Source organism: Microplitis mediator, chromosome 5, assembly GCF_029852145.1.
Source record: "Microplitis mediator isolate UGA2020A chromosome 5, iyMicMedi2.1, whole genome shotgun sequence".
Lineage (NCBI taxonomy): Eukaryota > Metazoa > Arthropoda > Insecta > Hymenoptera > Braconidae > Microplitis > Microplitis mediator.
The window spans coordinates 4,012,684-4,219,531 of NC_079973.1; the positions used below are offsets into that span (position 1 = coordinate 4,012,684).

A 206,848-nucleotide genomic window follows, 5' to 3' on the forward strand; every position below is an offset into this window, starting at 1 on the left:
CTGATCCCATCTACATTCGGGGGAAAATGATGAAGGTTTTAAAGATGATGATAAGGAAAGTTATGAAAATCTTTATGAAATTGATGGATCAGAAGATCAATTGTCAGTTTGACCAGTTGTCAGTTAAATCTAGTCTGGGATCACTTGTCGGGGATCAATGGTGTGGAATCAGTTGTCATGGAACGGTAATTTTTTACTTTTGTCAAAAGTAAAAGCTATCAAATTCCATTGGTGATTTCGGGTAACTTTCTATATAGTAATTTTCGCTTACTTTTTTTCGTGTAAGTATATAAGCGTGATAAAAATTATTATCATTTAAAAAGACGGATATTTGTTATCTTCACTTGCGCACACGTTACTAATGATGTACCTTTCGGCTTGGTTTAATCTTTACGGATAAACTGCACTGCAGATAAAGTTAACTCTCTTTTTTTTTCTTTTATTCTCATCCTTTTTTTATTTTTCATCTCATATATATATATAGATATATATATTACTCATTTCATCACGTTTGTTCACTCATGCGTGATTCCTTTTTGCCAAGCTGACGCTGAAAATCACACGAAAATTTTCTACTCTTCCGGTAAAATATTTTTTTTTTCTTTTTATTATTATAATAGTTAGAAAAAAAAATTTAATTTATGGACTATTAAATATCATTCATATTTAATTATTTCCGCAGCTTTTTATTATAAATTTTTGTTACAGTATATTTATAATCAGAATGCAAAACGATTTTTTTTAAATTAAAAACTGGAAAATCCAGAATTTGTTTTTAACTTACACTGAAATTAGGGGAATTTTAATATCTTATATATTCTATACATTTATATATATACTTTTGTACTATCGGTATTTCCGCAATTTACGCGATTAATTAAGAGATTTAATAGAAAAATTTTATTAAATTTACGGCAATAGAACAAACACATAATTAGATTTCTATCAAATTTACTAATGAAATAAATCCGCCATCGCATATTTACTCAAAAAAAAAACTACTGCTCAATTTAAATAAATTTCTAAACTATAAATTTACATTAAAAAAAAAAAAATTGTGATAAATTCGTCAGCAATTAGGGTAGAAGTACCACTTGTGGCCACTGCTCCATTTTTGGACAATTAATACTTTATTTTAAATAATGAAATCGTATTTAAAAAAATTTCATTGCAATAGTGTGATAAAAATATCTGGAAAAACATTTTAAAAAATTAATTATGTTGTTGCGTATTTTACAAATTATTTTATTCAAAATTTCTAAGTGGCCAAAAACGATACTTCTACCCTATAATTAAATATTTTAATTGTTTTTTAAATCCATACATTAAACCATTAGTTGCGTAACAACATATCCGCGGACAAAATATCCGATGAATAAAATATCTACGGACAGAATATCCTGAAAATGAACATACCAAAGATATGAATTCATCAGATCAAAATTTTTATAGTTAAAATAAAAGTAGAAGAAAGTTATTGAAATCATATTTTTTAAACATTTATCATTTAATTCATTAAATACTTCATGCAAAAATACATATGATTGATACATACATAAATAGGTGTGAAACATAGCGCTCTTTTTTCACGAATTCTGTGTGTTTGCAATTACAAAAATATACCCACACATAAAATGGTGTGAAAGATAGCGCCCTTTTTTCACGAATTTTCCCCGACAAATATTTAATCAATTGAATTTTTTTACGGATATTTTGTCGCGGATATCTAAGCGTGTCGCCAAACCATTGAACTACAAATGAATTAAAAAAAAAACTATCAAGTCAAGTCGGGTCGGTAAAATGTCACAAAATAATCAATAATCAATTCCATCTTTTTATTTAAATTTCAATTATTAAATTACCGCGATTTTTTTTTTAAACTCAATTAAAATTCAAAAATTAAAAAAAAAATGATTAATCAATAGATGAAAATTTATTGAATTCTACTCAATTAAATTGTAGAAAATGGAAGATAAAAAAAATCATACGCGCGGAACAATTGTTTAAAAATTCATTGATAGATTTCTAACCGTACGTTCGTTAACGTGACGTCGATGAATAATTTAATCGTTAGGATTTTATTTCAGTTTCCTTTTCTTCTCACTCGCAAAATATGAATAACAAAAAAGGGTGTGAAAAAATAATAAAAATTCAAATTTATGACGTCTGTCGTTTGACAAAAGAAATTAAAAGGAAAAAAAATTTAGCCATTAATTCTTATGCATAAAAACAAAGAGCAATTGATGTGTAAATTACATTAGTGGAGCTTTGAGTTTAATTTTATGAGCCGGATTCATCTTATGATTTATTGATGGTAGATTAAAAATTTACATCTAAACACAAACACACAATTTATTTATCACCATTGTCTGAATATTCATTACTATATTCTGTTATTTATTTTATTATCCTTTGTCTTTATTTTTGTTTTTATTTTTTTTTCAACATCATTTCATATATATATATAAACTACAATACAATACAGTATTTATAAATATATATTTATTATTACAATAATAGTATACGTTATCAATTAATTAAAGATCCATTAAAAATACTAATTAATGATATCTCAGGCTTTTAATTAACGCAGATCATTTAAATATTTATCATTATCGCTTAATTTATTTCAAAAGTGTGCGAATAATTTTCTGATCGAATTTAATCGAGTATTAATATGCGATTCAAATTTCTATTCGTCGAATAATTTAAAAATTTTTGTTTATTTTCCAGTTTTTAAATTATTTTATTCAAATTCAAATTTTCAGTTCGAACTAGTATCAGAAGCTCGAACTTTATTTTACTACTAAATTTAAAACTCATGTGATAAATTATAAGTAATTTTTTACAATAATTTAGTAATAATTCGGAGGCTTACGAATAATTTGAATAATTTGAAAATTTTAATTTTTAATCGACAGTTAATATTCGATCCAAGACGAATTATTTGTAAGTACGAATTATTCTCACACTCTTAAAATATAAATCTATATATATATATACAGAAAAAAGGGATTTTTTTTGGTACAAAAAATTTTTACTCACTTTAAGAAAATTTTTTCATTATAAATTGAAAAGAAAATTTTCTTGGGGCGAGAAAAAATTTTTTTGTGCCAAGAAAAATTTTTTGCGTCAAGAAATCATTTTTTTCTGTGTGTATATAAATATATTTGTATTCAAACAGTAGTAAAAAAAAAAGATCAGATATAAATATACATGATCATATAAATATAATATAAATTAATATATGACATAAATTTTTTAAAAAGCTGTAAATGCAATTTTATGTATATATATATTATAAATAAATTTATAATATCATTTATAGTCATACATATTTATTAATATATATTAATATGATCATTTGTTTCTTAATTACAGTGGGACTTATATATATATATTAATATCTGATATATCTCGAGCGACGCCGATGGGAAAAATAAAAATTTTCCAATAAGAAAATTGAACTGCGTTAATTGCTTAGTTGATAATTAAGTTGAAAAGTTTGGTATGTAAATTAAAAATAATAATGATAATTTAAATTAAATTTCTTAACAATAATTATGATAGTTTGTAAATTAATTAATTAATAAAATATAAAATGAAAAATTACTTAATTATCATCTGCGTCGTCATCATCATCAGAAATATATTTTTTCGTTATTCTTTTACGTCTACTACCCGTTCTACTCTCACTTTTACGTCCTTTTAATTTAATCTTCATCCTTACACTCGAGTCGCCGTCCGATCCGTCATCACGATCGTCTGGAGATGAATTATTTCCTGCGTTATTATTGAAACATCATATAAATTTATGTTGTCATTATAATCGTAAATTATTTCATTATTTTATCATAACAAAATATAGTGTAGTAAATTTTTAAATACTAACCGTCATCAGACATCGAACCTTCGGCTTCGAGTCTTTGTCGTGCGTTTGTAAATACCGACTCCAACACAATCGAATCCTCGTGAATTGGTGAGGCTTCTTCGTTATAAATTTGGGCATTTTTACACAACTGCATGAAATCTTTTTCCAGTTCATCTACACTCGAATACTGAAAATTATATAATTATAAATATATAGATATTTTCTTTTAAAATTTAAATATCAGGGCATTCTCAGACAATACCTCCCATTTTTTATGGGTATTCTCTGACAGTACCTCCTATTTTTTAAGGGCATTCTTGGACAGTGCCCTACTAGGGACAAAATTTTTGCGTTAATTTCGAATGAATGGTTAGAATGTTTAGTATTACGGCGAAAATATTGGTCTTATAAAAAAAGTTTTAAAACAAAAGTTGTAGGAAATTTAATTTTCGAAAAAAATGTCTCTTATGATTTTTTTATACGACCAATATTTTCACCGTAATTCCAAAATTAAGATTCATAATGGATGATTCAAGTTTTTGATAATTATGAAAATCGTAATTTTGAAATTACGGCTTTCTTATCAGTCCTATGAAAAAATTATAAGAGATATTTTTTTTGGAAAATTAAATTTTGAACAACTTTTATTTGAAAATTTTGTTTATACGACCAATATTTTCACCGTAATTCCAAAATCAAGATTCATCATGAACGGTTCAAATTTTTGATAATTATGAGAATTTTAATTTTTAAATTACGGTGAAAATATTGGTCCTATAAAAAAATTATAAGAGACATTTTTTTTATAAAATTAAATTTCCTATAACTTTTGTTTAAAAAATTTTTTTATACGATCAATATTTCCGCCGTAATATCAAAAATTTGACATCAATTATCAATTGTTATTTTGAAATCAAAGTAAAAATCCCGACTCCAGTCATTACAATTGAAAGTCACTGAATATTTTTAAAAAGTGTAGGGAGGAGACACTGTCTACGAATCCCCTTAAGACCGCTAACTTATAATCTATTAATTTACTCGACCCAGCACGCAGAATAAAATTAAATAAAACGTTAATTATAAAATATGGCGAATATCCAATAACATTAAAAACAGTAAATAAAATGGCGCCAAATATTGACCCAATAAAAATTCATTAAAAAAATGAACAACTTGTTACTTTAATTTGCAAACTTTTTTAAAGAAATAATTTATAGCGAAAATTAAAGTTTGTATCTATGGCAATGTCACGACTTGAGACACTCTCTAGTTAACTTTAATTTACGAGGAAAGTTTACCGAAGCTAAGAAGCGCAGCCATCGAGTCAAGTCAATTAATTTGAATACTAATCTTTAAATTGCCATACAATCTAAATAAATTATCGAACAATAAACTTCCAAGCCACAGGAATCAGTAATTTCTCAACATTTACTACTAATTAAAATTAGTCTTCATCTTTTTACTTCAAAGTTAGCGGTCTCATTAATAAATAAATAAATAAATAAATAAATACTTACTTTGCCTTCATCAACTTTCTTCAACAATTTATTAATAGTCAGAGGTTTTTTTATAACGTCATAATAATCAGGTAATTCTCGTCTCGACGGCAGTCTCATGAATGGTTCACTCAGTAACCTGCCGTCAGTACTGTCCGTATAATTAACAACAACCATAAGTAATTTTTTCATGGACTTGCGTAGTTTTATATCAACAGACGGTCCAGCACCGCCGCTGCTGCTCCCCGCGCCGCGACGTTTCTTCGGTATCGGCTCTTCATCTTCCTCCCCCTTCTTGCGTCGCTTTCGCGGTTTCTTTTTCTTCTTATCGTCTTCCTCCTCGTCGTCAAACTCGACCCCGTCATCGTCGATAGCTTTGAGCCACTCCTTTTCCGTCAAACTATCAGTGTAATCAACTTCCTTCCGCTGCCGAGATCCGCGGCCCAGATATCGTTCCTCGTCTTCTTCGTACGTCCACCGCTCAACTTCTTCGTCATCCTTAACCAGCCAGTCGGGCAATTCATTCTCCTCCAGCAAACGCGACTTACGATTGGGACCCAGCTTCGCCTCTTCACGCCGTCGCTCGAGATCCAATTTCTGGAAAGTTTCAAACTCACCCTCCGACCTAGCAATCATCTGATTGACTGTTTCATCATCTGGTACTTCGTTTTCTTCCTCATCATCCGCGTCGTCTTGATGTAAAATACTCTGCAAAAATTGCTGTCTCTCACTTCCTGTTGACTTCTGATCAAACATTCCAGCCTGGATGACTTTCTCATCCATATTCAACTTATAGCGCGCAGCAGCCAGTATTCTTTCTTCAACAGAATTGACGGTCATCAGACGCAGCACTCGCACTTCATTCTTCTGCCCAATACGATGGGCACGATCCTGTGCCTGCAAGTCTTGATGCGGATTCCAGTCGGAGTCAAAAATAACGACAGTATCAGCGGCTTGTAAATTGAGACCCAGACCACCGGCACGAGTTGACAGTAAGAATAAGAAATACTGAGACCCGGGGTCATTGAACTTCTTCAGTAAATCACCACGATCTTCAGCTTTGGTTGTACCGTCCAACCGCAAATACTTGAAGCCGCGCCAGCTCAAGTAATCCTCCATTATCGTCATCAGCTGCGTCATCTGACAGAACAGTAACACGCGATGGTTGGTCGCCTTCAGCTTAGGCAGTATGCGATCCAACAGCTCAAATTTACCCGACGCACGATACAAGTCCGGTCCTGAGACTGTGTGCGAACCCTGGACCCCGATGTGCTCACAATATTTTTCTTCAATCGCTTGGAACATAAACGGATGGTTACACAATTTACGGAGCTGGACAATTGTATTCATCAGCGCTTTCGCGCCACCTTTCCCTTGCTTTCCTTTCTCAGAGCCGTCAGTCAGCAGCACACCCTTGCTCTGCATGTGTTTGTACAAAACTTTCTGTAACCCAGACATATCGCACTTGATAATATACTCAACTTTGTCAGGCAATTGAGACTCAACTTCTTTCTTCAGACGTCGCAGCAAAAACGGTCTCAGTACTTTGTGCAGACGTCGGATAATAAGAATCGTTTCTTCCTCATTCAGCTCGACCTTTTCTCCGGTGGTGGCAAAAGGCGCATTGAACCACTGCTCGAATGTACTGCAGGATTTAAAGATCGAGGGTAACAAGAAATTCAACAGCGCCCACAACTCGGGCAATTTATTTTGCAGCGGAGTACCGGTTAAAAGTAAACGATGCGGCGCTAAGTAGTGAGTGTTCAACACCTGAGTTAACTTGCAGTGATGATTCTTCATCCTGTGACCCTCATCGATGATCATGTACTTCCATGGTAATTTAGCCAAGACACTTTTGTCTTTGATGACATACTCGTAGGTGGTCAGCAGCACATTAAATTTGGTAGCACGCATCTGCGATTGTATCGCGCGTCGCCCGGCGGGTGAACCCTTGTAGGATACGACAATGACACTCGGCGCCCACTTTTCAAACTCCAGTACCCAATTAGACAGAGTTGACAATGGAACGATGATTAAGAATGGCCCATTGACCTTCTTTTTCTCCATAAGATGAGTAACGAGCGCGATAGTTTGAATTGTCTTACCGAGACCCATTTCGTCAGCTAAAATACCATTGAGGTTGTTGTTAAACAATGACACCAACCACTCGAGACCCTTTATCTGATACTCCTTGAGTATACCATTAACCATAATTGAGGCTTGTTCAGTAACACACTCGTGCACTGTGTGCGCGATGCTGTAATAAGTCTGCTCTTCAGTTTTGTACTCGTCGTCCTCAACTTTGGCTTTATTTAATTTCTTTTTAGTCTCACTGATGGACTCACTGTTGCTCTCAGCAGAAACAGCTGAATCTCCAGCCTTAGCTTTTTGTCCCGACACATTTTCTTCTTCATCGTCGTCGTCGTCCTCGTCGCTGTCAGACTCGACGACTTCCCACCCGGGATGCGACTCCATGAAAGAATTCAATTGACTCATCAGCGGGGCATCCTCGCCGGTCAATGTCCGGCCAGTGCTCACTTCATAAACATGAACCCGCGCATCCTCAACCGGAGTTCCGTCTTCATTGACGGGCATGCCGTCTTGCAGTTTCTTCTTCTTCTTCTTACGCTTCTGCTCCTCGACTTGTTTGCGTTTCTGTTCCATCTTGTGCTGCTTGACCATCTCAGTAAGATTGCAGATGTACTCGTCGGTTTGTGACAACAAAAATGCCAGACGTTTGTCTTTCTTCTGATCAATGAGTTTACGGTAACCTTCCTCGTCTTCAGCCATCAGACGACGCATTCGTTCCTTTTCAATCCGCTCTTGTTCCTTCTTCTGCTCGCGCTCAGCATTTGCGTGGTAGTTCAGCACGGCTTTGTTGAGACGTGACAACTTAGCGACGTTGTTACGATGGAATTCTTTCCAATCTTTGCCATGTTGAAGAACGGAAGTCAAAAATTCTTGGTGTTTCTGACGACGTTTCCGTTCCGCTTCAAGTTTCTGTTGTTTTTCCAGTTTTTCAGTAGCACGGGCTTCACGTAATCCTTGACGTTTTGTACGTTTGTAGGCTTTGACGTTGACCGCAGTCTCTAGCGTTGTGTCTTTACGTGTACAGGCGATTATCTCAGAACGTAATTGACGTTGGAAATTAAGTACACGGAGCATACGTAACTCTATTTGGGCTTGAATGCGAAGATCCTCGGGCATATTTGTGGGTAAGTTGCTTAATTGCTCCATGCGAAGAGCGATACGCGTGGCTACGCGATTTTCTCGCTCTTGGAGAATGACTAGAGGATCTAAACCTGTGGGTTTAACGACGCTTGTAACGCGGTTTGTTTTGTTAGCAGCTTGTTGTTGCTGCTGCTGAAGCTGTTGGGATGATTGAGAGCCAGGTCGTAGAGCTCCAACGGAACTCGGGACAACGGCGCCTGTGGTCGCGGAGAGAAGAGAGCCTGCTGGTGTACTTGGAGTCTGTGATGGGTCGACTGGTCGCTGAGGCATACCTGGGGCTGGTACACTGCCTTGAACAGCTAGAGCTAATTGCTGAGAAAGTGGTTGGTTCCGTGCTAGCAGACGGTAGGCCATTATTTGGACACGAAGTTGTTGGAGTTGTTGGGAGCTGAAGTTCTGTTTGTCTCCCATTCCGGCATTTTGACTGCGAGCGCGAAGAGCGAGTAATTGGGAGTAACGAGGATCTTCTTGAAGACCTTTTTCTTCCATGGAGTCAATGGCTTTCTGGAGAGCGTTGAGATTTTCTTGTCCAGGTCCGGGAGGACCTGGTGGACCACTGGGAATTGGAGTCAATTGACCAGCGGGTCCTCCGGGCCCTATTGGTCCCATCGGTTGATTTGCTCCTGGTGGCATCGGCCCTATACCTGGAGGTCCTGATGGACCACCAGGACCTACTGGACTTCCGGAATTGTTGACGACTATTGCTGAAGGTCCTCCAGGTCCCATTTGACTTGCAGGTCCAACTGGAGGCAGCTGATTAGGTCCTGATACGGGCATCATCGGTCCACCAGGTCCCATTTGATTCCCTGGACCGGTGTTAGGACCAATGGGAGCAGCAGGAACTGGTCCCGGAGCATTAGGCCCACCCATAATAATAGGAACACCCGGACCACCGGGCCCTATGTTCATTTGATTTCCTGGGCCACTCACAATCATCTGAGGATGTCCATTGGCACCATGTCCGTGACTAGGCATTTGTCCACCTGGGCCTATTGGTGCTCCGGACATCGGAACCGGTGGACCAGCCATCGATGGATTCATGTGTCCTGGACCTGGCATCGGTCCAGGTCCCGGTCCTATGTGACCTGGTCCTGCATTCATAAGTCCCGATGGTGGAGGCCCTTGCATATGTCCTGGTCCACTTGGCATTTGGTTTCCCGGGCCGCCTTGCATATGTGGTGGTGCTGGAGGTCCACCTGGTCCCATATGACCCGGACCCATTTGTCCCCCAGGTCCCATTTGATTCGGGCCTAAAAAATATTTACAATTAAATAACTGCATTACTAATCACATCATTAACTAAACACCAGCATTTACCTCCAGGGCCCATCTGATTGGGTCCACTAGGTCCCATATTCGGTGGACCACCAGGAAACATTTGACCAGGTCCCATAGGTGGTCCTCCAGGCCCACTGATCTGATTTGGTCCCATATGCCCAGCAGTCGGTGGTCCACTCATCTGTCCCGGTATCATCGGGCCTCCAGGTCCTTGTGGCCCAGTCGGACCTCCCGCCGGACCCTTGAAAATTAGAATTTTACGTTACAACTTTCTTCTAACAATTTAATTTTACATTTACACTTTTCCCTACAATTATCTCCATAAATTTAATATCCATTTGACGTTTCACAACAGATTCGTCATTATCATTATGGACATTTGGAAAATTTAATCAGTATTTAATTAAATGTAAATATACACAAATTTATTAATAATAATAATGAGCACGTGTAAATTGAATGAAATGAAAATAATACTTTCCGCTGGATTATGGTATACCACAATCTAGTTCTACTCGGCAATAATATTTACTGCAATTTTGATGATATCAAACAAAACGTGATATTTCCATCATCACTGTCTGCATGATGATTTACGGTATCTATTTGACATTGAAACTAAGAACTGTTTACTGATATGTTATTATTATTATTATATTACCAGTCGTACTATCTGGAGACTTTGTTTTCATAAATTTAATATATATTATATCAATCTATCCATCTATATATTTATTATGTCTAATACAATAATCATTAGTATACATAAGAGATAAGAACTGAATGCAAATTTTTAAAAGTTTTAATTTCCACGATTACGTCAAAATAAAACGAAATTTTCCACTATTTCAAACGACTGTTATGTCATTTATATTTTATTTAAACTTGAACTTAAACTTTAAATTAAACATATGATAAAATTACCATTCTAATGTGACATAATTTATGCATTCATTAATGAACATTGCGAATTAGACAAAGACTTTAAACAAAAAGACTTGCGGTAATTAAGTTGATTAATTAGTTTTTATTATGCGTTTTCTGCTTAATTATTTTTCTAACGAAACAAATAAGGAAATAAATCATAGGAAGTTGATGATAGAAACTAGCTTAAAACAAAGATTAGAGGCATGCTATTGGAACGTGATTACGGGTCGCTGGGAGCGTGAACGACGCATGAGTATGGAAAAATAAAGAGCGAGAGAGAGATAGATTAAAAAACACCAGACGTAAAAAAGGAGTTTAGCCAACTATACTACGCTTTAATATGTGACACATTGTTAACACGTGCTTGACTACACCTGTAACTTAAATTACATTCAATTTGCTGACTTGTATTGCTGACTTATCTGATACAGCCATAGGTGATTTTATGATCACTATAAAAAAATTTTTTTTTGTTTTACGTTTAGAAATTTTGAAATACAAATCAATGGAAATTTTTTTTTAAACAGGGACTAAAAATATTTTATTATTTTTGATGATTAGAAAATTTTGATTTCATTTTATAATTTTTTTTAAACGAATTCGAGACTTATTAGTTTATCATTTTTTTTTTTTAATTATTTGCTGTGAAGAAATTGAAATTGGAAGCAATTAAACATTTTTTTTCAAATTTAATGACAGAATTTTTTATTTTTTTTATTTTACTAGAAATTTGGAAATACAAATTCATGAAAAATTTTTATATCTTCTAAATGATGATTAAAAAATTTTGATTTCATTTTATAATTTAAAAAAATAAATTCTTGACTTATTAGTTCATCATTTTTTAAAAAATTATTTACTGTGAAGAAATTGAAATTGAAAATCAATTAAAAATTTTTTCCAAATTTAATGACATTGAATTTTTTATTTTGTTTATTTTACTAGAAATTTTGAAATACAAATCAATGAAAAATTTATATTTCTTCTAATTGATGACTAAAAAATTAAAAAATGACTAGAAAATTTCAATTTATAATTAAAAAAAAAAAAAAAAAACTATTAAATTTTTAGTTTATCATTTTTTAAAAATTATTTACCGTGAAGAAATTTAAATTGCAAATCAATTAAAAATTTGTTCCAGATTTAATGCCATTGAATTTTTTTTTCTTATTTTACGTTAAAAAATTTGTAAATACAAATCATTACAAAATTTGTATTTTTTTAAATTGATGACTAAAAAATTCTATTTCATTTTACTAGTTTTTCAATTTTTATAAATATTTACCTCGAAAAAATTCTAATTGCGAATCAATTAAAAAATATTTTTTACAAATTTAATGACTTAATTGTGTATGTCTTTTTTATATTCAAAGTTATACTTATATATTTTAGTAAAATAGTTGGCTAGAAGAGTGAAGAAAAAATATATAAATATAAACATTAAAATAAATAATTGTATATATGTTGCAACGTAATATTAGAACGAATATTATCAATGCATGCATCGGAAAAATAACGTAGTGGGGTTGCGAGCTTTTGCATAAATACTGCGCTTCCGCAAATTTAACGTCACTTTAAAGTTAGAGCTAGTGGTTAACATTTTAATAATATAAATAATAATCAAATTTATTTAAATTTTTTATTTAATTAATTTAAATTTTAACAATAGTAATTTAATTTTTTTAAATTATCACAATGGCCACACAAAAAGAATTGGAACATTGTTACGACTTTGTTATGAAACTAACGATCGAGTCAGCGAAGGTATTTTTTTTTTATTAATTATTGAATTCAATTAAGAAAAAAAAAAAAAGAGTGTGGATGCAGCAGACATCAGAGAAATTTTAAATTATAAATAAATAGAGTAAATAATTTTTAAAAAATTCACTTATTAATTTAAAAATTCTTGAAACGCGGATTTTTTTTAATTTTATTTTATTAATTATTTACTCTATTTATTTATAATTTTAAATTTGACGTCTGCTACATTTACATTCAATCAAAAATTAGGTTTTTATAAAAATCAAATGAAATTTAAAAAATATTTGATTGGTAGATAAATGAGGCGTTGATTTGAATAGAAATTTAAATATTTAAATAAACGCGCTGCGTTTATAAGTATATCAGAATAATTTGATACTTGATATGGTAATGATAGAGCAATTTATTGGGGGGTACAACAGGGAATGAGAGGGAAAGAAAGAGTGAGATCGTCAAGTGGTGAATTAAATATATTTATATTAAAGAATCTTTATTAATGTGACATTACAGATAATCAGAGATACGACACAAGGTGGAAAAAATATCGAAACGAAAGCTGGTGACTGGGATTTAGTTACTCAGTATGATAAAAAAATTGAACAAATTTTAATTGATGGACTTGCTAAAGAATTTCCTACTCACAAGTATGTAAAAATTGTTTTTTTATTTTTATTATTGTAATTTATTATAAATTTCTATTTTTCATGTGAAAGAAAAAAAATTAAAGTCAAATTTAAAAAGGCGGTTTTATAATTTTGGCTTATGCACTAAAAAAAAAATCTCCTTCCATTAAAAAATTTTACTTGAATAATTCTGACGACATATTTTTTGTTAATTGCAATAAAAATCGCCTATAGAAATTTACGATTAGATTAAAGCGAATGTTATTGAAAGGATATACATTATACTTAAATTTATGAACATGTTTGTGTAGAAAAATTTTCTTGAATTTAATTTATCTTTTTCTGACAAATGGAAATTTTTAGTTTAAAATAAATATAAGAGATATTTAAAACAGGTTTTCGCGTAATTTATAAAAATAGATTTTTGTTATTGCGGAAGTAATGAAAATTTTTACTAGATATTATGATGAAATTGAATAATGTAAATATATATATTTAAATTTATTAGAAAGACATTAAATTTAAATAATGCATTTTATAATTTGGCTGTTGAGAACTAGTGTTTCGAAAATAGTTATAAATAGATTTCAAATGCCACACGGAAAAAAAAGCATTCGAAAAATTACAGTTTCTCTTATTTATTCATAACATAAAAATTACACTGAGTTATCAATTGTCGAGAATAATGAATGATCTGAGAAAAATCACAGCTCACACTGTAATTTTTAAATTCTATATCTTAAGAAGAACAGAATAGTAATATTAACGATCGAAAATGTAATTTTAACTAATTTTATAATAAAATTTAAAATTATAAAATCTGTTTACTATAGAGAGCTGGACAATATCGAGTTTGAAACTCTAATATTTGTTATCCCTAGGATAAGAATGTAATCTTTACAGTTTCAGAGTCGCACCGTACTACTACACGAAACTGTAATAAATACAGATATGTTCAATTTCTAAACTGCTCTTTTTTCGAGCATTAGCGTGAATTTTAAATATTTCGTATTGTTGATTTTTAAATTAATCGGTTACGGGTTGGATGACTGGGTAATGAACTTGAACGATAACCGATTAATTATTTTTTATCTGAATTCGTTTTGTCAATAATTGGGGTTTATTTTAATTTTATTTTTTCATTACAAAATTTAAGTAGTTTGTTATTTTTTTTTAATCTCCAAATATAATTATGAAGATTAAGACTAAAAATCGAGGGCAAATTCTATTTAATTTTTATAACAACAGAAAAATATTTTGAACGAAAAATTCTATAATAAAAAATGAAGAAATTAATTTTTGTAGTAAATAATAAAAATAATTTTAAATTTAGATTTATAGGAGAAGAAACAGTTTCAAAAACCAACGTCCTTCCAAAATTTACCGACGCGCCAACATGGATAATTGACCCAATTGACGGTACGACAAATTTCGTTCACTCATTTCCCCACTCGTGCATATCAATAGCACTTGCAGTTAATCGTGAGCTAGAAATTGGTATCGTTTACAACCCAGTTCTCGAGCAATTGTTTACAGCGCGTCGAGGACGAGGCGCTTATCTAAACGGGAAACCGATCAAAACTTCTGACGTCAGTGGTAATAAAATTATTTTATCTTAATAAAGGATCAATAGTTTATCTAAATAATAAATAATAAATAATTTTATTTATCTATTGCAGAATTGCGACATTCTTTGGTCTGTCTTGAAGCGTCATACGCAACCATAGAAGATACCAGGGACATAATCCTTGGAAGATTAGAAGCATTTGTAACATTAGCGCATGGGATAAGAACACTTGGCTCAGCAGCTTTGACACTTTGTTATGTCGCAATGGGTGCCGCAGATGTTTATCATACCGACAATTTATATCCTTGGGACGTTGCTGCGGGTGTCTTATTAATTCGCGAAGCCGGCGGGCATGTTGTCGATACTTCCGGTGACGATTTTGATTTAATGAAACCCAGAGTTCTGGCAATGGGTAACAGGAAAATGACACCCGAACTTGTGAAACTCATTAAATTAGCAGACATCAAAACACACCGTAAACGCGGCAGTGATAAGAATATTTTTAATAACTACAACGGAAGCACGTAGAAATAATTACTTGGCATAGTTGTGATATATTTGTACGCAAATTTAAATATATCAGATTTATGCATCGTAATGAGTTAAACGTGCGGATTTTTTTAGTTTCTTAGTTTGTTTTTATAGAACTGTCATATCAATATTGTTTGCTATCAATTTTTTTTAAGTCTAATTTGTTATTTGGTGGGATTTTGTACACAAAAAAATTTTGTTTAATTATTAGTTATTTTTGAAATGAAATATTGTTACAGTGATGTAATTTTACATATCAAAGTGATGTGCAGTTTGTTAATTGCATGTTACATAACTATATATACGAAATTATTTTCTAAGATATTTTTAATGTTATAAAACAATGTTGTATAAATTATAATAAACTGTTGATTTATTTTTAAATTCACTGTTGCTTAATTTTATTAATTTGTTTACTTATGGAATATTGATTATTTTGAAAAGTTTTTCATGTTTTGTTTCTAAAAAACAAAAATTTTTTTAAAATGCCCGTGTAAAAAAAAGGTTAAAAAAGTGTTGACTATTCTAAACGTCAAAATTTTTATTAAACTTTTGAAAATTGAAGGGAAAAATTAATTAATGTCCTAATACTATTAAGACATGATAAAACGAAAAATGGTCAGAAATAGTTCGAAATCCGTTTTTTCTGAACGTATTTTGCACTGAAAAATGTTCATTTGTAGTGTGAAGTTAATTGTTTTTTTCTGTGCATTTTTAGAAGTTTGAAAATCTGTAAAAAAAGTTCGTCATTGTGTCAAGTTTTGAAGTTTAAAATAGTCAACACTTTTTTAACCTTTTTTCAACAATTTTTTTTTACGCGGGTGCTGATTCTGGTAATTTTTTTTATGGATTGTGGATTTTAATCTGGGAAAAAATAATCAAGATCTGATTAGATCAATGGAAAATTACTTTTGTTTTTTTAAATCGAGTGATTCATGTAGATCTCAGATGTAATTTTTATTTTTTTAACAAGATCACGAACTCGCGAAATCGAAATTTTTTTTTTATTATTTGCCTATTTTTTGACTGACCAATGAAAATCTTTACGAGTTTCCGAGAATCTAAATAGTGATAAAATTAAATTTAAATAGAATACAGATTTAAAATCACTGTACATCTAAACTTTAAAAAATGATTTAAAAAATGTGGATCAAAGTCGTCTTACTCTTTTTTTGGATAAAATTTATTTGAATACCAAAAACCCGCTAAGAAATTGAAAACTTTTGACACGATTAAGTATACAAAAAAAAAAATGATTTCTTGGCGTAAGAAATTTTTAGTCACCAAGAAAATTTTCACTTGTCCCGATAAATTTATCGCATTACAAAATGAAAATAAAAATTTTCTTGGGGCAAAAAAAAAATTTCTAGTTCTAAAAAAATTTCTGACTTCAATCCGTAGTGCAAAATGTTTCTTGCACCAAGAAATCCTTCAATTTTTTATGTAAAAAACTTGAATTAAAATAAAAGACCTAGTACCCAATCAGAGAACTAGTACACTGAGAGTAAAAAGTGTATATTTCCAAGTAAAACTTCTTAATTTAAGTATTAGTTTACTTAAATAGTACCAAGAAAAGTGTTTTAATTTTAGTAAAAATGCATTGCCTGTAGAAATTTATGAGTAGATTGCAACGATTTTTATAAAGATAAGAAATATTATACTTCGATGTAGTAAATTTTTTCTTGTTTTTAGTATTATGAGTCAAGTAAACATGTTTACTTGAATTCAATTTTTTTTTCTCTCAGTGTACCCGATCACTCCATGTATTTGTATGTATTTACATTTAGTAGAATTTAGTAAATATAGATATACAAATACATGAGTGATCGGGTACTAGTTCCCTGATCGGATACTGGATCTACCTTACAATTAACAGTTCAAAAAAACACTAAAAAAATTTTTTTTTTTCATATGAAAATTTAATTATATATTAGAAAAAATTTAATTTTGAAAATTAGCCCGATTTATGTTATTTTTATCAATTTTGTACACTTTGATTGCAAGGTCCGGATAGATATCTAGTGTTAAAGACAAAAACACATACAGAAAATTTAATCCGCCGTGTGGCTGAACACGTGGAAAAAGTTTAATAATAGATCTTTAAGCTATAAACACTTGGAACTTTGAAAAATATGTGGAGCCCCACTACTAGACCATTACTAAAAATTTATCATTTTTTATAATTAAGAGAAATATTTAATACAATTTCTATTTACCCAGAAAAAATGATTACTATTATAAAGATAAATTTAAATAAGAGAAATGACGGACTTTGTTGTAGATAAAAAAATGACAAAAAAAAAAGTTATCAAGCCTGAAATTTTAAATGTAATGTTTACCTTCATAAATTTAAATGCCATGTGACATAAGAGTGAAAAGATTGGCGTGAACAGAAGTAAAATTAGAATTACATAAGACAGAAAACAAACAATTAAAGAAAAAAAAAAAAGATAAATTTAAACTTAATAAGATTTCATATCAGTGACACTCAAGTGAAGACAAGAGATTATTATCTTGAAATAGTGATAAACGTCAAGGTAATAATATTTATTTAGAATAAAATCTGACAGAAACTGCATTAATGTAAAACCAGTCAACGGCGGCACACATCGTTGAGTATATTAAAGTATACATATATATATTTGTATTAATTAAAATGGGAACGAATCAAGATATTGAAGAATACTTTGAGTTTGCTAAACAACTTGCACTGCAAGCAGGCGAGGTATGATACTAGTCTTACATTCAATTAAATAAATTTATCTTTTATATATTTTGTATAAATATGAAACACTAATAAATATATTTCTATTTTAATTAAATATTTGAAAATAAATATAATCAATTTTTTTTTTTAGATTTTGAAAAATTCTCTCGATCGTGAAAAAGTTGTTCACATCAAAGGAAATTATCGAGACCTGGTTACCGAACAAGACAAAGCTATTGAAAATATATTGATATCAAACTTATCGAAAAAATATCCAGATCACAAGTAAGAAATTTTTTATTCTCCATATAAAATATCAATATTTTTATCGCGGCGCCCAAGTACTTATGTAGTCAGCGTAAACTTTAAATACGAATTTCTAAAAGTACTTTTATTTCGAATTTATTATTTTTTTTCAATTGAAAAAAAAAAATTTTTTTAAATATGTATTCAACGAATTCGGAGTGATTACAATTTTTTATTCATTCTGATACTTGGAGTTCCGGAGTTAAAAAAAAATTTTCTCTGCATACGGAGTAAATGAGGAGTTTTTTTTTCAGCGGAGTAATTTCGGAGTGATCTGGATTTTATTTAAATTCACATTCACTCCGATTCGGAGCTTTAATATAACAATGAACTCCCCTTCGGAGTAAATTATGCACCTGAAAATCTAAACGTTTTTCGTGCAGCGAAAATGAAAAAATTTATGTAATTTGACTACTTAAGGGGCAGTTGGAGGTGGTCTGCAATTTTTAGTTGACATACTAACACCTATGCGAAACATTTCAAAAATGTAAATCCCATAGATTTTCTATTTTTCATTTTATGCTTTTATTTTTGTTCCGCGAAAAACGTTCGGATCTTCAGATACATAGTAAATTTTACTGTATCTTTTAAATAAAGTTTGTAATTTTGGTTTTAAAGATTCATAGCTGAAGAATCCCACAACAAAAATGAGCCATTAGAATTAACAGACGCACCTACATGGATTATTGATCCAATTGATGGTACAGTGAATTTTGTCCACGGATTTTCACAATGTTGTATATCAATTGGTCTGGCCATAAACAAAGAAATACAACTTGGAATAATTAACAACCCACACCATAACGAACTATTCACAGCTAAAAAAGGTCAAGGCGCATTTTTGAATGACAAAAAAATCAGTGCATCGAATATTAAAAAATTAGAACTGGCTTTAATAAATCTTGAACCCAGTCTACTCAAGTGGGGGCCTAAGCGTGACATAACACTAGGTCGAATTGAAGCGCTGTCACAAGTCGCCGATGGGTACGTAAATAATTTCTTTAATTGTTACATTTATAATTTTGATTGAGTCATTAACTAATTACTTATGTAATTAAAAATTTTATTTTCAATAAAGAGTTAGAAATGTTGGGTCAGCAGTAATGGGATTATCATATGTTGCAAGAGGTATTATTGATGCATTTCACATGGATCATTTACATCCATGGGATGTTGCAGCTGGATGTCTATTAGTTAGAGAAGCTGGTGGTACTGTGATCGATAGTAAAGGTAACAAATTATTAATTATAATGATAAATTCATAGGGAGGTGGACAGTAAATTAAAATTTACAATTTAATTTTGATCATATAATCAAGTTGCTGAAGAAGTCCCAATAAAGGGACGAAACGTCCAATTTATGGTCTACATTAAATTCTAAATTTCAATTTACTGTCCACCTCCCTATGAATTTATCATATTATTGAGTTGATGGACACGATTTTAAATTAAATGTAATTATTAATTAATAAAAATATTTATGATCCTGAAGTTAACAGACATCTCATAATTTTTGAAATTTTTTTCCAAACGATAAATTATAAAAAAAAGAAAACTAGAAATATGCACATACAGAAAATTTAAAAAACTATAAGTGCAATTTTTTAAAATATTTTTTTTTTATAATTTATCATTTAAAAAAAAATCAAAAAATTATTAAACGTCGGCTAACTTCAGTATCGTAATTATTTAGTGGTTTAATAAATAATTATTTATATTTAATAGGAGGAAATTTTAATATTATGAAGCCAATGACGTTAGCAACTGGAACGGAAGCACTTGCAACAGAAATATCGAAACTGATAAATGAAACTGATCTTCAAACACAACGTCGACGACTCAAGAGAACATGAATTTATTTTAAGTAATTAATTAGTTATGTAGAAAATAATTTTAGTTTTAGAAAATAAAATATAAAATTTCTGACTGATAAAAAAAAAAGTGTCAGAAGAAAAAGATTTAAATTTAAAAAAAATTGTACATAATTAAAAATTTAATTTTTTATTTTAATTGAGTTTTTGTGGTAATTTGGAATAAATAAATTGACAGTGAAGTTAAATAATAATTAGAATTGACATTACTTTCATATTCCCTACTACAATTGATTCTCTCACGGTCGACGATGATGACAAGATCTTAAAGTAAATTATTAAATCTTAGTCAGCTACTACGAGTTGTTGGATAAACATCAATTCTAATAATAGTTACTAGTGTTTTTAATAAAATAGATAAAAGGGAAAAAGTAATTGCAGTAACAAGTAGTTATTTAAAATGGCTAAACACGATGAAGATTTTTACTACGACATTGCTATGAAATTGACTCTTGAAGCTGGACACGTAACTTTTTTTTTTACTCTATTTTATGTTAATATAAATATCATTTACTTGTTTATTAATTAAGAATATATTCAAGTATTTAATGAGATACTTTAGCAATAATTTATTGATAAATTAATATTATTATTATTTAAATTTAATGCATAAGATTATTAAACTGTTAAAAATTTGCGGAGTGAATGCGAATTAAAACTGAAGTGATTGCACTGTAAAAAGTCGGGAGCGAATTTGGAGTGATTACGGATTTTATTCAAATCCAAATTCACTCGGAGTCTCGGAGTTTTTAAAAGAAATCACTCCGCATACGGAGTAAATTTTACTTGGAGAGGATTAAAAAAACAGTCATCCGCTCCAGATTTAATCTGCGTTCACTCCGCAAATTTTTTAGAGTATGCGAAGCAGATGACTGTTTATTTATTCAATGACCTCGGAGTGAAATCCACTTCAAATGGGAGTTTATTTTAAAATTCCGAATCAGAGTGAATGTGAATTTAAATAAAATCCAGATCCTTCCAAAATCACTCCGCTGGAAAGATAAATTTCCTATTTACTCCTTATGCAGAGTGATTTTTTTTTAAAACTCCGGCTCTCCGAGTGAATTCAGATTAAAATAAATGAATTAATTAAGTACTCAATTACGTACTGATTTTTTTCTTGTATAAATAAAAGAATATAAAAATTGTTACGTGCATAATTAATGATAACTTGAGAATTTAAGTGAATGTAAATATATAATAATTATTTTCAAGGTACTGAAAGGCGTGACATTTGCTAGAAAAACAGTGACAGAAAAACTTGGTGACTGGGATCTTGTAACTGAATATGATCGTAAAATCGAAGATATTATTGTAGGAAAACTGAAGCAACAATTTCCTAATCATAAGTAATTTATTAATCTTATTAGTTTAAGATTTAAATATTTTCAACAGCTGGATGAACTATCGTCTACTTTTTTTTTTTTTTAAAGATTTATTGGCGAAGAATCGACGGGTAAAAATTTACCAGAGTTAACGGACGATCCTACATGGATAATTGATCCGATAGACGGTACAATGAATTTTATTCATAATTTCCCACAAATTTGTGTCGTCATTGGGCTGTCGATTAATAAAGAAATGAGAATTGGTATAGTCTATAACCCGATTCTTGATCAATTATTTACTGCGAGAAAAGGAAGAGGTTCCTTTCTCAATGGACGTCCACTAAAAACGTCGACTGTTGATGGTGTGTATAAATTTTTATACTTTAACCAGTGGCAATAATTACAATAATATTTTAGACATTTCAAAATCACTTATTGCTATCGAACCAGCATTTATAAAAGTTGATGACTTAAGAGAGAAAATGATCGAGAGGATAAAATTACTTGGTAGTAAAACTCACGGGTAATAAAATAATGAAATGAATTTTTTTTTATGAACAAGGGTCAAATAAATAGACAATTATATTTTAGAATAAGAACAATTGGTAGCGCAGCAATAACTTTATGTCATATAGCACTTGGAGCTATCGAGGGTTATCAGATAGAAGGACCAGGAATTTCGACTTGGGATATTGCAGCAGCTTCTTTAATCATCACCGAAGCTGGGGGTGTTGTTATTGATCGCGTGACCGGTAATTGATTTTATATCACTCAATAAAATTATTATTTAGTTAAGATGAAAGACCTAGTACCCGATCACTCCATGTATTTGTATATATATTAGTTACCGGTGATTTCGGTGATACCGGTGATAGGGAATCACCGGGTGCTTAAAAAAAAAAATTTAATTTAGTCATAATTATCATAATTAAAACGCCAATTGAAGCTATCTGAATAGTATCGATTTTGTATTTCAAAATGAAATTGTTAATTTTTTTTTTTTTTGCTAGCTTCAATTGGCGGTAATTTTGACTCGTCATAGGGTTTTGGAAAGCTTGAGGAATCAGCTTTGAAGATCTTAGTATAAATTTGAAAAATATTGAGCAGCTTACGAGTAATTGCACTTCTAGTGAAAAAGTAAATTTTTACATGTTAATTAGATGGGAAATTAAAATTAAAATAGCGACCTCTTAGAGTTGAGCTAGAGAGCCCATCTTTTGGGAGGATTTTTTTCTCGGCAACCACTAACGTTTCAGGGGGTGAGAGCGAAAAAAAAATTAAATTTTTTTTTTGAAGCACCCTAATATCTATATTTAGTAAAATATATTAGATATAGATACACAAATATATGAGTGATCGGGTACTAGTTCCCTGATCGGGTACTAAGTCTTATTTTGTGAAAACAAATAAAGTATTAATTAAAAAAGAAGAGAAAAAATAATCAATTGCGTAATGACAAAGTCATCAACCCATCGGACATTGACATCAATTTATTTTTTTGTTTGATGTTTTGTTTTTTTTTTAGGAAATGATGTCAATATAATGAACCCACGTGCTATTGGCGCTTGTAATGTCAAAATAGCTAAGGATCTTAAAAAAATGATCAACGATGCTGACCGTAAAGTTGAACAACAAAATTAGTTGTACTTGTAAATGATACTCCGATTAAAAAATAAAAGCACTGTTTTAAATTACTGGACTATTAATTATTTAGTAAAATTTTATTGGAAATTATTAGAAATTAAATTTTGTTACTAATTCCAAAAGGACGAATATTTTTTTTACCGCCAATCATTTTGTAGACTTATTTTGTAGCTAAAAATTGAAAAAAAAAATTTCAGCTTTAGAATAAGTCTACAATTTGACTAAAAATTAAAAAAAAATTTTACGCTCTTTTGGATTTAAATTTAATGACTGAAATCAACAGGACGTAGAAAAATTCAAGTCTTTTTGGAATTAGTAACGTGAATTATTAAGAAATTATTTGAGGGCCTAAATTAGGTGGCACTTTTTGTGAGAATTTCGTTGAATTCCAACCAAATTAATTATTTTTATAATTAATACCCCAATTAGAAAATAAAAATACTGTTTTAATTATAAGAATGAATGTAGCAGACATCAGACAAATTTAAAATTATAAATAAATAGAGTAAATAATTAAAAAAATGCATTTATTAATTTAAAAATTTTTTGAATGCGCATTTTTAAAATTATTTACTCTATTTATTAGTAATTTTAAATTTGTCTCATGTCTGGTGCATTCACACTCTTTTTTAAATAACTAGATTATTAATTATTTAGTAAAACTTATAATTGGAAATTAAATTTATGGAGTCTGAAATAATGCAGGAGTTTTTTTTAAATTTTAATTAATAAATTACCTGAGGGCCTAAATTAGGTGGCATTTGTTGTGGATGCGGTGGATAATTTTGTTGCTGAGGTGGCGGTTGTTGCGGTGGTTGTGCCATCGGAGGTCCTCCAGGTCCCGGACCTGGGCCAGGTAGTGGATGGCCACCAGGATACGCCTGGGTCGGACTGTGTGGATGATGCTGAGGTGGACCCATTGGACTTCCTTGGGGATTCGAGGGCGACGATGATTGTTGTGGTGGACCCATTGGACTCGGGGCTTGTGGTGGTGGCATTGGTGACGACTGAGGCGACGGACTCGCCATATTATTACGATCAGGCTCCAGTTTATGCAGCAGTCAACTCCTATTATTAATCATCTGCTATTAATTTATCATCAGAACAATATTTACTTTATGTAAATATATATTTATAATTTATATTTCGTACTGGATTTTTTTTACGAAATGAATTTTCAATATGATGACGACATGATTGCGATATTTATAAGTTAGTTTATTTGATAACAATATAAGTGTACTTACTGGTTCAATTGTTACGCTAGTGTCGAAAATTATAAATATAATTTTATTTTATCCATACGATTATCAAGTTTCACTCTTTTATTTTTGGTTGATAAATTAAATAACACTTTTCACATACTACATCACTTACAACAAGCCATCGGCCATTTTGATTTCGGCTTCAGAACTTTCGGTTTCTCTCCTTGAGGGCGTTACCTACTGGGCCATCAATTAAAGCGGGAAATTTGAAAATCTAATATTTTAAAGTTAATGATGAGTGTAAATGTAACTGATAAATGGGAATTTTTAAAACTTTTGAATAAATGAATAAATTATTAAATAATTTGGTGGTAACGCAAACTTGGCGCGAAATTTAAAAATTGAAATTTAATAATTTTATTAAAATTCATTTGTGTCAATAGTTATATTAACTTGACTAAAAACAATGCCCTAAATTTTTTATTTTTCATTAATAATTTCTTAATTATTCTTATTACTCGCGCGGTAAATTTAAATATTTGAAAAATAAATTATTAGAAATTGGAGAAAAATTAAAAATTGAAGTCAAAATAAAATGGTGGCAGAATATGTTAGAAAAAATTTTAAATGTTAAAAAAAAAACACGCAAGTGCTTGAACAAACCTTGGCGGGGAAATAATATGCAGAAGGGTGTCCTAATACACTTGGAGATTTGAATTAAATTGCTCCAAGTGTATTTCAGCTAAAAAAACTTCACTTAACTGCTATTTCTCCACCAGACGATGCCAGATGAGTTTGCTCAGGAACCTGGAAGAAATCAGCATCAGCCATCAGCAACACTTTGCACTAGCACTGAACACTTAACGACACCACAGACACTTTGCACAATTTAAATTTTACAAACACTGTACAATTTAATTAAACAATAACTATAAGCAAAAAATTTTATGGATAATTACACGACGCCACTGCAATACTGTTTCAATTCAAACATACAAAAGGATCTGGACTACAACTGAAGTTGTCGATGATACTGACTGTCGCTATCGAACCGTCAGTTGATTACAAAGCAATCGATTTTGCGATTTATTCGATCGCCTCTCCCCCACTTCAGCAAAAATTTGAACGTCGAAGACAGCGACGCGCAGTAACGTTAACTTGGCGCGGAATTTCAAAATTGAAATTTAATAATTTTATTAAAATTTGTTTGTGGGCGCATTCTCATGAATTTATTTTGTGATAATTTTTTTTTGCTCGGAATTGGGTTAAAATTATCTAAAATTACTTTTGTTTATTTAAATAATTAATTAATTACTTATTTTATCCGGATCAGTATAAAAAACTAAAATGTGCAAAATAATATATTTAAATTTACCGCCGTATTTATTCAAACCAGCTGATTTCTCCTTCCAACCTACACCACGTGCGTACATTCCTCCATCATCATGAGCTCCTGATATATTTTCTTGTGTTTCATCAAATGTTTTGTGAATAATTATATTTTAAAAAACAGCAACATTAACTAAACAAATAAAAAGTTACAGAAATAAAATAAAACTTGCAATAAAAACAGTAAAAAAAAAAAAATGAATTTGCCAAGCGACGATGTTTTTGGCTTTACTCAGCAAACGGCGATGATACTTGAGGGTTTTAATGCCGGTGACTTGATACCAGAATTCAAAAAACGTAATATATCAACATCCGTATTATCTGAATTAACAAAAGATGATTTTATTACTCTGGGAGCTAGTGAAGAACTTGCTGATAATATTGTTAAAGAAATAGGTCCTAAATTACGTAAATCTAAGGCTCCACTTGCTGATTTATTTGACAATCCATCAAACCAGTAAGTAAATTAATTAACACCAACAGTAAATTTTAATAATAATTTATTTAAATTCAAATAATTTACAGATCAGAAAAAATAATTGAAATAATTAAAAATTCCCACCTACAACTAGGATTTTTACAAGCATTCATGAATTACAACCGCGTTAAATTGTCTAAAGAATCTTGTGATTTTATTATTGACCTGAACAAAAATACACGAGCTAGCCAGGCACTTTGTTTGGTAACTAAATGTGCTATTGAACAAATTAATAATCTTCAATTAGATCTACATCAATTATTAACGTCAATGAAAGGAGTAATTATTTTTAATTTATTTATTTAATGCCAATATAAATTATGATACTGAAGTCAGCCGACGTCTAATAATTTTTGGATTTTTTTTAAAATGATAAATTATAAAAAAAAAATATTTCGAAAAATTGCACCTGCAGTTTTTAAAATTTTCTATTAGTGCATATTATTATTTTTTATTTTTCTTTGTAATTAATTTGTTGAAACAAAAATCCAAAAAATGTTAATTGTCTGCTAACTTCAAGGTCATAAATAACTTTTATGTTCATAGTAATAATTAATCAATGTATTAATTATTAATTAATTTTGTTCTTAGGCCGATACAACTAAAAACCAATCACATAAATACAAATTTATTGGTGGCATTGGTTTATCCATTTGTTTGATTGGGTCTTCAATATTTGTGATTAATATTCTTAAGAAATCTACGTAAATATTTAATAATCTCTTATTTAACTTATATATATATTTATATTCATAGATAAAAATCTTATTATTCAAATATTTTCCAAAGTTTGTATTTTTATAAAGATACTTAAATTAAAAAATAAAATAGTTTATTTACGAGTCAATTGTTTTATATTTTTATAATAATTTCCTGTTTATACTTTTACTATTAATTAATATAATTAATTATTTATTCCAAAATCAACGTTTCAGTTCCATCTTTACGCAGGACAATGCCGTCACGTCGTTTATTTTCAGCATAATTTTCAATTTTAGATTTGAAAATTCTAAAAAAAAATTTGTTATTTTAAAATTTTAAAAAATCATTCATAAAAAAAAAATTACTTACGTAATAAGATTTGTCCATTGATGAGTTTGACTTACGCTCTGCTTAACTAATTCTTTTAAAGTATTTTCTTTATCTTTCAACAATTTATATTTTTTTTCTTCAGCAATTATCGACTCGCTCAGTTTCTCTTGAAGTGATTTTTCACTGCTAGGGTTTGAATAAAACTGCAATACAAATACTAAAATATAATCAGGTCTAAAATATTCGTAATTTTTTTATCATCTAATTAATAACTAAAACTTACTCGAACTTCATTTTGAATATTTTTCTGTATTTTTTTCATTTTCAATATTTTTCCTTCCAGCTCCTTAATTTCTTGAGTATTCTACAAAATAAATGACAATTACAAATAAATGTTTAAATGAATAACAGCAAAATATTTTTTATTTCACAGAATACAGCAGCATACGCACATTTTCAATAAGTTTCCTTGTAATTTCAACGTCGTTCATCAAATTAGATATCGCATTCTGCGTACTCGATGCAATTGAATCATAGCTGCGTTTCGCGCGTTCATATTTATCCTCAACGTCATAATTTTTTTGTCGCACTGGTTTTAAATCTTCAAACAAAATTGTTAACGTCAATTTATTATAATTTTTTTCATACACTAATTATGTAATTGAATTTATTTCCGATCACGTTACAATAAAATGGTTAATGTGCGCTGTTGCAAATTTTGCTTGAAATTAAAAAAAATTACTTGAAGTTATTGACAAGTTCGTCAGTAAAAGAAAAAAGAAAATTTTTGCATTCCCGAATGCCCCCTAATCAATATAATTATTAATACAAATAATTTTGAAGAAAATGATTAAATTTCAATTTTGAAATTCCGCGCCAAGTTAGCGTGACTGCGCGTCGCTGTGTTCGACGTTCAAATTTTTGCTAAAGTGGGGGAGGGGCAGTCGAATAAATCGCAAAATCGATTGCTTTGTAATCAACTGACGGTTCGATAGCGGCAGTCAGTATCATCGACAACTTCAGTTGTAGTCCAGATCCTTTTGTATGTTTGAATTGAAACAGTATTGCAGTGGCGTCGTGTAATTATCCATAAAATTTTTTGCTTATAGTTATTGTTTAATTAAATTGTACAGTGTTTGTAAAATTTAAATTGTGCAAAGTGTCTGTGGTGTCGTTAAGTGTTCAGTGCTAGTGCAAAGTGTTGCTGATGGCTGATGCTGATTTCTTCCAGGTTCCTGAGCAAACTCATCTGGCATCGTCTGGTGGAGAAATAGCAGTTAAGTGAAGTTTTTTTAGCTGAAATACACTTGGAGCAATTTAATTCAAATCTCCAAGTGTATTAGGACACCCTTCTGCATATTATTTCCCCACCAAGGTTTGTTCAAACACTTGCGTGTTTCTTTTTTAATATTTAAAATTTTTTCTAACATATTCTGCCACCATCTTATTTTGACTTCGATTTTTAATTTTTCTCCAATTTCTAATAATATATTTCTCGAATATTTAAATTTACCGCGCGAGTAATAAGAATAATTAACAAATTATTAATGAAAAATAAAAAATTGAGGGCATAGTTTTTAGTCAAATTAATATGATTATTGACACAAATGAATTTTAATAACATTATTAAATTTCAATTTTGAAATTTCGCGCCAAGTTGGCGCTACTGCGCGTCGCTGTACTTAATGTTCAAATTTTCGCTGAAGTGGGGGTGGTTGAATAAATCGCAAAATCGATTGCTTTGTAATCAACTGACGGTTCGATAGTGGCAGTCAGTATCATTGACATTGGCAGTAGTAGTCCAGATTCTTCTTTGTTCTTTACGTTTGAATTGAGACACAGTATTGCAGTAGCGTCGTGTAAAATAGTGCAGTGATTGTAAAATTTATCTTTTATTAATTTAAATTGTGCAAAGTATCTGTGGTGTATTTAAGTGTTCAGTGCAAGTGTAAAGTGTTAAGTGTCCAGTTTGAGTGTCAAGTGATGTAAGTTGCTGATGCTGATAACTTCCAAGTTCCTGAGCCCAATCATCTGGCATCGTCTGGTGGGGAAATAGCAGTTAAGTGACGTTTTTTAGCTGAAATACACTTGGAGCAATTTAATTCAAATCTCCAAGTGTATTAGGACACCCTTCTGCATATTATTTCTCCACCAAGGTTTGTTCAAACACTCAAGTGTTTTTTTTTAATATTTAAAATTTTTTCTAACATATCCTGCCACCATTTTATTTTGACCTACGATTTTTAATTATTCTCCAGTTTCTAATAACTTATTCTTTTAATATTCAAATTATTAATAAAAATAAAAATTTCGAGTATATTTTTTAGTCTGGCTGCATTCAGAAATGTTGTAGCCAAGCGTTGGCATATAGCGAGAGCTAGATCCAGAGCATACCGAATGCAGCCTAAGCAAACTTTGTAAAGGCCATTTAAAGTATTCAAAATTTGAAATCCAATTAATTGAGTTCCTCGAAAATTTAACTTGAGTCATTACATAAAAAAATACTCACCATTTAATAAAGATGACAATTTAGATTTTAATGTCAACAAATTTCGAGTCAATTGTAAATTAATATCTTTAGCATTACTTTCATTAAAATTATCTGGTATATTGTACTCATAGTTCATCATATTAATTGTGTCAATCGTTTTACTGTCAGTTAATTTCGCTTCTAAGATAATATTTGTCCGGCTCAAAATACCACCTTCGGCTCTTAATTCAGCCAATTCAGCTCTACACCGTTTATAAATTCCACTTTTAGTTTTCAAACGTGCGACATAACGTTTCAGATCTTCACCTTTTGGTATTGAATCTTCAGTTAAATGTTTTGTCTTGGCGCGTTTATTTTCTAATTTGATACTTAATTCCGCTAAAACGTTTTCATTTTTTTCCAATTTATCAAGAGTACTTCGTTTAATACCAGCAATTGCGGCTGCTTGTTGTCTGAACGGAGTTATTTTGTCACTTCCGTTTTCAGTTACTTTATTTTCCGCAAGTGTTTTGATTTCACGTATCAATACATCGAGCTGTTGACGTAATTTTATTATGTCATCCGGTCCAATGTATGGTGTCTTTGTAACATTATTTAATGCATTGACACGCAACTTCAATGCTGACAATTCCTTAGCCATTTTCTCATTATAAATCGCCGTTAGTATCATGACTTCTTCTTGCAATCTCTGTTGTAGTGATTGTGGAGTCAACTCCACATCTGTTTTTTTTAACGTTTCTAGTTTTTGTTCAGCTTTTTGTAATGATAACTAAAGATAATGATAATTAATAATCAATAAATGATTTTATAAAATAGCGGGTTTATATTTCATTTGAATAGTAAAATCAAAGAAAGATTCATGCAAAGCAAGCAAGCAAACAGAACGAGCAAGAGAGAGAATGAAGTTGGAACTACCCGTGTAAAAAAAAATTGTTAAAAAAAGGTTAAAAAAGTGTTGACTATTCTAAACATCAAAACGTGACACAACGACGAACTTTTTTTGACCGCTTTTTAAACTTTTGAAAATTCAAGAGAAAAATTAATTAGTATCCTTGTATTATTAAGATATGCTAATACGAAAAACGTTTATAAATACTTCAAAATTAGTTTTTTCTGAACATATTTTGCACTGAAAAATGTTAATTTGAGGTATTAAGTCAATTATTTTTTTTGTGTATTTTCAGAAGTTTAAAAAACGTTCAAAAAAAGTTCGTCGTTGTGTCACGTTTTGATGTTTAGAATAGTCAACACTTTTTTAACTTTTTTTCGACAACTTTTTTTATACGGGTAGGGATAGGAGAGCCAAGCAGAGGTAATAGAGTACACAAGAAAATTTGAAAGCCTAGCCAGGAAAAAGACAAACGAAGCAAAAGAAGAGTAAATAGATAAAAAGTGACAAAAAAGAATAAATCTAGTCAGTAATAAGTCAAAACTAGAGTAATTTCAAGTATAGTACTATACACCCGCGAAAATTAGGGAACAAATTACACTAATAAAGTATGAATGATTGTAAGAGTGATAAATTAGGTATGAATGACAACAATCAATGTAAATAAGTAAATAAACTAAGAATAAGCAAAAAAACTGTAAAAAACGGAAGTTGCACAGTATAAATGCAAATAAAGATTACATGCTATTTAATTTGAATACCTGCAGTGATTCGATAGCTTTATTTTCTTGCATTCGTTGCAGGATTAATTCATGATCTCTATCTTTTTCAATACGTAATTCCTGAGCGATTTTGAGTAAATGAGCTTGTGAAGTTGTTTTAGATTTTATTTTTTCAATTCTATCGACAAGTACTTGACGTTCTTTTTCCATGGCTCGTAAATCTGATTTAAGTTCAGCTGCAGCTTCATTGCCCTTTTTATTGTAATTTGTTTTTTTGAAAATAATAATTTTAGTAAAAGAATTATGATACTGAAGTTAGCCGACGTCCAATAATTTTTTGATTTTTTTTTTAGACAATAAATTATTAAAAAAAAAACATTTGAAAAAATCGCACCTGTAGTTTATTAAATTTTCTACATGTGCATATTTTTATATTTTTTTTTTTTTAAATTGAGTCGTTGGAACAAAAATTCGAAAATTTTTAATTGTTTGCTAACTTCAGGATCATGAAGAATTTACTACATGATTTAAGAAAGACAAATAATAATATAATGCGTTAATGAAATTTATAATAAACTATTTTAAAATAACAACCTTTATTCCCGCTTCGCGTTCTTTATGTACTATTTTAAATTCTTCAACAAGTTCTAAATATCTTTCATATAACGCAGAAGTTTCGGATTCTTGTAAATATTCTGCTGGTACTTCAATCTATTAATTAAAAAATAAATAAACAAATAAATTTATTTGTTAATTACTGTGCTGCAAATAATAATAATTAATTTTACTTTTATCAAAAATCGTGATAAATATGCGCGTTTACACGCGATATCAATATTGGTAATGAGCCATTGCAAAATAGAGTAAATCGTATCTTGATCTCCTTTCATTAATCTTTGTCTAAATAAATCATTCAGATGATTAATAAATTCATTTTTCTTTAATTTAAAGTGTATACCTAAATAATGAAAAGTCTTTATTCGTTTGATACTTGAGTATTTTAAGTATCGACAGAATACGGATCGTTGATTGCTCGACATTTTCTTCGATTATATTTATTTTCGGTGTCTCTGTTATTTTTGACAACAAATCACTCAATAACTGCAACCGTAAAATCAATTAATCAATTAATCGAACATAAGAAGTTGTAGTAAAAATAAAAACTATCATTTACCTGCAGTAAATCTACAGAACTAAGCGCCTTGAAAGATATCAAGGAGAAGTTTTTATTCAATAATTTATTTAATTCAGTGATGATTTGTTTTAAATCTTCCCCCATTTTTACGATTTAATTCAAATTTAACTTAAAATTTTTTTAAATTATATTTAATATCTATATATATTTTTTGAGTAGTAATTATTAGTAATTATAAAACAATGTGACTATAAAAATTAACTGTTACTTGTTATACAAATGTTGATACAAACGTTTCCATGGCAACTCACTACACATAAATGAAGTATACAAACGTACATATATTTTATGTATGTATAAAATTGATTTGAATTTAAATGAATACTGAATGCACTAAAAAAAAAAATTTTAATTATAAAAGTCATAAATAAGTAAAATTTTATACTGAATTTCATTTTTTTAATTTCATTTCTCAACATACAATTATAAATATGATATAATTTCCCTAGAGTATTAAAATATATCTACTATATATTATTTGAAAATATATGTAATTAATTTTTCATAATTAAATTTATATGATTTACTAAAAAATATTTTCTACACATCTAAAAAAAAAATGAAATTTTATTCATCAATAAAATCATTATATATATATTTTTTTATATATTTTTATTAATATTAAATTTTCATACATTAAAAGTTAGAAGACAAGTTTAATTTATAGTGTAAATTAATTTAAAAAATTTGTATAAATTTTATTTTTGAATATCAACATCAATACATAGACAAGTTTTTAGTTTTTGATATTATGTCGGAAGAATTGGAAATACAATATGATAAAAAGATGATAAAGTTTTCAAACTTACAATTAGAAAGATTGATACAAATTATATATGTATATATATTTTTTTTTGGTTTTGTTTTTTAGTGAAAAAATTACTAATTAGTATTTAGTTAATTATTTAATTAGTTAAATAAAATCAGACTTATCGTCAGTCTGTTCGTATCACCGGTCTTATTGGTGGCTTATTTCTGTAGATGTATACTTGTGAAAGTATTCCTAGATCAACTATTACTTGAAGAGCTCCGCATATACTAAATTGTACTGGAGCTTCGCGATGAAGGAAGTAACATGTTTTGAATGTGTCACCCACAGTCCACATGGTCACCATTACTATGCTGCAATTTAAATTAAAACTCAGTTAATAAAAATTGAACAATTATTTTTTATAATTGTAATTTTAATAAATTAAAAAATTTCTTGGGGCACGTAAAAATTTTTTGCGGAAAGGTAATCATTTTTTTCTGTGTAGTTAAATTAGTAAAGTTGGTAAATTAAAAGATAGTACCATAAAAGGAGATTATTAAATGTAAAGAATAATGAGTGTGAATGCAGCAGACATCAGACAAATTTAAAATTGATAATAAATAGAGTAAATAATTAATAAAATAAAATTTTTAAAAAATGCGTATTTAAAAAATTTTAAAATTAATAAGTGCATTTTTTATAAATATTATTTTTTAAATTATTTACTCTAAATTAGGGTGCTTCAAAAAAAAAAACTTTAATTTTTAACTTCCCGCTAAGAAAATTGTAAATTTTCAAAAATTCGGGAAGTTATTGGTTTCGGTCCGATTTACGAAAATCGAATTTCCATCAGATGTCGACGTTTCGAGGTCCTAGGAAGCTATCCTGACTAATTTCACGATGATGTCCGAGTGTATGTATGTGTGTACGTACGTACGTACGTACGTACGTACGTATGTATGTATGTAAATATTCATAACTCTTGAACGGATGAACCGATTTTGATCGTTGAGGTGTCATTCGACGCGGCTTGTTAATGTCTTGAGGCCGTAGAAATTTGAACTTAATCGGTAGGGTGCGTTCAGAGATATTTCAAAAATAAAATTTTTTCAAAAATGTTTTATTTGGATAACTTCCAATTTGCTCGATGGATTGATTCCAAAATCTAATCAGCTCTAAAACTCTATAAGCCGCGTCGAATGCCACCTCAACCATCAAAATCGGTTCATTCGTTCAAGAGAAACCGTTGACGAAAGAATTCAAAAAAAATTTTTTCCTTGGTTTTTTTGAAATTTCTCAAAAACGGCTGAGTAGATCAATTTCAAAATTCGACCAGCTTTAGAACTTGATAAAACGCGTCGATTGCCACCTCAACCATCAAAATCGGTTGATTCGTTCGCGAGATATCGTGGAAGAAAGAAATGCTAAAAAATGGTTTTTTACAAAACAATGGCATACAAAAGTATTTGCGAGCTCGAAGAGCTCGAAAATATATTCACAATAATGTTTTCGAGCCCAGCGAGCTCGAAAACAGCGGGAAGTTTTGGGGCTGGCCCGCAGGGTCAACTGACAGACCGATTTTTTTTTTCGCTCTAACCCCTAAAACGTTAGTGGTTGCCAAGAAAAAAATCCTCCCAAAAGATGGGCTCTCTAGCTCAACTCTAAGAGGTCGCTATTTTAATTTTAATTTTCCATCTGATTAACATGTAAAAATTTATTTTTTCATTCAAAGTGTAATTACTCGTACGCTGCTCAATATTTTTCAAATTTATACATAGACCTTTAAAGCTGAGTCCTCAAGCTTTCCAAAACCCTATGACAAGTCATAATTATCCCCAATTGAAGCTAGCAAAAAAAAAATCGAAAATTAACAATTTCATTTTGAAATACAAAATCGATACTTTTCAGATAGCTTCAATTGACATTTGAATAATGGTAATTATGACTCATCATAGGGTTTTGGAAAGCTTGAGGACTCAGCTTTAAAGGTCTATGTATAAATTTGAAAAATATTGAGCAGCGTACGAGTAATTACACTTTGAATGAAAAAATAAATTTTTACATGTTAATCAGATGGGAAATTAAAATTAAAATAGCGACCTCTTAGAGTTGAGCTAGAGAGCCCATCTTTTGGGAGGATTTTTTTCTCGGCAACCACTAACGTTTCAGGGGGTAAGAGCGAAAAAAAAAAAAATAAAGTTTTTTTTTGAAGCACCCTACTCTACATATTTATAATTTTAAATTTGTCTAATGTCTGCTACATTCACACTCGTAAAGAATAAATAAATTAATTGAAGAAAGATTTTACCTCATTCCCTCGGTTGATTTGTTATCAAGATTACGTAAAAACTGCGGCACCCCAAGCATTGCTTCAGTTAAAACTGCTAATAGGCCAACTGTCTCAACGAATATCGGGTAATCGACAAATATATACATTATAATTCCTCCGACAACGGCGAATAGCAATACAAAGTCCAAATAAGACTGGAAGTCTGTCCATTTCCAAAAGTATTTAATGTCCAAATCTATTTGAATTAGTTTTAAATGGAAACTACATGAATACAAACAAGGATGTTATAGCAATACACAATGCAACTAAAAGGTATAGTTAAATAATACATAATAGAGTGAGAGAGTTTCTAATGTAATGATTATGCAGAAATGTTAGTAACAAATTTTTTTTATTTATTCATTGAGATCCAAGATTTTTTTAACTTTACAAGTACCACTTTGATGGTAAATTTATTTATTGTTGAGGGTGGCTAGTCTCTGATTAAAAACTCCGATTGAAAACTTTTCAATCGGATCCGATTAATAGCAAAAAAATTTCCAATTGCTTCGATAGAAAGTTTTAGATTTAATTCTATTAATTATTCTATACAATTTTAGGATTTTATTTTGAACAATTAAATTTGAAGAAAAAAAGAAACTGAAAAAATGTACATGTAGCAAATTTAAAAGACTATAAGTGCAATTTTTTTAAATATTTTTATTTTTTATAATTTATCGTCTTTTAAAAAATTCAAAAATTATTAGACGTCGGCTAACTTCAGTATCATCTATTTTCCAGTAGAATCCGATATAAATATTTCTACGACCGATGTTTTTTCCGATTGAAATCCTATCGGTTTATAAGAGAGCTCCCTTGAGCTCCAATAAACCCATTAATAATTTAAATTTAAATCAAGTGGACAGTAAATTTGAATTATATATAATTTAATTGAAAAATTTTTTATATCAGAAAAATTATATGTGGTACTTTTGCGTTTAAAAAATGTCAGACCTCAATTACTAAATTTTTATTTTACATACCTGTGAACCCTCGATCTTTTAATTTTATTATTTGATTTTTGGTATTAATGCTGACGCATAATTTTATCATAAATAACATTGTTATATTCATTAGAATACTTTGAAACAAAAGAGGTAACTCAAAGTGTTTTCCAAACCTTGAAAAAAAAATATATACATATATGATATGACATACTTTTACTAATTACTTACTTAATGTTTGATAATTATTAAAAATTAAACGTAGCCTTGTATCATAATTATCTATTACTTTTTTTTTAATTATTATTTAAAAATATTCAATTTTTTTTTTATACGTCATCAATTTTGAAAATTTTTATAAGTATAAAAAAAATGTTTTTCAAATATATATATATATATACATATAAATTTTATCACAATATCGATGTACAAATACTTTAAAAAACTGAATATTTATCAAAATATTCAAATATTTTTTTTTTTTATGCAAACAATAAAAGATAAAAAATTTAATTTTTTAAAATAAATTATCATTTTTCATTCCCAGAATTTGAAAAATTTTTTTCATGATCTTGAAGTTAACAGAGAATTAGCAATTTTCGGATTTCTTTCTCAACAAATCAAAAAAAAACAAAAGCTAAAAATATGCACATGTGGGAAATTTAAAAAACTATTGGTGCAAATTTTTTAAATATTTTTTTTACTATAATTTGAACTTTTTAAAAAAATCTAAAAATTATTAGATGTCGAATAACTTCAGTATTATTTTTGTTCATTTCGAAATTTCAAATTCTTAATTAAATTTTGTCTACGTAATGTTGTAAATAAATGTTAAAAAATAATAAAATAAATTTACCAAAATAATATCCTCAATGTATTAGCAATTAAAAGAGCTAAACAAACGTACAATGAAAATCCTTCGGCATCTTCATTTTTTTTAATTTCCCTGTATTGTGGAATGTACGGAATTATTCCGCCAAATATTATGGCACCAGATGCAATCCAACTCGCAACGTCACTCATTCCAATATCTACTGGATCTGACATATTTACAATATTATTTAAATATAAATAAATTAATCAGTCAATAAAATAATATATTTTTTTATTTTTATTTATAAATATAAATATATATTTAGATTAATTGTAAAATCATTTTTTATCACTGCAATTAGCCTCTTTTTTTTGACATTACTAATTACTGACTAGTTGACAATTGACACTAATTTTTTTGGTTATGTTTACATTTACACAACTATATGTTTATATATTCAAAATATATATAAATGAATTATTCTTTTTAAATTATTTAAAATAATGATTTGAACTTTATAATTATTTAAATACAATAAAATTATATTTTTTACGAGTAATTAGAGTAGTAATTTTTTTATTTTTAATCATTAATTTAAATACGATATTTTAGGAATTTGAATTTTCGCGCGGTTTTTAAAAGTGAATGGCAGCAACCACGTGACTGACATTTATCGGTCGGTATTCGTTATTGAAAAGGTGATTAATTAATTATTTAAACAGGGGTTCGTACTTCTCTCTCTACTACACTTAAGTCCACGAACGGTACTATCTTTGTTGCACTTGTGCAGTAAATTGAAACTTTGGCTGAGTTTTTCTCTTAAACAAACGAATATTGTCAAACAATTAAAGCGCACTTGTAGATCAGACAGTAGTGCATCAATGTGCGGTCTGTATTTTGTATTTAGAGACTTTGTTTCCGAAAAAAACTCAGCCGAAAATATCTGATAACCCCTTGTTAAATAAATAAATTATATAAGTAGAGATAATTATTGATAATAAGTGGACTTTATTTAAAAAATTGTTTTTCATTTATACTCTGGTCATACCGTATTTGTATGACGATCATACTCCATATATGGGTCAAAATCGCGATTCTGGTCACTAATTTGCTTATGAAATGTTCAATTATTGATCTCTTGAACTAAAAATTGGTTTGCGATCAGCAATCGATCTCCAATTCGAAAGGAAAAACCGCGGGGAATTTAAATTCACAAGACAGCTATCGTATGGCCCTTCAAGTGCTGAAAATGGGTCAAAATCGCGAAGTGAGGTCACTTGTTTCCTCATGAAATGTTCAAATATTGATCTCTTGAGCTAAAAATTGGTTTGCCATCAGCAATCGATCCCCCAAGTCGAAAAAAAAAACCGTAGAGGATTCAATAAAATATGCGTATGATACCGAAAAAAATAAAGTGCTGATTTTATTTGACACAGTCTTATATATAGGGGCGGGAGGGGCAAAACGGGGTACTTAAGGAAATAGTAAATTTTCGGGAACTCAAATATATCATGTGATATTGATGAACTATGTTTTTTTTTTTCTTCTGTCTTAATAAAGTACAAATGTCTTAAAAATTTCAATAGCATTAATCATTAATTAACTTTTATTACTTTATTTTAAAAATGTAATGAGATATTTACTAAACTTGTAGGTTTTTATAATTTTTATTTTCACATTTACTTTGATAATCACGAAATTTAAGTTACTATTAAATTTTTTTATGATGAATGTACTTCTATACAGTAGGAAAATTGAATCGTTTTGAATTGTTTTGAATCGTTTCTAATCGTATTGACTCGTTTCTTTCAATCACGGATCGAATGTATTTTTTCGATTATCAATTAAATTAATAAAAAATCAATTTTGGATTAAATTGCTGGTTATTAGACCAATTGTTGGAAGAATTTTTAATGACAGCAAATCACGTGCTAGTGATTTGATGTCATTAGTAGCGTCAGTAATTATCGAAGCTATCAAGTATTTCATTGATAATAGTCTGCCTGAGTAAGTCTTTATACAAAATGGCTTCGTTTGTGTTTTTAAATTTTGAGTATGTATACATTTTAATTTATATATAAAAAGTTTAACGGCGTCGTTTTCTTGCCCACGTCTTTATTATTAGTTCATATGAATTCTTCATTCATAAATTGCTATAATAGTGAAAGCAGGTAAAAAATATTCCATTCTATAATTCAACATGTTCATATTACCCCTGATTGCGTACTCTAAAACTAAGTGTATTACAAATGTATCATTTTAGCACACATTTAATGTGTTCCATGTTTGGAACACACGTTTGGAAAACACGTTTTACAGTGTGTTAAATATATATGAACTGTTTATGGGATTTCAATGTTATTTAACACGTGTGTTGATTTTCCCTTATCCAAAAGTTCCCATAGAATCCAGTAATATGGGTCAAAAACCGCATAGAAACTAATATTGTATTGGTTTCTATGCAGTTTTTTACTCCATTGGGTAGATTTTATAGAAACTTTTGGATAGGGAAGACTACATATTTGGATTTAGGATGTGATAGATTATGTTGGAATACTCTCGGAACATGAATTAGTAAAATAAGTGAATATTCACTAATTCAAAGTGCCAATCGTAAAACTTTTGGAATTAGTGGTACGATTTGCACTCTGAATTAGTGATGAATATTCACTCATTTCACTAATTCATGTTTAGAGTAGACAATAATTCAAAATTCGAACTTGTATTGATTGCCTGTGAAAATGCAGCCCACTTTTCATCCCTGAACCTGTATCTAAAAATCCATATGTACAGCAGATGAGTATAATTTTAAAAAATAAAATTTAATTGACATATGACCAAAAGTTGTGGCTGGAGATCAAAACTTTTTTTTTCTTCCAAAGTGTGATCTAGTCTGAGGTTCTTATGATGGAATTTTATTTACGTTTGAAAGTTTTATTTTTCTATTATATTTTTAAATTTCCTAAAAAATGACACATACATAAATTTATGATACGGAAAGTAGAAAATGTTAAAAAAATTTGATTCTTCTAAATAAACAAATAAAATATTTATAGAAAAAACTTTTAAAAATTCTGTCAACAGTTGTACAAATTTTTTTTGGGTATGTTCTAAAAATTTAATTTTACTTTCAAGTAATTTGTTTATAAAAATTAGAAAATTGTCTGACGTCTGCTAATTTCAGTATCATTATAAATTTTCTTATTTCGAAAAACTAAAAGTTTTTGATGGTCAAAAATAAAATAGGGGAGAGTGGGGCAAAATGGGCTGAAATTTATATTACATATAAGCCCTCATTTCTTAAGGGGCCCATTTTGCCCCACTAGTTTTATTAAAACGTTTACATAATATTCAATGTTCCACATTTTTTTGTTCCTGAACAATAAGTAAGACCTCAATTGCCCAATTCTTGTTTTAAAAAATATAAAATTACCAACACGAAATAATTTTCGGTCAGATATTAAAGTAGCGGGAAATATTTTCAAAAGTTATTTTAAAAAAAAATATAATGATAATAATTACAAGTACTACCAATCATATTATATTAAGAAAGTAATTACTGTTACAGTAAATAATTATTGATTTTTAAATTTCTATCGACAAAACAATAAACATATTGGCGGTAGTTTTCAATTAACGTCCATTGTTAATTCTGCCGGTATAACCTAACAGCTGATTCGAAACTCGGAAATTTTATTCCCGAACGTGTCAAAACATCAGTGATTTTATAATTTTTGTCAATTATTGTTTCGGTTATTTTATCCGTAAAATTTTGTTTCAAATAAAATTTGAATTTCGCGCAGGTAAGCAAAATTTTCATACCAATTTCAAAATCTAATATTTTTTAAAAAACATCCAATTGCAATTAAATTATAATTGCGTCTTATTTTAATCTCAGTGTAAATATTAATGAACATATTTATATATATATCGGTATTTGATAAGTATGAAAAACAAAATATTCTACTTATGATCAATAAAAAAACGTTTTACGTTATTACTTTTTGAATTTTATTGGAAATTGAATATTAATTTTGCTAAATATTATTATTTTATATTACAGATTGCAGCGTACTACAGTATTATTATTCAAACAAGATAGAAAATATCTTAAAATGAAACAGTATCGATTTGTTACGATAACGGGTGTAGTCGATCAAAATAGCTGTTCTGTCAAAGGATTAACTGATGAAGAACGTTACCAAGAGCTATCGCATTTGGAATTTTCTTCCTTCGACGATCATTACCATCGTAATTATCAAATTTTTATGATTTTTATATTTTTCATTTGAATATTTTGATAATAAGATTTAATTGGTAACAAAGTTTTGGAGGATTTATTTTGATTTTGATTTTCTAGACAATATGATCGAGGTTATGAACCATCTAGGAAGCCTCGGGTATAAACTAGTTTCCCAAAATTCAAATAAAGATTATACACAAACTATTTGGTTGCAAAAAGAATTATAAAGTTCCAATAGACCTGAAGACTTGAACACTAAATGACAAAAATTATTTTATAAGATAATATTTATATCTTTTTTAAAATGACGGAAAGTATTTTTTTAAATTTTAAATTAATTTTTATAAAACGGGTGTATATAATGTTTCAAATAATTTTTTATATTATTTTTCATGATACCAGCATCGAAACTTGAAGTTTCAGTGTCTAGAGCCAGTCGAAAAAAGCGAATTTCAGTCTAATGGAGGAGAATATTAGCAGACACGTAAATTGTGAATGCCGGTCAGCGGGCAGAAACAAACGTTTCGACCCTTGGGAAAAAACAAATAATGTTTCTGCCCGCTGACTGAAGGCTTTCGCAATTTAAACTCTGATACTTGTCATTGTTTAATAGACAGAAAAAAAGGATTTGGCGTAAGAAATATTTTGCATTCTAAATTGAAGACTAGAATTTTCTTAGGACTAGAAAAAATTTATTGGCGCAAGAATTTTTTTATCGCCTTAAAAAAATTTTTTCTTGCTCCAAGAAAATTTTTGTTGTCAATTTATAATGCAAAAAATTTATTGAGACGAGTAAAAATTTTATTGGGACGAGTAAAAATTTTTTGCGCCAAGATAGTATTTATAGTTTCTGCTTAATTATAAATTGCAAATGACAATTTACACTTACGCTAACAGTCGGTCTTACCCTGATTAAAAAAAAATGATTTGAAATGATTTAAAATAATTTGAATCGACTAATATATAGATATACACTTAGCATGGATTAAATCATTTTTCTTAATAAGGGTAAATAACTTGTTTCTAATTGGCTGCTGACACTGAAACTTTAATGTCCAATGCAGGTAATCATGAAAAATCTAATGTGTAACTCAGAATGAAACACGATTTCAAACTGTGGGTGATGCCAGTCAACTTCACCCCGGTATGAAATCGTTTTGTTTCATCTCTTGTCACACAATATACCATTACATAAAAAATCGTATCTATGATTATACGAATTACAGAAAACTATTCTAATATATTTTGGCTATCCAAATATTATAAAAAATATTTATTTTTTTATAAAAAGAAAGGTTGGGTAATTTGGAAGTTCACTATAAAAAACGTTTTTGGGATATTGTTTTTTTTTCTATACAAAGTAGAAAAATGTCTATACATATAAAAAAATAATGCCGATTGAAGTTTACTTTTACAAAATTTTGAAATTGAGCAATCTACCAATCAAAATCATGGTTTATTTTAATTTTTGTGACAATAATTTATATAAATATTTAGTGAGATGAATCATGTAATAAATAAGCAATAGTAATAATACATCTGCAAGTATTTTAATTTAATAAAAAAATATAACTATTGTTTTTTAATATGTTATAAATAATTTGTTGTGTTATGTAGATTTACTTAAATACATAATAAATGTAGATTAAATATTAATTATAAACAATTTATTCAAATTATAAGTTGTATATTTATTTTATTTTTCCCTAATCAAAATCTTGAATTAAAGAACTGGCCTTTAAATTCCATTTTCTAATCAGCAGATTTTTTTAATTTTTCTGTAACAAGGCAAGTATACAAGATGCGCGTTTTTTATAAATAGACGTTACATTGAAAACGTCTAAAGTCCTTCAAAAAATACTATAGGCATACTAGTATTCGTTACTATTTAATATTTTAACTTTTATTGCGCCCATCGATTTATTGTTATGATTCATCCCATGGCTATACTCAGGTCGAACTTTCTGTTTACAAAAAGTTTTGTAGTCATCGGGCGTTGACGTTCTTCAGCCGCTGAAACGCAATAGTTCATATACGTTCAAATATTTTATAGAATTTATTGACGAAAATTTGGTTTTTAAAACTGACAGTAAAAAAAAAATAAATAAATTTTAAACTACGATGCCTATTAGATATCTTATTCTCCATGGGAGCCGTAGTCAAGATGAGTGCTCTGTCTATGGACATGATGATCATCTCGGTTCGCTTTTAAAAAATAAATTCGGAAGTTCTGTAGCATTCTTTGGTCAAAACGACCATCGTTTACGTCTGAAAGGTATAGTGTCACTATTATTATTTAAATTTTTATAAGTAAGTAAGTAAGTAAATTTTATTTATAAATTAATTATTTATTATACTTCAGCGCATGCATCAGTAGTTTTGAATTTTTTGGGCAATCTCAACTATAACGTTTTAAGCCAGTCTGGCTACTTAAAGGCGGACACCACCGAATACATAACTTGGACTCTAGCAAAAACTAATTAGTATAATTATTGTAATACAAATTACTCAATTAACTCATGTGTGGACCACAGTTTACAATAGTACAAAAAATGATTAATATACGTTACAGAAAAAGAATTTAATATATAATCCAATTTATGTCGATGTAAAGACAATTGAAGTACAAAAATAAAGTTATTAATTTTGAAAAAAAAATGTATCTTTTTTAAAATTCGAGCTGTAACTCTTATAGTTTTAAAATTAAATAGATTATTGAAATACACGAAAAAATTTCTAATCAGTATATTTTAAATTTTATCTATGACAAGGTAAGTATACAATATGCGTCCTACATAGGCAGGCGTCACATTGAAACATTTTGAATTCCCAAAAAAATAATCTACACCATTAATCTACACTAAATACTATACTATAGCGTTAGACTTTTTACTATTGTCAAAAAAATATTCTAGTTGTCGTCAGGCGTTGATGTTCTTCAGACGCTAGAAAAGTAATTGTAATATATACTGCGTTACTAATTCCAAAAGGTCTTATACTTTTATACGCCCTTTTGGCTTTAGAGAGTTTCTTAAAGCCAATAAGGCATATAGTGTTTTTTTTATTGCCAATAATCGTTTTGTAGACTTATTTTATAGCTAAAAATTGAAAAAAAATTTTTAACAGCCACAAGCCTTCAGCAATCCCGTTTTTTTTAGTGTCTCACTTGCACTACAGCGACATTCTATAATTTGAATAGTGTCGTGTAAGCTAAATGAAACTATACGCCTTTATGGGTTTTAAAAAATTTTTTCCAATTTTCAGCTTTAGAATAAGTCTACAATATGATTAGCAATGAAAAATAACTATACACCCTTTTGTTTTTAAATTTAGTGACTAAATCCAAAAGGGTGTATAAAAATTTAAGTCCTTTTGGAATTTCGACTGCCCAATTTCAAAACACAGTAAGTGAAAAATTTTTCAAAATCGATTTTTTAGTATTTTTAATTCCAGTGAAGTCTTGTGAACATGATTCGATGCATATTTCAAAAATTTTATTTTTGTCAGTTACTGTGTTTTGAAATTCGGAAGCCGATTAGTGACGCGATATATTTTTCAAAACCTATTCAATGGTTTTATGATGTTGTTTATTAAGTAAAATTTTAATTTCAAAAGTTTTAAACTACCAGTAAAAAAAAGCAACTCTTTAACCACGATGTCTGATAAAAATCAATATATTGTTCTCCATGGGGACCTTGGCATTGAGCAGAGCTATTTATATGGATATGATGAAAATCTCAGTGCGATTTTGCAGCAAAATTATACAAAAATTCCATTACCTTTTCCATACAAACATCGTTTAGTTCTCAAAGGTAATTTCTCTATTATTATTAAAATTTACACACGTAAATAAATAAATTATTTAAATTATTTTTAATTCAGAGAATCCAGAATTGGTTCTAAATTTTCTGGCCAGTCTCAATTATAGAATTGTAAGCCAGTCTAGCGCGGGAAATCCCGATCATGTAATGTGGACACTATCAAAAAACTAATTAGCGCAATTATTGTGAAAAAAAAAATTGATCGTTTCACTCGTGTGTGGACTATCAGAAATTACGCCCAAAAAATGATTTCTATAATTTACAAAAAAAAAAATTTAATATAAAATTCAATTTGTGTGTCGATGTAATAACAATCAAAGTACAAAAATAAAGTTTTTATTTTGTAAAACAAAAATGTCTTTTTTAATTTTCTAAATACTTGACAATAATTTTTAATCGCTAAAGTAAAATTTTCTGATTGTTGGAAGACGGGACGATTTGAAAATATAAAATTTTTTGAAATATTTTTAAATACTTTTCAATCACTTAATAATTATTTAATTTAATTTTGTATGGATATTCAAAACAATTATAAAATATTACCATTTTTAAAAATACTCAATTTTTTTAATTACTTTCAAATAGTTTTAAATCACTAAGAAATTTTTGAAGCGATTTGAAAAATTGTAATTTTTATTGAGAATTCAGAAAGATTACAAAACATTCCAATTTTTTCTAATCACTTTTCTTAATCAGAGATAGGGTAGAGGTACCATTTGTGGCCACTGCTCCATTTTTGGACATTTGATACGTTATTTTAATTAATGAAAAAGTATAAAATAGAATTTCCAGTTTAATAGCGGGTTAAAGTATCTTTGAATACATTTTAAAAATTAATTTTGTCATTGCGTTTTTTACAAATTATTTTATTTCAATTTTTCAAGTGTCCAAAATTGGCCCTAAAGTGGCCAAAAACGGTACCTCTACCCAATACGAAAAGAATTTTCTAATCAGCACATTTTTAATTTTATCTATGACAAGGCAAGTATACAACATGCGTCCTACATACGTAGACGTCACATTGAAAACATCTAAAGTCCAATGAAAAATAGTCTATACTCGCGTTAACAATTATTTCATATTTTCATTATTACTTAATCGATTTACTCTAGAATTCACTTCCATGGAAATGTTAGTGCTAAACTTTTTTACTATTGTCAAAACAATACTATAGTTATCGTCAGGTGCTGATGTTATTCAGTCGCTAAAACGTAATTATAAAATATATATTTTTCAAAAGCTATTCAATGGTTTTATGATTTTATTTTTGAACTAAAATTTTAATTTCAGAAGTTTCAGAAAAAATTTTTAACTACGATGTCTGCTAAAAGTCATTATATTGTTCTCCATGGGGGCCTTAGCTTTAATGACAGCTATTTATATGGATATGATGACAATCTCAGTGCGATTTTACAGCAAAATTATCGAAAAACATCATCAATTTTTCAAAACAAACATTGTTTGGGTCTAAAGGGTGATTTCTCTATTGCTATTAAAATTTTCACAAGTAAATAAATAAAATATTTAAATTATTTTTATTAATTTAGAGCATCCGGCATTGGTGTTAAATTTTCTGGCCTCTCTCAATTATAAAATTGTAAGCCAGTCTAGCCCGGGAGAACGAGCCGATCAAGTAATTTGGACACTAGCAAGAAACTAATTAACACTATTGTTGTAGAAAATAATTACTTTACTCACTGACGTATGATGGCTTTACAATTTACGCACACAAAAGAATTTGATAACTTACGATACTGAAGTTGGCTGACGTCTAATAATTTTTGAATTTTTTAAAAATGATAAATTGTAAAAAAAAAAATTGTGAAAAATTCAACCTATAGCTTTTTCAATTTTCTACATGTGCATTTTTTTAGTTTTTATTTTTTTTTTTTTTCAATTGATGTTAAAAAAAAATCAAAAAATTTTTAATTGTCTACTAACTTTAGGATCGTGATAATTTATGATCTTGAAGTTTAGACAATTAAAAATTTTCGGATTAAAAAAAAAAAAAATATGCACATGTAGAAAAATAAAAAAACTACTGGTGCAATTTTTTAAAATATTTTTTTTTTTATAATTTATCTTTTTAAAAAAAGTTAAAAAATTATTAGGCGTCAGCTAGCTTCAGTAACATGATAATTTGTGAAAAAAAAATTATCATATATATTTTTATACTTATGTTAACATAAAAATAATTTATGTAAAAGATAAAGTTTATATTTCATAAAAAAATAATTATTTACATTACTACGATTGTGAACAAATAAATAAAATAATAAAATTTAAAAAAATGCGCGTACTGAATTCTCATTTATTTAAATACGTATTTTCAAATTTTTGTTCTATTCACATTTTATATATTTATTTTAAAATAAAAAAACTTCCAATTGTCATTTACATTGACACTCAGGGCGTGTTCAAAAATACACTCTGCAGATGAAAAATTACCTACTCAGGTGTGATTAGTACCTTTGTAATGTTAAATCGCACCTCTGGTTCGACTAGAGTGTGTTTCTGAACACCCCCTCAATTATTCAGAAGTTAACAGGCAATCGAAATTTTAAATTACAAACAAACGAATTAAGCAATTAAAAATATAAAAATAAAAAAATGCACATACTGACTTTCAAAATCTATAAATGCGTGTTTTTTAAATTTTATTCGATTCACATTTAATTCACTTATTTCAAAATTTTTTAAATTGACAATCGTCAGCTGCATTCACTCATGAAAATTTTCTTTTTCTTACCAAATGAATTAAAAAAAAAAAAAAAAACTTAAAAAATGCACATGTAGAAAATTTAAAAATCTATAATTGCAATTATTTAACATATTTTTTTTTTATAATTTATAATTTTAAAAAAATCCAAAAACTGTCAGACCCCGACTAACTTCAATATCACCAATGATACTGAAATTAGCAGACAATTACCAATTTTTGACTTTTTTTTTTTTTACAATTTGATTGAAAAAAAAATAAATAAAAACATGCACATGTAGAAAATTTAAAAAACTATAGGTACAATTTTTCAAATACTTTTTTTTATGATAATAAAGTTAGCAGACATTTAAAAATTTTTTTATTTTTTTTGACAAAAAAAAATATTTTGAAAAATTGCACTTATAGTTTATGAAATTTCCGACATGTGGATTTTTTTAAAAATGTTTTTTTTTTTTATTATTTATCTGTTAAAAAAAAATTTTTTTAATTTCAAATGTCTGCTAACTTTACTGTCATATTTAAAAAAATTCAAAAATTATCAGACGGCGGCGAACTTCAGTGTCATGTATCATAAGCCATTAAATTATTTGAATTACCCGGTCATGCCTCATACAATACCACAAATCTTTATTAAAAAATATCGTCAATAACCGTCTGATTTCGTTGAAATTCGACGTTAGTCGTTAATATTCGTCGAGTTACGTAAAATCTCGACAGTAATCGGTTTTATCCTAAAAGGATACAGCGGCGAGTTCGTAAATCGGAAGAGCTCTCATCCATCTCTGTTTTGTGTCCATGATAAACCATTTGCGCCACCTTTCGGGTTATTACATTTACCGTACACGTAATGGTTAAACCCTCGCGGACTCGCGGTTGGTTGCGTTAGTCAGTTTGTTTCGTGTATGCTCACGAGAGTTGTTGGCACTTGTTTAATGTCGCCGGGCCTATCGCCACTACAAAGTTCATCATAATTGTCCATTATCCCCACCGTAAATATCCTAAACAATTTATTTATTACTAAATAATATTAAAATAAAGTGGTTTTAATAATAATACTTTACAACAGCATTATTTAAATAATAAAACCAATCGTTATTCCATGGCCATCTCTTCCACATACAAGTGACAATCGCAAGAAATGTAACCGTGTCGTGACGTCACACAGCTAATCAAGTGCACACACGTACACTAATACATTTTAAATCCAGTGAGAGACAGTGTGCGCGCGCGCGCATACGCATGTATATTTTATGTACATATATGTATATATATATTTCATTTTTAAAATACTAAATAATTTATAAAATAATAAATTGGCTGTGAAATAGGCTGTTGTACACGTGTAATTATTAAAGTACTGTTTTATTTCACGGACATTCAAACGATATTGACGTTTTTTTTTTTTTTTTCATTTTTTTTTTTTTTTTTACTTATTACTCTTTTTTTATTTTACGTCTTAAATATATCGGAGTAATAATAAAAGTAAACAATAGAATGTTTATTATTGCTGACGTTTAAATAATAAATTTAAAAAGAAAAATAAATAAATTTGTTTTTTTTACTGATGCAAAAAAAAATTGAATTAAATTCATGGTCGTAATGAGTTATTTTTTTTTTTTAGCGGACATATTGTGTAAACGAAAAAATAATAAGTGTTAACTTGATACTTGTGTTAAGGGTAACTACTCTTACTACGTCTTTTATTGCTACCGTTTCTGTTGCTGGTTGCTGCTGCTGATGCTGATATTAAAGAGTGAGTGAACATCTCGTGGCGCCCCGCGGTGTTTTTCGACGAGAAACTGTCCATAACCTACGCGAACCGGCAAAAAGGAGAGACTTCTGTTTCGTTGATCGCGAAATGCCATTGCAATTTTTAATCATACAGTGACTAATTGTTTATCTGATGACAATAACTACACTCACTTTATGCGCTTTCCTCTACAAATAACAGAGGTATAATAACATGTGTTTGTTATATTACTATTTTTTTAAATGTATTTACTTTATTTGCGCGTACATTTGTTTGTTTTCTCGGGGTATATATAAATGAAGGATTAATGGAGATGTAAATGGGCGCAGTGAAATTATTTTTTCTTTTGTGCGATCGGTTTTACTTCGGTCGATGGGACAATTGATTTTTAATTTTAAATAACGTCAGTTTAAATTTTTGTATTTTCCCGCTACAAAAATTTATCCGAAAGTTAACAAACGATTTTGATTTTTTTTACGGCAGATCTGTTATGAATAAAAAAAAAATGCACGTGTAGAAAATTTAAAGAACTGTAGGTGCAATTTTTTCAAATATTTTTGTTTCTATAATTTATCGCGTAAAAAAAAATTCGAAAATTAGGCGGCTAATAAAATTTTATGAGTGTAGCAATCAGACAAATTTAAAATTATTAATAAATGGAGTAAAAAATTAACAAAATAAAATTTTGAAAAAATGCGCATTTAAAAAATTTTGAAATTAATAAGTGCATTTTTTTGATTATTTACTCCGTTTATTTGGAATTTTAAATTTTTTGATGTCTGCTGCATTCACACAAAATTTTATTCTAAAATAGAAAAAAATTTTTGTCTGCATGAGTAAAAGTCTGAGGCTAATTACTCAACTAATGACAAAATTAAAAAAAAAATATCATTAGTCTAGATAAATTGATAAAAAATCAAATTTTAGTTTCAGTCATTGAAACTATTGACGTATAAGTGATAAAATCTATTGTATATATGTATGCATGTGAATATATACAAAGTGAAGTGTATAAGCTTAAACTGTAGTATTATATATTATACATATTGATTATTTAATTGTAAATATTTAATGCGGTCATTAAAAGTTGCATGGCCATGTAAATTATCGTATAGTTTGATATCAATAAAAAAAAAAATTAAGTAAATTAGAGGACAGGGGACATTTATTATTTGATAACCGACACTTATATTTCTGCTGGTAAAATAAATTTTTTTTTGTATCAGTGAAATTAAAAATTTAGTTATTTCATTTTTGCACAATTGGATTATCAGAGATTAGATAAAATTACGTATATATTTATTTCATTAATTTAATCATAACTTTGATTAGATATTAAATGATATTTAATTAAATCTTTTATTTTTGCATAATTTTTTTTTCTTCATTATTAATATTTATAAAAAAATTTATTTCAGATAATCCTGGGAGACGGATTACTTATGAAGAATTAAAGTTAATAAATAATTTATTGAAAGTGTAAAAAAAAAGTAAATAAAATAATTCAAGATATTTTATACAAATGGATCAACGAGATACAATTCCAAACGGATGGAAATATAAACCAAGTTGTCATTGGCACCCTGACGTTGGTCTTAATAAATAAATCACAATTAATATATTTGTGAATAAATAATAATTGTAGTAAACAAATTTAAAAAGAGAAAGGACATTAATTTAAAAAGATAAAGATAAGAGACAGAGAGAGAATACGGATTTCTGTGGTTGCTAGTCGTTGAAAGTGACAGGTCTTTTTAATAATTTGTACCTGTCCATCGACGTCAATGCCACCGCCACTGCTGTCTTTGTTCCCGCATATTTGAAGATTTATAGATTTACTTTGCGAATTTAGTCAATAAAGTAGTAAATTTTTATTATTTTTTTTTTTTACTCACTGGTAATCAGTACTACCAGATATTTTTTAGTTTTAAACTTGAAGAGGCAGCAGTGCTGGTTTACTTTGATGTAAAATCCACACGCAGTCTTCATATTTTTTTTTTTTTTATTTTTGTAAACAAAGTAGTCTTCCGCTGTGTGGACTAACTTCCAGTGAATTAAAGTGATTGTTAATGATCTCTTACTTCCTCCGTACTTGTGATAGTGGTAATAATTTATATGGATTATTACAGTAAAGACATTTATTGGATAACTGTGAAAATTCGTGCTAGTGTTTAAACAAAGTGACTCGTGAGTGTTTAAAAATTTTATCGGAGTTTAAAAAAAAATTGAGTGAAATTTAAATTTTAAAAAAGTATAATTGTCAAAGTTGTTGAATTATTGAACGATAATTGTTTTTAAAACTTCTTCAAAACGGAGGGAAATTCAAGAAAAGGATCTCATGTAGCGCTCGTTCCTACTCATGAAAGGAAGAGACATACATCTGTTTTTACTACTGAAAATGCGGGGTAAATATTATTTATTTTTTTATTACTAATTATTGTTACTTAATTCTTACTTATGGTAATGTACGAAATTTAAAAACTTGCGGAAGTGGGTTCGGAATAATTTAGACCCTCAATAATTTTTAAATATTAAGGCTTCAGTAGCAGGCGGAGTGATACCCGGGTAAAAAAAATTACGATTTTGTTGTAATTCAAAATTGAAAATAAAGAAAGTCAAGTTTAAGTTCTTTTCTTAATAAATGAAAATATTTTAAGATATGAAAACACATTTGGTTGACTTACTTTTGACTAAGTTGTCTTACTTAGAAACGATTTATGCCAATTAAGTCAAATTAAAGCCACGTTGTCTTGAAGTTTACTTAGTTGACTTAAATTTAAGTCGAATGGAAGTCAACGTGACTTTAATTTGACTTAAATTTTTAAGTCGAATTCAAGTCGATCTGACGTGAAGTTGAATAAAATTTTAAGTCACGTGGCTTGAAGTTGACTTGACTTTTTAAGTCAACGTGACTTGAACCCGTCAGCAATCCCGTTATGAGCATTTTGCTCAGAACACTGTTCAATTTATAGGATGTCGCTGTCGTGCGAGCGAGACACTAAAAATCACGGGAGTGCTGACGGGTTAATTTGACTTAAATTTTTTAGCCAAATCCAAGTCAAACTTGACTTGGTTGACTTAAAATTTAAAGTCAATATGACTTTAATTTAATTTAATTGACTCAAATTTTTGAGTCAAATCCAAGTCGATTTGACTTGAACTTTAAAAAAATTTTTAAGTCACTTGACTTGAATTTTTAAGTCAACGTGAATTTAATTCGACTTAGTAGACTTAAATTTTTAATTCGAATCTAAGTTAAACTTGACTTGAAGTTGACTTAAATTTTTAAGTCAACGTGACTTTAATTTGAATTAAAAAGTCATATTGAAGTTGAAAAAAGTAAGTGTAGCGAAAATCAAGTTAAGTAAGGGAGTAAAAAAATTATGTCAGTCACAATAATGTTACTTAAGTCAAAAGCGAGCCAATCAAGTTATTTTTTTGACCCGAGTAGTAACTGTCTACGGTGTTCCCTCTATAAAATTAAAAACTCGGGGCTAAAATTCTTAGAAGTATATTTTGTAGAGAGAGAAACTCAGTCATCTAAAAACCGGCTGATTTTCTTATTCCTAAACCATTATGATTACACCATCGCCAGGTAAATGCGGTACGGGGTGTAGTAAATTGGTCTCAGCTGCAAGGTCTAGGTGGCAAAGGTAGGACCGGAATAACAGGAATGAGTTTGATAAAATACTGATGGCTATACCTGGGGGAAACAGTTTTATAATAAGCAATTTAACTATTAAAATAAAATATTTATCAGTATGATTATCGGAATTTTTTTTATTGATTTTTATATCGAAATATCATAATTATGTTTATGGACAATTATAATTAATTTTAGATTAAAAAAAACCATAAAAATTTTTTATTAGCATTATTAGTTAATATACAATCGTGATATCACATTAAAATTGTCGCACATTAATGATTCAGTTTAATTAGTAATTAAAATCAATAAGCAATTAATAAGATAAGTATATAGTGAATAAAATTTTTCATTGTTTAAGGAAGTAAAAAAATTTAATTGCTATAATATTCAAGTTTCCTAATTAAGTAAAATTATATTTTTTATGTTACCTAATTATAATTATATTGAGTTAATTAAATTAAATTACGGAATCCATTATTTAATAATTTAGTGAATTTACAATATCGCTATTATGTAAATTTTTATTAAATTTAAAAAGTTTGTTCAATAATATTTTTATTAATAAAACTTTATTTTTAAAAATTATCACAACCCGATGAAAATAAAAATTACATGAATTTATATATAGAGCGCAAGTTATCTTTATCATTTAATTTTAAATTCAACAAGAAAAAAAGAAAATGTAAATATTATCATCATTAGATTAGTTTATTTTCTGACAATCTTATTTATTTTAAATTACGCGAATTAACAATAACGAGCTTTAGGTAAAGAACATAATAATTATAAAACAAAAAAAAAAAAAAAAAAAAATTTTACCAGCTGATTTCTACCCATGTAAATCTCAATGCCCTAGAGATCACAAGGTGTGCTGGAGGTAAAGAGAACCTTGGCCTGGATCTGGATTTTTCAATTTATACGTTACAGTGTCATTGCTAATCACTAGTTTATTTTATAAAATATTTTCTACACAGGAAAAAAAGGATTTCTTGGTGCAAGAAAATTTTTTCTCGCCCCAAGGAAATTTTTGTTTTCAATTCATAATGAAAAAAATATGAACTAGAAGTTAACAGACAATTGAAAATTTTTGGATTTTTTTTTCACCAAATGAATTACAAAAATAAAAATATGCACATGTAGAAAATTTTAAAAACCGTAGGTGCAATTTTTTCAAATATTTTTTTTTTATGATTTACTATTTAAAAAAAAATTCAAAAATTATTAGACGTCGGCTAACTTCAGGATCATAAGAAAATTATGGTACTGGAGTTAGCTGACGTCTAGATTTTTTGGATTGTTTTCAAAACGATAAATTATAAAAAAACATATTTGAAAAAATTGCACCTATGACTTTTTAAATTTTCTACATGTGCATATTTTTAGTTTATTTTTTTGTCATTGATTTGTTGAAAAAAAAATCCGAAAATTGTCAATTGTCTGTTAATTTCGATACTGAAATTAGCTGACATCTAATAATTTTTTGATTTTTTTCAAAACGCCAAATTATAAAAAAAAAATATTTGAAAAAATTGCACCTATGGTTTTTTAAATTTTCTACACGTGCATTTTTTTTTTTTTTTAATTTATTTCTCGAAAAAGAAATCCGAAAATTTTTAGTTGTCTTCTACTTCCACGATCACAAAAAATTTTTTTGTGTACAAATTGTTATCCTCAAGAAATCTTTTTTTTTCTGAAAATTGTTTTACAAAATATGAAATTTGTATTAAAAAGGTACAAATAATATTTACATACTTATTAAAAATATTAAACTGCATCCAATAACATTTGCCAGAAAAATATTTTTGAACAATGACAAGTTAAACTTGTTGCGAAAAAAAAATATATATATACATATATAAAAATTTTGATAGTCGTCATTTTTCGTTTAAGCTCATTATGTATATTCCTGGCTGATGATTTGTTTGTTTTCATCTTTATGAATCTGCATATATGTTTTTTCCTTTATTTTTGAGTTTTGTTTTGCTCAAAAAGTGCATACACAAATATACTAAAGCAGTAATAAAATAAAATACAGATATGACGATAAACATATAGTGAAAGAAAGTTGAATAAGTAATGGCCAATGACTGACGGATGACCGACCGACCAACAATCAAATCGGTAAAGATATGTGTACGTATATTTTTGTGCCTGCATGCATATATCTATATAGATATATACATAAATATATAGATGTACACATAATACTCGAGATATTCGTCAGTAAAAGGCGACGTTGCCGTTTTATGCATTTGGTATCCTCGTAGTTTGCGAATGATGTGTAGTATAACGTAGCATGGGCAGAGTGATGTGACGACGAGTTGAGTTGTTGCGATCGAACGAGTTGCGAGTTGTGAGTTAAGTGTGAAAGAGAGAATCCACAAGAACAAACTCTTAACTTCCATTCGTCGATCTCTGCCGGCGGAAAAATAGCATAGCCATAGTATATATTATACATATATATGTATATATATAGCATATAGTAACTCACTCTTTGCCTTGGCTTTCTTTCCATTCGGTTCTGTTCGCTTTACCGCGAGTGTTTGACCGCGTTCCATCCCCAATACATCTACACATTTACACAGACACATTCTTTCAATGAAAAACTCAATGTTCACGGAGGAAAAATTTTATTGTCAATTTTATTTATTGTAAGAAAATTTTTTTTACTCCAAAAAACGTTTATTTTTTTAATTATTTACTAGAGGTGCAAAAAGTGATAGAGTCGAATCCAATCTAATATTACTATTCAAATTTAAAAATTTGAATTTTCGAATTGTGGCAAATTCAAATTTAGATTTACTCCTATTTTTTATAAACAGAAAAAAAAAATTTTCTTGTCTATAGATACAGGCAGAGAATTTTTGAGTTAAAATTACCCATAAAATTTGGTACTGTAGACATCTCGGCTGCCCAATGTCAAAACACAGTAAGAGACAAATTTTTCAAAATTAAGCTTTTAGTATTTTTAGTTCCAGTCTAAGGAAAATGATTCAATTCCTATTTCAAAAATTTTATTTTTGTCCGTTACTGTGTTTTGAAATCAGTATATTTTACAATGTGCATGGAAAAAATTTATATATTTACATGTCCTCAGTATCAAACTTTTTGGGTAATTTTTACTAAAAATTTCCCTGCATATAATTTTTTTTTCGCTCCAACACAGTAAAAAACGAATCGTCAAAGTGTAAAATAAAGCGTATGTTAAAATTCTGTGTATTGAATTTTTAACACTTTTGTGTGTCAATTTAACACACAGTATTTATCTTGTTTGAACTGTCGCAATCAATTGATTTTTTAACACGCAAAAATGTTATTTTATTCGAAAGTAACACTTTTTATATGTGACTGTCAAATCAACACACAAAATATGTTAAAAATAATCTCGACCATCACAAAAGAATTCTTGGAAAATTTTTACTTTTAACATATGCGTAAGTAACTTTTTTTAACACTCACAACATGTTAAAATAACATATAAATAAGTGTAAAACGTTCGTTTTACACACGATATGTGGTGATTTTGACGGATCTTTTTTACTGTGAATAAAATTTCTGTGTTCAATTCAAAATTCAAAAATTTTCTTGGCGCGAGTAAAAATTTCTTGACTCAAATCTTTTATTTTCTGAATATTTTTTGTCATTGAAAAATTTGTTCCAAAAATTGAACTATTTGTAAAAAAAATGTTACTGCAACAAGTAAATATTTTTATTGTAATCCTAATAAATATATATATATTTATAAATAATTCCAAGTTAGTCAACTGAGTAAATAGTTTCAAAGTAATGCGATAAACTGTAACTATAAGAAACTATCGAAAGCTCTTCGAAGTTTATATATATATAAAAATATATAAAGAAAAGTTAGTAAGGTTACAAAGTTAGAATTTTTTTTAAAATTAATTTATATCAATAGTTAAAATCATCAAGTACATTATAGCATTAATTGTAAAAATTATATACAAGTATAGTAATGTAATAACTTGCTACGTAACCTTATTACACATGCTCATTATTATACGCACCTGTATCTCAATGGTAAAAGACGTAACTATGATAACATTACATCGGTTTATAGACAACCTGTTACATACAATTTGTTACTTCCATATTGAATAGATTTTTTTTTTCTTTTTCCTGTGATGAAAATTTTACTTGATAAATAATTTCGTTATTTAAAAAATTAAAAACTCGGTTTAATATTTCTATTAAATGCGCAGTTGAAAAATATTTGTGCTGTGGATTTAGAATAAAAATAATAAATAATATAAATATATGTTGGTTGATAATTTTAATGAATTAGTAAATATGTTAAAGAATTTAAAATTAAAATGTTAATAATGAAAAAAATTCGTCGGTATGTGAAAGAAAATATTCATACTGACGTTATATTATGAAATAATTGTTGATTTATCATTTTATATATTAAAGAATAAGTAAATAAGAAAAACTGGGTTAAATAAAAATAATTATAATATTTTTTTAAATTTTATCTTTTTTATTATCGCTTATCAATTTTGATTTTAATTATTTTACGTTTATTTTAATTTATTCGTACTTTTGATTATTTTAAATTTATAAACAAAAAAATATTTTATTTTTTAAATTGACCTGATCGTAAATAAAAATTGTTTGCCTTCACAATTATTTTTGAAAATAAGGTAAAAGCCCCTATTCCCGCTCAGTACCATTAGTCGCTCACTTTAACTGTTTCAGGCGTTTTTTTATAATTTTTATAAAAAAAAATTACAACTAAAAATATTATTATTGATAAATAATTATTTGTGAATCTAAATATATTAAAATATGATGTATCAAATTATTTTATAAAAGATTATAAATTTAAATTAAATGACTGTTTTCAAAATCGCGCAGAGCCGGGCATTTTTTACTTTAACGTTCATTCGTTAGATTAAATTTAGGTAACGTCAAACTTTTTAAGAATTGTTATAACTATATCTTATTAAATACATTTTTTAAATTCATGAAATTTTATATTATGAAAGAATAAAGTAGTATAATTTATAAATTATTTGTCCAAATCAATAAACTTATCATAGTTTAATTGATATTGTCTTTGAGCGACTATAGGGCCATGTGTTGATCGAGTAATGGTACATCACAACTTTTAGTGAGCGACTATGGGTACACTCAAGGATCTTATTTAAAAAATTAATAATAATTAATTATCAAAATTATTCTTCAAACTTAAATTTTATTCTAATACTCGAAACTTCAAAAAATAACTATAAAAAAAAAAATGGTTTTTCATTTTATTTATTAATTTATATTGAGTGATTTAATCCCACTCCAATTAAAAGTGAGCGGGTATAGGGGCTTTTACCTTACTTTCACATTTTCAAAACAATTCAAAAAATATCAAACCAATTTTTGTAAATATAATTTTTTAAATAATTTATCTACAAAAAATAAATTTCTTCATTTCAAATTTAAATTATGAAATAAAATATTAAAAAACTCGTTATTAAATTAATAATTTGTTAACTTCTATTGGAAAACAGACGACGAAATCTTAAAAAAAAATCTTGAATGTTGCGTTAGAAAAAAAAATGAAAATGATTACAAAATAAAATTTGTCTTTAAACCGCCGTATCAGTTACCAATATCTCAGTCCATTTGAAATATGCTAAGACAGTAACCTCGTTATGACGCAATTGGTAATCACGTATATTGGAATTAAAAAAAAATAAGGTAACTACCGCATACTCATTAAAGAGTAAAAAAAAAAATGAAATAAAAACGTCAATTGCTATACACGTCCAAAAAAAGTGTTCAAGTAAGAGTTCCAGTAGCAGATGTTCCGCTTGGTCAATTGTGAATCATGATTGTGGTATACAGATGACTGAAGGACCACAACGTCAACTATTGTATTCTGTTATATTATATGGAAGTTTTTAAAAAAAGTAATGGGGAAAAAAACAATAAATGAATAAATAAAAAGAGTGAAAGAGAAGGAGAGACTGATGGAGTGTCAGATGAAAAGTAAAGGCTGAGCATAAGCAGGCGTGGTACCTTTGTCGACCTTGACCTCCGTCCTCGGCTGACGCTTGTTCTTCGCAGACTGGTCGATAATGTGCTGCTTTACTCTCTTCATGCCTTGCACCCCTGATAAGCCACCCCCGATCCAACCCCCGTTGATCAGTGCGCCGCCGTCGCGACCCCCTTACCCTTTCCCTAAAATCCGCTGGCTGACGCGTGTGTTGTATCGATTTCGCAGCGAGTTACTCTCGTCATCCATCTAGCATCCAATCTCTTGCCTACCGCACCACCACCAGCCAACCTCACCTTTGCTCGTATCAGCTACTACTCTTTCATTTTTTTAATTTGCGTTTTAAATAAAAATATATTTTTTTACCTTATCACTGAGTAAACAAAAATTTTTAAAATTATACGCATTTGGGAAAATTGAATTGACTTTTTATAAATTTTTTTTTTACTGGGATGTAATTCACTACAGCTGACAGTCAATTAGTATCACTTGATTAAATATATATAATATCAATTGGTATTAATTAATATTGGTATACTGTTGGTATATTATTGGATAATAAAGTAAACACGAAAAATATATAATATACATATGATAAAAACGGGAAACGTAATTGTAATAAAATCGATATCTTATTTAATGACGTTAGTTTGTACTAGTATTTGATACTTAAATTACATTTTATTGTTTAAGCTATCTGAATTAAGTGTTATGAGATATTGTAACAGGTGAATTTCATTTTTACCATACCCAACATTATTCTATATGTCTATTATTTAGTTTTTTAAATAATAATGTTATCATAACAGTAGTTACCGTGTTTATTTTTTTATTATTTAATGATAGGAATTATGGGTTTCTAAGTCCGTATTGTCTTGTGTATAATTTTCTTATCAAATAATACCAAAACACATTTTTTTTTCTCTAAAAATAAATGCCAGGTACATATATGTACATATTTGTATTTATAAAATATTCATTTTCATTTTTTTATTTTTTAACACAAAAGTTTACGGTAAATTAAGTTTATTTTTTTTTTAAACTAAATATGTTATCGATTATTTTAAAATTGGAGCAGAAATACGAGAAGTTTTTCCAAACTCAGCGGGAATCCCAACTTATAGAGGAAAATTTTTATTTTTATTTTTTACTAAAATTAGATATGGAAGTTTGTATTCAATAGATTCTTAAAATATATTTTTAATTACAAGTTTTAAAACTTTTTTAAAATTCATGATTTTTTTATATTTTTAGCGAAAATTTTTTAATCCATTTTAGTTTTTTTTTAAATAATTAATTTGTCGACTAGATACAGAATTTGAACATTAAAATTTTTTATTGTTTTTGGATTTCTTTTAAAAACAATAAATTTAAAAAAAATAAAATTTGAAAAAATTGCACCTGTAGTTTTTTTAATTTTCAACATGTGCATATTTTTACTTTTTTTTTTTTTTTTAAATTAAATGGTAGAAAAAAAAATCCGAAAATTGTTAATTGTCTGCTTTCAGAATTATAATTAGCCGACGTCTAATAATCTTTTAATAACAGATCAATTATAAAAAAAATAATATTTTAAAAATTGCACCTATAGTTTTTTTACTTCCTTACATGTGCATGTTTTTACTTTTTTTTTTTTTTAATTAAACGATAGAAAAAAATCCGAAAATTGTAAATGTCTGCTCACTTCATTATCACAAATTTTTTTAATTTTTAATTGAAAAAAAAAAAAAAATTTCATGACAATTATTAACGATTAACTCAACTTAATAACTAATACAGGCACATTCGAATCATTACTTTTTTTTAATACACTTAATTATAAAATAAAAAAAAAATTCTCCCAAATTTCGGAAAGTACCGAAAAAAAATTTTGATAATTAAGTTCAATATGTGGATAAAATTTAAATTTACCGTAGCCGTTGTTATACAAGCGATAAATAAAATAAATAACAGTATAAAAAAAAAAAAAAAAAAAAAAAAAAACAAGTGTAACTAAAAAAGGACCAACAGCCGCGATATTTATCCCGGCTGAGAAAATATACCGACGACCATACCCACGTAACTTCATTTTTTCCACGTCGATACTTTGGTTGTTCCTAATGGTTTGTTAGGGCAATGGAGGGTCAGAGGGTGTGGAGTCTGGGGGCATAAAAAAACGTCTTATGTATAACTAAGCAGCATAGTCATATTTTCACATCTATCGTCTTCCATATACTTTAATTTTCGGTATAACAATATAAATATATACAAGTGTTGGCGATGGGTTGGTAAAGTTTTCGTTTGCTCTACCATATACTCAACCAACAGCCCAAGTTCCGAACAAATTTGTTGGCATGGGCGGTGGTGGATCGTTGCTACGTTGCTGCGTCACGAACGCGATTCACGCGACGGATGCCCGGCGAAGCGGGAACACAAAACTACACTTTGGTGGGGAGAATTGGAAGGACGCGTCGTGTTCGACGTATATACTTTATTCGTTCTCATGGTTTTTTTCGTTTTATTTAAAAACCGAACTTGAATTTCGTATTTCTCTCCACAATTTCGTTCTCTCCTCATCTAATGTTACATCCCGCGGCCCTACTTTTTAAGTTTTACTCAAATTGTTAAATTCGCGTGTGTGCTCTAGTCGACTAGTTTTGCGCACATACAGATGCGCGGATTTATATATATATCTATATATATGTATGTTACATATGACTGTACATGCATCAGTCAGTTCCCGTTCTATTTTTTTATCCACAACTCTCTCGACTTTGCCCTTTCAAAAGTTATTTCATGGCATGCGAGCACACTAGCCGATATGGAGATACGTATACACGATTTTAGGGCAGGTCGGCTCTACTTTGAGTCTCTCCTCGTATCTTTGGGTCAACCATTGCCTGCATTAAATTCCAACCATTTTTTTTATTCTATTCCTTAATTTATGTTACGTAATAAAACGTTTATGTAAACATATATATACACATACATTTTTTTTTTTTAATTAAAGTAAATTTTTAGGTGACTACATTTGGGTCGTATCATATTTCATATTTTGTCCTTGAAAATAAGACGATTTTTTATTTAAAATTACTTGTTTTTTATTTTTTTTATCTATATGGACTAATGTGAATTTTATCTGATTGAATTTATCTTCTTTTATATTTTTTTTGTGGTGATAATTAATGGAAAGAGTTGCACACAAGTGTGTGTAATAAAAAAATAGAATTACCGAATAAACTAATCCCCGTAGAAAACTCTCGTTTTAGTTAATCGATAGTCTCTTCTCTTCGCGGCACATTGCAGCTATTCGAAAGCAACGTCGGGCTAAACATCTGTTCGAACACATCCGGTGCGCATGGGTACGCATGCGGCTCGTCTTTTTGGACGACTTGTGTAACCCATACATTGTTATGTGTGTTGTGTGGTACAGGTGCGCGCAGGAGCTAGCACAGGACCTTGAAATATATATTTTACAGTGAAGATAAGATAAACTCAAATTTAATAGCCAATGAAATTAAAAAAATTTTTTAGTTACAAAAATACTGTTCAGGTATATAAATAAAAATGTCTATTATATAATTAACTATTAATATTTTTATGATACTGAAGTGAGTCGATGTCTAATAATTTTTGAACTTTTTTAAAAATGATAAATTGTAAAAATAAAAATATTTGAAATAATTACACCTGTAGTTTTTAGAATTTTCTACATGTGCATATTTTTATTTTATTTTTTTTTTGCAGTTCAGTCGTTGGAAAAAAAATCCGAAAATTGTTAATTGTCTGCTAACTTCAGGATCACAAGTTAGCCGGCGTCTAATAATTTTTGAATTTTTTTAAAAACGATTAATTGTAAAAATAAAAATATTTGAAAAAATTGCACCTGCAGTTTTTAGAATTTTCTACATGTGCATATTTTTATTTTTTGTTTTTGCACTTCAGTTGAAATAAAAATCCGAAAATTGTTAATTGTCTGCTAACTTTAGGATCGCAAGTTTACTGACGTCTAATAATTTTTGAATTTTTTTAAAAACGATAAATTATAAAAATAAAAAATATTAAAAAAATTGCACCTACAGCTTTTTTAATTTTCTACATATGTATATTTTTAGTTTATTTTTTTTTTGCAATTGATTCGTTGAAAAAAATTGTCAATTGTCTGCTGACTTCAGGATCATATATTTTAAAAAATATAAATTGATAAAATTTTCATTGCGCTTTTGTTGAATAGTATGCAAATTATTCTGATGTTAACACTTGGCTGCAGAGGTAATAACTTTGCATATATTGATACAACTGGAGTAAAACAGTTGCACGAATGGTTACTTAGTACCACATATAAATGTATTGTATATATTTACGTATGATGTTCAATTACACTCCAAACTTTCCTTAACTTGTTTTTCGTTATCTTGATTGAATTATGTCGATAAAATTCCCGTCAAATAATTCTTTATATTCATTTCGCCATTAATATATTACAATAATGTACATTATATAGATACATATCCTTTCAAATATATCATCAATCTAGACAAGGTGTTTTCTTGTATAAAAATAATTTTTTAACTTTATTTAAATTCCCTTGACGTTTTCATTACGAAATTTTTAAAACAAAATTTTATTTTATTATATTTTTAAAACAATAGATATAAGAATAGAGAAACGGCGATACGATTAGATGAGAACCGTTTGCGTGCCTAGATTTTCAAGGTCATTACTGTCCCTTTTACCTCTTACTACACTCGATGAGCAAAGAAATGGAGGCAATCACTAAGGCCTCTCTCTTTCGTAAATTATTATGTCTTCAGAAATATAGGAAACATTAAATAAAACCCAGAAATCACACTTTCAAATTTAAATTTTAAATTTCCCGCTCTTTTTATTTAAAATTTTTTTTCCATTTCATCCTGTAATTTTCATCAAAAAAATTATCTATATACATTCTTACACACATATACTTTTTTTTTTTACTATTATTATTACAAATAATACCTGGATTTGAAATGTTACAAAAGGTATTGCAGTAACAGCCATTAAAATACGTCGTAATTATAAATTATTTTAAATTAGTCATTGTCATAAAGTACAAAGGGTAAATAATCCCTTTTAATTCGATCTGTCTCGCGCATGTGACATAGCTATTGGCTCAGTGGCACGTTGTCACACTTGTGCTGACGCAAAGAGACGTGTGTTACGTCACCATGCAGCCGTACAGAGAGAACGTGTTATGCGTTAGACATAACATACACTCTAGTTTTATTAAATAATTATTTAATAAATGCAGATAAATAAATAAATATATAAATAATAATAATAATTATTATTATTATTATTATGTGAAAAAAATTTATTTTACTTAAATAAAATGAGTAACAATCGTCACTGCGGTTATATTGTTTGATTGTAATACGAGCTTTATTTTATATTACGTAAAAAAAAAAAAAAAAAAAAAAACCACCAGGTATATAATGAAGAGGTAAAACGGAGGTATACAGAAGAGATTGAGAGTCGACATGGCAACGTTGGTTGGTTTATTCCCACTTATTCTTCTCTCATTTTTTTTTTTATTCCACTCTACTCTCGCGTTCGACGCGTATTACGTCTGGCCCTTGTTTGCCGTCATCGTTCCGCGTTGTAGTTGGCATCCTCCTCATCTCATTCGTCGTCTTCTGTACACGTTTGTGTTACTTCACTTGTCATTCAAATTGATGCAATACAACGATATTATTTTTAATGTAAATAATTACTATTGTAGTGGAGTAATAGTAATAAAATAATGGAAAAAATCTATTTATCTGTGTATATATGTAGACGTATATAGATTTATATATATAAAATGAAAGTAAAACAAGCATCGACAATCGTGAGACACCTTCCGGTCAGCTGTCGAACATCAGTCTCTCATAATAGTAGACATACAATCTTGCTTGACAACGAAAAATTACTACGGCTGTTTTAAAAGTTCAAAATATACACCAGAGGGCCCAGTACCTAGACAATGTCATAAATATACTGTAAAAAATTTTTGGAGTGAACGCGGAGTAAATCTAGAGTGCATGACTGTTTATTTAATCTCTTCGGAGTGAAATTTACCCCGAAGAGGAGTTCATTTTAATATTAAAACTCTGAATCGGAGTAAATGCGGATGAAAATCAAATCCTGACCACTCCCAAATCAATCCGTGAAAAAAAAACTCCTTATTTACTCCGTATGTAGAGTGACTTTTTTTAAAACTCCAAAACTCCAAGTGCGCTGTAAAAAATTTGAAGTGAATTCGAAGTGTTCACGGATTTTATTTAAATCCGAGTTCACTCCGTCACTCGGAGTTCCGGATTTTCAAAAAAATTCTCCGCATATGGAGTAAATGGGAAGTTTTTACAGCGAAGTGATTTCGGAGTGACCTGGAGTAGATATACAATCTTGCTTGACGACGAAAAATTACTACGGCTGTTGTAAAAGTTCAAAATACACACCAGAGAGCCCAGTACCTCGACAACATCATAAATATACTGTCAAAAATTTTTGGAGTGAACGCGGAGTAAATCTAGAGGGGATGACTGTTTATTTCATTTCCTCGGAGTGATATTTACTCCGAAGTGGAGTTTATTTTAATATTAAAACTCTGAATCGGAGTAAATGCGGATGGAAATTAAATCCTGATCACTCCAAAATCAATTCGTTAAAAAAAAACTCCCAGTTTACTCCGTATGTAAAGTGACTTTTTTTAAAACTCCAAAATTTCAAGTGCACTGTAAAAAAATTGAAGTGAATTCGATTTTATTTAAATCCGAATTCACTTGGAGTTCCGGATTTTCAAAAAAATTCTCTGCATATGAAGTAAATGGGAAGTTTTTGCAGCGGAGAGATTCGGAGTGATCTGGACTTGATTCTAATCCGTATCCACTCCAATTCGTAGTTTTAATATCAAAATTAATTCCCCTTCGGAGTAAATTTCACTCCAAGGGGAGTAAATAAATAAACAGTCATCCACTCGGAATTTAATCCACGTTCACTCCAAATTTTTACAGTGTGACGGTGAATAAAAATCCGTAATCACTTCGAATTAACTTCAAATTTTTGACAGTAATTGCTTACATTCAAACACCTCACAAAAAGCTGGTCTATAATAAATTTATTTATTATTTTTAATGACTTTCCACTTGACCACAAAATTATGTTACAAGAAAAAGGATTATTTCGTAATTTACGTTAATTGGCTGGAAGATACGTGCGGTTAATTTGCAAGTATACAACAAACGGGGGTGACTCCCTCAAACGCTCGTATATCTTTGCATAATAATAGATCCCGCATCGATCGACCTATTACGCCAGATAGTCTATAAAAAAAAATCTCATCCTGTATTTTTTAACCATTTTCTCTTCACTAATTACACACATAAAATATCTACATACATACATACATACATTTTTAAAAACTATCTATCAATTTATTTTTCAAAACTAACGCACGTGTTATTTACTGCTAAAATGTTTGGATAGTAACGAGCACGAGATCACTCTGATTGAGGTCTAGGTTAAGCGAGACATCGCGTATGATTACAGCAGCACTAAATAATTGTTTGATACAAAGTAACAATGCAACAACTCGTTGCTAGAGAATTTTAAAAAAATCACAAGAAAAGATAAAAAAATAATAAATAAATAACAACGATTAAATTCAAATGATTATATTACATGTATGTTGTAACAAGTATCACATATGTACATATATATACATACATACATATATATATAAATATATGTAGTTAGAGATTTAGAGATTGAAATCGCCATAATCGGTTTTTTTTAAAAGTGAGAATAAAACGATTGATGATTTTTATATTTATATATATATAATATGAAGAGAACGCGGGCGTTGGACGTCGTTGGCTCGCGCGCAAGTCCGCGTTGCCACGATCGCCCTGGCCCACTGACCTATATTGCAACGGCGGGTACAGGTCCCGCATACGAGTCGTTCTGCTGCTCGACCAATACTCGCGGGTAACATAAGCGAGTTAAGTCATATTATCAAAGCTACTTTACTATACATTGATAAACTAGTGTGTGTGTGTGTGTGTGTGAGTGAGTAAGTGAATGTACGAGTGTATTATAGACTTGCAGCCATGCTTAACAGATATATGTCTACATACACTGTATATATTATGCACATCTATACTTATATATTTGTATATATGTTGTTATTACGCGCGAAGACATCTAATCACATTATGTTTCCAAGTTCCTCGTTTACTACACTACTGTAGTATTATAGTGCGCTATGTGTACTGTTTAAATTTATTCAGTCTGCGTATTTTTTTAAAGTTTTACTACGGTTCAATTATGCGGGAAAAATAAAATTTTGTGCGGAAAATCAGTGTGATAAAATAATATGATGTACTGACGTAGAGCATGAGATATTTAGAATAATTAAAAGACATCGAAGATGTTTCAATGGATGTTGAATTATTTTTACTACTGGCAGTGGTGTAAAATAAAAATAAAAAATATATGATACTTATATTTTTTGTGCGGGTGGTAGCAAAATAAAATGGTATTATTGAAGAACCATCATATGACTAACGACATATATGTACTTATTACGCTGCGCGGAAAAAAATGAACGATATAAATTGAGAATTGACGAGTAATATAATGATAAAGTGATCAGTAATTACTGTAATTAAAACGTAAATAATTGTAAGATAAATACTAAAATTTATTGTCTGCAGGAAAAATTACACGGAGATATTATTGTTTGAAGTGCTATGGTGTCATTTTTTTTTTAAGGTGTATACATAAATATTATTAGGCCTCGGGTAATTCCATATTCAGCCGAGTCGAATTCAAATTCAAATTCACAGGTCGGTGACGAGACGAATCAGGGTCGACTATGGTGTCATAGTAAAGTCGGACCATGGTGGCCATTTGACAGAAATTTAAATAAACACGAAAAAATTACTACGGCCATAGTAAAGTTATGATCCTGAAGTCAGTAGACAATTATTAATTTTTGGATTTTTTTTCACCAAATCAATTACAAAAAAAAAAAAAAAAAAAATATGCACATGTAGAAAATTTAAAAAACTACAGGTGCATTTTTTTCAAATATTTCTTTTTTATAGTTTATCGTCAAAAAAAAGAAAATCCAAAAATTATTAGACGTCTGCTGACTTCAGTATCATATAAAGTTTGCAATGATTACAGTAATTTTTCCATATGTTTATTTCAATTTCCGTAAGATGGTCAAGGTCCAGCTTTACTATGACACCATAGGAATTCAAACGATAATAATTTCGTGTAATATTTGAACTTAAAAATTAGCGACACGTATTATAAAATTGATTATTTGAAATTAAAAAATTTCCTGTATTGACACCCAGGTTCCGGGTTACAATTTCAAACCCTAATTTTAGTTTATTTTTTTCTGTGTACTTTTTGTCGTTGCTCGCATCTACATACGTCAAGATGCAGGTGCTTTATTTCTTTAAAAAATCACAAGTAGGCGGTGAAAAAAAAAATTATTAAAAATAGCTCATTTCAAAAGTGAGCTACAGTATTTGTGGTTTTTTTATTGTCATTATTATTATTATTTTAAAGCAGATCGACTTTCTTGCTTATAGTTTCTAATGCTGTTGCAACTCGGGTGTTGATATTCAAAAAAATATTTTAGTCAGTCGAAAAGAAAGTGTTTAATGTTTATTTAAAAGAAATGACGAGGAAAAAATTTTTTAAGTTGAATAATGCAATGGATAATCAGAATTAGTGAATGTATTCAGTCGTGAAGAAAGGAATGAATAAAAAAAAATATATTATAAAAAGAAATAGAAGAAGAAAGTCGAGAAAGCACCAGTAAAAGTGATGAAGCGTAGGGAATGCGTGCTTGCTTGCCTGCTTACTTTACTTGATCCAAATGACGTATGACGTATAATCTCATTGCGTCGAGTTGAGCTGGTCCCAGTGTTTCTCATCCATTTATTATCATATTGGTTGCTATATACTACTAGTAGTATTGGCTTTACTTCTATTTCATCTATCCCCTTCCTCTTCCTCTTTATTTCTTAACTCCCTTCACTTCTTCACTCTTCTTTACTCCACACCGCTTTTATTCTACTCTGGTCTACTGTATTTCATAACGCTTCTTTAAACCATACCATACCATACCATACCATAAAGCAAAGTACTAACTCTTCCTCTTGATTTAACTTCCATTATCTTCACTTTATACTCAACTTTGCTTGTTGTCTCTTTAATTCTCTTTTACACTGTACTATATAACGAGTAGTTTTCACTAACAAGCACAAGGCGGGCTTCGGCATCGATTAAAGTTCCTTGAAACGTCATAAGTTACATTACACGTTGTACTTAAAAAAAAGTATGTTTTAAAACTCAATACTTTAAATTTTCACGCGGAAAAATTTTAAATGACATATTTGTAACAGTAAAAATTTATGATCCTGAAGTTAGCCGACAATTCAAAATTTTCGGATTTTTTTTGCAACAAATAAATTACAAAAAAAAAATCTAAAAATATGTACATGTAGAAAATTAAAAAAACCATAAGTGGAATTTTTTCAAATATTTTTTTTTTTTAATATTTATCGTTTCAAATAAATTTCAAAAATTATTGGACGTCGGCTAACTTCAGTATCACAAAAATTTTGATAGCAATTTACAGATTTTTTTATTTTTCAACGAATAATTGCAAGAAAAAAAAAAAATTAAAAAAATGCACATGTAGAAAATTCAAAAATCTATAGGTGCAATTTTTTAAAATATTTTTTTTTTATAATTTATCGTTTTAAAAAAAGATCCAAAAAATTAGTTCCTTGAAACGTCAAAAATTTTTCGATTGTTTTTTTTCAATTAACGATTAAAAAAAAAAAAAGAAAAATTGCACATGTAGAAAATTAAAAAAACTATAGATGCAATTTTTAAATATATTTTATTTTTTATAATTTATTGTTTTGAAAAGAATCCAAAAATTATGAGACGTCGGTATCATAAAAATTCTGACAATTTTAAAACGAATATTTTTATGATCCTGAAGTTAGCAGACATTTGAAAATTTTTGGATTTTCGTATTCCAACAAATCAATTGTAAAAAAATAAAATAAAAATATGCACATGTAGAAAATTTAAAAAACTACAGGTGCAATTTTTTCAAATATTTTTTTTTTATCTTCTATCGTCTAAAAAAAAATCCAAAAATTATTGAACGTCTGCTAACTTCAGTATCATATATTTTTTTTGTGAGTATGCATAAAAATTTTTATTTATGGTCATGATTAAAATACATTTTTTTTGACGGTCGATTTTATTTTTATCCATTTATTTATTTGCAATAGATAATAATAAATATTATACATGAAAGAAGTATTTTCTTTTTTTTTTGAATGTGTAATAATGTATGGAAGTAAACGCGTGACAAGTCAGTATACATCAGTTCGTTAGGTCTGAATTATCTAGGACAATTTGGTTTTCGTTGCTAAGTGGTGAAGGATATGTGTGTAAGATTACACTCGAGCTGGTGTGCGATAGTGTGTGAGATAAATAAATCAATAGTCCCTTTAATTTTGGTTCATTTTAATATTTATAAATATTCATAGTTGCAAAATATATATTCATAGAAATGAAGGTTTTAAAATTCTAAAAGTTCACACTTCAAACACACGTCAAACAAACATAATAAATTCAAATTTATTAACTACCAAATTGAGAATTTTCATTTATAACTTTCATATTTTTTTATTTAAATGACACCTGACATTTAGACAATGACTTATTAGGAGTTCTTACTTTATGAATAGAAAAATTTATCTTCAAATAATATTTTGAAGTCTTACTTAATGAGAAAGTTTTTTAACATTTAATTCTCATAGATTTATAAAATTGATTACTGATTGACTTAAATCTTAAATTTTACCAAGAAAATTTTAGTTTCCAGTTCATAATTTAAAATTTTTTTCGCGCCAAAAAATTATTTTTTTCTGCGTATTAAAAATGATACTGAAGTTAGCAGACGTCTGACAGTTTTTGAATTTTTTTAAAAACGATTAACTACAAAAAAAAAAATATTTTGAAAAATTGCACCTATAGTTTATTAAATTTTCTACATAAAAAAATCCGAAAATTTGTAACTGTCTGCTAACTTCAGGATCGCGTATTGAAATGATCTTGCAGTTAGCAGACAATCAACAATTTTCGGAATTATTTTCTACACATCAATTACAAAAAGAGAAAAAAACTAAAAAACTGCAGGTGCCATTTTTTGAATATTTTTTTTTTATGATTTATCATTTTTAAAAAAATTCAAAAGTTATTAGACGTCGGCTAACTTCAGGATCATCTATTAAATTGTTTTAAATCAACTGCCTTTTTGTATGAAGTCGCCATTTTTAATTTTACCGCCACCTCAATGTTCTCGCAGAAGAAAAAATATTTTCATTTGAATTTTAATAAAACTTCTCGGTTTTGAATTAAATATGAATTCCATTAAATGAAAAGAAGTACAGTAGTGTAAAAAAAATCTGATCAATTCATTGAGTCTTTTAGAAGACATCGTGTCTAGTCACACGAACCGACTATTCGAAATTCATAAAAATAAACATTGAATTCGACTTTTTATTACGAAGATTTAAAAAAATCGACTTGAAATTATCTCAGGCTTGTTCATTACAACGCTTTTTCTGAAAAAGTGCCTTTGTTATGTTCTACTAGTGCAGTACATAAATCGTAAATGAGATTTACTGTGAGTGAATCAGAGAAAAATTTTAAAATGACAGTAAAACACAACTCAAATCGCGTTTTTTTTAAATACATTTTCCGTTAATTTTAAAGAGTAAGGGGAAATTTTTAAAAATAAATATAATTTGTTAATGTTTTTTTTTTTTAAATTTAATGGATGAATTTGTTAGATAAATTTATGAATAATGTATTTGTGTTTAGACCGAATATTGGAGAATTACAAAACCCATTGGGGTTTAAAATGAATGCAACTACTGGCGGCATCACGAAAAAAAGAAAGAAATCAGATGCCAAGCCTCAGTCACAAATGTAAGTTTAAGTAAACTTTTATTTATGATTATATTATCAATATATATTTTATTTATTCAAATTACCGCTCTTACTTCTTCTCTACTTTAGTAATAAGTGCCTTAATGAAAAGCGACGACGCTTTCAAGAGAACGAGTTCATCGAGGAGCTTGCCGTACTGATTTCCTCTACGGACATGAGCTCTGGCAAGACGGATAAGTGTCAAATTCTTCAAAGAACAGTTGATCAGGTATATGAATATTTTATATTAATTTAAATAAATTATTTATGCAATAAATGGTCAATATGTCGGATAAGTTTAAGTCTAGGGAAAAAAAAAATTTGTCTTTAATATTTAAATAGAGAATTTAATTAAGTGAGGATGTATATTTGTGTGCTTGTAAATCTACAATTGTGTACTTGATTTAATTTAATAACTTGAATTTAAAGTGTTTGGATGATACGGGCGAGTGAAGGTTGTCCGTAAATTCTTATTAAACTGTTTAGAGCAGGAAGAAAAAATATTTATGAATTAATCATCATATTATTTTTTTTTCGTGTCCATTATAGAACACTTACCAGATCACTTCGGTATCCGTTTTTTTTTCTACGGAAGTTTAATATTTTTTGAAAAATTAGACTTATTGTCATTAAATGCATTTAGGTAAGAGTACCAGTACCCAGCCGGTCATATACTTTGACATTGGCTCAAAATATATATAGAAATAATTTAACATGAGGTGGCTGGCTATTAGTTTGGGGCTGGGTACTGGTGCTCTTATCCTATATTTCCTAAGAATCTAATTAAGGATTCTGAAGACATATTCCCGCTCATTTTTGAATTTGAAATTCAAAAAATTTAACATACCGCGTTATCGCCTATATTTTTTTATAGAAAATTATTTTTTATAACTGGAATTTGACTTTTTTGAGAAGTTTAAGTCAACTAAACTAAAACGAAGTAAAATTTGACTTTTTTAACTAAAATGGATGCTAACTTGACATACTCAGTATCCATTCAAGTGAAAAAAGTAAAATTTTTCTTTTTCAATTTAACTGACTTAAATTTCACTCAAAAAAATCAAATTTAAGATATTTTTAGACCCGGAATACATTTTTTATTTTCTTTGAAAAATTATTAATGACATCCCTGGTGGAAATTTTTCGGACTTTTCTCTGAAAAAGTCTTTAGAACTTTAGAAGTGAGTTTTTCAGAGAAAATTCCGAAAAATTTCCACCGGGGATAACTTAACTATTAATTGCCATAGAGTTCAGACTTAACTTGACTATTAAAAAAAAAATTATTAATAAAATATATTATTAAATGTTCAATAAAAAATAAACTTATATATAACGAGAATAATAAATTTTATTGATTGCAATAAATTTTTATATTTGATAGTGATGTTAAAATTTAAGCTCGGATTCACCAGATTGATCTACTGAATACTTTAACCGTAAGCTGTTCACTTTTACGACTTTTTCATTAAATTAATTTATTTTCAACTAAAGTTCAATTCATATCAAGTAATAAAATTAAATATATAAATACTTTATTATTAATTTTTAAAAACTTTTCTAAAATAGAATTTTATTGCCGCCGACACTTGATTATAAAAATACTACTTATGATAAAGTAGTTTTTTTGATTTATATTAAAGGGCATTACATTAAAAACTTAATTGATTTTATAACTCATAATTACCTATAGTTGTATTCTACTAAAAACATTTTTAAATTATTACTCGGATTGAGAGATTAGTCATACTTATATTTCGTTTTAATTTGTCTTGTTTTTTGTTGCTATGATAGAATTTATAAAAATATATATATTGTTATCAGCTCGGCCATTTTGTTTTAAGTTATAGCCAATAATATATTGACAAGTTAAATTTTTTATTTTTCATGGAATTTGGAATTTACTTAATGACTTTTATTCGTTTGTCTCATAGTAACAGCAATTTTTTAAATTAATAGAATTACTTGTTTTCTACTAATTAATTTTTAAAAATCAAAACTATTGGCCTCCCCCTTTTATAAGAACTCTAAAATATTTTTATCTATGAAACTAAAAAGATAAACGTGTGATTGGTAATCAAAGGTAACAATTAAGATAATAACTGTTTAATTAATGGCCATTTATTTTATTCGCTCATATAATTGGACGATTTATGAAATTTCAAAATAAAAGTGTACCAATAAGAAGTCATAGATATAAAGTATAAAGAAATAAAAAAGTCATTCAATTGAAATTTTTTCAAATTTTTTATGTACCTGAAGATCGGATCGTTTTTTACTTTCAAATTTTTTTTTTTGTTGCGCAAAAAACGCTCCGATCTTCAGGTACATATTTGTTATACATTTCGGAGTTTATATTATACTCTAATTATGAAATTAGTCATTCAAAATTTTTTTAAAAATAAAACCGAAGTAATTTTGAAATTTGAAATGAACGAGCGGCTGACAAGTTTTTAAAACTCAAAGGTATTTTTTTTTTTTGCATACAATTTTTTTTTTCTTATCTTTAGAACAAATATTTTATAAAAAAAAATTTGTGTAAAAAAACGATAACGGACTTTGTTAAGAATTCTCTGAAGTTTACGAAATTGTAAATAATTTTTTACAAAACTGTAATTTTGTTTTGATATTCGATAGCGCAAAAAAATCATAGCAAAAAACTTGTAAACAAATCAAATCGTAGATGAATATTGAACTCATCTGACACGAAAATTTATCAAAACAGAATTTACTGCGTATACTTTTTTTTAAATTTATGTTAATTATGAAAATTGATTTTTTGTGGTTTTTTTTATCATCTCTAGGCAACAGTTAGGAAACAAAAAACTTCGATTCAAAAATAGACACTAGACTTCAAACTTTTTTTATTAATTTTTATACACAAATTTAGAATTCGATATTCAGTCAATCAGTAACGAAATTTAGATTTCTTATATCAAAGCTAATTATACTTTTTAATTAAGTAACAGAATTATATTGTTTTGAATAAATTTATAATGTGAATAAAATACGAATCCCTAATAAGGAATTATGTCAGAGTTGTCATGTATTAACTAAATGAATAAAAAAAATAGAGATAAAAAAAAGTAAATAAATAAAAATTCTCATTATGATAATTTGTGAATTTCAATTTTAATTGTTTGTTTTTATTACACGAGCGTTTGAGATGTGAACTTTTAGATTTTTGAATTAGTTCGTTCGAATTTTTGAATTACCCGCGTAATTTTAAAATAGAGAAAAAAAGGAATTCTAGTTTTTGAACGGATTGGACTGTCGAGTGTTTAAAAATTAATTTCAATTGGTGACAGTTCGAGCAAATCATTGATAAAAAATAAAAATTTTTATAAATTCCTCAAATAATTCGCGATATATCTGAAGGTCCATAAAGTCAACCATTTTTTCAATTTAATTATAAGATCTATTGATTTTGACTTTTCCGAATGTCTGACTTTTGCCCTACACTACAAATTAAGACATTAATTTAAATTTGATGAATATCTGCAAAAATTAACGAGTATTAGTAATAAAATGTAAGGCCGTTATAGAGAGAGTTGAGAGGCCAAACAAAATACGCCCGTAATTTGGTCGATGATGTCGGAAGGTATTCAACTACAAAAACATTAAGAGTTCAAGAGAAATGATTAAGCACTTTTCAAAGTCCATTTGTACCATTTTTTTCATCTTTCTCACATTTACTTTCAATTTACGATCCTTGTTGTCATAACGTAAAATACATAACATTCGCAATGTATGTAAGCAAAATTGAGTATGATGTAAGTAAAATTGGACATGATAAATTATTAGTCATCAAGTTAGATACTGAATTGATCATAAAATTAGGATATGAATTTGCGGTAAATTAAATGTTGTGACCATCAGGTAATTCATGATTAAGTTGATGCAGAGTTTCAGTTTGTAAATTTATATTTTGTGTGCTAGTGTGTTATGCGTGTTATGTGTGCCTGTGTGCATTGCTCTGCACTATGTTTTAAAAGCGGCAACGTCGCCAGGCCCGTTTGTCGGACTCTGTGGGAGTCACCGACTTCTCGAGGCCACGCGTTAATTCACATTGAGATTACGACGCGATCTATCGGCGCCGGGAAATATAAACTCAAGGACGTTTTTCTCAGCGACCGTGAACTCAGCCGATAATAGAAAACTTTCATTTTAATATATATCATACTCATTTTATTTCATGTACACTTTACTCAGTACTTACTCACTGCATTACGCTATTTTTCGTCTCATTCTATTCAATAATTAACGATACTTCAATTAACTGACGTCTATTAACTTTTGAATTTTTCTAAAAACGGCAATTGAGAAAAAAAAAATATTTCAAAAAATTGCACTTGTAGTTTTTTTAATTTTCTACATGTGCAATTTTTTTTTTTTTTTTTTTTATAAATTTAATTGCTGAAAATAAAATTCAAAAATTCTTAATTGTCTGCTAACTTCAGAATCATATTTTGCCGGCATCTAATAATTTTGGGAGGTTTTTCAAAGCGATAAATTTAAAAAAAATTTATTTTGAAAAATTGCATCTATAGATTTTTTAATTTCCTACATGTGAATATTTTAAAATTTTTTTTTGGATAATTGATTTGATGACAGAAAAATCTAAAAATAGTTAATTGTCTATTAACTTCAGGATCATAATAATAATTTTTTTTTTATTTCATTGAACACGAAAAGTTATTTGGGGACATTTTTTATTGGCCAATGATTAAAATTAATTAGGACTCAATAAATGTGTAATCTAAAGCGAAATCTTGATGAAGTTGCTGAGAGGCTTGTCCTGTTTACCCACTGAAAATATTTATTTATGGTTTGACAGCAGGTTTCTGAAGAAAAAAAAGGAACGAAATCTTAATTTTTGAATCTCAGGGATTTCAAAATTGAAAAACGATAGGGTCCGTGTGCTAAGCCGACAGTTACTTTCGGTGGGACTGCGGCTAATTTTTTTTTCAATTTTTTTTCTTTGCAAACCCTAATAACTTTGTCGAAAATTTAGGTTTGGCTATAAATATATATTTTTTTTCACTAACCCGTCGTCAAATCTATAAATAAGTAAAAAAAAGTCAACCCTCTAAAGCCAGGAAAAAAAATTCCCTAAAAAAAGGGTAAATCTCATTGATACCAATATTGGAATTTATTTCGTACAACTTCTAATTATTTAACTCTAAAATTTATTTATATAAATATATATTTATTACACTATGAAAATTAGAAGTTAATTCGTAGTAATTAAGGATTTTATTTAAATATAACAACTTTTTTTCCCGGGACTGTCAAAATTATTTAAATTTCTCTCCTCGTACTTCCATTGAAAAATAAAAAATAATTTTCTAATACTTTCCTAAATTTCAATAAGATTTTTATAAAAAAACTGCAACGTATATTTTATTAGCAATATAACTTTGCTCTTATACTCGCGAATTTTTATTCCAACCAAAAATTCCGAATCTACTTCGAATTTAGAGTTCCGGAGTTTAAAAAAAAATTACTCAGGATACGGAGTAAATAAGGAGTTTGTTTTTTCAGCAGAGTAATTTCGGATTTAATCCGCATTCACTCCGAAAATGTTTTACACTGCACGTAATATTAAATCATGATCCTGAAGTTAACAGACGATTATCAATTTCCTGATTTTTTTCAACAAATCAATTACAAGAAAGAAAAAAAAAAAAAACTACGCATGTAGAAAATTGGAAGAACTACAGGTGCAATTTTTTCAAATATTTTTTTTTTATGGTTTATCGTCTATACAAAATTCAAAAATTATTAGACGTCTGCTAACTTCAGTATCATAAAAATTTACGATCCTGAAGTCAGCAGACAATTAAAAATTTTTTGATTTTTTTTGAACAATTAAATTTGAAAAAAAAAAAAAAACTAAAAATATGCACATGTAGAAAATTAAAAATACTATAAGTGCAATTTTTTGAAATATTTTTTTTTTCATAGTTTCTCGCTCAAAAAAACTCCCAAAATTATTAGACGTCGGCTAACTTCAGTATCATAAAAATTTACATAAATTTTTTTTTACTACTTGTTATTAAATTTTTTTTTAAATAAATTTTTGACACTTCAACAATGACCCTATTGATATTTAAAAATAAATTATTACAATAAATCATTTATAGTACAAAGTAAAAAAAAAAATGTATGTTATAAATCCGACTGATTACAGTCTTTATCAGATACTCTTTATATTTGTCATTAATTATATATAATTTAGGTGAAAAGAAAACAAAAAAAAAAGAAAGATCAGCTGAATAATTAATGAAATATTTATTACAAACTAATATGATAAAAATCTTAAACAAGTTGAACTTTGTGTTTAAACTGTTTTAAATAACCAACGAACAAAGATATATAGATAATAAATGCAAGTATTGAGTACATTGTCATCAAAAGCTATCCCGATAACTCACTGCTCACATTATACACTTTTATCACAAGTATATTGTTGAATAGATAACTAAAACGATGTCGTCATTAATTAGTTGTATTGTATGAGTAAATAAATTAATAAGTAAATACAAAAAAATGACTTTCTCAGAAAAATAAAAAATTTGTTAAAACTTTTACTTAATTTCTTTTTATCTATTACTCACTACCATTAAATCTGATAATTATTTTTTTTTAGATTCAGCATTTACAGAGACAAGAAGGCAATAATAGTCATGCAGTTCAACAGGGCGAAGTCTCCTCCTCGAATCCTAATATATTATCTAATGATCAAGTTGGACCCATTTTACTCGAGGTAAGTTTGCTAACAAACGCATCCAGGTAATAAATAAATGATCCTGTAGTTAATAGACAATTTAAAATTTTCGGATTTCTTTTTCAACGAATCAATAAAAAAAAAAAAAAAAAACTAAAAAAATGCACATGTAGGAAATTAAAAAAACTATAGGTGCAATTTTTTAAAATTTTTTTTTTTTTACAATTCATGGTTTTGAAAAAATCCAAAAATTATTAGACGTCGGCTGACTCCAGTATCATCAATAAAAATTTATTTTTTTTAAATCCTACTGATAGTCGACATGGGACAAAAATTAAGACAGTTTAAGAGTTAAGTTATTTTTAAATAATTAATTAATTTGAAAATAAATAAATAAACAGACCCAGTTTTTATTTTTTACGTCAATTTGGTTTCAAAATCTATTAACTTATCATATCACGATTTCTATTAGCCCCCATTAGTGACACTAATGATGAAACGATATCTCATAGCCAAAGTATTTAATGTGACGTTACATACTTATGTTATTATTATAATAATATCTTAAAAAATATTTTTTTTTGGATATTGTTATAATTACTTTAGATAAACAGAAAAAAAAAATACGTGGAACGACTTAGTAGACATTTAGTATACTTTCGTTCGTTGCAGCCAATGCAACATATTTTAATGTTTCACAGGCTTTGGACGGTTTTCTATTCGTCGTGAACACGGAGGGTCGCGTGGAATTTGTAACAGACAATATACAACAGTATATAAATTACACCAAGGAAGATGTGCTCGGGAAGGATATTTATAATATTATTCATCACGGTGATCATCAAGCCTTTATGCCCAGCTTAATGCCCATGTCAATAGGTCAGAACTATTTCTTACTTCTTACTTTCTTTAATTACTCTTACGCAGTAACAAAATTTCTGGTAAAATCAATGTAATCTGTGTTAGAAAACGTCCATGCAATTTTTGTGTTATTTTTTAACACAGACTAGTTGTGAAGTTAAACAAAATTTTTGTTCAAATTTAAACAAAAGTCGGGTAAGACAGGAAGTAAATTCAAAATTTTGTAAATGTCAGTGGCGACACAAAAAAAAATTGTTAACTTTTACAATTTATTTTTTGTACCATAAGAAAATTTTTCATGTTGGAATGAAGATAAAAATTTTATTATCACTAGAAAAAATTTCTTGGCTACAGGAAATTTTTATTTTTAATTCATAATGCGAAAATTTCTTGGGACGAGTAAAAATTTTTTGCGTCAAAATTTTGATAGTAAATAAAAGTGAAATTTGTTAATTTAACACAGACCGTTTTTAACACATATACAAAATATTTTTTACTGTGTACATATTTTCTATTTTTTTTCTCTCGAAGTTATAAATAAATTATTGTATCGGGTAGAGGTACCATTTGTGGCCAGTGCTCCATTTTTGAACATTTAATACTTTATTTTAATTAATGAAAAAGTGTAAAATAAAATTACCATTTGAATAGTGGGATAAAAAGTATCTTTGAAAACATCTTAGTAATTGATTATGTCATTGCGTCTTTTACCGGCATTTTATTTAAATTTTTCAAAGTTTAAAACTGGCCAAAAATGGTACTGCTACCCCAGGTCTTATATTTTTTATTAATGAATTTATTTTGTTAATTATAGGATGGACGAGCGAGCCTCAAGTACAGTCAAGAAACCGAACATTTAACTGTCGTTTTTTAGTTAAGCCACCAGATGATCAAGAAGAATCTATTGAAGAAAAACAGCAACGTATATCTAAATATGAATCGATGCAAATATGCTCTGCTATACTTCCAAATACAAATGATCATTTAGATAATAATGATGTTACATCAGAATCATCTGATATCGGTCCATGCGTAATGTGCGTTGCACGTAGAATTTCATACGTCGAAAAACCCTCAAACGCTGCTTCAATACAGCAGTTTACACTTAAATTGGATACTACTGGACGTATTATTAATGTTGATACCAGTTGGCTTTCATCCTCTTATACTCAGTACATAAAAAAGGTATTTTTATTTTAATTACTATTTTTAAAATACATATTCTACCTTTAGAGTAGTTCGTAGGTCATGATTTTAATGTCGCGAAAATATCTTATGACATTTAAAAATTACTGACAGTAAAGACTATTGATGTTATTACTTTATATATTTTTTACCTCAATCTGAACATTACGTTCAGTGTAAGCACTTCTATTACGGTGGTAATTTAATACAACGTTTGACAGTAAATATTTTTACTTTGTGATTACGTGATAAATTTTTACTTAAGTTGTTTACGTCCATAGTATAACTCTAATTAATTAACAGGAAATAAGGACACTTATATATGTGCAATTATTTTTTTATTTTTGCCAACGTTTTTAAAAAAAATTATCACTAAAAATACACAATTTGTTGACAAGTCTGTAAATTTTAATATTTGGTAACTACAAGTTTTATAAATTTTTATGACGTTTAAAATAATTTTTTAAAACAATTGTAGAGCAGGAAGTCACAAAGTGACGAAACAGCAAAAAATACAAATAGTATATTACACGCCTAGGGTGGAAAGTAAGGCATTACAAGCCGCGTGTAAAATTTTTCGAGTCAGCAACAATTTTTAGTTCCACCATGATATCTCCCCACGACAAAATCTCTCCAAGACAAAATCTGTTGAACACGATCTCTATAATCGAGATCTTATGATAATCTATGTAATTATAATGATTTCTACACTTACGACTGGAATCGTATTCAAGTTTTTTTCACATTTTATGTGTATATCATAAATAAATATAATGTGTTACACATACATGTATGAAATCATGGGAAATCCCCAGCCCAAATTTGACATCATCGTCAATTGCAAGAACTGGACATAAAATCACTGAACGTCAAATTTTTGAAGTGATAGTATGGCCATCAGAGATTGGACTGATGAAAATAATTTTAGAAATTTTATCCTGGAGAGATTTAGCCAAGGAGATTTTGTCGGGGAGATAAAGTCGTGTTACCCAATTTTTCACCAGATCTGTACCTGAAAGTTTAAATTTTTGCCTCTGTTGTAGGAAGAATTTCTCATAAAAAAAAAAATCGACTTTCTTCCCTTTAAACAGGATAAGAATTTAAACTTTCAGTGCAGGTATGGAAAAATAATTGCACATATAAGTGTCCTTATTTCCGTTAATTATTTCATTGACCTCCGTAAAAATTTATTTGAAAAATTATTGTTGTCATTTGAATAATTAAATTGCAGGAGGAGCTCATTGGAACTAACGTACAAGATTTGTGTCACCCGAACGATCTTAGCAAATTTACTGTACATTTAAAGGACACACTTCAACGTGGTGAAGGTGAAACTTCTATGTACCAGCTGCGTGTCGGCCCGGAAACGTTCGTAAACGTTCAAACAAAATCGAAAATATTTGGAGCAAACCCTTCGAATATAAACGAAACTGATTTCATTATGTCTACTTATTCTATTATTGGGTAAGTGACAAAATACTTATTTTTATAATCTCAACTCTTTCCCCATAATCCTGAGCCTGTTTTTCAAAAACCATCCAATCATTTTATTATTTTAATTAACATAAAAACTAACCATTACCCTAATACTCAAGAAATGGGACAAAAATTACATACGTTATTAATACTGCTTACATTCATTTAAAATCGTACGCATTTCCTCATTTTGAATCCCCGTAGCAATTATATGCACTGTCTTGTTTATTTATTTTTTTTTCGGTGTTGGAGATCTGGCCACTCTTAAGTATAATTAAATAATAAACAATTTCACTCAGGGATTATTTATTTATTTGTTATTTTTTTTTTAATTATACATATAAACAATAACACATTCACGTTTTTAAAAATTAAATTAATCATTAATCGTTCCTATGTTTAATTAATCCCATTCATATCATGCTTAAACTTTGAGTTTTATCGGCAATCACAAATAATAATGAGATCCTCACAATTAACCCAGATTTAATAAATTAATTTAAGTCACTATTAAGTTGTGAATATTTAAAAAAAATAGAATTTTAAACTTTGAGATTTTACCGTAGCAATAGTTAGTGTTGTTTTATTTTAAAAAGTTAAATCTCATATTTATATATTTTATGTTGTCCACGATAGAGACAATGACTTAACGCCTAACGAGGGTGGTCAGCTTTCCAATAGCAAAGTGTGCTCAGGACACTCTAGTAATCATTGTGCAAATAATAGTAGTAATAATAACGGTAATAATAACAATAATGTGGGTGGTCCATTAATGTCCGTGGCTCATGTGAACGGTCAAGTGAGTGGTATGAGCGCTCGTACGACAAATAATCAAAGTGTTCCCTTTGGTACAACGACGACAACAACAGCAACAACAACTACGACAACAACAAGTGATTCTTGTAATCCACTCGGGCCTGCAACAACAAACAATCCATTTAATCATTTTTCAAATGTGGATTTGGAACTTGAATTTTTTCCAAATTCCTCATGGGAATTGGATAGCAGCAGTGGTTGTGCTGATAATATTAGGCCCGAGTCAAGAAATACTGGCCCGTCAAACTCACGACCACCTTCCCAGCCAGCCCCATCATCAAGTCCTCAAGCAGCGTTCACCTCAAACTCCACGGTGACGTCGCACTGCAGTCCTTTAAGAGCTTACAGCCCAACAACAATGATTGCCGTACACTCCTTCAGTAATTCCTTTCCCTTCAGTCCTCTTCAGGATTCTCCAACGTCTTTGCTCAGCGTACCAGGTGTCACTGCTAACGGCGGCAATTCCAGTGCCAGCGCCAGTACTAGCGCAGGTCCTGTTTCCGGAACATCAATCGGCAAAGATGTCAGAGGATGTTCAACGCCAAGTAGTCATGGTATTGAATCTATCGGATCAACAGCAACTACATCGTCTATCGGCGGTGCGTCAACGTCGTCAACACTGTCACCAACAGGATCAACGACAATTACCTCAATGACGTCTGTGACTGGTACCTCACCTGGTTCATCGGCGTCGACGACTATCATGTCGTCTCTAACGGGCACGATGAGTGTTACTCAATCAATCCCATCAACTACGACAGCCAGCAGTTCAAATGCTGCTACACCTGTGTCAATGTCTGCTTCAAATATTGGCGTAAATACACCGAGTAATTTAATGACATCCGCCGAGTCTCAAAGTAGTTTAAGTTCATCTGGTGACTCCGGTAGACTTAGGAATTTATTAACCAGAAATCATGTTAGCAATGATGATACTCAGGACAGCAGCAACAATGACTCGGAAAACCAAAATGATCATAGGATATTGAAAATATTATTAAATCAACAAGATGAGGATGATTATCATTCGGAGCACAGTGCTAAGGTGAGATCAAACACTGGGATTGCACCGAAACCCGCTGCTGAGCATTCAAAATCACTTGGAAACAATATGCTGCTGCAGGTAATTTTATATTTCAATTCTATTTTATACTAAAATTAATATGAGTAATGATACAGACTCATAGTGTCGTGTTTTATGACTCAAGTTATTTGCTGACGTTTATTTTATAATGCGCGGTAAAAGCGCTTCCGTCAGTTACACATACACGTGCAACTCGACGTTAATTAAATCTATTGTCATATTACACGGTCGCACAATTAAATTTAACCAACAGTTTAACTACGAAATATTTTATTTAAATATTGCGACGAATTTTATTAATATTTTTTTTTTTTTTTTTCCATTTACTTGAAGCTGCTGAATGAAAAAAATGATGAAGATGACGAAACACGAGCAGGTTCGAAGAAACAAAATGAACTTCTTCAGCAACTACTGAAGGAATCAGATGACGAACGAAAAATGCAGCAAGAGCAGAAGGTAAAAAATATATTTATGATTAATAAATTAAATAATTAATTAAAATATTTATTTGTTAATTATTTACAATTGGGTTTTTTTAAATTATTTAATAGAGTCGTGATGATGATTCATTGCTGAGAAGTCTTGGGTTCAAATCATCCGCTCCATCGTCATCTCAATCAAATGACCACGGCCACGGTAGTGCATCGCAAGCTGGTGGCCTAAAGAGGCCTTGTGAAGACGGGGATTTACATATGTCTGCTAAAAGATCAATGGATAATTCCCATCAAGTATCTTCATCGGGCAGCAGTCGCGCTACGAATCACGCGACAAGTAAGCTATGGGAGAAAAACAAAATGTTGGCGTCTCTCCTGGCAAAAGAGCCTTCTCAGCCAACTACTATCCCACCAATCCCTGCATCTGTGATATCGGCAACTCCACAGGTACAACACTAATTTATAAATATATATACATACACATATATATTAGACTGAGCCAAATAAAATGAGATTTCTGATTTAAAAAATATGGGAGAAATTTTTTTTTGATTGAAATTTTATAACTCGTTAACGGATCAACAAATTGAAACGACCATAACATATTTTTGTGGAGAATTAAATGCTCTACAAAAAAGGTCTCTTATAATTTTTTGATAAATATAACCATTCTAAAGTTATTTAAGCTTGTATTCAAATTTATGATGAATTTCTTTTCTTTTTTTATTTTTCCAGCAAAACTATCAGTCTCTTCGCAAAATGTCATAGAGCCTCTCTTCTAGATCATTTTTTTTTTGCAATTAAAATATGTAATTTCAAATTTTTTAATCTCACAATTCGAAAGTTACAGGTTTTACAAATTAATCATTTAAGAAAAAAACTGAAATTTAAAAAAAAAAGTAATTTTTGAAGGGTTAGTTTTTTCAAAAAAATATAAGAGACCTTTTTTGTAGAGCATTCGATTCTCTACAAAAAGATGTTATGGTCGTTTCAATTTATTGATCCATTAACGAGTTATAAAATTTCAAAGTTAAAAAAGAATTTTCCCGCGTTTTGTAATTGAGTTCGAGGGCTCAATTTGGTACCCAATTTTTTTTTATAGATTCAGTAATTTTCCTATGGGACAGAAAAAATTATTGATTTCATTTGACAGTCTAATATATATATACACATATATACATAATTGTCGTAAGACTATAACAAAGAGCTCTTTGTGTTACATGAATCTTTATATATGCGCATGAGTACTATTTTTTGTTTTTTGATGCGTAGGATAAATTGCCACGCGTTGCCGACCGATTAAAGCAACAACAGCAGCAACAGCCATGGACGGGAAGTGGAATGCAATCTGTTGGAAGTACTGCAACCACTACTGTTGCTACCTCGGCTCGTACACCCCTTCAAAATCAATCGAGACATCTACCTCGCCAACCAACCAATATCTACCTCAATCAAATGCTAAGTCACGTTAGTAATTAATTTTCTTAGATTACCTCTAATTATTATTATTTTATTTTTACTTATATCATATTCTCATATAAAATTAGACCGGATATATATTAATTTACTGGTTTAAACATTACTTGGAACTGGCGACGTGTAATTCTACATTACTTTTTTTTTCCACTATTTATCATTTATTGTATCACTTTTATTATTATCATTGAAATCTCTTTGTATACAAAAATTATTTGGTGTTACTATCCGATTACCATCACAGACTTTTATTTAAAATATACAAAGAGAAATAATTGCTCAGTCAATGAGTCATAGTGATTTTATTATATTTTAATTTGTTTATTGTTAATAAATTTTTCAACTGTCATTTCGTATTAAAATTTGAAATCATTACACCCTTTGCGGAAAATCAGTGAAATTATTTTAATTTCACAGTGTTAGCATCCAGTGTCCGATCATATATATATTTGTATGTCTATAATTACTAAATTTTACTGAATATATATTTACAAATACGTGGAGTGATCGGGTATTAGTTCTCTGATCGGGTACTAGTTCCCTGGTCGGGTACTAGTTCCCTGGTCGGTTATTAGTTTCCTGATCAGGCATTAGCTCCTTAATCAGGTACAAGTTCCTTGATCAGGTACTTGTTCTCTAATCAGGTACTAGTTCCCTGATCGGGTATTAGTTCCCTAATCAGGTACTAGATATTTTATCTTAGTATTGTTAATTTTAAATTGAGTTAATTAAAATTTATAAATTGTGTAGGTTTTACTTGAAATAATAACTTACTACACTTGATATCAAATGAAAAAAAATATAATAACTGTCCTGATAGTCACACTTTCTCATCAAAAACTTGCTCAGTGTTTTTAGCCAAGTTAACATCAAATTCTGTTCCAAGTTTTGATTGTAATACTAATACAATATAAACTACAGGTGGACGGTAATCTACAGCCGCAATAGTAATGCGTAAACTCAGAAAATTGCGTTCAAGTTGCGGAAAGACTTGAGGATCAAAAGTTGATTTAAATCTGATCAAAATTGACTCCAAGTTACCGTAAAAAAATTATTTGTACCATAAAGTTCTTTCAGTCAACTTGACTGTTATTTCGGTTGTAGATTTCCGTCATCGAAAGAAAAATGGCTGTCAGGTGGTAAATAGAAAAATGTGGCAATTAACATAAAATCATTTTACCGACAGAACAGGCGGTCAGGAAAAAAGTTTAATTATTTCGAGACTAGTATCAGTTATTTATTATTTTAAAAGTATTCTTTGATAAACTTTTTTGTCGTAATTTTTAATTTAAGATTAAGTGTCAATTAACTTGTTGACTTATGGCAATATCAATCTGAGTAGTTTTTAAATTATACAGGGTGATTCAGAATTACCTTCACAGCGGAAAAATTTGAATAGAGGAGACGATTCTGAGCATAAAGTTCCTTAGCCATTTTTCAAAATTCTCAATAGTTTTTGAGTTATTTAAAATCTAAATTGACCAATCAAAGACATGCTTTGAGATTTAAAAAAAAATAAAAAGAATAATAAAAAAGTTTGGCAACGCCGCAACAGTAAACTTCAAGTTATACACTATTTATTTAATTTAAAAAGTTCGATTTGTCACAAAAGAGAAACAAAACACACAATTACAACATAAAATATATTCGTATATTTTGTTTTATCTTTTCTCTTTTTATAGAAAGAATTATTAATGGAAAATAATGCTTTTATTAAAAATAAAGCTTTTGGAAATTCGACAAAACAAAAATTACAGATTTTTAATTATATGATGAGCAACCCAGATTAAAAAAAGAAATTTGAAAACTAATTGAATTATGTTTTACCAGAATAGAAGCAATTTCAAATAGACAAATATATAGATACACATTATTTTAAAATCTTTTATTCCGCTTGCTCTGTCTCGCTCAAGACTTTGCTAAGCGCTCATTGTACGTCATACAAAACATATTTGTAAAGATCTCGCGGATTGTCTTGTTAAACATCATCCAAGTGATCTTTCTCGGCGATTAGCTATCTGACTATCTCGCTAACGATCTTGCTGGTGATCTTTCTTAGAATTTTGCTGGTGATCTTGCTGATGGTCTTGCTGAGGGTCTAGGTGGTGGTCTTGCTGATGGTCTTGCTGGTGGTCTTGCTGATGGTCTCGCTGGTGGTGTGGTCTTGCTGGTGGTCTTGCTGGTGGTCTTGCTGGTGGTCTTGCTGGTGGTCTTGCTGGTGGTCTTGCTGGTGGTCTTGCTGGTGGTCTTGCTGGCGGTCTTGCTGGAGGTCTTGCTGGAGGCCTTGCTGGTGGTCTTGCTGAAGATCTTGCTGATGGTCTCGCTGGTGATCTTTCTGATGGTCTTGCTGAAGGTCCTGCTAGTGATCTTTCTGGTGGTCCTGCTGGTGATCAGCCAGATGGTCAGCAAGATCACCAGCAAGACCATCAGCAAGACCACCACCAAGACCACCAGCAAGACCACCAGCAAGACCACCAGCAAGACCACCAGCAAGACCACACCACCAGCGAGACCATCAGCAAGACCACCAGCAAGACCATCAGCAAGACCACCACCAAGACCCTCAGCAAGACCATCAGCAAGATCACCAGCAAAATTCTAAGAAAGATCACCAGCAAGATCGTTAGCGAGATAGTCAGATAGCTAATCGCCGAGAAAGATCACTTGGATGATGTTTAACAAGACAATCCGCGAGATCTTTACAAATATGTTTTGTATGACGTACAATGAGCGCTTAGCAAAGTCTTGAGCGAGACAGAGCAAGCGGAATAAAAGATTCTAAAATAATGTGTATCTATATATTTGTCTATTTGAAATTGCTTCTATTCTGGTAAAACATAATTCAATTAGTTTTCAAATTTCTTTTTTTAATCTGGGTTGCTCATCATATAATTAAAAATCTGTAATTTTTGTTTTGTCGAATTTCCAAAAGCTTTATTTTTAATAAAAGCATTATTTTCCATTAATAATTCTTTCTATAAAAAGAGAAAAGATAAAACAAAATATACGAATATATTCTATGTTGTAATTGTGTGTTTTGTTTCTCTTTTGTGACAAATCGAACTTTTTAAATTAAATAAATAGTGTATAACTTGAAGTTTACTGTTGCGGCGTTGCCAAACTTTTTTATTATTCTTTTTAATTTTTTTTAAATCTCAAAGCATGTCTTTGATTGGTCAATTTAGATTTTAAATAACTCAAAAACTATTGAGAATTTTGAAAAATGGCTAAGGAACTTTATGCTCAGAATCGTCTCCTCTATTCAAATTTTCCCGCTGTGAAGGTAATTCTGAATCACCCTGTATATATATATATATTTATCAAGAAATTTTGAGTGAGAGTAATTACTCGTAGTACTTCGTATTATATATATTTCAATGGAAGGTTATAATGTAAGGTTTGAAACTTGTGTATATATTTTTCTATTTATCAATCAGTCAAAGAGAATTTCATCATGTTATTGAACTTGGATTTGTTTTGTTTAAAATTTAACTTGATTATTAAAAAATTTAATTGCATAATGACATTATCAGTAATGGCTTTATCAAATTTTTATTGTTAATAAAACTATAAATATATAGTGATATATATATATAATTTAATACAGTATCGTTATTGAGTTTAGTTTCAATTAAATACGTGGGTCAATGATTTATTTTTATGAAATTAACGAAATATTATTTAATTAAAAATATAATGATTATAAATTTCGGACAATTAGCAATTCTTTAAATTTTTGAATAAATAAATATATAAAATTTGAGTAGATAATTGCAGAATCAGCGCGCATTTTTTTTTAATTTCAATATTTTAATTAATTTATTTAAAATTTATAAATTATCTTATGTCTGATACATTCACATAAAAATATATGATCCTATTAGCAGACAATTCATAATTTCCGAAATTTTTTTCAACAATTTAATTAAAAAAAAAATATTCACATGTAGAAAATTCAAAAAACCATAGGCGCAATTTTTTGAAATATTTTAAAAAATTTATCCTTTTTACAAAAATCAAAAAATTATTAGATGTCGGCTAATTTCAGTATTAAAATGAATTATTTTTTTAGGAGAGACCTCAAATGAGTCCAATGGATTCAGAATTTACTGGCGGAGGAGGAGGTGGTGGTAGTAGTGGAGGCGGGGGAGATTTTCGTACACCGGTTTCCGAATCAAACACGTGGGATAATCAGTCATCAGATCCAGCTCTATCAGAGTTATTAGATCAAGTGATTGAATTCGTACCAGACGAAGCAATAGTAGACCCGACGACAGCAGCTAATTTATTAGCTCCTGTTGAGCAGCCACCAAATAATCCAATGAATGAAAAAATGGCTATTAACGCTATACAAGAATCATTGATGCTCTGCGAATCTGCTGTTAATCCCACGTCTTCCACAATAACAATGCCTTCAACTCCACCAGCTTATTCTTCCGCAGTAAGTTATTTTTTTTAATTCTTTAAATAAAATTTATTTAAACAGCAATTATAAATATAAACATTTATTACAGTTGGGTAGTGGAACATCCGTTACAACAGCTCATAATTATCAACCCCCGCCTATGTACCAGCAGCAACAGCAAACGAGAGCGAGGTTTACTGGCCAGGCTGGAGTACGACAACCAGCAACGCAATTTACTCCCCAACAGCAGCAGCAACAGCAACTGCAGTTGCAACACCGACATAAGTTGATACAACAGCACCAGCATCAGCAACGTCAAGAGCAACAACGACACGAACAGCAACTGAAAAATCGTTTGTTACAACAGCAACAGCAGCAGCAAGTTGTTATACCCTCAAATGCTACGGCACCTGATCAAATACCAGGCATTCAAAACATTGATAATCTGTTGAATAATGCTGTTGCTCCAAATGTTTCGCTACAGGTATGTATATATATGATAATATGACAAATATAAGTCAGTTTACATAATAATTTTTATTGAATTGTTATCATTATTTTCTATTTATAGCGAACTGGTGTATCCGATTCACAAATGTCGCCAGGCTATGGAGGCTCCGTCCAATTATCTAATACACATAGAATTTCACATTCTTATTCTCATCAATCAACAATAAATCAACAGTAACTATTTGTTTATTTATTTAAAAATATTTTATCTTTTTTTTTAAATATTTCAATAATTTTTTCAATTTTTTCTAGTGCGGTAAATAACAATTTCAATAGTGGTCAACCGATTTCAGCAGCATCTCGGTTATCTCCACATTCTCCGGCTACAATGATGACGTTTTCTCATCATCAGTCTCTATCCCCGCGCATATCGCAGGTAATTTATAGTATATTGTGTGACAAGGGATGAAACAGCGATTTCAGACCAAGGTGAAGTTGGCTGACATCAATTAATTAATTAATGTAACGGGACCGGAGTCCACCTCCGTTTGACGGGAGGCTAAGATTTCAGACATGCCATTATACACATTTGCCCTCATCCATCACCTAGTGATATCTTATCTACGAGTTTTTCCGGACGCCACAATATTTCGAGACAGATTACGGCGGGGTATGTCCCACTCGAGACTGGCTGACATCACCTGCAGTGACATCGTCTTTCATCCTGAGTTACACACTAGAGTTTTCATGATTACCTGCATTGGAACAAAATTTCCGTGTCAGCAGCCAGTCAGAAACAAGTTAATTTAAGACCAACTCTCTGATAGCCAAGTTGGTCGCAAAAGTTGGGACTTCCAAAGTCCACGGACACTTTCTGAGAAAGTTGGTGGCAAAAGTTGGCAATCCATAAGTTGACGGAAAGTTGCCTTAAATTTTCTCAGAAACCTGCTTTCGAATTGCGGCTCTTCCCTGGCGTAAACTTTCTCAGAAAGTTGGCGGTAACTTGTAGCCAAAAGTTGCAAAAGCTAGAGTTGTTGTTAAGTTGGTCGCAAACTAATGAATACCAACTTTTTGACGAGAAACTCGTGCTATCAGGGCTATTACGCGTAAGCGTAAATAATAAAAGCGTCTGCTGATATCAATTTCCAGCATTGGACTGAAATTGGCTTCTTTCGATTGACTCCAGAGACCTGAAACTTCGAGTTTCGATGCTGGTATCATGAAAAATATTTTAATCAACAATTAGATTTTCATTATTTACTACAACAGAGTTTAAAAATTACTGATTAATCTTTTATATTTAAAAATTAATTATGAATTACCACTGGTAGTTTTTTTAAATCAGTAGTTACATATATATTTTGATAGCTTTACTATAAAAAAAATTCTTAATAATTTCTAAGTATAATTAAAATTAAAAAAATGTGTAAATTAATTAATAACGTTAACGATTCAATGAGTACCGGATAATGGTATTTAATTAAAAATAAAATAATTTAAAGTCTTATAAACATTTATACGAACAAAATAAAATACTGAATTATATTTTTTTGTAATTAATAATAACGACAATGATTCATTGTGATGCAGGGCAATTACGGTAATAATCAAAGAATGTTCAATGTAAATTCCGTAAGACCACAACAACAGCAGCAACAACAGCAGCCGAATGCAACACAACAGCAGCTTCAGCAGCAACGATCCATGCCATCGCCTGGCACCGCAGTTCCGGCGCGGCAATCTCCATTTCCTGCCGAAGCATTTCCTCCTCCCGCATCTCCAACCGCTAGCCAATTCCCGCCAGTTCCAAATCCCGGTAATACAAATCCTACCGCCCAATACCGACTTCAGCGAGCATCATCAACACCCACCACTACAACACAATTACCAGGTGATTTATTAACTCATTATATTTTTTTTTCAATAAATACTTCATCTAAAATTCAATAAAATAACTTTTTATCTTAACTTTTTTTTTTAATTATCAAAAGTAGTCTAACATTTTTTTTTCTCTATAAATAATTAACTTCTGTGCGCGTATTTTTTAAAAATTTGAAATTTGTTTCGTGATTTTTTTTTCTTTTTTTTTTAAATTTAATTCAAAAATAGTGTTAGAGTATTCGCGTATTATTAGACTTCGAATTATTTCAAAAATGTGTTAATAAAAAAAAAAATTAATAATCGTAGGTAAGTACATTTACTAATTATTTAATAAAACGTTTAATTAAAAAATTTTTCTTGAAAAAAAAATAATCATTTGTAATTTTAATTATTAGTAAAAATATAATCAAACAAAAGCACAATTTTATATGATACTTAAGTTAGCCGACGTCCAATAATTTTTGGATTTTTTTTTAAACAAATTATTAAAAAAAAAATATTTGAAAAAATTACACTAATAGTTTATTAAATTTTCTACATGTCCATATTTTTATTTTTATTTTTTTTTTTAAATTAAATCGTTGAAAAAAAAGTTCGAAAATTTTTAACGGTCTGCTAATTTCAGGATCATAATTTTATTACAAAATAATAATTACTTACATTTAATTAATTGAAATAAATTTATGTGAGTACCCAGAGAATGTATGTGCTTCCAAAACCCTAGATAATAAAAAAAAAGTATCGAGGTAGATAACGTAACTGTTGCAGGTGGAGTAGTATCACCTCGGCACTACGGTAGTGTAAATAAAGATCAGCAGAGTTTAATGTCACCTGGTCATCAGCGTGCTGGTTGTCCTCCCCCACCAACGCTGACGCATAATCACCAGCACAGTATGACGAATAACCAACAGCAGCATTATACAAACCAACAACAACAGCAGCAGCAACAACAACAACAGCAACAGCAACAACAGCAACAGCAACATAACGCCATGTTATATCGCAACACCGGCAATAGTATTGTTAATAACCCGGATGTACAGAATAATCAGTTCTGTTACGATCAGGGTACGGTACCTGGGTATCCAACGAGACCTGAGGACACCAGGTCAATGTCTTCTAGTAATCCGGCCGGTCATCAAATGGGTGGTAAGTCATATGACCTGTCAATGTCATGTGACAATCACGACGACTGTCCATCTGTACAGAAAATAATTAATATTTATAATTATTAAATACACCCCCGTTATTTTGAGTATGGGTTCACACTGGTACCAGTGCACGGGATCCAGTACATCGAGCATAAGCACACACAGCCAATTATATTATTTATTTTCTTTATTTATTTATCCAACTATCAATATCAATTTCACTTATACTTTTACTGTCAATAATATAATTAAAAAAAAATTTCTTATCATTTAATTATTGATTTTATTGTCAATTAAAATTTTTATGTCATTTATTATTTTACGAGCGCAATGAATTTTTGTTTAAATTGATAAATCGATTATTAATTATTTTTGTTAGTAGGGTCAAAGAACTGGAGAAAAATATATATTACGTTTTTTTTTTTTTTATTTATTTACTGGTACTGTGAAATGATAATTCAATTTAATGAACGGGATTAGAATAAAAGTTTTAAGCAGTGAAATAATATTGATAAACGGATTGTGTAAATAACTTTAATATATAATTGCATATTTCATTAATTATCAAAGATCATTTACATTGTTTTTTGTTTCACGGTAAATAATGCATGGTGCTTCAAATTGTATATTTTTGTTAACTTATTTACTTGTTTATTCATTCATTCATTTATTTATTTATATATATAATTATTTGTTTTCGTTGTTTTCATTCCATACCACACGTATATATAAATAAGTATATATATTAGGGGTTTGCGAATTGAACCGAATAATTCAAATTTTTGAATTATTCGATTAAAACTGAGAAAATTCTGATCAGCTTTCAAATTTTTATTTAATGGAGAACTTAGTTTTTTAAAGTAACCAAAAATTTGTAGATTTATGTCTAAGCTCTACCTAATTAGCACAGAGACAAGTCAAGATTTTTTCTATAAATAAGACGTGCAGATGTTGGTCTAAAAGTCAAAGGAAATTTGTGTTCTTTTTTCCATCCTAAAGAAATTTCAGTTAAAAAATCCTTTAGATGATTCTTTGTAATTTATTTTTTGTCGTCACTTGTGTCAAGTCTTGAGCAGATATTTTTTTTGTGACATAAATTTCTAATTGTTGTCAACATTTTGATGCCTCACCAATAAGTCAAAAACCAGCCTCAAAATTTCTATCTTATAGATGTCATAAAGCCAAGTTTACTACTTAGGTATTTACGTCTGACAAAAATTTGAATTATTTAAAAAAATATCATAATTTCAAGTGGTTCAAAAAACAGTTTTTGAATCACTCGTAAATTTACAAATTAGTTAAAGCTCTACAAACCCAAGTAGCACAGAGTCAACTTTAAGATGTCTTAAAGATGTCTTTTAAAAGGATAAGATGAATTTTTTTTCGTCTCAAAGTCACCTTTTTTGGTATAAATACGACATGCAAATGTTGGTTTCGGAGACAGAGACTAGTTGTGTTGTTTTTCCTGTCTTATTTCAATTAGGAAGTCATTTAGATGACTTATTTTACCACTATTTGTAATTTACTTTTTGTCGTCACTTTTGTTAAATCTTTTAAGTTGACATTTTTTCGGTGGCATAAATTTCTGATCGTTTTGTCAACATATTGGTGCCTTATCGATATCTCAAAAAGTTGCCTAAAAACTGATATCTTATAGATGTCTCAAAGGCAAGTGTGCTACTTATTTATACCAAAAAAGGTGACTTTGGGACAAAAAAAAATTTGTCTTATCCTTTTAAAAGACATCTTTAAGTCATTTTAAAGTTGTCTTTGTGCTACTTGGGTATGAATAATCCGTAAGTTCAAACAATTCGCACACCCCTAATATATATAAATGTATATTTATATATTACTTGTATCACACACCTTGTGCTCAATGAATGCTCATCCTTGTCATCTACTAATCTGCTATTATCACCGAATACATTGATCCTTGTGAATAACGATGTACAATCATCTGTCTGCTGCACACTTAAAATTATAAATTTAATCAACGATTATTAAATTCAATTTCAAGTGATATTTAATAAATTTGTTGTAAAGATTTTAAATAATAATTTTATCATTTGTATATAAATTAAAAATAATATTTTTATTTTATAGTCACATACAAATAGTGACTTTTGCTGTTATATTATTTTAAATATATACTTAATAACTGTTTTTTATTCATTAATTATTAGAGTAATGGACATAAGTATTTAATCCTTACTCTTCACATTTAATTTTTTTAAATAAATATTTGAATTTTACAATCATTTAGATTTTCTTAATTACTAGAAAAATTCAAATTTAAATAATCGAGTGATTTGTAAGGATTAATTAATAATAATAATAATAAAAAATATTATTATAATTATGATAAATTTCTTCAAAGCTTTACTCTGTGCACTGATATCTCGCAATCTTTTTAATCTTCACTTATTGCTTATGTTCATGCCTCTAAATAATTACAATTGTTCAATATCAATATTAATAAGAGGAGATTATCACTTGATATTTGTTGTTGTTTACATTGTAATCCTACTAAATTAATTAATTAATTAATTGCACTTTAGATAAATTACATACCATCTAGTGCCCCGCACATGCACAAATAAAATTAGACATATCCTTCTTTTTAAAATTTATCATTTAGTCTGCAAAAAAAAAATTTACTTCCTTCAAGTAAATTTTCTCCTCTTATCCCTTGTAAAAATAAATAAATACTGTAATTATTTTTGATATTAAATATTAGTTTAGGCTAAATCACATTAAATGTAATTATTTATTTAAAATATACATTTATTAATTGTGCTATTTGTCGTCATCATCACCTCTGTGTATCACCAACACGAAAAAAAAAATTAATAATCATTTTATGTATGTAAAAAATATAAAAATGTCAAGTGGTGGTTTTACATTCAAGTGATTTGCAAATATCAGATTTAAAAAAAAAAAAAAAATCTACAAATTGTTATTCGTGGCATGGGGAATTGCTTTTCTCATCTAATGACGTCACTGGAATGGCATTAAAATATATACAAATATATATAAAAAAAAAATCTATATGATTTATTGAAAGAAAAAAAATCGGCCTTAGCTTTGTACGTCACCAACGCAAACTAACTTTTTTTTCTATGGGGTAAAAGTACCATTTGTGGCCACTGCTCCATTTTTGGACATTTGATACTTAATGTTAATTAGTGAAAAAGTGTAAGATAAAATTTCTATTTTAATAGTGGGATAAAAGTATCTTTGAACACGATCCTGAAGTTAGCAGACAATCAAAAATTTTTTGATTTTTTTTGAACAATTAAATTTGAAGAAAAAAAAAAACTAAAAATATGCACATGTAGCAAATTTAAAAGATTACAAGTGCAATTTTTTTAAATATTTTTTTTTCATAATTTATCGTTTTTTAAAAAATCCAAAAATTATTAGACGTCGGCTAATGTCAGTATCATTCTTTGAACACAATTTAGAAATTAATTATGACTGCGTTTTTTACAAATTATTTTATTCAAATTTCTCAAGTGTCCAAAATTGGCCCTAAAGTGACTAAAAGCGGTACTCTACCCTAAATCTTTTTTTTTTTTTTTGTATGAAAAATTCGGGGGATTCTACGGTTCCGCGCTGCCGCGAAATGACCGCGAATTTTTGTAGAAGACAAAATAATTTTTTTAAAAATAAAATTTTTTGATGTCTCGCCTAGTTTTCGAAAAAAATAATTTTTTTAAATAAATGAAAAATTTCATACACTTTATCTTATATTTTTTAAGCTATTTAAAAAAAAGTCATTTTTTTCGAGTCCTACAAGAATTCGCGGTCATTTGGCGGCCTCACGGAAACCGCAGACTTCCCAAAATTCGTTAAATCATAAAAAAATATGATACTGAAGTTAGCAGACGTCTAATAAATTTTGAATTTTTTTTCAGACGATAAACTGTAAGAAAAAAATATTTCAAAAAATTACACCAATAGTTTTTTAAATTTTCTATATGTGTATAATTTTATTTTTTGTCTTTTGTAATTAATTTGTTGAAAAAAAAATCCAAAAATTACTAATTCGCTGCTAACTTCAGGATTATAAAAAATACCATTACCTCATTTCCTATTGTATTTTATTCCCTTTTCAAATGTTCAAATTTTTTTTTTTTTTTTTTTTTAACTCTAATTATTTTGTATTTAATAATTATCTTCATTGTATATAATATAGATAAAAAAACTGTATTATTAATTGTTATTAAATAAATTTTGTTTTTGTTTATTAATTAGGTAACACCGCTGGTCTCGGTAGCACAAGGTCGGAATTTGTGAGACAAGAATTAAGAGCGGTAGTGGGCGCAAGAACACAACAGAGAGTACCAAACAACATTCAAAGTAATGTTATTGAACACAGTAATGTAATGGAACATGCTCATAATAATGTAATAGGACAAGTATCGCAGGATGATCTCGACGTACTAGGATTATCTGCTTACGAAACATCAACATGTGGTGAGTTTTATTAACTTGTTAATTCAAAATAACATTTATTATTTATTATATATAACTCCTTTTTTTTATTTCATTTTATTTATCCAATAAAATACGACAGATATTACTAATTATAAGTTAATAAATTAGCTTTAATAAGCACTAAAATGCTAATTTTATAATAAACTAAAATAGTATTCAAAATTTCGCACAATTGACATTTTATTTATTAATTTATATTTTTATACAGATGCACACTCACTGCAATTAAATTATTATTATTTTTTTTTTTAAATTAAAGACACGTTATAAAAACACTTTTTTTTTACTTTCGTTTTTAATTTAAATAACACATCATCGTTAATTATTATGCTGTGAAAAAGTATTACACATTAATTACTAAAAAAAATAATAAATCACGTATTTTTTATTAACAATTGACATAAAATTATAGTGATAAATTAATATATTTCCGTTTACACAGACATTAAACACACAAATTTAAATTTATTTAATGTATTTACAATAGGGGTGTGCGAACCGGGTTCAAATCGATTCGAATTTTGAATTGAAAAGTTTGAAACTTTTTGAATTCGAATAAAGAAAATTTTACTCAGCTTTCAAATATTAAATTTTTATGGAAAAGTAACTAAAAATTATTTTTTTGTAAATTTGTGTCTAAGCTCTAAGGTAAAAGCCCCCATACCCGCTCACTTTTAATTGGAGTGAGATTAAATCACTCAATATAAATTAATAAATAAAATGAAAAACCATTTTTTTTTATAGTTATTTTTTGAAGTTTCGAGTATTAGAATAAAATTTAAGTTTGAAGAATAATGTTGATAATTAATTATTATTAATTTTTTAAATAAGATCCTTGAGTGTATCCATAGTCGCTCACTAAAAGTTGTGATGTACCATTACTCGACCAACACATGGCCCTATAGTCGCTTAAAGACAATATCAATTAAACTATGATAAGTTTATTGATTTGGACAAATAATTTATAAATTATACTACTTTATTCTTTCATAATATAAAATTTCATGAATTTTAAAAATGTATTTAATAAGATATAGTTATAACAATTCGAAAAAAATTTGACGTAGCCTAAATTTAATCTAACGAATGAGCGTTAAAGTAAAAAATGCCCGGCTCTGCGCGATTTTGAAGACAGTCATTTAATTTAAATTTATAATCTATTATAAAATAATTTGATACATCATATTTTAATATATTTAGATTCACAAATAATTATTTATCAATAATAATATTTTTAGTTGTAATTTTTTTTTATAAAAATTATAAAAAAATGCCTTAATCAGTTAAAGTGAGCGACTAATGGTACTGATTGAGTATAGGGGCTTTTACCTCACATACTTCTGACAAAAATTTGAATTCGAAAAATTACCGATGATTTGAAAATTAATGAGTAATTTAAAAATTACTAATAATTCGAATTATTCGAAATTTCAAATCATCCGATTCAAAATTCGAATTGAATAGTTCGATTCGATTCGATACAAATAATTCGTAAGTTTGAATTATTCGCACACCCCTAATTTATAACATGTTATTGATTAGTAATGTGTACAAGTAATAGTTAATATGTATATATATAGATATATGTCAATGAAGAAAATGTTTAAAAAAAAAGTTGAATGAAATTAAATTGAATTGAAAATTATAAATAAATCATGTTAAGATTGTGGTAACATGTATTGTTACAATGTCCTGAATAGGTGAGGCTGTGGTTAACGATGGCCCTGCTAAGAACTGGGCCACTGGAAATACCGGAAATACGCCCTTCTCCTCCAGGGTAAGATCCCTCCGACAATTATTTTACGTACATCATTTTTTTAAAAATAATTTAACCTTTTTTTTTAATTTTTTTTTTTTTATTTGATTTTGTATGCTCTGTCTTCCCTCTACGCTTCGCTTAATACAAAACTTATCGTGCACATTTAATTATTTTAACTAGTTTCTTATTTTAAATAATAATTAAACAATCATATTTATAATTATAATTATATATTTTTATTATTAGAAATAAATATTAAATGATTTATTTAAACATTGACCTATTGCTTATGCATGAACATTTTTTAAAATATAATTGAATGAATCGTAGATTAGATATAATAATATATAGTACCTCTGACAGGATTTCTTCTAATAATTTTAATTACAAAGAATTTTTATCTTATTATTAATTGATAATAATGATAACAATTATTTAGTATATTTATATTAAAAAGTCTCACGGTTGTGGGTTAGTTTTATATTATTGAATATTTATAAGTATGTTAAGTTCTGGCATTCTGAGCGATGTGTTAGTTTAAAATTTTTTATTAGTAATGCTTTTTCACAGTGCAATTTTAATTAAATATATATATATATATTTTTTTATTTAAGCATATTTATTAAGGGTGGACGAATTATGAATCGAATTTTCGAATAATTCGTTAACTTTTCAGTTCATTCGAAACTTTTTGAATTATTCGTCAATTTTCGAGTCATCCGAAAGTTTTTGAATCCCGAGTAGCACAGAGACAACTTTAAGATCTTTTAAAAAGACAAAATACATTTTTTTTGTCTCAAAGCCAAGTTTTTTTTAAAATAAATAAAACAGACAGTTGTCGGTCCTGAGAGTAATAAGAAATTTATGTTTTTTTTTCCTGTCTTAGAAACGTCATTTAAATTTAAAAATCATTTAGATGACTTCTACCATTATTTATAATTTACTTTTTGTCGTCACTTGTGTCAAGTTTTTTAACCGGCCTAAAAACTACTATCTTATAAATGTCGCAATGCCAAGTTTGCTACTTGGGATGATATGTTACTGTTCAAATCACTCGATTCGAATAGAGAAAATTCTGACCAGCTTTCAAATATTCAATTTTTATTTAATAAAGAACTCAATTTTTAAGAGCATTCTCAGACAGTGCCTCCACTTTTTAAAAATATGCAATGACTTTCAACTATCATAACCGTATTAAAATTTTATTAATTAATTAAAAAAAAATTAAAATCTTGATTGAAAAAAGGACAACGTAGTCGTAATTTCGTTGAGATATAGAATTTTTAAAAAATTACTTACATTTGTTATCAATTAGGAGTCAAATGAAATTTTTTGAATAAATTTCAGTCTACAAATTTTAAAAATTCAAATTATAAAATTTACATGGAGATTTTACTGACATTTATTTTCCAAATTTCGTTTAAATCCTAATTGATATCAAGTGAAAATAATTTTTTTTTAAATTTATATGTCGACGAAACTACGACTACGTTGTCCTTTTTTCAATTAATGCTTTAATTTTTTTTTTAATTAATTAATAAAAATTTAATACGCTTATGACAGTAGAAAGTCATTGAAAATTTTTAAAAAGTGGGGGCACTGTCTGAGAATGGCCTTAAAGTAGCCTCGGAAAAAAATTCAAATTATTCGAAAGTTCGATACGAATAATTCCTAAGTTCGAACTATTCACACACCCCTAATATTTATCTTTCATTTTGTTATTTTATAAATTACGATATAAATAATAAGGCGTGCTATGGTTGAATTTCAAAAAATTATAAATATTTTGTAAACTTAAAAAAAAAATTTTATTTTTAAATTAATTGTATGAATTGCATTGAATACTGGCTTTAGAAAAAATTTCATTATAATTATTATGATTTTCGCATTAATTATTTACCGTTGCTCTACAAAAAAAAAAAATTCAAATTTACTAAAATTTATTTGAAAGTTAAATTTTCGTTTTTCAAAATTACGTTCTATATTTCCATACTAGAACGTGATTTAAAATTTAAAAAAATGAATTGATTAAAACTTTTATTGTAAACTTGATCTAAAAAAATTTGATTCAATTAATACAATAAATATCTAATTAAAAAATCCAAATATATATACACATATATAAAAAAATGATACATGTATTTATTTATTTTGATTACAGACTACTATTGAAGAAGTCCGAGTTGATCCAAAGTCGTCACTACTCCAGAAATTATTATCTGAGTGACTGCTACGTAACAAAATATATGTAATATATATTAAAATAAGAGTAATATAATATACGCCAATCACTCCTGCGTCTGTACACATTCTTTATGTAAAGATATATTATTATTATTATTATTATGATATTGTATTATATGTAAAACATTGTAACTCTTGAAAACAAAAAAAACAACAGTATGAAAACGCGTTTTTACCAAATGCTCTATCAATCGGTACTTTGCCTCGAGTTCTATCATACCTATAATTCAATAGTCATCGCTAATAAATAAATAAATATATACATATATATATTTACTCTTGACTCTAAACGGCGACAATTAATAATTATTTATAATTAAATGTTATTTGTTTTGTTTAAATATATTTTTATAAATATCGTTTTCGTCTCGTAATTAAAAAATAAAATATATCTTTTTAATAAAAAAAATAATTAATAAAATTTTATTTACTCTTAACTATTTCGACTAAAATAATTTAAAAAATTATTTATTACTTTAATAATTACTGTTAATAATTAATTTTAATAACAATATTAATAATAATAATTAATAGTAATTAAAAAATAGCTCAATGATAAATAAATACCGATTGATATGGCGTTTAGTTTATTTATAAATGAAAATAAAACTACGTAGGTACCTCACCGGTATGAACTATACCACTGGCTGTTAAAAAAATAATAAATAATAATAAAATAAAATTATTTATAAGTTTTATTAATTATTATTAATTATATTAGTGAGACCATTTTATTATTGTATACAACTACAAACAAACTAAGAAAATTTAATTTTAAAATTTATTGTATACAAGAATAAAAAAATCGCGTTTTTTTTTTTTCTTAATTTAACATCTACTTATTCTATTATTATTATTATTAATATATTTGTGATTATAAGAATCTGCAACCAAAATGTGACAAAGAATTCTTGTTGTTGTTAATAATGATTATTATTATTATTATTATTAATATTATAACTATTTTATTATTTTATTACTATTGACATCATTATTATCAATATTTCTTGTTGCAATTATTATATAATTAATCTAATTACTATCAGTTTATTATTAATTATTAATTAATTATAATTACATTTATTATTAATTATTATTATTATGATTGAGTATATTATATTATTACCATTATATAGATATTAATAGTATTGAGTACAGTGTCTACGCGTATTTTAAATCCAATTTTAAGGGTACCTTCAAATATTTAAAAAAAAAAACAAAAAAAAAAATTAAATACAAATAATTGCATTAAAATAAACGTACGTATGTTATCACATATGTATTAATGTGTGCACTCAATGTAATATATACAAAAATATATAAATATATATATGTATATGCATGTGTGCGTGTGCGCGCGTGTGTGGGTACGAAAGAACACAATTATAATATAATATATTAAATAAATAAACGATCATCTATTTTGCATAGTCTCAAATTTCTCTTTAAAATCTCTTATGGCACTGAATTATTGCTAATTAAGGGGTCACTTGTTAATATTAATTAATGAATTAATTAAATAATAAAACAAAACAAAATTAAGTAAATTTATTTAATTAAAATACATAAGAAGAACAAATATAAATTTCATCGTACATACGATATATATTTATGTAATTTATATAAATATATATGTATCTAAAATTTAAATTTAAATAAAAATATATATATATATATTATTATATAAAAAATAAAAATGAAAAATAAAGTCTGTATGCGCGTACAAATATGCATGCATATTTTAAAAAAAATTAATTTAATAAAGAAATCTCACGCAAGTGTCCTATTTTTCCATAGAGTCGACATTTGTCATTAAAAAAATACTACGTCGCGAGATTAAACATTAACAGTAAAAAACAAAAATAATAATAATGATAAATTACTAGGAGAGATTAAAGAAAAATAAAATGAATGAATGAATGAACAATAATTGAAATTATATTGGATTTTATTTATCATTAACTATTGTGGCAATTTTATAATCATATATTATATATATTATGTATAATAATTACTATTGTAGACAGCCTATTGATTCTTGTTATCGTTATCTTTTTTTAATTATAACAATATGAGGTTTTATTAAATGATAATTATACGGTTGTCTTTTAAAAAAAAGTTTTATGAAAAAAAAAAAAAGAAACGAAATTTTGTTGTATTTTTAAATTTCAAAATTATAAAAATTGAAATGTATTTTAAATATTTAAAAAAAAGAAGACAAGAAATCTTTGAAATAAAAATATTGTTCTGTTGTAAAAAATACATGGATTGGAATTTAAAAAGATAAATAAAATAAAATATTATTATTGTCTACAAAATCAAATTTGGAACAAAAAATAAAATATGATGAGGTAGAGAGTGATAGGAAAATTTAAGAGTAAGAATGTAAGGGAGAGAAAGATAAAGAGAAGTAACTAATAATTACTCTTTGGAAATACACATAAGTGAGATACTCTAATTATATTTATATATATAAATATATATGCGCGGACATACGTGTACATTTTTATTTGTTTCAATAGTTGTATGTCTGTAAAAGAAAAATATAAAATACGAAGGAGTACATACATGTGTGTCCCGTATATCGTGGATACGTACGTGCGTGTGATCTGTGTGTATAAAGTGAATTTAAAATACGTCATATAGATAAATCATATGTGCTTTCTAATGATGAATAATTATTTCTAACTGCGGCAGTCGAGCCGTATGAATAATTTTATAAATATAAACGTAATACTTATATAATGTTGACTTAATTATTATTAATTAACCTGTTTATCCTTTAATTGAATTTACCTTTAATTAGTGAGATAATTTTTTTTATTTGAGATTAAAATCCAGTCTTAATACTTGAGTAATTCATGTTTTTATGACTCAATTATTTGGTATTTCTAATTAAATTTATCATCGAATAATAATAATGGTCATAGTAATTTACTGATATTTCATTGATTTTTTTTTATTGCCCTTAATTATACTGAGTAATTAAATTTTTAATGAATAGTTCAAAAATTCAAGTAATTAAATCATGCAGTGATATCATTAATTAATTATTAAAAAATCTTTATTGCTTTTTTACGATTCCTGATTAAGATCCATTGATTGATTTTTGAAAATAAAATACGTAATAAAGTTGATAGTTACCAAGTCATCGTAATTAAGTGAGTAGATTTCAGTGCAATTAATGAAATAACAAAATTACACTTGACCTAATTTTACAGTAATTTTTTTTTATAATTATTATGGAAGGTAAGTGTTGGATTTTCTGTACAAAATTTAATCCCGATGAAAAAAAATTTTATACAATTGTATAAAATTATATATGCATTATATATGAATTATATATAAATTGGATAGAAAAAATAACCCGATCCAATTGTATACAATTCTATATAATTACAATTATATAGAATTGTATACGATTTCTACATAGATTGTATACAATTGGATCGGGCCATTTTTTCTATCCAATTTATATATAATTTTATATAATTGTACAAAATATTTTTTCATCGGGATCTTTATTCTAATATCGTCCCCTTTCTGGGTAAATCTCGTAACTGCAAAATTATATTTTTTTCAGAAATCAGTCAAAACGTCTATTCTGTTGCACGTGCGTTGATGGAAATATTAAAATTCAAAAGTCTCTTGAACGTTCTGTTATAATTATTAAAATTTTAAGCTTTTTTTACGCAATAGCAGTACTAAAGAACGTTTTTCACTCATAATTTTAATAATGAAGAAAAAATAGTTGCGAGGTTTACCCAGAAAGGGGACGATATGTTTTATCAAATATTACTTTAAGTAAATGTTCGGTTCAAAACATTGTTTCGAACATCAGGAATCACAAGTAGTACAAAAAATTTTTAGTTATTGAGATTCAAATTGACTTTATTAAAAAATTACATATATGAAAAAAAACATGAGTTATAATTTGTATGAACACAAAAAAGTTTATTGATTAAGTAAATGAATGCTTTTATATAAAAATAAAAATTTTAGATTTCATAGTTGAATATTTTTTTCAAAAATTTACGTATAAGCATCAAGACGCAATCTTGAAGGCCTTTGTCTGTCATCAACATAGCCAATGTTATAACGTTATTCATTGTAAATAAGCTTCGTAATGACGATACCAAATCTGCTCTCTGTCCTTGAGTAAGATCATTTTTTAAAATATCAGAAACTGATCTAAAATTTCCATGCTGCGCATAAGAAGTTCCCAAGCCACCTAACAAACTTCCTGATTGACAAAATTTTTATTTGTTATCAAATCAAATCATGTAAATAAACAGGGTAATGGATCCAGTAAATGAACATGACTAGTAAATGAACATCATTTAATTTTTACCATCATTTTGATTTTAATCAGAATACTGACGTTAGCCGACGCCCAATAATTTTTGAATTTTTTTAAAAACAACGAAGTATAAAAAAAAAAATTTGAAAAAATTGCACATATGGTTTTTTAAATTTTCTACATGTGCATATTTTTGTTTTTTAAAAAATACTCCCGTGTAAAAAAAATTTTTATTCATAATGAATTTAGATCTGAATTTCATGACGAAACTCAGATCGTGACACAAATATGACTTTCATCATGAATTTACTCCAACTTTTCACCTAGTAAATTCGTATCAATTATAAAATTAATTTATTATGTCTTTGAATTAGACTTGGGATGACTTCGATAGAAATTGACTGAATTTTTACCTTTAGTCAAATTTATCAATTTAGAAATTACCAATAAATTTCTCCTACAAAGTACTTGATTTACGTAAATCAGTCTCGACTGTAAAGTTAATTTAGTGAATGAACTTTGGATCACTTGGATAAAAATTTGACTGAGTCATAATTTTGTCGTGATTATTGTTGATACAAATTCATGATGAAAGTTTGTGCCACGATCTGAGTTTCGAAATGAATTTAGATCTAAATTTGTTATGAACAAAAATTTTTTTTACCCCGGCTTAGTTGCTGTTTGACTGATAACTTTTAGAACTTAAATTATAATTTTACTGCATTTTTCTACGACAGTTCATTCACTGATTCAACGTTTAATTACTGACAGTTACTCTACTTATTATTCATTGTTTTTACCAATAGCAACACCACGAGGACCAAGAAGAAGGCCTCCAATAGTAGCACCGACTCCAACAAGTAGTCCAGATTTCATAGACGAATTAATAGCAACATTCAATGATTTTATTTTATTTATATTACATACTGCATCTAGTAATTCTGAATCATTACACGCCAACATGATGTCTTTTTTTTTTTATTTCAATTTTATTATTAAATTACTCTAACCTTAATTATTTAAAAATCAAATAATTTAATCTGGAATCAATTAAAAAAATTTAAATGTATACATCAAACAATTGCGATAAGTAATATTGCAGTACACTTATTTTACATTCAAATTCAAATTTTAAAAAATAATAATAATAAAACGTAAATATTTATAAAAGTGTTATTGATCAGTACGTTGTTTGAATAATTTTGCAAGACAGCAATTGAAATTATTCTGTAAATAACATATATGACGTTATCACAAATATAAAGTGCTGATAAAAAAATACATAAAATTTTTATGAGTGTGAATATAGCAGACATGCGATAATTTATAAACTTTGAATAAATAAATAAATATATTAATTAAAATAATGAAATTTAAAAAAACGCGCGTACTGATTTTTGCAATATTTGAATACGCATTTTCTAAATTTTGTTCGACTTACATTTTATTTGTTTAAATCGAAATTTTTAAATTGCCAACTGTCAACTACATTCACACTCACGAATTTTCTTCTGTACTTCCCATGTCTTGATGATATTCGATGAAGTGGGGGTAAGAAACATATCAGCGGAAGAGTTGGCTCTGATGAGTCATCTGGGGGTAAGAGCATTGTTTGATAAATGCGGATAGTGCAACGTAGAGCAGCACGATTTTTGCACAAAACGCGTGTTTATTTTTTATATTCTAAATATTTCTATCATATTCTGCCGCCATTTTATTTTGATGTACGATTTTTAATTTTTCTCCCGTTTCTAATAATTTATTTTTTGAATATCTAAATTTACCGCGCAAGTACTAAGAAAAATTAATAAATTATTAAATTTCAATTTTGAAATTTCGCGCCGTTGGCGCTACAGTGCGTCGCTGTTGCGCGTCGCTGTACTCAACGTTCAAATTTTTGCTCAAGTGGGGGAGGGGCAGTCGAATAAGTCGCAAAATCGATTGCTTTATGATCAACTGACGGTTCGATAGCGGCAGTCAGTATCATCGACAACTTCAGTTGTAGTTCAGATCCTTTTCTATGTTTGAATTGAAACAGTATTGCAGTGGCGTCGTGTAATTATCCACAAAATTTATTGCTTATAGTTATTGTTTAATTAAAATGTGCAGTGTTTGTAAAATTTAAATTGTGTAAAGTGTCTTTGGTGTAGTTAAGTGTTAAGTGTTCAGTGGTAGTGCAAAGTGTTGCTGATGGCTGATGCTGATATCTTCCAAGTTCCTGAGCAAACTCATCTGGCATCGTCTGGTGGGGAAATAGCAGTTAAGTGACGTTTTTTTAGCTGAAATACACTTGGAACAATTTAATTTAAATCTCCAAATGTATTAGGACACCCTTCTGCATATTATTTCTCCGCCAAGGTTTGTTCAAACGCTTGCGTGTTTTTTTTTAATTTTTAAAATATTTTTCGATCATATTCTGCCACCATTTTATTTTGACTTGCGATTTTTAATTTTTCTCCTATTTCTAATAATTTATTTTTCCAATATTTAAATTTACCGCGCAAGTTATAAAAATAAATAACAAGGGTGCATTCCGAAATGCGCTACGCTACAGCTGCTCGCAGCCCATTTCGGAATGCATCCTATGTATGAACGAATTTGAATGTTACCTACTCTTTACTTAGACACAGAAATTTTTTTTTTAGACAAAAGAATTTTTTAATTGTAATATAATTTATAATGCATTAGCGAGTAATTAAAATTCAAGTTAGCGTCGAATAACATTAAATCCGAATGTTTAAATGCAGATCCGAAGATACCCGAAGTACTTTTTCGCGCTAATCAAATTATGAAAAAATGATATTGATCTTAACCGACGTCTAATAATTTAAAAATTAAAAAAAAAAATCTATAAATCATAAAAAAATTTCGATAATTACATCTACTGCTTTTTAAATTTTCTACATGTGCATATTTTTAGTTTTTTTTTTTTTTTTTTTTTTTTGCAATTGATTTGTTGAAAAAAATTTTCGAAAATTGCTAATTGTCCATTAACTTTAGGATCATAAAAAGAAAATATAATAATTTTTTAATTATTTATTAAATCAAATATAAGCTGATGGCAATAGAACTTTTAAAAAGTTTTTCTTTTATTTAAAAATATAATAATGTATAACCACATACATTTTAGAATTTAGTAACACTCATGCATATATCTTAAATACTATATTATAAAACACTAGTATATATATTTAAAAATTTAATTATAATTTACTAATCGATCAGAATGTTTGGATATTGATAAATCATTTAAATAAATCAATCGATTTTCGAATTGTTGATGAAAAAATAATTATAATTACAAACATAAGTATCTAAATCATTTATTTTTATATTTATTTAACGTATATTTTACGCTAAGAAAAGAAAATTTTAATGATATCGAAATTAGCCGACCTGTAATAATTTTTGGATTTCTCTCAAAATAATAAATTAAAAAAAAAAAAAATTTTTAAATTGCACCTATAGTTTTTTTAATTTTCTACATGTGCATATTTTTAGCTTTTTTTTTTTGTAATTGATTTGTTGAAAAAAAAATCTTAAAATTTTTAATTGTCTACTAACTTCAAGATCATAAATTTTAGATAGTGTAATTTAATGCATTTTTTAAAAAATTATTTATGAGCGATACTAGAGCGTCTTGAAGACCTTTATCAGTCATCAACATGGCTATCGACATGACATTTTTTGCACTTAATAGATTCCGTACAGCATTAGCCAAATTTTCTTGTTGTTCTTGAGTCAGGTCATTTTGTAAAATATCAGGCACAGATCTAAATTCTCCCTCCATCGCGTAAGAAGTTCCTAAGCCAGCAATCAAACTCGCTAAAGTTAAAAATACAATAAATAAATAAATAATCAAGATGATTATCAATTATTCTATTTATAAATAATTATTTAACTTCAGTAATTTACCAATGGCAATACCACGAGGACCAAGAAGAAGGCCGCCAACTGTAGCAGCAGCACCAACAAGAAGTCCTGATTTGATAGATGAACTGACAGCAACTTTCATTGACTTTATTTCACTTAGATCACATATGACATTTATCAATTCTGAATCACTGTACTCCTTCATTGTGCTTTTCATTATTTTAATTAATTAAATTAACCTCAATAAATATCAAATATCCTACAGGTGGATCTGGAATCAATAATAAGAAATTAGACATAAATAATTTAATAATTTATTTAAAATAATTGCAATTAAGCAGAACTACTGTCTAATTATTTGATAACATCAAAATTTGAATATATATTAATATAAATTGCAAACAATGTGAGATATTTAGCTAGATGTTAATTAAATTATGACCAACACTTACCCTGACGTAAGTAATTCAATTAATTTGGTAAGACAGCGGAAAATTTTGACACGATATCACGAATATACAGAATGTTTGTGATAAAAAATATTCATCTTAATTTTGTACTTCCCATTTATTTGTGATCAAAGTGGAGTTTGAAGGACATACAGGGGTATTGAGGTTACCAACTACTAGATGTTAGAAATTTTCTAGGTTCAGTTTTATTTTTGTTATCTTTTGGTCACGATAAAAACATTTCTGTTTTCTCACTTGCACTTTGAGTTATCGGTCAGAGAACACAAGTGTAAGAGAGATGAAATTTTATCTTGTTTTTGTTGAATAGAATTTCAACTCAGTGCCAATAGGCAGCGTTCAAATCGTCAGTCATCAGCTGGTTCTGTAGAAATATAAATATAAATATAAATATAAATATGCAAATTCATACTATCATACTAACAAACTTATGATCCTAAAGTTAGTAGACAATCAACAATTTTCAGATTTTTTTTCAATAAATCAATTTAAAAAAAAATATGCACATGTAGGAAATTTAAAAATCTACAGGTGGTAAAAGAATCCAAAAATTATTAGACGGCAGCTAATATTAGTAGTTACTAGGGCGTTTCAAAAAAAATTAATTTTTTTTTTCCTCGGAACCAGGCTCAAAAGTTTCGTTTAAATGCCAAAATAGGCCCCTGAAAATATGAGCCCTTGATATTAATATTAAGGTTGTCCGCATCGCACTTTTCGATTTCCCATAAGAATAACACAGGAAAAAATTTTTTTTCTTCTGATTTTTGAAACTAATGAACTATATATTGCATTGTAATGTCTATCAAATACTTTTATAGAGAATTGAACGCTCTACAAAAAAAGTCTCTTATCATTTTTTGATAAATCCATCTGTTCGAGTTATTGCGGCTGAAAGTCAAATCTATATTGAATCTATAGTAAATTTCAAGATCTTTTTACTTTACCAGCAAAACTATCAGACTCATCCAAAAATGTCATAGGACCTTTTTTGTAGACAATTTTATTTCCTACAAATTATTTTTCATAAAGTTCATCCAAATTCCGCATTGTTTTCTAGTTATTTTTATTTTAATGCTGAGCTCATACAAATAATAGTCTTCTAACCGTTTTTGAGAACTGAACATTAAAATGAAAACCATTTGAAAAAAATGCGGAATTTGAAAGAATCCACGATACTATAAACTTTTAATTTATTTTAATTTAAAAAAATAAAAAAAAAAAAAAAAAAAGAAGCGCTGCCTGGATTCGAACCAGGAATCTTCAGGTAAACTAATTAAATTACATTATATCATGAAAGACCTTTTTCTCCACCGTCCATCTTACGGTTTTAAATAAATTTAATTATTATTATTATTATTATTTTCATTATTATTATTATTATTATTATTTTATTAATAATAACAATTTTAATGATAAATGTAATTATTATAGTATAACAGAGTCCTGACGCGTTACCAATTTCGCCACGGCGCTCTTAGTTGAAACCGAGTTTTAATTTCTCTATTGAAGTACATGTGCACGAAATGTACAATTATCCCAACAAGTTTCCATCCCACCACCACTATTTACTATACTATTAATTTTAAGTGGGAGAAATTCTTTCGTGAACGCGATTTACGGCAGAGGTTTCAAAAACAATCTTTGCCGTAGCCACAAAATTTATAGTACATGAAACATAAATGTACAGGGAAAAAAAACTTTATGTAACCAGAAGATAAGAGAATTTACGGTAACAAACGTCTATGTCTGCCTTAATATACGGATAACGAATGATTCGTTATGATAACGATGTTCTTGTAACTCTCGCGAATTGTTTGTTGCACCTAGCAATGGTTTGTGACTGCGAAAAAATTGTTGTGTTACAGTAAAAAATATTGATTTGTTAAAATAACAAAGTGAATTTATAGCATTGACAAAATTTTTGTACTCATAAGCTAAAAATACTTAGGGTAACAAAACAGCACTTCTCCCCATTCCCATACGAAAAAAATATATATCCGGGCAAAATTGAATATATGTCTCATACATGCAACATATATTCAGATTTGCCCGGATTTAAATTTTTTTCGTATGGGTTGTCAAGAGCAATAGCTCTCTTAACAGAAAATCTATCGCTTTCTATACTTGTTAATATGATTTTTCTACCGCAGAGGGTTGTATTGAACTCACCTGAGCAGTTGTCGCCCTATTATTTCATTTTTTGATACTTTTTCATACGATTATGTGGCAAGAATGGGCATTATGGCCCATTTTCGCCCATTTTCGAGGTCTATAGCTCTCCTTCTAAGATTCTACCGCTTCTCTTATATTGTCATCATGCTGAAAGGTTTTACTCAGATTCTTTCAAAAATTTCCCTCTCTACATACAACTCAACTTTACAAAAGTAATTCACATTTCGCACATGCGTGCAATTAATAACTTCAATTAACAATACCAACGATAAATGAAAATTTTGATTGCTAAAATCAATCATTTGAATTTTCCCGCCATTTAAATTTCAAATACGCAGGCGCGCTTTTTTGCCTGCCATTTTATTTTTTGAATAAAATTCGCGCGAAAAACATACTGAGAGACAAACGTAACTCGTTGATAATAAAATATTATTTATCAATTAAAAGTACATAATTAAATAAATATGTTTTGTTTGAAATATCGTCAGTTATTACCAAAAACAATTATCGTCCGTAAAATGGGTAAGTATGTATTTATATAGACGATAATTAATAATTATTTGAATTTAACCTATAATTCAATAATTTGGAATAACAAAAAAATTTAATTTTTTATGATACTGAAGTTTGCCGACTAATTTTTGAATTTTTTAAAAAATGACAAGTTAGAAAAATAAAAATATTTAAAAAATTACACCTACAGCTTTTTTTATTTTTGCGATCCACTTGTTGGAAAAAAAAAATCCGAAAATTTTTAATTGTCAGCTGACTTCAGGATCAGAATTTTTTTATTGTTAAATAAATAAATAAAGTAAAAGTATTTCAATTTTTTTTAGCTACTGTAAAAAGGTTTTATCGCAAGACAAATATATTACAAAGTGGTGATAAATATGAAATAACACTAGACCAACGAAAACTAAAGACACCTAAAGGACGAGTATTTGAAGTCACGAGTAAACCATTGGCTTTAGCTGTCGCATTAGAATGGGATAGTCAAGAGGAAACTATTCACAGGAGTAATATGCATTTGGTAATTAAATATCCCAATGTTAATAACTGTAATTAATTAAAATTAATTTATAATTTTTTTAATCTTTTAGACAGCTCTATGCAGTACATTTTTAGATAACCCTCAGCATTTAAGTTCCATTGACATTGTTAATTATATTGCTAATTATTTAGAGACTGACACTATTTTATTTCAATCGGACGTAAGTATTAATTATCAATTTTTTACTTAATTAAGAAAAGATTTTGTAATTTTTTATTGCTGTCAATAGGAAACGGAAGAATTATTTAAACTGCAGAAAGATAAATGGGATCCAATGATTCAGTGGTTTTGTGATAAGTATCAAGTCGATATAGAAAAAACTACAAGTATAAGTGCGCCAATTATTCCGAGTAATACCAAAGAAACCATAGTAAGACATATGGCTTCTTATGATGCTGCAGCACTTCATGGTAATTAACATTTAAAAAGTCGTTGCTTTATGATAATTAAGTATTTAAAATAATTTAAATGTTATTTCAGGATTTATGTATGGTGTTGATGTATTAAAATCAGTTATTCTAATGCTAGCTTTGTCCGAAAGAGTCATAAATGTTGAAGAAGCTGTTAGTTTATCGAGACTAGAAGAAGAGTTTCAGGTAAATTAAAATTTTAGTGGAAATAAAAATATATGTATACATTTATTAGGGTGATTCGTTTTGAACGAACGTTTTTTTTCGCACTCCCACAGCAAAATATTGATGTATATAACAAGAAAAAAATTCCATGGAATTTTGAGCTTTTAATCTTATCAGTACTGATACTTTTATTTTGATTTTGAAGTTTTTCCATTAAAATCGCATAGGGAATTCAGCCGCATTTCAAGTTATCAAGTCGCCGTTTGCTGCATTTTCTAGGCAATTTAATATTCGAAAGTTCCCATATTAATTTTACTTTGACTTTAATTTTTTTTTATTGGTTCTAAAAATCATTCTTTCAATTATAATTTATTGTTTAGCTGATATTGACTAAGCAAAGAAATTTACAGTAAAAACTTCAATAACAATTTTGTAGGAAATTTTATTCTCTACAAAAAAAGTCCTCTGTGTTAAGTGGCTCAAGTTCTTCATTCGCGTGTTAGAAGGATTTTATTAATTTCATAAATAAAATATGAAAATATTATGATACAAATAAAAAAACTTCAAAATCAAAATAAAAATATTTAGAAGTAAAATTAAGGGCTACAAATTTTAAGGAATTATTTATTGATAACTACTCGGTGTGCGTGTGGATATAAAATACAAATTTTTCAATAAATTACTGTCTATAATCTAATAACTAAAATAAAAATGTTTATATTTTAGATATCACACTGGGGTAATGTAGAATGGTCCCATGAATTAAGCAAACAAGATTTACAGGCACGATTGGCAGCGGCAGTATTATTTATTCATTTAAATTCATCATCCACTACTACAAAACCCAAACTTGACAGTACATAGATAAATCACATTTAGTTTATAATCATACTATCAACGATAATAATAATAATAATGATAATAATAATAATAATAATAATAATAATAATAATAATAATAATATTTTCCGTAAGTAAAAAACAAACAATCAGAATTTATTAATTTACAATAATATTTAATTTTATTATTATAATTTCAAATAATTGCACTACCCGTCATTATTTAAAGTATAAAAAATTTTTAAAAACTCCTTTATATACTCGTCATAGACTGGCACGATAGATTTGAAGACGAACAAGTTACTGCTGGTACAGTACAATCCGGTCCTTGCCACTCTTTCATACAAATGCAGCTAAAAAAATTCATTTTTAATTTTCTACCATGAAATATCCATTTTTAATTCATGATAATTCAATTTACCTATAAGTTGGTCCATGATTCAAACAAACAGCGCCATTTTTACATGTATTATAAGAACATTCATTACGATGACATTCCCCAACACCACGACCTGATGCTGGACTAGATTTAGTCACAGGAATTACAGTATTTTCCGTACGTAACTCAATTTCATAAATACACCCAGAAAATCCAGTATGTAGTGGCAAATCATGTGGTAATGTTTCAAAATTTTTAGATTTATGCCCACCTATATTTATTCAAAAATAAATAATTAATTAATTTATTAATAAATTAAAATACAGATTATTTTATGATGTAGAAAAATTTAAGTTACCGATATAAAGTAATGGTGATACATTTAATTTATTCATTGTACCAGCGGCTTGTCCTGTCACATTACCAATACCATCAACAAATAGCCAAGCATCGCGACCACGACGACCAACATGGAGAGTATACGGTCCTCGTGATCGTGATGACAATGGACGTTTGGTAAAAATTCTTCTTACACCTGAAATCGTTAATAAGTCGTTGATTTATTGAGGACATTCTCAGACAATGGCCCACAATTTTTTAAAATATTCAATGAATTAGAACTGTCATAACTCTGGCTCGTGGCCCAATTGGGACGATAGCCAACAAGGAACTGTCATAACTGTATTGAAATTTTATTTTCTAAATTAAAGAAAATTTTAAAAAGGACCGCAGTTGCAATTTCGCCGAGATATAGATTTAAAAAAAAACTATAATTGTCAAGTGGGAGTTAAACGAAATTTGGAAAATAAATTTTAGGAAAATCTTGAGGTAAATTTTATTTATATTTCAAATTTAAAAATTTTGTAGGGTAAAATTTATTTAACAAATTTCGTTTGACTCCTAATTGATAACAACTGTAAAATTTTTTTTTAAATCTATATCTCGGCGAAATATGATCATGAAGTTAACAGGCAGTTAACAATTTTCGGAATTTTTTTAAAAACAAATCAATGAGAAAAATATCAAATATAAGAATATGCACATGTAGAAAATTTAAAAAACTAAAGGTGCAATTGTATAAAGTATTATTTTTTTATAATTCATCGTTTACAAAAAAATCAAAAAACTTTTAGACGTCGGCTAACTTCAGTATCATGGCGAAATTGCAACTGTTGTCCTTTTTCAATTTTTTGAAGTGAAGCTTCTTTACGCGCGTTTAGGATGGGGACCTAACACAGAAAAAATGAAACTTCATGAAAAAATGCAACGGAAATCAGCGAGAAGGTTTCCTTATATTGTGTATGTATCATGTGTTAATCGGAGTTTCGTCCTGTTTTGTTCTCTTGACACTGTGTGTGACTATTTTCACCCACAGTAGTTCATAACTTTGTCCCTTTTGGGAATAATTACACACAATATTACCATTTTTTGTTAGTTTTTACGTATTCTAGCAGGAAATAAATTCCGGAATAAAACAAAAATACGGTTAAGACAATTGAAAGTTTTTGAATATTTTTAAAAAGTGGGAGCACTGTCTAAGAATACTTTTAATTTAAAAGAAGAAATCTTCATAGGTTTGGATAGAGTATATTGATTAATCAATCAATGATGGTTGTAAACGATACCTGATCCTAAATCCCATGTTAACATAATATAGCCTTTGACATATGTAACAGAAAAATGATCAGTAGTGTCTCTTGAAACGGCACCTTGACCTATGTAAGCTATCAATGATATCTGGTCAACAGAGTGTGGCATAATACGCATTTTTATTTCCATGTAATTCTGTATCAGGCCATTGATGCCGTACGCGATGTATGATGAAAATCCAGGAATAAAAACTGAGAACGATGGATCCACTATTATGGATTCTAAAAAAACAAATCCATATTTTATAATAATAATAATAATAATAATAATTATTATTATTAATAATAGTCGAGGTAATATTAAATTTGACCTTCTTCACAACGACGGCCGTGCATATTCAGAGGACAAACACAAATAAATCCAGTTCCTGGTGAACTGATACATGTTGACCCAAGATAACATGGATTATCATCGCAAGCTGTTTTTTCGCATAGTTCACCAGCATATCTAGTGATTTAAATATTTAAATAATAAATAAATTATTTAATTTAAATAGGAGGCGTACATTCCAAAACGCGCCTCGAGTAAGTGTAGCAGATGTTAGCAGCATAGGCTACAGCTACTCGAGGCGCATTTCGGAATTTACCCTAAAATATTTTAAATGTAAATAAAGAGTTTACCCGGGTATACATTTGCAGTAAACTTTGCCATCGATATCATGGCATGATCCGAAATTTCTACATGGGTTGAGTAGACATAAAAACGACGTACACTCTTCTATTTGATAAGTTTCAACAGAATCCAAAATGAAATGTCTTTCAACGTCATTTACCTTGATGAAAAATATGTGAAGAATTATTTACTTTGATATGTTAATTGTATTTTAGTCGGTTTTTACCTTCAATAAACTCATGCATCCAATAAATCCTAACGCGATCCGCGGGAAATAATGTGAAAAAGCTTGTGGTATTCCACCGAAATGTACGCGTACTACTTGTGGAATATCAGTACGTGCAGATAACATTTGTTCACCACTCATTGCCATTGTATTGTTGACAAACAATCTTGCTGAACATTTTCCTATTTCATTTTCTACTAAATACTTAAATCTACAAAATTTAATTAAAAATAATTTAGTGATTTATGTAGACTAGGGGTGTGCAAATCATGTTCGAATCGAATCGAATATAACTACTCGATTTGAAATTTGAATTTTCGAATAATTCGATAAAATCGAATAATTTGAAAATTTGTGAATTATTTGCAACTTTTCAAATTACTCGGTTTGAATCGAGAAAATTGTGATCAGTTTTAAAATTTTCATTTTTTATGTAATGGAGAGCTTAGTTTTTAACGTAACCAATAATGATTTTTTTGTGGATTCATGTTTGACCTCTATTTACCTCAGACAAAAATTTGAATTATTGAAAAAAAATATTAAAATTTTGAGTCGCTGTAAAGAAAATTCTGGAATTATTCGTAAATTTTCGATTCAATTCGATACAAATAATTCGCAAGTTCGAACTATTCGTACACCCGTAGTATAGATTTTAATTTCATTCATTTAATTTTTATAACAGTAATTAATAAATTACCTCATTTCTATGTCAACATCAACTCCATTATTAATTGGCGTATCTATTTCACCAAGTAACATTGTCTGTAGTCCACATGAAAATTGAAATTTCAATTGTCCTAATTCCATATACAATAAAACATATCTTTCTTCGTCAAAAAATGCGTGCATAATAATTCCACTCTTAGATTTTGTTTTCAATCTCAAATAAATTTTCAATAATCCGCTATCATCTATTTTAAGTTGTTGGCGAACGTAAGATTTGCCATTAAATGCTGCGTTCGTGATAGTTGATGATGATTGTGTTACAGCTGGGGCACAGTCAGTTGAATCACAATCACACTAAATAAATAAATTAACAATTATCTATATATATATTATTAATTTTCAATGAAATTAAAAATATAAAAAATATCTAAGAGTTAATTGGTGGCTTTAATAAACGATTTAATTCAAATCATATTCGAAAAATTTGGTACTGATACTCGCAGTCGCGTGTTGAACTGCAGCTAGCTCGTAATTAATAACTAAATTAATATTTACAGTTAATCAAATACTAACTTGACTAGTATTGCTAGATGTACATGGCGTAATAGCATGAATACAATCATCAGCAGTACAATTATAAGGCTTAGATCGCCCTTGTCCTTCAGTCCCAATAGAATACGTAATTGTTGCAGGAGTAATTAGTGACTTATCTGTTGTAAAATCACTCAGTGTCGGTATAGTTAATGGCAAATCAATCGTCGAAGTTGTAGTTGGTATTGAAAAAGTTATCAAGCTCTCATTGATTACTTTATTGGTCGTAAAAATGATTGGTACCGAAGTAGTAGTAAATAAAGGCAGACTTTTATTTTCTTCCATCGACAATTGAGTTGTAAAATTTTTTTCCACTGGCCAAGTTGTTAATTTAATTGCTGTCATTGTACTCGATGGCAATGATGGGGATAATGGTGTCGTTGATGTCAAATCGATTGATACAGTCTCATTTAATTGGACAATTGGTACTTTAGTAGAAGAATCTAAGGAAGCTTCGGTAGAAAAATTTTTGTTTGATTTTGTGTCATTTATTTGGAAGACATTTGTTGAAGTCTCAGGGGCAGTCGTTTTATCTTTACTATAATCTGCTGTACTTGATAAAGTGTCTATAGTAGTTATTAATTGAGAGGTAGTAAATTTATCAGTACTTGTCTCATAAGTAACTGGACTTTCTGTCCATGTGTCGTTTATTGTTTCTCTGGTGCTGCTGGTTGATGATTTTGTTGTATTGTCAGTAATTAGCGTTGATATTGTTGTTGTCGATGATGATGACGATGACATTATTGTCGATTCAATACAATTTTCAGTTGTTAAGTGCTCAGTATGTTCATGTTCAGTTACTTGTGGTTGTGGTTGTGGTTGCGATTGAGGACTTGTTGATAATGTAGAGGTATAGGTTGAGGTATCAGTGTGTTGAGTTGCATTTATTGTGTGAGATTCGGTGATCAAATTAGGGCTATAGAAGCTACACATTTCCCCACTGTAAAGTGGCGGGCAGGAACACGTGAAATTGTTGATACCGTCAATACAAGTTCCGCCGTTCTCACAATGCGCGTACTTTGATTCGCAATCATTGTAACGCATTTCGCATAGTGGACCATGATAATCTGGGACACAGTAGCAAACTGGTTGATTGTCTTCTAAAAGACACATGGCATCGTTTTTACACGGATTATATTCGCAGGCTACTATTACTTTGTCACAATCTTTTCCCGTAAAACCTTGAATAAATTTTATTTTTCAAAATATTAATTAATTTTATTCTTATTAAGGGAATAGGGAAAATTTTAGTAAATTTAATTATTGTTTTACCAAATAAGCAGGCACATGTGTATGTTGCTGGAATATTTAAACAAAGTCCGCCGTTCTGACAGGGTGAACTGAGACACTCGTCGATGTCTTCCTCACATAAGTCACCGGTCCATCCATCGCGACAATGACAATTGTATGAATATCCTGGGCCATCAATACATTCACCGCCATTTTTACAAATTGTACTGTTGCATACTGACACGTCTATTTCGCAATAATCTCCTAAATTTTTGAAAAAAAATTTACTATTTAATTTATTAAAAATAAAAAAATTTTATTTCAGTTTCGAATTTATTCCGTCACGGAGTTTTAGAAAAAATCACTCCGAATACGGAGTAAATACGGAGTTTGTTTCTCCAGCGGAGTGATTTCGGAGTGATCTGGATTTTTTAAAATCCGCATTCACTCGGGATTTAATCCGCGTTTACTCTGCAAATTTATTACAGTGTGTGCGTTAACTTAAATAGACTGTGTTAATATTTACCTGAGTATCCTTCTTGACATTGGCACGTGAATCCGTTGTAATCAATACATGTCCCATTATTAAGACACGGCTGGTTCATACATTCGCTATATTTTGTTTCACAATTTATCCCTAAAAAAAAAAGTACATTTATAAATTATTGCAATTTAAATTATCAGTTTAAATAACCAGTATAATTATTACCTATAAATCCATCTAGACACGTGCAATTATATGAGGCAACTCCATCATTACAAGTACCGCCATTGTAACAAGGATTTGACCAACAGTCATCCCAATTTATTTGACAATTAATTCCAGTGTATCCATCAATACAATAGCATGAGTATGAACTAATTTTCAATCAATTATTAATTTTTAAAAATTATTTAGTAAGAAAATTGGTTTAATGAATTTAAATTATAATAACTTACTTATTATCATTATCTAAGCAGATTCCATACATACATGGATCACTTGTACAATTTAATCCATATGATTTAGGTATTAAACAAATAATACCGGCAATTATTAATTGTCGCCTCAAAATGTTCAATGATTTATAAAATCTAAGAATTAAAATAAAATATAAAAATAGTTAATTAATAACACATTGATTTATTGACTCAATTAATTTATTTACTCATCAATATTATAATAATTATTATTTTATTTTATTTCATTGATCATTAGTATACAAAAAAATTATTTAAATAATTAAGTGCCGTTAATAAAAATATGAAAGTGATTAATTAATATTAATAATAATATAAAAGTGCTGAAAAAGTAAACTGAGGATTAGTATCCATAGTAATGTACTCTGGTAAAAATATTATGAAATTTAATAAACTAATTTGTGTACAGAAAAATTTTTTTTTGGCGCAAAAAATGTTTACCTGCTCCAAGAAATTTTTTGCATTACAAATTGAAAATAGAAAGTTTCTTGGGGTGAGAAAAAAATCCTTACTCTCTAAACATAAATAAGTAAAATAAGTGAATATTCACTAATTCTGAGTGCCAACCGAACCATTTTTTGAAATAAGTGGTTCGGTTTGCACTTGGAATTAGTGAATATTCACTTATTTTGACTTATTCATGTTTAGATAGTACGCCAACAAATTTTTAGTCTTCAATTCATAGTGCAAAAATATTTCTTACGCCAAGAAATACTTTTTTTTCTGTGTATAAAATTTCATTACTCGAATTCTGAAACAGATTTAAGAATAAGAAAGTTCTGAATTTCCAGACAGTAGTAAAAAATTTATTGTTCTATTACTTTTAAAAAAATTTTCTGAAATTTCAGTCTTTACTCGAGACATTAAGAAACTTATTATGAAATTCCAGAACACTACTAAATTTTAAAAGTGTTCGATCGTGCGTTTTTAAATTTTATAAGAACTGAAAATTAACAGATAGTATTAAATATCAGGAAAATAAATATTGTTGTCAAACAAGTATTCTGAATTTTCACCACGTTAAAATGTATATGTATATGTATATATACGTAATACAGTCATGATTATTATGACTTCAGCCACTTGTCATTATGGGGTCAAAGGCATTTAAATTTAAAAAAAATAAATAGTGATAGTAATTTAAATTTTGAATTATTTATTTATCAAAAAATGATTTAAAGGTAAAACTATTCGGAAAACTACAATAACACACGACAACATGCATGCGAACGTCAATTTACCTTATCGTCATACTTCGAGCTGATTTAAATAGTAAAGTTGTTAAGTAAAATACAGTACTTGGTATATTACTTGACCATATATATTTAACTGTGTAAATTCCGTATCCATGGCAACTTGTAAGCAACAATAAAAACTCATGTGTACATTACACGCCTGCGTAAAAAAATAATTTACAAAAAATCGATTGAATTAATTATCATTTGTCAATATTTATTTTACTAATTCAAATTTTTTTTAACAATTAAATTATCAATTTAAAAAAATTTTCTCTGTTTCAATTTATGAAAAAATCATTTTTTTTTTTTATTGAAAATTTAGTATTCATTTTTTAATCAAAAAATTATAGTTTGCATTTAATTAATAATGCAAATTTGAGATTTAGGTGATAGAGTAAAAAAATATATATAGAACAAAAAAATTTACGTGATCTTTTGGTTGTTGAGGATCAGGAGATTCGAATAGAAAATAAGAAAGTGAAAAAGATTTTTTCTTGAGATTTAAGTTATAGCCGCATCCCTGGGGTTCGGGTCAAATGGTCTACGATCTTTGAATATAAAGTCAGTAGTAATATAAGTGGCTGTGACCATTCACTGAAATGACAACGAGGAACAAATTCTTTTCAGGTATAAAATGCTTTAAGATTTTTTTTTTATTTTCTAAAATATACTTCTTATATTAGTATGGTCTCCTAGTCCTAAAGTCAACATTTGGTCACATTTATTTGAAATTAACAAAGAAATTCAATTACTGATTTTTTATCATTTGACACTATCGATAGTTGCAAGATTCTTGGAGTCTTATATTCTCTTGATACGATGCTCGACTTATAAGGTTAAAAAATAGTTATTTGCCCTAAATAATTATTTTAAAGTGTTATTGGGAACGAGTTAAACTGAGAATCGGATTAGGAGAATAGAATGGGAAGAGAAGTTGTTGTAGACCGGACTCAAAACTTTGTAGTCCTTGTCCGTAGTCTTGAAGCCTGTATTGTGTTAAGAAGACACCGATTGAATAATCGTTTGTAGCCCTTGTATCAGGGATGAATGAAAACTTAGAAGCTATTTCAAATTTTTCGAAGATATAGAATGATCGCAGTTAACAAATATCATTAAAAAAAAAATAGATTAATATTTTTAATGAACTATAGATTAATTGTAATATCGGTCGGTTAATGAAAAAGTATAGAAGAGTTCGGGGAATAAAAAAAAAGATATGCAAAAATTAAATTTTTTTTTTAACCAAATTTTCAACATTCCCATTTTGCCCCGGTCTTACTTAACATTTTTTTATATAGAACGTTTATGTTTATATCTTAGAAATATTTTTTTTTATTAAAGATAATATTTTTTATTATGTTCAAGATCATTAAATATATTTTTAATTATAGGTCAAAAAAACAATTCCATTAGAAGCTTAAAATCATTAAAATCGGCTGATGATAAGATATCTGTTACTTGGAATTAAAACTAAAAGAAATTATTATGATTATTTTTAAAAAATACACCAATTGAGTTAAATAAAAAATACAATTTTTAATTATGATACTGCAGTTAGCCGACGTCTAATCATTTTTGAATTTTTTTTTTAAAGCGATAAATTATGAAAAAAAAAATTTTTTGAAAAATTACACCTATAGCTTTTTTAATTTTCTACATGTGCATTTTTTTTATAATTAATTTGTTGGAAAAAAAAATCCTAAAATTATTAACTGTCTGCTAACTGCACGATCATTTTTAATTCGCGTTACATTGAAGGAAAAAGAAAATAAAAATATTGAAGACGTCTTATCGCGCCAGCATTGGAATTTTAAATAAATAATTACAAGTTGATCTATGACCAATATAATTCAACTATCAATTAAATTTAATATGCGTGTAGCGCACATATTCATGCAGTTTATATATATGTTAAGTTGCGGCTGAGGCAGCCGTTCGGCACGCGCGTGGCTCGGGCGATCACCGAAGTTAAGTAGCATTGAGCATGGCCACTACTTGGCTGGGTGACCGTTTAGCCACGCGTTGGGTTCGAACGAAGGTCTCTGACCGTTAGGCGCGGGATGAAGATCCAGTGATCGGTAAAATGGGAATTTTATCGATCACTGGAGCTTCACCCAAACCGAAACTGTACTGGCTAGGTTTTCTCTGTGGTTTCCCTACGCCACTACACCTCCATTGCACAAGGGAGGTTGTAGGGCATCACCGTAATGATGCAGTACAGTATAAGCACAAGTCGGGCCACAGCCGCACAATGAAGGCAGAAAGAGAAGTAAAGCAGTTGCGATATAAAGGCAAAAAGTGTAAAAGGCCGTTACTACGGCTATATACTAGAAAAACAATTAAAATAAAAATATATGTTAAGTTTTTATAAGAAATTTTTTCCTAGAAAATAAATTATAATTATTTCTGAATATGATAATAATACACTGAATAATAAATCAAACATCAAATTTATGAGTTAAATTCGTACAGGAAACATTAAATAAATATGAAATATTGTAAAAATGCAATCGTATTTATTAAATATATTGTTCAATAAAAATAATTTAAAAGTAAAAGTATTATGAATTGTATACAGAAAAATTATTCTCGTTTGAAATGCTATGGGGGTCATAGTAAAAAGCCCAAGCATGTTGGCCAGCTGCCGATATTAAAATAAACCCATGAAAAAAATTCCTATAGGACCATATTATGGTCATAGTAATTTTTTCATGGGTTTATTTTAATTTTCCTTCGGGTGCACGCTGTAAAAAATCCGGAGCTTTGAAAAAAATCACTCCGCATATTGAGTTAGGTAGTTTGTTTTTTCAGTGGAGTGATTTGGATTTATTTCAATCCAAATTTACTCCAATTCAGAGTTTTAAGATTAAAATAAATTCCCTTGCGGAATGAATCTCACTCCGAGGTGACAATCATCCGCTCCGAATTTAATCCGCGTTCACTCCGCAAATTTTTTACATTGCACCTGACCAACATGACCCACCATAGCATTTCAAGTAAAAATAATTTCTCCTTGTAACGAGAAAAAAATTTATTTGTTTATTAGTAAATACATAATGTTATTTTATTGAGAATTAATACGTTACAATGAATAATGATGATAATAAAATTTATTTATCAATATATAGATCTGTGTTCGAAGAGTTTATCTTTAAATTCCATATATGAGGATACCAAAGTGATAAGGTATGATCATTTGGATTAAAATAACTGTTTAACTTCCTCCTTATTTCATTTTGAACCGGAACAATGTTAAAAAATGTTGAATTCTTTATCTCCGATAGACCCGTAGACGTTATAATTTCTTGTGCCCTTAAGTACCCTATCTGCAGATATTTTTGAGTATCAAATCGATCTTGGCACACTACTGGGCTTCCAAATATCGGCTATATAACACATAAAAACAAATATAGAAACTATTATACACTCATATGATTAAAATATTTATATTATATACTGTTAATTAATTATAAATAATTACAAGTACTATTGGATCTATCATCTCATAAAGTATACTCCCATTTCCATAAAAAAATCGCCTCATTGGTTCGTTTAGTAAATTATAGAACTCATCCATGAGGGGGACTGTAATTATTAATTATATTTTTATAATAATGATAATAATTATAAAATGTTTAAAATAACATAATATTTTTACCTCTATGTTTGAAAATTATTAAATTTTGTAAAGAAGAAAAAAAACAATTATTTATATCTATCATATCATTGCTTTCTGCTAATCTGATTGGTTCAATTCTATCATTCAATTCAAATGGCTGATTCAAAATTACAATATTTACATATTCAAATTTTTTATTGCTGTCTGAAATCTCATTGTTTTTATTATTATAATATTTTCCTACAATTACATCACTGACTTCTCTAGTTTGGCATTTTTGGATATCTAATTTGATTTCAAAAAAATTACAGCCGCCCATAACTCTATCACCATTGCTGTAATTAAAGAAAATAATTAGCAGAAATGATTAAAGGTGGGAAAATCTCGTTTTCACGACAAGTCGATTATACACAGTAAAAAATATTGTGTATTTGTGTCGAAAACGGTTTGTGTTAAACTAACACAAAGTTTGTGTCACTTTTTGTAACATAAAAAATGTGTTATACACTCTTTATTAACACATTTTGTGTGTTACTGTGGATTCTTTGCGCCCTCTTGTGGCGATATTTTAACATAATCTTTGTGTTAAAAAGGGGTTACACAAAGTTTGTGTCGAAATTTCAACACAAATTTTGTGTCAACCGCTTTTAACACACAGACTGTGTTGATTTTACACAATATTTTTTACTGTGTAGAGCACAACCTCTCCCGCTATCGCGTCCGAGGCTAGCAAAAGTATTTATGTTCATACACTGTGAAAAATTGCAAATAAATTCTACTATGGGTGCATAGTAACACCGGACTATAAGAAAACTGATTCAAAATTTCTAAGCGTCCCATAGTTAACGTATGCGCAGACTACACGATTTTGGTCTATGCGGGTACACTTACTATGAGACTCTTGTAAATTTTGTACCAGTTGTCTTATAGTCCGGTGTTACTATGCACCCATAGTAAAATTTGTTGTGAATTTTTCTAAGTGTACGATCTGTGCGACAAAAAATTTTAAATACTGATATATTATTAAAGTGTAAATACTCTAATTGTAGTTGAGTTGTTGTCCCAATAAAAACAGCTTGTGGGTGAATAAGAGACCCATGATAGAATTCATCTAGAAAAAAATGATCGCTTAAAGAATGTGTTGATCGAAAGTTTTTACATAAAATAGATAAATTATTTACATTCACTCACGTTGGAAGCATCCAGACTTTCTAGATGTTTTCCAAATAACACTGTCCAAGGAAAATAATCGGTATCATTTTCATTAATTTTGTAATTTACATCTGACCCAGGTATTGAATACAACCAACTTTGAATCCTTTCAATCGAGATGTAAATTATTATGGTCGTTATTAAATGTTTTATTGCCATGGTCTACTTGTAAGATCGAGAAACAACCTTAAACTATTTTCTGCTTTGTGAAAATTTATAAAATTTTTTATTTACACGTATATACTTTAACTATTTTAATTGTTTCGACCATTAATTCTGTAGAGTAACTAATAACTACTTTTATTGGTATAATGTAAAGTATAATGGAAGTCATTTAATCAGTATAGTAACTAGTTTACGTGTATACGTGATAAATGGTCATTAGATTCGAATTACGTTTCATATCAGTGGACATGATAGCATTTAAAAATAAGTTATTTTTATTTCATTGTTCATATAATGTTGATAATCTGTTTTTTTTTTTTTTTTTTTTTTTTTTATAGCAACGTCAAATAGAACATTAGCTTGTATAGCATAATTTGAAAAATGCAAAATTATACACGGTTAAAAAAAATGATAACTATCTTGAAATAGGGAATGATTACCATGTTGTATGTGATAATCATTATCATGAATTTATGTTAACCATTCATTTCTCGAATAGTAATATTTACTATTGCCGATAGTAAAAGCTGCCAGCTAGACAGTCACTGGGAGAACAATTAATTTGAGCCAAAACTATAAGATTTGTTTCAGGCAAATAAATCCCATGATTGAATAGACCTAATCAATATTTATTTGAGACAAAGGTATAGTTTATTTGAATTCAACAAAGATTAGTTGGGGGTGTCATAGTAAAAAGCACAAGCATGTTGGCCACTCGCCGATATTGAAATAAACACAAGCGAAAATTCCTATAGGATCATATGTGGTCATAGTAATTTTTTCATGGGTTTATTTTAATTTTCCTTCGGGTGCATACTGTAAAAAATCCGGAGCTTTGAAAAAAATCACTCCGCATATAAAGTTAGGTAGTTTGTTTTTTCAGTGGAGTGATTTGGATTTATTACAATCCGTATTTACTTTGATTCAAAGTTTTAAGATTAAAATAAACTCCCTTGCGAAATGAATCTCACTCCGAGGTGACAGTCATCCGCTCCGAATTTAATCCGCGTTCACTCCGCAAATTCTTTACTTTGCACCTGATCAACATGACCCACCTTTACTATGACACACCATAGCATTTTAAGCACAAAAAAAATTTCTCTTTGTAACGAGTAAAAAATTGATTTATTTTTTAGTAAATACATATGTTACTGTATTAAGAATTAATATGTTAGAATGAATGATAATGATAATAAAATCCATTTATATTCATTTATTTATCAATATATAGATCTGTCCGAAGAGTTTATCCTTAAATTCCATATATAAGGATCCCAAAGTGATAAGGTATGATCATTTGGATTAAAATAACTGTTTAACTTCCTCCTTATTTCATTTTGAACCGGAACAATGTCCAAAAATGTTAAATTCTTTATTATCAATCTGTCGTGATTCCAATAACTCTGTGTAATTACTTGTACCCCTAAGTACCCTATCTGCAGATATTTTTGAGTATCAAATCGATCTTGGCACACTACTGGGCTTCCAAATATCGGCTATATAACACATAAAAACGAATATCGAAATTATTATACACTCATATGATTAAAATATTTATAATATATACTGTTTAATTAATTGTAAATAATTACAAGTACTATCGGATCTCGCATTACAAAAAGGAGTTCTTCTTTTCGATTTCTATTATCCATAATGAAATGTTTATCTTCTGAAAAACGTAGAGTCATTGATCCGTTCGTTAATTTATCGACCTTGTACGATCCCATGATGGCTACGGTAATTATTAATTATATTGTTATAATAATGATAATAATTATAAAATGTTTGAAATAACGTAATATTTTTACCAAATTGTGAGAGCCCCAAGATATTTTTTAAAGAAGAAATAAAACAATTATTCATATCTATCATATCATTGTTTTCTGCTAATCTGATTGGTTTAATTCTATCATTCAATTCAAATGGCTGATTCAAAATTATAATATTTACATATTTAAATTTTTGACCGCTGTCTGAAATCCCATTGTTTTCATTATTATAATATTTTCCTACAATTACATCACTGATTTTTCTAGTTTGGCATTGATCGATATTAAATCCGACTTTGAAAAAACCACAGTCGCCAATAACTGAATAATCACCATTGCTGTAATTAAAAAAAATAACAGTATTTATGTTCATACGATCTGTGCGACATAAATTTTATAAATTTATATATTATTAAAGTGTAAATACTCTAATTGTAATTGAGTGGTTGTCCCAATAAAAACAGCTTGTGGGTGAATAAGAGATCCATAATAGAATTCATCTAGACAAAAAATGATCGTTAAAAAAAAGTGTTGATCGAAAGTTTTTACATAAAATAGATAAATTATTTACATTCACTATCTTCGGAATGATCCGGATTTTCTAGATGTTTTCCAAATAACACTGTCCAAGGAAAATTATCCATGTCATTTTCATCAATGCTGTATTGTATATTTGACCCAGGTATTAAATACATCCAACTTTGAATCCTTTCAATCGAGATATAAATTATTATGGTCGTTATTAAACGTTTTATTGCCATGGTCTACTTGTAAGATCGAGAAACAATCTTAAACTATTTTCTGTTTTGTAAAAATTTATAAAATTTTTTAATTACACGTATACACTTTGATTATTTTTCATTGTTTGGACGATAAGTTCTATAGGCATACTATTTTTTTTTTTTTTTTTCGATATAATCAAAAGTATAGTAGAATTTATTTAATCAGTATAATAACTAGTTAACGTGTGTATGGGAACAATGGTCATTAGAATCGAATCAAGTTTCATATCAGTGGACATCGCATTTTGACAAGTTATTATTATTTTATTGTTCTTCATATAATGCTGATAGCCTAGTTTTTTTTTTGTTTTTATAACACCGTCAAATAATATTAGCTTATAGTATAATTTAAAAAATACGAAATTATATCCGCTGAAAAAAAATGACAACTATTACACTATCTTGATCGAGATTGTAATTCTCACTTATAATAATTGCAATAAAGCTTCGTTAAATTTTCGCTTGGAAAAAATCAATATTTACTTATTCATAAAAAAATAGTTCAATCTTACTAAAAGTAGACATTGTTATTAGAATTATTAAAAGTTAGTACATTAGTCGCAATTTTCGTTTCGCATACGGAAATAATTTTTTGATGAAAATTACTCTGCAATTTCGAGTAATCCTGGACCATTCCAAAAAATTAGTATTTTTATTTCAACTTTTAATATTTTTTGTTGAAATATTAATATTACTAGACTATATTTTACTCTAATACTACACGGAGAGAAATTTATGGTAACCGTTCCTAGTACGTTTATGAAATATCATCCCATACCATTATGGTAATGATTACTTGGAATTATGGGATATAGGCCCATACTTTCTGGGAACAGTTACCATAAGTATGGGAATAATTCCCATAATTATGGTAACAATTCCCATATCGCATGTGAAATAATTATGGTAATGATCACCATAATATTATGGTCATCGTTCCCATAATATTATAGTAACCGTTACCATAATATTATAGTAACGATTACTATAATATTATGGGAGCGGTTACCATATTTATGGTGATGGTTACTAAATTTATGGTAATGGTTACCATAATGTTATAGTAATGGTTCCTATAATATTATGGTAACCATTACCATAATGGTATGGTAACGGATACTATAATGTTATAGGAACCATTACTATAACATTATGGTGACCATCACCATAATATTATGGTAACGGTTACTATAATCGACATTTCAAAAAAACCGGTTACCATACATTATGGGAACCATTCCCATAATTTATTGTAATCGTTACTATAAATTTCTCTCCGTGTAGTGAGTAATTTTTTAACAGCAGATAAAGTGGTATAAATTTTGAGATTTTATACTCTGTTGGGATCTAATATTTGATCGGTTATTATAAATATATTATCTGAATTTAACAATTTTTATTCTACGTGTATTAATTTTTACTCCCCAATATACCATTTATATAAACCTATTGATTTTATGATAAAAAATGACTTGTACTTCAAATAAAATTTCAAATCTATTGAAGTATTTTTTACTCTAAACTGCAGAGTAATAATTCAGTAGTCTTCGTTAATCTTCGGTTAATATCGGCTTCGATTAAATGCTATGGGTGCACTGAGAAAATTCAATAATAATAGGAATTACTATCTAGTTATGGTAAAATTTTTAATCATCAATCCGATAGTAGTGAATACTATCTAGATGATTGTATAAATCATCTAGATTGTAACATTCACCATATTTATAATAATTGTTACGATCCTGTATGTTAACTAGAGTTTATTATTATTATTATTATTATTATTATTATTATAAATAGTTATCTTTATAATCCAGATGGTAACAAGTACCATGAGAAATTATAATAACCATCTAAGGTAATAAGAATTTAAACATTTTTTCATAGCATTAAAAAATGTTAATTACCATCCTAGATAGTGAATATTACCATCCTGATAGTAACTGTTATCATCCTGATATTATTGATTCTATTAAAAAAAATTATAACACTAACTATTTTCGCACTGAAAAACGTTCTAATCATTCCAGATGATTGGAATTAAAAATTTAGCATAATAAACACAATTACTTAATTTTATCCGTGTTTCATAGCAATTTTTCATGGGTTTATTTTAATTTTCTTTCGGGTGCGCACGCTGTAAAAAATCCGGAGCTTTGAAAAAAATCACTCCGTATATAGAGTTAGGTAGTTTGTTTTTTCAGCGGAGTGATTTGGATTTATTTCAAACCGTATTTCCTCCGATTCAGAGTTTTAAGATTAAAATAAACTCTCTTGCGGAATGAATCTCACTCCGAGGTGACAGTCATCCGCTCCGATTTAAATCCGCGTTCACTCCGCAAATTTTTTACATTGCACCTGACCAATATGACCCATCTTTACTATGACACACCATAGCATTTCAAGCAAAAAAAATTTCTCCTTGTAATGAGAAAAAAATTAACTAATTTATTTATTAGTAAATACATATGATTTTGTATTAAGAATTAATATGTTTAAATGAATAATAGCGATAATAAAATTTATTTATATTCATTTATTTATCAATATATAGATCTGTCCAAAGAGTTTATCTTTAAATTCCATATACAAAGATACCAAAGTGATAAGGTATCATTTATCATTTGGATAAAAATAACTCTTTAACTTCCTCCTTATTTCATTTTGAACCGGAACAGTGTCCAAAAATGTTACATACTCTATCAATTTAAAGTGCTTCTTATTCGAGTAAATTACTTGAGCACCTAAGTACCCTATCTGCAGATATTTTTCAGTTTCAAATCGATCTTGGCACACTACTGGGCTTCCAGTTATCGGCTATATAACACATAAAAACAAATATCGAAACTATTATACACTCATATGATTAAAATATTTATATTATATACTATCTAATTAATTATGAATAATTACAATCATTATCCGGCTTGCCATCATAAAAAAGAGTTCTACTTTTCGATTTCTATTATCCATAATGGAATGTTTATCTTCTGAAAGACGTAGACTCATTGATCCGTTCGTTAATTTAACGACTTTTAACGATCCCATGATAGTTACTGTTATTATTAATTATATTTTTATAATAATGATAATAATTATAAAATGTTTAAAATAACATGATATTTTTACCTTTGATGTGTTTACGATCTGATACTTCTTTTAAAGAAGAAATAAGACAATTATTCATATCTATCATATCATTGCTGTCTGCTAATCTAATTGGTTTAATTCTATCATTCAATTCAAATGGCTGATTCAAAATTACAATATTTACATATTTAAATTTTTCATTGCTGTCTGAAATCCCATTGTTTTCATTATTATAATATTTTCCTACAATTACATCACTGACATTTCTAGTTTGGCATTTTTGCATATCTAATCCGAATTTTAAAAAATCACAGCCGCCAATAACTGAATAATCACCATTGCTGTAATTAAAGAAAATAAAAGTATTTATTAACATACGATCTGTGCGACATAAATTTTATAAATTGATATATTATTAAAGTGTAAATACTCTAATTGTAATTGAGTTGTTGTCCCAATAAAAACAGCTTGTGGGTGAATAAGAGACCCATGATAGAATTTATCTAGACAAAAAATGATCGTTAAAAAAAAGTGTTGATCGAAAGTTTTTACATAAAATAGATAAATTATTTACATTCACTCTTTTTGGATTCATCCACATTTTCTAGACGTTTTTCAAATAACACTGTCCAAGGAAAATAATCGATACTAGTTTCATTAATGTCGTAATTTACATATGACCCAGGTAGTAAATACCTCCAACTTTGAATCTTTTCAATCAAGATAAAAATTATTATGGTCGTTATTAAATGTTTTATTGCCATGGTCCACTTATAAGATCGAGAAACTATCTTAAACTATTTGCTGTTTTGTGAAAATTTATAAAATTTTTGAATGACACGTATATGCTTTGATTATTTTAATTGTTTCGACGATAAGTTCTATAGACATACTGCTATTTTTTGGTATAATCAAAAGTATAAAGGAATTTATTTCATCAGTATACTAACTAGTTTACGTGTATATGTAATTAATTGTCATTAGATTCGAATTACGTTTCATATCAGTGGACATGATAGCATTTTGAAATGAGTTATTATTATTTTATTGTTCTTCATATAATTTGATAGCTTATTTTTTTATAACAACGTCAAATATTATTAGTTTGTAGCATAATTTAAAAAATACGAAATTATATACGCCGAAAAAAAAATGATAACTATTATACTGTCTTGAAATAGGGAATGATTACCATATTGTATGTGATAATCATTATCATGCTTTTATGTTAACCATTCATTTCTTGTATAGTAATATTTACTATTGCTGATAGTAATAGCTATACCATCTAGATAGTCACTGGTAGAACAATTCACTTGAGCCCAAAATAAGATTTGTTCAGGCAAATAAATCCCATATTTGAATGGACCCAATCAATATTTATTTGAAACAAAGGTAGAGTTGATTTGAATGAAACAAAGATTTGTTGGGAAATTGAGAATGAAAATTTTGGTAGAATTTGTAAAATCTATTAGTCAACGCTCTTTCTCAAGACCGCCATTTTAATGTCATATTGTGTCTGTAAAATTCAGTTGCTGGTTTATATATTTGTTTATAAATTTCACCGACTCGTGCCATCGTTATCATTGTCGCGCCATTAATTAATTTAATTGTTGTAAAGTGGATTTCGTTGTCTGTCGGATATTAAATACAATTATCATCAATTTATTCTCACTTAGACAAATCTTTTATTCCAGAAATCTAAGGTACTCTCATAATTTTCATTATTTTCCTTATGACTGGGAATGGGTATTCCCCGTGACGTAGACGAGCTAGTCACAAATCAATTGATTTATCAACTGAATCCAATCCTGGCTTTCTGGACAGGGGGTCACACCCTGGACTTGGAATCACGGATATAAAGAAAAAAAATTTATTTGTAAATATACATTTTATTGTATTGTATGAAGAATTAATCTGATAAAATTAACAATTATAATAATATAATTTATTTATATTCATTTATCAACATGTATATATGTCCGAAAAGTTTAAGTTTAACTTTCATCTATCAGGATACCAACGTGATAACGTATCATTTATGATATGGACAAAAATAACTGTTTAGCTTCCGCTGTATTTCCTCTTGAACCGGAATAATGTCCAAAAATGTCACATACTTTATGATTGGTTGAGTCAAGGATGACTTCACTTTATCTACTTGTACCCCTAAGTACCCTATCTGCAGATATATTTCAGTGTCAAATCGATCTTGGCATACTACTGGGCTTCCAAAAATTTTCTAAATTCGCACATAAATAAATATCAAAAACAATTAACACTCATCATCTACTTAAAATATTTATATAATATATTGTCTAACTAATTATTAATAATTACAAGTAACGTCTGGCCTGGCATGTACACGAGCTCTTCTCGATTTTGGTAATTTACAAACGCGTTATTTTCTGAAATATGTAGACTCATTGATCCGTTCGTTAATTTGTCGACCTTGTACGATCCAATAAGGGTTACTGTATGTAATTGTCAATTATATTTTTATAATAACAGTAATAATTACAAAATTTTTATAATAACAAGATATTTTTACCATATTCAGAATTTGTTGTACTTCGTAAATGTTTTAAAGAAGAAATAAAACAATTATTTATATCTATCATATCATTGCTTCCTGCTAATCTAATTGGCAAAATTATATCATTCAATTCAAATGGCCGATTCAAAATTACAATATTTACATATTTAAATTTTCGACCGCTGTCTGAAATCCCATTGTTATCATTATTATAATATTTTCCTACAATTACATCACCGACTTTTCTAATTTGACATTCCTCTGATTCAATGGAATAATCTGTACTGTCGGATTTAAAAGATTTGCAGCCGCCAATAACTGAATAATCACCATTGCTGTAATTAAAGAAAATAACAGTATTTGTGTTCATACGATCTGTACGACATAAATTTTATAAATTGATATATTATTAAAGTGTAAATACTCTAATCGTAATTGAGTAGTTGTCCCAATAAAAACAGCTTGTGGGTGGATAAGAGACCCATGATAGAATTCGTCTAGAAAAAAGTGATCGCTTAAAACATATGTTGATTGAATTTTCTATATAAAACAGATAAATTATTTACGTTTACTACATTTGGCATAATCCTTATCTTCTAGATCTTTTCCTAATAACACTGTCCAAGGAAAATAGTCTATGTCATTTTCATCAACGTCATAATGTACGTATGACCCATAGTAGCAACTTTGAATCCTTTCAATAGAGATAAAAATTATTATGGTCGTTATTAAATTTTTTATTGCCATGGTCTACTTGTAAGATCGAGAAACAATCTTATAATATATTCTTTTTTGTAAAAGTTTATAAAATTTTTGAATGACACGTTTATACTTTGATTATTTTAATTGTTTCGACGATAAGTTCTATAAACATACTGCTATTTTTTGGTATAATCAAAAGTATAAAGGAATTTATTTAATTAGTATAATAACTAGTTTACTTGTGTATGTGAACTATGGTCATTAGATTCGAATTACGTTTCATATCAGTGGACATGATAGCATTTAGAAATGAGTTATTATTATTTTATTGTTCTTCATGTAATGCTGATCGCTTATTTTTTTATTTTTTATAACACCGTCAAATAGTGCATCAGTTTGGAGCATAGTTTTAAAAATACGAAATTATATAGGGGAGGGTGGGCAGAACGGCCCCCCTAAGCCAATTATTACTTTTTGTGGCTTTGAACCATAAGATCACTTTACTTTTGTCCTATTTCGAACAAATTTATGGACATTTTGCCACAATTCTGAAAAAAAAAACATTTTTTTTTGTGGGGCAGAGCGGCCCCCCTCCAAAAAATGATAAAAAATTTTTTTTTTCGTTTTTTTGTTTTCTGAAATTGTTTTCATCATTAAGAATGTATTTCTTTCTCTTGACAACTATTTTTGGTTTTATGTTACTCAAAAAAAATTTTTTTTAGGTGCAATAAATCGTTTACTCTCGATTACCTTAATTACTAATTGTTATTTAATAAAAAAAAAAAAACAATTCTATAGTCTTAGTTTATTTCAAAAATTTATCAACTAAAAAAAAAATTTTATTTTTATAAATTTTTAATGACCAAATTTGCCTCTTACATAGAGAAACGGCCGAAAAATATAAAAAAATAATTTTTCGGAAGTTTCGGCTGGTCCATTTTGCCCCAGGTGTTATGCGTAGGGCTAGAAATGTGGAGTTCTAATAATTTTTTTTTAATTTGACGATAAAAATATGAAAAAATCACTTTTTTAAAATTTTGAGCTTGTTCATTTTACCCCAAAGGTCATGCGTAGGGGTAAAAATGCGCGAACATATCGGATTTATAGTAATTTGTCGAAAAAAAAAATTTATTTTTTGATCAAAATTTCAGGGGGGCCGCTCTGCCCCACCCTCCCCTACGCCGAAAAAAAAAAATGATAACTATTATACTGTCTTGAAATAGGGAATGATTACCATATTGTATGTGCACAGTAAAAAACAAATCGTCAAAGTGTAAAAAAAAACGTGTGGTAAAATTTTGAGTGTTGAATTTTTAACACTTTTGTGTGTCAATTTAACATACAGTATTTATCTTGTTTGAACTGTCGCAATCGATTGATTTTTTAACACACAGAAATCTCATTTTATTCGAAAGTAACACTTTTTATAGGTTACTGTCAAATCAACACACAAAATATGTTAAAAATAATCTCGACCATCACAAAAGAATTCTTGGAAAATTTTTATTTTTAACTTATGCGTGTGTAACTTTCTTTTAACACTTACAACATGTTGAAGTAACATATAAATAAGTGTAAAACGTTCGTTTTACACACGGATGTGTTGAGTTTGAGGAATCCTTTTTTACTGTGTGATTATCATCATCATGTTTTTATGTTAACTATTAATTTCTCGTATAGTAATATTTACCTTGCCGATAGTAAAAGCTGCCAGCTAGACAGTCACTGGGAGAACAATTTATCGGAGCCAAAAATAAGATTTGTTTCAGGCAAATAAATCCCATGATTGAATGAACCCAATTAATATTTATTTGAGACAATGGTATAGTTTATTTGAATGAAACAAAGATTTGTTAGGGGTGTCATAGTAAAAAGCCAAAGCATGTTGGCCACTTGCCGATATTGAAATAAACACATGCAAAAATTCCTATAGGACCATATATGGTGATAGCAGGTTTTTCATGGGTTTATTTGAATTTTCCATCAGGTGCGCACTGTAAAAAAACCGAAGCTTTGAAAAATATTACTCCGCATATGGAGTAAATAGGTAGTTTGTTTTTTCAGCGGAGTGATTTGGATTTATTTCAATCCGTATTTACTTTGATTTAGAGTTTTAAGATTAAAATAAACTCCCTTGCGAAATGAATCTCACTCCGAGGTGACAGTCATCCGCTCCGGATTTACTCGGCTCTCACTCCGCAAATTTTTTACTTTGCACCTGACCAACATGACCCACCTTTACTATGACACACCAGAGCATTTCAAGCAAAAATAATTTCTCCTTGTAATGAGAAAAAAATTTATTTATTTATTTGTGAGTACATATGTTATTGCATTAAAAATTAATATGTTAGAATGAATAATGATGATGATAAAATTTATTTATCAGTATATAGATCTGTTCGAAGAGTTTATCTTTAAATTCCATATATAAGGATCCCAAAGTGATAAGGTATGATCATTTGGATTAAAATAACTGTTTAACTTCCTCCTTATTTCATTTTTAACCGGAACAATGTCCAAAAATGTTACATACTCTATCACTAATCCAACCTTTTTCATTGTAATTACTTTTACCCCTATGTACCCTATCTGCAGATATTTTTCAGTATCAAATCGATCTTGGCACACTACTGGGCTTCCAGATATCAGCTATATATATAAATATAAACAAATATCGAAACTATAATAATACACTCATATGATTAAAATATTTATATTATATACGGTCTAATTAATTATAAATAATTACAAGTAGTATAGGGTATCGTATCGCATACATGATTTCCTCTTCTCGATTTTTATTGTCTACAATCCTTCTATTTTCTGAAATATGTAGACTCATTGATCCGTTCGTTAATTTATCGACCTTGTACGATCCAATAAGGGGTTCTGTATGTAATTATTAATTATATTTTTATAATAACAGTAATAATTACAAAATTTTTTAGATAACATAATACTTTTACCTCTATACTCTCTTAAAGTAAATACATTTTTTAAAGAAGAAAAAAAACAATTATTCATATCTATCATATCATTGCTTTCTGCTAATCTGATTGGTTTAATTCTATCATTCAATTTAAATGGCTGATTCAAAATTACAATATTTACATATTTAAATTTTTTATTGCTGTCTGAAATCCCATTGTTATTATTATTATTATATTTTCCTACAATTACATCACCGACTTTTCTAGTTTGGCATTTTTGGATATCCAATCCGAATTTTATAAAATTACAGCCGCCAATAGCTGAATATTCACCATTGCTGCAATTCAAGAAAATAATAGTATTTATGTTCATACACGAAAAAAAATAAATAGTAAATACAACATGATGCAGTCTTGGTAAATAAACATGATGAAATCATGTTGCATCCACATTAGACTGATTCAAAAAAATCAACTAATTTTTTTTTTCTTCATTATATCGATAATATTGTTGGAAATGACGAAAAAAAAATACTGTGAAAGTTTGAGCTTTTAATATTAATATTAACAACTGCCGCATCGCAATTTTCTATTTCCCGTTTAAATAACATGGGAAAATTTACTTTTTAAGCTTTGGAATTTTGTAGCTCTCGATGGGACCAATACTTTTGAATGTTCAAGACATATTCTTATGGGAAATTTGACGCTCTACAAAAAAGGTCTCTTAGAATTTTTCGATATTTTTATTTCTTCAAAAGTAATTCGAAGTTAAAGTTAGATTGACGATAAATTTTCACATTTTTTAAATTTTTTGACACAACCATCAACTTTATCCGAAAATTTTAGAGGACATTTTTTGTAGAGCATTTTATTTCCTACAACTTATCTTAGAGAAAATTTTCGATATTTCTTAAGTCGTAAGTTATTCGCAATTAACTGAAAATTTAATATAATTAATTTTAAGCATCAAAATTTAGATTATTTAAGAAAATTCTCAGTTAATTGCAGATAACATACGACTTAAGTGAAATATCGAAAATTTTCGCTGAGATAAGTTGTAGGAAATAAAATGCTCTACAAAAAATGTCCTCTAAAATTTTCGGATAAAGAAGATGGTTGCGTCAAAAAATTTAAAAAATTTAAAAATTTATCATCAATCTAACTTTAACTTCGAATTACTTTTGAAGAAATAAAAATATCGAAAAATTATAAGAGACCTTTTTTGTAGAGCGTCAAATTTCCCATAAGAATATATCTCGAACATTCAAAAGTATTGGTCCCACCGTGAGCTACAAAATTCCAAAGCTTAAAAAATAAATTTTCCCATGTTATTTAAACGGGAAATAGAAAATTGCGATGCGGCAGTTGTTAATATTAATATTAAGAGCTCAAACTTTCACAGTATTTTTTTTTTCGTCATTTCCAACAATATTTTCGATATAATGGAGAAAAAAAAAATTATTCGATTTTTTTTTAATCAGTCTAATCCACATGATTTGTCATGCTTCGGCTACATGATAATCATGTTGCAGTAGCATGAGAAAAATTATGAGGCAGCAACATGATTTTCATGTAGCCTCAATAGCATGAAATTAAGCTGCAATAACTAAATATTTATGCTTCAGAAAAATTATTTATTATCAAGCAACTAAATTTTTTCGGGTTTATAATATTGCAAATGAAAATTAGAGTAAATTATCAAATTAAATAATTTGTAAATGATATTTTTGCTTAAGGGGTTAGGAGTAGTTAGGATTTTCAAAAAATCGATTTTTTGCTTGATTGTTGCTTGATAATAAATAATTTTTTTAAAGCATAAATATTTAGGTGTTGCAGCTTAATTTTATGCTATCAAGGCTACATGAAAATCATGTTGCTGCCACATGATTTTTTTCATGCTACCGCAACATGATTGTCATGTAGCCGAAACATGATTTTCTCATGTTACCGCAACATGATTCCATCATGTTTATTTACGAAGACTGCATCATGTTGCATTTACTATTTATTTTTTTCCGTGTACGATCTGTTTGCGACATAAATTTTAAATACTGATATATTATTAAAGTGTAAATACTCTAATTGTAGTTGAGTTGTTGTCCCAATAAAAACCGCTTGTGGGTGAATAAGAGACCCATAATAGAATTCATCTAGAAAAAAATGATCGTTTAAAAAATGTGTTGAACGAAAGTTTTTACATAAAATAGATAAATTATTTACATTCACTATCTTCGGAATGATCCAGAATTTCTAGATGTTTTCCAAATAACACTGTCCAAGGAAAATAATCGATATCATTTTTATCAAATTTGTATTTTAGAAATAACCCAGGTATTAAATGGTGCCAACTTTGAATCCTTTCAATCGAGATAAAAATTATTATGGTCGTTATTAAATGTTTTATTGCCATGGTCTACTTGTAAGATCGGAAAGAATCTTAAACTATATTCTTTTTTGTAAAAATTTATAAAATTTCTTAATTACACGTATATACTTTAATTATTTTAATTGTTTCAACGATAAGTTCTATAGACATACTGCTTTTTTTTGGTATAATTAAAAGTATAATGGAAGTCATTCAATTAGTATAATAACTTGTTAACGTGTGTATGTGAACAATGGTCATTAGATTCGAATTAAGTTTCATATCAGTGGACATTGCATTTTGACAAGATTTATTATTATTTCATTGTTCTTCATATAATGCTGATAATCTATTTATTTTTTTTTTAGTACACCGTCAAATTGTACATTAGCTTGTAGCATAATTTCAAAAACACGAAATCGTAGACGCTAAAAAAATGATAACTATTGCCACCTTGCAATAATTAATTAATGTAACGAGACCTAAGTCCACCTCCGCCGACCGGAAGCCAACCCTCACCCTTTTGGGCATACTCGCGCTGCGTTAAACCCTATCCTCTGCCATAATATTAGAAAGCGAAATGTGAACATAAGCTCACATTAGCATTAACCTTTTAGGCATGCAACGCATGTGGGTGCCTTACCACCGGCCACCACGAATCCGACCCCACTTGGACCTATCACTCCTCCCATCTCAGAAAATAGAGAGACTCTGGTTAAAGTGGGGCTTGGAATGGGTCCCTAATGGTACTAATTCCCTGGATTGGTCTTCAGGTTGCATAAAGTGGATTTCGTTGTCTGTCGGATATTAAATACAATTATCATCAATTGATTCTCACTTATACAAATCTTTTATTCCAGAAATATGTTTAACTTTATAACATTATATTAATTATTAGCTGAATGATGTTCTATGATATCATTATATACCTTGTTTGTATTTAACCATTGTAGTTTATATATCAGTTATCAGTTATCACTTATGTACCAATATGGAATTTATCAAGTGATCCCGTTATTGGCATTTGGCTGTTGGGTCTTTAAATAAAAAAAAAAAAAAAAAAACCTACAGTACTCTAATAATTTTCATTAATATTCTTTATGACTGGGAATGGGGATTCCCCGTGCCGTAGACGAGATAGTGACAAACCAATTAATTTAAAACTGAATCTAATCCTGGCTTCCTGGACAGGGGGTCACACCTGGATTTGGAGTCGCGGATATAAAGAAAAAAAATTTATTTGTAAATATAAATTTTATTGTATGAAGAATTAATGTGTTAAAATTAACAATTATAATAATAAAATTTATTTATATTTATTTATCAATATATATATGTTCGAAAAGTTTAAGTTCAACTTCCATATATAAGGATACTAACGTGATAAGGTATCATTTATCATTTGGATAAAAATAACTGTTTAGCTTCTTCTGTATTTCCTTTTGAACCGGAATAATGTCCAAAAATCTCACATACGTTATGAGTGGTCGAGCCACAGAAGCCTTCATTTTATTTACTCGTACCCCTAAGTACCCTATCTGCAGATATCTTTCAGTATCAAATCGATCTTGGCATACTACTGGGCTTCCAAAAATTTTCTAAAATCAAACACAAATAAATATCAAAAATAATATACACTCATCATATAATTAAAAAATTTATATAATATATTGTCTAATTAATTGTGAATAATTACAAGTAACATCTTCCCTGGCAGTACATACAAGAGCTGTTCTTCTCGATTTTTATTGTCTACAAGCCTTCTATTTTCTGAAATATGTAGAGTCATTGATCCATTCGTTAATTTATCGACCTTGTACGATCCAATGAGTGTTACTGTATGTAATTATCATTTATATTTTTATAATAATAGTAATAATTATTAAATTTATGAAATAACATGATATTTTTACCTCTTCCATAGTTCGTTGAACTTTGTAAATGTTTTAAAGAAGAAATAAAACAATTATTCATATCTACCATATCATTGCTTCTTGCTAATTTAATTAGTTTGATTCTATCATTCAAATCAAATGGCTGATTCAAAATTACAATATTTACATATTCAAATTTTCGGCCGCTGTCTGAAATCCCATTGCTATCATTATTATGATATTTTCCTACAATTACATCACCGACTTTTCTGGTTTGACATTCCTCTGATTCAATAGAAAAATTCATAAGGTCGGATTTAAAAGATTTACAGCCGCCAATAACTGAATAACCACTATTTCTGTAATTAAAGAAAAAAACAGTATTTATGTTCATATAATCTGTGCGACACAAATTTTATAAATTGATATATTATTAAAATGTAAATACTCTAATTGTAATTGAGTAGTTGTCCCAATAAAAACAGCTTGTGGGTGAATAAGGGACCCATGATAGAATTCATCTAGAAAAAAATGATCGCTTAAAACATATGTTGATCGAATTTTTTATATAAAACAGATAAATTATTTACGTTTTCTATTTTTTTCATAATTCTTATCTTCTAGATGTTTTCCTAATAACACTGTCCAAGGAAAGTAATCTATGTTATTTTCATCAACGTCGTAATTTACACGTGACCCAGGTATAAAATAAAAGCAACTTTGAATCTTTTCAATCGAGATAAAAATTATTATGGTCGTTATTAAATGTTTTATTGCCATGGTTTACTTGTAAGATCGAGAAACAATCTTAAACTATATTCTTTTTTGTAAAAATTTATGAAATTTTTTATTTACACGTATATACTTTAAATATTTTAATTGTTTCGACGATAAGTTCTATAGACATACTGCTTTTTTTTGGTATAATTAAAAGTATAATGGAGGTCATTTAATCAGTATAATAAGTAGTTTACGTGTATATGTGATTAATGGTCATTAGATTCGAATTACGTTTCATATCAGTGGACATGATAGCTTTTAGAAATGAGTTATAATTATTATTCTATTGTTCTTCATTAAATGCTGATAGCCTGGGTTTTTTTTTATAACACCGTCAAATAGTACATTGGCTTGTAGCATAATTTAAAAAATACGAAATTATATTTGTATGTGATAATCATTATCATGCGTTTATGTTAACTATTCATTTCTCGTATAGTAATATTTACTATTGCCAATAGTAATAGTTACCATCTAGATAACATACTGAGAGAAAAATTTATTTGAGCCAATTAAAATTTGTTTCAGGCAAATAAATCCCACATTTGAATAGACCCAATCAATATTTTTTGAAAAATTTATGTCTTAAAGTATAAAATAAAGAATTTACATTAAAAACTATAGTGCTGTACAATATTTCATTAATTGTTTGTATGTATACTCTCTAAACATGAATAAGTGAAAATAAGTGAATATTCACTGATTCCAAGTGTAAACCGAACCACTAATTTCAAAAAGTGGTTCGGTTGGCACTCAAAATTAGTGAATATTCATTTATTCCACTTATTCATGTTTAGAGAGTAATAATTTATAGTACGTAATAATTTTTGTTCAATGTGATTAGATTAATAACATAAATGAAGTCATACTAGTTACACAATTACTTGTTTATAATAAATAATTTCGGTTTCACAACATCTAAATATTTAAAATAAAAGTTTAAATAACATTTGATCTTGTGTCAAGTATATTGAGATATTGATGTATATAAATACGCGTTTTCCTGATAAAAGATATTCATAACATTCTACAAAGTATCGCAAGATTGTATCTCTGTACAAATATAAGTATTTAGATTTTCTAAATCTTAATTATAAACTTGAATAGCCACTTGCCAAATTTTAAAAGTTTCAATTCAAAGTCAGTACTTTTGACTGAACTTCGAATATAATACTCTTATAAAATACTTAATCCTTCAGCACTTTCGTGTCCTTTAGTGTCTCGCTCTTACTACAGCGACATTCTATAATTTGAATAGTGTCCTGTGAGCAAATTTCTCATAACGGAAGTGCTGACGGGTTAATTTTCCAAAAGTCTATTTATGTATGGGAAATTTAAATTTTTATTTCTAATTCACATTTATAAATTTACAAAATTAAATTTTCACGCCAAATAGTACAACTCTCTTACATTGTATATTATTTAATTATTTTAATTGAATTTTTTACAGCTGTTTAATAAGTTTTTCTGAAGATGTCAAAGCTCATGATCTTACTTCTTTTGGTGGCATTGTTAGCGGCTGCGACAAATGCCCAGATGACTGGGGCGTGCTCCGAACTTGGTGAATCGGTATGTAAAAACAAATTCTTGTCTTTTTATTTATTTTTTTTTTTATTAATCTGAACATTTTTCACAATATTTGTTGCAGTGTTGGTTTTCAAGTTGTTGTGCGGGAAAGTGTAACATGTTGTTGAGATGTGAATAAATTAGTATTTCCGCTTTAAATTTACACAATTATATTTTGAACTTTATATCTGAGTAATAACTTAACAATCACTTTGTCAAAAAGGATTAAACTGAAAATAAGAAATGAAAAACTAAATTGATAATTTATAAGTTGAATAAAAATTCATAATAAAAAAAAATTAATTTATATACATAATTAATTTATTAATTGAGGTGTGGACTTTTGGATTTTCCAACAATTTTTTTTCATTATTAGTAAAAGAAAATAAAAAACGGTTTGATTATACTGCAGATCTCAATTTTCAAAGTAATTAAAGAATAATAAAAAATATCAACAGATGTTACTTTTTTGTTGTGGAAGTTTTTATTTCTGAAAAAGAAAAAAAAATTTTAAGTTATCCTACCCTCTTCTTATGTCGTATACCTGGATGGCATGCAGGTCAAAGATATTCCCAAATACCACCAGGACTTGTAACTTCTGCTATTTTCATAATTTCTTGTTAGAATGCTCGAGTTTTAGGGATCAAAATAAAGTATTCCATCTTAATAACAACTTTTTAACCCTTGAAACTATTTAAATTTACTTTAGATCAAGTGAATATGATAGTGGAGGAAGTAGTTTTTGAAATTTCAAGTTCTAACGTGATTAGAATGCATTTTTGTATTAGGGAGATATGACCAATAAGAAGATAGCATTTTAAACTACCAAGAAAGTATCACTATTGGTATGGTACATAGTAGTCTAAGTTAGAATATTTAAAAAAAATATATACATATGAATACTAAACTTGATATTTTTCAGAGTAATAAATTCTGTTTGTTACTAAGTATGAATTTGCATCGAATGTTACAGAAAATAAAATTTAAACAAATTCAGTCCTCAGTCAACTATAATATGAAAAGTTAAGTTATTTACTCAAAGTAACAATTTTTTCCAAGGTATACTAGTGGATTCATCGGTAAAACATTCTGACTCATCCTGCTTTATTGTATACACAATTGATCCTACATACATGTGTGATCCATATCCCAATGTCATCTGATCCTTTAGAATATCAAAGAATGGGGATCTTGGAGTGGAATTTTTTCAGGGACTTTTCGGAATACTTCTTACATTATCATACTTTCCTAGTTGGAAAGGTCACGCTAATAGAAATAAAAATAACGAGGGGCGTAATTATCAGTAATAAATAATCTCTGTTACCTTGAGAGAGATGACAAATCTTTTAGATGTTTAGAAAATTAACTTCTTCATTTATTATATTCCCTTGATGAAATGCCTTACATTTGAGGATTAAAAACTGACCTAAATAATGATCATTATGTTGTTCAGAAAGCAGATAAAAGATCAATTTCTTGAGAATAATATATGATAATGATAGAAATGATGATATGTATGAAAATTTAAGCCAGAAGTCATTATTTTGGACTTTTGTATTAGGAGAAAATAATATATAAGAAGATATAGTACATAAAATTTTCAGAAAGGTCGAGAAAAAGGGCGGATCTTTTGAAATGTGTTTACAAATAACGTCTTTGTATTGAAGGTCGTCGACCGAAGAGCTCAATTGTAAGAGTAAGTGTGCATTTACAGTAATTTTGACAGGATAACAGTAAGTTACAGAAATAATAACATGATTTTCAAAAATTCTTTTATTACATTTTTTAAAAAATAATATGTATGATAAATTAAAATAATAATTTTTAATATTCTTAGGAACATATTAGACTTTTTGATTTTTTTTTGAAGGTATTATTGTCCAACACAAATTTTATTTCAACAATTGCACACCTCGAACGCGAAGCGGATTGTGTTTTACTGTCACCAAATTTAAGAACTGAGTTTCGGTCGACTTCAATCATCTCCACTAATTTTTTTAGCACTTGAATGAATAAAAAACACTTAGAGCGAGAAGAAACTTCAATGAATAATTTTTACATATAATTACAAGCTCTTTTATTTAGAGTATTGTTAAAAAACATTTTACTTGGACGTCAGTTGGTCTGTACATGTGTAAGCACGATCTCTCTTTATGAATTTAATTAATCATTTTCATTTTTTTTTATTAGCTCCAGATTATTGTAATCCGTCACGTTCAGTAACTAAATAAAAACCCAAAACTGACAATTTTAATAAATAAATCCGCAATTTTTTCTCAACAAATATTTAGATACAGTTTTTACAATTCTTAGAACCGATGGCTTATTTAGAAATTTTGTTATTAATCATGACGCAATTTTTTGAAGTTGGACTTGCTGGAGGACTGCTTTGAATACGGTAACATAAATATTTTCCATCATAACGTTCGACTACAAAGAGAAAAGGTAATATTCTTTCAAAATCTGATTTTTCAAATGAACCACTAGGTTTTTTAGTATTCGATTCCAATGCTTTTATTCCTTGTTCATTGTTTGTGGTGTCAAGACTATTAGTAATATTGGTATCCCCAAAAGGTAGGATATGAATATTGTCAATATTAATATCCGTGCGATTTGTATCAGGTAGAAGAATTGTGGTGTCTGATACATTTAGTCTCTTTTCGTTGTCTGTAGTTAAGATTTCTGAAGTATCATTATTATTCTTGGTGTGATTATAACTATGTGTGTTTTTCATATTTGTATTTTGATTAAGATCACATTTTACTCCAGAGTATGGCGTCGTTGTATTCGTAGACGTCGTCGTCACTGATGTATTATTTGGTCTAAAACAATTATGTAATTTTTATTAATAAGAATAAATCGATTGATCGATAAAAATTCCAAACTTTCAATACCTATACGATTTTAAATAATATTTTTTAACGGTTTATTATTAAAATAAATTATATATATATTTATGTACTTACTTTTGCTGAAGTGAGTATATCCAAGCACCCACAAAAATTGAATAAGTAAGAACTACTGAAAGAAGCACGATCAACAAAACTTTAAAAACAGCTGACAAAGCCATTGTTTATTAATTTTTTTTTATTCTACTATTAAATATATGTGCATAATTTTAAATTTACAGTGTACACAAATTTTTTAAATATTTCTCTTATTCTCTTTTTATTACGCTGTGATGTACACTATAATGTAAAATATTTTGTATTGTGCTCATTTGAAATTCTCCAATTGTCTCTTCATAGTAATTAATATCGAGTTTTACTATCTCATCTAATACGTAAGTTATCTTCATTAAAAAATAAGTAAATTAGAATTTTAGTTCATTCTATTTTTGGTAATAATGTATGATGTAAATATATGTATAACTTATTATTCAAAGAATTCTAAATGAGAATGCAACCTTGTATTAGTAATTAATATCATTTTAATGACACATACGTCATGGACCTAATTTAATAATAAAACCGTAACTACGCAGTAGGTAAGTGTGCGTAAACCCATGCATTTCACTCCGAAATGAATTGATTTGCGCACACTTACCCCACACGACTCTATACAATATACTATAGGTCCAAAACGGCATGCGCAATTATATATAAGGTTTATTAAAGAAAAATTTGTTAATTATTATAGATCCATATTAATTACATGGAGAAATTATTTTTATTTGAAATATGGTGTCATAGTAAAGCCGAAGTATGATGGCCACCTAACGGACATTTAAATGAACACATGCGAAAATCACTTTAACCATAGTAAAATTTACAATGATCACAGAAACTTGTGTGCCAGTTTTGCTGTGGCCATAGTAATTTTTGCATGTGTTCATTTAAATTCCCGTTAGGTGGCCATCATACTTCGGCTTTACTATGACACCATATTTCAAACAAAAATAATTTCCCCGTGTGATATTAATGAATACACTTTATTTTAAACTACTTTTTAAAAAAACTTAAACTGTGTTACGAGAAAAAAATTTTTAAAGTGAAAAGATTCAAACGAACAATATGATCTGTCCCCCTGATAACCAAGGGTTCATTCAGGTAAAAAGCAACGTACCCAAGAAATCGTACCCGTAGTCTTATAGAATAGACTCCTCGTTGTAACTTTACAAAATACTTCTTATATTATCATGTTTCCTTGATTCAAAATTGATCATTTGATGACGATTTTTTGACAATCACAATGACATATTGTGATCAATAAATTCTTTTTAACACCATATCCTTCTTGTAAATGTGAAGATTGCGTATTTTAAGTCTAAAAAAGTGATTTGAGCTGAATAGTCATAACTACACCCACTCGAGAATCGGTTAAACTGAAAATTTCATTAGGAGAATATAGCTAGGGATGGAGTATGTTTCGGTCCTGGGAAAATTTTCTGTCCACAGGCAAAATTTGAGATTTTTTTATGAAGAAAATATAAGAATTGAGAAGATGGCACGTTGAATTTTAAGAAAAAATAATAACGCTTCCGTACTAAGCCCTTGTTGCAAAGACCTGAATTAAATTCCTATTCAATATGATTATTTTTTTCTGAAATAATCTTAATTTTCCTTTCAATGTGTTCTTATAATTATGAAAAAATAATTTTATCTTATCTTCAGCGTAACAACCTTGACAATTAATCTAACGATTGATAGAAAATATTTTTAAAGAAATTAATTAGACCTCTATTACGTCTAAATAATAAATTTTCATGATTAGTAAATAACATAATTATTAAACCATTGATGAATTCTTGTTCTGATGATATGATGATTTCATTCCATATTCAACGACAAAATTTTTTACTCAATATATCAGTCATGACAATATAGTTTTTATACCTGAAGGAACACAAAATATACTCGGGGTTCGGGGTACAAAATTTCTCAGCGCTTCAAGTAACGTGACTTTGAAATGCTTCCAATGGTGTCCTGTTTTCCTAATTCAAAAGTCAACTTTAGTCACACTTAATTTAAAATAACAAAAGGTTTTAACAATAGATGATATCAATCTGTTTACCGCATTTTTTTTAAATTTAGCCTCCCTTAGATCTTATGTTCTCTTGTTGAAATACTTTACTACTTCAAGGGCTTTACCGCAATTTAAAAATAAGTGACAGTTAAAAAACTTTTTTATGTATACACGAAATCTTAAAATTTGTGTCCGAGATTTACAACAAAATTATGACTGACAAAAGCATAAGTTTTTTTCCGACAATTGTAAATATTAAGCGTTAAAAAAAATCAGTATATTTTCATTTATTTATTTTATAAGATTTAATAAATATATATAACAGTGAATAAATACAATAATAACAATAAATTTATAATACTCGTGAAATTGCGATAGCAAAAAAAATTTTTCATGACGAAATTTCTTCTAGTTTTTTTTGTATCCACTCTATTTCATGATGGATATTCGTATACTCGTAAATTCCGGAGTACATTGAATTCGCTAATAATCCCGCCAGTGAAAAGTTTCCGGTTTCTTTACCGGAAACTCTGCATACTATTGGGCTTCCCAATAAAAAGTATTTGTCGTCCTGCAAAAATATGTACAATTTTATCAAATATATACTCAAAGGTAATGACAAAATTAACTTACCGTTGAATTTACTTTTAAATTATCGATTGTACCGAAAAGACTGTTATTTGGATCGAACTCGAACGATCCATTAATTACTGATTTATTGAGGGTCTTTAGAGTCGCACTGTATTTTTCAAACAACGTCGGGCGATCTATAGTTTTTTCTGAAATATCCCGTTGAGCAAAAAGTTCGGCGTTAGGATACTGTGTGAATGTTATGTGAATACATTCTCTTTCAATAGTGTCATCATATAGATCGTGTAATGTCATCAATGATGTTGGAGATATATCAACAGGATTGACAGAATTTATTGCTCTATCAAGTATCATGACAACTAGACCATATTCAGGTTTAGTACATTTATTTTTGTCACGACCTGAATAACCTACACAGGATTTTAAATAAAATTATTATATTAGTTAAACAGGAAGTTTTAGAATGAAAAAATAAAAAATTTGTAGTTTACAGAATTTTAATATGTTGTACGTTCGATAATCAGTTATATTGGAAACACTATGAAGTTGATCGTAGTTTACATATATTTCATTGCTATCAATCTTGCGACTGAAAGTTCCAATAGCGTATGCCACCTGATTTAAACTGCAAACAGCATTTTTGATATTATTAGCATAATTTTGAATGCTCTCTTAAAATGAATCAGTGAAAAGTACTGCAACCCATACAAAAAAAAAATATATATCCGGGCAAATCTGAATATATATGTTACATGTATGAGACATATATTCAATTTTGCCCGGATGTATCCCGGATGTATATTTTTTTCGTATGGGAAATCAGTGAATATTCCCAAGTATATCACTAATTTAATTAGTGATATATTTGTGCAGTAGTCATGTGGGGCAAGTGTGCATTGTGGGTAAGTGTGCGCATACCCATTCATTTCGGACTGAAATACATGGGTTTCCCATACGAAAAAAATATATATCCGGATATATATTTTTTTCGTATGGGTTGTGCACATTTACCCACTGCGCACACTTGCTGCACATGACTAAATATTAACAGATTCATTTTGAAAGAGTGTCTTATTGTTGAAAGAAATTTCCACTAATAAATTAATATTTTATTATTAATTTAATTTTTATTTCAATGCTTACGGTTGTGCACAATATCCGACAGTCAGAACTGCTTTTGGATTAATTAATACTCCTTGACAATCATATTTCCAGTTTACTTCAGGCTCTGATGTATTTCGAAAAAAAATTGGTAAAATCCAATCAGGACTTTTAATATCAAACAAATTAAGTGTTTTTTCCGTTGTCGAGGTTGAATTGTCAATTAATCTAGACTTTTGCTCTATACTGTCATTTTTGAAACCATCTATATTATCTTTTTTGAAACCATCGTTATAACTTGACATCATTTTCGAAGTGACAATAGTACTAATAATATTTTTACTGGCATTTTTACCATAAATATTGGACGTGGGACCATTAAAATTGCTGTCCGTGTTATTTATTAACGATGATGGTGTTGAGTTGAATGAAAATATTGTTATCGGTTGTTTCCTAAAAATAAATATAAGATATAAATATAGGTCGAGCAAGATAATAAGTGTTAGATTAACACTCTTTTTTTTACACTTTGACAAATCCTTTTTTAATGTAAACATTTTTCAAATTTTCAAACACTTACCTTGTTTCAATTAAAAACATACACACGCTTATAGAAATCAAAGAAATAAATATCAATGCAAGAAAAACTACAATTAAAAAATAAAAAACGTGTCTCCATCTCATTTTTAAATTTTTAATAATTCAAATGACTTTATAATTTGATACTCTTTTAACTTTTCAGTCGATTATTTTCAAACGCTGGATTTAAAATTTTACTGTATTCGTAAATATTGAGATCATGTACGTTTTATAATAAACTGATGCTATGTATTCTTAATGACTTACGCGAGTGTACTAGTTAATTAATTAAAATTAGAATTTCAATGACAGTTATGTCAGTATCGAAAATAATTATCTTATGCTTATTAAATTAATTAATTATACAGTCAATCAAAAATTGGAATAATGTGATCATGTTTATAAATATGATTTTACTTTCTGTCAATCAATCGATCAATCAATCAATCAATATTACTCGGAAAATAGTTCAAATTTCATATTTCTCATATATTTTTTACGAAATCACTTTTTATCATGACTATAATTAGTACAAATTTATAATATACAGAATAGTAAGAATATTCCCGAAAAAATTTTGCATTGACCCTTTTTTCTTAATGTAAAGGAAAATGTACTAAAAAAAAATTTTGGACTCGGTGTAGTGTAAATCACTCGGTGTAAAAATTTTCGTGTGAAAATTACTTGTGCACCAAATATCGTGTTAAATTTAGGAGGTGTGAATTCAAAATTTTAAATATCATTTGTTGCTCATTAATTAAAATTATTACGAGTAATAGGGGAGAGGGGGCAAAGTGGGCCCTTTAAGGAAAATAATTATATTATCATTAATTTTTTTTACGCTTTTACTTCTTTTTAGACCCTTGATACTTATTTTCACTTCATTATGCTGCGTCCATTAAAATTGAAAAATCAAAAATTAGGGCAAAGTAGGCCCTTCAAAAAATTTCGGATTTAATATTTTTTATTTTTTATACGTGTGATAATTGAAAATAACTATAAAACAATTGTATTTTAATAATATAGAAAATCATTTTAATAGTCTGTTGCGATATAACTTCGAAACGTATTTTATTATCTTTAACTTTTTTAATAAATTATATTTAATGAACAGTTTCGGTGGCCTATTTTAGCCCTCATTACATTAGAAATTTCGATAAGATTATTTTCCGTCCGAATTTATTGACGTATAGAAAATTTGGACTGGCCCACTTTGCCCCCATATTTTTTGAAGTTTTGAAAATTTTAAGGGGCCTACTTTACCCCCTGCTCTCCTACGGGTTATTGATGTAAAAAAAGTAAATGACACCGTTTTATTTCCCTCTACACGGCCGTATAAAGTTCTCGGGGGCCATTTTTACACAAAAATTTTTTACAGTGTATATATATATATATATACCAGTGTAGATATACCTGGAGTTTGGAATGCTGAGAACATATGGTCCCGAAAAAACAGATCTGTAGACTTTTATGTATAGAATTGAATTCCGGTTCGGGTACTTTGGATTACTGCTTGCATGATTATGCTTTCCTACTTAAAAAATCATCACTTTTTAACCATCATTAATGATACTAGAAAAATTAAAATATTACACTATTAATATCTTTGTCATTCAAAACTTTTTAGTAAAATACAACTTCACTGGGTTTGAAAAAATTATTGATATAATTAATCATTCGGATGAAATCACTTAATAATCGGATAGATTAAGGATTAGGAAAACATCATGAGCAAAGAGATAGCACAGTTGTATTTTGAAAAAGTAAAGTAAGTTTGAATTCCCGAGAAAAAATAAAGCCAAAGATTATCATCGAATCGTAGCCATGATGCCGGGACCAATTTTGTAAAATTGATTCTCGCCGATTCATTTGCCAAAGAATCGACTTATGTTCATACATCGATCATCAATTTAGATCATTTTTGGCATTTCTAGATCATTTTATCAAAATAATTAAGATCAGGCAACACCCACCGCTGTCATATCCAGCCCAGTTTTTGAACTTTTCCACTATTTTCTATCGATGATAAAAGTTTTGTTCAGATATTTTGAAAAAATACCATCAGTCGGTTTCACACCAGGAGAAAACTGATGTACATAAAATAGATGACTCTGCAGTATGACATATTTATAATTTACAAATATATACAATACATTAACGCTATATTCTAGTCAGCCAGTAGTTCTGTCCATTTAGCAGATTTCCTTAATGCTGATGCATTTTTTATAAAAAATATCAATAAAAAATTTGTGTACGTGTTGCATTTAAACTTTTGTACCGAAAATAAGTTTTTAAATATTTAAGCAATTCTTTCATACATCACATATATGAAAAAATAGTAAATTTAGAGATATTACTCTAAAAAAAAAGTTTAATGTCATAAGTTTGACAACAACAGTAAAATGCTGGTCAAGGAAGAGCCGCAGTGGAATTACTCAGATACGAATTTTCCGATGTTTCCAGAACTAGAAGCTCTAGGTATGACTAAATATCAATTATTTCAAAAAAAATTGATTATCGGAATCCTCTGTCCTTATCATTATTGCTCACATATACACTAATTTCGATAAATATTATCTTTTACTCAATGCCGCATTAAATATTTTATTTGCTTTATCATATTCACGTTTTTATTATTTACTGCATCTACTAAAAATTTCAAACAAATTATTTTTCTAATAACTTCCGACATTACTACAATACATTAAATAATTATTTGCAAATGTACGTACGTTTGAAAATCTTTTCTACAAAAATTATCAAATAATTTTTATCTCTTGCTAAACAAAAAAATAAAATCCTAAAAATATAAATGGAGTTTTTAGTAATGACGATAGTAATTATCGACTATTATTTTTATCAGCAATACCTTTATCTATAATACTAAGTGATTTTTTAAATTTTTAACTCAATTTATATATGTATTGTGGTTTATTTTTTTGTTTTTTTGTTTCATAACAATTTATTTCCGTAGGTGATTTAACAATATCTGTAACAATAAAATGACAATAAAATTTTTTTATTGTCCGTTTAAAACCAGCCATCCGTTGCGTGCTTACTTTTTATAAAATAAAAATATAAAATATTATTTCAAAATATAGTGATTAAAATCTTGACAAATTTCTAGTACGCATTTAAGATTTTTTCTTTTTTACCAATATTAAATTCGTTTATTTAAAAACTCGAACAATAACCAGAACTCTGATATTTTCACTTGATATTTTTTAGTGATACTGAAATTAACAAACTACAGATGAATTTTAACGTTTCATAAAAAAATCAAATATTATTTGAATTAATAATTTTAAACTACGCGCGAATTTTTGAAAAGTCTTGTACGAATTAAAATATTTGTTTATTGTATTTATACAAAGTTTGTTTATTTAAAAATCAAAGAATTATCAGAACTGATATTTTTACTTGATATTTTTTAGTGATACTGAAATTATCAAACTTCAGATGAGTTTTAATTTTTTATAAACAAATCAAACATTATTTGAATAAATAATTTTAAATTACGCGCGAATTTTTTAAAAGTCTTTTGTACGAATTAAAATATTTTTTTATTGTATTCATATCAAATTTGTTTATTTAAAAATCAAAGGATTATCAGAACTGATATTTTCACTTGATATTTTGTAGTGATACTGAAATTATCAAACTTCAGATGTGTTTTAACTTTTCATAAACAAATGAAAGACACGTTTTTTAAACCGGCTTTATTTTTATCCGGGTTTAAATTAATTTTGCTTATATACATTAATAATATATAAGTATATCAGCAATAAAAATTTAAACTGGCCCTAAATAGTATTTAAATAAATAATTTTAAATTATACGCGCGAATTTTTTAAAAGTCTCTAGTACGCATTTAAATCTTTTTTGTTTTTTATACTAATATTAAATTCGTTTATATAAAAATAAAAAAATTACCAGACTGCTATTTTCACTTTTTTTTGTGATATTCAAATTAGCAAACTTCAGATGAGTTTCAACTTTTCATAAACAAATTGATTACAATCCGAATAATTAATTTTAAATTATACGCGCAATTTTTTAAAAGTCTCTAATACCCATTCAAAAAATGTTTTGTTTTTCTTAATATCAAATTTGTTTATTTAAAAATTCAAAAATTATCAGCTATCGTTTTTTTTTCTATTTAAGTTGAATATTGACCACCTTGTAGATAATAACTTTACGGGACTCACTGTATTTTTATTTTTCTCACTTAAAAATGTGTAGGTATACATATATACATATATATGTGTGTATACATGTCTAGTGACGTTCCTATACACCCAAACATTCTTCGTAGTTAGTTAAATTCACCGGTATATGGGTATATTGTGAAGAGAAGTGGAAGTATGTTCTGTTGCTGCTGGTGATATTCCACATACACACGATACTCCAAAGTTGATGGTGGTTTAAACGACAACAAAAAATAATAATGCCGGTTGGTCATGCTTGACGTTTAACAAACGTGTTTTTAAATGTTTTTCAAAAAAATAATTATTCATTTCCATTTAAATTTAATGTGTTAAATTATTAGTAAAAAAAAATAGTGTTTCAATAAATGATAAAAGTAAAATAGTGGTTGTAAAAATGAAACAAAATACTAAAGGTCATTGTATTTTAAATATGATGGATTTTGATGAAAACTCATTATTTTTAGGTAAAATTTTATTTTTATTTATTAATATAATTTATATTTATTTAAAAAATTAAACATAATTAACATAAATTATTTATTTACTTTGTAAATTTAAAAATTATATTTACTAGTAGTCGATAATTTTGAATAAAATAAAAATGATTGAACTTATAATCGAAAGTGTTACGAAATTGATATACACAGGTGATATCGTTCAAACTATGAATTATGCACTTATCATAATTCAATACAATGAACTATATATTTTTCATATCAATATTTATTTATAAAAGTACATTATATTGAATACTTGCATCAATTTCTCTATAATAACACACGTTATTGTAAATATGTATTGCGTTACACAATTAAAATCAAACAACATCCATCAAAATTTATTTGTTTAACTCCAATAAATTATTTAATAAGGTCAAGTATCGTAACTATTGAATTTAATTAATTAAAATTAAGTTTATTTTAAATTTAGTAATTCATTTTATTAATTTGTTGGATAAGCGGCTTGTATTTTATTTCAAAACTGATAATTTTAGATACGAGAGATTTTGATTTTGTTTTATCGGCACTAAAGCGATTGATTCTTATACTGGATTTTATTTCATAATACAAGAGTACAGTAGAAAGAGCAAAAGAGAGAAGAATACAAAGTTCATTGACTCAAAAATCCCCTGTTACGACGCCGGTTGCTTCTGTCCCTTCTCTTCTAAACATACAAACGTGACCGTCAAAAGTTGTTCGAAAACTCGTTAATTTTAAATATTAACATAACTTGCCAATATTATAAATAAATATTCATAAATATTTTCACTGAATTTATAAAATATCATTTAGACAAATTATTTATTTCTTTATTTTAAAAAAGTATTTTTTAATAATTACTTATTATTATTATTTTATTTTTTTTACAGATAACGAGTATCCATTACCAGCGGATGATTTTTTACAAGCATTGAGTTCTGACCTTGAGATTCCATTGCTATTAAATGGCGAAGGATCACCTGGTCGTGATGAAAGTCCTGATGAAATCATAAAAGGCGCAGCATTGAATTCATTATCTAATTTCGATAGATTCGATACCGGTTATGAATTCGATGATGTATTTTCAAATATTAATAATACAGGTATTTTTTTTTTTTTTTTTACATTAATAATACACTGGTTAAAAAAATTAAGGGATATTAAAAAAAATTCGAAATTTTTGGGTGATTTGTCCGGAGTTATTGATTATAAAATCTAAAATAGACTTTTTTGCTTTGATCAATGATAACTCGGCGTCAAATCGTTTTAGAGACTTTTTGAGGCCGGCAAATTAAAGGGCATGAAATTTCCTAAGAGAGTCATAGGGTCAGATTATCAAAAAAAAATTATTGATGCCCATAAACTTGTTGGAAGACGAGCAAAAATTTGGAATTTTTTTTCGTCAGTTTTCTTAGGATTACTCCGGAACCGTGCATGATAAAAAATTTTAAGTCCAGATCTGAAAACTAGAAACTCGAGGCTACAATTTTCTTTTTTTTACTTTTACTCTACGACCATTTTTCACCGAGTTACAGCATGTTGAAAATCACCCAAAAATTTAGAATTTTTTTTATATATCTTAATTTTTGTGACCAGTGTAATTAATAATAAAATTAAAATTACGTATTTATTTAATTAATCAATTATATTATTTTTTTTTAGAATTAAATATCAATAATTTATCAAATATCATAAAACGTGAATCAGAAAATTCACATTTCCCACCGTCACCAAGCCCCAGTCATTCGGAATCAAGTAGCGGTGGCTCTGAATGGCACAATGACAGCCCCTATAATAAAACATCAGCATCACCAGAAAAATTTAGTTTAGACACCCCGCCGATATCACCACCAGACACAGAATCACCGCCGGTATCACCACAGCCTGAACAGCAGCCAGTGACAGCTAAAATTCCAGTACTTCATCCTTTAAAATTAATTCCACTTAGCGCTCAAGATGTAAATCTTTCACAGAATAAAGCTAAGTTTGTCCTGGCAAAAGGTAACACAGCAAAGCGTGTGTGTATTCAAACACTGAAGCAATCATCAGCATCATCATCAACTTCGTCGTTATCATCATCATCTTCAGTATTATCAAACAGTAATAATGGTGAGCAACCGCGTAAAATGATAGTATTGAGCGCTCAAGATTTCGCAGCCTTGACTAAAAATGTATCACAAAATCCATCAATACGTCCGCCATTAAAAATTCAAACTCTAAAGCGTAAACAAGATAACAATATGAACAGTTTTAATCTACAAGCCGGTGATTTTAAACAAGCAATTGAGTTACCCAAAACAAACCAGGTTAAAATACTTAATCCAATAGCAAACATACCGGTTGTTAAACCAGAACTTGTAATTAGTACTCCAGTTGACCATGAAGATGTTAAAGCAACAGCAGCACCACCACCGCTATCAGCATTACCAGCAACTCAAACATGTACACCGATAGTAATTAGTCATACAAACAACACCAGCAGTCCGACAATAGCTCCGATTTTAATAAAAACCGAGCTGTCAGATATTAATAATTTGACAGCGCGCCAAGAGTCGGAACTTAAGGCATTCAAACGACAGCAGAGGATGATTAAGAATCGTGAGTCCGCTTGTTTATCTCGCAAGAAAAAAAAAGAGTATGTGACGGCCTTGGAAAGACAGATATCAGACTTGCGGGAAGAAAATAAACAATTGAGAATGGAAAATTCATATTTAAGACAGCAACTAAATCTAACTGATGACAATCAATCGCTATTTTGTTCAGATAATAAATTAGGAAATTTAAAACATGCAGTCAGTAAAAAAAATACCGCGATACTGTTAGCAGTATTTCTTATGTTTTCGATAAACTTTCCATTCAATGGAATGTTTTCACCAGATAAAAATCAATTGGATGTTTTATCAAAATCTAATGCGCCAGCTGTGGTACCAAATCTCAGACACGGCAGGTCTTTGCTGTGGTCTTCTGATATCGATAATGATAACGATGGGGGTATTGAGGATGTCAACACAACGTCGCTGCATCAGCCGATGTGTCCGATGTTCATCAATCAAACGGAATCGATACGACTAGATTACGAGTTACGTCGGTGGATTGGAGAAGACAGCGGCCATGAAAATTGGACCGAGTTAAATAATAAAAAGAAAAATATAAAAGCTAAATCTGTTGGTGAACTTTTGTTGCCAAAAATAAAAGATTTGAATGGAGATAAAATAAAATCATTGTTACCGAAGGACGAAAAATTAAACGCAGTAATAAATGACAAAGAATTAACACCAGCAAATAATAACGCGCTAAAAATATTCTCACTGTTTGACGCACTAGAAAATCGTGATACTTTTTACGTTATTTGGTTTAGCGGCGAGCATCTTTCGCTGTCAGCGTTGAGTCAAAATAATTCTACGAGGCCACGTATGTCACTGATATTCCCAACTGATACCGTCAATAATTCTCTCGCACCACCGCCTCCTAATCATGTGACAATGCGGCGCATTGACTGCGAAGTCACTGATACACAACTGGTTTACTTGCCTGAGTCTATTGTCGTTCAGTATTTGAAGGACAATCGCAAAGCTCAGCCCAAAACTCGCAGTAATCCGAGACCAGCAGCCGCTAATTTTAATTTAACGAAAAATTACAAACGTTTTAATTATGTCAAAAATAATGAAACTGCGAGTGAGTATGAAAGTAAAAGCAGCAATCAGTCGTATCCAATTAAAAAAGAGCCGGAATTTGTAAATGATATTCCGTATTTAGTTAAAGATGATAAATTTACGTCGGGATTTTCGGTAGACAGCCCAAAAAATTACGATTACGTACCAAAAAATGTCAACTACGCAACAAATGTTGCTTCGTATGTTAAGAATTTAAACAGAGACTATGTCAAGAGTGACAAACAATTACGAAAAAGACGAGGCTTGAATCTTTAATAAGTTATTTAGTTAATTAAATAAATTAATAAATCAATTAATGCATAATAAATACAAATACATCCTTATATTTATAAGGATATATTGTCTAATTTATTTTAGACAGGCTGTGTATTGAGGGCTAAAAAAAGTTATGATAAATTTTTTCTATTAAGCAGGATTAATAAGCAAATTTAAAATGAATTTAAATTAATAAGTAACGACTGATAGCAGTTTGTAAATTGTAATTTAATTAATTATCAAGGTGTGTAATATTTGAATAGTTAATTATTGTAACCAAGTGCAAATTTTAAGTAATTTTGTGTGCATATAAATTTTTAAGTTTACAAAAAATGGATTGACAATCGCACAGTGTTAGTTAATAATCTGCGTGTGTGATTAAATCGCGTTAGTAATTTCAAAAGGACATATTTTTATGCGCCCTTTTGGTTTTAGGGAGCTTCCTATTTTCTTTCGATGGCAATCGATTGGTAGACTTATTTTAGAGATGTGTAAAAAAAGTTCGACATGTGGAACTTTTAAACTTGAGACAGATTAGAACTTCGAGTGGAACTTTTTTTAAACTTTTGTAATTTTCATAGTAAAATAAAAAAGTTTTAGATATCGGACTTTATAAAAGCGAATTTTGAGTAAAAAAATAACGTTTTTAAAAATGATACTGAAGTTAACCGACGTCTAATAATTTTTGAATTGTTTTTCTCAACGATAAACTAAAAAAAAAAATATTTGAAAAAATTGCGCCTATAGTTTTTTTAATTTTCTAAATGTGCGTATTTTTAGTTGTTTTTTTTGTCATTAATTTGTTTGAATAAAAATCCAAAAATTTTTCGATCGTCTGTCAATTTCAGGATTATTTTTAAAACATATTCTTCAAGGAGAATTTTATTAAATTTTACCTTCGTTACGAAAAAGTTCAAAAACCTCTAATTTGGAACTTTTTTTTATTCTTATGAGGCTACAGGTTTCTAATTGAGGGAACTTTTTTAAAACTAGGGTAAAATGTAGTGAAAATACGTTTGGAGAAATATGTTTTGAAAATTTATTTTTTTACTCCAAATTCGCTTCTTTGAGCCCCAGATAATTTCGAGCTTTGAAATAAATCTCCAAATTGATTTGTAATAAAATAAAAATAAAACGTCTTTTTGGCTCTGAGAGGTTCCCTTGCGCCAAAAAAACGTATAAAAATGTCATTCTTTTTGAAATTAATAACGCAAAATATTAGTTGTTATTAATTAGATATTTACTGATAGCAAAGAGGTTTATTATTAAATTTAAATTTCTGTAATATAATTATTATTACTAAGATAAGTTTTAGTCAACGTGTGCATTATTAAATATTAAATTTATTTAACATTTTATATATTAAATAATCAATAGCACAATACTAAGTAAATGTATACTTAGAGATTAAAGTATTTAAATACTTTTTAAAAATACTTGGCAATTTTTGTAACACAAAAATGCAGTTTGTTAAACTTCCAGATTATTTACCACTGAAAATTTTTTTACTTATACTTTAATTATATTTTTATAATAGTTAACATTATTTTTTGTTTTCTGTAAAACTCGATTTATAAAATTGTATATAAAAATATGAGTAATATAACTTGAATAAAATTTCAAAAAAAATAATTTAGTTGTGGCGCATTATTTCAAATCCGGAGTTGAATTACCAAGATAAGTTTTTAAATCGGTCAGCGTTGACTTTACAAGTTTTGCTTTGATTGTCGGTCTGTTTAAACGCTTGTGAGCAGTATATCGATGACACCCACCAAATGAATAATAGTAATCACCTCCTGTTGATAATTAAATTTATCAAAGTTAAAAAAACGTTTGTAATAAATTTAAAAGTCGAGATATTAATTTAGCAACGAAGTCTCAGTGGATTCGCCGATTTTTATCATTTTATAAATCAACTGATAACTAATCAGATTACTCTTACGCTATAAGTAAGCGAATGATTTATATCTGATTAAGAAAAGCGATTTGAAAAAATTAAAAAAAAATTTTTTTAATTCTTCGAAATAACAGGGTGGCCGGGAATAAAATTGAAACTCGAAGGAAAATGTTCATACGACAAAAACAAAAAAGGCAAATTGTAGCTTCGAGTGTCTAGTTTTCTGATCTGGTCTTTAAATTTTTTAATTATGTGTGGTTCTGGAGTAATCCTAAGAAAACTATCGAAATAGAAATTTACCAAATTTTCGCTTGTCTTAAAAACGGTCTTCGAGCTTCAATAAATTTTTTTCGATAATTATGATTGATTTTTTATTACTCCGGAACCGTGCATAATAAGAAAATTTAAAGAGCCAGGTCAGAAAACTAGACACTTGAAGCTACAGTTTGACTTTTTGTTTTTATTGTTCGACCATTGTCCTTCGAGTTACAAACTGTTGAAAATTACTAAAAAATTTGAAATTTTTTTAATATCCCTTAAATTTTGTAACCAGGATATTTTGAATTTATTTAAATCATAAGATTTCTTATTTAATATTTTAACTTATACATTTTTAACATCGAATAATCAAAAGTAGCCAATATTCATTTATTTTATTGCCATTTTTTATGGTTTGTCGCATGACTTAATTATAAAATTTAATTATTAAAAATGAAAATATAATAAAAACTTTGAATATCTAAATGATACGAATAAAATTTCTAAATCAGGGAAAAATGTGAAAAACTTTACTAGAAAACCGAGAAATATCAGGGAATTTTGAAATCATTTCTTTGTGGCCACCCTGAAATAGTTTTCAAGCTTAAAATTCATTTTAATTTTTATTGGGAACTCAAAAAAATTAAAAAACCATTCAAATTTTAAAAAAATCTTTTCTAATTACTTTTCTTAACCAGGTCTTATTACCTTCGGTACCAGTGATCCATAAGACATCAATAGGTGGTACCAATGATTCAGTTTCTGGATCACTCAGTGTCTCCATCAAACTTTTAACTTTCTCTTCATTAACTTCCGGTGGGAATGGTCTCAATAATACATTCATTGGTACATCATAAATTTCAGCATCTTTATTTGAATGAATACTTGTTGAATCACTGTTCATTTTAGACTAAAACTAACAATTACTTTTATTTTAAGACCCAGCAATTAGATAAATTTAAATTTGAAATTTATTACAAATAAAAAGTAAATACTTGCGTAGTTATTTTTAAACTTTGAGCCGCAGACTTTTACTAAATTTCTGACATTAGTCATCATCGCTGATGACCGAGCTGTCGTAATTAAATTTTACATAAAAAAAAAAAGTACAGGTATGTACTGTAGTAAAACAGTCGAATTCCATTAACTCGGACAATTGGTCTAGGAAGGAGCGAAAATTTCTTGGAAATTCGACTTATCGAAAGCCACTTCTTCTTTAAAAAGTAAACACACGCATGCGCTCTTCCATTATGTGTCACATGATGACATATATATAAATATATACACGCATGCAAATGTGTAGCATCAGGGAGAGACAGCAAACTCGTGGTGGGGGTCAAGATTCAGGGGAAATTCCAAGTTAATGGAACCCGAGTTATTGGACTTCTGTATTATTAGATGGCAGCAGCAGTCGAGTCATATATTTGTATCAGATGTTTATGCGTTGGTATAAAAAATTAAAATTAATAATTTATCCGTTGAGTTTTTGTTATTGTGTCAATCAGTACGAATTAATTTTAATTAAACTTGAATAAATAATTTAAATAATTATTCAAACAACGAATTTATTATTTATTGGCGTATGAAGTGACGTTAATATTTAAAATGCCGTGTGAAATGATAACTCTGCAGCTTGGCCAATGCGGCAATCAAAGTAATTGTTTTTATTTATTATTTATTGTAATTATTTATAGCAGCGTAAATGTATAATACTGAAGTTGGCCGACGTCTAATAATTTTTGGATTTTATTTTAGACAGTAAATTATAAAAAAAAAAATTTGAAAAAATTGCACCTGTAGTTTTTAAAATTTTTTACATGTGCATATTTTTATTTTTTATTTTTGTGCAATTGATTTGTTGAAAAAAAAATCCGAAAATTTTTAATTGTCTGCTAACTTCAGGATCATGTAAATGTAGCAGACATGACAATTTTTGAATTACATATAAAAAAATTGATGATACTGAAGTTAGCAGACGTCTGGCAGTTTTTAAATTTTTTTAAAAACGATTAACTATGAAAAAAAAATATTTTGAAAAATTCCACCTATAGCTTATTAAATTTTCTACATATGTATATTTTTAGTTTTTTTTTTTGTCATTAATTTGTTGAAAAAAAAATCCGAAAATTTGTAACTGTCTGCTAACTTCAGGATCGTAAAAATTAAGTATTTAAAATAATAAAATTTAAAAAATGCATGTACTGAATTTTGAATTCTCTAAACATGCATTTTTTTATTTTTATTTTATAAACATTTCAATTTATTATTTAAAAAGTTTTAAAAATTGTCAGACGTCCGCTTACTTTACTATCATTTATTTATTGTACTTAAAAATAATTATTTTTAGTTGGCTTTGAGTTTTGGAAGCGACTGTGCGCTGAACATGGAATAAGTCCAGAGGGAATACTCGAAGAATTTGCAACTGAAGGTACTGATAGAAAAGATGTTTTTTTCTATCAGTCTGATGATGAACATTACATACCTAGAGCTGTATTACTTGATCTTGAACCTAGAGTTATCCATACGATTATGAATTCGCCGTATTCTAAAGTAAGATTCGCTGAATGTTTCATTTAAAATGATTAATGTCCTGGTAATTTAAATTTTTATTCATAATTTTAGCTGTACAATCCAGAAAATATTTATTTATCGAAGCACGGTGGTGGTGCTGGTAATAATTGGGCATCTGGATATCATCAGGGAGAGAAACTTCAAGAAGAAATTTTTGATATACTGGATCGTGAGGCTGACGGTAGTGATAGTCTGGAGGTAATACGAAAAATATTAAGTAAAAATAAAAGCATTATTTATGTGTTACTTTATTTAATAGGGATTTGTATTGTGCCATTCAATTGCTGGAGGAACTGGTTCTGGTATGGGGTCATTTATGTTAGAGTCTTTAGCTGATAGGTTTCCAAAGAAATTGATTGAAACTTACAGTGTATTTCCAAACCAAGATGAAATAAGGTATTTTATTTATTTAATACTAGTATTACTCACCCGCTTCACTGCACGACGATTTAATTTTTATTTTATTACAAATTTTCAAATTCTCATCTGATAGATTTTGTAAAAAAATAAAATTCTAGCCAAACTATTACAGTATGACAAAAATTTATGTAAACATTTTGGTAGCTAAGTAAATTTTCTATAAAAAAGGTATGAGAGTAAAGTTGGCGGACATCAGACAATTTTTAAAATTTTAAAATAATAAAATGAAATTTTTTAAACACAAAAATTAAAAAATGGGCTTGTAGAAAATTCCAAAATTTTTTATCATATCAATTTAATTATTTAATTTTTTTATATGTAATTCAAAAATTGTCTTATGTCTGCTACATTTATAGTCATAAAAAAGGTCTCAGATTTTTACCTACGTTTAATTATTTCGACTTTTTTTATCTCTTCCGGTTTATCAATCAAATATCAAAAAACTTCTTCCAAACTAATCAAGTTTTTTAGAAAATAAATATCAAATTATAATTAAATACGAATCCATTTTCAAATCACAGTCTTCCTGATACTTATAACCATATTATTTATCCAGTTATATCGCGTTACTAATTTCAAAAAGACATTTTGTTATACGTCCTTTTGCGCTTTAGAAAATTCTCTAAAACCAATAGGGCGTATAATTTTTTTCATTGCCATTCGTTTTGTAGACTTACTTTATAGCTAAAAATTAAAAAAAAATTTTTTAAGCCTAAAAAGTATATAACTTTAGAATACACTGTAAAAATGAGCGAAGTAAACATGGAGTAAATCTGGAGTGAATGCTTATTTATTTACTTAATCTCCTAGGAATGAAATTCACTCCAAAGGAGTTTATTTTAGTACTAAGATTTAAATAAAATCAAAATTACTCAGCTGAAAGACTCCCTATTTACTCCGTATGCAAAATGAATTTTTTTTTAAACTCCGAAACTCCGAGTGACGAAGTGAATTCGGATTGAAATAAAATCTGTAATCACTCCAAATTCACTCCCAATTTTTTACAGTGTAGGTCTAAAATAAACAAATAAACAACCATAATAAAATATTATTTTTCAGTGATGTCGTAGTACAGCCATACAATTCTCTGCTGACACTAAAAAGATTAACCCAATGTGCTGACTGTGTCGTAGTCCTAGATAACACAGCACTAAACAGAATAGCATCAGACCGGCTCCACATTCAAAATCCCAGTTTTACTCAAATCAACAAATTGGTGTCAACAATAATGTCTGTCAGCACAACAACCCTGAGATACCCGTCTTACATGAACAACGATCTGGTTGGTTTGATCGCACCATTAATTCCAACCCCACGTCTTCATTTCCTCATGACCGGATACACGCCACTGACAACCGACCAAGAAGGACAGTCTGTTCGGAAAACGTCAGTGCTCGATGTGATGCGTCGACTTTTACAGCCAAAGAACATGATGGTGTCCACAGCACTGGACAGAAATGCCTCGCACTGTTACATATCAATTTTAAACATCATTCAAGGCGAAGTTGATCCTACGCAAGTTCATAAATCTCTCCAGAGAATAAGAGAACGTAAGCTGGCGCAGTTCATTCCTTGGGGACCGGCTAGTATCCAAGTCGCGCTTTCAAGGAAATCACCGTACATTCAAAGTGCTCATCGCGTTTCCGGTCTTATGCTTGCCAATCACACCAACATATCATCATTATTTGATCGCGCTCTTCAGCAGTACGACAAATTACGTAAACGTGAAGCGTTTCTTGAGCAATTCAAGAAAGAAAAAATGTTTGAAGATAATTTAGATGAACTTGATAACTCACGCGAAGTTGTTGAGTGTCTGGTCAAAGAATATCAAGCTGCCACGCGACCTGATTATCTTACATGGAGTCCTAATAAAGCTGAATAAAATAACTTGTTATTTTAAAAGTTCATTTGCCATAAATCAGTTATTAAATTTGAATCTCATCTAGGTTATTAACGACATGATAATTATAGTGCCATGTTGATTATTGTTAATGACATTCCTGCTTAAAGTAACAGTATTTTTTCTAAATCAATTATCATCTTTAAAAAATAATTAATAAAATTAACCTGTTAAATTTCATTGTTTAATCATAAATAAAAAAATCCTTTTTTTATAAATTTGTAAATCATTTATTCTGTTTAGTTTTAATTATCGTCAAATAATGCGAGCAAAGAGCGGCGGTAATGTCGCTATTGTAATATATCCTGTATGTCCTGGTAATGAATGAGCGTGCGATACTGTCAATATTTTATCTTGTTCACCAGATTTTTTTTCCACGACTTCTTCCACCGAGTGCTGGAAATTAAATAGACATTTTTAGTCATTCCCTAATCAATACTTATAGTTAGAAAAAAAAATAATAATAATTTAGTGACGGCCGAACCTTTTTTTTCAAACAATCAAGATTTAATTTAGGAACGTTTTTATAAACGACAGTCAGTTCTTTTTGTAAACATTCGTGAGTGCGAATGTCAACGAATCCAGTGGCTTCCAACTGAATACAAGTCTGCTGCACTTGTTCAATACACGGGGAAAACGAACACAATTTACCACCTGACTCCTTCAGAGCATCGACCGCGTGATTTATTGTTAGCCAAGGATGAGGTAGATCTAAAAATACTGCGTCGACTTTGTGCTTCAATGCATCTCCGAAACCTTCTAGACAAACGTCACGATGAGTTACTGTGACAAATTCATCAATTCCGTGTTTTTTGAACTCAGCAGTCGCTAATTCAACCCGCTGCTTGTGGAAATCAAATGTATGTAAATGACCGTGGGGTCTTATTGTTCGTATTAATGAATGTGACAATGAACCACTGCCAGTTCCTGGAATATCATCATATCGTAAATAATTGTAAATTTATAGTATGTTGTGTGACAAGGGATGAAACAAAACTATTTCAGACCAGGGAGAAGCTGGCTGACATCAGCAGTCTGAAATCGTGTTTAATCCTGAGTTACACACTAGAGTTTTCATGATTACCTGCAATGGAACTTAAAGTTTCATGAGTGTGAATTTAGCAGACATCAGACAAATATAAAATAATTAATAAAATTAAATTTTTTAAAAATAAGTGCATTTTTTAAAAATTCAATTTTATAAATTATTTACTCTATTTATTTATAGTTTTAAATTTGTCTGCTGTCTGCTACATTCACATTCATAAAGTTTCAGTGTCAGCCAGTCAGAAACAAGTTTATTTAAGACCAACTATTAGCGTAAGCGTAAACTGTCATTTAGAATTTATAATTAAGCAGAAACTATAAATACTTTTTATTATTGACACTAATTTTTATAAAACTTAATCACAGTCAGAACTGTCATTTACATAAATAAAATTAATGGTCTGAAATTAGTACACAGAAAAAAGAATTTCTTGGCGCAAAAATTTTTACTCGCCCCAATAAAATTTTTACTTGTCTCAATAAGTTTTTTGCATCATAAATTAAAAACAAAAATTTTCTTGGAGCAAGAAGAAATTTTTTGAGGCGATAAAAATATTTCTTACGTCAAGAAATCCTTTTTTTCTGTCTATTAAACAAATGACAAGTATCAGTTTGAATTGCGAAAGCCTTCAGTCAGCGGGCAGAAACGACTGGCCTAGACACTAAAACTTAAAGTTTCGATGCTGGTATCACCAAAAAAATAATAAATTACCTGTTTCAATAACAATACTTCCAGGAACGAGATCCAGTAGATGAATTATCAGACTGATATCAGGCGTATAAATAATTTGAGTCCGATGAGGAAGAGTCACTGTCCACAATTCAGGAGTCGGTTGCAAAACATACGCCCACCCACGTGTCAACTCTACCTTGGTACCGTATTTTTTACCAATCAATGATGGGATTTTCAGAGCACCATGAGTAGTTTGGAAGACATTGTCAACTAATTCGCCTTTTTTGTTGACTATTTTGTGTGTAACCTCGAAACAATGCATTTTTTGAGGTCCGAAATACAAAACCACAACATCTCCTTCGTCAATAATTGATTTCGTTTTATAAAAACTCATTTTTATTTACAATTCTGTTATTTATTTTCAACATATATCAATATATATATACATATATATACAGTGATTGTTATAAAAAAGTTTATAAAATACAATTTTTTGAATTAGAAAACTGCACGTGCCAAGTCCACGTGAAAACTCCAAAATATTAGACGACAGACCTAAGATCTAATTGTATATGTATATATATATATATATACCTATATAATACAAATATATAAAATTATCCCCGCAAAAAAGTATACCTCGGGTGTTTTCGGTTTTTACTCCCTCTCTAGTATTCATGTACTAAATATTCTCCCGCGTTTATTTGCGCATGTGCGGTTTGGAAATTTAAAAATTTTAAAAAGTAGAAGCGATTTCCGAAGTTCGTTCTCTGTCTGACAGAAGTTTATTGGAGATGTTGATACGTCCTCTAGTGATTGAAAATAAAATTTATTTGAAATAATCCATGATCATAATAAACATAACCACAAGACAGCAACAACGTGCTGTTGAAACAAAACAGTAAGTTTTCAAAAATTAATTTTTGTTTTTAATTTCAATTAATTTTTAAATTGTTATATTTTACAAGGTATAAAAAAATAAATGAACATGGATGTCGAAGCATCAGCAAGTGGAGACTCTTCAACAGAAAAACTACCCGGGATGTCTACTAAAAAACCCACTTGTATTATCGTCCTAGGAATGGCGGGTTCAGGAAAAACGACATTCGTTAATTCTGTTGTGACACATCTTTACAAAACTGGTACTCCGTATGTCATAAATTTAGATCCAGCTTGCAGAGAAGTTCCATATCCAGCAAATATTGGTAATGTTGCGTTCAGCAGTCATTTAAAATTTCATTTATTTTCATGATCAAAGTAAAATTGCCCGGGAAAAATTTAAAATGCATGTGAAGAGTTTTCAAAAATTTTATTGTTTATTTTTTAAAAATTTTTATGATGACAATTAACTTGGTAATTAAAATCACTGGAATCGTCAGATGCCGGCTACTTTTAGGATCATGTGCAAGTCACTGATAGTTATTTGAATATTTAAATTAATTATTTTTGCGATTACAGACATCAGAGATACTGTAAATTATAAAGAAGTAATGAAACAGTATCGTTTGGGCCCCAATGGCGCAATTGTGACGACGTTAAATTTATTTTCGACAAAATTTGACAAAGTTATTGAACTGATAGATAAAGGCAGCGACAAACATGAGTACGTGATAATAGATACGCCAGGACAGATAGAAGTATTCACATGGTCGGCAAGTGGTTCGATAATAACTGAAGCACTTGCATCACAATTTCCTACAATTGTCGTGTATGTTATGGATGCTGTCAGAAGCCATAATCCTGTGACTTTTATGTCAAATATGCTGTACGCTTGTTCTATTCTTTATAAAACTAAACTGCCATTTGTTGTTGTTATGAACAAGGTATTGTTATTAATTTAAGTATTTTTTTATAATACCAGCATCGAAACTTGAAGTTTGAGTGTCTACAGCCAGTTGAAAGAAGTTAATTTCAGTTCAAAGTAGAGGAATATTAGCAGACGTGTAAATTGTGATTGCCAGTCAGCGGCAGAAACAAACGTTTCGACCCATGGGAAAAAATAATAGTGTCTGCCCGCTGACTGAAGGCTTTCGCAATTCAAACTCTGATACTTGTCATTGTTTAATGCTCAGAAAAAAAGGATTTCTTGGCGTAAGAAATATTTTGCATTATTAATTGAAGACTACAATTTTCTTAGGACTAGAAAAAATTTATTGGCGCACAAATTTTTTTCTTGCTCCAGGAAATTTTTCTTTTCAATTTGTAATGCAAAAAATTTATTGAGACAAGTAAAAATTTTCTTGGGGCGAATAAAAATTTTTTGCGCCAACAAATACTTTTTTCTGTGTACTAATTTCAGACCATTAATTTTATTTACGTAAATGACAGTTCTGACTGTGATTAAGTTTTATAAAAATTAGTGTCAATAATAAATCGTATTTATCGTTTCCGCTTAATTATAAATTCCAAATGACAATTAACGCTTACACTAATAGTTGTTCTTAAATAAACTTGTTTCTGATTGGCTGCTGACACTGAAACTTTAAGTTCCAATGCAGGAAATCATGAAAAAACTAGAGTGTAACTCAGGATTGAACACGATTTCACTGCGGGTGATATCAGCCAACTTCTTTCTGGTCTGATATCGTTTCGTTTCATCCCTTGTGACACAATATACTATAAATTACTTGTTACTGATATTAATTAAACTAATTACTGTTTTTTTTAATATTTTAGATTGATATTATTGACCATAGTTATGCTGTTGAGTGGATGGAAGATTTCGAAGCATTTGAAAATGCCTTGAATGCAGAAACAAGTTATATGGGTAATTTAACAAGAAGTATGGCGTTGACTTTAGATGAATTTTATCGTCATTTAAAAAATTGCGGGGTATCTGCACGTGAAAATAGAGGCATTGATGATTTTTTCCATTTAATTGAAGAAGCTGTCGGTGAATACAAATCGTAAGTTTATTATTTTAATTAAAAACATTTTCTAAAAACAATTGTTATTATTGTTTTTAATTTAATTACAGAGTTTATAAAAAGGAATGGGATAAATTAAAAGCTAAAAAAGGTGATGAAGTAAAGGAAAGAGAAAAATTATTAAACGCAGCTGTGGCTAAAAGTAATCAAGGACAATCTTCAGTTAAAATTTTACCCACGGGTACGGAAGTATTCAGTAAAGTTTTTTTAAAATCTCCTGGTGATGACGATTCTACTGATGAAGAAGAAGCAGAAATTGGAAAATGCGATGACGAGCAGGAAGAAGATTTTTTTAATAAATTTGTCGAGAATCATAAGAAAGTACAGAATGACAGACAGATTAAAACTAAAGACGAGTCATCAAAAGATTCCTAATTTTATATTTTATTAATAAGGTATTAATTTGTAATTTTAATTTATAAGAAATGAAAATAAATTAATTTTGAAAATAAATATTTATCAAGTTTTATTAAAAAACTAAAAGTACATGGATTAGTCGTTGTCATTATCATCATTTTCTTCTGGTTGATCAAAATCTCTCGTCTTGACATCCTCTTCCTCGCCATACTGTACCGCATTGTCAATAGTGATTCTAATGTCTGAAATATTTTCTTCGTCCGTAATATCCAGGGGTAGAAATCTAACGAGACTGTAGCTCTCAATCAGCTGACCCAGAGCTTCAGTCAGATTCCGGTACTTTTCATTCCAAGGATCGTCTTCCATGTCAGCGAGAAGATAATACGGATCTGGTTCCAAATATCTATCCAACTGTTTCTTCGCTTTCTTGGACAACAAATCCATTTTACTCAGAATATTGAGATGAGGAATCTCAAGGTTAACCATCACACTGAGCGCAGCCATTGTGCCAGATATAAATTTCTGTGGGTCAACCATAAATTGGCTGTCAATAAGAAAAATTCCACACAAACGAAAATTTAAAGTCTGCAATGTGTCTATCAAATTTTTTATAACTGACATGTGGCTGTAAAGTTCTATTTGTCCAGGACAATCAAATATTATGTAGTCATCATCAACATCACCCAGTTGTTCATCCAGCCATGCTGGATTTTCTACTAAATATCTAAAAAACATTTGAATTAACGATCAATATAAAGAAATCGGCCCACATTCTGACCTCTGGCCCGGTCAGAAACCGCTCAGATCAATTTCTTAAAAAAAATAAATTAATACTCACTCCATACAAAAAATAAGTCCACCATTGGGACCGAACTTCAATTCATCATCTTCCATGGCATCATCAAGACTTATTAGCTCTCTAATATCTACAAGTGGTTCATATTCAAAATATTCAGCAGCCGGATCCAAGTTAACCACGTGGATGGTTTTATTTTCATCAGCAGCGTGTCGTTGTAGAGCTTGACAGTACGTCGACTAAAGAAATTATTTAAAAAATTTTAAATTTATTATACTAAGTCCCTTTTTTTATAAATAATTTCATACAGAAAATAATTAATTACAAAATCTTTAGGTTATAAATTAAAATTTATTTTTTTTACCTTCCCACTGCCCGCTGGCCCCATTACCAATTGTCCGTACCGCATTTTTATTTTATTTTTTACACTAACAAACAATTACAACAATTATATTTTGTTTGCGTATTTATATTGTGGAACCTCGTGCAAGTGCGTCTAAAATTTTTTTTTGTCTAAATAATTACAGTATTTTGAATAATAATTGAAAAACAGTAAAGTAACTCCACCTGTCTTACAAAACCTACGAGCGAAATATTTCTTTTGGTTGGTAAATTAAATATTCAAAAAAATAATTCGTGTGAATGTAGCAGACATGAGACAATTTATAAATTAACTAATTAACTAAAATAATGAAATTTAAAAAATGCGCGTACTAATTTTTCAAATATTTAAATACAAATTTTAAATTTTAATTCCACTTACACTTTATTTATTTATTTAAAAATTTTAAAAACTGACAGCTGACAGCTACATTCACACTCATGAAAAAATTTCATTTTAATATCATTAAAATTAGAGATAGTAATTAAAATTATGCAAAATAATTAATTTAAAAAGCTGCAGCAATTAATTGTAAAAAGTGTGATAATTTTTTTGAATTTTATCATGAGTGTGAATGTAGCAGATGTCAAATTTAAAATTATAAATAAATAGAGTAAATAATTAATAAAATAAAGTTTTAAAAAATGCGCATTTAAAAAATTTTGAAATTAACAAGTGAATTTTTTAAATTATTTACTCTATTTATTTGAAATTTTAAATTTGTCTGATGTCTGCTACATTCACACTCATAATTTTATCATGAAACTGAAATTAGCAGACGTCTAATAATTTTTGAACCTTTTTAAAAGCGATAAATTTCGAATAAAAAATATTTGAAAAAATTGCACCTATAGTTTTTAAAATTTTCTACATGTGCATATTTTTAGTTTTCATTTTTTTGCAATTGATTTGTTGAAAAAAAATCTGAAAATTGTGTTGATAGTTTATTAACTTCAGGATCATAATTTTATCAACAGTTGATATGGAGAAACTTTAACAATGAGACAGAAAATGCTAGAAAGAATAAAAAATAAAGAGAAAAACGTGCTCGTCTCAGTGAGAACTAAAACAGAAATGAAGTTTAATTTTACTTTAGATTTTTTTACCCTCTGCTTTTAAAATAATTATGTTTTGTACATTACACATATGTTTATTTAAAAATATATATAAACAAACAAATTTAAAAAATATTTAAATAACAAATAAATTGATGATCAAATGAACTTGCGTTGCTGTGGACTACTTTGATACAAAAATAATTTATAAAACCTAATTAAGTATTCATTTAAAAAATGGGTACTGTTGATTATGGACTACCATCCAACGGTGGTCTTATGCCAGTAAGTTAATTTTTAAAATGTATATATTTATCTTATACATGGATTACTTGATGTTAGTAATTAATCAATTTTATTTTCGTGGGGAGTTTGAGAAAATTTTATTTTATTGTTAATTATTACAGCAAATACAAGCACTCATAGCACCTCCAGTATCAGAAGAGTCAAAATTATCAAAAAGTAAAAAAGACAAAGATGAAAAAAGGCACCCGTATTTCAAGAGACCTGGGAGAGGTCATAATAGAGATTCTTGTGATGCTTGTCAAGACGGTGGTGAGTTAATTTGCTGTGATAAATGCCCAGCTTCGTTTCATTTGCAGTGCCAGTGAGTATTTATTTAAATTATCTTGATAAAATATTTTAGTGGTAATTGTTAATAATCAGGACTGGTTGAATTTATTGGTATTATAATTTAAAATTTATCTCGACAAAATATTTTTATAAGAAAAGTTGATATGTAATAAGATGACCAATCCTGATGCTAGACAATCAATAGTATATTGTGTGACAAGGGACGACAAAACGATTTCAGACCAGGGAGAAGTTGGCTGACATCAGCAGTCTGAAATCGTGTTCAATCCTGAGTTACACACTAGATTTTTCATGATTACCTGCATTGGAACTTAAAGTTTTAGTGTCAGCAGCCAATCAGAAACAAGTTTATTTAAGAACAACTATTAGCGTAAGCGTTAATTGTCATTTGGAATTTATAATTAAGCAGAAACTATAAAACTTAATCACAGTCAGAACTGTCATTTACGTAAATAAAATTAATGGTCTGAAATTAGTACACAGAAAAAAGTATTTCTTGGCGCAAAAAATTTTCACTCGCCCCAATTAATTTTTTGCATCATAAATGAATCGTTTATTTGAGAAACCCCATAAGTCATATTTTTTACGAAATTGGTTTTTTGCATTTTTGGATTCTTTAGATGTCCCTCCATAGAAATCAATCAAAATATGCATCAAATCAGTGTTTAAAAAAAAATTAACGGGGTGACAGCAATTTTATTTAATTGAGAAACCCCATAAGTCAATGACTCAAATAAACATATGCAGTTTTAGTTTTACAGAAGCAATTTTTTTTTTCTTCTTATTTAAAATTCGCGCTGTTTTGGGAAATTAATTTCAAATATTGTTTTATTGTTGACTGTTATATGACTAATTAACATGTTTAAATTAATTATAATTTTTTGTAATTTCTGAGTTTCAGAGTTCAAATAAATATTTAATAATTAATTCTATCAGTGTAATATATGATTTGAGTGGAACCATTTAAAAAAACAATGATTTTATAACTTTTTTTTCCGTTTGGTTGAGAAACCCCATAAGTCAATCAACTTTAAATAATTTTTTTAAGAAGTTTCAGTTAAAAAATTAAATATTTCTTGTTGGAATCTTTTTCAGAGACGCTAACATTATTGCATACAATTATTTATTTACTATTTTAATGTCAAGTTTTTCCAAAAAAATGTTTTTTGTGTTTCCTGACAAATTTTGTTTTCTTAACTTATGGGATTTCTCAAATAAACGATTCAAATTGAAAACAAAAATTTTATTGGAGCAAGAAAAAATCTTTTGAGGCGATAAAAAAATTCTTGCGCCAATAAATTTTTTCTAGTCCTAAGAAAATTTTAGTCTTCAATTTATAATGCAAAATATTTCTTACGCCAAGAAATAATTTCTTCCCGTCTATTAAACAATGACAAGTATCAGAGTTTAAATTGCGAAAGCCTTCAGTCAGCGGGCGAAACATTGTTTGTTTGTTCCCAAGGGTCGAAACAAGTTTGTCTCTGCCGCTAGCATTTACAATTTACTTGTTTGCTAATACTCCTCTACATTGGACTGAAATAAACTTCTTTCGACTGGCTCTAGACACTGTAACTTCAGTTTCGATGCTGATATCATGAAAAAAATTTGATTTCCCATTAATTATTAACAACTAATGTAACTATTATTATTTTTTCAGTGATCCACCTCTAGATGTATCAGATATACCAAACGGTGAATGGATTTGCCATGCTTGTCGTTGTGCAAAGAAGGATCTTAAGACAAGTTTAAAAAATAAGAATAACAATAACAATAATATTAATAATAATAACAATAACAATAGTAATAATAATAGTTCTAACAAAAAGTCACCTCTAGAAGTATTAGCATTAGCAGCATCACTAGTTAATCCACGCGAATTCGAATTGCCAAGAGAGCTAAGACTACCAATAACTTTTCCCGGTACAGATAAAGTTGATGTGCTACCCGGTAAACGCGGTAAGCATCATGGTACATCATCAAACAACGGAAAAAGTCATTGTTTGGATTCAAATTTAATGGTACCATTACCAGCAAGGTTGTGTTATGAGTGTGGCAAAAGTTGTAAACGTGCTCCACTTATTGCTTGTGATTACTGTCCATTATATTTCCATCAAGACTGTCTAGATCCTCCGCTAACGGCGTTTCCAAGTGGACGCTGGATGTGTCCAAATCATCCGAATCATTTCATCGATCAGAATCTTCTGCAGTCATGCAATGCAACCGAACGTTTAAAACTATGGGACAAATTTGCGACACGTCGAATTGACCAGCATGCTGTAAAATTAGAATTTTTGCGGAAAGTTCGTGCAGTAAATCCGCCATTTAGAGTTAAGTTGACGTCTAACGGTAGAAGTAAAGTTAAAGTACCGTCAATGGTTAAGTATTATTATGCTAATCCAGTTGAATTAAATACCATAAACTCTTACCGAGTCAAAACACTCATCAGACCTTATGTTGAAAAAACAGAAGATTCAAATATAAGTAATGGAGAAAATAAAAAAATTAATGGACATGATAGACTGGATAATTGCTCAAATAATTTAACTGATGATGAATTCAGAGAATCAAATGATTGTAAATCAGATGTTTTGGATAAAATGAAAGTCGACGATGAATCATCCGATCAACAATCAAATCCCGAGGAAATTTATAAAGATAAACATAAAAAAAATTTAGATTACACTAGTTCACGCAATGAAAATATGATTAAAGAAGGAGTCCAGCTGCTAGAACGACCCGTTTTAGAAGCTTTAGCACAACAAAGACTAGAGCAAATATTAAATCCACTGGACGATGACTATCGGATAATAAACGACCAGTACGAAGCCCGAGCCGCGCTGTTTCCACTTAGCAGAAAACCTGGACCCCCAGCTTTGATGGTCAGCAGAACAATGACCATCGGTACCGGTGCTAATTGCGATGTCTTACTGTCGAGATACGGCAACTGCGAGTGCGTTTCCTCAAAACATGCTGTAATTTTTTTTGACGACAGTACCAAGAGATACGAGCTACTTAATTACAGCGAGTACGGTACTACTGTCGATAATGTTTTTTACTCATGTGACTGTTCAAATTTATCTGGCAGACGCAGTAAACAGGAAGATGTCCTGCCAGACAATTGGAAACCATATGGAACATTGAAAGATTTATCGAGCAATAAATCTAACGGCAGCAGAGTGTCATGCAAATGCTCAACAGATGTTGATCTCGAAGATCTTAATCAAGTTTACACGCAAGCTGGTTGGGAAGGCAGTGCCACTGTTGCTCATGGGTCTATTCTTACATTTGGGTGTCTTGTTTTCGTCTTTAGTACTGTTGCTGTGCAATCAAAATATTAATAAAATATATTCTTGTAATATTAATAATTAATGATGTTAATATTTTTTTTTTTTTTGACAATTTTGATATTTTACAATGGATTATTTATATTAAAAAAAGGCATTTTTTAAATTAATTGATACTCATTAATTGTTTGATAATTTACTTCAAGGTAAATTGAGTTGAACAATAAGATGATAAAAAGAAAAACAAAAAAAACATCCTGTTTATTATTATAATAGTAAAATACCTAATACTCATTGTTACGTCGTTTCGTTGCTTCAGGTACAGCGCAACGACTAAGACTATCAATACTTGATTAATATTTTTAATTATTCCTGTACTATTTATTATTTTAAACTGAAATTAATCCGATCGAAAAATACTTATAATTTGATATGTCAAAAGATTTAAAAATAATGGCGACGTTTTTAAAAATTTTTTTAAAAAATTAACTGACATTCAGTGACAAAGTAACAACAAATGTACTGGTAGTGTTGATTTTTATCACAGATTTATTGTAATACGTCTCAGTCGCCAAGCAAATTAAATCTTACAATTTTAAAAAACGATATTTTTATTTTATTTGTCAGTTAACTCGTGAGTTCTTATTCGGGCCATTAATTTATTGTATGCACTATTTGTAAAATGTTTAAAAAATAATGTATATATTTACATGTATTATTTTTTTACGGTATTTATATAAATTGTAATGGAAAAGTGTATTTTTTTTTTATGAAAAAAATTTTTTTTTATTATTAAAAAAACGTCTTGTAACACTTTACAAATAGCAATTGATTATACTTAATAAATTATCTACGAGTTTATGCGTTTTGTAAATAGTTTTGTAATATAAATTTTTTCTTCGTTGAGTTATCAAATTATTTTTTATGTTTAGTAATGTCGATGATCCTGCAGTTATCAGACAATTAACAATTTTGGGATTTTTTTTTTCAACAAATTAATTATAAAAAAAATGCACATGTAGAAAATTGAAAAAGGTATAGGTGCAATTTTTCAAAAATTGTTTTTTTTTCATAATTAATCGTTTCTAAAAAAATTCAAAAATTAATAGACGCCGGCTAACTTCAGTGTCATATTTCTATGATCCTGCAGTAAGCAGACAATAATTTTAGGATTTTTTTTTTAACAAATTAATTATAAAAAAAATAAACTAAAAAAATGCATGAGTGTGAATGTAGCAGACATCAGACAAATTTAAAATTGTAAATAAATAGAGTAAATAATTTAAAAAATAATATTTATAAAAAATGCACTTAATAATTTTGTAATTTTTTAAATGCGCATTATTTTTTAATTTAATTTTATTAATTATTTATAATTTTAAATTTGTCTGATGTCTGCTACATTTACACTCATAAAAATGCACATGTAGAAAATTGATAAAGCTGTAGGTGGAATTTTTTAAATATTTTTTTTTTTTTTTCGTAATTTATCACTTTAAAAAAAATTCAAAAATTATTAGACGTCGGCTAACTGCAGTATCATTAATTTCTTCGTTGATTATTTTATTCTTGTTCTTTCAGCTTACACTGATGAGAAAAAGTTCATCGAGTGTATGTTAATTGAGTCACCTTTCACATGATATAACAGTCGCAAGGATTCAGAATAATAATAATATTAATATTAATAACAATAATAATAATTATTATTATTATTATAATATATTAATAATTGTATAAAATTAGCTAATAAACGTTTGAAACTAGTGAGCACAATATCTATGACACACATTGAAGCTTTCTCTGTCTTAAATAACGAGATCAATAATACTCGTATTTATTTTTTTTTATAATCAATTTTTTTTCAATAGTTTATTATTAAATTATTATTCAATGTCCGTAAATAAAAAATATTTAGAAAGTAACTAAATATTTATTTATTTTAGTTTAGTTTTGTTTTAAAATTAAATAATTAGTGTAATAAAACGTGCTAACAACATTTTTTCCTATGTTGCTTGGTACTTTTTCTTAAATTAACTGTTTCGTTTGTTTGTATAGCCTGACGTTCTTTACGTTCTTTTTTTGTGCGTAAAACTTGACGGGTTATCGCCATAAACATCTGAAAAAATTTAGTCAGTAGGTTTCATTAATTTAAAAAATTACCATCAATTTTTGGTGTAAAAAAAAATTCGTTATAAAAAAATTACAAAAGCTGTCAATTTTCCATACTTATAATTTCAAGACAGTGAAGGATTTTTTTAAATTAAAAAATAAAAGGACAGTCTAGAATTTAATAAAAATGTATTTTTAATTTTTATGTAAAATATTTTTCTTTGGTAACTTGGACTCGTTCTTTTAAAAAATTTATTTGCGGATCCAACTTTTATAGAAACAAATTTTTAATTTTTAAAAAGTTATACTCAAAGTTCTGTTTTCTCTATCAGGACACGGCTTTGTGACATAAAAATTAATATCACCGGAAAAATATCTGGTTAAAAGACTTGGCCAAGTGAAAACAAAAAATCGTCAAATTAGTCATCTAAAAATTTTTTTTAATTGAAAATTACTTTTTTGAAGTAAAAAGAAGTAATACTGACGTTTACCGACGTCTAATAATTTTTGGATTTTTTTCAAAACGATAAATTATGAAAAAAAAAATATTTAAAAAAATTGCACTTGTAGTTTTTTTAATTGTCTACATGTGCATATTTTTAGTTTATTTTTTTTTTTTCATAGATTTGTTGTAAAAGAAATCAAATAAATTTTAATTGTCTGTTAACTTCAGGATCATAAAAAAGAAGATAAATTTTCTATGACTCCTAGGATCAACATCTGTATGTCTTATTTATATAAAAAAAATTTGTCTTGTCCTTTCAAATGACATCTTAAAGTTGTCTCTGTGCTACTTGGACTGTCTTAAAATTTCATAAGTTTGAAATAAAGAAAAACATTTATATTTTTTTACAATGAACTTTTTTTTACCCGGAATAATAATAAAAAAATAATAATAATACCTCTTCAACATTAATATTATCTTTAGCAGAAGTTTCAAATAATTGAATCCCCATTTGGTTGGCAAAACGCTGAGCATCTTCTGTCAAAACAACTTTATGATTAGGCGCATCATTTTTATTACCAACTAAAACCCTGTTGACAATGTCACAGTTGTGCTCTATTTCGTGTAACCATCGTTTGACATTCGCAAAAGAATCCCCACTGGTTACGTCATAAACAACGATGACACCATGTGTTCCTCTGTAATACGTCGACGTTATTGTCCGGAATCTTTCTTGTCCAGCCGTGTCCCATATTTGTAATTTAACTCGTTCACCATCAACTTCAACAGTTCTTATTTTAAAATCAACTCCTATTGTTGTTATATAGCTTCCATTGAATGTGTTGTCAGCAAACCTGAGCAGCAGTGAACTTTTTCCAACTCCTTTAAATTTAAAAGTTATTTTAATTATTAAATTAAATACTAATATAAATCTTATTGTTTATAAATAATTGACAGTTGAGAGCCTCTGATCTCTGGATAAAGTTAATGTATCCCGCGTTTTATTCATTACTACACATATTATAGAATTGTATCAAGGACTCAACACCAGACAACCCTTTTATCTATCATGACTCTTCATAATGCGGAAGGCAATAATTTCATTATCATTTATTTTTTATTACACCAGTCGTTAAATTCCATCAATAATTTAAGTCTTATAAATTATATTTTATTTAAATTCAAAAAATAGGTTATTTTTATTTAAAAAATTTTTTTAATTACCACTGTCTCCAATAATTAGCAGCTTAAACAAATGATCATATTCCCGAGCCATTTTATTAAGAATCTCCTTGTTCTTTGGTCCAGCAAATCTCAGTCTCGAGTATTTAAATATATGTATATACGTATATATATAACCACAATATAAAATGGTAAAAAATAGGTTAATAATTAAACTAACTGACAATCCATCAACAAAAAAAAAACCAGACAATAAATAAAATTTCAAAAAATTCAACGATGGTATTTATCTCTTTGTTAATAAAATACCACAAGATTTTTAAAAAATAAGTTTCCTTTTGTTTCTCTCAGCTCATAAAAACTCCGAGGAGTTTTTGACACTTGCTACTGATTAAAGTTGTTTTAAAATCACAAGATCGCCATATTTTACTGGATAAGCGATATCGCACTATTCATTTCATTATTATTTTATTATCACTATTGAGAAAATTTATTCGTTATACATAACGCCCACATCGACATACTTGTTTAACTCTTCTTCAACTTCAATCTTTACATACATATATATATAGATATATACATACACACACATATATTTATATACTCTCAATTCTCATGCATATATGACTCCGTCTTTTTTTGTTCACAATTTAAATCCTCGGCACTCTAAAACTGCACAAAAAAAATTTATTTACTAAAAAATGTACATATATATAAATACAAATGCTTGATATTTTAATATGTACTTTCAAAATGTGCTGTTACTTTTAAATAAAACTGACGCGGACTTAAATTTTTTAATTATTTGTTTAATTTGAATTAACCAACTACTGGATGTTTTCACGTGTACACTTTTGATTGACAATGAAAATAATTTAAATAACTATAAACTAGATGAGAAAATATTATTTTCATTTTGTAACAGGAAAAATAGTATAGTTTAATAATTAATGCTGTTACAAGTTACAAATAATGCCACACTATATAAATATATGAGTGTGAATGTAGCAGACATGAGACAAGATAAATTTTAAATAAATAAATTTAAATAATGAAATTTAAAAAAAGCGCGCACTTTTTTTAATTATTTAAATACGCAGTTTTTTAATTTTTTTTCCCACCCACATTTTATTTATTTATTCAAAAATTCAAAAAATTTCTAATTGTCAGTTACATTTATTCACACTCGACGCACTCGACCAATCACGTTACGAATAAATTGGCTTCAACATATACTATACCTTAATTCTCATCTCAATTTTAACTTGTGGTCGAGAGGAAAACAGTCTTCCTCACAGACTCAATGATAAGTACTTCTGGCTAACTGAAGAATCTAAACATCGAAAAGAGCTGAGAAGAAGGCTCAGTAAAAAGTAGAAAATATTATTTTTATATGTGTAAATAATATGATACTGAAGTTAACTGACGTCTAACAATTTTTGAATTTTTAAAAAAACGATAAATTATAAAAAAAAAACATTTAAAAAAATTGCACTTGTAGTCTTTTAAATTTTCTACATGTGCATATTTTTTATTTTTTTTTTCTTCAAATTTAATTGTTCAAAAAAAAATCCAAAAATTTTTAATTGTCTGCTAACTTCAGGATCGTAAATAATTATGGTACTGAAGTTAGCAGATGTCTAATAATTTTTTGATTTTTTTTTAGACGATAAATAATAAGAAAAAAAATATTTGAAAAAATTGCACCCATAGTTTTTAAAATTTTCTACATGTGTATTTTTTTAGTTTTTTTTTTTTTTTTTGTAATTGATTTGGTGAAAAAAAATCCGGAAATTACTAATTGTCTGCTAACTTCAATAGCATAAATAATTGTAAATAGCTTAGGTTTAATTTCTTTATTTTTATTTTTTTTTTTATTAGTATCATAAGTAACAACAGGAAAACTGGAAATTTAAGTGGTTTTTTTCATCAGAAATTCTTTTTCACACCATTATTACAAGTATCTGCTCCCAAAATTGAATTACTAGAAATAGTTTATTTATAACTAAGTAACATGTATACAAACAAACAAAAATAAATAAAAACTATTGAGATGCTTCCTTGACATTAGCTGCTCCAATCTAGGAGACTAGATGTCAATAAATTACGTTAAATGTTAATTAACTCGGAATTGTATGGCTAGTTTTTAAGTTTGTGTTTGCGGCTAATTTATTGTAAGAAAAGAAATGTATTTTTTCAAAAGCAAATAAATTTTTTTTTAAAAAAGAAGAAAACAGTCTTGTTTTCAAACTCAAGTGCTGTCCAGATCGTGGGTTCGAATCTCCTACTTGGTACAACTGAATTATTTTTCACGAGGTGATATGAGACATTGACCAGTAGAGTTCGTTCCCTGAAGTCGCCATATCGCCACCTGTCTTGCCCGCAAAAGTAAAGTTCAGATTTATGACAAAAGGGTTACTCACTCATCATAACTTAGGTGTCATTCTGAGTGAGTAACGAGGGATGGTGGTCCCCATCCCAGCCGATATGGAGGTACCATTTTATGTACACCCCCGCCCGGCCGAGATCCATTCCCCCCCGATGGTGTTAGTCCTGGTCCAGGATCGGGCCTTAGGAGTCCCGAGACTAGATTCGATGGGTTTTTTGTGTTTCAGTCTGATAGATTCGAACCCAGCTCGGCCAGTAATCATGTCAAGAGGTTTCAGACTTACGTCTAAGACCACTCGGCCATGATAACCGGTTTTTCCCGAAATTTGCAATTTCTAAATGTTATATATTCAAATTACCTATTAACCGAGCGCTTGCGAGAAAGTATGTATAGTAGTGACATCTACTTTTATTTTGGGCTAAATATAAAAGTGTCAAATTTCAAATTTTTAACTGAAATGAAAACTATTTTGTTAATTAAACGTTTACAAATAAAAAAAAAATAATATGTTTATCTTTCAATGTTGAAAATAAATAAATAATTTTTAGATAATTATTTAAAGAGTGATAATTTTTACATGACACTGCTGCTAATTGTAACCCTGGCGGTTTTGAATCACCCTGGAAACACGGTGGGCTTTTTTTCATTTTATCACCGACAGATTTAAAAAAAAAATTACAGTTGATATCAATTAGGAGTTTCACGAAATTTGGAAAATAAATTTACATAAAATCTTCATGTCATCATTGTAATTTTGAGTATCAAATTTTTTAGACTAAAATATATTTACTAAATTTTGTTCAACTCCTAATTTATAAGAACTGTAAGTAATTTGAAAAATATAATATAAAAAAAAAATTATAATTGATATTATATTTTTCAAATTATTAAAATGATTATAACTCGGAAACTATGGACTTTAGCGACTTGACTCATAGGACTTTTTTCGAAGGGAATAAAATTTTCTATAAAATTTCTATTAACATTTTTGATGTACTTTCATTGGTTTATGTTCTGCAAGCCAATAAACGTCAATTTCATAGGAAAAATGAGTTCCGCAACGGACACAAGTGAAACAGCTGGAATTACAGCTAATTAACTATGGGCACTTTTGAAGAACACCAAATACCCTACAATTTGCGACCAAAACCGCCTTGATATCATGAAACGCAGCTGAATATTAGAAAGTTAAAAAAAAAGTAATTTAATTTACGTGTATTTTACATGGGAAATCTTTGAAATCAAATGGCAAGTACTTAGCATTGAAATTAAGAGCTCATATTTGGTGAGAATTTTTTTTTTTTCGATGTAGATTGAGATTTTGCTTGAGCACTTAAAAAAAAAAAAACTTTTGCGGAAATGAATCACCCTACTATACACTGTATTTAGGATATTACTAATTATAGTTCTTTTTTTAGTTCAGTAACTAATTACTAATTATTAATTAAGGAGTTAAATGTCTTGATGACAAACTTAGTAATAAGAAAAACAAAATAATTATTTGTTGAGCAAATAATTATTTAAAAATCTCTGCTGGTATTTCGATACTTATATATTTATATATATTTCAATATTATGATAAATTTCCGTACAATTATTCATGACTTTTCATATTATAATTACAAGTATTATAAATTTTTGAATCATCACATTTATATATATTTAAATAGTTAATAAGAATACGACATATATGTAAAATTTTTTCTATTAAATAAAAATATAACTCAAAAGTTTTATTTATTTAACACCAGCCATTTTTTAAAAAAATTTATTTCATTTAAATTTAAAAATTTTAAATTTAAATTTACGCGCTCAATAAATGTGCCAGTAGCTAGCGACCTCTTTTAAAAGTAAAATCCATCGGAAAATAATTTTACATTCAGTTACTAAAAACTTTGAATTACTGGGAGGTTAAGTTCGAATTTTGTTAATTATATAATTTACTGATGATTATTTAATAAATAATAACTGAAATAATGAATTCTGTTCCGATACCTAAAGACACTCAGGTAATTTTTTTTTTTTAGTAATTATTAAATAATTATTTTGTATACCGGTTACTTCATTAGAATGCAGTGAAAGAATGAGTGTGAATGTAACTGACAAGTGGGAATTTTTTAAATTTTTGAATAAATAAATAAAATGCAAGCAGAATAAATAATAAAAAAAATGCGTATTTGGATCAATGAAAAATTACTACGCGCATTTTTTTAAATTTCATTATTTGAATTAATTAATTTGTTTATTTATTTTAAATCTATGAATTGTCTGATGTCTGCTACATTCACACTCATATTTAAAGATTATGATTTTTAAAAATAATAAGATAAATTATTTATTGACAGGACTTTCAATTCAAACAGTCAGCAGTACGTCAAGTATATGAAAGTATAAAACAGATACCAAGTGCGTGCAATTTAATTGTCGCTGACGCTAAGCGCGGATTGCTGTACACCGCAACTGATGATAAATTAACAGTACAAAAATCCGACTCAAGCAGCAATGATTGGAGACTCGATTATAAGCTTCCATACCCGGTGTCACGTCTGTCAATGAGCTGCGATTATTCTTATTTGGCAGTGACGTTTAACAGATCGACGGCACACATCTATAGTGCCAGTTCACTGTCTAAAAATTCTCTCGAACTCCTTCATGAGATCCAGTTGTCTCATTCAAATCAGAACGTATTTGCCTATGACTTAAAATGGAACCCGGCGATACCGGGAATGTTTTGCACAGTGGCCAGTGACCACTCAATCGGTAGTTTCCATGTGAAAATAGAGCAGAAGACAACAGTTGGTGTTGTAGCACTAGAAAGAATTCAAAATATCGAAGCTACGTGTGTTGCTTGGAGTCCAAAGGGTAAGCAATTAGTCGTAGGATGTAAAAATGGTAACATAATTCAGTTGAAACCAGAGTTGAAAGTTATGAGAGCTATTTCTGGACCTTCTCCAAGCATAGGAGAAATTATAACAATTCTTTGGATAAGTAATTATCAGTTTTGCGCTGCTTATTATGATGGAAACGAACGTCGGGTTAATGTACTGATTGTTGATGCACCAAAAGGTGCTGACGCCAAACCCACGTTTACTTGTTATGAAGACATAACATTCGGAATGCCAGATAACGATGCTGAATACTTTCCGAGATATTATTTTGACTATGTACCTGAATGGAATCTGATAATAGCAGCTAGCAGTAGTAGTAGTGAAGTAGCAATTCTAGGATCACTTGATAATGGCACCACCTGGGAGCAGTGGCAATTAATTGACAGCGGAAGAGCGCAACTTCCATTTGTCCGTACATCTGAATCGTATCCAGTTGGTATGACAATTGACAGATCGTCAACAGTCATTTTACCATGGGGTCCAGAGAGTACTTTACCACATCCAGTTCCAGTCTTACATTTATTCGGTACCTCGGGACAAATAGTCAGCTTTCATATGGTAAATTTATTGCCAAACTGTCCAGCTCTGTGTACACCGCCCTCGGAACCGGTACAAACTGACCAAATTAATACCACAATAACATCAGAGATGACTTTTGTTCCCCACTCAGTAGCAACGAGCACTCCAAGACCAAAGCAAACTGAGTCGCTTATAGAGAGACCTAAAGTAGCGATACCTCCTCCGAATTTTTTTAGTGAACCTGCAAAGTCTGTCGCAGCTCCAATAGCGGCACCGGTTAATCCACAGATGTCTGCACCACCAATGGAATTAAAAATTCCAAAGCCAAAACCAGTTGATAAACCTGCAGCACCACAGCAAATCGAAAGTAAACTTTTATCTAAACAAGTACCAGCACCAGCTCCAGCTCCAGCTTCAGCTGCTCCTGCTCCAGTTCCTGTTCCAGCTTCAACTTCAGCTCCTACTCCATCAGCAGTTGAAAAAATAAGTTACGATGACAGTTTATGCTGGCGCGCATTTCGTGAAGAGCAGATTCATTTTGAAAAAGAATTACAAACAATTTTAGAACCACAGGTATTTGACATTGGCACTGAAGAAGAACGAGAAAAATTAATTTTACAATCTGAACAAGTTAATAATTTTATACAAGAATTAAATGAAACGACAAACAGTTTGAGTAATGAAATTTCTTATTTGAATTCGCTGGTACTCCAATCGTTTGCTTGGCTAGAGGAAACTAAATCGAAACAATCGGGTGGTAATTTAACCCGAGATCATCATGATAAAAGTAAAATAAATGAATTGCAACGACGTTTTTCACATCTACAGACTCAACTAATCCAAGCGATGAAAGTTTTAGACTCACGTTGGGCTGATAACGAGCAGCAAGAAATGGCGAAATTTAAAATTCCCGGTCTGGAATATATCTATCAATGTTTGACGAGATACAATCAACTTATTCAGGTAAACAAGAAACGTATCGATGAACAGACAAAGAAATGGAAGTCTCTGTCACGTGGAAATAAAATTTCAAGTTTGAATAAATCTCTTTCCAAACTTAACATCAGCTCTAATTCTTACGGGGGTAATACTGAAGATGATATGATTGAAATGCGTTGCAAAGCCGTCGCTGATAATACAAAGAATTTTACTTTGCAAAAGCAGAATAAATTACGTGAGGTTTTGATGCGAACTGAGCCGCGTGTCATCAAGAATATTAATCCGTCAAATGTTCATGGCAGATTAGAAGCGACACTTTCAGCTCTGGCACTACAAAGTACTACTCCAATTACAACTAAGAAAAAAGATAAAGCCACTCCTGCAGTTGTCTCTTCTCCAGCTGTTACTACTGCATCTGGTACTTCTGCCCTAACAAAAATAATATTTACATCAACAGGAGCTTCCACTGAGACAAAGTCATTAAAACCCGCAACTAAACCTCAGAGTCCTCTTGCATCACTTAATAGTATCGTAGCCAACCTTGGATCCTCTTCATTGGACACTTCTGTAAACCAAACTAAAACATCTCAGCCATTAAACTTCCCAGCGAGCACATTTTCATCAGTATTTGGAAGCAATCTTGCGACACCCAAAGTAAATGACAAAATAAATTTAGCTGGTGGACAGACGTTTGTTGTTAAAAAAGTAACCACCCAACCAAACACAACACCTACGCAGTCAGCACCAGTAGCAGCAACGACAGGCTTTTCGAAACCAATACCAATTTCTTTTGGTACACCAGAAGCAAAAGCAGATAATTCAGCTCCGAAAGAAAATACAAGCAAACCAGTGATTACTTTCAAAGCCAAGGAAACTCCAACAACTCCTGGCCAACCGCTGTCTTTATTCACGTCGAATATTCTGGAAACTTCGGTGGCTGGGTTGGGAGCATCAAAAGTCAGTCAGCCTGTGACGGCAGGACAAAGTCAGCCGACAAATCTTGGAACCAGTATGACATTGTCATTGAAAAGTTCTCTTCCAAGTCCTGCGACTACCAGCCAACAAACGCTCTTCAGTTTTGCCACTCAGCCATTGACTACGTCGACTTCAAAACCTGTCACTACGACAGCACTTTCTGAATCCATCCAGACTTTCTCGTTTGCTTCGAAACCAATGGATGCACCGACTTTGCCATCAATGACTGAGCAATTTTCTGCACCGTCTACTCAATCACTGGATCTGTCAAAATTATCTAGCGGCCTTTCATTGTCGAATTTGGTGGTCGAGAAACCCGCGAGTTCAGTGCCCAGTTCGACTTTCTCATTTGGCCAACTATCGATACCTTCTACGCCGCTTAATTTTGGAAAAGCTTCTGCTGCAACACCAACTTCAGCTGCTCAACAGTCGGCTGGTATCAACATCAATTTACCAGCTGGAACCACTATTGAGAAAAAACCGCTTAGTACTACTAGTACACCGTCTACTCAAGCCCCTTCACTATTTAGTACCTCGCCGTTATTATCATCCAGTATGTTTGGTGGAGCGACAGCTGGGCAAACTTCAACCTCAATTTTTGGCGGCAATGCGGCTGCTGTAACAACATCCCAATCAGTATTACAAGATAATAATAAAGTTACTTCGACAACAGCTGAAAAAACGTCCACAGCACAATTGTCACAATTATCATTTGGAGAAAGTCAATCAACATCAACTAATTTTTCTAATGCTGTATCTAAATTATTTGGTAAACCATTAACACAAACTACAACTTCAACGACATCACCATCATTTTCCCAATCAGCAGCAGCAACTGGAGCAGCATCGCCATTTGCTCAGTCATCAGCAGCAACTGGACCAGCACCACCATCATTTGCCCAGTCAGTGGCAGCAACTGGAGCAGCATCGCCATTTGCTCAGTCAGCAGCAGTAACTGGAACAACATCACCATCATTTGCCCAATCAGCGGCAGCAACTGGAACAACATCACCATCATTTGCCCAATCAGCGGCAGCAACTGGAACAACATCACCATCATTTGCCCAATCAGCAGCAGCAACTGGAGCAGCTTCACCATTTTCTCAGTCAGCAGCAGCAACTGGAGCAGCACCACCATCATTTGCCCAGTCAGTAGCAGCAACTGGAGCAGCCCCGCCATCGTTTGCTCAACCAGCGGCAGCAACTGGAGCAACACCATCATTATTTGGCCAGTCTGGAGCTACAACTGGTGTTACGTCACCGATATTTGGTCAATCTGCACTATCAACTCCAGCAAATCCTGTAAAAATACCGCCAACAACAACAGCACCCAGTTTCTTCGGAGCCCCTCAAAACCAATCAATCAGTTCACCATTCAGTGGCTCTGGTACTTCATCTTTGTCTTCAATGTTTGGGGCCGCGACTGTCAACTCTGAACCAGCGGCACCAGGATCAGGTAGTTCCATGTTTGGGGGAGGAACGTCCAATACATCAACGCCACTCTTTGGAGCAGCTTCGCCCACAGGTACCTCGATATTCGGCGGGGGAGCTGCGAAACCCGCGGCCCCAGCGTTTGGAGGCGCACCAACATTCGGATCACCAACAGCTCCTGCTTTTGGCGGGACCGCGACTTTCGGCTCAAAGCCTGTTTTTGGTGCTCAGTCATCAGTGTTCGGTACGTCGAGTCCTTTCGGGGCTGCGCCGGCGTTCGGTGCTAGTCCTTTTGGTTCATCGATGCCTGCTAATCCCCAAGACGGTAACATGTCAATGGGCAATACCACTTTTGAAACATTAGCGACCCAAAATGGAGGGCTTTCATTTAATAGTTTAGCTCAAAAAAGCCCCACCCAAGACAAACCAGCATTTTCCGGCGGAAGTTCATTCACTAGCTGGCGATAATTTAAATACTTATTTTTCTTTTTATTTTTTTCTGTCAACTTAATGTTTAAATTTGTGAGTTTTTTTTTTTAATAAGATTGTGCTCATGTAAATAAAATAAAGTTATTTGTATTTCTTTTTTATTTGTTGTTGTTATTATAAAAAATATTAATTACAATTAATTATATTATATCATAAGTCTTAATTAATATAAAAGAAAAAGATATATAGCTAAATTTATACCGCTCGTTTGACGGGTTTAGGTGCGATGGAAACTTTAGTTGGTTTGCAAAGCTCTAGAATATACGGATCATCATTTGGTGAATAAGTGCAAGCATTAGATGAAGACACCAGGAGAGCAATCGATACTTCAACGTTGCAAGCCTCCATCCAGACTTGATGCGACAACAAGACAGTTGTCTTTAATCTGTAGTCGGTTCCTTCGGGATTTTGCGGCCTCAAATCCGCTTTTTTAGGCAGCAGTAGTTGGACCTGTTGGTCAGGATGTCGTAATTTTATTCTGATAGTACTCGGGTCACGGAGGTTTAGGATTTTAGCAGTGAGTGGTATCCCGAGAATAAGACCGCCCGTGAATTTGAGAGCCGCATCAGCGTCTCCGCGAGGTTCCTCAATAATCGCGCGACATAATTTAGTAGTGACTGAGGGCCGCGGCAGTCGTTCTTCTCCATGTGCTGGTGGAGTTGTCAGAAGAGGTAACAGTAACCGTGATAGAGATCCAGGTTTAGCATCCGCCATGGTAGGAATTTCCATCACCAATGCCCGGGAAAATGGTGGCAATTTCGACGTATCTTCAGGTAGCGAATCAGCTTCGGACAGAAATTGTCTTGCCAGAGGCAGTGCGCTGCCAGTTGCACTTTTTGTTATTCTTATCAACTCAACAGCTAGTGCTTTCAACCAAACATCTGTTGCGAGAATTATTTCATTCTCTTCTAATCCAACAAACAGGTGCTGTAATCTTTAAAAAAAATTAATTGATTACTTAATAATGAATAAATAAATTTAATTAATTATTTTAGATACTTACTGCTGGACATTTTTCAATAGCAACAAAATGTTGCTATTTGACGAAGGCAAAGTATTCATTGGCATCGAATCTGTTTGCGATTGAGTTATTTCTTTGATAACAGACCGCAGTAGTAAAAGACATCGTACGTAGAGTGCAGTAAAATGAGATGCGCCTTCCATTTTTTTGTCCATTTCAGCCAACCTGTCAAGATCAACAGCAGCAGCTTCTAGTAACTGTACGTAGACTTTACCACCAGGTCTCGCATTCTCGACCCCAGCAACCATCCGCTCCAAAAACTCTTGGCCTCGTCGGTCGCAAGTCTTTTCGTCCTTCTCATCCACGTCGACGCCGGGTGCTCGAACCAAAGCTGGTCGTAAACGTGGCACCAAGTGCGGCATCGTGTCTCGCAGATAGTGGTAATGTTTAGCTGCGTGCTCGGAAAAAAGTGCGTGCATACTAGGACAGTGTAGAGCCGCATTGAATATCAATACCAGGACACTCGCGTACGAGGGATCATCAACATCTGGCTCGGGTGTGTCGAAGAATGGATGCCGTCCAAGCAATTGTGGTACCAGTGGCAATGTGAGGTACGGATGAGAAGCACCCAGAGCTGCTAGACAGCTTCTGATGCTGTCTTTGTCCTGCGGATACCTCGTCAAGTTATCAATTAGTCTATTGACACACATGTGGAGACAATTTCTTGTAGCGAGACGACTAGCAGCGAGAGTTGCATGCAACCCTTCTCTAACTTCATCAGAAAAGTCTTCTAATGCACATAAAATAGTCTCCAGTTGGTCTTCTTGAAGAGTAACACTCGCAGACATTTTTCTCAACGACTCAATGGCTTTTATTCTGACATCCTGGATCTCATCATTGAACATATCAACCATAAAGTCCAAAGCGATTCGGGCTATCGCCGGTCGTTCAAGAGACAAAGTGCAGAGTGACTCGACAGCAGCTGTACGGACTTCTAGAAACTCATCCTCAAGTCCGTGGATAAAAGCTCCGCACGATGCACTGCGTTCTTCTATTTCAGAGCCCTCGTCTTCAACACGCATTTGCTTTTTATCCAGAGCTTGCTCTATGTATCTACTCGAGACCTTCTTCATAGCTCCCATTAAACTCATCGCTGTCGCACGGACTCGTGGTGACAAATCACCCATCAGTCCGCAGAGTTTTGAAAACGCGCTGTCTATCATGCGAGTGTCTTCGCCATCAGTACCAACGATTATATTTTCTGGGTACTCGATACCCAGCATCCAAATTAGTTTTAGTACAGCGCGTCTTACTATTTCATAGTCATCGCGAAGAGCACTGCAAGCTTCGGAAAAAAAATTAGGAGTCAACCTGCAGCCGCGTTCCGAATGAAGTTCTGCCATTGTTTCAAACGCTGCTGCTCGTACTCGAGGATCCTGTGATCTTGCATAGTGACTCACAAGTACCAGAGTGTCATCACTTGAGTTCAATGACAAATAACGTCCTATTATTGACAGACAACGTGTCTGGACACCGTGCCATGTATCTGATAAATGTTCCCGGGCTATTTTCAAAACTCCCAAACGATGATAGTCTCCAAGTTTCAATAACGTTGATAACCCTTGACTTATTACTCGATGCGACTCTTCATTTTTTAACAGACGTGATGTCTCGTCAATTATTCTCACTTTTTCTGACGAGTGACTGGTCACTTCTCCCAGCTCTGCCAGCACCCAGAGAATTTTAGCTCTCACTGCAGCTTCAGTTTCTATTCCAAACCGTTCTATCAACTTGGTAACTGTCAGTGGGACATCTTCAGAGGACATTCGCGACAGGGTGTCGGATATTCGTACCAGTAATTGCAGGGCATCGTTCCCGCCCTTGCATTTCTCCAGACATTCAACGTAAGCTAGAGCTGAGCAAACGTCCGATCCATTTTTTGTGCTGCTGCTCGACTGCAAGCGCAGTGTCCGCAGACGTTTTGTCGGCGGTTCTCCAGTTACGACCTAAAATTAATTATTTTATTTAATTATAAATAAATTGATGCAGATATAAAATAAAAAAAAAATATTTTTAGTTACTTGGCTTTGATTAAATTCTGCGAGGACTCGTTTCTTGATAAGAGCTGCCATTTCACCAGGTTGTTTTTGTTAAAATATATATGTATATATTTTTTTTTTTACATCATATAGAAGGTTATTGATTTGAAATTAATTAATTATCAGCAGTAATTATTTGGAAAAATATTATTTTTAAATTCCATGTAATTATATATTATGATTTTGAAATATATAATTTTTTTGTGATTTAATTGTCAAAATAAATCTTTAATTGACATAACCTCTGTGACAAAATTAATTACTGGTAAAATCCGTTGGAAGCACTGCAGAACCACGTGCATGTGATGTCATATTTTTTATATATTTTTAGGATACTGATTGATGAGTGTGAATGTAGCAGATATGAGACAATTTATAAATTTCAAATAAATTAATTAAAGTAATAAAATTTAAAAAAGTGTGCGCCTTAATTTTTCAAATATTTAAATTCGTATATTTTTATTTTTACTCTCCTTACATTTTATTTATTTATGTAAAAATTGAAAAAATTACCAATCTTCAGCTACGTTCACACTCATACTGATTGGTGTTAAAACAGAAAATAAATCCTGCAACTTGATAAAAAACACTGAATATTTTTATCATAAGAATAAAAATTTGAACCTAAACTTAATACATAAATAAAAAATCGATTATTGATACTTATGTTATTTATTATAAATTTAAATATAAATAATTGAAACATGTTGGTAAGAATACCGCAAACGTCATTGACGACAGCTTTTAAAAATAGGTAATTATTTAAAAACGTAACCAAGTGAACAAAACTTAACCTCTGTAAATATTTTTAAAAATAAAATTGTCAATATCTATTTTTAAATAATTATTCTTCTAGACTATTTATTATTATAATTTTTTTAAAAGTTGTTATAGCTCGGGCCATTTAAAATATTTCAATTTATTGCAAAAATGTCGGTTTTCATCTCAAGGAGCACCAGGACATTTACAAAAAATATCACAGAGTGTCACTGGATTTCCACCGCTGTCAGAGCCAGTTTTGAATTTACCTAAACCTATTTATTCAACAGCCAAAGAAGAAGATCAAACGACGCAGATAAGTGTCCTGTCAAATGGATTGAGAGTTGCGTCAGAAAATAGATTCGGAAAATTTTGTACTATAGGAGGTATCTTATAAATTAGCAAGTCAACTAGTCATGACAGTTTAAAAAATAATTATATTAATTAATGTCTTATTTGTAGTTCTAATTGACTCAGGACCTAGATTTGAAGTCGCATATCCCAGTGGTATTTCTCATTTTCTTGAAAAATTAGCTTTCAATGTAAGTGCATTATAGACAAAAAATAATGAATGAGTAATTGATTGATTAGCAAGATATTTTTTTATTTTAGTCGACGAAAAATTACGAAAGCAGAGATGACATAATGCTGACGTTAGAAAAGCACGGCGGTATTTGTGACTGTCAAGCATCACGAGATACATTTATATATGCAGCGTCTGCTGAAAGTCAAGGCCTAGATACAGTAACTAAAATTCTTGGAGATATAGTTCTGAGGCCAGTGATCACAGATGACGAACTGACTTTTGCCCGCCAAACTGTTCAGTTTGAATTGGAGTCATTGCATACACGACCTGAACAAGAACCTTTACTTATAGATATGATCCATGCCGTACGTTCTTTATTATTATTATCATTATTTTATTAAATAATACTTATTTGTTGATAATAATAATATATACTTTATTACAGGCTGCATATCGAGATAATACACTTGGTCTTCCAAAAATATGTCCATCAGAAAACATCGATAAAATAAATCGCAATATTTTATTTACGTATTTAAAAAATCATTACACACCTAAACGAATGGTTGTAGCTGGAGTTGGTATTGATCATAATGATCTAGTCAATGCAGTTCAAAAGTAAATAATTCGGTAGCACGACTTGTAGTTCGCGGATAAAATATCCGAATACAAATTATCCGATAGACAAAATATCCCCGGACTAAATATTTAAGAGACAAAAAATTCGCGACAAAATATCGCGATAAATCTTATTTAGAAAAATATATTTTAAGTGAAACAATAATTATTGGTTTTCGATAAACGGGTACCGTACCATTCCAAGCATAAATGTTGACCTATTTCCAAAATAATACCCACCCGAAATCTGTGAAAAAAGGGCACAGTACGATTTCAAGCGTATGTTTGATCTATTTTTAATATCACACTCAAATTTTATGTGCAAATATATCAAACATTTCTGATAAAAGGATACCGTACTATTTATATGAAAAGTATTTATATTATAAGATATTTTGTCGGGGATATTTTATCTATTGAGTATTTAGCCTGGGGATATTTTGTCTATTGGATAAAATATATTCGGATATTTTGTCTTCGATAATAAGTGACTGTACCAATAATTAATAGCTTTAATTTTTTGGCTCCTAGATAACATTTTTATTATTTATTTTAGATATTTTGTTGATGAAAGACCGATTTGGGTTGAAGATAATACTCTAGCTTTAGATAAAGGATCTTATGCAGTAGATAATTCAATAGCTCAATATACTGGCGGATTAATAGTGGTAATTAATGTTTTTATCTTTTAACTATAATTTGAAAGTGTGTTTTTGAATAATTATTAAATTACTGTAATTTTATTTCAGGAAGATTGTAATGTACCAGTTTATGCTGGACCCAGTGGTCTTCCTGAGTTGTCTCACGTCGTGATAGGACTTGAAGGATGCTCGCATCAAGATCCTGACTTTATTTCAATGTGTGTTCTTAATATGATGATGGGAGGAGGCGGTAGTTTTAGTGCTGGAGGTCCTGGTAAAGGAATGTACACTCGTCTTTACACTAATGTACTCAACAGGTAACAAAATTTAACTAATAATATTCATGTTTATCAATATTTGCTTAGTTATTTAAATAAATATATATTATTATAGGTATCATTGGCTATACAGTGCGACTGCATACAATCATGCATACATAGACACGGGTCTATTTTGTATTCATGCATCATCGACACCCGCGCATGTAAAAGAAATGGTACAAGTTATCGTTAAAGAATTAGTTGCCATGTCTGGAAATATGACCGAGAGCGAATTAGCAGTACGTTACAAACATATTTAATTAAATAATTAAAGAATCTTAATTAATTAATTAATTAATTTACTTATTGGAAAAATGAATTTTTAATTCTAGAGAGCTAAGAAACAATTACAGTCAATGTTACTAATGAATTTGGAACAAAGGCCAGTTGTTTTTGAAGACATTGGTCGTCAAGTCCTTGCTACGGGATCAAGGAAACGTCCAGAATATTTCATCCAAGAAATAGGTTCATTTAATTATTTTAAAATTAAACTCAAGCTCAGACAGTTCCCTCACATTTTTAAAAATATTCAATGACTTTCGTGTCACAAGAGATATAGGTTTAAAAAAAATTATTTACAGTTGATATCAATTGAGAGTTAAACGGACTTTGGAAAACAAATTTCAGTAAAATCTTCATGTCAATTTTGTAATTTGAATTTAAAAATTTTGCAAGCTAAAATTTATTTAGAAAATTTCCTAATTGATAACAACTGTAAGTAATTTTTTTTAAATTCTCTAGACGAAATCGCAACTACGTTGTCCTTTTTTCAATGTTTTAAAAAATTAATTAATTAAATTTTAATACAATTATGACATTAGAAAGTCATTGCATATTTTTTAAACAGGAGGTACTGTCTGAGAACGCCCTTAATAAAATAAATTTACATTTGAAATTTAATTTTTACTGTTAACAGACAAAGTATCGAAAGATGACATTCACAAAGTAGCGCGTCGTTTACTTAAATCTCCCCCGAGTGTTGCAGCTCGTGGAGAAGTTAAAAATCATTTGTCGTTATCCGACATCCAAGCTGGTCTGTTGGATAGTCAAGGTCGAATGCCAGGATCGCGGAATAGACTTTCACTCTTCCGTTGATGTGTCACTAAGATGTTCGATCATCTGTTCCATTTTTAGCCAAACAAAATTATGTTTCGGTATTATTTCATTTAATCGACTGTAAAAAAATATTTGTAACATTCATTTAATTTAAGCTATAAATTACTGATATGACAGCACTTTTTTTTTTAAAATGGATATTATTCAATTAGGATTTTTTTAATCGCACAAAGTTAGTGCGTGTATATGTTTAAATAAATCGTTAATTCTATTTATCTAAATCTCTCATTTATTTAGTTATTAATTAACATTAAGTCTTTAATTGACGATCAATGAAATACTAGTTGATAAATTATTCATCGGAGTATAGAACTGAATTTTTGATGGTAAATACCAGCGCCTACTCCTGACAGCTCCTGTTTTCCTATCACACGAAGCATCTCAATGCCTCGACGTCACGTTACATTACAAATTATATACATATGTCTATCATGTGACGTATTGTCGAGAAATTTTCATTCATAACTAAAAGTCATATTCACATATATTTTATATTCAAATTCTTTAAATGTAAATTAATATTTTCATCAGATTGATTGGGAGTCTAGAAATTATGTTCAAAAATTAATTGTCACTTTATAATTAATTTACATTAATTATTTATCTGAATCCTCTATTTCATCTTTTTTTTTTTCGAAACGACAAATTTATTTTTATTTAGCGACAGGAAGTAACAGTCGTTCGTTAAATTTACAAATAAGTCGAAAGAGTAATTAATTAATTAAAAAAAAAAATTTTATGGTCAACGCAATTAATTGACTTAAACGTCACATGATTGTCTATAACTTCCTAGTATTCCTGCGCCGGTATCACATGAGGGCAGTATTTTTTTAAATTTTTTTTTCAACAAATAAATCACAAAAAAATAAAAATAAAAAAATTCACAAGTAGAAAATTAAAAAAACTATAAGTGTAATTTTTGAAAATAATTTTTTTTTATAATTTATCATGTTTTTAAAAATCCGAAAATTATCATACGGTCAATGCAATTAATTGACTTAACGTCACCTGGTTGTCCATAACTTCCTAGTATTTCTGCGCAGGTATCACATGAGGGCAGTTTTTACCTTTTAAAAAGTCACAGTTTCCCTCCGGAGAACAGGAATCTAGCGTTTAAATTTATTTCAACAACTCCCTCGTCTTTGTAAACAGGAAATAATAAGTAAGTATTTGTTGATAAAAATATCTTACTTTATTTATTTAATTATAAATATAAAATAATATATTATATTTTTTAAAATATCTCGTGTGATATTTCCGACCAGAAATGTCTAGATTCCGTAGATTGTAAATCACAATAAATATATGTTTCAAAATGAAAATATGCTGAGAAATAAATGATAAAGAAGCGAATGGAAAAAGGAATTGAATTACTTTCCGTCATTATTAGACAATGAAATAGACGAACCAACACGTGGAAAATCTTTGAGCGTTCCCAGGACATCAGAGACCCATAGAAGACTCGTAACTTCATCAGTATCATACTTACCTGATCACCAAGGGTATAACATCATTCAAATACTCTAAAGTAACATGATATTTGCTAATTTTCAATGTCCGACAGCCATATCCTTACTCTATTTATTTTTCAGTGTTCCGCTAAAGTTCTTTGAGCTTTTTTTCATCATAGAATAGAATGAATTGAGATAAAGTTCTAAATGGAATTCATTGAGACTTGAAACCATCGGTTACGTTATCGTATCAGGAAGTAAGGAATAATCATGAACGTGTCCTTAATAATGTGCGCAAGTCACATCGTCATGTGGGTACATGATCCTGAGGAAGAGAAGATTCTGCAACCGTTGGATTGTCTAACCGCCTGTTCCACTCGAGGGCGATAAGTATGCGTTTTGAGGAGAACCACTTTATCTCGGCATTCTTCAGAGGAAAAACTGACCTGCCTCAATGTCCTAGTCTCTATTGGTCCATCAGGATTCGTCTAGCTGATTTCATTGGCCGTTGAACTGCCGCGAGCTTACGTAAGAACGTAGAATTTTTCTTATTTTTAATTTTCATCAATGAGTTGAGTCTTTAAAAAAAGTCGAGCTATTGAATAAGAAAAACGTGTCTTAGATTTTTTTTAGCTGTACAAAGAAGAGAATCTTAGATAATATTTACTTTTAATAATATTCCTTGCACCAGGATTACAGGACCAGGGGATGTTTTATAAAGTTTTTTTTTCCAGTATTTCGTTCTTTCATTTCTATCATCAAGTCTCTGGAAAAGTATTCTCGGAATCAGGATTACATGGCCGATGATGAAGATGTTTCAATTCATAATTGTTAAAAAAATATAATAGTAAAAAATAAACGAGTAATGAGAAAAAAATTGAGTATAAAAAAATATGAAAGTTAAGTTTCGAGTACAGACTCGTCAATGTCATGTCACTCATCAAACGCGTGGCGCCAGAAGTATTCCTTCCACCAGGATGCCATAAATCTAAAAAGCTCGCTCTACAGGAATGCCAAATACAAATATATGTGTACATATATATGTGCTTAGATAAAGATTAAATCTATTTCAATACTAAAAGCTCATATTTTAAACAAGAGCTTGCTTTAGATTTTATCAAATCGATACTTTGAGGAAAAACTAAAAGAAAAACTTAATTATTGTACATTAGATATATATTTTTATACACGACTACGAGTTACTATTATGTATAGAATATATGTATTTTTTTGAAGTATATATATATATAGATTTAATAGCATTTGAAAACTAAATTATTCACTCAGTAGTAATGGAGTGAAAAAAAAGTTGAATTAATTTCAATTCGAGCTTCAAAGCACGAACTTATTTTCTTAATAGGAAACTATGAATTCCCAGAAGGTATTTCAAAACAATCTATATATTTCTATGCATGTGTATATATATATAGATCGTTAAATTGTAACAGGACGAAGGACGCAGGCTCCGTTCGATTTCCTTCATCATTTCTACCCCACATGGAAAACAGGAGAATAGGCAACGTAAAGTTTACGCTTGCGCTGGATTTATTTGTTCAATTTAACGTTTTTATATATTTATATTATATAATTAGTGGATAGGAAAAACAAAAATATGTTAATTAATTACTGTCAGGAAAAATCCAGGTTTCTTATAAATTTTCATAGAAATTTTATGAAAATGAATGAGGAGTTTTGAAAATTTATCGCTTTTCTAAACAGGATAGATCCGAAAATCAAAATTTTTACTTCAGTACTATTTTGGATTTTATTTTTGTCATTAATGATGACATTTATTGATGTAAAATTATTTTTAGTGCATGAATGTGATAAATTATTAATTATTGCATAAGTATATGGAATTTAATATATCAAATTTTACATTGAAATGCTTGATATTTTTGATTTTTATCCAATCGCTTGATTGATTGCTCAGTTTTTAAAATTTTTTATATTATTATAATAGGGGATGTTTTTGAAAATAATGTCTATAGTCGATAAAAAAATTTTCTGTCAAAAGTAAATTATAACTGCAATTTCCGGGTGAATAGATGGAGTAACAAGTCTTGGAATAGATTTATGGTTTTCACAGTTTTCAAGAATTAGCAGTTCCAGCTGAAAATTCGTTAAGAAAATCAAATTTTTAAGACTCATCTGCGGTGCAGTATAAATATAGTTGTAGTATTTTTTAATTCGAATGTTTACGGAGAAAAATCGAGATTCAAAATGTAAGAATTTTTAGTATGTGCCGACCAAACTTGAAACAGGAAGTTGAGTCACCAAAAAAATATCATGCTGTACTACATTACTGTAAGCTTCTTAAAATTGTTATTTGCCTCAAGAAATTTTTTTTATTATCAATTGAACTCAAAAACTTTCTTAGGGAGAAAAAAAATTTTCTTAGGGAGAAATTCTTATTTTCTGTGTACATTTTTCAACTCCATTTTTCTCCGTATTCACTTACTCTCTAAAATGAATTAGTGAAATTAAGTGAATATTCATATTCATATTTCAAGTGAAAACCGAACCACTAATTTCAAAAAGTGATGCGGTTGGCATTCAGAATTAGTGAATATTCACTTATTTCACTTATTCATGTTTAGAGAGTACATCAATTTTGAATTACAAAAATAAATAACTATGACAAAGAAAATTCCATTACCGCCATTATTCCAATTACAATTTCACATAGTTTTTCCTTCTCTCTAAAAACTAATTATTTATTTATTTACTTTCAATCGTAAGGGTTGACCTTTTTCGATCATATGCAAAATAATTAATGCATGTGCCCACACGGAAAAATTATATATCCGTATATATTTGGGCAAATCTGAATATATGCCGCATATAAAGCTTTAGAGTCCAGACGATTTTGGAATCAATTCATCGAGCACATTATAAGTTATCCAAATAAAACATTTTTGGAAAAATTTAATTTTTGAAATATCTCTGATCGAGCCCTACCGATCAAAGTAAATTTTTCACAGCTTCAAGATATTGACATGCCGCGTCGAATGACACCTTGACGATCAAAATCGGTTCATCCGTTCAAAAGATACAGGTATTTACATACGTACGAATTTTTGAAAATTTTCAATTTTCTTAGCGGGAAGTTAAAAATAACTTGGCTAGTCCACTGAAATTACTCCTATGCGTTGTAGAAAGAAATTAGCATCCGGGTAGTATATATACATATATATATATATGTATACTCTCTAAACATGAATAAGTGAAATAAGTGAATATTCACTTATTCATGTTTAGAGAGTAAAAAAAGAAAAACTTATGCTGATTTTATTAAGGTAAATCTTTCTTAATTGAATATAATCATAAAATGGCACAAAATGTTATCTTTCAGACCGAGTACAGTCTTCATAAACTTTAATTAACTCATAATGAAATATACATACAGTAGGATCTCGTTATAAGACTATTAGTTTCTCTCTCAAACTTTTGCGATACCTGAAGGTTTATAAAAGAAACAGAATGATAGTCTTACAACAAGGTCCGACTGTATGTCAATTAAATTTTACTTTCCCGTGTGACTTAAAAATTTTTTTGACGTAGACGAAATAAATAAAATGTCAAAGTATGTAAAAATGTTTTGTTGAAGCAAACAATAAAATAAAAATATGTACTTTAAACTTTTGCAGCTTCAGGCTTTTAAACCCTTAAGCTTGTCTTAATTGAGGCCAAGTCTT

General features: G+C 29.1%; 26 protein-coding genes and 8 long non-coding RNA genes across 56 annotated transcripts; 16 read left to right on the top strand and 18 right to left on the bottom strand.

Annotated features, from left to right (window-relative positions):
• Positions 1-2,485: 2,485 nt before the first annotated feature.
• LOC130668922 (ATP-dependent helicase brm-like) lies at positions 2,486-24,538 on the bottom strand. Of its 3 annotated transcripts, none has more exons than XM_057471453.1 (6): positions 24,388-24,538; positions 23,878-24,208; positions 9,916-10,117; positions 5,389-9,848; positions 3,893-4,058; positions 2,486-3,765 (listed from the first exon to the last, which is right to left on the bottom strand). In XM_057471453.1, the coding sequence occupies exons 2-6, from the start codon at positions 24,166-24,168 to the stop codon at positions 3,614-3,616; spliced, it is 5,271 nt and encodes a 1,756-aa protein (XP_057327436.1). In that variant the 5' UTR covers positions 24,169-24,208; positions 24,388-24,538; the 3' UTR covers positions 2,486-3,613. The 3 variants fall into 3 exon arrangements, with proteins under 3 accessions (XP_057327436.1, XP_057327435.1, XP_057327437.1); XM_057471452.1 differs by having other exon boundaries at positions 2,486-3,783; XM_057471454.1 differs by lacking the exons at positions 23,878-24,208; positions 24,388-24,538 and adding an exon at positions 10,188-10,315 and having other exon boundaries at positions 2,486-3,783.
• LOC130668923 (inositol monophosphatase 1-like) lies at positions 12,365-15,669 on the top strand. Its single transcript, XM_057471455.1, has 4 exons — positions 12,365-12,567; positions 13,075-13,208; positions 14,521-14,783; positions 14,867-15,669. Exons 1-4 carry the CDS (start codon positions 12,499-12,501, stop codon positions 15,280-15,282), a joined length of 882 nt encoding a protein of 293 aa, XP_057327438.1. The 5' UTR covers positions 12,365-12,498; the 3' UTR covers positions 15,283-15,669.
• Positions 17,743-20,362, top strand: LOC130668926 (inositol monophosphatase 2-like). Its single transcript, XM_057471458.1, has 5 exons — positions 17,743-18,010; positions 18,144-18,277; positions 18,917-19,282; positions 19,377-19,528; positions 20,023-20,362. The coding sequence occupies exons 1-5, from the start codon at positions 17,942-17,944 to the stop codon at positions 20,148-20,150; spliced, it is 849 nt and encodes a 282-aa protein (XP_057327441.1). The 5' UTR covers positions 17,743-17,941; the 3' UTR covers positions 20,151-20,362.
• LOC130668925 (uncharacterized) lies at positions 20,441-23,197 on the top strand. Of its 2 annotated transcripts, none has more exons than XM_057471456.1 (6): positions 20,441-20,661; positions 21,384-21,517; positions 21,602-21,858; positions 21,914-22,019; positions 22,088-22,248; positions 23,022-23,197. In XM_057471456.1, exons 1-6 carry the CDS (start codon positions 20,569-20,571, stop codon positions 23,135-23,137), a joined length of 867 nt encoding a protein of 288 aa, XP_057327439.1. In that variant the 5' UTR covers positions 20,441-20,568; the 3' UTR covers positions 23,138-23,197. The 2 variants fall into 2 exon arrangements, with proteins under 2 accessions (XP_057327439.1, XP_057327440.1); XM_057471457.1 differs by having other exon boundaries at positions 20,443-20,634.
• Positions 24,539-25,740: 1,202 nt separating the features above from the next.
• On the top strand, positions 25,741-27,054 carry LOC130668372 (uncharacterized). Its single transcript, XM_057470631.1, has 3 exons — positions 25,741-26,191; positions 26,260-26,491; positions 26,804-27,054. The coding sequence occupies exons 1-3, from the start codon at positions 25,932-25,934 to the stop codon at positions 26,918-26,920; spliced, it is 609 nt and encodes a 202-aa protein (XP_057326614.1). The 5' UTR covers positions 25,741-25,931; the 3' UTR covers positions 26,921-27,054.
• On the bottom strand, positions 26,982-32,757 carry LOC130668371 (intraflagellar transport protein 81 homolog). The gene is made up of 10 exons (XM_057470630.1): positions 32,521-32,757; positions 32,305-32,447; positions 32,135-32,246; positions 31,941-32,057; positions 31,386-31,598; positions 29,754-30,504; positions 27,697-27,845; positions 27,528-27,608; positions 27,284-27,447; positions 26,982-27,221 (listed from the first exon to the last, which is right to left on the bottom strand). Exons 1-10 carry the CDS (start codon positions 32,623-32,625, stop codon positions 27,125-27,127), a joined length of 1,932 nt encoding a protein of 643 aa, XP_057326613.1. The 5' UTR covers positions 32,626-32,757; the 3' UTR covers positions 26,982-27,124.
• A 443-nt stretch (positions 32,758-33,200) lies between these two features.
• LOC130668427 (solute carrier family 66 member 2) lies at positions 33,201-37,793 on the bottom strand. Of its 2 annotated transcripts, none has more exons than XM_057470715.1 (4): positions 37,422-37,793; positions 36,605-36,741; positions 35,601-35,817; positions 33,201-33,663 (listed from the first exon to the last, which is right to left on the bottom strand). In XM_057470715.1, the coding sequence occupies exons 1-4, from the start codon at positions 37,610-37,612 to the stop codon at positions 33,477-33,479; spliced, it is 732 nt and encodes a 243-aa protein (XP_057326698.1). In that variant the 5' UTR covers positions 37,613-37,793; the 3' UTR covers positions 33,201-33,476. The 2 variants fall into 2 exon arrangements, with proteins under 2 accessions (XP_057326698.1, XP_057326699.1); XM_057470716.1 differs by having other exon boundaries at positions 33,202-33,663; positions 35,601-35,784.
• A 3,229-nt stretch (positions 37,794-41,022) lies between these two features.
• On the top strand, positions 41,023-43,177 carry LOC130668344 (uncharacterized). Its single transcript, XR_008989992.1, has 3 exons — positions 41,023-41,182; positions 41,443-41,630; positions 41,740-43,177. It is a non-coding gene; the product is annotated as an uncharacterized LOC130668344 (long non-coding RNA).
• LOC130668345 (uncharacterized) lies at positions 43,167-46,419 on the bottom strand. Its single transcript, XR_008989993.1, has 3 exons — positions 45,987-46,419; positions 43,711-43,890; positions 43,167-43,635 (listed from the first exon to the last, which is right to left on the bottom strand). It is a non-coding gene; the product is annotated as an uncharacterized LOC130668345 (long non-coding RNA).
• LOC130668343 (uncharacterized) lies at positions 43,482-45,812 on the top strand. 6 transcript variants are annotated; one of them, XR_008989991.1, is made up of 4 exons: positions 43,482-43,897; positions 43,985-44,612; positions 45,252-45,434; positions 45,505-45,812. It is a non-coding gene; the product is annotated as an uncharacterized LOC130668343 (long non-coding RNA). The 6 variants fall into 6 exon arrangements; XR_008989990.1 differs by having other exon boundaries at positions 43,483-43,897; positions 43,985-44,581; XR_008989989.1 differs by having other exon boundaries at positions 43,483-43,897; positions 43,985-44,575; positions 45,218-45,434.
• A 75-nt stretch (positions 46,420-46,494) lies between the features above and the next one.
• LOC130668342 (uncharacterized) lies at positions 46,495-47,202 on the top strand. The gene is made up of 3 exons (XR_008989985.1): positions 46,495-46,654; positions 46,734-46,917; positions 46,991-47,202. It is a non-coding gene; the product is annotated as an uncharacterized LOC130668342 (long non-coding RNA).
• A 1,794-nt stretch (positions 47,203-48,996) lies between these two features.
• Positions 48,997-105,772, top strand: LOC130668994 (nuclear receptor coactivator 2). 7 transcript variants are annotated; one of them, XM_057471620.1, is made up of 22 exons: positions 48,997-49,154; positions 49,787-50,118; positions 51,334-52,320; positions 72,505-72,612; positions 72,703-72,841; positions 79,262-79,378; positions 80,041-80,218; positions 81,015-81,385; positions 82,617-82,849; positions 83,498-84,797; positions 85,092-85,214; positions 85,310-85,639; positions 86,465-86,659; positions 90,741-91,109; positions 91,183-91,557; positions 91,645-91,757; positions 91,836-91,959; positions 93,114-93,414; positions 94,173-94,553; positions 98,813-99,034; positions 100,756-100,832; positions 102,976-105,772. In XM_057471620.1, the coding sequence occupies exons 4-22, from the start codon at positions 72,545-72,547 to the stop codon at positions 103,039-103,041; spliced, it is 5,082 nt and encodes a 1,693-aa protein (XP_057327603.1). In that variant the 5' UTR covers positions 48,997-49,154; positions 49,787-50,118; positions 51,334-52,320; positions 72,505-72,544; the 3' UTR covers positions 103,042-105,772. The 7 variants fall into 7 exon arrangements, with proteins under 7 accessions (XP_057327603.1, XP_057327607.1, XP_057327604.1 ...); XM_057471621.1 differs by lacking the exon at positions 49,787-50,118 and having other exon boundaries at positions 49,012-49,154; XM_057471624.1 differs by lacking the exons at positions 72,505-72,612; positions 72,703-72,841 and having other exon boundaries at positions 80,012-80,218.
• Positions 55,323-59,635, bottom strand: LOC130668995 (uncharacterized). The gene is made up of 3 exons (XR_008990092.1): positions 59,598-59,635; positions 57,590-57,701; positions 55,323-56,133 (listed from the first exon to the last, which is right to left on the bottom strand). It is a non-coding gene; the product is annotated as an uncharacterized LOC130668995 (long non-coding RNA).
• A 1,144-nt stretch (positions 105,773-106,916) lies between the features above and the next one.
• Positions 106,917-108,936, bottom strand: LOC130667727 (protein C19orf12 homolog). Of its 3 annotated transcripts, none has more exons than XM_057469544.1 (3): positions 108,546-108,585; positions 108,159-108,398; positions 106,917-107,301 (listed from the first exon to the last, which is right to left on the bottom strand). In XM_057469544.1, the coding sequence occupies exons 2-3, from the start codon at positions 108,319-108,321 to the stop codon at positions 107,057-107,059; spliced, it is 408 nt and encodes a 135-aa protein (XP_057325527.1). In that variant the 5' UTR covers positions 108,322-108,398; positions 108,546-108,585; the 3' UTR covers positions 106,917-107,056. The 3 variants fall into 3 exon arrangements, with proteins under 3 accessions (XP_057325527.1, XP_057325526.1, XP_057325525.1); XM_057469543.1 differs by having other exon boundaries at positions 108,475-108,585; XM_057469542.1 differs by lacking the exon at positions 108,546-108,585 and adding an exon at positions 108,800-108,936 and having other exon boundaries at positions 106,918-107,301.
• Positions 108,937-110,598: 1,662 nt separating this feature from the next.
• On the bottom strand, positions 110,599-111,955 carry LOC130667729 (protein C19orf12-like). The gene is made up of 3 exons (XM_057469551.1): positions 111,684-111,955; positions 111,274-111,502; positions 110,599-111,183 (listed from the first exon to the last, which is right to left on the bottom strand). Exons 2-3 carry the CDS (start codon positions 111,446-111,448, stop codon positions 110,939-110,941), a joined length of 420 nt encoding a protein of 139 aa, XP_057325534.1. The 5' UTR covers positions 111,449-111,502; positions 111,684-111,955; the 3' UTR covers positions 110,599-110,938.
• A 2,292-nt stretch (positions 111,956-114,247) lies between these two features.
• Positions 114,248-116,360, top strand: LOC130668279 (ATP synthase mitochondrial F1 complex assembly factor 2). The gene is made up of 6 exons (XM_057470480.1): positions 114,248-114,392; positions 114,707-114,900; positions 114,971-115,081; positions 115,151-115,331; positions 115,402-115,517; positions 116,223-116,360. The coding sequence occupies exons 1-6, from the start codon at positions 114,335-114,337 to the stop codon at positions 116,358-116,360; spliced, it is 798 nt and encodes a 265-aa protein (XP_057326463.1). The 5' UTR covers positions 114,248-114,334.
• Positions 116,361-116,441: 81 nt separating this feature from the next.
• LOC130668278 (protein eyes shut) lies at positions 116,442-123,987 on the bottom strand. Its single transcript, XM_057470479.1, has 14 exons — positions 123,891-123,987; positions 122,629-122,763; positions 122,399-122,547; positions 122,216-122,326; positions 121,732-121,953; positions 120,442-121,640; positions 119,900-120,222; positions 119,203-119,413; positions 118,985-119,136; positions 118,675-118,811; positions 118,340-118,585; positions 117,073-117,249; positions 116,757-116,985; positions 116,442-116,688 (listed from the first exon to the last, which is right to left on the bottom strand). The coding sequence occupies exons 1-14, from the start codon at positions 123,899-123,901 to the stop codon at positions 116,589-116,591; spliced, it is 3,402 nt and encodes a 1,133-aa protein (XP_057326462.1). The 5' UTR covers positions 123,902-123,987; the 3' UTR covers positions 116,442-116,588.
• A 3,597-nt stretch (positions 123,988-127,584) lies between these two features.
• On the bottom strand, positions 127,585-128,830 carry LOC130668875 (uncharacterized). The gene is made up of 3 exons (XR_008990082.1): positions 128,688-128,830; positions 128,545-128,617; positions 127,585-127,841 (listed from the first exon to the last, which is right to left on the bottom strand). It is a non-coding gene; the product is annotated as an uncharacterized LOC130668875 (long non-coding RNA).
• Positions 128,831-140,252: 11,422 nt separating this feature from the next.
• Positions 140,253-140,965, bottom strand: LOC130668683 (uncharacterized). Its single transcript, XR_008990066.1, has 3 exons — positions 140,732-140,965; positions 140,515-140,654; positions 140,253-140,414 (listed from the first exon to the last, which is right to left on the bottom strand). It is a non-coding gene; the product is annotated as an uncharacterized LOC130668683 (long non-coding RNA).
• Positions 140,966-144,331: 3,366 nt separating this feature from the next.
• LOC130667924 (uncharacterized) lies at positions 144,332-146,168 on the bottom strand. Its single transcript, XM_057469855.1, has 5 exons — positions 145,525-146,168; positions 145,383-145,455; positions 144,974-145,293; positions 144,757-144,896; positions 144,332-144,658 (listed from the first exon to the last, which is right to left on the bottom strand). The coding sequence occupies exons 1-5, from the start codon at positions 145,712-145,714 to the stop codon at positions 144,452-144,454; spliced, it is 930 nt and encodes a 309-aa protein (XP_057325838.1). The 5' UTR covers positions 145,715-146,168; the 3' UTR covers positions 144,332-144,451.
• A 619-nt stretch (positions 146,169-146,787) lies between these two features.
• Positions 146,788-149,282, top strand: LOC130668502 (uncharacterized). Its single transcript, XR_008990025.1, has 3 exons — positions 146,788-147,283; positions 147,363-148,976; positions 149,151-149,282. It is a non-coding gene; the product is annotated as an uncharacterized LOC130668502 (long non-coding RNA).
• Positions 149,036-150,526, bottom strand: LOC130668501 (type-2 histone deacetylase 2-like). The gene is made up of 2 exons (XM_057470830.1): positions 150,247-150,526; positions 149,036-150,102 (listed from the first exon to the last, which is right to left on the bottom strand). The coding sequence occupies exons 1-2, from the start codon at positions 150,348-150,350 to the stop codon at positions 149,604-149,606; spliced, it is 603 nt and encodes a 200-aa protein (XP_057326813.1). The 5' UTR covers positions 150,351-150,526; the 3' UTR covers positions 149,036-149,603.
• Positions 150,527-152,586: 2,060 nt separating this feature from the next.
• Positions 152,587-156,688, bottom strand: LOC130669110 (uncharacterized). Its single transcript, XM_057471822.1, has 6 exons — positions 156,490-156,688; positions 155,930-156,088; positions 153,980-154,390; positions 153,328-153,461; positions 152,879-153,246; positions 152,587-152,816 (listed from the first exon to the last, which is right to left on the bottom strand). The coding sequence occupies exons 3-6, from the start codon at positions 154,243-154,245 to the stop codon at positions 152,637-152,639; spliced, it is 948 nt and encodes a 315-aa protein (XP_057327805.1). The 5' UTR covers positions 154,246-154,390; positions 155,930-156,088; positions 156,490-156,688; the 3' UTR covers positions 152,587-152,636.
• A 164-nt stretch (positions 156,689-156,852) lies between these two features.
• LOC130669106 (cyclic AMP-dependent transcription factor ATF-6 alpha) lies at positions 156,853-164,540 on the top strand. 2 transcript variants are annotated; one of them, XM_057471817.1, is made up of 3 exons: positions 156,853-156,994; positions 160,094-160,306; positions 160,866-164,540. In XM_057471817.1, exons 1-3 carry the CDS (start codon positions 156,919-156,921, stop codon positions 163,130-163,132), a joined length of 2,556 nt encoding a protein of 851 aa, XP_057327800.1. In that variant the 5' UTR covers positions 156,853-156,918; the 3' UTR covers positions 163,133-164,540. The 2 variants fall into 2 exon arrangements, with proteins under 2 accessions (XP_057327800.1, XP_057327801.1); XM_057471818.1 differs by lacking the exon at positions 156,853-156,994 and adding an exon at positions 158,775-159,188.
• A 49-nt stretch (positions 164,541-164,589) lies between these two features.
• On the bottom strand, positions 164,590-166,485 carry LOC130669113 (putative sulfiredoxin). Of its 4 annotated transcripts, none has more exons than XM_057471825.1 (3): positions 166,287-166,485; positions 165,996-166,197; positions 164,590-164,928 (listed from the first exon to the last, which is right to left on the bottom strand). In XM_057471825.1, exons 1-3 carry the CDS (start codon positions 166,344-166,346, stop codon positions 164,780-164,782), a joined length of 411 nt encoding a protein of 136 aa, XP_057327808.1. In that variant the 5' UTR covers positions 166,347-166,485; the 3' UTR covers positions 164,590-164,779. The 4 variants fall into 4 exon arrangements, with proteins under 4 accessions (XP_057327808.1, XP_057327811.1, XP_057327809.1 ...); XM_057471828.1 differs by having other exon boundaries at positions 165,996-166,203; positions 166,287-166,441; XM_057471826.1 differs by having other exon boundaries at positions 165,996-166,203; positions 166,283-166,441.
• Positions 166,486-166,682: 197 nt separating this feature from the next.
• On the top strand, positions 166,683-170,311 carry LOC130669108 (tubulin gamma-2 chain). The gene is made up of 5 exons (XM_057471819.1): positions 166,683-166,941; positions 167,635-167,837; positions 167,910-168,056; positions 168,118-168,254; positions 169,338-170,311. The coding sequence occupies exons 1-5, from the start codon at positions 166,893-166,895 to the stop codon at positions 170,158-170,160; spliced, it is 1,359 nt and encodes a 452-aa protein (XP_057327802.1). The 5' UTR covers positions 166,683-166,892; the 3' UTR covers positions 170,161-170,311.
• A 73-nt stretch (positions 170,312-170,384) lies between these two features.
• Positions 170,385-172,458, bottom strand: LOC130669111 (tRNA (adenine(58)-N(1))-methyltransferase catalytic subunit TRMT61A). The gene is made up of 3 exons (XM_057471823.1): positions 171,938-172,458; positions 170,663-171,105; positions 170,385-170,574 (listed from the first exon to the last, which is right to left on the bottom strand). The coding sequence occupies exons 1-3, from the start codon at positions 172,290-172,292 to the stop codon at positions 170,434-170,436; spliced, it is 939 nt and encodes a 312-aa protein (XP_057327806.1). The 5' UTR covers positions 172,293-172,458; the 3' UTR covers positions 170,385-170,433.
• A 191-nt stretch (positions 172,459-172,649) lies between these two features.
• Positions 172,650-175,234, top strand: LOC130669109 (GPN-loop GTPase 1). The gene is made up of 5 exons (XM_057471820.1): positions 172,650-172,799; positions 172,867-173,103; positions 173,357-173,721; positions 174,575-174,804; positions 174,876-175,234. Exons 2-5 carry the CDS (start codon positions 172,881-172,883, stop codon positions 175,198-175,200), a joined length of 1,143 nt encoding a protein of 380 aa, XP_057327803.1. The 5' UTR covers positions 172,650-172,799; positions 172,867-172,880; the 3' UTR covers positions 175,201-175,234.
• Positions 175,235-175,265: 31 nt separating this feature from the next.
• On the bottom strand, positions 175,266-176,503 carry LOC130669112 (GPN-loop GTPase 3). Its single transcript, XM_057471824.1, has 3 exons — positions 176,343-176,503; positions 176,021-176,217; positions 175,266-175,906 (listed from the first exon to the last, which is right to left on the bottom strand). Exons 1-3 carry the CDS (start codon positions 176,385-176,387, stop codon positions 175,318-175,320), a joined length of 831 nt encoding a protein of 276 aa, XP_057327807.1. The 5' UTR covers positions 176,388-176,503; the 3' UTR covers positions 175,266-175,317.
• Positions 176,504-177,377: 874 nt separating this feature from the next.
• On the top strand, positions 177,378-182,167 carry LOC130667813 (PHD finger protein 12). The gene is made up of 3 exons (XM_057469669.1): positions 177,378-177,700; positions 177,823-178,022; positions 179,667-182,167. Exons 1-3 carry the CDS (start codon positions 177,653-177,655, stop codon positions 181,345-181,347), a joined length of 1,929 nt encoding a protein of 642 aa, XP_057325652.1. The 5' UTR covers positions 177,378-177,652; the 3' UTR covers positions 181,348-182,167.
• Positions 182,168-182,206: 39 nt separating this feature from the next.
• On the bottom strand, positions 182,207-186,185 carry LOC130667814 (ras-related protein Rab-35). 2 transcript variants are annotated; one of them, XM_057469671.1, is made up of 4 exons: positions 185,795-186,185; positions 185,072-185,701; positions 184,305-184,729; positions 182,207-183,409 (listed from the first exon to the last, which is right to left on the bottom strand). In XM_057469671.1, exons 2-4 carry the CDS (start codon positions 185,121-185,123, stop codon positions 183,281-183,283), a joined length of 606 nt encoding a protein of 201 aa, XP_057325654.1. In that variant the 5' UTR covers positions 185,124-185,701; positions 185,795-186,185; the 3' UTR covers positions 182,207-183,280. The 2 variants fall into 2 exon arrangements, with proteins under 2 accessions (XP_057325654.1, XP_057325653.1); XM_057469670.1 differs by having other exon boundaries at positions 185,776-186,185.
• Positions 186,186-189,286: 3,101 nt separating this feature from the next.
• LOC130669153 (nuclear pore complex protein Nup214) lies at positions 189,287-195,387 on the top strand. Its single transcript, XM_057471896.1, has 2 exons — positions 189,287-189,427; positions 189,764-195,387. Exons 1-2 carry the CDS (start codon positions 189,395-189,397, stop codon positions 194,636-194,638), a joined length of 4,908 nt encoding a protein of 1,635 aa, XP_057327879.1. The 5' UTR covers positions 189,287-189,394; the 3' UTR covers positions 194,639-195,387.
• LOC130669154 (integrator complex subunit 4) lies at positions 194,855-198,128 on the bottom strand. The gene is made up of 3 exons (XM_057471897.1): positions 197,702-198,128; positions 195,663-197,626; positions 194,855-195,593 (listed from the first exon to the last, which is right to left on the bottom strand). The coding sequence occupies exons 1-3, from the start codon at positions 197,750-197,752 to the stop codon at positions 194,855-194,857; spliced, it is 2,754 nt and encodes a 917-aa protein (XP_057327880.1). The 5' UTR covers positions 197,753-198,128.
• A 41-nt stretch (positions 198,129-198,169) lies between these two features.
• LOC130669155 (mitochondrial-processing peptidase subunit alpha) lies at positions 198,170-201,885 on the top strand. Its single transcript, XM_057471898.1, has 10 exons — positions 198,170-198,473; positions 198,605-198,864; positions 198,941-199,020; positions 199,091-199,369; positions 199,450-199,622; positions 200,179-200,290; positions 200,372-200,580; positions 200,657-200,822; positions 200,916-201,048; positions 201,500-201,885. Exons 1-10 carry the CDS (start codon positions 198,424-198,426, stop codon positions 201,676-201,678), a joined length of 1,641 nt encoding a protein of 546 aa, XP_057327881.1. The 5' UTR covers positions 198,170-198,423; the 3' UTR covers positions 201,679-201,885.
• Positions 201,886-206,848: the final 4,963 nt, after the last annotated feature.

Excerpts from the sequence above, each read along its gene's own strand:
- LOC130668923 (XM_057471455.1), top strand. The coding sequence starts at position 12,499 with ATGGCCACACAAAAAGAATTGGAACATTGTTACGACTTTGTTATGAAA. Across the intron at positions 13,209-14,520 it reads AAAGAATTTCCTACTCACAA|ATTTATAGGAGAAGAAACAG; the intron begins GTATGTAAAAAT and ends TTTTAAATTTAG. Across the intron at positions 14,784-14,866 it reads CAAAACTTCTGACGTCAGTG|AATTGCGACATTCTTTGGTC; the intron begins GTAATAAAATTA and ends TATCTATTGCAG.
- LOC130668926 (XM_057471458.1), top strand. The coding sequence starts at position 17,942 with ATGGGAACGAATCAAGATATTGAAGAATACTTTGAGTTTGCTAAACAA. Across the intron at positions 18,278-18,916 it reads AAAAAATATCCAGATCACAA|ATTCATAGCTGAAGAATCCC; the intron begins GTAAGAAATTTT and ends TTGGTTTTAAAG. Across the intron at positions 19,529-20,022 it reads TACTGTGATCGATAGTAAAG|GAGGAAATTTTAATATTATG; the intron begins GTAACAAATTAT and ends TATATTTAATAG.
- LOC130668925 (XM_057471456.1), top strand. The coding sequence starts at position 20,569 with ATGGCTAAACACGATGAAGATTTTTACTACGACATTGCTATGAAATTG. Across the intron at positions 21,518-21,601 it reads CAACAATTTCCTAATCATAA|ATTTATTGGCGAAGAATCGA; the intron begins GTAATTTATTAA and ends TTTTTTTTAAAG. Across the intron at positions 22,020-22,087 it reads CTTGGTAGTAAAACTCACGG|AATAAGAACAATTGGTAGCG; the intron begins GTAATAAAATAA and ends ATTATATTTTAG.
- LOC130668922 (XM_057471452.1), bottom strand. The coding sequence starts at position 24,168 with ATGGCGAGTCCGTCGCCTCAGTCGTCACCAATGCCACCACCACAAGCC. Across the intron at positions 10,118-23,877 it reads CACCTAATTTAGGCCCTCAG|GGTCCGGCGGGAGGTCCGAC; the intron begins GTAATTTATTAA and ends CTAATTTTCAAG. Across the intron at positions 3,784-3,892 it reads AGGTTCGATGTCTGATGACG|GAAATAATTCATCTCCAGAC; the intron begins GTTAGTATTTAA and ends ATAATAACGCAG.
- LOC130668372 (XM_057470631.1), top strand. The coding sequence starts at position 25,932 with ATGAATTTGCCAAGCGACGATGTTTTTGGCTTTACTCAGCAAACGGCG. Across the intron at positions 26,192-26,259 it reads TTTGACAATCCATCAAACCA|ATCAGAAAAAATAATTGAAA; the intron begins GTAAGTAAATTA and ends AATAATTTACAG. Across the intron at positions 26,492-26,803 it reads TATTAACGTCAATGAAAGGA|GCCGATACAACTAAAAACCA; the intron begins GTAATTATTTTT and ends TTTTGTTCTTAG.
- LOC130668371 (XM_057470630.1), bottom strand. The coding sequence starts at position 32,625 with ATGGGGGAAGATTTAAAACAAATCATCACTGAATTAAATAAATTATTG. Across the intron at positions 32,058-32,134 it reads TATCACGATTTTTGATAAAA|ATTGAAGTACCAGCAGAATA; the intron begins GTAAAATTAATT and ends TTTAATTAATAG. Across the intron at positions 27,609-27,696 it reads CAAGGAAACTTATTGAAAAT|AATACTCAAGAAATTAAGGA; the intron begins GTGCGTATGCTG and ends TTTATTTTGTAG.
- LOC130668427 (XM_057470715.1), bottom strand. The coding sequence starts at position 37,612 with ATGTCAGATCCAGTAGATATTGGAATGAGTGACGTTGCGAGTTGGATT. Across the intron at positions 36,742-37,421 it reads ACATTGAGGATATTATTTTG|GTTTGGAAAACACTTTGAGT; the intron begins GTAAATTTATTT and ends TTTTTTTTCAAG. Across the intron at positions 33,664-35,600 it reads AAATCAACCGAGGGAATGAG|CATAGTAATGGTGACCATGT; the intron begins GTAAAATCTTTC and ends TTTAAATTGCAG.
- LOC130668994 (XM_057471619.1), top strand. The coding sequence starts at position 56,163 with ATGAAAAACTCAATGTTCACGGAGGAAAAATTTTATTGTCAATTTTAT. Across the intron at positions 56,216-72,504 it reads TATTGTCAATTTTATTTATT|ACCGAATATTGGAGAATTAC; the intron begins GTAAGAAAATTT and ends ATTTGTGTTTAG. Across the intron at positions 91,960-93,113 it reads TATCCCCGCGCATATCGCAG|GGCAATTACGGTAATAATCA; the intron begins GTAATTTATAGT and ends ATTGTGATGCAG.
- LOC130667727 (XM_057469544.1), bottom strand. The coding sequence starts at position 108,321 with ATGTTGGCGTGTAATGATTCAGAATTACTAGATGCAGTATGTAATATA. Across the intron at positions 107,302-108,158 it reads TCCTCGTGGTGTTGCTATTG|GAAGTTTGTTAGGTGGCTTG; the intron begins GTAAAAACAATG and ends TTTGTCAATCAG.
- LOC130667729 (XM_057469551.1), bottom strand. The coding sequence starts at position 111,448 with ATGAAAAGCACAATGAAGGAGTACAGTGATTCAGAATTGATAAATGTC. Across the intron at positions 111,184-111,273 it reads TCCTCGTGGTATTGCCATTG|CGAGTTTGATTGCTGGCTTA; the intron begins GTAAATTACTGA and ends TTTTAACTTTAG.
- LOC130668279 (XM_057470480.1), top strand. The coding sequence starts at position 114,335 with ATGTTTTGTTTGAAATATCGTCAGTTATTACCAAAAACAATTATCGTC. Across the intron at positions 114,901-114,970 it reads ACAGGAGTAATATGCATTTG|ACAGCTCTATGCAGTACATT; the intron begins GTAATTAAATAT and ends TTAATCTTTTAG. Across the intron at positions 115,332-115,401 it reads TGATGCTGCAGCACTTCATG|GATTTATGTATGGTGTTGAT; the intron begins GTAATTAACATT and ends ATGTTATTTCAG.
- LOC130668278 (XM_057470479.1), bottom strand. Across the intron at positions 118,812-118,984 it reads TACTGCAAATGTATACCCGG|ATATGCTGGTGAACTATGCG; the intron begins GTAAACTCTTTA and ends TTAAATCACTAG. Across the intron at positions 118,586-118,674 it reads CGGCCGTCGTTGTGAAGAAG|AATCCATAATAGTGGATCCA; the intron begins GTCAAATTTAAT and ends TTGTTTTTTTAG.
- LOC130667924 (XM_057469855.1), bottom strand. The coding sequence starts at position 145,714 with ATGGCAATAAAACATTTAATAACGACCATAATAATTTTTATCTCGATT. Across the intron at positions 145,456-145,524 it reads TTATGAAAAAAATAGAAAAC|ATGAATTCTATCATGGGTCC; the intron begins GTAAATAATTTA and ends ATTTTTTTCTAG. Across the intron at positions 145,294-145,382 it reads ACTACTCAATTACAATTAGA|AAATAGTGGTTATTCAGTTA; the intron begins GTATTTACATTT and ends CTTTAATTACAG.
- LOC130668501 (XM_057470830.1), bottom strand. The coding sequence starts at position 150,350 with ATGGCTTTGTCAGCTGTTTTTAAAGTTTTGTTGATCGTGCTTCTTTCA. Across the intron at positions 150,103-150,246 it reads ATATACTCACTTCAGCAAAA|ACCAAATAATACATCAGTGA; the intron begins GTAAGTACATAA and ends TAATTGTTTTAG.
- LOC130669110 (XM_057471822.1), bottom strand. The coding sequence starts at position 154,245 with ATGATGTCAAGTTATAACGATGGTTTCAAAAAAGATAATATAGATGGT. Across the intron at positions 153,247-153,327 it reads GTACAACATATTAAAATTCT|GTTATTCAGGTCGTGACAAA; the intron begins GTAAACTACAAA and ends AATCCTGTGTAG. Across the intron at positions 152,817-152,878 it reads ATTTAAAAGTAAATTCAACG|GACGACAAATACTTTTTATT; the intron begins GTAAGTTAATTT and ends ATATTTTTGCAG.
- LOC130669106 (XM_057471817.1), top strand. The coding sequence starts at position 156,919 with ATGCTGGTCAAGGAAGAGCCGCAGTGGAATTACTCAGATACGAATTTT. Across the intron at positions 156,995-160,093 it reads TCCAGAACTAGAAGCTCTAG|ATAACGAGTATCCATTACCA; the intron begins GTATGACTAAAT and ends TTTTTTTTACAG. Across the intron at positions 160,307-160,865 it reads TTCAAATATTAATAATACAG|AATTAAATATCAATAATTTA; the intron begins GTATTTTTTTTT and ends ATTTTTTTTTAG.
- LOC130669113 (XM_057471825.1), bottom strand. The coding sequence starts at position 166,346 with ATGATGACTAATGTCAGAAATTTAGTAAAAGTCTGCGGCTCAAAGTTT. Across the intron at positions 166,198-166,286 it reads CAAAGTTTAAAAATAACTAC|TCTAAAATGAACAGTGATTC; the intron begins GCAAGTATTTAC and ends TGTTAGTTTTAG. Across the intron at positions 164,929-165,995 it reads ATGGATCACTGGTACCGAAG|GAGGTGATTACTATTATTCA; the intron begins GTAATAAGACCT and ends AATTATCAACAG.
- LOC130669108 (XM_057471819.1), top strand. The coding sequence starts at position 166,893 with ATGCCGTGTGAAATGATAACTCTGCAGCTTGGCCAATGCGGCAATCAA. Across the intron at positions 166,942-167,634 it reads TGGCCAATGCGGCAATCAAA|TTGGCTTTGAGTTTTGGAAG; the intron begins GTAATTGTTTTT and ends AATTATTTTTAG. Across the intron at positions 167,838-167,909 it reads TGAATTCGCCGTATTCTAAA|CTGTACAATCCAGAAAATAT; the intron begins GTAAGATTCGCT and ends TCATAATTTTAG.
- LOC130669111 (XM_057471823.1), bottom strand. The coding sequence starts at position 172,292 with ATGAGTTTTTATAAAACGAAATCAATTATTGACGAAGGAGATGTTGTG. Across the intron at positions 171,106-171,937 it reads AAGTATTGTTATTGAAACAG|GAACTGGCAGTGGTTCATTG; the intron begins GTAATTTATTAT and ends ATGATATTCCAG. Across the intron at positions 170,575-170,662 it reads TTGATTGTTTGAAAAAAAAG|CACTCGGTGGAAGAAGTCGT; the intron begins GTTCGGCCGTCA and ends TTTAATTTCCAG.
- LOC130669109 (XM_057471820.1), top strand. The coding sequence starts at position 172,881 with ATGAACATGGATGTCGAAGCATCAGCAAGTGGAGACTCTTCAACAGAA. Across the intron at positions 173,104-173,356 it reads TCCATATCCAGCAAATATTG|ACATCAGAGATACTGTAAAT; the intron begins GTAATGTTGCGT and ends TTGCGATTACAG. Across the intron at positions 173,722-174,574 it reads TTGTTGTTGTTATGAACAAG|ATTGATATTATTGACCATAG; the intron begins GTATTGTTATTA and ends TTAATATTTTAG.
- LOC130669112 (XM_057471824.1), bottom strand. The coding sequence starts at position 176,387 with ATGCGGTACGGACAATTGGTAATGGGGCCAGCGGGCAGTGGGAAG. Across the intron at positions 176,218-176,342 it reads GGCCAGCGGGCAGTGGGAAG|TCGACGTACTGTCAAGCTCT; the intron begins GTAAAAAAAATA and ends TAATTTCTTTAG. Across the intron at positions 175,907-176,020 it reads GGACTTATTTTTTGTATGGA|ATATTTAGTAGAAAATCCAG; the intron begins GTGAGTATTAAT and ends AATGTTTTTTAG.
- LOC130667813 (XM_057469669.1), top strand. The coding sequence starts at position 177,653 with ATGGGTACTGTTGATTATGGACTACCATCCAACGGTGGTCTTATGCCA. Across the intron at positions 177,701-177,822 it reads CCAACGGTGGTCTTATGCCA|CAAATACAAGCACTCATAGC; the intron begins GTAAGTTAATTT and ends TAATTATTACAG. Across the intron at positions 178,023-179,666 it reads TCGTTTCATTTGCAGTGCCA|TGATCCACCTCTAGATGTAT; the intron begins GTGAGTATTTAT and ends TTATTTTTTCAG.
- LOC130667814 (XM_057469671.1), bottom strand. The coding sequence starts at position 185,123 with ATGGCTCGGGAATATGATCATTTGTTTAAGCTGCTAATTATTGGAGAC. Across the intron at positions 184,730-185,071 it reads GCTAATTATTGGAGACAGTG|GAGTTGGAAAAAGTTCACTG; the intron begins GTAATTAAAAAA and ends TTAAATTTAAAG. Across the intron at positions 183,410-184,304 it reads ATAATATTAATGTTGAAGAG|ATGTTTATGGCGATAACCCG; the intron begins GTATTATTATTA and ends AAATTTTTTCAG.
- LOC130669153 (XM_057471896.1), top strand. The coding sequence starts at position 189,395 with ATGAATTCTGTTCCGATACCTAAAGACACTCAG. Across the intron at positions 189,428-189,763 it reads CGATACCTAAAGACACTCAG|GACTTTCAATTCAAACAGTC; the intron begins GTAATTTTTTTT and ends ATTTATTGACAG.
- LOC130669154 (XM_057471897.1), bottom strand. The coding sequence starts at position 197,752 with ATGGCAGCTCTTATCAAGAAACGAGTCCTCGCAGAATTTAATCAAAGC. Across the intron at positions 197,627-197,701 it reads CAGAATTTAATCAAAGCCAA|GTCGTAACTGGAGAACCGCC; the intron begins GTAACTAAAAAT and ends AATTAATTTTAG. Across the intron at positions 195,594-195,662 it reads CTATTGAAAAATGTCCAGCA|ATTACAGCACCTGTTTGTTG; the intron begins GTAAGTATCTAA and ends TTTTTTTTAAAG.
- LOC130669155 (XM_057471898.1), top strand. The coding sequence starts at position 198,424 with ATGTTGGTAAGAATACCGCAAACGTCATTGACGACAGCTTTTAAAAAT. Across the intron at positions 199,021-199,090 it reads TTGAAAAATTAGCTTTCAAT|TCGACGAAAAATTACGAAAG; the intron begins GTAAGTGCATTA and ends TTTTTATTTTAG. Across the intron at positions 200,291-200,371 it reads ATACTGGCGGATTAATAGTG|GAAGATTGTAATGTACCAGT; the intron begins GTAATTAATGTT and ends ATTTTATTTCAG.